The sequence below is a fragment of the Ambystoma mexicanum genome, chromosome 12 (genome assembly GCF_040938575.1).
Source record: "Ambystoma mexicanum isolate Mex_15411 chromosome 12, UKY_AmexF1_1, whole genome shotgun sequence".
NCBI lineage: Eukaryota > Metazoa > Chordata > Amphibia > Caudata > Ambystomatidae > Ambystoma > Ambystoma mexicanum.
Genome location: NC_090936.1, coordinates 569,119,946 through 569,405,374, shown reverse-complemented (window position 1 = coordinate 569,405,374; position 285,429 = coordinate 569,119,946). Strand labels below are relative to the sequence as shown.

Here is a 285,429-nt window from a genome sequence, read left to right as displayed (position 1 = left end):
AGAATGTCGCCATCTCCTCTTCCTCTGAGGGATGAGCAATGAGGCCCCCGGTCGTTATTCCATCTCAGATGGTGTGCGCTCAACAAAGCCTCCCTGAACACTTTTGGCTACTCCGAGCAGGCCACAGAGGAGGTACTTTTGGTACCGCTATCTTGTTGTGAACGACATATACCCTCCTCATAGAGCACTGAAGCAAGTATTAGGACATTTTAAAGCACATGTTTTTTTGTTGCATTTTTGCAGCACCTTTTAATTGAGTTGAGGGTGCGAGGGAGAGCTAGAATGCAAGAGAGAGAGCAAAGGCAGGGGAAGTCGGTCAGGAAGCAGATGGTGCAGGTTGAGGGGTTTCTGGCCTCCTGGTATCGCTCCTAGTGGGGTGGAGTGGAAGGGTTCCTGCTCCCCTGACACATTCCTATACATCATTGTCTGATAGATACTGATTTTATAATGTGCAATTTTCGATCATGACTTCTTGTTTGGCATCTTTACTTTGATTTGCTATTGAATGTCACAATTTCATGAAAAAAATGTGGCCTTATATTTTCCAAAGAAAGATGTGGGTGTCTCCTGACTTCTGCACTGCGCATCCATGAAATCCAGTGTCAGGCATGTTTGAACAGCTTATACTGTGAACTGAATCACTTGTAGGTACACATAATTTTGGCAGATAAAACAGGGTGAGATGAAATGATTTGCCCAGGAGCATACAAATTCGTTAAGTGATAAGGCCAGAATTTGAGCCTAGCCTGAAATGTAGGTACTTGAGCATGCAGCTTCACAGCTGGCACAAATAGGTTTTGATGTTTGGTTTTTAATACCTAAAATAATACTACATTTCATACAGATTGCTTAATAAATGCACATGTCACATGATAAACCAACATGGCAATGTATACATCATTGTAGAAATGTGTTGATGAAAATGAGTAAGGCTTGAATTTTTTGCTTTGATTCCTAAATTGCACAGAGAGGAAAACTCATGTTTAGAGGGCTCTGGTCTATATTTGTTAAACGATCAGGGATCTGCTATCGGTCTATCGCTCCCACATGGACCAATGGTCTCTCAAAGTCAGTACTGGATTATGTCTTCACTGATGATTTGCTGTCTTTTAGATGTATCCACTTTGAAACTTATTTTACCACCCATAGTGACCACGCTATAGTGGAAACGGTCTTTCAGATCGAACTTACTCAGGGGCAAGTGCGGCCCAGGTTAGCAGTCTCTAAAGAGCTTAAAGGATAGTTCCGGGACTTTTTTTTTATTGTCCCTACGGGTCGGCCATGTGTTTGTAAGCATAAATCGGTAGATCGTAGGAAACTTTCCTATGGACCTTACCCGACTTTTCGCCCATTATCGCACTCGAAATCAGCCTCCATTTTGTGATAATCCTATCATTCCGCCGCATCGACCTGGCTCACCTGCCTTTGCGGCACTAAATCAAATCCCCCGCCCCTGAGCCTGACATCAGCAGACGCGTACTGCCCATTTCAAGCACGTCTCGTGTCAACAATCGCTGCGCCTCAGCTATTGACGTGTTGCCATGGAAATGGCAGGACGCCTCTTTCCCCAATAAGTATAAACAGACCGTTTCACAACACACAGCAGCAGATTTTCGATTCCATTCCTCTCTCTGTGTTACTTTGAGTATTCTGTGACTCGTTTCAGTGCTCTGGTCAGCTACCTTCGCCGCTTGTAGCCCGTGTGAACACCTGTACCATCTCTGTAAATTATTTTACTATCTTTACCGCACAATGGCCACAATAATGCCGTATATGTACGAGCCCGAGTACACCGAGGAAGAACTACTGGAAAGTCAAGCACGCGAAAACGATGGGGATTCGGACGGCAGTTGGGAGGACCAGTCAACGGATGAAGAGCCTGGACCATGTCGCATGGACGGCGTCTCCACCTGGTGCACGTGCAATCGGTGCGAGCTAATGCCAACTGAGGAGGAGAACTGCTGCTGCCGTGAAAATTCCGGGTGCTTGGCCTACATTTCGGAAAGCGAGCAAAGTCTGCAGGAAGGCGAGCAAAGTCCGCAATGCATCACCGAGCTGCCAGAGTTCAGGGAAGCCTGCCTCTCACGGACCGTGTTGAGGATGATGATGGTGCTTATGCACGAACTTCGCGGCACTGTTCGTCCGCGTAATCCGAGTAACGAGTAAGTATACTCTGTTTGTGATGTCAGTGATGCCACCACTATTTCATGGTCGTCTCCCACATATAAAATTACATTTACATATCATTCGAACGCATGTAAATTTGTTCCATATAGTGCATTTTCTAGATATAATTTTTTTCTAAGAAAAATGACATGTGTTACCTGAATCGACATTGATAAGAAAGTTTGGTCAGTTTAATACAGTTTTCATCTTTTTTTTCACAGGTGGTACAGGCTGGTGGCCTATCGTTGCTTCACTTGGTGGCTTCACGGGAGGCTCGGACACCGCGTTCGGAGAGTAATACCTGCCTGTGCGGTACTTGCCATTAGACAACATTTCCCCAGTGACAGTGGACAATACCGCGGATTTTCCCTCGATGTGCTGCAACCTCAACTTTACAATGTGTAATGTTTATTATTTATGTTTAATTAAAATCTAAAATAAAGCCCAACATATATTTTAACAATGGTTGTTTTGATTTTTTAAATGAATCTAGTGTATATTCTCCTGGGAGGGTGAGGTATTTATAAACTCACCCCCCTGCATTCCATGTAGTAGATCCTGCAGCCATCCTCTTACATTCAGTTAGATGGCCTCTCCTTGGTGAGGCCCTGCGGCAAACGGGTCTTGTCTGCACGACCACCGCCCCGATCCACCCCCCCCCGCCCTATCAAAGGCAGTTCGCACCGGGGTACTTGTGCTAGCAAGTGGAGCTGTCAGGGAGCGATAAAGGCCAAGAGGTGCCAAAGACCATGTACACTTCAAAGTGGTCTATAGAGCATGGGTTGTTGTTCCCATGTCTACCTCCAGACCCCGTGTCTCCTGCCAAGCATCCCCCCTCACGCTGGACGGCCCCCTGCAATCCACATAAGTGTGTCTCCATTCACGAGTCTTCCTGTGTCTTGTCTGCACGACCACCGCCCCGATCCACCCCCCCGCCCTATCAAAGGCAGTTCGCACCGGGGTACTTGTGCTGGCAAGTGGAGCTGTCAGGGAGCGATAAAGGTCATGGAATGGGGGTTCTGTGATGAGGTTTAATCATTTACTATCTAGCTATCTGAACTTGAATTCAGAAGCATGGAGATAATCTTGTTCTTACACTGGCGAACTTTGGGAAATTTGTAACAACATTGCTAACAGAAAGTGGACATCAGGGAGACAGACATGCCCATCATATTCATGCATATAATGAAGATGTAGTGGCCCATACAAATGAGGAAAATGATCAGATATTACAAAAAAAGCACCTTTGCTCTCTAAGTTGGATAGGGTAGTAGGGATTCGAAGGGCATGGCAATTGTATAAAAATTGGCTCTACCACACTAGAAACAAGCGTATGCAGGACGATGCAGAGGTGATGCTCTGTTTTCTCAAGCGATAAAGATGCTCGAGCTTTCTGGCAGATTATAAATGCGGTTGATAACACCCAACCAGAGTTTCAGCTGAATGGAGTGGATGAGGCAATGTGGGTTTCCCATTTTTCTAGAGTCTTTGCAGTGGTACCTGGGGATCAACGTGGAGTACTTAAATTATATGATAATGATTTAAAGATTGACGATTTTAGTAAAGAAAATGTTTGGGAATGTTTGTGCAAAATAAGTTCCTCTTGTGCCCCAGGGCCGAATGGTCTTTCAAATGTTCTATTCAGGGTGATCCCCATTTATGGTCGGAGGTCCTCTCCTCTCTTTTTAAGAATATTGTAAAGATGAGGGTTTATCCTTCTTCTTGGTCAACTGCGTACCTGGTCCCCATTTTCAAAAGGGGAGATAGGTCAAATCCCCTGAATTAAGGCCCAATCGTGATCCTAGATGCGGATAGTAAGGTGTTTTCATCTTTCCTGTGATCGTACCTGGAGTCGTGGCTGGTGGTTTCGGGGAAACTTGAGAAGTGGTAGACTGGTTAATGCGCAATATGGGCACATCCCTTAATGGAACTGTTGGGAACTGTCTTCAATCAATGGCATGGAACGGTACATATGAGAGCGTGTATGTGGCGTCTCTTGACCTTATGGCCGCCTTTGATGCGGTCGATAGAGGCCTGCTTTGGTGCAAACTAGCATCATGGGGAATACCGAGGGATTTTCTGAGATTGATAATGGCTTTGTACTCAGATACTATATTAAGGATACATCTGAGTCACTCGGTGTCCCTTTCTGATAGTAGTCCAGTGGGCAGGGGTGTACGACAATGGTGCATGTTAGCATCCCTGCTCTTTAACATGTACCTAGCAGACACAGGAGAACATATATCATCGTCAGGCTTAGTCTCTCCCAAATTGTTAGGGCTTAGACTTAAATCACCAGCTTATGCGGACGATTTTGTTTTGAACAACGTGACCACAATTGGCTTACAGAGACTAATTGATGCGTTTGTTAAATATGTGAAAGATCTGTCACTGATAGTTAACCCTGAAAATACTAAAATCATTCAGTTAACAAAGTCAAGGAAGATATTCAAGCACAGTTGGATCATTGAAGAAACAGAAATCCAGAAGGTCAACTCCCTAACATATCTGGAATTCATGGTGCATTCTGTTCCAAATAACTCTAGTATATCCTTCAAGTTTAAGTCCAGAGGCTCTGCTTTGGCAAACCAATTGACTAGAGTGGTTGCTAAATTCGGAAAATGTTCTCTTAAACCAGCAATTCGGTATTATGAAACAAATGTTGTCCCGAAATTGTTACATGGCGTTGAGGTGTACCCAATGAGGATTTTGGAAGTCTCTTCCATTGCCACTAATAAGGTATGAGTTGGGGACCGTTTCCCTTAAGACTAGAGCATACTGGAAGATTCTTTCATTAGCAAGAAAGCTTCTCTTTCCACCTGGGAACTCCCTATTTGTGGATCTAAATAAGATCTGTATACATCAGGGAGTAGTACACTTGAAGGAAATCTATACTTTGTGTGCAGATATTTTGTAGGACATTGGAAGCACAACCGAGGTACCCTGTAACAATCCCTTGAAAACAAAATCTAGACTGTTTCGTTGGGACTGGATTAAAACACAGGAATCCCTACGTACGTATAGCTCCCTTCAATATCTGCATGGTGAACACAAAGATCTGGGTATGTTAGCGCCATTTCTTAGTATTTACCTGGATAGAGATGCTCGGTTGAGCTTCCTGCATTTTTTATGGAATAGAATATGGACTAAGAGTCTTCTTGTTCGATTTGGTTTAATTCCGCTGGATAAAGCAAGTTGTAGATTTTGTACAAATGGCATGGAGACACTCCGACACAGGGTCCTAGATTGTAGTGCTCTCTCTTATTTACATGTCAAATATTTTAGGAAATATTATGAATTCCATGAAATGAACTGGGCTGAGGGAAATTCTTTTATATGGTCCCTTTTACTTGTGGGCTGTACTACTTCCTCTGTGGTTATGATTACAAGTTTTATCAGAGCACTGGATTTAGATTATTTGTGCATTTGAGATGTTATAGTAGTCTCTGTTTTTTTTTCTTCTTTTTAAGAATATTGTTACGATTTTCTACTGTTTTTAAGATTTCAGATGTGTATGTATAAAGTGTATTTATGTATTTTTCTTGAACATTAATTAAAGGTTAATCTGTTTCAACCAATGATTTAATTAAATAAAAACAAGAAAAAAAACTCTTGCTTGCACTTTTTTTGCAAAAGGGCCCATCCAAGCAATTTTTATTGTTTCCAGTAACTACTGGAAAAGCAAATAGTACAGCACATGCAAAATCACATTTACTCTTCAATTTTCGACTATGTGTGTGGAAAAGTGTAAATCCCTCCCACAATTATTGATTGTGGGAGCCATCTACCATGGATTCCTTCAGAATCTGCCTGCTTTTACCAGGCATAAAAGTTAGGCAGATTCCCTAGGACTGGATGGGTTTTCCACTAGCATAGAAATAGATGCTGGTGGAAAACCAATCTGATTTGGTGTGCGGCTCTGTAAGAGCAGGCAAACATGTTAAATCCGCAGTACTCTCCAACTTGACCTGCTAAATCATACAAAATCCTGCAGCACATAAACAGTAAACGCAGTTAGCTCAATTTTTTCCTCTCTGCTTGACTTGGAAAATGATCATGTATAATTGTAGCTATACTTTCCCTGTCCTCAGTGGAATCCTTCAAGCTCCATTATTACAAAAAATCTCATACAGGCACAAAGAGAAATGAAATTCATGACAAGGCCTCATTACGACCCAGGCGGTAAGTTACCGCCTGGGTCGTACCTTTACCACCATGGCGTAAACTACGTTTACGCCATGGTGGTTGGCGGACTTACCGCCCCATTCCGAGGTGAGTGGGGCGGTAAGTCCCCATTTACCCTTCCCCATTCCCATTTTTGCCCCATAGGGCATAATGGGAGTGGGGAAGGCGTTAATTACGCGACCGTAAATTACGGTGGTGTAATTAACGACAAGGTCCCTTAGCGCCATGGATTTTAACACCTGCTAAAAGCAGGTGTTAAAACCTTCATGGCGCTAAGGGACCTCGGAATCAGGCGGTAAGGGTCGGCGCTGTTTACGCCGCCGTAAACCCCTTACCGCATGGGTCCTAATGAGGCCCAAGGTCAGTATTTCACACAGTTTGTGCTGTACCCCCCTAATTTCTAATCACCCTCCAATCACACTTAAATAGCTTATTAAAAGCGTATATATTTTTAAGAAAATATCGCAGCAATGGTCACTGCAAGTGACCTTTTCCCATCTCTGATCAGTACCTGTGGTAAACCTGCTGCTGAGACACATTCTAAAAGATCGCATATTTCAAAGATCAGGCGTCAAAACAACTGGCTGTCCACCCAAAACAAAATCCACTTAAAAGTAGCGTCCCTGGTTCACAAAGCCCTGAACAATGCTGCACCGAGCTATCTCTGTAACAAATTCACAAAAAGAAACCACACATGCCCTGCCAGAACCTCAAATGCCAACAGCCTCATCATTCCAAGATTCAGGCAATCCAAGGCGGGGGGCAGCAGCTTCCAGGTTCAAGCGGCCCAATTATGGAACTCACTTGCAAACTCTCTACGGGAGGAGCAGCCCTTTCTGAAATTCAGAACCAACTACATCAACCTGCTGAGGTCTGCCAATGATTATCCTATTGGTGCACGCCTATATTCACTCAACCCTAGCACATACACATCACTATCCTGTTCTCCTTTGATCCTATGGACCGCCTCACTCTGCCCACCTGGCCGATGAGCTAACGTCCATCTAGTGCCTGTATATATACTGTCTTTATTGTATTTTGTATTCATTTTGCATGTATGTTGTATGTAAATTGCAATTGCCACCTATCTGTGATATATTGTATTTTGTACATAGTATGCAACTATTGACCTTACCCTGTAACTTAAGCTTCGCATTTTCTGTACTGCTGCGCCCGGCTACCTTCAGGTCTGGTGCGCATTACAAGTGATTAAAACAAACAAAAAAACATTAACAAATTAAGGCGCCCCTGGGAGGCCCTGTGCAGCCTTCACTGTTTGTCCTTGAAGGGAGATCAGGGGTGCCCCATGCGCATTTGTCCCATGCCCAACTGTTAAATCCACCTGTGATTGCACTATGCAGGAAATATTTAAATACTGCTTTTTAGTTTTAAAAGATGTGCACCTTTTATGCTTTGCCAACAACACTATAGGAAACGCTCTTCCCTTGTGTTATTTTTCAGGTGTTGATCATTAATCTTCTGAGATGCAAATGTTTATTGGGGGATGGTAAAAATCCTCCTTTACCACTCCTCCCCATCACTGGTGTGAACCTACAGTAAATAATTTCTGTTTCCAACTCTGCCTAAACACCCAGCACCCAGACGTCACATCATACTTTGCAAACAAGACCCACAATACACATGATATATTCTGTTTGCATGCAAACTCTGTTAATAGAGTTACTCAATCAGTATGAGGTTATCAAGAAAGTACTTATCAGTTTGCATCATTAACTTTTCTGGCAGGTCAGGTTTGGTTTGCACAAAAGGATACATTTTATTCTAGTCTGAACTCCACTTGTACGTACACATGAGAAGAGCAGACAGTGGTCCATCCTTACCATCCTAGTCTTAACATTTTCAGGTAGGGCCATGCTGGACCAACTCCGAGAGGTGCTGCTTGATTCTCTATCTGTAGCAAGCAAGCTGCCCACATCTGGGCATATGCACTCTCATTTAGAGAGACCAACTGAAACCAATACCCATAAGCAAAGCCAACAGTTTGAGCTTGTCAGTGGGCCTCGGGAAGGCATTTGCCAGCCACTGCCATTAGGGTACCATCTGACCATGATATGAGAACAGCCAGAAAATGGTGCATGTTCCAGGCCTATGGTCATTGTCTGGCAAATGCCTTTCTAATACCAATACTCAAACCAAAACTGTTGGATTTGTGATTTCTTGTTTTAGACAGGACTCCAGTGTGAGGAAAACACATTGCTTATAAATCAACTGGTTGAAGACACACATTGCTAAGAAATGTTTATTAACAATCAAAATCACTTTATTTCAGCAATATAGCCATAAAAGCATAAAGACCTACATGCAACTATTAACAGCGAGACATATCTCAGAAACATGAATACAAATTCCATGGATACTAGATTACAAAATCTGTCCATAAATACCAATTCAGCAGGATATCAAATATGCAGAAATTATCAGTACAAAAACCACAAAAAAACAACAGCTTAAATATGCTAAAAATCTTTTCCATCCCATTCAGTTTCTTTGACTTTCACACAGTCATATGTGGCTGGCCCATTTGTTATTATGAGCCAAACAGGCGCAGGACATGCATCAGATAGAAATAATAGATAACACAGATGCCCTTCTAGCAAAAGCTTTTCTTAGAAATAACAAAAGCGACCAGCTCACATACGGGCTCTCTGCTCAGAGGAGATATAGCAAAGCAGGTCGACATTGTGCTAAGTGTCTATCTTTAAGAGCTTTTCTTGCTCAAATGTCATTAAAAACTGGACAGAAGAGCACAAAATACAGAGTTTTTTCCTCTGCCACGCAACCAAATGGGCACTCTTTGCCCTCCCTCCCCCCTAACCAGCGGAACAACGTAGATCTTTTAGGGAGGCAATTAAATTGTGCTTGAGGCAAGAGGTTTCTCTCTGCAGGATTATCTGCCCAAAATAGGTAATTTTGAACTGCATCAGATAATTGCCAGATTTCTGTTAGTGCCCTTCTGTATTTCCCTATGTTCTCTCTAGGCTCTAGAGATGGATAACACTTGATGCTTGAACTGTGTCGCAGTGGCTTTAGTGATGAGCATAGGGTAAGTCAGATGGTGTTCAGCATTCAATTTACCAACCACTTCCTCACTTGTAACAGATATGGAACTTTCTTACTTCCCCCTCTGGTTAACAAATATTTAAGAAAAACATGCCTAGCCTACTATGGACACCATCGTTTGGGGCTGATTGAGGAAGGGCGAGACTCAGTTTTAAAAAGAAATTCTCGAAAAACGTGGATGCTTTGTGTGTTACTGTAGCCCCATAACGATGCTCCATATTTTTCAGCTGCTTTCGCTTTGCTTGTATACATCGTCTTCATCAGGTCTGGAGACTTGGTACTGGGCATTGACATAAATCTCCTAACCCCCAAAGTGTTTGCTTAAACCTGACCCCTTGTTTCTCAATAAGAGCCACAGGTTTCAGATTGGGAGTAAGACGTATCCCCAGATAGTCAAAGGACAACACTCTCGGGATTATTTCACCATTCGTAAGTATTGGCGCCATCTTCGGGCTCTTCCTGCACAGATGACACGACACGACAGCCGATTTGGCTGCATTAACTTTCAAGTCTAATGTTGTCATAAAGTCTGAGCACTCCGTGACAAGGTCCTGCAAGGTTTGGCGTGCGAGCAATCAGGACCGTGTCATCGGCATATGCCAAGACCGGGTATGACTTCCCATTCACTTTCCCATTCATTTTCGGCACATCCGTGCTAGCCCTTCATCAATGCCCCCCTTAGCCCATTGGTGTACAAAGAGAACAAATCAGGTGCCTTTACACATCCTTGGCGTACTCCCGCCTTGACCTGGAAATAAGGAATGCAATGGCCAAAGGAGTCACTTCTCACACAGGCCTGGGTATTTTTGTGAAAATCAGTCAGAAAATCTATTATCCCCACCGGACAGCCCAGCGACCCGAGCACAGCACTCAACCTTTTCATATTTACCTTATCAAAGGCTGTTCTCTGGTCCATAAAGGCAACATATATATTTTTATTACAATAGGAGCTCATTAGACGAGGCAATTAAGTCATTAAACACTGAAATTAGTGCTTAGATAAAACACTGACAGGCTCTATAGAGCACAACGTATGATGTTACCTTTGATAGAGCTTGCTCAAGAGGTTCTCAAGAGGGTTCCTTTCTGCGGCGAGGGAAAGGGAGTTGGTGGGAATGCCATAGGGATTAAAATGGCAATGGGTGGGCATATCACCAAATAGGTGATGAGATGTGAGTTCCTCCTCAGATCCCATCGCCATCCTATCTGTGTTCCAGTCCCAGAGTTTTGGCTCACACTGAATAGACAACACTTAAAAAGGATGGATGTAAGTCTCGGAATCAGTCATAACCACTGGCATTGCCCTGTTCAGCCTTCCATACCATTGTTCACAAATCAGTCTTGGCGCTGCAACTAATGTGAGAAGCCCTGACCAAACTGCTAGACCACAAGGCCTAAACATGTCTGCACTGACTTGTATTCCAGTGCAGACGGGCAATGGTCTCTCACATGAGATTGAACTGCACCATTTGGTGGCAGAACCAAGACTCATTTGATATTGGCTTGACCCTTCTGTAATGACAGAGCCATACTAAAGAATGATGGCATGAAAGGCTGCTCAGAGCGATAATAGTGGTAATGTTTAATTCAAAGCCTTGCACTTATCACTTAGATTTTACAACACTCTCCCCTCCACAAATAAATCTGTATTACTACCAATCTTATTATTTCACTTATAATGAAGTAGTTAAGGCAGAAAAACATATACCTTGAATGTGATGTGTAAGGGTCTTCAGTTGATTGGTGCATCTGCTGCAGAAATATGTGTGCAAGCAACATCACCTGTCATTTTTTGTTTGATTCAGTTGACCATTTTATGAAGCATGATGTGAACCACAGTTATATTGCCACAAAAATAAGTATACATTCAATTACAGAAATCAACTTGTGATTTTAGGTTTCAGAAAATATCTACCTTGCAACTGAGCGGTTGGGAATGTAAGGAAGATTAACAGTGCAGTTAATAAAAGCAACATCTAGGATCTTGCTAGATAGTTGTAAGCAGCCTGCTTGAGCAGCAGTGTTCTACCTCACTTATAGGTATGAATGGCCCTCCACCTCCCTGGTCATTTGTGGGGCATAAATCATTGTGCAAAGTAAACAAATACACCCTTGCTGGGCCTCCTGCATTGCAACCACTCGGAATGCTAATGCCTCTGAAGTTACTGTCACACATGTAGAATGAAATCCCCTCTGCCTGCCCCGTCCCAACCCCTCCCACAACCTGTCTGTGGAGATTGAAATCACTGACATGGGCCTCATTCAGAGTAGGGTGGTAAGGGATACTGGGCACTGTTAAGGAGACCGGTGCCGGTAATCCCTTACCGCCCTACTACAAGGTCCCTTAACGGGTTCCTCCTTTAATGCCTTGTCTGACCAGGCATAATGGTCGGGACCCGTTAAGGGACTTCAGAGCTAATAACGGTACCACAAATTGCGGTACCGTTATTAGCTACTTCCACATTCCCATTGAGCCCTATGGGGGCTCAAATGGGAATGGGGAATGGCTTTTTCAATGGGATTTACCGGTCCCGCAAAGGTTGGACTACACCAGTAAGTCCCCATTGAACGAGACCGGTACGGTACCGTTATTGGAGGCAGTCATGGCGCAAATAGCACCATGACTACCTCCAATCTCGGAATCAGGCCCGTGGTCTCCCTTCTCGGGTGGACAAGGCGGAGTTCTTGAGTGGGCCAGTCTCTCTTTCTCTCTCTCTTTCTCGCCCTCTCTCTCTTACTCTCTTCCTATCTCTCTCTTTCTGCACCCCATCTCCCTCACCACATCTTTATTTTCCCATTATAATTGTCACTCACATCTGGATGGTTCCCCTTTTCTCCCTCGTCTTCTCTATCTTTCTTTGTTTCCGCTCTTTTATGTCCTACATCTCTCTTCCACACCTTATCCATGTGTGTATCTCTTCCCTTGGGTATCACCCTTAATCTTCCTGGCCTTCATGTTATGTTCCGTTCTCTCCATCTGTTACATCCCTGTCGATTTCTTTCCTTACTGCTTCCTACCACTTCTCCCTACCACTGTCCCATCGCCTTTGAACCTCCGCCACCCAGTCATGAGCATTCATTGACATGACGGGCCATGCCCCCTCTCCCCCCGTGCCACGTGCATACCAAGAAAGAGGGGAGACCTTTCCACTTTACATACTGCAAGCAAAGTTATTATCAAGCAATCAAATCCAGTTGATTGCACGCAATATGTATATACAATGTTTTTAAAATCTTATGAATAAACTCATTCAAATTACACTATGCAAAATAGCTCAAATCCACAATTTAGAGTACAAGAGAACATACATGTTTGGTAGTCTTGCATATCATGACGGTATCTCTTTGGGGACCGGGATAGACAGGTCTGCCTCTCTCTACTGACAAGCTTTTACCAAAAGCTGCAATGTTGCAAGCACCATTGTAGCATTTTCCATCAGCTTAATTAACTATAGGTCCTGAGTAACTTTGTGGGCACTACTAGAACTGAAAATCGGAAAAAGACCAGCTAGCTCTAGGACCAAAACACGAAAAAGTGGATGGTCGCTTCCACAACTTTTCTGCCACAAGTAAAAAACAGCACATATCAACTTTTATTTGTTCCCAGAGACCCACCAGAGGGTAAACAGTAGCGCATGAAAACAAAATCAAGTGAGGGGACTCTTGAGAGCCTCGCCACTTAGCTACAGATAGAGTTCCAGGGTCCATGGGGCTGATTTTTTAAAAAATAAAGCCCTTTATTCTATTTGCCAATAGTGGGACTGGAACTGCCCACTTTCGTCAAAAATATTTCCGTGAAATGCCGCCTCCACCGAACAGCGGCCTGTCTGGAAACAGCGCATGTGCTTTCTGCACATACGTTAGGAGGGGACCAGGAAGCGGCAGCAGACGCGAATACGAGGTACAGAGGGGGGGTCGGGGCTAGGTATGGGTGTCTGTGTGAGCTAGGGGGTCATGCAAGTTGAGGGAGGGAGGAACAGAACTGGACTGAGAGCGGACAAGGAGCGCTAAGGTTGCATGGATGTCCCGCAAAGAACACACGGTAAGGGGTGGAGAGGGGAGGGGAGATGATGGGCGTTAGGGGCTCGTCCCCAGCATAGAAGGAGGGTAGGAAGGTGGCACGCAGAGCCTGTAATGCTGACACAGGTCTTGGGGAAAAGCGCTTAGGTGAAAGCGGCCTGCGGTGGAACATCATAGATCCATGAGACTTATTCAAGGGATGATATGATAGGTTATTTATAACGTGCTTAATACCGAGAGGTTTCCAAGCGTGGAGCCGGGGAGCAAACCTGTGGTGCTCTGTGACGTCTTGCTTCCAAGGTGAGCAGGTTGGCCCTGAGCTATCCTCCCGAGATGGGAGGGTCTATCATGCCAAGTGTACCAAGATTCAGCAAGAATAAGTGATAAAACAATCAATGCTAGTGACTCCGCAGGGTAGGGTCCTGCTGTAAAATGAAACCTGAAACAAACCAAATTACCCAATTCGTCTCTTTACATATACAACTTGGTTTGTACTTTCGGTTCCCGATCAGCCACTCAGGAACTTATTTTCATCTCTCACATGTGGCCCGATACACATATATTACCTGGCTATCTGCACCGTAAGTGCCTGCTGTGGCACCCTCCGGCTGGTAGCCTTTCACTGCCGTTTTGGGCAGATCAGCTGTCAAATTTTCTGAAAGCCCATGGCGCACTGGGGAACTCAGTGGCAACCTTACTGCTCTGGGCAACACAGCACTCTGTGTGTGTAAATCACAACTGCATGTAGTGAAAGTCATGTATGGCCTCCCAGGGCTTATCATACAATGAAAACTCCTGGCCAATCTAGCCCCCAGCCCAAGATCATTGCTTTAGATTCCACTGAGTTCACTACAAGACTACTGTTATTCCAGAAGGCCTCCAGCCTCAACAGTCACCACTTCAGGGCCACCTCTGTCCCGACCTGCAGGACGGTGTTATCATAAACAGTAACGAAGGAAGGGCAGGTAAGCACTCCCATTATTTCCATGTCCACTTATGCTATACGCTGGCACATAATTGGATTGTTCATACATGTATTAGTCATAAAGGGGGATAACTCATATCTCAGTCTTTCCCCTTTCTTTGTGTGATACCAATAACTTAATTTCTGTTTCATGGCCAAGCATCGCTGCTGCATCCTTGTTTTCACAGGGAAGCTGACTTCCAACCTCGAGTGATGACTGGATCGGCTAACCTTTAAGAACCTTCCATAATGAGGGTTTGTCAGTAGTGCCAAAGCTTGGCGAAAGTGTTAGGGAAAATTCTCATAAATGTGCTAATTCCCTCTACCTTAGAGCCCTCCAGCTCTTTTGCTAAACTTTGGGGCTTTGAACTTTTTAATTCTGTTTGTTTTCTGTGTTTATTTCTTTGGTTATGGAGTTTTAAGATAACTCCATAGGCGTAATCTTTTCATGTGTGTCACACAGGACCTTCAGTGCAGTGACACAGGGATTTCATTTTGACTTCCCAAAAGGTTTAACTACCTTCTCTGGGGTAAACTACTGTTTCCCAGCCAGAGAATGTAAAGTGAAATAGACTTTACTAGTCTTTCCAAATTCATGGACCCAGCACAACCCATTTTACAATGGAGTGCTGGAGGGGTTACATAGTATCCCCTGTGTCTAAATACTCATGTAGCAGTCAAATGCTACCCTTTCCTATTTAAAAGGTTGGTGGCAGTGGTTTTACAATGACCTACCATGATTTTTCCCGGCCACGAGCAGCTGTAGTTAAAAATCCCAGGAGCCATGTTTTTCAAGATGGCGCCTTAAGCCCCCTTGTTTAAACAGGTCCCAGTCTTTTTTTTTCACCATTTCCTTTTGGAAAGGCCCTTCGAGTGTTTGTCTCTGCGCGCCAAACCAGGTTTGGTCCCTTTGTTTGTGTGCCTTTGGTGGGCTTCAGGAATGAAGACCGCCTCTGGCGTCTGAGTGTCTTGGGTGGGCACGAAGTGAGGGAGGTGCCCGAAACTCCTTGTGCTTAGTCTCCTAGGAGACCCAAATGCACTCTGGCGTGATTGGCTGGCTGCCTGTCCAGCAAGGACAGCCACCCTGCTGGGTGAGTGACAGCCAGGCTGGAATGAAAGGGAGAAAACTGTTTAAAAGGCAGAGTCGACCACTGGAACAAAAGAACCGAAGTCGAGCTGGAAGAGGACGTCTGCTGCAACTCCTGGACCGTTGGTTTGCCCGGTGAAGCCCTGCTGCAGGTCCGAATTGCCAAACTCTTTTCGACAGAGAAGCTCCTTCAAGGACGGCTACTTCCTTTGAGTTGGTGGGACCAATCAACTCATAAGCCACATGGATACCATTCTCAAGGCTGGTTCGGATTAACCAGGGAAAGCGACACCAGCTTGTGTGCTTGAATCTACAGCTACTGGAATACATCTTGTTTGCTTTATTGACGATCCCCTGCAGTGCAGGAGTCCTCCGATGTCCTCCCTCTTGTCCCCACGGCAGAGGCTCAGGAACAGTGAGATCTGCAGGACCTGCCAGGAACCAACGACTTCAGCAGCATTTGTTTCTTCATACTAAAGGTACTGTGCCAACCCGATTGAGAGAACGCCATTCTCATGGTGAAAGTTTGTGAAACTTTCCCAACTTGCAGGCCTAATCAGTTTGTGACCCAATATATGATTCTTTTTCACCTAAACTACTTCTAGAAAATGTTGCAAAGCCTTTACCGTTTGATACCAGAAGTGCTCTTTCCTTTCCAGAACACTAGCCCATTGACTTTGGCCTAGGCCTATTGACTTGAATTGAACTCTTCTGCTGAACTGAAACTAAAACACTGTCTAACAAGTATATGTGATCTATTCTACTTACCTACTTCTGAGTAACTGAACTGCTATTTTGCTCCTACTTCAGGGGAGCTCAAACTGTCTCAAAATCTTTTGTATTGAAGTGTATTGGTATATAATATTTAGTTGCCTCCTTCTAGAGAAATGTTTTCTAAATGATTGTGTAATAAATTAATAAGTGTTTTACCAAGAAACCTTGAGTATAAGTGTCTACTTGAACCTCTGTGATTGAAAGACCTCTGTGTAACCTCTTGTACTGCTCTCATTCACTCTTGAGATACACCAGGCTGCTCAGCTCGCTACCAAAAACTGTGTGGTACAGACTTATAGCAAAGGTTGCTTTGACTTGCACCTGTAGTCCTAATTGTATGTGGTGGTCCCAGAGAGTACTGCATGCAATTCTGCCGAACAGAAAGTCAATGACCATCCAACACGTCCAACCCCTGAAATAAACCCAGCTTGCATACCCCTTCCTAAACAAAGAGGCTGTCAGCGATTACCATCAAATTACCTTCAACTCTCCGGCACCACCCTCTGGCCAAAATTCAATTCTGAACCCGGGGTGTTGGTGGAGAAGACTGGGCAGGGGGCCATGTGTGATTTCTGGGCTACCAATATTTCCAGGTACATTGAGCCTTCCCGCTCTGTCCGCAATTCCCTGCAAAGTCATGTGACTGTATATGTGAGTAGGAATAGTCCTCCAGCCAGCTTTAGCGATGGAATGATCAGAGTAGCACATATATGTACCACCACCTGAAGACACAATACTCTGAAAAACACTAGAGTCTATCACAGGAGCTGCTTCATTGAGATACGCATAAGCCAATGTTCTAATCTCTTCCCCCTCGGATTGAATATTATTAAAATGAGACCTAATTACTGTGGTTCTCAAAACTGCACTTGGTCTGCATTGGCCAGTTTGTGGGTCACTGTCTCCTTCCCTCCCCTGCATGCCTAATTATAACAACCCTTGCACCTTGGCCCAACATAACTCCAACTAGAGCAATAGCATGCCCCAGGGTAACTTGGCCAAAGCCCTCAAAGTAGTGTGCACACTTAACAGAATCCTATACTCGCAGAATACCCTGCCACCCTCCTTCTGGGGTAAACGACGGCCATAGCACTGCCATGTTTACATCATAATGTTTGTATTACAGGTTGAACTACTTTTCCCTTAAACCCTCTCATTGAGGTGAAATGAAGCCAGGTGCGGCTTATGCTCTGACTGACCCCGCCTAATCATCCGCTTATCCACCGCTGTGGATCACCATGGAAACTAGCTGGGGGATACGGACTTTGGCCAATCCTGGGCCGCTGGGAATTATTTGTCCTTTACTGCATATACGGTTTTGCAGGGGGTTGGGGGGTGTAAAAACCCTACTATAAAAGATGTGCTATCGGAAAGGAAGATGGAGTTTACAAGGTGTCTGGAACATATTTTGTATAATGAAATGCCTTTGTCGTGCGCAGTCAGCCAGCAGGACCGTAAAGATTCTTTAATGATCTCGATGGACATTGGCAGCATGCAAGTAACGTTTCATACACGTGGTGGGGCGCCCTTGATAAGCATACATGAACACATGTGGATTTCACTGAACACAGCTGGAATGGCAAGGATGTGTATCTTCATCTTAAACGGTTCGTATGGATTTGACTGTAATAGAGGTAGTGCAAGATAGGACCAATTCTACGATTGTAAAGACTATTCAACGCTTTCTGGGATTCACACAGTTTATAAAAGATTCACCGATCTTGACTCTATACAGATGTCCACTTTGACACAATTACCAGTAAATTATTTGGTATTTAAATAGGGGCAAAAGAAGATTTGGTATTCCAGAAATTGTAACTGGCATTGTTCTTTACACTGAGACAACAGCAAACAGATTGCTAAAAGGTGAATTGGGATTCCGCTGTGACCTTTGCTGCAGTTAGAATTCATATACAGTCTGATGCAACAATGCATCCCGCTGCCCTAATGCCGGAGAACATTGAATCGTGGCAAATGCAGTGATACAGTGCTCTTTAAACAGCTACAGGAATGAAAACAGTTATGTAATCACTTTCACTCCGGAAGGAGGCTCAGCCAATCAAGTGGCTGGGAACGCAAGTGACCACCTGCATTTCCCCAGCCACAAGCACCTCTTCCCCGGGTTCCGCCATTGTTTTGTCACAACCCGCACCGCAGGAACCCTAATCCTCCGCAATCACCCTCCATACTCTAATGCCTTACCTGTTGGCTTGGGGCTTCCTCCTCTGGCTGCCACACCCCCTTGCCAGTTGCCACCCGCGGCGGTGCGCCCATAGAGATAGAAAAGGGAACCATCTTTGTTTTTAATTTGATGGGCGCTAGGGAATGCGCAATGCACGCGGATGCCATCCCCATCAACAAACAATACTTTCCCACTATTCGCACCCTGGGGGGAGCCCTGGGGTGCAAATAGCTGTCACCCCTATGGTCGCATACGTACATGGCCAGTAACGGCCCTGAGCCCTTGCAGAGGCCCTGCCCTCCCAAGGGCCTGCCGGAGACTTGGCCTGGAGGCCTGGAGGGCCGTTTCTGCCTCTGTACACCCCTGAACGTAGGCAAGATAGCTGTGTTAGGAAACTCATCTGGATGTTTCGGAAGTACCTTTTGATTTTGAGTGTTTCTGATCAACAGAATGCATTTTATTTTATGAATATGAAGCATGCAAGTGAAAGCCAAGCAAGGGTGTGCCTGTGATGAAGGCGGCGCCAGTGGAGGGGCAGGTTCTGGTGGCAGATGTGTACCAGCAGCAAAAGACAAACCACAAGCAAAATCATTTCTGAAGTCAATCAGGGAACTGCCAGACGGGCATCAGGCGGGAGCCAGTTTATTATAGAAGAAGGCGTGTTTCTTTAGACTGAGTAAGGTATCATGATATGTTGAGTGGCCACTTTCCTGCTGTACGGAATCACTTGAGTTGATGTCACAGTGGTTCCGAGGAGGGTCTGCATTAAGAAAAGAGGCCTAGTATTATGTAAGATTAAGTAGAATTGGAGTGCAAGCAAGGCTTGCTCCATAGAAGCATTTCAAGATGTTCCTGACACTATCACAACATTGGCATACATTGTTCTTCAACAGTGGCGGTTGGTGACTTTGATAGGTGGTGGGGCGTACATTTATCGGGCGAATTTGTGAGCAAGTGAGCTTGGCGAGCGAGCCCACACCACATCAAGGGGAGTGCGGGGGGAGGGGGGTTAGGGGTCCTCCCTGTGAACATTTTTTAAAAATGGTTTCCAAAATGTGCAATTTACTGTCCAAACCCACATAAATATGACATAAAAAGCATTAGGTTTTACATACTAATGGTGGTACGTTATTCTTATGTGCGCAAGTGTGATGGTGCATTTTACAGCAGCTTGTATTGAGAATAGCTGGTACGATGTTGTTTGCATAAAGTAATTCATTATATAGATAACTAGTAATGATGGAAAAATATCATTTTGTCATATTGTTACTGGCAGTCTTATGCGTTCATCCTCTTACTTAGGTGGGATTTTAGGCATTTTCTGAAAGGGGAGAAAGTAATCTAAAATATTACTTGTTTATCACTCAACTAATGCATCGTTTGTCCTACCTCTAATGGCTGTCTGCCTCGCCGATTCGACATTGCTTCAGTTGCCCAAAGTGGACAGTAGGCCAAGATGGAAAATTCCTGCGTGGCTGTTAAGAAAGGCTCTGATCTTCTTGACTCGCAGTGTGAGGCACCCCCAAGCAAAGGGGCCAAAAAAAACCTTGATGGCCGAATCAAAGGCTATGTAAATAGATCTGGATGCTGGGCAGTGCTGACAAGAAGCAAAGCTGCTGCACTCGGTGTGGGGCATAAGGGTCTCCGTCCTAAAATCTTGTACTTGTGAAGCATTTAGTAAGTGCTTTCGTGTTACAGCTCTGAGGGGTTTAAAAGCTGTGTTGCATGCGCAAGGGGTGTGGGGGCAACACGAGCAGCTTTCACTGAATGCCAGGAGATATCTTGCTAAATGTGCAGCTGTTGGCAGTGAGCCCTGCCGAAGAGTTATTGTTGAGGCTGTGCAGGGTCCATTCTGTGGTTGATGGTATTCCTTCCCATGACCTTGTGGGCTGCAAACATTGTGGAGGACCCCATGAACATAGCTCTGACCTGGATGTTCAGGGCTGGAACAGGTCATTAGGAAGACGTCACCACCCCCTACCACGCACGATTTTCTTTTATTTTTATTTCACAGGAGGGCGGGTCTTGACTCGCGTTTATTGAAGCAGATAGTTGAGACTATAGTAGCTCTAGTTAGCCACTTGACCTGAACTGGCCGGAACCCCGAACCGCACCAGGTTTACCAACCTCTACATTAAATAAATAATGACAGCCTTTCCCAGACCTGGTATTTATTTGATCTTTGCAATCAATTTTAATGTACCCACTACCATCGTTTTGGCAAGACCATTGAATCTTTTGGCTTTCTGGTGTTCATTTGTTTTTCCGATGGAGCTGGCACCGTTTTGGGGGTACTTCCGGGTTCATAGAGTGGCAAGGGGTTATCTGCATCTCATTCAACCACCAGCTCCATCTACGATAAAATGTACTGCCATAAGAATAGAATGGGGTCCGGGGAAGGTCACCTAAAGGGGGAGAGACAACAATAAAAGTAAAACAAAAGAAAACCAAGTGAGCAAATACACAAAAGAAGAGGGTAATAGGAAGAACGAATGGGGTTTGCCGGAACTCCGAATTTAAAAATAGATGGAGCAAGAGTAGCAGTTTCCTAAAAAAAAGGTTTGCCACGAGTGGCTCTTTTAGCCAGTATGTCAAAGGGAGATTTGTCAGGATAACATACAACCTTCCTTCATCCAACCAACCCAGTCTTAAATGTTTTCCTTTCTAGTTGTCACTAACAACAAATGCTATGTACATATATGTCATGCAAGGTGGTCACCAGGATTCCCTCCTCCTTAGACATGCCAACTTCACGATACAAACTTCATGAACTCAGGTAGAGCAAAAGCATGTTATCACCTGCTTCCAACTAACTCTGGGATTTCACCTCCCATGTAGAAACTGGAAATACATGGTGTGCATGTTTGCCCTGAAAGGTGGTTACTAGGAGTCTCTCCTTCCTATTTTCACAAATATGGCATGTATAATCTCCTACCTCCAAGCAACTCTTAGATGTTCTTCTCCCTCGTAGTCACTTAACACAAACATCACATGCCTGTATCTCATGCAAGGTGGCCACTGGGATTTGCTCCTCCCTCGTCACAACCAGTTAGACACACGGAATGGAATCTCCTGCCAACAGTAAACAATTATGAGAGAGGCACTGGCCTAACAAAATGGAGCCAACCCTGGGACATCTATAATTCAACATACACATATGGGGCTTATTCTGAAGTATCCCTTTATACTGTCATTTAAACTTAATTCCCTTCATTCAGAAAACTACATGCAGTCATCTATTTTTTTATTTATTTATTGTTGCATTTTTTAAGCGCACTAAACCCTCGAGCATCAAGGCGCTGGTTACAGGTTTCACGTATTTTTTTGCAAAATTGTTTTTCATTCTCTTATGTACACCAGTGCACAATTGTTATGATACTACAATATGCATCTAAGAATAGACACAAATTCCGTCATGCGCCACTTGCACACAATCATCATACACATGAATAGATACATAAATAGTGTGGCTGGTAATGTGTATAACCCTGTCAATGAGGGCTAATGACCCCTCTCAACATGGGGTAGGTGGTCTACCAAGGAGGAGTTGAGAAGAATCCGTGCCTCTGGTATGCCTGGAGTCATGTATGCACAATGGTGCCGCTTTCTTTCACCTGATGCATATAAGATTCTGTCCTGGCCTGCTCTATTTCGGTCCCCTTGCAGGTGGTTTTCAAGACACTATAGCTGCCAGAAGGCACCCCTGGGATGGATAAAGGTTCCAGGCAGGCAGCAATGTGCAGAGAAAAACTACCAGTACCACAATGCACCTGGGCCCATCAGACAAGACCCGGCCTGGAGCAGGAGTAAGTAACAATCTGCTCAAATAGAAATAGACTAGGCTTCCCTATTCAGGAGCCACATAGGAAACCCAACACCTTTTCCACAAACCATAGTGTGGCTACAGGGGAACAATGTAGCTGCAGCAGGGACTGCAAGAGACAACCCAAGAATTCGGGAGACATAAGAACACTCTACAAAAACCCCTTTGGACCACTTGAGTGAAAGGGAGACACAAACAACTACAGAGATGGCGTTGACCCAGGGTAGGTCTGGGGCATAGCATTGTCTCGGGTGCCAATGAAAAAGTGACCAACAGTTGCAAATAGCAATTCATTCCTTTCGGGACATACTATTTGAGTAGTACCCAAGGGGAAGGTTTTTTTAAATATAAAATGTGATGCAAATTGTGCATTTTAAAGAATATGTATTCAGTAACACTGGTCAAAACTACTAGCCGCATGGTGAATTCACTAATTAAACTGGCGCACGGGGGCCAAAAAAAGTGGCTCACTTTGACCAAATAAACTAGCGCACACTAGCATTTTGTGTTTTTGGTTCAGGAATTGCCCTGTTGCCCTATATGCAAGTCCAAGTCTGCGTAGACCACATGTCAAGGAGGGAGGCTGAAAAGGAAATGGGGATAAAGGTCGTTATCAAGAGAGAGGCACAGCTACACCCTACTGATGAGGTTCAACCAGACCGAAACGTGTCTGGGGTTGCTGTTGGTACTCTTGTTCAGAGGAGAATTGCCTAGCATTTTGGTGCTGGACTGCCCCAGGGCAGGACAATGACTGATATGTTTGGGATATTTCTTCTCTGTGAAGGATAGTGAGATAAAGACTCTGGGTAAGGCTCTTGTAACCAGGACTCATGTCTGGCATAGAGTCTCCCAGGAGCCCCCTTGTTATTTGCATATTTCAAGTAACTTTGGGTCTCACCCTAAATTACTATGGGAATCCAGATGTGGACCCCTTGCTCACTATTCTTAGAGAGGCACAGCTACACCTTACTGATGAGGTTCAACCAGACCTAAACATGTGTCTGGGGTTGCTGTTGTTACTCTTGTTCAGAGGAGAATTGCCTAGCATTTCGGTGCTGGACTGCCCCAGGGCAGGACAAAGACTGATATGTTTGGGATATTTCTTCTCTGTGAAAGATAGTGAGCTAAAGACTCTGGATAAGGCTCTTGCACCAGGCCTCATGTCTGGCAGAGAGTCTCCCAGGACCCCCCTTCGTATTTGCATATTTCAAGTAACTTGGGGTTTCACCCTAAGTTACTAGGGGAATCCAGACGTGGGCCCCTTGCTCACTATTCCTAGAGAGGCACAGCTGCACCTTACTGATGAGGTTCAACCAGACCGAAACACGTGTCTGGGGTTGCTGTTGGTACTCTTGTTCGAGGAGAATTGCTTAGCATTTCGGTGCTGGACTTCCCCAGTGCAGGACAAAGACTGATATATTTGGGATATTTCTTCTCTGTGAAAGATAGTCAGATAAAGACTCTGGGTAAGGCTCTTGTAACCAGGACTCATGTCTGGCAGAGAGTCTCCCAGGACCCCCCTTGTTATTTCCTTATTAAGACCTCCAGGGGATGGCCTGATCCACAATGGGATAGCTCAGACACAGATTGGGCCAGGGAAACAGCTGACCCGGTTTGCCAATGGGAGCAATTGTACGCTTCTAGGCAAGATGGGGAGGACTATAAAAAGCCAGCAGAATCAGTTGACATTGAAAGATGTTTGGATAAGTTTGACAGAGCTGGAAGAAGACCAAGAGAACAGAGAGGAGGGTGTAGCAGGAAGAGAAGGACTTTGAAGATTGGAGAGAGTGACGGTAGGACATTGGAACTGAGGGAATGGTGCCAATTTGGTAGTTTGTCTGTAAGACGTGAAAGAGTGATTGAAGGTAATTTTTTAAGAGAGAGCAGGAGGGGGTTGAGAGTAGGAGTGAAAGATATAGAGGGAAGCGAGGTGCAGAAGGGTAGTGGAGAGTAGACACAGAGGTACTGTTGGGAGTAGTGAGACTCTTAGGGAAGAGGGTACCATTAGGAGCGAGCTGGAGAGTAGAGCCAGGAAGAGGAAGATAGAGATAAGACCAGGAGTCAGAGAGTAGAAATAGTAGAGATCAGGAAGGAGTTGGAGGGTGGAGATAGGAGAAGGGAGACAGAGCAGTAAAATCAGGAGATGGAGTGTGATGAGAAAGAGAGAGAGAGAGAGAGAGAGAGAGAGAGAGAGAGGGGGGGGGGGAAACAGACATACAGACACAGACAAATGGAGAACAAGGCTATTAGGACAATCAGATTACCACGCTACGTCAATATGGCTGTCCCTGTTGGAGTCAAAAAGATAAGGCTGCCATGCACAGAGAAAGACCAGGCAGTTTGGGTAGCCTGGCTCTAGCGAATTGGAACTGCAATAAGACCTGTTGGAGAAGGTAGACTGGGATAGGGAGGTGGGAGACATGTGAAAGTGTGAGGGAAAGGTTCACGCAGACCCCACATTATAAGCCAAATTATCTGTATTAAAAAAAGAATTGGGAAAAAAGTCTAAACATATTGGATTTTGCCTTGTGACTATTTGAGAACCTTGTCACAACAGTCACATCAAAATGTACTTAAATATCAAACAGTTACATCAACACAATAAGAATCCACTGTCCTTAACAAATCAATATTTTCACATTGCAAATGAGTACTCGAACCAACCCTGGGATTGTATCCCCTCTAGTAGTTACTGAAAGCAAATGTCACATGCATGAATGTCATACAAGGTGGTAACTTGGATTCTCGTCTCCCTACTCACAACAGGATAGTATGCGCACTGCACACTCATTTACAGCCACAGAATGCATTCTCTTCCCTCCAGAGAACTTTGCGATACTCTGCCTAGCAGTCACTGACAATGAATATTACACAGGGTTATACCCAGTGCTGGTCATTGGGCGGCTCTCGCCGGATCCGAGATCTGGCACCAGAGGTGTAGCCGGATCTCGGGATCCGGCCAGAGTCAGCCCCCAAACCCATGCTCTGCGCTGAGTTACTTACTTAAAAAAAGAGAGCGCCTGTGACTGCGGGGGGCGGAGGAGCTCCTTGGCGAGCCGGCGATCTAATCTCCCCCATACTCTTTGTGCACTGTGCTCTGTTGCCACAGGGCAGATTAAATCTCTGAGCCCCCACTTTGGTGGGCTCGGAGTCTAATCTGCCCCACGGTGCAAGCGGACTGGTCACACTGAACAGAGCATTTTTGTTATTTTGGACTCCCACCTCGGGTGCTTTACTTTTCATTGTGCACCCGTTTCCTTTTTCTCTGGTGTTTATTCTTAGTTGGTTATACTTACCAACTAAGAACAAACACCAGAGAGATACACGGAGCCAGCGCACATTCAAATCTGACCTCTATAAAATGCAGTACATCAGATACGTTACATATTATGTGATGTGCTGCATTTTTTAGAGGCCAGATTTTAATGTGTGCTGAATCCGGTGACCCTGTGTAATTTGTCTTGTTTTGGTTAGTGCATGGAGTAAAAGTGGGGTTTGTGAGTGATGCTGTGGGCAAATGTTATGCGTCTGCATACTGGCGGCCAGGGTTGGACTGGGGCATAAAATTGTCTCAGCTCCAATGCAAAAGTGGCCCACAGTTGCACATGGACATTCATTCCTTTTGTGCCAGAATGTTTGATATTGCTGTTTTAAACTATTATTTTGGACATTTCCTTTGATCAGAGGTCAACTGCCAGCTCCGCCCCTCTAAAGCCCGCCCCCCCAACTCCACCCTCATCCTGGCCCTTGTGGGATCCCCCACCAACTTTTTTTGCAATTCCACCACTGGATACCATGAGGTTGGCCCCTGGGATTCTCTCATCTAAACTCTAGACTAGATGGTGCATATATTGGACACTCAGGTACAAACACTATAGGAAATGTTCTGCCTAGTTGCAATTGCATATGCAATATGTGGGTATGGCACTGCGTGCATTAAATAAAAACATGTGTATGCTAGGAAGCCATTGTAAAGCTTGAGACATACTAAGGCAACATTGGTGACTGTGCCAGTTCAATCTTTACAACATATTTTGTTGTGTCACATTGTATGCCGGCCCCAATGTATACTAGCCAGCAAACCTGAGAGGCTGCGCTGAAATCTCTAGATGGTCCTGACACTACATGGAGTCTGCAAAACACACTTTTACCCTGTGCCAGGAACATGCAAACACACCATGCTTTCCAATTGTGTGCCTTTGAATCTTTCACTTTCAGATATTTCTAAAAGAAAGAACCTTCATTTTGCCAAATCACTGCGGTCTGCTTTCAAACTGACTGTGCCTAACTTTGAGAACACATGACAGTCAGCAGTTAGATGTGTTTAATTTTGTAAACTGTAACTGCCAGCTAGAAATGTTGACTCTTTTCACTGAAAACTGCTGTGTTTTGCCTGCTCCCAGCACTTGTATGGTGCTTTAGATTAGGAAACCACCACAGACTTGCATTTCTTGCAAACTATCCATTCACCTGTGAGGTGCATTTAAAGGCTTCAAACAGAAGTCCCTTTCATGTGAATAGAAATAGTTTAAACACAGAAACAAAAACAGTTTGGCTTTTGTTTTTGTTTGAAGAGCCACCTGTCATTACCAATGGATAAGCAGTATTTTAATTTACAAAAGAAGGAAGAATCAAAGATCCCTGTCACATGGAAAACCAGATTTTTAAACATTGAAAATAAAAACGGCCTGCACATGTGTTTGCAAATAAAAACAGTTTTAAAATAAAAAGGAAAAGTGAAAAAATATCACTGCTCACTGAAAAATGTCAGGAAAACAAAATATGATGTGCGGGTTGACCAAAAGCAATCTATATTATGTTTCACTAAAAAACTCCAGTGACATTTAAAGCGCCTCTTTGTCTTCATGGAAAATGTCAGCCCAAGGCAGACCTTTTTGCTGGCAGTGGGCAAAACTTCACAAGGACATCTCCCACTTACAGCCTGGAAGTCACATCTCCCATCAATGACCAACTGCAATAACAAGGTCCTGCTAAAGGTGTCGAAATGTAGTGTTTTCCAGACCTGCTGGCTCTGAAAGCAAAGGTTACCCTTGGCTGGAGCATGACTAATATGTGTGAAAAGGGGGGCACTCACTTCAAAGAGCAAGCTTCAAACACAAAGGAAACTGTGGGCACAGACTGACCCAGTGAAAACAAATGACCAGAAGCAGGAGCAGGGCCATTTGTCCCACATGAAGATTCACAATTAATTGAAAAGGACTATTATCATTTAGGGCTTATTCCCAGCCATCATACGGCAGATGGATTTCATCTATGTACCATTTGTATTGTAATTTCCAGGCAATTTTGGGTACATGAAACTCATCCACGTGCGACTCATGGAACTGTAATGGCTATCTAAGTTGTGTTTCTGGTTAATCTGAACAGGTTCCAAATGTAAGATTTGGAGAGTGGGTGGAAAATGAAATTAGGGATATGCTTAATAACTTACATATGCATGACTCATTGTACGTTTTATGGAAATGGCAGAAATGTGTCACATGGCCGTGCTACATCGTACAGATTTGGTGGTCGGTTTATCTAATTCCCCATGATTAGCCGAAACAAAAAATATGTTTAGTCTGGCAGTCGCTAGTAAAATTATGACGTTGTGATACATAACTAGTGTTTGCCAAAAAGTTGAAAGGAGAACAAAGGATGATGACAAATGGGAAGTGCCATGTGTTGCTACAGACCCCGAAAACAATCCTGAATTGGAGGCTGGGTTTGGGAGGGTAACTGTCCAATCCTAGTGGCAGGGATTATTGCACGGTACTTCGCCAAGATTGTAAAATTGGTGGTGTCATCGCTGCTATATAAGGCGGAACTGCACTAGGACAGACAAAAAAAGACACACAGAAAAAGGAGAAAGACAGGAACAGACAGACAAGAGACAGACCATCAGGAAGGCTGCTGAAACTGACCATCTAACAGCTGTAAGGAGACACCAGAGGAGATTGCTAAGAGTGAATCTGAATGGAGCTGTCTATTCTTAGGAAGGCCTCAAAGCTGACTTGGTCCTATGGTGGAGTGCGGGAGGCCATCTTTGAGATTGGAGTGACCAGACCCATGCCATATCGTTCCAGAGTGTCCTGAGATGCAGCAGGCTTTCCTGAACCTTAAACAGAGGCTTGCTATGTAAGTAGAACTAAAACCTGGGAAACCAAAAGGTGGGGGAGTCTGCTTGCCTTGAACCCTTTCCCTTTATAATGAGTGGGGAGCAAAGCTGTGTAGATTGTTAGCCTATTTAACCAAAAATATTAATTTAATTTATTCCCCATTTGGCAGAACAATTCAAAATTAACAAAGCTCACTTCCCAGTGTGTGCTGAAAACTATAGCCTATAAATTAATTGGCTAATCCTTGTTGTCCAGCTGACCCCGACTTCTTTAAGGAAGAGGGGTGTCTTTGTTCTTAAATCAACCTTTTTATCCAGCTTCCCCAACACGGGCCTTTCAGTAAGGGGGGTCTGAAATCCCAAATTCCCCAAAGCATTCCAATTTTTCTGTATGACTTCCCAACCTAGACCAAAGCAAAGGGGGTCTGAAAAACAAAGCAACAAATCACCCTGGGTTTATTTTAAAGCAAAAGTGTGGGTGAAATGATAATTGCCATATGTATTTTTACCAATCTTGAAATCCTACTGCTACTCTTTTAAGCCTGCAGGAAAATCAAAATTGCAAAACATTACACAATAGCCTTTATTATTGATTAGTGTAATTATTTCATGAAGTGTAATTTGCAGAAAGTCAAGAATTGTGATTGTGTTCTTTTTAACTCACTTTTGTGATTTATTTATGCTGAAGAGAAATTGATTGTGTTATGCCATGGATAAAGTGGTTTTTGATATTTTCATACTAATTTCTTCTACTTTAAATAAATACAAATATATTTCCCATACACCGGCCTGGTTCTTGGCTCATTGTTAGTTCAGGGGGAGAGGGATCAATGGGGATTGATATGTGTCTGAGATAGGGCTAAAAAAGTATCTGGTAAACAGTTTGTTGCGTAACCACTTAAGTGGGGAGGGAAGGAACTCCCTGTGTTGAGGGTAGGTTCTCAATATGTACACACCCAATGAAGTTTGAACTGATAATGAATATTATTCATGTTCAGAATGAAATTTTCACTGGGTATTTCTTTTCCAATCATTTCACTCTGCACCATCTGATGACAAAGTTCAGGAGACTTTGAAAGCTAATGCATTGTTCATTCTTCCATTTCTGCATTAGTCCAACAAAAGGTTTTTACCCTGCATTTTGTGTGACACAAAGTGGAGGCATCTAGACTGGTGTAAAAGCACCAATCGCCATTGGGATGTGAAGACTCATTAAACTACAGTCTTCCGAATCTGGGTTAACCTCAGTGCCAACCTAGAGAAGCAGTCTATCCTCTGGCATAGCAAAGATATCAAAAGACTGGGGGACCTCTATGACACAGACAGTCAAGGCTTTTCAAGATATTGTCAATTTAGGGACTTTTTAGACAAGCAAAAAATACTAACATGAGGGCCAAAATGGGACTCTCTTCTTGCAAGATTTATGAGGATGTTGCATCGGATGATAGGGGCTGAAGGCTGCTATTTTGGGATGCATACAGGTGTCAAATATGACGGAAATCTGCACCTTAGATCCAAATGGGAAAGGTAAGCAGATGTCCGGTGTTAGTCTCCAAGCGGGAAGGTGTGTTGTAGGGGTGGTGGAAACATGAGAGGGATGTCAAGTCGAGGCAAATGCTCTACAATAGGGTAAACAGTGTAAATTGGAACACATAAAACTAAAAGCGAGAAACATCAGCCAAAGAAGATGGTTAAGCATTTCGGAGGAAAAGAGGTGCGTCTGCTTTCGACACCTTTGGCATCACTGACCGGGCACTGGATTGCCTGATCTCTTTCCTCACTAACCGCCCTTCCTAGCTGCAATTGGGCCCTTTCTGCTTCTCCACCACCCTTTCTACCTGTGGTGTCCCCCAAGGCTCTATCCCATTGCCTTGACTCTTCAATATCTATCACACCCCTCTTGCTCACCTGATCTCCTCTTTCTATCCTCATTTCCAGTGCTATGCGGATGACACACAGCTTTACTTCAAACTTCCCACTACTTCTGTCTTGTCCCTCAGCAAGGCGCAGGCACAACATGTAGGCAATGCCTGGACTGTAAGGGTTGCTGGCTGGCGTAGGTTGCAGTTTGCAAACATTAACAGCCAAACAACAGTAATGGCCTTCACCAAGATGGCCCCCAGAGTAGGATGCTCAGCTGAAACCAAGATGCCCCCTGGCAAATCCATGCTATGAAACTCCTTGGTAGTCTAGTGGTGCTGGGTGCAGCATAGGGCTATATAAACCCTGCCCTGGGCCACACCCAGTGCTTAGTGGTTTCTCTCGCTGTGATATGCAGGCAGCGTAACAGTTGCCTTCCTGCTACTGAAGTCCACGTGCACCGGCTCCAGCTTACCTTTTTGGAATCCAACGGTCCTCTTCATACTCACCGCCACTGCGCCTGTACTCTCCTGGACATTCCAAGGCCTCCATTTCCATTGCAGTGCCACCGCAGCTCCTGAAAGGAGAAAGAACATTGCAGGTTAGATCGGAGCGCAGCGCTCTGCCTCTGCTCCACCCCCACCAGGTCAGCTCACCTGTTAACTGCAATACAGCCTTCCGGACTTCCATTTAAGTGCTTCACATTGCGCAGGGGGGCACCTGCTGTGATATCGCGACCTGGTATACTACGTTGCAGCAACTCCTCAGGATCTGAAAGGCAGAGAAAGAGACACAGTTAAACGCATGTTTGCCAGAAGAACAACCCATCATTTACAACGCGTGCAGCACACAAACAACGTACTTGTCTACTAATAACGCTGAAGAAACAGTTAAGGTTGCCAAGATCTACTGTAAAGTGCAGAAAAGACATTAAGACAGCAAAGACACAGTGACATACTGCAAAGCGCAGAAGAGGCATTGAGACAGTAAAGGCACCTACCTACAGGCATCATGTGCAGCTGATCTTGGCCACCAATCCCAGTGAAGAAACTGGAGAAACAGAGCCTGATTTACATCCTCATCACAGAGTGTCAGTAAGGTGAGCAGGAGGTTGCACTGCCAGTTAGCACGTCCCGGGGAGGTAATACGGAGATGGTGGGAGAAGAGTAGCTACACAGTTGTTTACCCCATTATATTGTCCATGCTTAGTTTCATCCATAGGGTCCAGTATCCATGTCAGCAACCCAAGTACCCTACCAAATGACTCTCGACCATAGTGTCTGCTGGGCAACAAGTTTGTCAGTGCAACAGAGGGGGGAGAGTGGTTTGAAATCAGCAGCACAGACTCAAGTACCACACTTCGGCGATTTGGACCAGGCTCTCCTGTAGGGCAGTGGAGGTAAGCGTTACAGAACGCTAAACCCACGTGCACTGCCCTGCCCGAGTGTCATGCATCGGAAGTCGACCATTTAGCCACATTGTTAGGGGAGTTACGGGCAGAGGTAAATGCTGCCCGCTCAGAAACCAATGCCACGAGAAAGGAATTAGTAGTCAAGAGGGAGAAAATAGAAGAACCAGCAAAGTGCTTGACTAGGACACAAGCCGGACAGACCCCCTTACCTGGCCCACTCGATGGTGCTACAGCAGCATCACCAAATGTCGGGCGCGATGCAGTGCCAAAACGAGGCTCTGTTTACCTCGTTGCTTAGCGATCATCTCCATTAAGTTCCACTCTAATTCGCCGGCAGGCAGAAGAGCCGGCCGCAAAGAAGGCCTGAAAAAGACTCTGTTTGCCCACATTTCTTCAGAGCATCAGCACCACAATGTGGAGAGGGCAGGAGCCCCCACCACTGCAGCCGCTTCGCCGGAGCCACCTCTCTCATCAGGAATGAAGTGCCTGTGCTTCACCTTGACCTGGCTCCCAGCTGCAGCCCATGTATACCAGCCATTGTGCCCCAGCTACAAGATCAGAGATATGCTGAGATTCTGATCAAACCGTCCTCCAACCCACCCAGCGAAGACCTCCAGCTAACTATAGTGTCTGTGTGCATTTTTCGCAATGAGCGGCCCGAATCCAAAATGTCGGGCGCGACGCAGTGCCAAAATGAGGCTCTGTTTACCTCGTTGCTTAGCAACCATCTCCTTTAAGTTCCACTGTTATCCGCCGGCAGGCGGACCAGCCAGCCGCGAAGAAGGCCTGCAAAAGGCCCTGTTTGCCCCTGTTCGCCACTGGGCATCACAGGCCGTCACGGTCTACCTGCTACTTCGTGACTATCACAGCAAACCTATCCCATCACTGCCTATTACTGTTAAATCGATCCACTGGGCTCCAGTCCACAGCACATGAGTACCATTGCCACTGCACCAGTATTATCCCAAGAAATATCAGCCACTAATACTCTGTATGCATTTTGAAACCTATGCGTGTCCAGCGCGACCCATGAACCTCACTCCTGGACTATACTCTCTCGCCACTACTACTGTTTCATGCCCTGTGGCATCGTAAGTTATTTACTTCAACACGGTAATCTCCCATTGCTGGGCTTAATCGTACAATTTGTGATCCCTCATTGTGGCCCCTCTGTGTCCCTGGCACTGTCTCGCCCATTCTACTCCAGCAAACTCAGTCAGCCTATCGTGCCTGGAAAGCCATTGACCCGATCACAACTACTTATAGTAATCTAATATGCAAGCTCATTCCACCTAGCCATCAACGGCGTATTGCCCCGAGGTTTTGCATCTTAATTTACCGCAATCCCATGATAATGCTTATTCGCACCATTGTATGTAACCTATCATCTGGCTTGTCTTGGGTATATGATCCATTTACACCTGTGTGCCTAAGTTATCCTACACCATTTGCCGCCTTAGGCCGCAAAACACTTCCTAGCACCACTATAGGCCTTGCTTTTATGAACAAAATGCCATGTATCATTTTTTTTCACTGATCATTACTTGTTCCTAACTGATTCATACTGTGTGATCCTGCCTGCTGCCTTAATGTCTATGCACCCTGTTTAGCCTGCTGCCTCATTATCGGTATAGCCTATGTACCCTGTTAGGCCTGCTGCCCTAAATGTCTATGTACTCTGTTAGGCCTGCTGCCTCATTGTTGGTATAGTCTATGTACCGTGCTAGGCCTACTGCCTCATTGTTGGTGTTAAGACGGATTTCTGAACTCTGTCCTGGAGGGGCTGAGGTTCAGAAGGCCAGCCTACTTTCTTGGAACAGGGTAACCTCTGGACAAGTCAAACCAATCAGGGTAGCGATCGCGGCGGTCAAGACTAGGTCTCAAGAGGGGTGAGGGTGACTGAAAGCCCGCAATGAGCACACAAAGCAAGGACACTTACAAATTACTCCAAGCAGGTGTTATATTAAAAATATATACACATTTATTACAAGGCCTTTGTAACATTGACCGTAGCGAGAAATGACAATAAAACTCAAGTAAACCAACACATACCAAACCAATACAATATATATACAAATACAAACGAGTCTAACGAGTTAGACACACGAAATGTGTAGGCCACCTAGATGGGGAGGAAAACAGGCAGTGCGAATAATAATTAGACCCAGTCCGCCTTCAGAGGCACCTAACTAAAAGGAAGTCCAAGCCCTACGAAGAGTGGAGCCTTGTGCTCAAAAGTACCTGCACACGCTGGTGCCAATGGGCAAAAAGGGGAGTCTCTTCGAGGGAATCAGGCAGTTTAGTTCGGTGAACAAATGAAGATGAACAGAGCTCCGTGACTCAAGCGCAGCCTCCACTGTGGGCAGAGGCAGAGCGCGAGTACAGAAAGGCGTGCTGTTAGACACAGCGGGGAAAAGCTATGGGCTCCTGCAGGAGGGCGACCAGTTCCTAGCGATGCTACTCACCGGTCCCCGATGCAAGCAGACCCAGGCTTCTCCGCGTCAGTTTCAGTGCTGGCATGCTCAGATACGAGCAGGGGACGTCTTGGCGTCGTGTAGATCCTGCAGCAGCAGAAGTTGAATTGAGGATGTCCCAAACGCAGTGAACCCGCACAGTTTGTTACCACAGCAGGGCAACGGAGCGGCCGGGTGTATTTCAGCCAAATGTACACTACTCACTTCAGACCTGGGAATGCCAAGTGTACGAATCGTGTGAGAGTGACAAGGACTCGTAATACAACACAACCTGACGGCGGTTACAGAGCAAGACTCCTGGGTAGGCTGGTCAGTCTGCTGGATGGCCCAGAGACACTTCCGAAGGCTTACATGCAGGAGATGGTGAAGATGCCGAGAATATTTGTTCCCACTATTCCAAGGGTCGAAGTACCAGTACAGGCCTTCTCGTTCGATCCGAGGTAGAAAGGGTTTCACAAAGCGACAGCAGTGCAGAGGAGCAGTCATTCAGCGGGTCACCAGTGATTCCTTGGTTCAGCCTCGTGGTTGCAGGATACTTGGCTCCTGTATTCCTTTTTTCGTGAGAACTCAAGAGATCGACATGGTAGTGGCGTTTCCAGCCCCCTCTTATTCACGGTTCCCTTTGCGCCAAAACGGAGGGGACCCAATGGGAGATCCGCTCATAAAACACTCACACCATATGTGGACCTATTACGGACCACGGGGTCCCAGGCATTCACAGCACCCTAGACTCTCTGGCGCCCAGGATGTGTATTGGGACCAGACATCCCAGCCCCCATCCTGGAGGCACACTCAAGGCCTGTAGAAGTCCGCGAAAGCATCTGTGTTTCGTGGGAAAGTACATGCCCAAATAAGGAAGGCCCTGGGTCGGCTCGACCTGGGGGAGGTGAAGGGGGCAAGACGGTCAGCGGACAGGACAAAGAGCCTCGTGGTCTGGCCATTTTGGGAGCCAGGCCACCATTTTGGGCTAAGCGCGAGAAACGCGCTTAAAACGCCAAAAGGAGCTCAAAAACACAAGAAACGATCGCGTCCACCAATCCCGTCCGTGATTCACTTGCACCGTTCATTTACAATCCAAAGAGAGTATCTAGGGCCTGTAGAAGACCAGAAACCCAAGAGAGCAGTAACTTAGCTTACAGTGCGCTCTTGTGCCATGTTGCGCGAAAGCTGCAACATGATAAAGAAACTAGGGAAAACAACGTTTCCCAGTACTGACTGTCTTAAGGGCATGTCAGGGTCCCTTAAGGGATAATCAGGGTCCCTGAGGACAGGGGCCTGGCACAAGGATTCTTTTAAGCCGTTGAAGGCCTTCTCACACTCGTCGGTCCAAGTTACCTTCTTGGGTTTCTTCGGAGTAGTGAGGGCAGTCAGAGGGGCAGCAATGGTGCCATAGTCTGCCATGAAATTGTGGTAATACCCCATGAGTCCTAAGAAGGCTCTCACTTGGGTCTGTGTAGTGGGGGTAGGCCAGTCTTGTACTGCTTGTACTTTACTGGGAAGAGGCTGTATCCTCCCTCCACCTACTTCATGTCCAAGGTAAACCACTGAGCCTTGTCCAATCTGGCATTTACTAGCCTTTATGGTCAAGTGTGCTTTCTGAAGAGCCTGGAGCACAATCCTGAGGTGTTTCACATGGTCTTCCCAGGTGGCAATGAAAACTGCTATATCATCCAGATATGCAAGACAGAATTTGTCCAACCCATTCAACACATGATTCACAAGCCTATGGAAAGTGGCAGGTGCATTTTTCAACCCGAACGGCATTACCCTGATCCCCATAAGAATAGAGCGAAAGCCCAGAGGAGTGCGGCAGAAGGCTGCACTTCTCTGGCAAAGTCTAGATCATGGTGTAAACAACAGCAAAAAGTTTAGGGGTTGCCACATGAAAGGAAAATTACCCACAATTAAGAAATCTTTCCTAACACTCGCCCCTCCCAGACTATGGACAGGGGGAACTAATCCACCCCTGGATGAGTCTCGTGTTCAGATCGGTTAAACACTCTGGACAACCCATCAGCATTGCTATGTTGGACACCTGGCCTATGCTCAATAGTGAAGTCAAAGCCTTGTAGACTTATGGACCACCTAAGCAACTTTGGATTCTCTCCCTTCATGTTCATTAGCCACTTTAAGGGCTTATGGTCAGTTTGCACAGTGAAGTGGGTCCCATAGAGGTAGGGCCTCAGCTTCCGTAGGGCCCACACAACAGAGAAACATTTTTTCTCCACTGTGGACCATCTGAGCTCTCTGTCCTTAAACTGGCGACTAATAAAACCAATAGGGTGTTCCTTACCCTTCTCATCTACTTGCGATAGTACAGCTCCTATCCCAGTGTCAGAGGCGTCCATCTGCACAATAAAAGGTCTTTGATAATCAGGGTCCCTGAGGACAGGGGCCTGGCACAAGGATTCTTTTAAGCCGTTGAAGGCCTTCTCACACTCCTCGGTCCAAGTTAGCTTCTTGGGTTTCTTCGGAGTAGTGAGGGCAGTCAGAGGGGCAGCTATGGTGCCATAGTCTGCCATGAAATTGTGGTAATACCCCAGGAGTCCTAAGAAGGCTCTCACTTGGGTCTGTGTAGTGGGGGTAGGCCAGTCTTGTACTGCTTGTACTTTACTGGGAAGAGGCTGTATCCTCCCTCCACCTACTTCATGTCCAAGGTAAACCACTGAGCCTTGTCCAATCTGGCATTTACTAGCCTTTATGGTCAAGTGTGCTTTCTGAAGAGCCTGGAGCACAATCCCGAGGTGTTTCACATGGTCTTCCCAGGTGGCACTGAAAACTGCTATATCATCCAGATATGCAAGACAGAATTTGTCCAACCCATTCAACACATGATTCACAAGCCTATGGAAAGTGGCAGGTGCATTTTTCAACCCGAACGGCATTACCCTGATTTGGTAAAGGCCGTCTGGAGTAGAAAACGCTGTCTTCTCCTTGGCATGTTCTGCTAAAGCTATTTGCCAATAGCCAGCAGTGAGGTCAAATGTGCTGAGGTACTTGGAGGCACCGAAGGTATCCACCAGCTCATCTGTTCGAGGCAAGGGGTGTGCATCTGTCTTAGTGACAGCATTCATAGCCCTGTAATCCACGCAGAACCGCAAGTCAGAAGTGCCTGCCTTTGGAACCAAAACTACAGGGCTGGACCAAGGACTACTAGAGGGTTCAATCACCCCAAGGTCTAACATCTTGTTGACCTCGGTCTTAATGTAAGACCGTACTTTGTCTGACATCCTGTATCCCCTACTTTTGGTAGGTACACTGTCTCCTGTGTCTATGTTATGTTTGCACCAAGGTGTCAAACCAGGTGACTGTGAAAACAGGGGGGAAAACTGCCTAATCAAACTTTTCACCTCAGCCTGCTGATCAGAAGTCAGGTGAGGGGCCACTCGGACACCCTCAAAGGAGCTATCTGAAGGACGGCTTTGGAACAGGTCGGGGAGAGGTTCAGACTCCTCTTCCTCAACATCTGAAGCCAGTAGCAGTGCTGCGATTTCGACTCTTGGGACGAAAGCCTTCAGCCTATTTACGTGGAACAATTTTGGAGCCTGTCCAGGCCTTCCAAGGTCCACTAAATAGTTAACCTCACACAGGGGCTCCACCACTGTGTAAGGGCCTGACCATTTGTCCTGTAAAGCTCGAGGCCTTATGGGATTCATGATCATGACTTGCTGACCAGGTGTAAAGTTGATGAGGGAAGCTTTCTGGTCGTACCAATGTTTCACCAGCGATTGTCCTGCCTTCAATTTATCACTAGCCAAGCCCATCAGGAGTACCATCCGTTTTCTGAGCCCCAGCACATAATCTACTACGTTGGTAGTAACAGGGGGAGTGGGCATCTCCCATCCCTCTTTGACTATGGCTAAGGGTCCCCGTACAGGATGACCGAACAGAAGTTCGAAGGGGCTGAAGCCAACACCCTCCTGTGGTACCTCTTGGTAGGCAAACAGTAAGCATGGTAAAAGAAGATCCCATTTCCTTCTCTGAGGTTCTTCCAGAGCCCCAATGATGCTTTTTAACATTCTGTTGAAACGTTCCACCAGACCATTGGTCTGGGGGTGGTATGCAGAAGAGAACTTGTAGTTGACCCCACATTCTTTCCACATAGCCTGCATATACTTTGACATAAAGTTGCTGCCTCTGTCAGACACAACCTCTTTAGGGAAGCCGACCCTAGTAAAGATGCCAAGTAACGCTTTTGCAACTGTCTTGGCAGTTACAGTTTTCAATGGGATGGCCTCAGGATATCTGGTAGCATAGTCGACTAGCACCAAGATAAACCTATTGCCTGAGGATGTCTGCGGGTCAAGGGGACCAACGATGTCGATCCCTACCCTTTCGAATGGTATTCCTACAACTGGGAGTGGTACCAATGGAGCTTGGATTGTTGAGCCACTCTTACCAGATAACTGGCAGGAGGCACAACTCCTGCAGTGACTTTCTACTTGCACCCCTATCTTGGGCCAGTAGAAGTGCATGGATAACCTTTGCTTGGTTCTCTTAATACCAAGGTGAGGTGACCAGCAAGGGGTACTTCATGCACCAACTGCAGGAGGAAGGGTCTTACAGCAAGGGGAACCATCAACCTCCTATGGTCTCCTTCTGTAGACTCTGTGGGCTCACTATACAGGAGTCCACCTTCCCAATAAATCCGATGCGTCCCAGGAGGTTCACCCTCAAGCTGGGAGCAGGCCTGTCTCCTTAGGCCTTCCAGAGATGGGCACTCACGTTGGCCTTTACTGAATTCTTCCCTGTCAGGACCACCTTCTACTAACAATTCTTTTAGTTCCGGATGGTCGTTGGGGTCAAATACTTCAGGCATCGCCACCTCCTCGTCAGGCTCGGGCGATTGACCAACTTCCTCCACTGCAGTGGTAGGCGAGTTCGGGGCAATGCTCTCTTTCCCTCGTCTTGACTTGCTTACTCTTTCCGCCTTGGGTTTCCCCTTTGGCTGGGGCGGCGTGTTGTTCTTGGCCAATGCTGCCCGTGTTTGAGACTGGTGCAGGGTCTGTCGGCAATGTCTCCTACGAGCCCTAAAGCTCTGAGATCATTGCCTAACAAGACCTTTCCTGGGACGTTTCTCTGAATGGTCACTGGAATCCTGACTGCTGTACCATTTAAAGTAAGATTTACAGGTATTACTGGAAACATGCGAGGTGGGCCGTCAGCCCACTTAGTGGGCATCAGAGTAGCTCTGGCAACTTCCTCTGAGTCTACCAAGGTAGAATCCACTATAGTTCGACTGCACCCACTATCCCTAAGAGGTGGAGTATCCACTCCATTGATCAGCACACTGTCTTTAAAGTAGTGCTTGGTATCTGGAATCCTAGCTTAAGCCTCTGCAACTTTAGGCTCCCAGGAACCCAGGGAAACTAAAACTACCTCAGCTTCTATCCCGCTGGGGAAGGAGTCTGAGTTGAAGGATGCTCCTGTAATCTCTTCTTCCTTGTAGGAGGAGAAGGCCAGATTAGCGGAGTGAACCCCCAAAGGTTTAACCTTACACCGGGGATCCCCCTTCACGTGGTCAGTTGCTCCACAAGCAAAACAAGATCCATTGGGTCTGTTAACATAGGGAGGCTTATTGTAACCAGAGTTCTGTTTCGGAGGCTGACCTCCACTACCCTGTGAGTTCTCTTGTGTCTTACCCTTATTTGTCTTTTTGTGGCCTTTTTGAGAAGAAGATTTATCAGATTCTCCACCCTCCTTATCTTTGGACTTTTTCCCTTCCTCCTGCTTACCAGGATGAGTTTTGTCCTTATGGGACACTCAATGAGACACCCATAAATCGGCGGCAATGGCAAGCTTTTTAGGATCTATCTCCTTCGAATCGGCCAAATGCTGCTTAAGCTCCGGGGAAGAAGATGCAAAAATATGTTCCAGCATGACAAGACTTATCATGCCTTCAAAGGTAGAAACCTTATAACCTTCGACCCAGCCAGTCAAGTTTTTGAAGGATTTGGTTACATAAGATACCCAAGTACCACCTTCTTTTTTCTTATACTCTCTGAATCTTTTTAAATATTGGGCAGGAGTCTTTCCAAACTTTAAAATGAGAGTTTGCTTTAACATTGCGAAATCCACTCACTCAGCCTTCGACATTTCCATAATGGCACTGCAGCCAGAATGGGGCAGTCTGCTGAGTAACCAGGCAATCTTATCAGCATTGTCAACTTGTTGAACTTCCCATGCATACTCAAATGTATTCAGCCAGTCCATAATGTCATTCCTTTCCTCATACACACTGAGCAGATCTTTCGGAAACCGTGGATGAGAGGAGGCCCCAGACCCTTGTCCAGGACCCTTGGATCCATTTGCAACCTGAAGCTTGGCCAGTTCCAACTGGTGATCCCTGTCTTTCTGGTTTTCGGCCTGTTCGATTCTTACTTTGGTTATGTTGAACTCAAGCTCCTTCTGCCTAAACCGCAGCTCTTGCTTCTTGAATTCAAGCAATACCCATCGACACTGGCAGAGGAAACATTAGACATCTCATCCTCCCTTTCCTCGTGGTCGCAGTGGATCAGTGCAGCGGCAGAACAGTCGGTTCTACCACCTCGTTCCGCACTGTCCTCAGAAGTTATAGCGTCAAGCTGCGCTTCTTGCCACGCCACGATTCTTTGGATCATGTCCAATTTGGTGCCTTGAGAGGAGACACCTCTCTCCGCACACATCTTTTTCAATGTTTCGGATTTAGAAGCATTTAAAGGCAACAAGGTATGTGTTTCCATACTGTTAGATAGGACTATGACCTTTTAAAAGTTATACTACGACAATTCACTACGTGTCCTGGTAGGAATAACTTGAAATGCCTTCGCTCGTGCGCAACACTGGATACCTTCAGTCGTATCCCACCGCTGTACACCAATTTGTTAAGACGGATTTCTGAACTCTGTCCTGGAGGGGCAGAGGTTCAGAAGGCCAGCCTAGTTTCTTGGAACAGGGTAACCTCTGGACAAGCCAGACCAATCAGGGTAGCGATCGCGGCGGTCAAGACTAGGTCTCAAGAGGGGTGAGGGTGACTGAAAGCCCGCAATGAGCACACAAAGTAAGGACACTTACAAATTACTCCAAGCAGGTGTTATATTCAAAATATATACACATTTATTACAAGGCCTTTGTAACATTGACCGTAGCGAGAAATCACAATAAAACTCAAGTAAACCAACACATACCAAACCAATACAATATATATACAAATACAAACGAGTCTAACGAGTTAGACGCACGAAATGTGTAGACCACCTAGATGGGGAGGAAAACAGGCAGTGCGAATAATAATTAGACCCAGTCCGCCTTCAGAGGCACCTAACTAAAAGGAAGTCCAAGCCCTACGAAGAGTGGAGCCTTGTGCTCAAAAGTACCTGCACACGCTAGTGCCAACGGGCAAAAAGGGGAGTCTCTTCGAGGGAATCAGGCAGTTTAGTTCGGTGAACAATTGAAGATGAACAGAGCTCCGCGACTCAAGCGCAGCCTCCACTGTGGGCAGAAGCAGAGCGCGAGTACGGAAAGGTGTGCTGTTAGATGCAGCGGGGAAAAACTATGGGCTCCTGCAGGAGGGCGACCAGTTCCTAGCGCTGCTACTCACCGGTCCCCGATGCAAGCAGACCCAGGCTTCTCCGCGTCAGTTTCAGTGCTGGCAGGTTCAGATACGAGCAGGGGACGTCTCAGCGTCATGTAGATTCTGCAGCAGCAGAAGTTGAGTTGAGGATGTCCTAAACTCAGTGAACCCGCACAGTTTGTTACCACAGCAGGGCAACAGAGCGGCCGGGTGTATTTCAGCCAAATGTACACTACTCACTTCAGACCTGGGAATGGCAAGTGTACGAATCGTGTGAGAGTGACAAGGACTCGTAATACAACACAACCTGATGGCGGTTACAGAGCAAGACTCCTGGGTAGGCTGGTCAGTCTGCTGGATGGCCCAGAGACACTTCCGAAGGCTTACGTGCAGGAGATGGTGAAGATGCCGAGAATAGTTGTTCCCACTATTCCAAGGGTCGAAGTACCAGTACAGGCCTTCTCGTTCGATCCGAGGTAGAAAGGGTTTCACAAAGCGACAGCAGTGTAGAGGAGCAGTCCTTCAGCGGGTCACCAGCGATTCCTCGGTTCAGCCTCGTGGTTGCAGGATACTTGGCTCCTGTATTCCTTTGTTCGTGAGAACTCACGAGATCGACATGGTAGTGGCGTTTCCAGCCCCCTCTTATCCACGGTTCCCTTCACGCCAAAATGGAGGGGACCCAATGGGAGATGCGCTCATAAAACACTCACACCATATGTGGACCTACCACAGACCACGCGGGTCCCAGGTATTCACACCACCCCAGACTCTCTGGCGCCCAGAATGTGTATTGGGACCAGACATCCCAGCCCCCATCCTGGAGGCACACACAAGGCCTGTAGAAGCCCGCGAAAGCATCTGTGTTTCGCGGGAAAGTACATGCCCAAATAAGGAAGGCCCTGGGTCGGCTCGACCTGCGGGAGGTGAAGGGGGCAAGACGGTCAGCGGACAGGACAAAGAGCCTCGTGGTCTGGCCATTTTGGGAGCCAGGCCACCATTTTGGGCTAAGCGCGAGAAACGCGCTTAAAACGCCAAAAGGAGCTCAAAAACACAAGAAACGATTGCTGCCACCAATCCCATCCGTGATTCACTTGCACCGTTCATTTACAATCCAAAGAGAGTATCTAGGGCCTGTAGAAGACTAGAGACCCAAGAGAGCAGTAACTTAGCTTACAGTGCCCTCTTGTACCATGTTGCGCGAAAGCTGCAACATGATAAAGAAACTGCGGAAAACAACGTTTCCCGGTGCTGACTGTCTTAAGGGCATGTCAGTTTCCCCATAAGAATAGAGAGAAAGCCCAGAGGAGTGCGGCAGAAGGCTGCACTTCTCTGGCAAAGTCTAGATCATGGTGGAAACAACAGCAAAAAGTTTAGGGGTTGCCACATGGAAGGAAAATTACCCACAATTAAGAAAGCTTTCCTAACACTTGGTATAGTCTATGTACCCTGTTAGGCCTGCTGCCTCATTGATGGAATAGCCTATGCACATTGCTATTAGACTTACCGCTTTAATTTTGGAATAGCCCATGCACACTATTAGGCCTGCTGCTTTATTGTTGGAATAGCCTATGTACCTGTTATGCCTGCTGCCTTAATGGCTATATACCCTGCTAGGCCTGCTGCCTTATTGCTGAAATAGCATACGCACCCTGCTATCAGACCTGTTCCCCCAACCTTGAATAACCTATGCACTACGTTAGGCCTGCTGCATTAATCTTGGAACAACCTCTGCACCTTGTTGGTAGGCCTGCGCTCTGTGGTTGGAATAACCTATGCACCCTCTTGTTAGACCTGTTATCCCACCTTAGACATCCAATCTAATTTAGGCCTAACCACATCGTTCTTCACTGAACTCAGCCATCCTTAAATATCATGCACGCTGTGTTTCTATCATTGGTAAGCGTACTTATTATGCTAAACCAGCCCCTATCGATCACACACAGTGCTCGATCCCTGCACCACCAACGTCCAACAATGCACTTCATTCTGAAGGAAATTAAGGCAACGCCATTCTTACCTGGCCTAAAACTTAATGCTTTGGACTCAACCATCAGGCCCACACACTTCCTACCAAAACTAAACTTAAACTTCAACTATCAAAAATTTGATACTTTGAGTAGGGAGTTTCAACCCTCAACATTAACCTTCAGGCATATAAATAGATCCTAATTCAAGTCATGGCCACTAAGTCATCCTTGCCTGACGCCGACCAGAAACCTCAGACTTGGAGACAGACTCCAATCATTATTTCATGACAGGAGAACCTATACCAATACTGAAGCCTCAAGCCATCCCTGTGTGGCTCCAAACAGAAATGAGAGACTCGGAGCCAGACTCCTAAATTCATCAAACACACCCAACGTTAATCTGTCACCAGCTATCCCCATAAAGAATACCATTGTACCCAAGAAAGCCTCAACTAAAAATACAACCAACCATAATAAGTCACAGAAACAACACAAACTAAGCACCACCCCATCTCAAGTCAACACACAGACTATTAAGGGCGGGATAATCAATGCCAGATCGCTGGTAGCGCATGCAACAGACATTGCTGATCTAATCACTGCCGACAACCTAGACTTCCTGACCATCACAGAACCCTGGCTGCATGATCAAACAGGACTGTCAATCCTACTTGCTGTGCCAGACAATTACACAATTGTAAGAGAGGAGAGAGCAGATGCCAGAGGTGGCGGAATCGCAATTATAGCCAAATCAAACCTAGACCTTAGACTAGCCACCTCGCATAAATGCTCATCCTGAGAACAACTGACTCCAAAAATACCAACTGACAACTCCCACACCATAACAATCCAACTAGTATACAGACCCCCCGGACCTATAGACACCTTTGAGGGCGACCTGATGCTACTAATGACAGACAATGTCAAAACATCATCCCAAATCTTAATACTGGGTGATTTTAATCTGGGACTGAATGACCCTAATGATCCTCAAGCACTAATAATTGCGAAAGCAATGACAGAACAAGTCTTTAAACTAAAAGGCACTCAACCTACCCACAAAAAAGGCAGGACCCTTGATTGGGTAGCTGACCTTAACTGTAACACCTTAATCAATGCCACCACTCCCCAATCTTGGACAGAACACTATCTCCTGTCATTCACCCTCCCAATAAACCCTCAAAATACTAAACTAAACCTAACAGTACCTCCATGCCAGACAAGAAACAAATGTAATATCACGGTGGAGGACATCCTGCCACTTGTGATCCCTACGCTAAACACATCAGAGGATATCACTGACCCTAACAAACTAGTAGAGATATACAACTCCTCTATGACCAAAGCTCTGAATATCATTGCCCCCCTCAAATTGCACAAAGGTAAACCAAGAGCGCATTTGAACTCTTGGTTCAACCCTGAATTAAAAAATCTGCGGGCAGAGAAAACAAATCTAGAATCCATCTGGAAAATCAGCCCTACCGCAGAGAACAAAACGAATCTAAGGAATATATCTGCTAAATACAAGGAAGAAATACTGAGTACTAAACGGGAATCATACAATATTAGCATCAATCAGGCCAGCTCCAGCACCAAAGTGCTATTTGTGATCCTTAAAGAGATGGAGACACCTATTACCCCAGTGGATACACGCGTAAAGGACCAGCTCTGGTGCACGAACTTTCAGAATGCTCTCACCAACAAAATAGCCACTCTGCAATCTAAAATGTCTGAAAAACGTAAAAATGTACAAAACATCCACCACGACACAAAACCGAATACCAATCCACCTCAGGAATTTAAATGTTCTAAAATCTCTGCCTTGGAGGTTAGAAATATCATTGCCTCCCTCAAACCCACAAGTTGCCAAGGCGATCGCTGCCTGGCACAAATACTCAAGGATGCTGATAGAGATCTAGCACCCTTCATATCTAAACTAATCAATGCCTCATTTACATCGGGCATAGTACCTAGTAACCTAAAGGAATCATGGGTTTTACCACTACTTAAAAAACAATCTCTGGATCCAAGTATCCCGACAAATGATAGGCCAATTACGACTGTCCCTTTCTTATTAAAGATTCTGGACAGAGTAGCCTATCTACAGATCCTAGAATATCTAGAGATTAACCACCTCCTAGGGACTCCCCAATCGGGATGTAGACCACAACATGGGACCGAAACGGCACTCATTGACCTAAAGTCTCAGATTGATGAACTGAAAGACAATGGGACAATGGCCCTACTACTATTATTGGACCTATCGGCGGCATACGACCTGGTTAACCATAAGGTACTATGCTACCACCTTGCCTCTGCAGCCCACTTCTCCCAGAATGCCATTACTTGGATACAATATTTTCTAAATAATAGGGCTATGAGAGTGTTCTCCCCCTCAGCAGCAGCTTACCCTATTCCCATCACATGTGGAATCCCACAAGGCTCCTGTGTATCAACCATTATGTAAAATATCTTCACTAAGCCCCTATTCGAGATCCTCCTTCAGTTGTCGGGTACTAATGAGGATGATCTAGCATTAGTGAACAAAATATAACTCATCATTCAGGCATGGATGGCCACACACGGCCTCTGCCTGAATGATGACAAAACGGAATTGCTGATTGTAGGTTCCACAGCTAACCTAAAAAAAATGAACTCAAACTACACCTCCTTCAACATTGACAGAATCAAGATCCCAGTGGCCAAAGAGGTAATAACTCTAGGTTTTTATTGAGACATAACACTAAGGGCCTCATTACGAATCAGGCGTTAAGGGGTTAACGGCGCCGTAAACGGCGCCGACCCTTAACGCCTGATTACAAGGTCCGTTAGCGCCATGGTGATATTAACGCCTGGTTTTTGCAGGCATTAAAATCCATGGCGCTAAGGGACCATGGTGCTAATTACGCCACCGTAATTTACGGTGGCGTAATTAGCGCCTTCCCCACTCCCATTATGCCCTATGGGGCAAAAATGGGAATGGGGAAGGGTAAAATGGGAAATGGGGATTTACTGCCCCACTCACCTTGGAATGGGGCGGTAAATCCGCCATCCACCATGGTGTAAACATAGTTTACACCATGGTGGTAAGGGTACGACCCAGGCGGTAACTTACCGCATGGGTCGTAATGAGGCCCTAAATCTACATAAACAGGTGAATGTTACGGCCTCAGCCACGGCATACACTGGAAAACTAATCAGGGCATGCAAACCCCTAGTCTCTAAGGAAAGTTGCATTACACTTGCCAGAGCATTACAACTGTACAAGCTGAATTATTGCAATGGACTTCATTTGGGAGACTATAAGTACTTGCTCAACAAATTACAAACTTTGCAAAACAATGCTCTCAGATAAGCTCTGAGCATCCAAAAAGAGCTCACATATCTGAAACAAGTAGACAGTACAAATGGCTATCAATCAAAGACAAGATTCAACTTAAAACTATGTCCCTCACCTACAAAGCACTGAATCACGCGGCCCCCCCTGTACTTAACAGAACAGTTTAAGTTAAATCCATCTACACGAGCCACTAGGTCAACCAATACTCTCGGCTTAATAGTCCCTAGATACAAACTGCAAAAATCTGGTGGGATCAGCTTCCCAGTAATGGATGCCCAGCTATGGAACTCGCTCCCACTACCCTTATAAAAATCTAAATCATTTGCTAACTTCAGAAGTAACTCCATCAAATGGCTAACCGAGTAGTATTATCACTCCACCTCTGAACCTCCTATCCGAAACATTTCACTGCAAAACTTGAACAACGTAGTATCTTTAGTATTATTTTTACTGTAACAATGTAATTATGTAATTATGATTTTGTTCTCTTGTATATCCGCTTTATATATCTTCTGTATGTCTGTAGCCTATGCAACCTTTGAAAGCACCCAGATACCCCCGGGTTAAGGCACGGTATAGAAATAAAACAAACAAACAAACAAACCTCAAATACAAGTAACTAGCCCTGTCACTGTCCCTTTAGCCTCTCCAGAACTGTTCTTGGGAGACCCACAAAAATATGCCATCTCTATGAATCGGTGCCGGCTTCACTTCCTGTGTAGGCCGGGGGCATCCCGTACTGACCAAACCAAGGTCGCCTTAGTTCTTTCATATCTAGGGGGACACGCTGCTAGTTGGTCAGTACCACTGGTTAACAGGGATGACCCTATTTTGTATAACTTTGTGGGTTTCCAACAAGAACTGGATAAGCTGTTTGCCATAGAACACAGGGCCAAGCATTAGATAGGGAGGTACTTGCCCTTCGACATGGGTCCCAAGACCTGTTAGTATACATTACCCCTTTCAATCGCTTGGTAGTTGAAACTAATTGGCCCAAAGAAAAGAGAACCACCCTATTATTCCGGGGTCTCCATAGCGGATTGAAAGATGTCCTGGCACAGGTTGTAAACCCACCCGAACGCTGTGCCGAGTACATAGATGTGGTGGTGCAGCTTGATCATCGCTTACAGGAAAGACGGTCTAACCATTCTCGTCTTGAGGGATGTCCCCTGTATGTTCGTCATCGGGATGTGTCATCCCGGACCTCAGAGAGTCTGCCGCAGCCTATGCAATTGGTAGTGTACGAGGATATTTAACCAAAGAGGAGAGAGAGTGACACAGATGTCAACAACTTTGTTTGAACTGTGGCAAGGCAAAACACTTCCTAAAGGATTGCCTGAGTAAAGCACCCCGAAAGTCACTGGGGGCTCTTGATTTAGGAACATTGATCCAAGGGAGTAGTCAGAAACCTCTACAGCTCCACAAGAGTAGAGATCGGCTTGTCAGGAAAGGAGAAAAAATGGTCTGCCTTCTTACAACACTGGTAATCATACTTTGCCCCGAAAAGCCTCAACAGATGCATGCCTTGAAGCATAGATTGACTGTGGAGCTGTAGGGAACTACATGGATATTGCTGTGGCCTTACGGATAGGTGTTCCCATTCAGAAGAGGTAGAAGATTGACAACATAGTTTCCGTAGAGAGAACACAGCTCTCCTCTGGGCCTGTGAACCAATGTACCGGGAAGGTTGTACTGTTATGCCACAACGGCCATAGGGAACATACAGTTTTTGACCTAATAAATGCACCCCATTTCCAGCTCACATTGGTTATGCCCTGGTTGGAGTGTCATTACCCGGTCATAACCTGACGAACCCACACGTTGACCTTTCCCGCCGAATGTGTGCAGACTTGCTACCCATCCACTCCCATGAACGCGCAGGTATTGACACCCGGGGCACAAAAATGAAGATCACGAGGTGGTGGTTGGTATCATGGGACAATTGCCTCCGGAATGCAAGGCCTACCAAGATGTTTTTCAAAAGGAGCAAGTCCACACCCTGCCACCTCACAGGCCCTATGACTACCAAATCGACTTAATTTCAGCAGCCCAACCTCTGTGAAGCCGCATATACGCGAAAAGTACAATGAAAACTTGCGCAAAAATACTTGGATCAGTGTCAAAATCTTGTATGACCATACAGGGTGATCCAATACATGTTGGTGTTCCAAGTTATACATAAATGTATTGGCGTATACTGAGGCCATAGTGGACCCCATCGATGTGCCAGTAGTCTGTAGATAAAATTTGCCCTGGAATCTAAAGTAGCTATTGAAGAGTATATGGTCCAAGAATTTCAAAATTAAGTTGTTGTTCCCTTCATTAGTTTTGGAGTTAGACATTAGCCATTGTACTGCTCTTATACCTTCTTCATGTGGGATAGACATGTATAGACTACACACGTCCGTACTGAAAATTATACACTCGGAACTTAATGCCCTGATGTCTTGGATGCAATTCAAAAAATCTGTCGTGTCTCTCAGGTAAGTGGGGGTGTTGTGAACCAATTTTTTGGAGTGATTTGTCAACATAGACAGCTGAAGGATCAAAGATGCTATCTGTTCCGGCAACTATTGGTCTTAATGGAGGGTTCGATGGATTCTTGTGAATCTTCGGAAGACCGTAAAATTCTGGTGTGATGGGATGTTGGTTTATCAGGAATTCGCTTGTTTTGACATCAATCCAGTTATGCTCCAACGCTTCTTCAATCACACTCTTAATGAGCAGCTTGATTTCCTGTATGGGGTCTCCATCTAATTTGGTGTAGGTGTTGATGTCATTGAGGAGGGTGAGAAATTTAGATGTATAGTCCTTAGTGTCCATGATTATGATTGCTCCCCCTTTGTCAGCAGGTTTAAACAACACTTGTTTTAATATTCATACATTTGAGTGTATTATTAGAAAGGGCCAAACATGCTTTCAAATTGTAAATCCTTGCTTTGAACCATGTATAAGTTGTTCTGAACTAATGTTTAGGCGTCACATTGGCGCAATTTAAAGGTGTGCAGGGGCGGGAGGGTTCCAATTTGGATCCTCTTTTTCTCACTTTTTTACATTTTTGTGGCCCTTTTCCTCTCCCGCTCCCAGAAATCCTTAACCTTTGATCCTTAAATTCATAACTATTGAAACCACAGAACCTAGAGTGTGCACCTTTATTCACTTTTGTTCTAGCTGTGCCTCTTATATTGCCAGTGAGGCTGTACCACCCCAACTAATGAACCCTAAAGGATGTTCAGGAAAGTTTAGCCCATTCAAATTGGAGAAAATTCTTCTTTTTTGGAGTTTACTGACAAGTTTTCCTAGACTTTGCACAGAAGACACACACGTCCTCAAAAGTTTCCAAAGGACCGATACAGCCATCGAGGGGGGGGACTGGAATACACACAGGACAGCTCATTTTTCCCCCATATATCTGTAAAGCCATCAATATGAATATGATTTGTTAACTTCAGTCCCCCTTCTGATATTGCACAAATTACACATAGGTAGTATTGAAGCTTTCTTGTGTTCCAAAAAGGCTTTTATTTGTCGTATTGCATTGTGTCTCCAACTGGATGTTCACTATGTTTCCTATCTTTAAGGACTCAAGGCTGAGTCCCGACACGTGTTTTGAGCCACCTGGTAATTGCTCACTGCTGAGTAAGTTGCATGTTTACTCATATCAACCATTTTAGTAAAATGTTGTAAAAACGATGCAGGCAGAGGTTGCAGAATCCAGATATATCAATTTCCTGTGACAGTAGCCGTGTGCAGGGACATGAACATTTATATATGTTGGCAAAATGAAATCCATCAAGCATCTTTTCAGCATCCATCAAGGTTGATGGTGCTGAAAGAAGACCAAGAGAACAGAGAAGCGGGTGTAGCAGGCGGAGCAGGACTTGGAGTTGACTTTTGGAGTATTTGCAGAGAGTGAAAGTAAGACGTTGGAACTGAGGGAATGGTACCAATTTGGTAGTTTGTGTGTGAGTGAGATAGAGAGTGACTGAAGGTCATTTTCTAAGAGAAAGCAGAAGGGGGTTGTGAGTAGGAGTGAAAGAGACAGAGGCAAGTGAGGTGCAGAAGGGTAGTGGAGAGTAGAGACAGGGGAGGGGTAGTTTTGGAACGATTGAGACTCTAAGGGAAGCGGGTAAGATCGGAAGGGAGCTGGAGAGTAGAAACAGGACGAGGGATACAGAGATAAAACCAGCAGACAGAGTGTAGGGATAGGGGAGAGATCAGGAAGGAGTTGGAGGGTGGACATAGGAGAAAGGAGAGAGAGCAGTAAGATCAGAAGCTGGAGAGCGGCGAGATAGAAAGAGAGAGCGATGGAGACAGAGACAGATACCTGGAGGAAAAATCTGATTCTATATGGAATCTTAATTGATGCACTGAGCGGCAGCCACTCCATTAGGACGCCTCCATCTTGAATGTATGAAACAATGAGAACATCTATTTTTGGTGTGTGATACCATACAGTATCACAAATCAAAATCCTTTTAGAAAAACAGCAATGCAAGAATGTTACACCTGAATAGACACAAAAGATTGCATGCACATGGAAGGCATCATTCAGACATGTAAAGCTACCTGAAAGCTAGCATGCACGCTTCCTGAAGTCCAGTGCTTTACTCACTTATGGCCATGTGACGACCTTGCAGAATTTGTTAAGTGGAGCTTCTAGAACCCATGAATCAAACAAGCATTGGCAATGCCAACAGTTTGGGCTTGTGTTTAGGCATGGGAAAGGCACTTGCCAGGCTCTGCCATAGTGTTATTAATTGTTTGTAGCAGGTGCACAATGGTGACGTACCTGGGCATCTAATAGCAGCACCTGGCAAATGCCTAATACTTATGCACTAGCCAAAACTATCGGCCTTTCGAATGATGTATTACACCAGTACTGCATTTACAGCCTCACTTAAGTCATTAACTCTTAGAAGACTGCTTTGAAAAAACACTTGCAGGCACTTTCAGTACAATGTTTGATGGTAAGGCTTGAGTAAGGTGAGCTCAAAGAGTTCCGATGAGGAGCTGTTTTGGATGGGGAGGGGGCAGGAACTGGGTGGTATGGACATAGAGATTACCATGTCCATGGGTAGTCAATGGGTGGGCAAATAACCAAACACACCTACACGCTTTGTGTGCCTCCTCATATGCCATTTCCCCCTATCTATACTCAAATGCAATAGTTTCCAGCTTTTAGGGGCCACCTAATAGCCCAAACTAAAAAGAGTGCAAGTTGTAGGGGCTAACAGTCGAAGATCAGCACGTAGTGATCAATGATATGAGGAAGGCATGTGTCCAGATCCATGACCTTTGCAGGCTGATTCATTCGTGACTTTCTGAACTCTTATGTAAAGCCATAAGGCATCAGCCGTGCATATGGACTTGTCACATTACAATTTATCCAGAACAGCACTTCAAGTCTTATCCTAGGCCTCAAGCCCAGGGATCGTATCTCACCAGCTCTGAAATCTCTTCACTGGCTCCCTGTGGCTGCAAGGATCAACTTCACGACCCTCTGCATCACCCACAAGGCTTTCTGGGGCCTGGGACCGCTCTACCTTCACCTTTCTCTTCCACAACATCTTCCTTCTCGAGCTCTCCGCTCATCCACCTCGAACTGTCTGAGGGTCAGACACTTCTCCAAGTAAAGAAATTGGGGCAGATCTATTTCCTCGGCTGGGGCCTCCCTCTGGAACAGCCTCCCTGCCTCTCTCACACTTGAGCAGAACCACCTCCGGTTCGGGAAGCAACTCGAGACCTTCCTTTTCGCTTCTGCTTTCTTTCTTCCTCTCCCCTGCTGATGCACCTGACTGCTCTGCGCACTGGTCACCCTCTGAACTCGGGCCCAGGCTCCTGCATGTACAGTTGCCCTTGCACTGCCTCTGGGCTCCCCAGCACTTTAGGGTCTGTATCTGCAACACTACAGTCCATTCTCTCTGCACTTATGAGCCACCTGCTGGCTGCACTTGTGAGTTAACTGCACTTACCCCTTCCCCTCACCACTGGCACTTTTCCCCTTCCCTCTTCCCCGCACTTGCACGATCTGAATGACACAAGACCTAGTAAGATTGTTATTTTGTCCTCCCTATGTTTCACCCTCGTTGTCTTGACACGCCTAGAAACACTTGTGTACAGGTGCGTTATAAATGCCACATCATATCATATCACTGTACTGGAAGAAATCTAAAAAATATGGTGCCATGTTGACTGGCTATAGACAGGTGACTGTTGATGTGCAAACACTAACCTTGTAGTTGGCATATTGCTGTGTTTAAACTTGGACAAGTAATAAAAGCTCTCTCACGCGCACACACACACACACACCTACACACACCTTAAAAAAAGAATGTGAAAAGTTCATGAATTAGCACTATAAAAATGGTCCCACCCTTGCCTGCTCTTGGCTCTTGCCCATGCCTCCTTGTGTATAGCAAGAGGCAGCGGTCATTGCTTTGAAGCAAAAGGTGTGTTTTTTTTTTTATGGAGAGCAAGTGACGAAAGTAAACCTTAATGGTGGACTCGCCTTCAAACTTTTTCTTGACTGCTTCATAATGTAAACATTCTTTGCCGGACAGCCTTGCGAGATTGGTGTTTCAAAGAGGAATCAGGAAAGAACACACCATTCTGAGAGAAGGGACCAAGGAACGGAAGGTGAGTTGGAAAGAGAATGCATATGGCAGGGAGCATATCAAGTGTAAACGAGAGGTTAAAAATATAAGTAAAGAAATACACGTTTGGTAATATGTTTCATAACTGTGTAGCACTCACACTGAGCGGCATCTACAGCCCCTACTAGCACTTGACACCTGATTCCTGCACTTACCCTTGCACTTGCCACCAGCTGGCTGCACTTTCATTTATTGTCTTTATTTATTTTACTGCTATCCTATGTACTGCACTGCCCCCACCCCTTTCACCCTGCAATTTTCCCCTTCCCCCCCTCCCCTGAACTTGCGCGATCTCAATGACACCTGGCTAGTAGGATCGCTGTCTGTCTTCCCTCTGTTCCGCCTCCCTTGCCTCGTTGCGCTTTGAAACACTTGTGTATAGGCTCGTTATAAATGCCTTATGATATCATATTGTATCATATCTAGTACTCATTGTCCAAGATTAAATGGATGATGCTCTTTGTGTGCTAGGATGATGGTGAATTGTTGCATAAAAGGTATAGCCATATTTCGAGCTCGTTCTTTTCGGGTGAGCAGGTTTTTATTCCAGCCTTGCGGACTGTGTACTGTAAATGTTTCCACACAGTGGATGGTTTTGCATGTTGGATTACCTGGGATTACCATTAAATGACCAAGTATTCGTCCTATAGCCGTTGATTACTATCAGATACCCAGGTACTTACTCCATTAGTAGAGTATGCTAAGAAATGGTCTGGTTCTTGTGTCATAAGCAGAGATCTCCATGAAACATATCTCATTGCCAGGGATAGCCACACAATGCCCAAGTACTTAGTTAATTGCCAGAGATTGCCATCAAATGTCCAATTTCCAGGTATTACGCTGAAATGCCCAGGTAATCACGAGACCCACCCTGCATCCGTATCCTCGTTAATGCTGGTGCCCAGGCCAGAAGCAGCAGAATGACCAAAAGAGACCACTCCTTCCATCCACTAGCCCTAAAGAGCAGATGGCGTTGAAAAAAGGACAGGTAAGGAAGGTGGGGTCTGAGAGTTTAGTGCTGTTGCATCATCAGACAGTGGCAATATCTGAAAGTGAAATGTGAACTGTCTGCAAGAATCCAGTGGTAAGAGCCGGGGAGGAGCCTAGTTTCTTTTGCTTTGTATGGTCTTTTCATGTGTTACCCTGTCTGCTAATGCTTTGGATGGTTTCCATGCTTTTCTCATGCCTTGCTATGTTATGTTTTGGTGTGCTATATGTGGTTTCAGGTTTATTTCTTCCCCTCACAACCTGCCCACTAAGTTCTCTGACTGCTTCTCGCACTAACACAGAAAGATGTAAGTTCCATCACATAATATTGATACCATCTAATCCACCCATGCCTGGCATTTGAACACCAAACAGACATCACACATCAGAACACCACACCTCTGCAACCAACTTATATACTGCAACCCGGGCCATTGCACCAGAGCACCATGAGCACACAGTGCTCCTTTCAGACACATATTGTCTCTATACTCGCAAACAAAACTTCTTGAAAAAAGCTCACCAGAGGAGCTCAGGGTAATTACATCCTGCATGCATCGACCCAACATCAAAGCTATCTTGCATTTATTTTCTCCTGGCTTCCCACTTACCTCATCCATCCTCCTCACTTTCAGATCTGCCAGAACACCTGGAGACCATGGAAATGGCAGGGGGGCATAATAAAAACCTCAATATCTTTTCTTTTCGAATTGTTCATCGTTTAAAAATGTATTCAATTTTAACAATATGTGCCATATGAAAAAAGAAACATATAAAGGAAAAAGAAACATACACATTTACAAGTCATTTAGCAGCATCAAATGAATAAAACCTGATTACATTCAAATGCTATTCTTATCCTCGGCAAATTACACAATAATTCATACAAATCATTTTCACATCTTAAAAACCCCACTCTAAAATTGTGCACTAATTAAAAAAACTGAAAATGTCCTTATTCATTTAATTTCAGGGCATTTAAAAAAATGCACCCCTGCAATGACAGTTGATGCTCAAAGACCAAGCATCCATGATTCCCAAAATGATTCACAATCCACGCTGACACAGACATCAAAGAATGTTTTAAAATGTAGATATCTCAATGTATATAGGTTGGGACACTCAACCAAAAGGTGCTTAAGGGATTCTACCAAATTACTTTGCTTAAAGAACCTACAATCGCCCCTTCCTTCTCCACCTGTTTATATCTTAAAGGAATCTCACCCTTACAATACAGGTTCCATCAAAACCGAAAGAAATCCTGCCTAATCCTTGGACAAGGAAAGATTTCTAAGTAATGGGCCGTTGTACCCCTACGTTTATGTTCACCCTGTAAATGACACAGACGTGTATACCCATGCAGTCTCTCCAGATTCAAACACCAATCCAGGTTAAACATTGTTTTTTTCACCTTATCTGGTTCATTGACAAGATCAACATCAGAGAACCCATTAACCTGCAGTATCGCTGCACATTGTTCCACAAGTTCCATCAAAGTTTGGACGATGCCCTTCTCCACCATATCAGCAAAATCACTATATAAGGTGTCGTTGGGGGATGCCAGAAATGTTCTATAGAGTGACAGGATATGCCACTGCCCTTTAACTTTCATAGAGTTTAGCCGAAGTATTTAATAGCGGTAACCGGCAGTAGATTCGGGCCTTCAATATTCCAGCCCTCCTGAATTCAAGACTCAGGCTTCCTCAGAAAGAGGGGCTCTTCTCTACAATGTACCTCTCTGTTGTTTCGATCTGAACAGGCAGAGGTGTCAATTGAATAAAAGAGCGGGGAAAACACGCACCGCCAAACCGATGCTGCAAAGGAATACAAAGAGGATTAGAAGTGCTATGAGGAGGAAGTAATGCAATCAAGCAACAGTAGTTGACGGAAATACCTAGGCAAGGATTGGAGTGGAGTTCACAACTAACTTAGAGAGACCAGAGGTAATTTTTAACGACCACTTGTGACCAGCCCTCTACCAAAACTTTTGTTTAACAATACACTATGTTCACCGGGTCACTTGCTTCCCCAAATCCATTCGTGGTTATTCCTTTTTATATATATGATTGATAGTTATTAAATTCTCATATACTACACAAATTTATATCAAAAATAGTTATTTTTTTAATAGCATTTCATCAATTACATTTTTTTGCTTTATCACATCTACTAATATAAAAAAAAATTTGCAAACTTTATCAAGCAATTTTTAGACAACAAACAATTTTTCAATAAATCTCAATTTAGCTATGCACATTCAATATCCTGTAGTACTCAATTATTAAACAATTTAAAGAGATGGTAATTTCATTAGGATCTGTTGTTTGCTCACCTCTTTCATAGAGGAGTAAATCCCAGTCCATAAAACTTTCACTTTGTATTCATTCACCCATGCTTACTTTCATACTGCATTCATACCATACCCGACATGTTTCATTCCTTTCACACTTTCACACTATTCACAAGGAAATTCTTCAGGGGTAAAAATTCTACCACATTCCATTGACATGTACAATTATGTTTGTCTTCTTGTTGGTAATTTCTCTGGGATCGACTGTCAATGAGGTCCCTTTAATCTTTTCTTAAAGTCCAACCATCAGACGGATAGCTGTGGGAAGCAAGTGTGGGATAGTCGAAATATTAATGCTCGAACATATCAAGGTTGACATTTTTAATACGTACAACATTCTGCATCTAGTGGCGGCAAAAAGGAGTAATTGTTTCTACTAACTCTTTCTTCACATCTGTTCTGACCTCATCTATCTATCTTGCTGAGTGCAGGGTTCACATGAGTAATCAATCATTGATGAATCTTATATCCACCTTCATAAAGTCAATCAATTGGCACTGTCTATACTTATGGCTTGCTCCATACAAATAATTAATTGTGGGTCGATCTTGTATTGTCATTCATAAACACAGGTAAACTATTACTATACATTTATCATGCATTGTTAGATGTCTAAAACCTGTCTTAATGCATTACCTTTACTTCACTCGTTTTTTATTACTTTTTATCTTAGTGTGGATCCTCTACTTCTGTGTCCACTTTGCCAGGAATTTCTGATGTCTCGAAGGGAATGTTCACCAGCTTCTGCCTCTAAGGGACCAATTAAATCTGCCCCTACTCAGGAAAAAATAGTTATTAGCCATCTGATATTTACCCATTTATATCTGTGGTTACTATCACATGGATCGAGTTGTTACAATGCTTATCATACTGACCTAGTGATTGTATAAATCCGGTCACTGGTCTTAGTAATGATTATCTGTTCCCGCAGTGTGTATTATTGCTTGCTGGACCGGATCAAGTATTTCAACACTACTCGTGATGGAGGTCATCCACATATATTTTTCTAAAACAGAAAAACACAGCGGGCACGGCACTTTAATTTTTTATTTTTTAAGCATTCGAGTCATTTAGTAAAATTCTACTTGCTCTATTCATTGACCCACTCTTACCGTTGCATTCTCTTTTTCATCCTGCTCTTTCCAGAGCTCGAAATTTGGATCCTCTTTAGCACATCCACTGTTTGCCCCGCCGATGGCGTCTCCTTCTCTCTTCGTTTTTCAACTGCTTTCCTTTATGTTGTCCATCGTCACTTTTTATTATGTACGACCTGCCATGTGACCTCATTGTCACGTGATTCTAAGGCGCAACGCCGTTAACTCACTTTTGTATTTATTCCCGAATTGTCATATCCTGCCTTCGACCCCCAGTTAGCCTACTCGATGACTCCGCCACTCGACCAGACCCGCGCGATGCGACCCCGCGGACCAACCTCGCGAACAAACACCAAAGTCTGCCGGGATCTCCTCACAGGTTTCTCATACTTATATATTAATCCATATTTTGTTTGTCCACATAGTTATAGATTTTACTGGATTCTTAGTCTAAAACTTAACCATCCATTTCCACGTGGTTTTTGGATATTGACAAATTAGCATATCCATAATGGAATTATTATACATAACTAGTTTCAGCCATTTTTGCGAAGTCATCAACATCATGTTGTTTACTCAGTTATACCTCGAGCTACTTGCCTGATCCTATGTCTTAGTCTGGAAACGAGTGGGTTGTCATTCTGTTTTCTCATTCAGGCCTAATTCTATACTTTTAGTTAGAAAAATCAGTTCTTTTTCTTTTTGGGCTAGCTTCCTTCTGTCAAGATTTGTGTCATTCGTTGGCCTCACTAGATAAACAATTGACCATCTCAAATCTTCCGGTTTGTGTATCATCTCTATAAAGTGTCCAACTAAAGGGGCAGAATGTACTTCATTTTTTATGCAGCTTTTGTGTTCTGTGATACGGATTTAGATTTTTCTTTCCGTCTTCCCTATGTATATCTTTTTACAGGGGCACCAGATCACATAGACAACGAAACAAGAGTTGCAGTTTGTCAGGACTTTTTGTTTCCATGGACTTTTAAGACCTAAGTCTATTTCCATTGTTTTTTTGGTTTGTTGACAACAAGCACAGGATCCACACGGATAGTGTCCCTCTGGTGCTCGCATCCCCCATGTTTCTGTTAGAGTTGGTTGTGGTTTACTCTGTTTAGTGATGTCGTTTCGCATGATCTGATCTTTTATTGTCCTGCTCCTTCGAAATGCCATCAGTGGTCTTTGTAATGGTACTTTCCCTTTTTCAAGGATACCCCAATTACGATGGATAATTTTTTGAATTCTATTCGAGAGATTGCTGTAAGTGTTAACAAACACTAGGTTTTCTTTATTTTTCTCTCTGGGATTTTGTTCGAGAATTGCCTCCCTGTTATTGTTATCGGCTCGCTTCATGGCCTTTCTTGTCAGCTTTTTCGGGTAACCTCTTTTATGTAAATTAGTTCTCAGTTCCTGAGCTCCCTCTCTATAGTCTGCATTGTTAGTGCTGTTCTTTTTTAGCCGTAGAAACTGACCGAAAGGTAGGTTATCGCGTGTGTGGATTGGGTGAAAGCTTGTATAATGTAACAGGGCATTGCGGTCAGTAGATTTTTTATAAGGTTTTACATAAAGTTCTCCCTTCTGTGGGTCCACTTGGAGTGGAGTTCACCATGGGATGGACCTACAAAGAAAATAAACCCAGTACAGTAAGTATAAGTGTTATCTAATAGGTTCTTCCTATAGGGTAATAAACAAAACAACAGACCTGAAATGAGGGACTCTCAAGGGTTAACGATGTCCAGTTTGGAGTAACAACAACAGGATAAAATAACAAACAGGCAAGTTAGTACAGGAAAGTAAACCCGGGTGGCACGAGGGTCACACTAGTGTCAGTTGGTGCATGCACAGGAAAGCATCACAATATGCACCTGAAGACCTGCTCATAAAGAATAATGCAATCCAATCAATATCCCAGTAGTGTCCAACAGGAAGAAGAAATGTCTTAGAATCCCAACAGGGACAAGAGGCATGACTGAAGCAGTATTAGCAGAGGAAGCGCTGACAGGTTTTCCCAATAATCATGCAAAGCTTGAATTACCTTGAAACACAAAGTGTTGGTACAACCTCAGACAAGGAGTAGAGCAGCTGAGGTGTCCCGGGATAATGAAGGTGAGAAAGCTGCAAGAAGGCAGTGGGAGCGGGTAGAAGCAATCCAATAATCGTTCCGCGTTGAGACCAGGGAGTGACTGAAGTGAACAAGGGAGAGAGCAGGCAGTCCAGGGGCGGTCTGGGTCAGTACCGTAACAGACTTTAGACAAGGCAAAAGGGGAGTAGACAAAACAATCCAGAAGACAAGCATGGGTCGGAAACCAGGAGGTCAATCAGGACTTCGTAACAGGAGTTCACGAAGAGAACGGACGTAACTGGAATAGAGGGCAACACTACAATTAGCAGCAACGAGCCACCAGGAAGACAGCAATTTTAAACCTTAGGGGGGCGTGGCTTCCTTACACGTCATCCACGTATGAGATGTGTCAGCTGACACGGGTTTCTCCAGGGCGTGTACAGGCGCCATGGCAACCTGTATCTGCTCCACAAGGGAGCCTGCGCGTCAGACGTACTCCGCAGGGAAGCCATTCTATGCCGGTATGTAACATCCTAGAACCCTTCGACAAATAATACCTTCTAACACTATCAGATAGTTCAGGACCCAGTCCTTCCAAAGGTCGATGCCATACAATAACTTCGGAGTTACTTTCCCTTCAAATATTTAATTAAAGGAGAGAGAGAGAATTTGTAATATCGATTTTGTATCCATTTCAACTGTGGGATAAGGGCCTCTGCTTTCTATTTTAAATAACTCAAGATGTCAGTTTTACCTGGGCAACCCATAATGGGAAACCCCAAATACAACATATAGTCAACCCTAGTCAGGGTTGTGCCATTCATTGTCTATTGCAGTGCTGCTTTTCTTTTACTTTTCGTAAATGACAGAATCTTAGTTTTTCGTGGGTTGCCCGTACAATCTATCAATAAAAAGTCCTCAGCGTATGCCAACCAACTCAACATCAGATCCCTATGTTTGGGTGTAACAAAGACTGCCGCTTCCAGAGAACTACTGACATCCTCTACATATAAATTAAATAGGCATGGGGCCAAAATGCACCCCTGCCTAAGATAGTTATATATCAACATTTTTTGGGATAAAGCACCCTCTTGATTCAATCTGACCCTCACATTGGAGCCTTCACGTAGAGTGACTATAAGTCTAAGCAATCCTGCCGGAATTCCTCAATTCAGCAATTTTCCCCCACAATTTTGCTTTGTATACTGTTTCAATAGTGTATTAAATCATATTTCCCTTTTGCTACAAGGTCCTGATAACACCGCAGAACAAACCCGTTAAGGTTGGTTCTGTGGTGCTTATGGATACCTTTTTGATTTTTATCGATTAGAACCTTGCCATACGCCCACAATACCAGAAAATTCAAAAACAAGCTGGCAAAAAAGTTGCTGTCAGAGGCTAATATGGAAATCGGTCTGTAGTTTCTTGATTCAGCTCTACTGCATGATTTATAAATTGGGATAATGAAAGCAGTTTGGCAAGAAACTGGGAAAGTGGCAGACTTTAAAATGTCATAAAAAAGCATTTCCAGGATTCCTGCCCAATCCAACGGTGCCCCCTTAAACAGATGGTTTGAAGTCTGGTTTGGACCTGGAGCCCTCAAATTACTGGCTCTCATTATCAGCTTGTATACTTCATTTGAGTCATATACTAAAGATCCCACCAAGGTTATTTCAACCCGTTTACCACCGACTCTCTCCCAAGGTTGGGAATTAGAGTCTGCATATAAATCCTGAAAATGCTTCACCCAATCCAATTCTGCAACGTCGTTGATCATTTGCTCCTCATTGCCCCTGCGCTGATTATTCATTAGGGCCCAGAAGGCTTGTGAGTCCTTCCATAGCAGGCGACCCAGCATTTCCTCTGCATCTAATTGCACCATGTGAGCCCAGTGGGTTCACACCCAATTCTTGTATTTTTGCCTTATCTTTTCAATTCTTCCAAAAATTGCCAGGTCCCGAGGCTTCATCCTTTGGATAGATCTAATAGTGGCCCTCATTTCCTGTTTCTGCCTAGCCAGGACCTCATCATACCTATGGTATTTTTTATGGATTGGGACATGTGGCCCTTTCATCATCTACAAGCTCACCTGCAGGCTCATTATGGAATCCCTCATTGCAGCATCCCATGATCACTCCAGCAGTTCCTGGCGATCTCCATTGCCTTATACTTCCCCATCAGAAAATCATCAACAAAAATATAATTCAGTGTTGAACTCTGAATAACTCGATACCAAGTGGGACGGCCCCTCAAACCCCCTCCACAACCCCATTCAGGTGGTTAAGTGCCAAATTATCTAGGCAATTATGCAATTTCCTACCATTATCCTGCATATCAAGGAGCTGGGTGGCAGAATCTTTAAGTCCCTCAAATATACTGCTATCTGCATCTCTATCTTTAAGAGACTGAACGCAGGTGGACTTGAGATCACCAAGAACGATCACATAGCCATTAGCATGTTTCTCTGACCTCTCCATAATAAAGTTTGCCAGTGAGTCTAACATGATAACATGATATTGCAAGGCGGGGAAGGGCAGGGAACCAATGGAGACCCCGTACATAAATGATGATTTGTGGCTACAGCATGGATCTGGATAAGTGGGATGGATGGGGAGGAATGCAAAGAATACTCTGCTTTCACCCATCCCTGATTTCTCTGCGCTAGTAATATTCTTGCCTTGGCATGGGGATATTCAAAGTGTTAAAGCATGCCTCTTCTAGCTTTGAAAATATTTGCAACCTCTTCCTTTAGTCTGTGACATTCTCGACCACATGCTTGATAACCCATTTTTAAGGTCAGTGTTTGATAAAGGGATATTGAGTTCTCCTAGCCTAGTCTTTCAGTTTCCTCATTACATTCAGTAATTATATTATTCTCCTTCTCTGAAACCAATCCACAGCAGCAGTCTGGAGGTTGTAACACTACAATGCAACCTGTGTAAACTATTAAAGTAAATAATCCCGTGAATAGATGTGCTGTGGTTCAGAATTATATTTGTATTCTCAAATCAAAAGAAAGTGTGCTCCAAATTCTAAGCACATATACCTGAGTAACCAAATGCTCATGATTCCATATACATTTGCATTGTTATTTTAACCAAAATTATTCAATCATACATCTGAGTAATAGCACAGATGACCAAATGACCTACATTAACTAATTAGAGCATGTGCTAATGTTTCACCCATCAGGGCCTTATCCAGGTAATATTGGTATCAATCCATCTGTAAGACCTAATGAAATTTGAATACAGTCCAAGATCACAATGTTACTACAGTTCCATCACCACAAATTTAATTTTACAGTTCTCCTTATCCTACAATTTAATTGTACAGTTCTCTTGATCCTACATTCATCCTATTTGCATATAGATATAATTATAAACAGTTGTGCATTATGCTCTTCCTCAATCTGCAGTCCTTTTAATGCACGGCATGCTTCATTATACATTCTGTTTAAGCTAAGTCCCATTATATTCAAAAGAAAAGGAAACTCAATGGATACTGTGCCTCTCTACACGTTAATATACTCCAATGTAGTGTTCAAATAGCCCTTATAAAAGCATTTTACCCAGATACCAATTGGTCTTTGATTATCTTGATTAGGATGATATCATAGATCCATTCCACTCATTCTGTCTGCAAGGCTGTGGGTGGTCAATATTTATTCCACAGCATACAACATAATGCACATTTCTATTAGTAAGATTCCACTTAAACTTCTTACTCAAAACAATTTGTGGTTTCCCCACAAATTGTGTTTGTATACCCAGATGGTAAATATAAGTAACTGTATAACTCTGATTATAGGCCAATCCTTACTGGCACCCTTGTTATGTATCATTCAATTTCCAATTTGTTTTACATCACAGGTTTCTCGGAAATCCTGTCCACAAAAAATAGCATCTCCATATGCTTAGCGATTGATAATTCATGCATTATACTTGTTTTATCACTCAGAAATTGCCATAAATTACCTCATATATACTTATTCATCTTAGTCCTTATGAGTAGCAATTCATCTTGACCTTGTTTCCACTTCACAGCCGGATTTGGAATCTGAAAACAAGGTGGACCAATCTCAGTACATTCCAAAACATAATTCAATATATACTTCAAAACTTGGATGTTTAAAAAGTCTGTTACTCTAATTTCTGCACTCACTAAATGATCAGAACATTGTTTCACAAGAAGCGGCAGTGTCCCACGTGTTGGATCGCCGCTGCCATCGTGTGCACAATGTTTATTGTTTCAAGTTGTGACATATAGTGACACGTTTATGTCATCTGCCTCATGATGTTACTGCACCACTATGTTTTGGACATCTTGACCCGTTCACACGATCTAACTAGAAAAACCTTACCATCGTAAACAGAAAAACCTTGTTTATTCTCTAAAACATTTTTTGAAGCAAACACTTTTAAAAAATTCTATTATTTAGATACACCCAACTTATTTATGACAAACAACTAAAGAAAGGTATGTCAAGGTGTATTAGCATCACCTTTACTCTTCATGTATATAGATTAAATTAGCCGTACAGTATATAGTTATTAAATTGACAAGTACTGTGCAAGAGTAGTCTTGGTTGTTAACTATATAATCTGGTGTATTACAAAATTGCCGAAGGTAACAACTTGTAAAAAGGTTATAAAAAACAAAAAGCGGGTGGTTCTCTTAACATATAACTAATCAGTATCATCTAATGTGTCTGACAACATTGTATACATTGACAGTGTCACTGACATAATACATTTGTGTCAAAATACCAGATTGATTACAGTTATATGAATTGACTTCACTGAATTCAAATCCAATAGTCAAGTGACTAATTTGAGATGATCATATATTGGCAACATAATATGTCAATTTCACTTGGTCCGACCGGCCACATGAAAGGTCTTGAGTCCCATATTACTAATAGAACACCAGTATGTCCAGTCTCTACCATATTGCTATAGGTTACTGCCTTATATTACCATGAATATATTATGTCCATTGGGGGGTACTCTCAAGTCCGTGTCAGAATGGGTCACTCAAGTGACTATATGGGGTGCCATTGCACATTCTAAATATATCCGACTGTTAATTCCTGATAAGGTATAACCCCGCTCCTCCTTTTGCATTGTTACTGATTCTGGTATAGACATTCAACCATGGCATTTAAGAAGTTACCCATTAACCATGTCGTTCATTTATCAGTACACAAAAGCTTGTACACAACAACTTGTCCAGAGAGTCCATCCTTATTTATAAGAAAACCTATAACTTGTTATGGCCTAGTGTGTTGTACTTCATAGTCTACAGTGAAGTTTGTTCACAATCTCACTATACATGTCAATATTCCACACTTGTGGTACTAAGACCACCTTGAACCAATATATTAACATACATTTCAATACCTCTTGGTGATTACAGTAAGTGTTAATACAAAAACAAATAGCATATTGCTTATTTGCTGTAACTCAACATATGTTTCGGTTGTCACAATAGGCCCCTAATTCAAGCCGGTAAATATAAGCGACCTTCTTCAGGAGACGGATGGTTCTGTTGCAACCACTCCGAAATGTCAAAAGGTGGAGTATGTCATCAAACCTCAATCTCCACGTGAAATAATGGAGACGCGTGTCAACGATGGACTAAATCCTGCAGTGGTGCTAGATAACTCTGCGCCTATACTGATAAAAAATTCAGGTATGGGGGTGTCTTGCGTCTTTAGTCAGTAGATCCAAAGAGGAAAAATCCCTGTTCTCGCCTCATGCGGCCGAGTCCAGATATGTTCTTATTTCATCAAATTTGGAGTGTGTGCACGACAAGAGAGAAGGAACCCAGGGAACATTGAACTGGAACCACCGCGCAGTGAGAAAAAACTGGGGTACCAGAATAAGAACATATCTGGACTCGGCCGCATGAGCATGAGCCTCCATTTTAACAACAAGCACAGCACGTATAACTGCTCTCACTGTTCACAGAGTGTCCTTTTCTTAAAAGGCGGCATTGTCACCGGTAACTATTTAAATGCCTGCAACCTCTGCTGTCATCCTGGTATGTGCTGCTGCTGTGTTGAAGGAACCTCACCCATAACAATGGAAGTGAGCATTGCTGTGTCTGGCTAGCCCCCGCACTGGACCGCACTGCTGCTACTCCCTCCATAACTTTCATCTATCCCCTCCTCCCTGCTCCTACTTACCCATTGAATGAACAGAGGCTAACAAAGGAAGCACTGTTAACGGGGGAGTGGGAGGACAGTTTAAAATCAAAGAATGAGTGAATAGGTTCATTCACACAGACAATGTTTGTTATATATTATCAGAGTACGAGCACTGTGTGAAGTGATCTACTGTAACAATAACAAGCAATGTTTTAATAGTTTCTTTTGTAAAACAGTGTCCTTACTCTGTTAAGTGGATGCACCATTATTTGTGCTAACTGCGCTAAGTTGGTGTATTGGAATTGCCCTTACTATGCTAACTGGACATACTTCACACTGCCCAAACTGTAATAAATGAATACACATGAACCTGCCCTTACTGTGATAACTGGTTATACTGCTCTCTACACTTACTATGCTAACTGAGCATAACGGAATCTGCCCCTAATGCTCTAACTGGACATGCAGGAAGTTTTTTGTGATATGTTAACCGGGGATAGTGAAATCGTCCCTTAACTAGAAGTATAGATTCAGCACTTTCTATGCTAATTGGACGTACTAGGATATGCCCCGAACAGAGACGTCATTTCACCAAAATGTCAGGGGTAGCGGAAGTGACATTGCATGACCCTTGACCTATGATGACATCACAGGAAGTGATGTAATTTGACCCCACCCCAAAGTGACATCACGGGAAGCGATGGAGCACGACATTTCCCCCGTCGACAAAACAGGAAGTGGCATCACATAGCATTGTTTTTAAATGCACGACAAAAAATATGGTTACGATATCACTGTAAAGTTATATACATTTCATACACGAATGGATCACCGTATGTATCATTAATATCAGTGCGTATAGGCCTATAGTACCAAATCACTGTGAATGCAAGCAGACGTCCAAGATCAAACCATAATGATGTGTTATTATATAGCACTTAGGCTTAAGCGCTTCCTATAAAACAAATATACATACAATATCACCCCTCCTGTGTTGGTACTCATTTATCAACCTTAGCAAGATGAAAGACTGAGTTGACCTTGCTGGGAGCGGCACTTGCAACCTGCAGATCACACACACATTGCAGGAGCCAGCACTCAACCCAATGAGCTATGCTACCGGCTATAGCTATCAGAAAACCAACCACTCCAGAAACAAAGAGACACATGCTGCTGGCCACAGCCCATTAGCCTCAATTGAAAACGTTTCTGACAAAAAATATTTTTTAGGGGTAGCAATGGACACCACAGGGGTAGCTGAGGATAGCTCTATGGCTAAGACGGTGTTTGAGGTGAGGCAAATGGGGTAATAGACCTCCCTTCTTGGTTCAGTTTTTTTTCTCACGGGCACTGAGCACAAGAGTTTGGGCAGTAGGCATGGACCCAATCCCCCCGGATAGCACTTCGCAGCACTTGTGGGCAATCACCACTTTTGCACACAGAGAATTGTTTGGTTTAACTGGAATAAAGCCATGGGGCTAGAGACAGGTTGACATGTTGCTTGTCTATGGCAGCGAGTCAGACACCGTCCCTTAAGGCCTCCTGTCTGGCTCTTCTCCCTCATTTTACAGGGCAGAGCCTGAGGCAGCACTTGGTGAAATATGTGTGGGCCTGATTTACAAAGCATTGTTCCATAGAATGGCACCATTTGCAATCAGGCCCTTTGTGCTTGGCTGCATCCCTAAGAGCTGTCGATCTTGGGAGGATAAAGGTATTTATAATGTAGATTTGAAAGTACCCTGCCCCCGAGAGCAGAGCTATCCCTCGGAAGGGGGTGGTTCGCTCAGGATTTCTCACGTGATTGTCGGTTTGAGCCGATGCCGATGCAGGCCCAGAGGAGGCACTCCTAGGAAGTGCTGCTCGCATTCCTCCCTGGACACATATCTAGGTCTGGCACCGGTCCGGAGCTGCTCCTGTGTTTGCTGCCTTCAGTGTGTTTGCATTGTGCAGCCTGTTGCGGTGGGAAGGGCAGATATAACTCTTTCAGGCCTCCAACCCGACCTTTTCCTTTCTTGTGTGACAGAGCTGGTTTCGAAGCCTGACACAAGTCTTGCTCAAGTGCTATTCAAAATTGGCTAATTGTTGCAGCAATGGACCTTAAGTGCTAATGATTAAGTCTGCCGGAGAAGAGGACATTAAAAATAAATACTGCGAAGGGTCGCAGCTACATGGGAGGCGCTTTCATTAGAACACAATTACTATGATATTGCTAACTACAGCAAGGACATCTCTCTGCCCATAATGGAGAGGAAATAAATATGGCCCCTTCTCTTCACCAAGATCTACGCCATGCATGCCACCGATATCACTAATGATAAAAGGACTGCAAAGGACATTCAAACCTTACCTGCACCAGTCCTGCCGCACTATGCTTCGAAGCTCACTCCGTCACCCGCGCACCGTCCTCAGTGTAGCTGGCTGCTGCTGCTGCACTCATCACTCTGCTCTTCCGCTCTGCTCTTCCCTTCCTCAGCCCCAGGGTCGGATGAGTTATGGTTCCTAAGCAACCAAGGCTCGAGTAATAGACCTGAAGGCACCGGCACCCCTCGCTGCTTAGTGCTTCCACTGGCCAGGCCTGGGGTGGCGCCAGGAGCTTGCTCATTTTTTATAATAGGTTTATTACAAACTATTTATATAAAAAAAAGTTCCAGGCTCCAGGCCAGGCCAGAGGTCACACAATTATGCCAGAGGTCGCTGGGGAAACGGCAGAGGTTGCTCTTGCGACCTCTTGCAACCCCCAATTGACGTCCCTGGCCCCAACTGTGGTGGAATCTGGAATCTGCTCTCTCTGTTCTAGCGAGGGATCCTGGATTCTGTCCTTGCTTGGCATATAAGAGATTTTACTGTGCTAAGGGCCCATAATGGTATCAGCCGAGTCCATGATAACTGTGCATTTTAGAGTGTGCATTTCTTGAGCTTACTGGGTAGAACTGAATCTGGCCTTGCTCGCTGGGCCTATGGAATCTAGACACAGTGTGATAAGTGGGCATTCTAGACATTGCTGTCACTGTGACAACTGAACACATTGGAATATGCATTTACTCTCCTAATGGAGAGTAATATAATCTGACCCTTCTCTTCTAACTGAGCATAATGGAATCTGTCCTTTGCTGTAACCATCCATACTGATGTTGGATCTAACTGTGCCATCTATGCCTATAGAATTTCTCCTTATTCTGGTGCCCATGCATAATGTAGACTGGCCTAACAGTGCTCAGCATAATGGAATCTGTCCTTTGCTGTAACCATCCATACTGAAGTTGGATCTAACTGTGCCATCTATGCCTATAGAATGTCTCCTTATTCTGGTGCCCATGCATAATGTAGACTGGCCTAACAGTGCTCAGCATAATGGAATCTATGCTGTGCTAACTGGACAATGTAATCTGACCTTAATGTGCTACCTGGGAAAAATGGGGATTTGCACTGCTCTTTAAGTAAAATAGAACATGGCCTTGCTATGCTAAGTGAACATACTGTAATGGATCCTGCTTCTGCTCTTCTAGTTGGACAGGGCATAATGGAGACTGGCCCTGACATGTCAAATGACCATATTGTTGATAATGGAGTGGATACCTGGGAATTGGTTGGTGACTGTGCACATGCCTGGGGCTTTGATGGGCGTGCCTGTCAATCATGTGAGCATCAGTGCTTTTTAAGACAAAACCTAGAAAGGGTGTATGAGCCTGTATTTTCAATTAAGAAGTTATTTTATTACAGTTTTATAATGTACAGATAGACCAATTGACTTTGGAACTGTACGGATTCTCGTCCCTAGCATAGCAAGTTTCAACAAGTTTTGTTAAACAAAAAGTAGTACATCTAAGAATCTCTTGAGGGTAGGAAAGAAATAAGCGGAGGGGTCTGGGATGGGTCTTTGATAGGAACACATAGCAGCAAATATCTGCAATGTGATGTGAATCTCTAGGTCACTTTCACCACTTCCAAAAACATGCATCTAAAGCATGGGGAATGAGCTTGCTGTTATGTCCTTTTATTTGGGTCCTCTTGACTACAATTCCAGACCTAGTGCAGTGCTAGAAACACAAGCCTTTTTATTGTGAAAGAATAACCCACACAATGAAAGGCCACAACCATTACTTTACAATATCACTCTTTGGCTTTTATCTGGATTTGTCAAAATAAGGACACAGTCCAAAGGCGGCTTATCAAAATTCCGTTGGAAATTCTTAGTATAGCATAACATGTCTGCATGCAATAGAATAAAGCTATTGCAATCACAGGAAACACAGGAAAGAAATAACAAGATAAATACAGATAAAGTTACATTTTACAGTGGAGAGAAAACATTGTATTCAGCCTTATTTGGCATTTACCATTTCTGGACAAATGAGAACATTTGAAATATATTCACAATCAGCTCAGCGAGGGACACACTTTGATGCCCCTCTCTATGCGGTCCCTCCCACAACAATCATTTCTCTTTTCTTTTGGTGAGGTTATTTATACATCAGCATTTGACAGGGGATATGTAGTTGGCCTTGGCAGCCACACTAAAAGCCCTTTAACACCCTTGTGAAATCTCCACTTTGCATTTGGAACAGAACTACATTGGAAACGGAATATCACCTCCCATTTTTTATATCTCTGACCAAAGCCTGGCCTAATCACCAATATCTTTATTGTTTTGACCAATACTCACCAAGCCCAAATAGAGGGTTTAGCTTGCATCGGAACTGCCTTCAGTTAGAACAGCTGTCTTGTTCTCACACAGCTAATGACTCAGGCTTGTCAGGGCTGCTCCTCCTTCCCCCAGACTCCGGCTGCAGTCTCTCAGCAACTCGGCTCAGCACACAGACAACCAGCACACCAAGCTCGTTAATGTTTTCCTTTCTCACCTTCTTCCATCCAATCTCACTCTGGTCCCCCTTTTCTCTCCTCCTTCTGTGTCTTATATCCCCACTTTTCTTCCATCCTCTTTGCATATCTTCATAAAGAAAGTATATGATTTAACACCCATTCTCGCACCTCCTGCTGTGATGTCACCCATCCATCAAATACCACCCCTTTAACCAATGCCTAGTACATTTCCAGAAGCCTTTTGCTTCTTGACCATCACCTGTGTACAGCATTAATTCTCCAGCCCCGTATGAACACGCAACAGTTTCATCCTCTGTTTCCTGTAGCTTCCTTTTCAAACAAGTTTTTGCAAAATGCATTCCACTGTCCGCCACGTACACTGCAGTTCCGCTTCAACTTTCAGACTTTCTGCATTTATTTCTAATCTCACATCACTGTGTGAATGGTGCCTTTTTACAAAAAGCATGCAGTGTTGATGTATGAGCAACCCCATTCTAATTACTAATAGATCTTTTTGTTAAAATTAATGGTTGATGATTAATGGTTAGTAATTGGTAATTAGTCAGGTTAATTGCTAGCCCCTACACAACACTACACTACCATGCTATGCTATGTTATGCTAAATCCCAACTCCTTTCTTTGGTCTCTATGGTTCTCATCAGTGTCTCACATAATCCCCAAATCACACCAAAGCCACACACCTAGGCTGTAACACCAGCATAATTTGTATACTGGCATACACCTTCGATAGGAGTCTGAGCCGGTAAAATTCTTGCATGGTTGAAATTCAAACTACGTATTCCTACAGCACCCAGCGTCATTCATGATGAAGAAATTAACTAAACACACCATATTAGATGGACACATACACAGTCACTATTTACGCATGCCAAGAGATATTGATGCAATGTTAACATACTAAATCTTTTATGCTCCTGTAAGACACATGGGGCCTCATTACAAGTGTGGCAGTCCGGAATTAAGGGTGCCAGTAGCCCTGTATCAACACCCTTTCCAGAGCGCCACACTACAACTCTGTGGGCTGGGGCCGTTGTGCCCAACAGGTCTGTCCTGCCGGGCGTAACGGGACCCGCCTGCAGGGCTTTCACGGATGCACTGGTACCATTAGCAATGGTACCAGTGCTTCTGAGTCCCCATTCCCATGAAGGCCAATGGGACTCTATAAGAATGGGGACTTACACTTTCCGCCGCCTGATATCGCGGGCCACCAGGACTTGTAATGTCCTGTTGGCACTGGGATCTCAGGCAGCCGAGACAGTGTTAGAGTCCAGCGGCAACACCAGATTGTAATGAGGCCCATGGCCTTTGGGTAGAGGGCATCAACTGTGTGCCAACTGTGGGACAACCACTTTCTGAAGGTTAAGCTGCAGTGACATATTGCTTTCAATCATGCTCACAAGTAGCTCTAGCTTTGGAATTCATTTCCAGGTCACTGATGTTCCAGTAGCAGGTAATCATGTTTTTCTTTAACCAAAACTGCAATAGGAACCTATAAGCAAGTTAAATACCAGTTTTCTAACTAGCGTGTTCAATTTGTAATAATCAGCAAACATAGAAAAACCTTCCTTTGCAGCCATGGCATTACTGAAACCTAATCCCTCATCCACGCCTAATTTTCATTTAGTTTGCTCACTGTTTCACTGGTGTTACTTCCTGCAATTGTTTTCGTATTGTCATGATGGTGTTACATGTTGGTGGTGAGAAAATATATCCTCATAACTGCAAGGCCATTAGTTTTCTTGTTCTTGTGATCCATAATTAAGGTGAGCATTTTAAATCATATTATTTTGTCCTAAAATATGTTAACTTTACTAAATGATTGAAAAAATCCTCTGACCGTTCAACTGGTCAATTAAATAAATAATGTGTAGCTCACATTCATTGGTCCTACTAATGACATCCTGATTAGGGGTCAAGCCCTAAAAAAAGAAGTTGGGGGACTCATTAACATACCAATTGGATGTGGTGTCACCAGAAATTAGCATATCAAGATGCCCTGTGAAAAAAGTGGGGGGGCATCTGGAAAAAAGTGGGGGGACTCTGTCCACCCGTGTGTACCCTCGACTTGAGCCCTGTACCCCATTCAGAAATAAATGAGTCTTTCGCTATGCACAACATTAGAACCCCTCTACATCTAGTTGTACTTTGGCAACATTGAACTGCCTTACAGTATGATTCTTTGAAAGCCCTATCTTGAAGCTGACATGGGTCTTCTGTGTCCTGAAGACCAACCGTTTATTTTGCCTTTGGCAAATGCTCACCCCAGTTAGTGTTCTGCTTTTCACTTCTCAAGGCCGTGCTCGTTCTGAGTAAAGAGTGTCTTGTGACATGTGAGGCTTCCTGGTCCTAAAATACAGCGGGGCACTATTTATTTTACACATCAGAACCTTACATAAGCGTTCAATCTCACACAAAATCAATCAGTCTTTACCACTGTGGTCCACAGGAAGAGAAGATTAATGGACTTTGAATGGTTTTTAAACAGGCATAGGGGGTCTGGGCTAGCATTATGCTAATTTTTTTGTTATGCAAAAATATGCAGGACACTATAACCACCCCAGCCTCTTAGAAGACACCCTATATCATACCTATATATAAAAAGGGCGATAAAATGTCCCCCAATAATTATAGACCCATTGCCCTCGCAGATACAGACTCAAAAATATTTGCCGCTCTGATACTGGAGAAGATGGAGGATTGGATTTCGTAGAAAAGCATTTTACATAAATACCAAATTGATTTTTTAAGACAGATGGGAACAGACTGTGGGGGATACTTAATGTCGTGTATTCAAAAGTTAGCGTAGGGTGACAAGCCAAGCCCGATTTCTGCAGTGTCAATGGACCTTTCTATGGCCTTTGACCTGGTGGACCATCGGATTTTGTGGGCAAAACTAAATAAATGGGAACTGCCGACTGGATTATTGCAAATTTTAATAAATTTCCATGAGTCAGGCTGAAAAATACGGGATCCATGTCTAAACCTATTGAGACGAAAAATGGTCTCCATCGGAGTTGTATCCTGGCCCCATGTCTTTTTAATCTTGATATGGCAGACATTGGAGATTCTCCGTCAAGCACTTCTTTTATAACCCCTAAATTGGCTGAGTTGCGTACGCCGTGGCTGGCATACACAGATATTTTGTATTGTTTGACCCCGCGCCAATTGGTTTGCATAGAAAAATCAATGCCTTTGTCATATTTATTGAAGAAAATACTCTAAGGATTAATCCTAATAAAACAGTGGTTATGACATTCTGTAAAAAGGATAAGAAAAACAATTTTAATTGATACCTAATTAAAAGCAGGTTGTCTTTTAAGGAAAACATGATGTATCTGGGCTATGCAATTTTGGGGCTGATTCATGGAATTATTCGCGCCGAAAACAGAGATTTGTGCGTCATTCTGCCCGCAAATCCCCATTTGTTAAACAGGGATTTGCGGGCAGAAAGGTGCACAAATCCCCATTTTTCAGCGTAAATAATTCCATGAATCAGCCTGTTAATCCCATCCAACTAAAAATGTGTATTGAACATTTTCAAAGAAAAAAGCAGTGATGTTGGCGACAGAGAAGTCTAATGTGGATACAAAGTTTGGAAAATGTTCTATGCTTCCGGTTTTAACATTTTATATTGGGAAGATGGTCTCGAAATGTATATATGGCCTGGAGATTTGACCATTATGGCTATTGGATGAACTTGATAGCTTTGAAGCTACACTGTGGCGCAGAGTCTTGTTTTATATCCGACAGTGTTTCTATAGCGGCTGTTCATCTTGAACTGGGTTTGCAGTCTATGAGGAGCAGAGTCTGGTGGAAACAGTTGCCCTTGTACTTTAAGGGCCGGATTCATGGAATTTCTTGCACAGTGTTAAGTTCCGCCCTGCGTCCCGCTACGCGGTGACGCAGGGCGTCCTAAATAAAAGCCCCGCCCCCGCGTTCGGGAGGCAGTTCCGGGGCCGACCAGCAACCTGTGTGGGTGTATGATTATTCGGCTCCCACTGGAGCTGCGCAACAGGCCGTGCGGCCTACCAGCATTCTGCCAGCCCCCGCGCGCGCAGGCCGAGGGCTGCCAACATAACAATGGCGACGAGGCGAGATGAACTCCACTACACGCTCGGTGTTTTGAAGGCACCCTAAAGCCCTACGGCCATCGCGGCGAAATTTTTGGACACCCGGTGGGGGTGGAATCACACACGTGACCCCCCACCCCAAAAAAAAAAAAAAATTTCTCTCTTCCTTCTCTCTGCCACTCCGTTTTTCGCCCCATCCACCATGACCAAAGCTCTTCCTCTGGGCACTGGAGAACCTGGTGGCATCTGGCATCCAACACCAGAGGGCAGCAATACGGAGTGACGGGAGCGCCAGGCCCTGAACTGTCCCACACAGCGCCTGGGAACGGCAGCACCTCCAAGGTAGGCCCGACGTCGTGGCGCTGGTGGTCGTCGGAAGAAATCACGACAACACCGATCAGGTCCACGCCAACATGGCGGCCGGCACGTCCACGCCTGGGCCCACCACGCCGTCCAGAATTGCGGCGAACCTGTCCATGACGTCACCTCCACCTCGCACACACGGGAGTTCGTCGACACTGGTCCAGCCGTTTGACCCATTCACGGATCCATCATCGAGCGGACCCAGATGGCAGCTGTGGATTCAGAAATTTGAGATGGCGATGGAGTGCAAAGAGATTACGGCGCCCAGGAAAATGAAGGCACACCTACTACTCAGCATGGGTGACGAGGTACTGCGCATTTTCAACTCCCTGAACGTTGATGATGGCCACGATGCATACCAAAGCGCGAAAGATGCCCTCACGGCTCATTTTCTCCCTCAACTAAATCCAGACTATGAGACGTTTCTCTTCTGCACCACCTTACAGGCAGCGGAGGAAACCCTTGATGCATATCACACCCATCTGAGAAAGCTAGCCATGTCCTGCGAGTTCACAAACGTGGAGAGGGAGATCAGGAGGCAAATCATCAACGGGATACACTCGGAAAAGCTAAGGCGCCTGATACTTAGCAAAAAGGGTATTCCCCTACAGCGGATCCTTGAACTAGGACGTCAAAGGGAACTGGCCCACACCAGAGCGGCCAACATGGAGGCCACGCTACACAGGCTGCAACCTGCTCTCAACACAGCTATGGTGGCCCGGATCACCAACAGACAATCCTCGAGGGACGACAACAGTGGAGGTTACGGCCAAAACAGGTGGCAACCGCGCATTCCGGGGCCCACAGAGTGCGGCTGGTGCGGTGGCTCACGACATGGCCGTCGCAACTGTCCTGCTCAAGGCACCACATGTGGAGCATGCGGCCGGAAGGATCATTACGCAAAGGTATGCCGATCAGCGGACACCCCCATACAGCCCCCACAAAACCCGCCGGAGAGGAACGCGACCAAGAAAAAGAAGCAAGCCAGCGCCAGAAGGGTCGCAGTGGCCAACTCTTCCATGGAGGATGAAGGGGATGATGTCTCGGCGATGCAGCAGGACCCCACCAAGGACATCGAGAGAAAAGGGAGGAAGGTATACCTGGTGTCTGCACTGTGCCAAGGTCGGGGACCGCGAAGAAAAGCCGTCCGAAGGCGCAAGTGCATGGTCACCATCCAAAACCAGTGCATTCTCATGACCATCGACACAGGCGCCTCGGTGAACGTCATGCCCGAAAGCATTTTCCAGACTCTAAACCCTACACCAGAGCTGAAAAGCACAGGCACTCTGTTGTATGCATATGGCAGTCGAAAGCCCCTGCCGGTGATTGGCAGGTTCCGCACTACGCTGGAACACGGAAAAAAATAGACTATGGTCCAAGGTCTATGTCGTGAAGGCAGGAATTGAGAGCCTCCTGAGTGGGGACGCAGCGGAGGACCTGGGAGTGGTCCAATTCATCTGCCATGTCAACGAAGACAAGGAGGTGGAGCAGATGCTGAACCAATATCCTGACTTGCAAGAGGGAATAGGCTGTTTAAAAGGGAAAACCATCAAACTTCATATTGATGAAACAGTGCAGCCGAAAGCCGTTAGGCACCGGAGAACGCCATTCCACATGAGAGAACAAGTGGAGCAGGAACTCAAGGCATTGGAAGAAGCGGGCATCATTGAGGAGGTCACAGGGCCCACACCGTGGGTCTCTCCAATGGTGGTGACACGGAAGCCTAAGCAGCCTGGAAAGATACGGATCTGCATAGACATGCGTCTCCCCAACACTGCCATTAAAAGAGAACGCCACATCACCCCAACGATCGACGAAATCGTGGCTGACCTCACAGGGTCGTGTGTATTCTCAAAGATTGATCTCAAGGCGGGATATCATCAACTCAAACTCCACAGAGACTCTCGCTACATTACAATGTTCTCGACGCATTTGGGGCTGCGGAGATACAAACGCCTAAGTTTCGGAATATCGTCTGCTGCTGAGGTATTCCAGCAAACCATCCAGGAGGTCATCAGTGGCATCCCTGGTGTCCTCAACGTGAGCGATGATATTTTGATTCACGCCCCCGACAAAGAAATACATATCAAGAGGCTTCACGCTTTACTGGGCAGACTACAAGATGCTGGGCTCACAAGATGCCGGGAGAAGTGTGAGTTCCTCAAATCGGAGATCACTTTTTTTCAGGTACAAGTTTGGCAGCACAGGCATCTCCCCTGACCCGCAGAAGGTCGCAGACATTCAGGCTGCAAGCCCACCGATGACCCCCACAGAAGTGCGCAGCTTCCTAGGCATGGCCACCTACTGCGGGAGGTTCATCCGAAACCTGGCCACACTATCTGAGCCGTTGCGGGAACTCACCAAGGCCAACGTCAAGTGGGATTGGGGGCAGACATGCCAGGACGCCTTCGAGAGCATCAAGGACTCCCTGTCCGCCGACACCAAGATGGCCTACTATAGCACCGAGCTGCCCACAGAACTGTTCGTGGATGCAAGCCCCGTGGGGCTCGGAGCCATCCTAATGCAAGTCACGAAGGAAGGGGAGAAGAGACCGATAGCATATGCATCGAGAGTCCTCACAGAGACCGAACAAAGGAAAGGAGGCCATCGCTGTGCTGTGGGGGTGCCGGCATTTTCACCTCTACTTATATGGGCGTCGGTTCACGACGATCACGGACCACAAGCCCCTACTACCCATTTTCATGGGGACGTCAGCACACCCTCCGGCACGAATCACCAAGTGGTTACTACACCTCCAGCAATATGACTTTGATCTCATCTACCAACCGGGCAGCGGAAACCCGGCGGATTTTCTCTCCAGGCATCCGCGAGAGGCCACCCAACAAGAGATCCAAGTAGCTGCAGAGACAGAGGAACACATATGTCAAGTGGTGCACGCGATGAGACCCAAGGCGGTGAGCATCGAGGAAATCGAGGCGGAAACGCTCAAGGACCCGTGTTGTGACTTAGTGAAGGATGCCATCCTCTCAGGTGACTGGAAGACCTTCATGAGACACACGCACAACAGAACAGCGGAAGCAAAAGGGTTTTTGTCCGGCATATTCACAGTCCGGCAAGACTTGTCAATCACAGAAGGTGGACTGATACTAAGAGGAAACCGCATCGTAATCCCTCTCAAAATACAAGACAGGATAGTGGCCCTAGCGCATGAAGGACACCAAGGACTGGTAAGGACGAAAGCCCGTATTCGGCACCGAGTATGGTTTCCCAGATCGAGGAGCGGGTCGAGACACTCGTTAGCACGTGCCTATCCTGTCAGATAATGGGGGCCCCGCCAGAACCGGAACCAATCATATCAGCAGAACGTGGCCGCTCTCGCTGGGAGGCCATCAGCATTGACTTTTGCAAGCTACGAGAGGGCCTGTTGGTGGCCGTGGATGATCACTCCCGATACCCGGAAGTTGAGATAGTTGAATCCACAGCAGCTGAAGTGGTCATTCCGGCCCTAGAGAAAATGTTCGCAACTCACGGGCTACCGACCTCAATCAAAAGCGACAACGGGCCACCGTTTACGGGAGAGGACTTCAAAAATTATCTACAGGACCTCAATGTAAAATATCATCGTATCACACCAAGACACCCCCAGGCAAATGGGGACGTAGAAAGGTTTATGAGAACCATCAACAAGGTGCTCAGGGTGTCCAAGGGTGTCCAAGGCGAACGCCAGTCCCTGGAAGGTTGACCTCTTCCGATTCCTCCGGAACTACCGGGTCACAACCGGCATACCACCAGCGGACCTCATGTTTGGCACTGTCATTAGATCTTCGATCCCGAATCACCCAAGCAGGACCCCGGACGCGGTCAACGAGGAACGCCCAGAAAGAAGGAGAAGGGATGCTAACGCACACATGAGTGGCAAGCGGAGAGCGAGGCCGTCCCATCATCAAGTGGGTGACCAAGTCCTCATGATACGAAACCCCTCCAAGTCAAAACTTGATACCAGGTACGAGGAACTTCCATGGACCGTCAGTGACCGGCATGGAACCATGGTGACTGTGACACGAAGACGCCGTCAAGTGACGAGGAATTCGTCATGGTTCAAGGCCGTACCCCGTACCCTGTGGACCGATAAGGAGGGCCATCGGGAAGGCGAGGATACTCAGCCCAGCGAAGAAGAGCCGGAGGCCATCCCTGAGGAGACAGGAGCGGGGGATGGAACCTGGGAGCCGTTGGATGCACCCGGCCTCGAGGGCCCGAACAGCTAAGGTGAACCAGAGCATGAAGCAAGGGGGTGTGCTCCCCGAGAAGGGCGATACCGGCTGAGAACAACGATGAGACCGCCAGCCAAGCTAAGTGACTATGTGTGGTAATTAGTGCCCCGGTGCCATGAACCCCAATGGCAGGGTAGCTGGGTGTCGAAGACTGTAAGTTCATGTTGGACTTCGCCGTTGTTGGTAGTTAGCGTTATGTTTGTTTGTTTTATAATAAAGGAGGAATGTTAAGTTCCGCCCTGCGTCCCGCTACGCGGTGACGCAGGGCGTCCTAAATAAAAGCCCCGCCCCCGCGTTCGGGAGGCAGTTCCGGGGCCGACCAGCAACCTGTGTGGGTGTATGATTATTCGGCTCCCGCTGGAGCTGCGCAACAGGCCGTGCGGCCTACCAGCATTCTGCCAGCCCCCGCGCGCGCAGGCCGAGGGCTGCCAACATAACACACGGGTCAAAGTGACTTTGCACTGCTGAAAAGTAGCTTTGCACTGCCGACACAAACTCTGATTCATGGAGCAAAAAGGTGGGGGGTTTGGAAGAATACTTGAGAACATTTCCAGGCCATTTAAAAAAAGAAATAATGATGCCATACGTTTTAGGCTACATGTGCTTTTAACACATGATATTTTATGTATTAGGCAACACATACCACCGGAATTAGTTTGTTGCTGATTTTGTAAAAACTAATGTACGAAAGAAAATTTACACCAGCTGCTATAAACATGTCCAATGTTATTATCGCTGCGTATTACACACTTTGGAAACTACATTTATAACAGTAGATCGAGTACACCACCAGGGTCAAGAGCTGTGGCCAGCTTGGCATTTGTCACTGGTGGGGCTAAACGGCAACATAAGGCATTGCTAACAAGAAGTAGATTTATCAGCTGAATGCGGGCACCCTGAGCAGTGGTACCAGGCAGTCACTTTCCTACTCTTCTTCCACGCTGTACTTGAACCCATTTCACGAACAAAAGATGAATGGTTTGTTAGTTTCTGCTACTGAAGCAAGGGCTAGAAATCACCCAATCTGATTTGTGGATTTAACGCAGACATCATTTGTTTCCAGGTCACATCAGAACATGTCCTCACCTGCAGTCAACAGTGGCTATGTGGTTACTCAGTACTCCCCTTCCAGCCACCCTGGTGTCTTAAAGGTGGACCATTCTTCAGATGAGCGCAAATGGCCACTACACGGGCACCCAAAAGCCCTGGGGGTAAGTCATACTTTGCAGATATGCGGGCCGTTCATTCTCACACAGAGAGGCATTATGGATGTGTTATATTGCAAAAAGTAACTGATCATTTATTGGAATTGTACAGCAATTGAAGAATGTGTTAACTCGATACATAAATGTGATGTCAATCGTATGAGCTGATGTATTTAATAGAAGAACAAAACGTTTTTTATGAGGAAAAATGTGGTCAAAACATTTTGAAAACGTTTTTTGAAAGATTCAAAGCAAAGATTTATATTACAACAAGAGAACAATTTAAACGTGGAAAGTGATGTAAAACGGACCATATTTATATATTTTAAAAACATATTAAATAAGAACAAATACCTAAACCCACCATTCTTTAAAAAATAAAAAAAGGTATTGGGCATGTGTTTGTAAAGCAAGTGTTTGAAAGATCAGTTTGTCTCTGTGGTCAGTGGTCGAAGTGTTACAAAAAGAAGTAGTGGAACTATGTTCCCTACGGTCTTGTCCCCGCTCATCACAAACCCCATTGCCACGCACAATCCAAACGCCCAAACAAAAACACCTGCTGTTTATGGGAATGTTCAGTGCACTGCACTGAAGTGCAAGTTTCAACTACTTCCTACACTTTTATTTTAAAACAAAACCATTCTGGAACAGGTTCTTTCTAAAATAAAGATATAGGAACAGTAAAACCTTTCTTTGAAAAGTAGTGGAACACCGCTCCCACCCACTTCGACCACTGATTCTAGCACATGCTCAAACCATGCTTCTTTGAGCAAAGAAAAACATGGAGAAAAACAACCTTTTAGCAACTTGTGCTTACTATTCTCAGCAACAAGGAAGACCAATGGTCTAACTGCCAAACTCTTGCTTAGGTCACATGACCCAGTGAGATCTAAGATGGCCCCCGTCACCTTTTAAAGCCTCTGTTGCCCTGAAACTGGGAAAACAGCAGATGTCTGAACTCGTTAGGATCATCCAATCCCCTGGCAAAGCTCAGAGAACCTCAAAGCTGCAAACCCTCAGCCCAGACACACTCCCAGGAACAGAGCTTGATCACTATGAAGGACTGAACTTGTAAGTCAGAATGTGGGTTTCAGGAGCGGCAGAACAAAGGAGCTTGGAGCGAGTTGATGAGCAGACGAAGGGGAATGGAAGAGCAAAGTGTGTCAGAGGAGGGTGAGGAGCAGGGGGAAAGGAGGTGGAGGAGGTGGCAATATCTATTAAGGTGGTTGGTAGACACCCTTTGCAGGAAGATAGGAGGTGGTAGAATTTAAGGAGGAGTTTGGTAGTCATATGAGGTAGAAGTCAGAGTTAAGAAGGAGGTTGGATATTTTAAGGTTGTCTACTATTTGTAAGTGATACATCTGTTTTCTCTTTTTTGACAAACCTGCAACCAGATGTAGTTAACTCTGCAGGGTGTGCAAACACAAATCCCACAAATGAAAGCTAACTCAAATCAAAAATGAAAATATGAAGTACAAACACAAGCACATATACAATGGGCGTTAATGGCAAAATACATCCATGAACAGTGGTAATGCTTTCCTTCGAGGGTGTGTCTTGAACCATGTGTGCATCCTCTTAATAATTGCTTGATCTTCAGTGTTTCCCATATTTGCTGAAAGGGATTTTGTAGCAATATTGTTGCTTTTCCAACCAAAGTTTAAAATCTGTTGATATGAGGAAGATTGGTCAGTCTACCGAGAGGTTAGCAATTGGGTCTGCTGGGTTGTCTGATTTTGTGGGATTATATGAAGCTGGTCTGTAGATAGGTAAGGAAGCTCAATGATAATATCCGTGAGATGGACATAGCATGAGGATTGATTTTGAAATCTGGAATGTCATTAGAGAGTGATTTTTTATTGGCAATCGAGTTTATGTATCTCAGTGTATTTCTCCTCCTCTCTTTTCAGTTCTATCGGCAAGCTTCATCTTGTATTTTGAGGGGTTTACCTTGTGTATTACTGCAGAGAAATCATCTGTAAGACAAATTTAATACATCCAGTTTGCCCTTGCTGAGCAATTGCAAATGTTTAAGGAAAGTTTCACTGTGGAGCACGCATTGATGAGGCGTCATCTGGTACTGATAGTACTGGTGGTTGGGTCTCTTCTTTTTTTGTTTTGTGCAGGTGTTCTATTATAAACTTGAGGTGGTGTTGTTCATTTGTGTGTGGCTTCTCCTGTTCTTTTCTCTATGGGAATTCTGATGGTTTGAAGGTGTTCATATAATGTTAATACATTTATAGGGATGTTATACTTGGGGAAATTGTATGTGTCATTGCATGTACTAATTGCACGTTTTGTTTATATTACTATGAAAAGTTGGTATGCTACTAACTTCACTTCCTGTTGTTCCTTGGGATTGTGTTTGTTTATTTGATTTTACCTATACTGTTTAGTTGTGTTTAGGTTTGGTTTAACTAAATTGTAGAGAAGGAGCCAAGTACCCCCACCTCAATCGACCCATCTCTTTTACCTGTATGTTGGAAACCAAAGTGTGAGACGGATACAGAGGAGCTGAATCGACAAAGAGCAGAATATGGACTCAGTCCAGTCCCAGTGAAAGTACCAATACCTAAGAGAATATGGGAGCCAAGGTGCCCATTGAGAAAACCATATCTGCATACCAAGAAGTATGATGGCCATTTGAGCGAGATCCCTGAACAAGCACAACCAATAAATGGCAAGGATGAATGGTAGTGTTACCAGCCACTGTCATAGTATATGTTATATGAAGCTGAAGAGGAAGCACGTAAAAAGATGCAGTGATCAGAGAATGCGGATATTCTATAAGGCATCAAGAAAGCAAGGTGTAGAAACGTATGCCATAGAAATAGATGAAGATATCAAATCATTTTACATGTGTACAGATACAGAAGAAATGCAAGAAGCAAAGTAATTGTGAAGTTAGCTCTGTCATGTCCCTCAAGAGGCGATGGTCTCTGTGGCACTGTTGGTCCCATAGCAGCCATATTTCCTCCAAGATGGTGGGGGTTAGCTGCTTCAGCACTCCAGCCCTGCAGAGCATGGCTTTCACAGAGGCTCTGCCTCCTCTGCAGGGATCAGTTTATCAGCCTTCCTGAACAATGCTCGAACGCGTTGCTACTTTTTTGAATCAGCGCTCCGTAAGTTTGAACCTAGGGTTACTTCTTCCTCTGTTCTCAGAATCTCGCTTTCACTACCCTCTGATTGTGACTCTCTCTTGCAGGTCTCTCATCCTACGTTTGTCAACACCTGTGATTCCTCCCGAGCCGCGCTGGGTCTCTCTCCCGTTTTCACCTCGACTCGCGTTAATCCTCGAGCCATACTCTCACACTCTCACAACTCCGAGATAACTAATAGTTTGGTACGTGATTGAAGGCTTTACATTACAACTTCCTGGGATTTATCCCGCTTACCTAAATATCATCTTGACATCCATATTCTCCGTTAACAGCATTCGGCTTGTAGCAGCGCTCGGCTATCACCAATCTCTTACACGGTTCCGACACCCATTTCATTGCAGCCTCGCCCGAGCAACACACGCCACCAGGTGTTCTTCTTGTGGGCTCTTGGGAGCGTTCCGTATCTATGCTTACCTTTTTACTCTGATAACAATCCCTCTTTTGGTCACTTCACCCGTGTATGTTTGGAACACCACCTACAAGAGAAAAGAAGTGATAACAGGTGCTGTACTTATAAAGGGTATAACTACAATTCCCCCTTCCACCTTACCTCTCCTGTTCTGAATCCTCTTCCAGTTGCTAATTCATTTCCCCTTTCTTCTTGCTTATGCATTAGAGACTACATCTCTGGAACCTCTTCAGAATCACTGCCAGCTCTTCATGATATCAAGGACCGACATTGTGCAGGAGCTGACAGGGTTTTCTTCCCCAGAGGGTTTCCTGGTACGCTCCTTTCCTCTTGGCCATTTCAAGCCATGGGAGAGAAAGGGGTGCAGTAGGGGGGCTACATATAAGCAACATTGCTCAAGCGTCGGAACAGGTCTGTGGATTCAAAATTCTGTTGATGTATTTTGATGCTTTAACTATAAATTGGTAGAATTACCTTGGCCTTATCACAGTTAGCAACGCCCAGTATCACAATGCAACATATACTGATCAATAGAAGGGTCTCCCTGACATGAATCCGGCACAACAACAACAACTAATTGCTGCCGTTCGGTCTTTAATGGCCGAAGTACAGTCCCTTAAACAAGAGAACGATGTTCTATGGCAACATGTGGGAAAGGTGCCTAGCTATTCTGAACTCCCACCTGGTCCATTACCAGAAGGACTGTTTGATGGGAATCCCAACAAGTCAAAAGAATTCCGAGAATATTGTTCAATGCAGTTTGCCTTTAAGGCAGCAATTTTCCATAATGATCGTGACAAGGTAGGCCATATGATAGCCCATCTTACTGGTCCAGCCCTGGCTTGGGCTACTCCCCTGGTAACGACCAATAACCCTCTTATGGATTCCTATCCCGCCTTCGTAAACAGTCTCCAAACCATGTTCGGTAGGCAGGGGATTACTGTTTCTGCCCAGGAACAGCTGCTAGATTTCCAACAGGTATCCCAAGACCTGTTATCATACATCACTTGATTTAAACAGCTGTGGGCACTGCTTGGACTGATGATGCTCTTATCACACTATTTAGACATGGTTTAAATGAGGAATTAAAAGATGAGGTCTCACTGGTACCTCGTTCCCCCAACTTGGAAGAACTTATTACACTAGTCCTGCAGATGGATTATAGGTTGCAAGAAAGGCACTGAGAATCATGGAAGCACAGAGGTTCACACATTCTTCCTGATTATTCATCCGTGGTTCCCAGGACCCAGATCACCGATGAGCCCATGCAAATAGGGCAGTCCGTGGGCCTTTGTCTCCAGAGGAACTCAGCCGATGCTGCACTCTGGGGCTTTGCATGTACTGTGGCACCAAGGACCATGTGGTTCAAAACTGCCCTGTTGCACCCACTAGGAGGCAGGGAAATGCTCCTACCCTACCGTCAGGGGAACCCCGGTTAGGGAATCAATAAGCAGTTCCCCAGCGTCACATCAATCGTCCCATTTTACAGAGGTCCCTGAGTTCCCCATGATAGCTCTTAAGGTCTCCCTTTCTATAGAATCCCTTGGGCCTATTGAAGTTCCTGCCCTGGTGGACAGCGGGGAGCTGGAAACTTCATTGACAATCTCTGGGCCACTAATCATGGAATGCCTTGCTCCACTAACCTAGTTTCCATCCTGGTAGAGTCCGTGGACAGGAGTCCACTGGTATCTGGACCCATCAAAGAACAAACAAGACCCTTATTCATGAACCTTGCTTCACATGCAGAAACAATAGTATTGGACATTCTCAGCTCAGCTCATTATTCTGTTATTTTAGGGTTACCATGTCTTCGGATCCATAATCCATACATTAACTGGACTGCAGGAGCCTTTTTCTTGGGTTCTGAACATTGTCTTTCCCATTGTCTCTCTGATGGCGCAGTGGTTTTCATCCTGCCTCCGCTCATCCTGTACAAGAAGCAAGGACTACTGTCCTCAATCAGATACAGGGGATTCCCGAAACCTACCGCCCTTTCCAGAGAATGTTCTCTAATGCTCAATATGCTGAACTTCCACCACACTGTTGGGATGACTGCGCACTAGACCTGGTACCAGATACACCCATACCCTTTGGGCGCATGTACATCCTTTCCGCCAGGGAAAAAGGAAATACTTAAGGAATATCTCCAAAAGAACTTCCACAATGGCTTAATAGCAGAATCGACTTCCCTTGCAGGAGCTTCATTGTTTTTTATTCCTAAAAAAGACACCGCAGAACTTAGGCCGTGCATAGATTATCGGGGACTGAATAAGGTCACAATTCCCAACCGTTATCCTATGCCCCTAATCCCAGATATTCTTGAGGCAGTGAAGGGGGCGAAGATATTCACCAAACTGGATCTCTGTAGAGCCTATCATCTCATCCGAATTAAACCAGGGGATGAGTGGAAGACGGCTTTTCGTACACCTTTTGGTCACCACAAATATCGCGTAATGCCATTTGGGTTATCGAACGCTACCGCCGTCTTCCAACGCTTCCATGACCACGTTTTCTCTGATTTACTGCTCCATTTAGTCATTGTATATCCAGATGACATACTGGTCTTCTCCTCATCTCTGGATGAACATATTTTGCATGTCCAGGAGGTCTTGCAATGGTTGTTGGACAATCATTTATTCTGCAAGTTGGACAAGTGCAAATTTCACCAGGAACGGGTTGCATACTTGGGTTACGTTCTCTCTGCACAGGGCATATCCATGGATCCCCGTAAGGTCTCCGCAATCGTTGAATGGTCTTCTCCAGGTTGTGTCAAGGATCTCCAGCATTTTTTGGGGTTCGCCAATTTTTATCGGCGGTTTATCCCCAACTTCTCGGAGTTGATACTGCCATTGGCTGCACTCATCAAAAAAGGGGCTTTGTTTGTCTGGTCCAGTGAGACTCAGAGGGCCTTTGATACCATTAAGGACCGCTTTACTACTGGATCTATTCTCATTTCTCCCGACCAGAGGAAGAAATTCATCGTGGAGTCGGATGCTTCCCATCACGCTCTGGGCGCAGTTCTCCTCCAAGAGAATGACCAGGGAGTGGAGTGTCCGGTGGCCTACCTTTCTAAGACTCTTTCCTCCTCCGAACTAAACTACACAGTCCTCGAGAAAGAGTTGTTTGCTATTAAGCACACCTTTGAGGTGTGGAGATACTTGCTGTTAGGGGCTCGTCAGGCTGTTGAAGTCCGGACAGATCATCACAATCTCCGTGCTTTACAGTATGCCCAGACCAGGAACAGCCGACAAGCCCATTGGGCTCACTTTTTTTCACCTTACGAGATCGTGTTCACCTTTATTCCAGGTAGGGTGAACCTTAAGGCAGACGCCTTGTCCAGAAAAGAGTTGGCTTATTCATCTCCCTTCCGGGCCGAACCTCTTTTCCCCACAGCTCAATTTGTTCATGTGATTACAAGCTTTCTCCAGTGGATTTCTGAGGCCACCTTGTATCTACTAAGGGAGGAGCCCTGTGCCTTGAATAACCTGGGGCTCAAGGTTACTCAAGGCTGCACGTACCTGGGCAAGAAACTGTTAATTCCTACCACTGAACTTCGGAAGTCTGTTCTTCAGTTGTGTCATGACTCGCGGATGGTGGTTCACAGGGGTGTCGCTAGCACCACAGAACTACTCCAACACCATTTCCGGTGGCCAGGTCTGTTGAAGGATGTACAGGATTATGTCTCTGCCTGTTCTGTTTGTTTACAAACCAAAACTCCTCGCTGTCCTCCTCTCGGTCATCTCACGAGGATGCTGGTCCGTCCATGGCAGATAATCTCGACTGATTTTATCGTGGATCTTCCGGCTTCTGAGGGATATACTACTGTGATGGTGACTGTGGACTACTTCACTAAAATGTCCCACTTTGTTCCTCTCCCAAGATTCCTACCGCCGCACAAATGGCAAGAATCTTTATCGCATGTCTATTCTCCTTGCATGGTCTTCTGGAAACCATCATCTTGGATCGAGGACTGCAATATACTTCCCGGTATTGGCAGCAGATCTGCAAGAGTCTCAACGTTACACACGCCTTGAGTTCTGGATTTCATACTCAAACTAACGGCCAAACCGAACGCCTTAACAAGAATCTGGAAGGAAATTTTTGCTGTTACATCTCTGTGTCTCAGGAAAATTGGACTGAATTACTGCCTTTAGCGGAGTTTGCCTAAAATAATGCCTGCCATGCATCCCTAGGTACCAGCCCTTTCCATTGCTCCTATGGGTTTCATCCTACCTGTTTTCCTGTTGGACTTTCCTTTGTCTCAGCATTCCCTGATATCGATCGCCTTCTTCTGGATATTTAGAACAGGCATCGGTCTGCCCATTCGTCTCTTCTGGAGGCTCAGAAACGTGTCAAGCATTTTGCGGACCGACATCGAACACCAGCTCTAGATTTGGTGCGGGACGATAAGGTGTGGTTGGCTTCCCATTTTCTCCCTCAACATCTGGTGCCTTCTAAGATCTCTACTAGGTATTTTGGTCCTTTTCCTGTCCTTCAACGGCTGGGTGTTGCTGCCTATCATCTCCAACTCCCTCCTTCCTGGTCAAGGATTCACCCAGTCTTTCATGTCTCCCAGCTCAAGAAGGATGTGGTGGATCGCTTTCCCACTCCTGCGTGTCCTGAGTTCGAGGTGGCTGGCATATGTGACTCCCGTTATTATCGGGGTCGTCTCCAGTACCTGGTGGATTGGCGTGGGTATTCACCAGCCGAACGCTCATGGGAGCCTGCTTCGGTGGTACATGCCCCTCGGTTTGTTCGCCGTTTTCATAGGTGCCATCTGGATAAGCCAAGTACTCCTGCCCTTTGGAGGGGGCATACTGTCATGTCCCTCAGGAGGTGATGGTCTCTGTGGCAAGATGGCGGGGGTTAGCTGCTGCAGCACTCCAGCCCTGCAGAGCATGGCTTTCACAGAGGCTCCACCTCCTCTGCAGGGATCAGCTTATCAGCCTTCCTGGAAAACACTCGACAAGGTAGGCCATATGATAGCCCATCTTACTGGTCCAGCCCTGGCTTGGGCTACTCCCCTGGTAACGACCAATAACCCTCTTATGGATTCCTATCCCGCCTTCGTAAACAGTCTCCAAACCATGTTCGGTAGGCAGGGGATTACTGTTTCTGCCCAGGAACAGCTGCTAGATTTCCAACAGGTATCCCAAGACCTGTTATCATACATCACTTGATTTAAACAGCTGTGGGCACTGCTTGGACTGATGATGCTCTTATCACACTATTTAGACATGGTTTAAATGAGGAATTAAAAGATGAGGTCTCACTGGTACCTCGTTCCCCCAACTTGGAAGAACTTATTACACTAGTCCTGCAGATGGATTATAGGTTGCAAGAAAGGCACTGAGAATCATGGAAGCACAGAGGTTCACACATTCTTCCTGATTATTCATCCGTGGTTCCCAGGACCCAGATCACCGATGAGCCCATGCAAATAGGGCAGTCCGTGGGCCTTTGTCTCCAGAGGAACTCAGCCGATGCTGCACTCTGGGGCTTTGCATGTACTGTGGCACCAAGGACCATGTGGTTCAAAACTGCCCTGTTGCACCCACTAGGAGGCAGGGAAATGCTCCTACCCTACCGTCAGGGGAACCCCGGTTAGGGAATCAATAAGCAGTTCCCCAGCGTCACATCAATCGTCCCATTTTACAGAGGTCCCTGAGTTCCCCATGATAGCTCTTAAGGTCTCCCTTTCTATAGAATCCCTTGGGCCTATTGAAGTTCCTGCCCTGGTGGACAGCGGGGAGCTGGAAACTTCATTGACAATCTCTGGGCCACTAATCATGGAATGCCTTGCTCCACTAACCTAGTTTCCATCCTGGTAGAGTCCGTGGACAGGAGTCCACTGGTATCTGGACCCATCAAAGAACAAACAAGACCCTTATTCATGAACCTTGCTTCACATGCAGAAACAATAGTATTGGACATTCTCAGCTCAGCTCATTATTCTGTTATTTTAGGGTTACCATGTCTTCGGATCCATAATCCATACATTAACTGGACTGCAGGAGCCTTTTTCTTGGGTTCTGAACATTGTCTTTCCCATTGTCTCTCTGATGGCGCAGTGGTTTTCATCCTGCCTCCGCTCATCCTGTACAAGAAGCAAGGACTACTGTCCTCAATCAGATACAGGGGATTCCCGAAACCTACCGCCCTTTCCAGAGAATGTTCTCTAATGCTCAATATGCTGAACTTCCACCACACTGTTGGGATGACTGCGCACTAGACCTGGTACCAGATACACCCATACCCTTTGGGCGCATGTACATCCTTTCCGCCAGGGAAAAAGGAAATACTTAAGGAATATCTCCAAAAGAACTTCCACAATGGCTTAATAGCAGAATCGACTTCCCTTGCAGGAGCTTCATTGTTTTTTATTCCTAAAAAAGACACCGCAGAACTTAGGCCGTGCATAGATTATCGGGGACTGAATAAGGTCACAATTCCCAACCGTTATCCTATGCCCCTAATCCCAGATATTCTTGAGGCAGTGAAGGGGGCGAAGATATTCACCAAACTGGATCTCTGTAGAGCCTATCATCTCATCCGAATTAAACCAGGGGATGAGTGGAAGACGGCTTTTCGTACACCTTTTGGTCACCACAAATATCGCGTAATGCCATTTGGGTTATCGAACGCTACCGCCGTCTTCCAACGCTTCCATGACCACGTTTTCTCTGATTTACTGCTCCATTTAGTCATTGTATATCCAGATGACATACTGGTCTTCTCCTCATCTCTGGATGAACATATTTTGCATGTCCAGGAGGTCTTGCAATGGTTGTTGGACAATCATTTATTCTGCAAGTTGGACAAGTGCAAATTTCACCAGGAACGGGTTGCATACTTGGGTTACGTTCTCTCTGCACAGGGCATATCCATGGATCCCCGTAAGGTCTCCGCAATCGTTGAATGGTCTTCTCCAGGTTGTGTCAAGGATCTCCAGCATTTTTTGGGGTTCGCCAATTTTTATCGGCGGTTTATCCCCAACTTCTCGGAGTTGATACTGCCATTGGCTGCACTCATCAAAAAAGGGGCTTTGTTTGTCTGGTCCAGTGAGACTCAGAGGGCCTTTGATACCATTAAGGACCGCTTTACTACTGGATCTATTCTCATTTCTCCCGACCAGAGGAAGAAATTCATCGTGGAGTCGGATGCTTCCCATCACGCTCTGGGCGCAGTTCTCCTCCAAGAGAATGACCAGGGAGTGGAGTGTCCGGTGGCCTACCTTTCTAAGACTCTTTCCTCCTCCGAACTAAACTACACAGTCCTCGAGAAAGAGTTGTTTGCTATTAAGCACACCTTTGAGGTGTGGAGATACTTGCTGTTAGGGGCTCGTCAGGCTGTTGAAGTCCGGACAGATCATCACAATCTCCGTGCTTTACAGTATGCCCAGACCAGGAACAGCCGACAAGCCCATTGGGCTCACTTTTTTTCACCTTACGAGATCGTGTTCACCTTTATTCCAGGTAGGGTGAACCTTAAGGCAGACGCCTTGTCCAGAAAAGAGTTGGCTTATTCATCTCCCTTCCGGGCCGAACCTCTTTTCCCCACAGCTCAATTTGTTCATGTGATTACAAGCTTTCTCCAGTGGATTTCTGAGGCCACCTTGTATCTACTAAGGGAGGAGCCCTGTGCCTTGAATAACCTGGGGCTCAAGGTTACTCAAGGCTGCACGTACCTGGGCAAGAAACTGTTAATTCCTACCACTGAACTTCGGAAGTCTGTTCTTCAGTTGTGTCATGACTCGCGGATGGTGGTTCACAGGGGTGTCGCTAGCACCACAGAACTACTCCAACACCATTTCCGGTGGCCAGGTCTGTTGAAGGATGTACAGGATTATGTCTCTGCCTGTTCTGTTTGTTTACAAACCAAAACTCCTCGCTGTCCTCCTCTCGGTCATCTCACGAGGATGCTGGTCCGTCCATGGCAGATAATCTCGACTGATTTTATCGTGGATCTTCCGGCTTCTGAGGGATATACTACTGTGATGGTGACTGTGGACTACTTCACTAAAATGTCCCACTTTGTTCCTCTCCCAAGATTCCTACCGCCGCACAAATGGCAAGAATCTTTATCGCATGTCTATTCTCCTTGCATGGTCTTCTGGAAACCATCATCTTGGATCGAGGACTGCAATATACTTCCCGGTATTGGCAGCAGATCTGCAAGAGTCTCAACGTTACACACGCCTTGAGTTCTGGATTTCATACTCAAACTAACGGCCAAACCGAACGCCTTAACAAGAATCTGGAAGGAAATTTTTGCTGTTACATCTCTGTGTCTCAGGAAAATTGGACTGAATTACTGCCTTTAGCGGAGTTTGCCTAAAATAATGCCTGCCATGCATCCCTAGGTACCAGCCCTTTCCATTGCTCCTATGGGTTTCATCCTACCTGTTTTCCTGTTGGACTTTCCTTTGTCTCAGCATTCCCTGATATCGATCGCCTTCTTCTGGATATTTAGAACAGGCATCGGTCTGCCCATTCGTCTCTTCTGGAGGCTCAGAAACGTGTCAAGCATTTTGCGGACCGACATCGAACACCAGCTCTAGATTTGGTGCGGGACGATAAGGTGTGGTTGGCTTCCCATTTTCTCCCTCAACATCTGGTGCCTTCTAAGATCTCTACTAGGTATTTTGGTCCTTTTCCTGTCCTTCAACGGCTGGGTGTTGCTGCCTATCATCTCCAACTCCCTCCTTCCTGGTCAAGGATTCACCCAGTCTTTCATGTCTCCCAGCTCAAGAAGGATGTGGTGGATCGCTTTCCCACTCCTGCGTGTCCTGAGTTCGAGGTGGCTGGCATATGTGACTCCCGTTATTATCGGGGTCGTCTCCAGTACCTGGTGGATTGGCGTGGGTATTCACCAGCCGAACGCTCATGGGAGCCTGCTTCGGTGGTACATGCCCCTCGGTTTGTTCGCCGTTTTCATAGGTGCCATCTGGATAAGCCAAGTACTCCTGCCCTTTGGAGGGGGCATACTGTCATGTCCCTCAGGAGGTGATGGTCTCTGTGGCAAGATGGCGGGGGTTAGCTGCTGCAGCACTCCAGCCCTGCAGAGCATGGCTTTCACAGAGGCTCCACCTCCTCTGCAGGGATCAGCTTATCAGCCTTCCTGGAAAACACTCGAATGCGTTGCTACTCTTTTGAACCAGCACTTCGTCAGTTCGAACCTAGACTTACTTGTTCCTCTGTCCTCAGAATCTCGCTTTCACTACCTTTGATTGTGACTCTCTCTTGCAGGTCTCTCATCCTATATTTGTCAACACCTGCGATTCCTCCTTAGCCGTGGTGGTTCTCTCTCCTGTTTTCGCCTCGACTCGCATTCATCCTCGAGTCATACTCTCACACTCTCACAACTCCAAGATAACTAATAGTTCGGTACGTAATTGAAGGCTTTACATTACAACTTCCTGGGATTGATTCCGCTTACCTAACTATCATCTTGACATCCATATTCTACGTTAACAGCGTTCGGCTTGTAGTAGCGCCCGGCTGTCACCAATCTCTTACACGGTTCCGACGCCCATTTCACTGCAGCCTCGCCCGAGCAACACACGCCACCAGATATTCTTCTTGTGGGCTCTTGGGACCGTTCCGTATCTATGCTTATGTCATTTCAGATGTTGTTCTTATAAAGGGTATAACTATAATTCCCCCTTCCTCCTTACCTCTCTTGTTCTGAATCCTCTTCCAGTTGCTAATTCATTTCCCCTTTCCTCTTGCTCATGCATTAGACACCCCATTTCTGGAACCCCTTCAGAATCACGCCCAGCTCTTCACAACATCAAGGACCAACATCGCACAGGAGCTGACAGGGTTTTCCTCCCCAGAGGGTTTCCCTGATACACTCCTTTCCTCCTGGCCATTTCAAGCTGTGGGAGAGAAAGGGGTGCAGTAGGGGGCTACTTATAAGCATCATTGCTCAAGCGTCGGAACAGGTCAGTGGATTCAAAATTCTGTTGATGTTTGTTGATGCTTTAACTATAAATTTGTAGAATTACCTTGGCCTTATCACGAGCTCTGAGCTTATAGTAAAGTAGATTGCGGCAAGAGCCAACGTATACACGCATAGGAATAAGAAGATCATGGATCTTTCCACCAAACATATTAAAGCAGGTTGGACATTAGTAAAAAGGCCTCAGTTCAGCGTGTCACAGTTTTAAAAGCAAGTAGCAGTACTAGTTTTTGTGTATTACTGTACTTCGTACCCGAGTCTGCTACTCCTCACCACAGGTACACCGAACCTTTTGGTATATATATATACAGTTTTAAAAGCAGACATTGAATTACAGAAGCAGAACTCAAAAAGGCGAGGTTGGATGAGCCCCAGGAAGCCAAGGTCTTATCAAACTAGAGTAAACTGACTTTGGATACAAATCGGGTGAAAGAACAAACCTCCTGTTCTGAAAGAGTGAACATATCAAGGAAGACGTCAGAGGACTATTGGATTCAAATATTAAATACACGAAAAGGCTTGATTTTATGGTCTCTAGTCACATGCAAGCATGAAGTAGATGAACAAGATGATCACACCTACGCACAGAGGTAGACTGTGCTGCTCACTCCCTAATTTTCTCAGAGCTAAGCACACTCTCAAGGACGAAGTTCAAAAGCCTAATTGACAGTAGACCACTGAGGTAATGATGGATTAATATGTTAATTGGTGGGAAGCTAAGGTTAAGGCAACCTCACCAGCATCTGGATGACCAGCCTGCAAGCTGCTAACGTAGGTGGAAAAATACTGAAGACGGACAGAGTGCCAACCAATTGTAGAGCACCTGCGTATTCAGGGCTCCTTTAGTGTGAAAACCAATGGAACGTCATGTATTTAGTGACGTTCATAGTGGTCAATGTTAGAGGAGGGCTTAGTTGTCCACATGATGTTAAATAACCAATCACATAGTTACAATTTTTTAGACTAGTATGCATCATATATTTAGATGTTCACGCAGACCCAATCACTCCCTCCGTTAGGTTTCTGTAGCTTGCCACGGAGGATGACGTTGGTTCATACGTAGGTTAGACGTCAGCAATGACACATTTTGCTATACAGTGTTTTCTTAAATGTGTTGAGAGTTGAAGATCGAGCATCCGCATTGATGTTCGTTATGCTCCCTGTTTTAGATACTTGATATTAAAACAGTCTACCTTTTGTCAACTTCCTGAGTCGGCTCTATTATTTGGTGTGTGAATAAGATCTTCATCCTCATCCATCTCAAAGGTAATTGCTGCTCATCAAAGGAGCTGGACAGTCCAGTTCACTATCATTAAAAATGGTGATCATGTAAATTCATGTGTCATTAAGAAATATGAGTATTCTAACTTGTTTTTTGCTTTTTTTCCTTTGCTTGTGGTTATGTCTGGGAATGTTTTCCATAGTTTGGTAACGGTTAGATGCTATGAAATAGGTATGCCTGGTCTAGGACCATATGCAAATCAGGCTTGGTCCCACCCCAAAATGTCTCTGCACTTTTGTAATGGCTTGGCAGATGAAGGACAATGGTCTGGAGGGTTGTGTAGTATCTTACTCCCTAGCAAGATATGCCTGGATCAGAGATGACATGGAGCAGGAACCAGGCTGACCCAGGTAAGAACTAACAGAAGATGCTTAATTGTTCTTTGTTACATAGATGCAGATCATGAAAAGGTAAGAGAGAAGGTCACAAGCATCTGTCCTAGTTCCCTGCCATACTCCAAGTCCTACCCGTCACCCAAGCCTCCAACAATCCAGGCTCCACCTCACCATTCTATGAGGCCCTGCATTCACTCACACAGTCACACTAATCATCAAAGGTACAACACATCTCCCTCCTTAAAAACAAACACGAGAAACAGATCACACCCACTATCATGCTAGGACTAACAATCAGAACAAACAAAACTCCCTCTACCCCGGCCTGCCACACCAGTGTCTCAGTGCTGCCACCACCAAGCACGAACCTTGCCACGTGGACAATAAAAACCAAACTACAATCAAAAACCCTCTTTCTGCCTACCTCCTTCTGCCAGGACTGCCACCCCTGGCCTTAGGCCTGCCACACCTGAGCACTACCAATGCCTCCAAATGAGCAAAACATACCTTCCAAAATATTGTAGCCCTGATATTTTAAACATACACAATGGCCTAAACAATAGTCCTAACATGCCAACAACAAACACAACCAATGTATCCAGAAACAAAACATGCCTCATCACCTATATCCCTTCTCCCCAAAGAGAAACATGAAAAATGAAGAAAATATAGCAAAAATGACTCACTACACAAAGACCACACAAATCACGAAAACGCAACTACAGAAAGAAAGGATGTGGTGCATAAAACAATGCACGGTAACAGCCATGTAACAAAACTGTCATGACCGCCACAAAGATGGAGTGAAGCCGTATGCATAGATATAATAATGCAAAAAAAAAATTCTTATAGCACAACCAAGAATGAAAATTGTCATGCTGATCCCAAATAACTCAGTGTAAAAATGTATATTGTATAGATGTTAAAAATCATTCACAATTTAAACTTGCCAGTGTGTGGTTCACCTGGTCCTCTAATGACCACAACTTCAACCATTAAACCACACTCAACAAAAACACTGGCCTAAAATTCTGGCTGCCACTCCAAAACAAAATGAAAAAAAAAAAATCAACTTGCATGCTCAACTACTATGCTTCCCCCTAACCGCACCACCTGGCACCACAGACAAACTACTAGGAGTTTAAACATAACTCCTAAAAGACACCAAACTCAAAACTACATCACAGGAGATAATGTGCGGTCACCCACAACGCACACACCTATTATATGGGCCCATTGCCCAAAACTCACATGCACAACTGCATTGAAATGATCTCCAAACTACATAACAGGCCCCTTGCCATGGTGTCTACACAACTACCCTTCTCCAAGGGTTAACCTCAACAGAACACTCCTACTACAAGTGTCGAACCTCTACAAAAATATGAGGTTCCTACGAAGGTTTTCTATTATTTAGGCAAACACACCCGGCCGGCATGTGGAAGCCACCCCACCAAACATGCATGCAACTCCAAACATATGTGCAACTCCATTACTACGCGCTAGCACTCACACATACACAACTGCTACAACAAACATACTACCTCATGTGCGCAAACATATGTCACATACTCTCACAACTGCTACACAAATGGGCCTCATCACGACTTTGGCGGTAACCCTTAAATCCGGCGGTAGCGCTATTACCGCCGGATTTAAGGGTCCGCCAAATCAGGATTTCGGCGGATTTCGCCCCATCTCTGAGCTGGGGGGAAATCGCCGAAAATTCATGCTCATACCGCCGGCGGGAAATCCGCCAGCGTTATTAGTGCGAAATTTCCCCATTGAGCCCAATGGGGAATGGGGCATTCCCGAATGGGCTCAATGGGGAATGAGGATTAACATTACCGCCAAACTCGTGATCTGGCGTTATTAGCGCTGGGGAGTTCAGTGGTAGGGCAGATAGCACCGGTGGTATTAGCACCGGCGTTACCGCCCAAGTCGTGATGAGGCCCATTGTGCTGACAAACGCACACCCTAACCACTACTCATTGCACTCACAAGCGCAAACTCCAAACTCACTGTCCACACAATACACACTCATGTCATTCAAATGTGCATTTTAAAAATCTACATTCCCTAAAATAGAGATATGCTGCACTACAGGTGATCATAAAAGAAAATTCTATTGCATTTCATTTCAAACCCTGCGCATCTTCATCTACATTATGTTCACATCTTTAAATATGCCGTACAGGATTACAAAAAATTATGTGTGCATGTTTCATTTCTCCTAAACAGCACAACAACGTCCATTTAATATTAAATACTCGTGAACTTCACTTTGAAACATCAACTTAGAGTGTCTCATAACCCAGCTCAAATGTGGTCCTTATTAAAATGTGAAATTATATACATTTCATAAAATGCAATATTCCTAAAATGCATTTTCTACTTACACTCCCTTACAACACACACTGCAAAAAATGTCAATAATGTCTCCATAAATTTATTTCACATCCAGAATCCTGTAATTCTGCATAACTCCAAAGATTCTACCTCCAAAATACATTATAAACCCTATAGTACAATGCGGACCACTCTCCTATGATTAAAATGGGCCTTCACAACTCTAAACAACTCAAGCGCTGCTTCCTGCAATGCTGTGGCATGAAACTCAATACATTTTAAGCATACATCATAGATAAAAAAAAAATCAAGTCTTAAATTTCACGGCTTCCAGCGACAAACGCTTACTGTTGTACGATAAAGGGTCTCCGTGAGGAGCAACAATTCCATAAATCACTGCTGACAAACACTTACTGCTCCACGATAAAAGGTCTCCGGGCAGTAATGGCAACTTCCTTCTGCCACTCAACCCCCATATCTCCATCAGAGCCCGATACTCCTCCGGCCCCATGGATGGGCTACAGGCCTCATCCACAGCCTGTCTGATGCCACAGTCACTTCTACATTGGCACCAACTTCGCTCCACAGCGCCATCTCACCAAGGCAGCACTTCTCCCAGCTGGTGCATGGACATCAGGCTTTCTCTCCTTCACTTCTGCTCCGCTTCGCTCTCCCACCTTGCTCCGGGTTAAAGGATACCTTGTTGCCAAAATGTAATATCTTACTCCCTAGCAAGATATGCCTGGATCAGAGTTGACATGGAGCAGGAACCAGGCTGACCCAGGTAAGTACTAACAGAAGATGCTTTATTGTTCTTGGTTGCATAGATGCAGATCATGAAAAGGTAGGAGAGAAGGTCACAAGCATCTGTCCTAGTTCCCTGCCATACTCCAAGTCCTAACCGTCACTCTCTGGAACCCCCAAGCCTCCAACACTCCAGGCTCCACCTCACCATTCTATGAGGCCCTGCATTCACTCACACAGTCACACTAATCATCAAAGATACAACAGTTTGCCCAGAGCAATGCTAGAGGATAAGGCCTGATGAGGCCCAACATGGCCGAAACATGATTGGGGAGGCGTGTGGTCTCGTGCAGAAGGGATGTGACCGAGCAGTTCAGGCTAGACTGCCCCTTTTGGGGTGGCATCAACCCTGATATGCATATGGTCCTTCCCCTTTTGTAATAACTTGGCAGGTGAAGAACAATGGTCTGGAGGGTTGCCCAGAGCAATGCCAGAGGTTAAGATGAATTCTAAACCTTCCAGCCATCACCTCTTTTGTTTTGCTATAGTCACCACGTGTGGGACGGGCATGCCCATACGTGGGTCTTGTGCCTGCTGGGCCTAGAGACCCAAGCTACTCCACATTGGTGAGGCCCAACAAGGCCGAAACATGTTTGGGGATGCTTGTGGTCTCATGCAAAAGGGATGTGACCAAGCAGTTTGGGCTGGACTGCCTCTTTTGTGGTGGGACCAAGTCTGATTTGCATATAGTCTTTCCCCTTTTGTAATGGCTTGGCAATCAAAGAACGATGGCCGGAGGGTTGCCCAGAGCAATGCCAAAGGTTAGGATGAAATTCAAACTTTACAGGCATCACTTCTTTTGTTTTGCTTTAGTGCTATTGTACTGTGACAGATATATAGGTGTTTGATCTACTCTGTTATGTATTTTGATGTCTTGCAAATTAAATATTGTATACTTATTGGGTGGCATGTGTGTTATTTATTATCAGTGACTTTACAAAGGAATACTTTTAGGACATGTTGTTTTTTTAAGTTGCCTAACTGAGGATTTCCTGTCATTACCTTTTTGTTCTGATGGAATTTTGATGCACTTTACAATGTATCCTTTATCATGCAGTGTGTTTGTGAAGTAGGGCATGTGTGATGTACTGGGCTTATATATTGGTGACAGTGTGCATGATTAAGTGTGGTAGGCATTGGGTTTTGCGTGAGTGCATTTTTTAAATAAAGGTCTGTGTATGATGTGGTGACTGCATGATGTTTTGGCAATGGACTTGTAAGATGTAGGTTTGACTTACCAGCCTTATTGTCGGTATCTGGATAAGGGGTCATTTCCATGTGCAACACAACCTGACAAATTTACTAAGAAAAGAATATGATGTTTGATATGTGAGTGTTGCATGTACGAGTATGTGCATATGTTTGTGTGTGTGCGTGCATAAAGCTTACACTGGTATGAATGGTAAACTTATGTTTGCCACAGACTCATTATCCAATGGCTGTAGTAGCTCTGTGGTTGCATCAAGGTGACTGATTTCAGATTGCAAGGAATCAATTACCTTAATGTGGCCTGTGTTTGAGTGTGGATGTGGCTATATGTGCAGCATTGTTATGCAGGGAAATGACCATGAGCTTAATTTACAAAAAAAGAGCTAAGTCCGCGCAAAGTAGTTGGAACATTGCACGGACAAAAAGAACAGTGCTGGCAGCCCATTCATGGAATCAATTATGTGAAGAATCCTGCAGCGCAAAGAAAAAGGAGTAGCGCCTGAAACAGCCCTAACATGCCCCTTTTACGAGCCAAACATTGCAGTGTCGAACAACCTTTGCAACAGACCCATGGAAAAAAGCAATCCCCATCACTCCCCTTTACTCCCACTTCCCTCCTGCGACTATAAGTTTTCGATTCAGCACCAGGGCTGGACTGGGAACTAAAAGAGGCCCTGGAAATAATTACTGGGGACCAAAAGAGGCCCTGGAAATAATGTTCAAAGTGGCCCCATATGGCACCTTTTCAGCAAGCCCAATCCTTTTCCTATGAGAAAATTTGGAAATACCACTCAAAAGAGGCCCAGTGTGCAGAGGCCCACCGGGAAATCTCCAGAGTTCCATATAGGCCAGTCCACCCCTGTTCAGCACCTCCACTAAACTGCACCACGCCCCACATACTTCCACTGAACTGTGCCCCAGCCCCCTAACTTAAGGCACCACCCATATACCCTGACTAAACTGTGCCCAGCCCCTTTACATAAGTCACCACCAATGTACCACCACAAAACTGCACCCCAGACCTCAAACTTAAGGCAGCACCCACATACCCCAAATAAACTGCACCTAGGCCTCCTAACTTAAGGCACCACGCTTGTACTCCCACTAAAGTGCGCCCTGGCCTCCTAACTCAAGGCAGCACCTGCAGGTCCATCCTCATCCCAGTACCCCCATTGATCTGGGCACCAACCCCCTAATGCAGGGCAACACCCACTAGTCTGTCCGCGTACCAGTACCCCCACTAATCTGGACACCAACTCCCTAACTCAAGGCATACCCACAAGTCCAACCTCGTCCCAGTACCCTGACTGATCTGGGCACCAACCCCCTAACTCAAGGCAGCACCCATAAGTCTGCCCTTGCCTCAGTACCCCCCACTGATCTGGGCACAAATCACCTAACTTAAGGCAGCACCTGCAATCCGCCCTCATCCCAGTACCCCTGCTGATCTGGGCACCAACCCCCTAACTGAAGGCAGCACTCACAAGTCTACCCTCGTCCTAGTACCTCCAATGTTCTTGGCACTAACCCCATAACTCAAGTCAGCACCCACAAATGTACCCTTGCCCCAGTACCCCCACCTATCTGGGCACAAACCCCCTAACTTAAGGCAGCACTTGCAATTCATCCTCATCCCAGTACCCCCACTAATCTGAGCACCAACTCTCTAACTCAAGGCATACCCACAAGTTCAACCTCATCCCAGTACCCTGACTGATCTGGGTACCAGCCCCCTAACTCAAGGCAGCACCCACACATCTGCCCTTGCCTCAGTATCCCCCACTGATCTGGGCACAAATCACCTAACTTAAGGCAGCACCCACAAGTCTACCCTCTTCCAAATACCCCCACTGATCTGGGCACCAACCCCCTCACTCAAGAAAGCACCCACAAGTCTGCCCTCATACCAGTACCCCCACTGATCTGGGCACCAACCCTCTAACTCAAGGCAGCACCCACAAGTCTGCCCTCGTCCTAGTCCAATGTGGAGCACTTAACTACCTCAACTTCTCTGGGCTGTGTCCACCATAAAGTACACCTGCCAGACATCCTCCTCCAACATGAACATCTGGGAGCAGTGCTGTTGAATCCAGGACCGTCATCTTTTTCATGGCTCCCTGTTGGATCACACTCAGCTGCACATTAACAGCCAACCATACTGTTACTGCAGCTACACTTTGGTCCCTCGATGTACATGTGAAGGTGTGTAGCCCAATGATCCTGAGTGATGTCACATCCCTTCTCAACATCCCTAATGTCAATGAGTCATACCAGTAAATGAAGTGTGAGCACATCCACATTGAAAAGCAAGTGCCAAATGGTCACCAAAACATCAGTGGACCAGAAAGGAACATACTGTACAAGAAACTGAACCCTGAGTAGTGAATGCGCAAAGGTGAATGAGCCATCACCAGATACCACAAACATCTGTACCTTGTTGAACAACTGTCAAGACACATGAAGAAATGAGTACCCATCCTCAATGAGAGACCCCAAACACCATAATGAAACATCTCACCCATCACCAAATGCATCCCCACACTGACACCATTAGACACACAATCAAAAACTCACCTAGCCAACACTGAGAAACCGACACCAAACATGCAATGCCCCTGCACAAGGAATGGCATCAGACAAACAACCCTTGCCATCTCCAGCCATCTGATGGTCCCTCCCCTACATGTAAAGCACATGCTGACATGGCCAAGTCAATCAAAGTAACCCCACCATGCCAACCACAAACAACCCACAACATTACCCAACACCCATGAACATATTCACAAAAAAGTGCTATGTCAACCAGAGCATACATGTTTCACATAAGCATGCTAACCATGCACACAATTGGCCAACATGCCTGTACTGCATATCATGGAAATATACAAGCAACAGATGCGGATGATAAAGATGTGAAACACGTGATTCCCAAAACATGTCAGCGCTCCACATCTACAATAGATCCTGTGCGTTCATCAATCATGAATGCAATATGCCAAACATCACACACACAAGGCATGCACACATGTACCCCAGCAAACAGCACAGTAACAACATGACCCGCAGAGTGTGCCCTAAACCCACATAACAACATAGGACATACTCACTCAGAGAACATGGTCAAACAAAAGGGCATTCAGCCACCAGCGCGTTGGGACCATAAATATGGTGACAGGTACTATATAAATGACAAAATGATTGAATTCATGAATGAATGAATGAATGAATGAATGAATGAATGAATGAATGAAACGGTGCAGATGGACACAGAGAGGCCAAACAGGGTGGTTGAAATAATGAACTACAAATGTATTGAAGACAAACTATGTACAAACATGGAAAGGGAATAGTAGTACAGGGAAAAATAAATAATAAAAAAGGAACCCTGCAACTACTGAACTATGTACATGAGTCAGTCAGAGAGTCCATTGAGATCTCTGACAATGCCTCATCCAAGGTCGATTCCCCCTCCAACTCAGATGCTTGCAGGTGGTTCTCTGTTGTTTTCTGGAGGGCATGCAGGACTTCCCTCATCTGAGATCCTATCTTCTCTGCTGCCCTGCAAGACTCCCCCTGGATGGCAGCCCGGGCCAACTTTTCTTCCACTTCGACCCTGGCTATTGCCACCTTGTGTTCCCACCGCCTCACTTCCTCCTCCTGCCTCACTTAGTCCACCTGAGCTGACACCAGAGCCTGCAGGCACCATTGTGCTCCCTACCTCACTTGTGCCATGTGTGTGCCCCCTTGCCTCCTCCTACAGGCAATGTCCTCCAGGATTTGCCGTTTCAGTGTCACCATCTCCTGCTGTCTGGCAATTTGTGTGCAGCGCCCGTACTCCCTCCAACTGCATGACAATCTGCATCGGGGGAGTACAGCACCTGCACTGCCCTCAAGAGCCTTGTGCTCCACCACAGCCTGTTCCCCTGTAGGCCCCTGGGAAGACTCTGTGGGCACCTCATCTACCATTGAATAGACTTCCACTTCCACCAGGCACACAGGCATATCTAGACTGGTCAATGGTGGGACAAGTGCACAGGAGGCCTCAGTGATAGATTACTGGGGAACAGATGAAGAGGAGGAGGAAGGGGCCATTGCAGTGGCCTGTCCAGAGACACCTCTCAAAATAAGTACTGTTGCCAGTTGTGCCAGGAAGCAGTCCTTCTGCTCACGAGATGCTTGCGCAGCGTCACATGTAGAAGCCTGCCACCTCAAGCCACCCATCAGCAGGGGCAGCTCCTCATCCCGGATGGCCAGATCGGCTGGAAGTGTGACCTCTGTCTGGGGTGAGGTATCAGTGAAGGTGGGTAGTGCTGTAGGAGATGGCCCTGGGACACAAGGTTTTGTTGACCCCTCCACGGTGGACTGCACATCACCCTGTCCCAGGGCCAGGTGTGCAGCCTGCACACACCCCCTCAGTGCCCCCACCTGACACAGTGTGCAGGCCTGCAAGTGCCTCTTCCTCCCTCTCCTCCTCCATCATCCCAGATACATCCATTGATGTCTCCATGGTTTGGGGCCCCTGTGTGGCAATGTCACCACCACCTTGTCCACTGCTGCCATAGTGTCTACTGCAATGATGGAATCCTGGGACTCCCCCTCAGCAGCATTGCCTAATGTATGGGATGCTCCCCAGCCACATTTCCCTCAGAAAAAGTCAGAAAGAACTGGGCAGGCATGGTGGAGGTCTGTGCCTGGGTCTGGAGATCTTGTCCCAGGGTTTCAGCTCCACAGCACAGCGTGTGCCCTCTTCTCCTGCCGCGCCAACTGTAGAAAAGGAAACAGAGAACATAGACATGATTCAACAGTGCCAATGCATGTGTAGTCACCACAATAGTAACAGTATCATGTAGTCAGCATAAGTCAACCAGCAGCTGCCTCACACACACAGGCCCATGACCTGAATTCAGAATGAATGCAATCACACAAGTGTAGGCGAAATGACGAGTCACAATGATGAGACATGCACATGTGGACCCAGCACATTGGTGTGTGGCCACATACACATGGCAACAACTAATTTCACATCACAATCACAATGAAGTAGTGACCCAAGTGTATCCTGCAGGCAGGGCTATTGAAAGGGCACCTGGCCACATGTGTCTGTGGCACCATAGGTGCATCTCTATCTAACCACATGTAGTGACATGCAACCCTGACAGTCCAACATGAAAGCATGCAACACATACATGTACCCACTGCTGAGGGTCAAGCAGCAATGCAGTTGCTCCCAACCCCAATAAATGCCAAGATGACATACAACATATGGCCCTTTATTCAGTGGCCTGACAGACCACAATACCTTCCCATATAGTCAAATACACTAAATTGCAAGTTATCAAAAACATTCATACACATATGTCAGTCTCAACTGCTGAGTGGGGATGATCCAATCATCATAAGCAATTAAACAACACATAGAGGAGGTGTGCAGGAATGTACCATGCATGCCTGCAACTCTCAATCTGGCAACTATTCCTGTAACGATTTGCTGTCAGCCTCTCACATTGCATGCACACAAGTAAACTTATTCACCAAGAACTGACAGAGCACTTCCCAACACCTGTCCATTTCACAGTTGTGTGCCATCACATATGCCCAGCGTTGGCATTAGGCTGCATGCCAGTTAAGAGTTGTACAACACACATGCTATGAAAAGAACTGACTTGCTCGACACACATGGGTATGTGGAAAAGTTCACCCAGTAGCTTGGATCTGTGTCTGCAGGTCAAAGACCTGGGCATGGATGGCTGGGTTAACCCTATTCAGGACCCAGAGGTGAATGGGTGACACCCGATGGCAGACTGCATGGTGCACCTCCACGGAAGAACCTGCCTCGACGGCCACAATCGCCTTCGTCTGGATCCGGATCCTGAGGTTGTCCTAGCACTTCTTGGCATGGTCCACAGTACCGAATGCCACCCCTCTGAACAGTTGGCAGCCATAATGTCTACCCAGATCTTCTGATGCCCACATGTTCCACGCTGCTGCTGCGGGATGAAGTGGGCATCATAGTGGGCCAGGACCTGCTCACCCAGGATGCCAACTTCTGCACCAGTGAGGTTGACAGCCCTCAGCCACACCTTGGGGATGCTGGTCAATGTTCTGGACATGGCTCGCCTTGAGGCTGGGCAGGGGAGCTGGGCCTTGATAACACATTCTGTGGAGCTGTGGTGGTGGTACAGAGGTGTGCAAGTCCCAAAATGACAGATGAGGTGGCCAGAGAATCTGACAGGTGAGTCACGGTAGAACAGGGTATGAGGGAATACCAGGCCCTCAGGACGGTGCTGATGGTCAGCAGCCAGTCACACACTACCAGACAGCAGGAGATGGTGATGTTTGGAGTCAGAATAGGGCAGGAGGAAGCAAGATATGGCATGAGGCAGGATGAACAGGTGTCTCCCATACGTGCACATGGCAGCAGTGTGAAAATTAGAGGAAGGGGCCTGTGTGCATAATTTACGCGCCACACGCAGTGCGCCCATGCGCTTAATGCTGTAAACAATGGGCACTCCCTTGCGTGCACAGAGACAGTGACATTTAGGGAGTGCAACGTGCATTTCCTGGCATGTGCAGAGCTGGAGATTGTAAGGAGGTGCAATGCGGAATTGGTGCTGAGATATGAAGGTACCTTGATGGGAACCCTGTCAGCACCATGAGAGGGAGAGCTCCATCGAGGGAGAGGATGGGGAAGAGGGCAGAAGAAGGGTCCACCTGCTATACATGGTGGTGAGCCTACATGTGGCCCTGTACCAAAAAGGGTCACAACGGGCAGAACTACCCAGCCTGCAGGGCAGGAACAGTTGAAGGAGAAGGGGCAACCAAGGAAGAGGCACTTTACAGATGAGGAGCTTACAATCCTCTCTGATTACCTTGGTGAACACCATGATGACCTCTACACTTGGGTTGGCAGTACGCTTCCTGTGACCCAGAAGTGGAGAATGTGGCAGGAAGTCACAGATCAGATAAATGCCTGTGGTGTAGGGAGGTGCACTGTGAAAAAGGTCAGCAAGAGGACCTTATGTAACAGAATAAGTAGAAGCTTGGGAGCAATGGCCTCATTTGAAGACGTGGCAAGTGGACTCATCAGAAGTGAGCAGGTGGTAGGGGTGGGAGGCATGGACACCTATGAAGCAAAGGTAGGTGTCATGTGTAACTGTCATATATGCCTCCATCTTCACATGAGATTCTGTCAAAAGTTGTGGTACAGTTGTCTGGGGTATTTCTCACCCATCCATGGGTACTACAGTGATGCTTCCATGGCCACTTCAGCACAAGTTGTGCATCCTACATCACTGTATTCAGATTTTTTAACAGTGACAATACACCTATATGTGGCAATGGCCTGCAAGACACATGTCACTGACAGGCTCACAGTCTCATGCCAATGGATAGTGCTTTGTGACCACACATTCTGACAGACATGGAATGGCACCAAGCAGTGGATGATGTCAGAGTTATCCATTCACTGTTTCTGGCAACCAGTAGACCTGGATGAGCGAGAATGTAGTGCAAAGTTGCATGAGCATTTGTTCCAGCCAGGAGTTGCAATGGCTGGCCAATTGATGCTTGTTCAGTGAACATGCACCTGCGCACAGTTCATGTCCATGTTGTACTCTCCTCACATATAAATGCAATGCATGTGGGGGAGGGGATGGGGATTTTGGCAATACTAATGCCTTCATGCAGGTGTGGTCAGCAGGGGATAACGTGATACCTCCACATGCAGCAAGTAGGCATGGTTGACATAGAGAGGGGCTCAGCAATGAGGCACGTACCTCCATCGGTCTACTGTTCGACCTTCAACTCTCATACATTTATGTATAGAGGGTGCCTACTTCCCCAATCTGTGGCGTGTTGCAGGGCCTGATATTCACCAGCATGATTTCACAGAGCACTGAATGTCAGTCAGCTGAGCCTTTCACATTTCAGAGAGCCCAGTGTCACTGTGTGATGTATGCGTGGCTGGCCCTATCGTGTCTGTATGCATTTTGATTCACATATGCATGTCCAGCTAAATGGGTAGGCCTCTGAGTATTGTCGTCTGACTTTGTGCAGGTGAAGACGCAGTGGGATAAGGAGGTGGAGGAGGAGGATGAAGCACAACCATCCACCAGTGCAGCGAGGGTGCTGTGTCTGGTGAGAATCCCCTTGTGTGCAGTCCGTCATCAGCAAGCCTGCCGACACTTCAGATGATGCTGCCAAATCTGATGTGGAGGGCATACTGAGGGACATGGTGCAGGGTACATCACTGAGTAGTCACAGAGCTCCTTGAGTACCTTCAGGCTACAGAGTTGGAGTAGAAGAGCCAGGAGACCCTGGGTCTGGCAATAGGAAGCCCAGCCGCCTTTGCCCATCAGGGAGCCAGCAGCAGAGGTTGGTGTCAGTTGGAGGGTTGTAGGAGATGGCCAGGGACCTGGCAGAAAATGCATTCTCCTCAAATGCTGCACACAATGCCAAACACCGCTTATCACGCCAGTGGAGGAGAGAGGACATGCAATAACTGAGGCAGGCGATTCACAATGATGGATTGGCTTTGAAACAATCCCTGCATGATGAGTTGTTGGCCTCAAGGAACCAACAGTGGTGGGAGATTAGACACCTTGAGGGAAACACTCCATGTGGAGATGTTGGCCTCAAGAGAATCCCAACATCAAGATGCAGAATCCCAGAGTAATGCTTACAGGCAGAGATGTTAACTTTAGTGGAATTCCTATGTCAAGACACGGAATCCCAGAGTAAATGCCTGCAAGTAAATGCCCGCAACTGGAGATGTTGGCCTAAAGGGAGTCCCACCATCAGGACAGATTCCTTGAGGCAATCTCTGCATGATGAAATGTTTGACACAATGGACATCCACCGACAGGAGATGGATTCCTTGAGACTATCTCTCAACATGCAGGTGGAAACGTCAAGGGTCACCATGCATAATGACTCTTTGGCCACTCGTGATGTGCATCAGCAGGACCTTGTAGCTATTGTGGCCTCATGCATTTATCCCTCTAATGAGCAGCTGTAGCCAATGGGGACCAGGCTTTGGCATTGCATGCCAGAGTGCACCATCTCAGGATCCACCACCGAATGGGGCTTCTAGTTGAGCCACGGAAGTGGTGCCATTGCCTATGTCCCCACACAAACCACTCCTCTTGTCACCACCACACGTTCTTCATTCACCCCAGTGTCCATGAGCCCGTGGAGGGAGCATGTATTTTTTCTATCTTTTTTTTGTTTACCACCCAACTCCCTTCTCCCTCCAGAGTGAACATGAGTTACATTTGTGGGTACTTTTATTTAACCCATCCAAGGTGTACTGCATTTGTTTTTACTCCCATCCAGGCTGGATTGTATTTGTTTTTTGTCCTTGTCCAGGGTGGACTGTATTATTTTTTGTATCCTCGTGTCAGGGCCATTATGCTCACATGGGCAGTGAGTCTACTAAAGGTATTGGGTACAATTTCAGACTGGGGACAAGACATGCAACCATGCTCATTGGAATCAACCCACATGGTGCTTTGGACTGCTACCGCCTCTCACATACAGGCATATACAGCAATATATAGACATGACTCTGAATTAATTTGGAAAGTTTGTTCTGGTTTCATGAGGGGAGGAGGCAAAGTTATAAGGGGTCCCAAAATGTTTGAAATCCTGATTGAAATGAATGTGAAAAAAGATTCAGTCACAGCTACAGCAGGACCGTTGGATCGATTTTTACCAGACGTGCAGAAGGCGCAGTGGTTTCGGCCCAAAAGTGTGCTTTTTCCAATTTGGCAATACGTCTATCAGCAGTTTTTTTTATTTTAATGTCCAAAATGTATGTAAAAACAGCTATATCGTGCACCTGCGTTTGCAGACATTTCATGAAGATACTGATTAGTCGATTGAGAAATGCGAGGAACATCAAATTTGAAATGGGCACCATATTGGATTAGCGAACAGTAGCCATACTCCACAAACAGTGCAGTAAGAACATATCCAAAAATACAAGAGTGCACTTGTTTAAAACAACCTCTGGGTAAGTGAGGGGTAGTGAGTGAATGAGGGGTGGTATGTCTAGAAAAGAGAAGAACAATGGTGTTGCTTGTATACAATGTTGGGGAACATCTCAGATGTTTGGGGACATTGCTGTGAGGTTCACAAATGTATCTTATGTTCAAGGACATTCATGAGTATGTAGATATATGGAAACCAAACCAACAAGATGTCGAGCACTGGTATGCACTCACAGCAGCATCAACGTTTGAGGGTGAAATCATTGCATATTGAGACAAAAAATCATGAAGGTAAACCTGCTGAAACCTTATAATCCATTTAATTTAATTTTAATAAAAACAAAACGAACAAGCAACTGGTGTTACGCTGGCTCCTCCAGCTTCGTCCTGATTTAAACAAACATGAAAAAGTGACTCAAATTTAAGAGCAAATGCAAACAGTGCTGCAAAAAATGCCCAAGATTCCAGCGGCTACTCTGTAGTTCTTTCGTCGGGAAAATTGCAAACAGACTAATGCATTGTTAAAGTGCACACAGTTCAATACATTTTCTTACTTGATTGTAAAGTGCAGTCTACAGCTACTGGGTGCATGGCTGATTTATACAATGCATAATTACATGTTTATAAAAGTCTAAAACATTTAAATACTCAATGACTGGCATATATAGTAACTTTTAAAAACAGTGATTTTGTTGTTAAACACATAGTAATATAAGCATAGCTTAATGACACAATTGATTATCAACGTTGTGTGCTACTATACAATTAGTGGCATTAACATTGTTTAACGGGTGATAATGTATACAAAAGTTACGCACTTTTTCAATTGTAATAAAGACCAAGAAGTGGCCAATGCAGAATATTAGACGACTGCCTAAGTATATTCATTTGAGACTCCAGTAAAACAAGATGCAAATGTGTATGCGTGTATGCATCTTACATAATGTGCACTTCACTCCCTGAGATGAGCTGTAAATGCATAGCAAAGCACAAGCTAATATGTAAGATACTGTTGTTTGATCACAATAAGGCGCACAAGTGCAATGTAACCATAGAAACACACTTGGGAAGCATAATATATAACCTAAGTATACAGACAAATAAGAGTGGAGCCTGACCTCTAATGTATACAAATTGTATCTAAAATGCATAAGGTGCATTTAATTATGCTATTCTACAGAGAAAATATCCTATTACGTTTGTATATGTAGGACATAGCATGAGTGCATGTATTATAATGTACAAACGCTCACGGTGTGAAAAATGTTTCATAAAGGAAGTAATGACAGCATAGGGGGAAGGAATGGGTGACACCATTGGGAAATGAAGGAGGAGGAGGTGAAAAAGAAGAAAGGGTTGATAGCATGATAAGATATGACAGTTTAGGGGAAGAGTTGCCAGTATTGGATAAGTAATGGGATGGCAGTGTGAGGGGAGAAATGACAGCATGTGAAGGAAGGATAGAACATTGAATGAACACTGTCAGCTACATTTGAACAATCTTGCAGAATATTAGGCAATAGCCAAACTGGCACTTGGCGAGAACTGGTTGGATTGCATTTAATGTCCTTCAACACATGACAGTGAGCAAAAACTGCCATGCATTGGAACTGTAATTTCTCAAATCTTCCCCATGAGCATTTTCTTACATTTTGTAGTTGCTAATGTTCCGGCCACCCATTGTGTATCCATCCAGTTGATTATGGTGCCGGTGGACTGATCTCTGCTTAGTAGAGGTAGCCGGCACCTGGAAATGAGTGGCCAGGCATTGGTCTTTACCTCAGGGAATATGATAACTCTGCTACAGACAAGCGGTCTCCGTTACTTATGCAGCAACAGTCACCTACCTCAGATACCACACACAGATCTTCTGAATTTTTCTGTTACATGTGTGAATCTGCATTGCACGATCCTGATCACAGGATACCCCATTGACTGAGGTGCCTTTACAATCACACGTGCTTATGAAGGCCGATGTACCTAGAGCACCCTCCATCCGCTATACATGCCAAAACACAGTTGTGTCGACAACCCCACAATAGCGCAGTGTTTAACCAAAACATTGTATAACCGGCTTATTGATGCAGCATTCGGATTTATATATGGCCCCAAGATAATGAAAAGGGGTCATTCTACATTTATATGACTCTTTGTAGATTTCTCTGATATTGTTTAGTGTTTATATATATGTAATGTATGTTTTTTGTTCTTCTGTGCCATACTTTGGGTCTACTGTAATGTATCAATTTTCTGTAACATTACATTTACATATACTGTTACTATTATAGTAAATGGAATAAAAGAGTGGGTCACACTTTATCCAGGCTCGCCCTGAACCTATTTTCACACATATATATATTCACTGAAAACACTTTGTTAAAGGGACGTTACGGTTAAGTTGCACTAATAAAAACCTATAAAATACACTGAAAAAACGTTGCTAAGGGAGGTTATGGTTAAGTTGCAATAATGAAAACCTTGAAATTCATTGAAAAAGCGTTGTTAAAGGGACGTTATGGTTAAGTTGCACTAAAAAAACCTATGAAATTCAATGAAAAACGTTGTTAAAGGGACGTTATGGTTACAAGTAAAACCGAAAAACCTCAGAAATTCGCCAGTTATGGTAATTTAAGCCACCATAACTCGCGCCACCACGCACTACTAAGAATAACACCCAGGACATCAAAGATGACAAACAATAACTACCCAGACAGTACTCCTACAGGACCACCGTCATGTGCTGCCACACCAAATCCAACGACTGCAATGCCCTCAGAAAGGTTGTTCCTTTCTTAGCAAGTAGGAGGCTGTCTTCCTCCACCTCATCTTCCTCAACCAATACTGCAACCACACAGCCTACTTCTGTGGGACACACAAATCCACAAGCTACTTTACAAGCAATAAAAGAGGCTGTTGACCCATATTTTTCGAAGACAAAGGTCCTCTGTGTATACTACAACACAACATTCTGCAGAGGGAAGCAATTTCGAAGCGCTTTTGAAGCTGTAATCAAGGAGCATGAGAAACACTGCCCCCTACCTTAGAAGTAACACAAGCACAATATCTTCCCCTGCCCATCTACCCCTCCATATTAGTGCTTGGTGCCTCTTCCCTCATTTCCCTCCCCACCTTTCGTTCTAAGCTCTCCTGCCAAAAACAAAAAAATAAAAAAATAACAAAAGAAATGTTCCTTTAGTAACCACCTTTCACAGTTAAAAAATAGAACAAAAAATAATGTATAGACTCCATCTACTTTACATTTCTCAGTAAAGTACATAGACTCAATAATATTTTACAACATTTCCTTTAGCTTTAGCATTTTGTGTTATGCTAATGGGAATATTGTGACGTTCATCCCCCATTCCAGGGATTGGAACTATGGATAATGGCGCAGTTATCAGCACAAGCAAAGGATAACGAGGTCTCTGGACCATTACCCCCATTCCACCCCCTGCAATGGGTGATGTTGGCCTTTAGCACCACAGTTTCCCAAAGCGGGAACCTGGGGTGCTAAAAAAAAAGGATTTTTCTTCCTAGATGGCCACCATGGAAAGGGAAGGCGGGGCTCGTCCAGGGCCCCTATTCTCTTTCCATGGCAGCCTGGAGAAGGCGAAGATTACCACAAGCACATTTTTCTTCCCTTTCAAACCTATCCCACTTTCGAATAACTTTACCACAAAACCGGTCCCAGGTGGACATGGCCACTTTAACCCGATTTTTTGTCCCTCATGGTCATTGTCCAGGTCATGACCTTATTCCATGACACGGACAATCTGCCCACTGCCCATGGCCACAGACTATACCTCAGTCACCAAAGATATCTCACTATTTTCTGTACCTACATTATGACACACAATAAATAAACACAGGCACATTTGCAAAACCATGCTTTAAGGTCCTTGCCAATGCTCCTTACATGAGTTTACTGGAAATCCACCCATGTTTAATTTTTTGAAAACTGTCAAATGTATGCACATACAATAGTCATATAACTTAGCCCCACTTGACAAAATCCATTCAGATTTTACACAAACATTCAAGGTTGGAGGTATAATATTTCTGAAAACATGTATCCAAATTCGTCAAACAGCAACTAAGTTATAAACCATCTAAAAATGTTGAGGCCCCCTCTAATTTAGCCCCCTCTTGACAAAATCCCACCAAACTTTACAAAAACATGTATATCTAGATCTAAAATCATTTTGCCAATTTTGGTGTAGATTCGTCAAATGGAACCTCATTTATAAGCCTTTACAATATTTTGGGACCCCCTCTCTAATTTTGCCCCCTCTTGACAGAATCCTACCAGAACCATTCAGAATCAAGTCTAGAATAACATGTCAAATTTTCATGCAGTTTCATTGAGTGGCGCCAAAGTTATAAGCCATCCAAAAACTGCTCTTCACCAATCCTGTAATGCAGAAATAGGCATGATGCCCCCGAACATCTGAAGTGTCTGCATACTTCACAGTACTGTACCTGAACATCTGGACTGTTCACAGACTTTTGGGGTGAAAAGCACCCTTTTTTTTCCCTTCTTACGGCCATCCCATCCTCATCACCCCTCACCTCCAAGAGATTGTTTGATAAGTTTGACAAGTGCAATGTTGTGTTTTTTTCATTTGTTTTCACTGCAATGTCCGCGGACACTGGCAGCAGTCTGCGAATCGAACATGGCAGGCGTTTCCAAAAATCTGACGCACTTCACACTTTTCACCATCCAATCAGTGGGGCGTCAGATGTTAGCGGACATCACATTGCCTTCTAAGTAAAACGGATGCCTGTCCGCGGACCGAACAGTGAAATGAGTCCGCGGACCGAACCCAAATGTCACACTTATTTTGTACCTACATTTTGATCATTTTAAAAAAAAACTACTGGATGGATTTACACCAAATTTACAAAAGCACATTTTCGGGACTAAGCTGCCTCTCCTGCCACACATTTGGTGAAAATCCATCCAGAGGTTTGGGTTGTAGGCGTGAGCTATTTTGTTTTCCATTGTGCCTATGAAAAAAAAAAAAAAAAAAAAAAGCAACGACAGCCATGCATTGGAACTGTACGTATTCTAATTTTTCCCCATGTGCATTTTCTTACATTTTGTAGTTTCTAATGTTCAGCAAACACTTCCCAACATTGGCATCTCTTCCCAGTCCCTTTGCCACATAAGTACTGGAATGGGATTAGACATTTGACTTGCATAGGCCAAGACACTTAATAGAGTAAGATAACCCAAAGGGCGCAGCACTGCACATGGTAGGCCAATGCATGCCAACGCATGTGATGTGCCACTGTGAGAGAATGCCTTCTGACAAGGGTGCAAAAGCTCTAGCTCATTTGATTTTTATTAATATAAAATGATGCAGGTAATGTTTTTTCAGAAAGGGAGGCCATCTAATCAGACCTCTTTCAAAATGCCCCATTCCAAAAAGTATAAAACACGCAGGTGCCTTGCTGCAACTAGTCAACTGACATGGCAGGACAGCTCTGCTGTGGCACAGGGAAGGTTCAAAGGTGGCCTCTGCATCACTAGCAGCTGCAGTGACACAAAGTCACTCCGGGCAGAGGTATACATTTAACTTCTGCAGTTCTGATTTTAAGTATATTAATTGTCTGCCTTAAACAGTCTGGTACCACATACATCTTTAAAAATAAGCCATGTCCGGTTGTGGCATCGTGACTGCTAGGACACACAGTCATTAAGCCACATCAACTTGACATCACACCTGTTTCAATTTTATGAGCAGGGTTACCTATAATAGGACTTATGTTTATTGGTGTCTGAGCTTATCATCTCCGCAGATGCCCTTAGGAAAACTAGTCCGGGTGCTGCCTCTTTGATTCTCCAAGCAAAAGGGGTTTCACCTTCTCCTATGGCATTTAAGCTTTCCCCAGGCGGTGTCCTGGGAACAGTGCTTCAAAGGCAGCACTAACATGATAAAACCAGCCTCGCACCAGGGTGCTGATCATTGGAGTTCCTTGGATGCTAGTAAGAATGTGAAGGGGGATGAGTTTAGAGTTGTCAGGGTGGGTAGGCAGGCATGGAGAGGGACCCCACCTCTTGTTTGCTGTTAGGGTTCTCGTCCTTTCCTGTCCTCAGCATTTCCTGAAAGCAAGGTGCTATGGGTGTGATGTCATAAAGCAACGGGCACTGGTTAAAACAACAGCGATTGGACCCTTTAAAGCAGGGTAGCTTTGGGCCAAACCACCTTAGCCTTTTACCTTTTAAAGGAGAGAAGCAACCCCTCATGCGTTGATTCATGCCTGGGACTCTAGCAAGAACAAGAAGAACACACTTTTGGACCTCTGTTGGGAGTGCAGCCCATTCCAAAGGCCTATTCATGAGGCACATAGACAGAAGGCATCCAAGGCAGAGAAACTCTCTGCTCCCTAATTATCCTCAGGGCAAATTGGGATTGAAGTGGATCTACATTTAAATAAAATCATAACATTAACTGTAGTTTACTAGCCAAGTTCTATTCTTGCTTGTCAGTTGTTGTAAATATATAACGTACCATCGCCACATAATTGCTTCTAACCAAAATATGCTTCAAAATCTATTTGCATCATTACGTTAAAGAGTGTAAGGTTCTTTGCTCTATATTCTGTGTACAGCTGTTTCCAGTTGTTTAACTTGGCTCAGAGCATCCTGCTATATAAAGCAAAGTAATCTGAGCAAGTGATTTAACACAAAGCGTACACGTTTTTGCCAGAATACCTTCTGTATGTCTGAAAGCTAACATCTCAATTATCATGGACTCATATATCCCAATTTAATTACTTCTTATTCAGAAACTGAATTGAACCTGTTTTACTTTAATAATAATAATAATAATTTAGCATTTATATAGCGCTACAAACCCTCAGGTATCTGAGCGCTGCTTATTATTACCCATGGTTTGTGGCGCTCATTTATCGACCTCGGAACGATGAAAGGCTGAGTTTGGCCCTGCAGGGATTTGGACCTGCTTTAGCAGGCTCTGCACGCATGTCAAAGCGAGCGCTCTACTCGCTGTGCCACTTGACATTGAACCCAGGAAAACCAGAATATCATGCCACTTGTCTTTATAATAAAAACATATTTAAAAGTATCATGCAGAACTTCCATGCTGCATCAGTTTAAAGTGAAATGTCAAAAGTGGTGTAGAATTTACATCTAGGCCTTCATCTTTTTGGCTCCAATCAGCATTCAGACCCACTTTGCAGCAGAAAAATAAACAAGTAATTAAAAGTGTATTTTATTAAGGACTGAAAGAAAAAGCTGTGTACTTTCAGCTGTCATCTTTAAAAAGAAAAACAATGCTTTGTGAAAAGAAAGAAGAAACCCTTCGATGCAAAAGCAAAGTGAACCCTGATCAGTAAAACACACAGTGGGCCTCATTACGACCCAGGCGGTAAGGGGTTTACGGCAGCGTTAATAGCGCCGACCCTTACCGCCTGATTACGAGGTCCCCTAGCGCCATGGTGCTTTTAACACCTGCTTTTAGCAGGTGTTAAAATCCATGGCGCTAAGGGACCATGGAGTTAATTACGCCACCGTAATTTACGGTGGCGTAATTAACGCCTTCCCCACTCCCATTATGCCCTATGGGGCAAAAATGGGAATGGGGAAGGGTAAATGGGGATTGGGGACTTACCGTCCCGCCAAGGTCGGAATGGGGCGGTAAGTCCGCCAACCAGCATGGCGTAAACGTAGTTTACGCCATGGTGGTAAAGTCACGGCCCAGGCGGTAACTTACCGCCTGGGTCGTAATGAGGCCCAGTATGTCAAAGAATAAAGGCTGATGTTAGAAAATGCAATCTGTGAGTTCCCTTCAGCCATGGATAAATGGTGGGGCCCTGGCCAAAATTTGCAAATGGCTTCCACCACTGCCAGCCTGGTTTGTGAATACCAACTGTTTACAGCTGCAATGTGGCTTGCCTGAAGGGTGTTGAAAACCATGTTTCCCCAGATTTGCTGTCTCTGAAAGCACATTTCTGTGCAGGGCAGATGGCCTAGCTGGTGCATGACAGGAATGTAGTGGTGAGGTGTGAAAATAGGGGCTGCAATCAAGGCTGGACTCTGAAGAAAATACAGGAAAATATAAGCTTTATAGATGAAAAGGTGGTCCCCTTCAGATAAAAGGACAGGATGCCAGGTGTCTGCAGTGGGAGAACTCTGTGTTGGCTGGTGCATCCCAGGTATTTACGATCTGCAGGCTACACTTCAAACAGCAAGGAGACTAATAAAAACACTGGCAACGGGAGGCAAATGGCCTGGAGAACAAGAGGGCTCCAATTTGCTTAACCTAAGATTTGGTATTAATTTAAAAGGACCATTATCATTTAGTCATTTTTCTCAGCAACCGTAAGTCGTGCTTTCTTGATTGATGTGTCATTTTTTTGATAATTTCCAGGCAATTTTGTTGAAATAAAACTCATCCACCTGCGATTTAGGGAATTGTAATGATGAGCTAAAAGCAGTTCCTGGCTGATCTGAACCTGTCCCGGATTTAAGAGTTGGCGAACTGGTGGAGGGTAAAATTAGGAATGTGTAGAGTAAACTACATGTTCATAATTATTATGCTTCTGATGTAAATGGTGAAAACTGCCACACAGCTGCGCAACATAGTGCGGAGCTGGCAGTCATTTTATTAAATTCCCCATGAGTAGCTGAAGCAGAAAATATGTATATTATGACAGCTACTAGTAAATTATGAAGTTTTGATGCAAAACTAAGTTTTATCAAAATAGTTTTATCATGTAAGGAAGGATTGGGAAGAGAAGGAACTCCTTGTGTTGAGGTTGGCCTCTCAATAAACCGTTACAAATCAAAAAGCCGCACAAGGAGGATGCTGAACATGAAATAAGCACAGAGAAGAAATTCGTAAAAGATGGGTAGGTTGATATAGAGTGATGAGTTCAGTAAGATAAATAGGGGCAAGTCTGTGAACACATTTAAATACAGTAAGTAAGAAATGATATTGAAATCTAAAAGAAATAGGCAATCAATGTAAGTGAGCTAACTAAAATGAAATGTGAGAGATATAGCTTAAATTAAACAGGATCCTAACTGCAGAATGTAAAATATATTGACATGTAAAAGGTTCATATTTGGGTAACCCAACACTTGAAGAGCAACAATAGTTTAAGCTTCAAAGTACTAAAGTCAAGAGTAAAGATTTAGTTGAAGAGAATGTTAGATAGGGAATGTTCACAAACTTGTCAAGCTGAAATCGACAAGCATGGATAACTGACTTAATTTGGTTTTGTCAATTAAATACAGAATCAAATATAATGCCGAGATTACAGGCTATGACATGAAGTTACTCGCTCTGTCTCACTCAGCCTAGCTGTAATCTTGCATAATAGTTTGATGCTGTCTCGCTGTTGGATCCTTCCTATACCGTCACAGACAGACAACTACCAGCAGTTGTAGGTCCTATCATGGCCGAACTAGTACAGGGCAGATCTCTTCACAGAAATATCTGTGCTCCTTCTGCACCTTCAGCACAATTGCTCAAAAGAGCCTGATCCATTAATTTACACCTTAAACACCCATATATGTCTATGCCCCTTCAGAGTACAGGCTGGGTTTGTAAAAATTGCACATTGCATAATCTCGCCTTATTTATATGCAGGCAGGTATAAGGATATGTCCATAGCAATTATATAGGACCCCACTCAAGCAGTCCTGCTTGATCTACAGCCAACAAATCAGTCCTCCCATTAGTAAGAACTACTCTGCCATTCGGCCCATTTCCCAGTGACACTACAACCCCATAGGACCAAATCACCATACATAATAAAACCTGCAGATTGAAACAAACACATGCACCACACAAACAGATCTCTGGCGTACGGACAAGTAGCCGGTTATCAATTCATATTCATTCCAATGGAAAATAACTCAGGAATCTCAATGTGCTTATATGCTGCATTCCTTTTAAAAAAGAAAAGTTAATTAAAGGAAGATCCCAGATGTAAAATATATGGAAAGAGGTACAAAAGAATGTACATTGAATAGGAAGATCATGAAAGTGACATAAACATGGGTAAACAATATACAGAATTTCAGTGTCTACAACCACCACACCAAAATTGGCGTTACATTGGAAGAACTCCTCATTCTTACCTTATTTTTCATACTACAGATTTGCTTGAAACAATCAGTTAGAGGCTTCCATTACCTCCTATTGGAGCGGTAAAATATTACCTTTACTCTTTATATACATTCTCACCCACTCATTCAGCTTTTAAATACACTATTACTTGCTTTTTCATTGTAGACATATCTGAATTTAGGTTTCTACATTATCTGAAGACTACTAATATCTTGTTCTGGAATACAATTGGTGCAGACTTTCATAAGAATATTTCACTTTCATTTAAGCTGGTAAATAACCTCTTGTAATCATATGAGGTTAATTTCGAATCACATGATTTACGGATTGCTTAGTATCCTTACACTGATATATGTTTACATAGTTTACTTTATAGTTTTGAATATTATGTTTCTGATAAAAGGATTATATATATCCCGAAACATGTAGAGCTAGGTTCTGTATCACATTTTGCTGAATAAATATCTTCTGAGGGAGAACATTTAAGACAACTGGTTTACTAAATTCATTCTCATTTAACTTTGTTTGAACAGTTTTGCTGTAATTTAATGATTAGATGTATAAACTAGTGTTCATTGGTAAAATATCTCTTTAAAAGATTTGTATTGCTTTCATATTTACAAAAATCGTGAATGATATATAATTACCTAAACTTATTGGCAATACCAGCCTTTAAGAGCGTGCAGGGAAAGGTAGTATCCTCTACCATAGGATACTTGACTTCTTTCATGTGTGATTTTCAAACTTCTGTGCCAGGATTATATTTTTAACCCCTGCACCTTAACTTCTAAAAAAGCTTTCTTACATTGCTTTAACATTGTGTCAAATTATGCAAACAGGTGTGCAGTGAATATCAATTTTTCTTGGTTTCACAAGATGATTACCTACAATATAGAGCCAAACGGGCCCCAAAATGGCACAAATTGTGCCATGCAAGACCACTTTACATGATGCTGCATTACATCACACAGTTTACTGCATCAAGCAGTTGACTATTCTTTTAACTTGTAGTAGGTAAATATCACCTCTGATTACAGTGCTATGAAACTGTATGATTAACTTTCTGATTATATAATGAACTATTGAAATGTACTGAAATGTAAACCATGATTAAACTGTGGTATACAGGGAAAGGGCAGTGCTGGTTTTGCCTAATTTCAAGGTTTTTGTAGGAAATAAATAGTACCTTTGTGTAACTGCCATTTGCCCCTGTTTTTCTGTTGCATACACTCTGCAACATGTGCCTTGCTATTCCCACCTGGGCAAGCGTTTCATAGCGCTTTTTGTTATTTGACTACTGAAATGTATTCAAGCATGCCTACTTCAGTTCAGGTGTATTTGATCTGAAAAATGAGTGCACTTGACCACTGGAGTAATGACTTTCCTTGTGCCCCCATGAAATCGCAATTTACTATGTAAGGAATGGTGTAACAGTGGCACTCAATGTTCATTCTTTCATTGCAGGTGAGCTGTTCATTGACTATCAATGTTCAGCTTCATAAAACAATGATTTATCTTGCCCACGCGTTCATCCATCAGGCATTCTGTATGTTTACTTCTCTGCCCATTTACCAATACATCCAACCATAGTCCAAACAACAGCCCATGCACTCACCTGTCAATCCACTCTTATGCACTTCCATTTTGCATCCATTTTCATATCTGTCCTTCCTTCCATCCATCCATTCATTCACTCATCCACGCACTCCAATCCAGCCATCCATATCTACCCTACATAATGAATCCATCCATTCATACCTTCATGCACCATCAATGAGTTCCTCCTGTCATCAATCTCTCCATCTATCCATCCACCACAAAACCATCCACCCCTTCATCCTTTCCATCTGTCTGTATATCCATTCGTCCACCACAACCCATCCAGAAATACATCCATCCATTCATCCTTGCAGAAGTTTGTCCATCATCCACCCAACCATTCATACAGTAGATACCTACCTATCCTGCCCACTCAACTATCAATTTGCCTATCTGTCGATATGAGTGTTAAGACTGATTTTCCATCAGGCTCCGATCCATATAGTCATTTTACAACAGTCTAAAACTTACCCTTACACCCATTAATCCAACCAGCCACCCTTGTGTGAAATCCAATTATCCATCCATATCCATCATCAATCTATTCACCCATCAATTCATCCATTCGCTCTTCCCAACCAAATGAATCCATGCATCCAGACCTTCATAGACCCTCAATATACACCTACTGCCATCAATCCAGCCATCTTTGCACCCACCACAACCCATCCACACCTCCCTCCCTCTTTCTATCTGCCTGTAGATCAATCCATCCATCCACCAAAAGCATTGTCCATATGTCTGTACATCATCTATAAAACCATTTGTTCAGCATATCGTGATGAATCTAGTGATGTCATCACTGCTTACACGGGGAAAGTCTCTCCTCATGTGGCCAGGGAAAGGCAGAAGCTACCTGATCCTGACCCTGGGGGCGGCTATCTGAGGTAGGACCCTATGGGGGGAGACGACCCTCATAGGAGTGAAGTGGACTCACTGGGTGGAACATGGTATCCCCCTTTCCCCTTAGAGCCTGACAACACCACTGTAATTACCCAATCCTCCATGGCATATTGTAATATCAGACAAGAACATCCAGTCATGACTACTAGCAAAGCTTTTTCGTATCCTTATTTGAATTTTTCTGACAATACTGCGATGAGGAGGAGGACTAGAGTTGTTGGGAGAATTTGATAGGTGCTGGGACATTAAAAAGCACCAGGCGTCGGGAAAGATGGAGTCTAGTCAGGAAATCCAATGGAAGCAAGCTGCAGCATGGAATGAGGAATCTTCTGGAGGTGTGGTTATAAGAAGCTCTAAAGGGGGAGGTTCACCGTGAGTGGACAAAGCAGCTGAGAGAAGTCCGAGGCATCGCGGGAACCGGAGAGCCGGTGAGACACCTATCAGTAAAGGGAGCAAGCGGCTGGGAAAACCTAAAACCGTGAAGAATTACGAAGATGCAGAGTGAATCCGGTGAGGCCTTAGAGGGCAGTTGGGGTGCCAAGGCACCTCATGGCGTGCATGCCGTACCATTAGAACAGAATTGTATGAACTTGATGAGCTCAAAAAGAGAAACTGTGACGCTGAGACATGTGTTGAATGAAAATAAGACAGATGAGAAAGGGTGGAGAACCCACTGTATGAAAGAAGCAAATACCATATGTTGCAACAGTTTAAAATTGAAAAAGAAGGAACATTTGTCCATTGAAAGAATGCCCTGGCAGGAGAGTATACCAGGTATAAGAGAAAGCCCTGGCAGGAGAGTATGTCAGACATAAGGATTGCGAGTCTGGGACGAACACCCAACACATATGAGTAAGTCTAGGATGCCCTGGCAGGCGAGTATACCATATTGAGAAAAATGGATGAGTACCCTCTTTTTTGTTTTTGGGGGGTCCAACTCTTGAGGGTTGTATCAGTTCAAAGGAGGAAAGAAATGAGTCAAGGCTACCGCTCCCTTCAACGCAGAGGTAGTGCAGAACAACCTACAGAGGGCTAAGGTGTATTTCCATTAGCATTCATTATCAAGTTAACAAGTCATAACGCTGTTAAAACAAAATTTATTCTGAATAAAGTATCATGATAAAAATAAAAACAAACATATGACTTGAGTTGTCATTGACAATACGAGAACATTTGATTCTAAAAGAGTGAGGTTAGTAACAAAGAAGTGAATTTATGTACTGCAAACAGTGACAGCACATTTCTACTGTCAACACTATTGCGCGTTTCCAGTTCGGAGATCATGCAGAAAAATATTTTCTGGTTAGCACAGTTTGGAATGTCCGCCGAACTTTCCTCAGGACACTGGTGCTACAGGCAGTGGGAAGTTGTTATCAAACATGTTTGGTGATAGATATTCGTTTTCATCTAGATAAAAACCGATACAAATGTATCGGTATTGTGTATCTAGTATACGTGAGATCAATGAATTACCCTTTGAATAGGGTACTGGTATCTGGAGATTGTAACCTACCTAATATGTCTTCTCTGCGTCTTGGGCTGATAATGGGACGGACTATCGTGTGTACAGTCAGGTATTTCAAAATGTTCTGGTGGCTGCTGAAGAGAAGTGAAACAAGGCTTATTGTACCTTATTAATCACAAGAGTCAACTCTTAATATTGAGGAAAACTAGGTGTTCAATTACCTGGTTAGGGGCTTATGTCAGGCGATGTGCTGCAAAAGCAATACACAGTTGTGGTCAGCAGAGCTGGATCGGCTAGGCACTGCAAGAAGTTCTGAAAAACATAAAATGTAGGCCGGGTATGTAAGTAGAGGGCTCTCTGCTAGTACTGGCATATCTTTGCATTTTATGCATGATGCCATTTTTAAAGAGTCGTTTTGCAGGTCGTATTGATCAACTGCAAGCGCCAGGGAGTGGCGCTTTGCTAAATCGTGTCGTTTATAGGTTGCTTACAGACCTCATAAGGATGTTGGAATATTTGGCCGCAGTCGCACTTGGCAGGTGAGTTGCACTAGACAAAGAATAACTTGGCAAAAGCGGAGTGCTCGACACTTGCTGCAGCCACCAGAACATTTTGAATACGTGACGGTACCCATGATAGTCCGTCCCACTCTCAGCTCAAGACGTAAAGAAGACATATTAGGTAGGTTACAACCATCAGATACCAGTACCCTATTCTAAGGGTAATTCATTGATCTCAGTATACTAGATACACCAGAACATCGATCACCAAACGTGTTTGATAAAAACTTCCCACTGCCTGCAGCACCAGTGTCCATAGGAAAGTTCGGAGGACATTCCAAACTGTGCTAACCAGAAAATATGTTTCTGCATGATCTCCGAACTGGAAACACGCAATAGTGTTGACAGTAGAAATGTGCTGTCACTGTTTGCAGTACATGAACTCACTTCTTTGTTACTAACCTCACTCTTTTGGAACCAAATGTTCTCTTATTGTGAATGACAACTCAAATCATATGTTTGTTTTTGTTTGTATTGTAATACTTTATTCAGAATACATTTTGTTTTAACAGCATTATAACTTGTTAGCGTGATCATGAATGGCTAATGGAAATACACCTTAGCCCTCCGTAGGTTGTTTTGCACTACCTGTGCGTTGTAGGGAGGGGTAGCCTTGACTCATTTCTTTCCTCCTTTGAGGAGAGTATACCAGGCAAAAGAATTGCAAATGTGGGACCGGCACCCAATTGTGTTAAGTCAAATTATTGAAAGGAAAAGAGGAGAGCATACCAGACTGATAGAGGAGGGTATGAGACTCACTCTCATGTTTGTTGAATTTTCGGGCGTGTGTGGAATCCAGGGGAAAGGAGTCAATGCCCCTGAAACTGGAATTGAGACATATTGTAACCAGGGATTCATCCCCCCCCCCCCCCGCCGGTGCTGTCAAGAGGCTAAGAGAACTGCAGCTGCTTCTTGACCGTGTGGAAACCTGGGAAAGCTGAAGGGACAAGACATACCCCTTGAGATTGTGAACTGTGAGTATCTGGGAAAGCTCAAGGAAAGAGTAAAACCCTGGAGATTGTGAATTGCAGGTATCTGGGAACGGTCAAGGGAAGGCCCATACACCTTGAGTGTGTGAACTTTACGAAACCTGAAGAAACACAGGGGATGGGAATGGGAAGCCCCCCCCCCCACCGAGACTTGTGGAACTTTGTTTATTTTCAGCACCTTTCTTTGAAACTTTATGTTTCTGGTTGCTGCTCTTTTTCCCCACTTAGCAATTCCCGCCCACCTGGTGCCTTCCTGGTTGATGCTGTTTTTCCCTACTTAAGGAGCCCTCGAGTCTCTTTTCCTTTGCAGATGGGGAGCAGGTGCAAGTGGGTCTAGGTCACCTGGCCTAAGCACCACCCACCTTCTTAGCCCTGCTAATTCCTTTCTGCTCTTGACTCTTAGATCAAGGGCATCTCTCGCCCGGGTGTCTGAAGCCAAGGGCAGATGAAGAAAAGGGCAATTCTTGTTTGGACCTGTTCGGACCAGGAGGACCCTGGGCCCAAACCCCTACTCAGACAGCAGGTAAGCATGCACCAAAATGTGTTTACTCCCTCTGTCCCCACAGGCCACCCCCACCCCTTCTGGTCCCCCCGTAATGTTCCCTTGTGCCCCCCTTCTCATAAACAGGAGTTGGCGGTTTTGTTTGATTCTTCTACCCTGCTCACCCTCCCCCACCTCCAGCCTACTTGTGCAGGAGTCTTTACTGATACATTCTGGTTTCACCATCACCGTCTTGTGGCCAATGCTGGATTTGACTTTTGTAGACTTCATTGATTCACTGTGCGTTACCCTTTATCAACTCTCATGATGTACTTCCTTTGCATCTTGTACTCATGGTGTCCCTGAATCATGCTGTTTCCATCTTCATTTTGTATGCTGGCTTGCAACATTATGTGTTACTACTGACTTCTGCAATTGTATTCGCTCTCCCCTCTTGCTTCTCCACTCTTTTTGACTGCATACTCTCTGTTCTCTCCTCCTCTCCCTTTCACCTTTTCCTATTTTCTCCCGTCCTCCCCTTACTTTCTTCTATGTAGTTACTTAATCATAATTGTCCCTGGACCTAGTATGATAGCAACCTCATCTGTCTCCTCCCCCCTACCCTTACTTGTTTTTTTTTCTCCCCTCCTCCCCCAGCACTATCTGAAATGTCATCAGGCCTAGTACGATAGTCACTTGTTTTGTTCCTCCCCTCCCTTTCTGCACCCCGCTCCCTCACCTTTTGTTTTTCTCCGGCTCTACCAGAAATGTCGTCAGGCCTAGTACGGTAGTCGCCTGTCTGTTTCCATTTCCTTCCCACTCTCCTCCTCCCTTCCTTATCTATGTCTTAGCTCTTGCACTATCTGAAATGTCGTCAGGCCTAGTACGATAGTTAATTTCACACCCTTACTGTTCGTGGCCTGTAAGAATGTAATTGTATTTTCCTTTGTTTCCTCCCTTGCCTTGAAGCGCTTTGAAACACATTGTGTATAGGCACTATTTAAATAAATGATCATATCAAACTATCATATGATGTAACTTTGGAAAAGAGCCATGAGTGGCCAGCTGAGAGACATATCCCTTTTTCACTTTATATTGAGTTTAGTATGTAAGGGTCAGGTTAGGATTGGGACATAGGATGGAGAACTTTACTTTGGACATTCTTACATGGACACCATTTAGTTTTGTTGAGGCAGCAAAACTCCTCCTTTTAGAGTTAGGGTGAGATAGGACCCCCTCTTTCACTGGTTCATAAAGGTCTTTGCCAACTACCATGACACCCCTGTGTCCACGTCTTACTCCCGATTCCTTAGAATATACATACTTAACCTACTCACTTCCCTATCAATTTGTTTGTCTATCTGTCGATATGAGTGATAAGCCAGATTGCTGACTGGCTGTCCACCCATCTAATCATTGAAGCAAGAGTCTAAAACTTACACAAACATGAAGCCATCCATCCACCCACCCGTCCGTCTGTCCACCTTTCCACTCTTCCATACATCCATACATTCATACACTCATCAATCCTACTGGCACTTTCTTACCTGTATCGCAGCAGCCCATACACTCAGCAATTGGCTCACGTCACCATCCACTTTTTCAAGCCTTCCTCATTTTATTGCTCAATGGATTAGTAGCTTGATGCATGGACAGATAATAGATGGGTTGGTGTTTGGCTTAATGGCTTCAATATGTGATAAGGGAACATTTGGTAAGAACAATTCAAGAAGAACTATCTTCCCAGGCAATTATTGATACTAACTGGCAAAGAAATCATTCCATGCAGCATTACTACACTTCCAAGTTACCCTTTACTTGCCACTCATTTGTATGTTGGAATTTGGTGAATGAGGGCCAAGGAGGCCTAAAGTGACAGATCACTGCAGATGTGTTTTGGAGTAGGGTAATCTCCCGGTTAAGGTATGCTAATGCAACTTTCTGCCTGCAGTTCACACAGATTTTCATCGCAGTAACCCAGATTTCCCTGGGGATTATTCTCTGTGCTGCTTTTCAACAAAGAGAAGGCAGTTCCATCGAGAGTGGTGTAATATTCTGGGCACCAATGTTGGTAAGTAATGCATATAAAGCAAATTCTATGTCTTTGTAAATTACTGTATAATAGTATTCTATGCCTCTAAATCAGCTTTTTGTGTTAAGAAATCCTCATGACTGCAGAACAGTGAAATATGATGACTGAATTGCCACTATATTTTTCCAAGCTTGAGTAAGCCTAAAATTCTCAATAATAAGTCAAGGGCAATCCACGTTGAAGAGCCATATACTGTGACCTGGAAACAGTAGAAACTCAGTCATATCAAGTTTCCACAGTGGAATCTGCACAGGTTTTATGCCGATGTATTGCCCAGGAGAGTATCAGACAAGGTGAAACTGGTAAAACCTACGTTTCACAAGGATAGTGTAGGGATGTGGTCATTTGTATTGAACGAAAAACCAAATAGGGTGTGCACACCAACTATAACTAAACATTTAATGAAGTAAGTGAGTTTGAACTATCTTTAATTAAACCTCAGGTGCTATATGGATACATCAATTAGGCCAATTGATACCAGCAGCGAATCACAGCACAGTTCCTCTTCTATTCCAAAGAGAATCCCAATCGCACTTCTCACGGGTAATGTACCCTTCGGAATCTTTCAGATTTATTCCACAGATTTTGTATTACCCCTAAATTCCATGTACTTAAATTAAAAGCTTTTGTTTGCCAATTCTGTATGTTGTTTTATTATTTCTCATTTATTTACAAACTTAAATCGTCAAACAATTCTTACTGCCATTAAACTAAAAATATCTTTCTACACTTTCAAAATAACAATTTCAACGAAACAAAACACAATGTTGTTTCATCAATAATAAAAACAATGGATCCATTAAGTTAATTAACGAATTCAATTTCTTAGATCTTCCATAGGAATTCTTCCCATTCAACAGGAATGCAGGTTTTGTCCATCAAGTGTTCCTTAAGTCACTGGTCTTCTCTAAGTGTTTCGGGATATGATTCTCTTCTTCGGGAGTATATGTCATGTCCTCCTAACAAATAATTCAAATGAAGATGAAATGAATCCCGAAATTATCAATAATCAATTCTTTTTTTTAAAAAAAATCTTAAATTCCTTCTTCGCTGTCAATAATGTTCTCCTACAAAATATATATAATATCTACAAAGCATATTCATTTTCAATACTTCTAAAGTCATATTCTATTCAAAACAACTTTCAGATAGGTAGTCTTACCAATCTATGGGGCCTCATCCATCTGCACTGGCTCACTTCACTAATTGGTTAACCAAACACTCCCCCATTCAGATAATTCAACCTGCAGAGTCAACACAAACTACTATAAATCAAAAGGTCCCATTCCTCCACCTCTCACTGTATTTTCCACATTAATCTACATAACATCAACATTCATCCCCTTACCTTTCTGTGATGTACTCCTCCATCTCAAGCCCTTCCGCAAAACATTAAAACAACCCTTGTGTATCTGTGTAGTTCAATTTATGGTCTAAAAGGGCTGGATCAGGTCCTGCGTGACATGATGACATCATGTTACCGGCATCTTCAACGTGTGTAAATAAAACAAAAACACTGTGTATCATTCTCAAAATATGAACCTCTTAGGATTATTAATTCGCAAAGTTATTAGAATCCATTCATGGGCGTAACCCTTCATGTGTACTCTGTCTGTTATTTGAAGCTACCGTTCCCCAAATGACTATATTGTTCATCGACCGTCACAGTCATTGGTTACCAGCATACTAATTAATGTGATTTTAAAGGATTTCAACTGGGATTCTCTTTTGTATTTTAAATCTTTAAATACGTCCAAAACCGGGACTTGTGCACTGTTGATGCACAGAAGATCCTTTGAATTGTATGAAAAAAGCAAGCCAGATAAGGAGGCATCAAAATATGCTTGCCAGAAGCCTGTGATATCTGGTCTGCTCAGTTCTGTCTAGAAACCCTTACACTCAAATGGCCTACATAAAAAGTAAAAACAGCTAATGGGCTAAACAATGCACCAGCATGTGAGAAAGCAAAACCTTTCACAGAACAGAGAACAGTACTGTCCGTGGTATGAGATGATTTGTCCAGGATCACTGTATCATTTGCTGAAAGCCATGATAAGATTATGAACACTTTGGTTCCACAGTCTTGAATTTGGGTACCTAACCATCTTCCCGGACAAACACTTTATGCTTATCATTGGGGGTGGATGCATGGTTTTACAACCCCCCGCTCGAAGGAACCGATTTCTAGACCTTCACCATATTGACTCTATAAAACATTTTATAGCACCGCTATATGGTGTTGGGACATTAATGATAATAGCACCTATTATGCTCTAAAAACAAAGTACATATAGATGAAGGTTATTAACTTCAGAAAAAGGAAAGGCTGTGTCAAGCTTGCTGGAATTTGGCATTGTAATGGTGAATATGAACACAACTCTCTGCAATAAGTACTTAGCAAACTGAGCTACTCTGAGTTACCTCCTGAACCATCACAAAAGTCACATTTATCAATATGCATTTCACCTTCGACTATTGCACATGATCAATATAGATCCCACAGAAAGGTGACAATGCTAAAGGAGTTCTGCCGTAGAGAACGCACAATATACAGAACAGTGGACACAGAAAGAATTACAGGATTAATTGATCAGAGCAGAATCTACTTGTTAACAAGAGACAGACAATAGGTTTAGAGACACAGCAGCACGCCATGAAATATCCTGACATATGCTTTTTAATTTGTGTGAACAATGAGAAGTGACTTCTTTAAATCATGCAGTCTTGTTGGCCCCACCAAAGCATGTACCCCCTTTGCTCTTCCATAAAGACATCTCTGTGCAGAAACCATTGTGGTTTCTGTATTTTATTATTTTTCAGGAAGCATCTTAAAATTCAGACTAATATTGTGGAAATGGTACTCAGAAAACATTAGTACATGTAGGAATACCACTAATTTTCTGGCATGCATGCTGGTCAATGCTAGATCAGCAAGCGCTCATAGATATCATCTATATACTATATTGAAAGGTACCGCTCCTGTTTCGTGTGTATCACAGAGACTTGGTACTCTGAGAGTTCTGAACCAGATGTGTGCCAACAAATGGCCACCTCCTATGCTGCACTGCGCGCTGATAGGCCCCCCTAGTAGAGGTGGGGGACTAGCAATAATTTATTGTTTTATACCAGTGTCTTTGTATCCCAGTAGCCCACTCCCTACCCTGTGAACTGTTGCTGATCAGAGCAAAGGTTAATGTAAACATGACTATCCACTTTCTATCGGTATACAGACCGCCGTCCTCAGGCCATGTTGAGTTTGCAATCAACTTTGCTCAGTTGGTGGCCAATTTGAGTCTGGTACACCCTAATTTAGTGATGTTGGGTGACTTTAATCTACATCCTAACGATCCTTCTGGGCACTATGCAAATAACCTAGTGACCTGCTTATCGGATCTTTCTTTGGGTTTGTGCAATCATCTACCCACCCATGAGAGTGGTAACATGCTTGACCTTATTTTTGCTGAGGCTGTAATGGTTTCTAGCTGTACCACGGTTCCGGTTGCCTGGGCGGACAATCTTTTGATCCCTTTCTTGGTCCAGATTCTGTTCTGTCCTGCAAAGTCATCTCATGGTCTTCAATCTCGTAGATGGTGGCATAAAGTGGACCTCACTAACATGACAGATCTACTAGCTGGGGAATTTAGGATTTCTAGAGAGAAGGGTGATGATCCTTTTTCCTCTCTCCTAAACTCCTTTGAGACGGTAGCTGATAAAGTAGCTCCTAGTCTCCCCCACCTTATCAGAACAAAACCTTATGAGCCGTGGTATACTTTTGAACTTAGATCTCAGAAAAAGTTGTGTCGGCGTCTTGAGAGAAACTGGTGGCAGAAATATGACACAGACATCCGTAACCTCTATAAGCAAGCTGTGCTTTGTTATTACCAGATGATTCGATTTGCAAAAGCCAAATACTATTCCACTTCAATAACTGAAGCAGCCTGTGCTTCTAGAGAACTATTCTCAGTAGCCAAGAAGCTATTAGTGTGCCCCTCAGGTAATTCCGCTAAACCTCCTGATGCCCAGTTAAGATGCGACAAAATCAGCACTTTTTTCCATGAAAAAATTCTTGATATTTGCAAGGGCATTAAAGATTGTCAAACTGTCGAGGTTATCCTGCAGACTCGACCCAGTAATGGCTTGTCATCTTCACCTTTGGTAAACAATTTTAAACTCGACCCAATAAATGATGAAACTATCTGGAAAGCTCTTTTGGGCATAAATCGGCCTCCCCCTTAGATGCGTTTCCTCTTCATATTCTGAAAGCTCTTCCTCAAAGGGCTATGGGCATGTTGACTGATGCATTGCAGTACTCTTTTTCAATGGGCATTGTTCCGATCGCCCTCAGACATGCAGTAGTCCTGCCCCTCTTGAAAAAAAACTAATTTGGACCCTTGAGTGCCTGCAAATTACAGGCCTATTTCTTTGCTTCCAGCAATGGTGAAGCTGTTGGAAGCAATGATTACCCCTCAGATCTCTACATTTCTGGAGGAGAATGACTGTCTGTGCCCCTTTCAATCAGGTTTTCGTCCCAAGATGGGGACTGAGTCCGTAATTATATCTTTGTTAGATGATCTTGCGCTGCTTCAGGACCGCAGAGAGACCAAAGTGCATATTCTCCTGGTTCTCTCTGTGGCTTTTGATACGGTAGACCACACAATATTACTGATGAGGCTGGAGCAAGTGGGTGTTACTGGTCCCCTTCTTGCATGGTTCAGATCTTTTCTGGAAGGCCGCACTCAAACAGTCTCCTTCCAAGCGTGTCTTTCTCCTCTTGTGGAGTTATTTTGTGGAGTCCTGCAGGGGTCAGCCCTGTCCCCTCTTCGTTTTAACTCGTATGTCCGAATGCTGGCTGACCTCATTACAGAATGTGCAGTACTCTTCTATTCTTATGCTGGTGACACACAGCTAATATTCCAACTGGACTCCTCTCAAGCTGCGTCTCCCAAGAAACTGCAAGACTGTTTGGAAAAAGTAGGTAGTTGGATGTCGGCCAATGGGCTGCAACTAAATGGAAATAAAACAGACGAACTGGTGGTCGGGCCCCATGGCAGGGATCACCTCTGGAACTCACAGTTCTGGCCTGAGTCACTTGGCCCACGTCCCACCCCCTGTGCCTCAGTTAAAAGTCTTGGAGTGAAACTTCGTCCAAATGGATTGTGTGAAGCCGAGATTTCTGCTATTTGTAATGCGGGTTTTGGAAGACTGAAAGCCTTGGGCAAAATCCCCCCCCTGCTTCCCTCTGAAAACCGCATAACACTGGTAACATCTACCATAATGGGCTCCCTGGATTACTGCAATTGTAGCTACATGGGAAAGCCGAAGTACCAGATTCAGCGGTTGCAAGTCCTTCAGAATTCAGCAGCACGATTGGCACTTAAGGTACCTTGCCTGACTCCTTCTCTCGCCCTTTTACACTGTCTGCAGTGGCTGCCGGTGGCCGCGCGGATTGAGTTTCAGATTCTTTGTATTGTCCACCAAACCATGCACAATGCCGGCCCTCACTATCTTAAAAAGAAACTGGAAAGGTATTGCCAGCAAGAAATTTGAATTCCGAATCCCACTTACTTCTCAAGATTTCTGAGTATCATTGGAAGCGTCTGGGTGGTCGTACATTTTCAGTCCTGGCCCCTACCTTGTGGAATGCTCTTTCACTATACCTGAGAGCACTGGTTGACTATTTCCCCTTCAGGAGAGCACTCAAGACTCACTTGTTCTAGTCTTTTTTCCTTCCTCTTTAGTAAAAACTTGCAGCAACTGATTGTTTTGGGCTTGCTGCCCTCAGTGCCTAGATGTCCTCAGGCCTTGTTCGCGCTTTATACATTTTATAATAATAATAATACAATAATAGTAATAATACACAGGTACAATGGAAGCTTAAAACTGCACAAAAGCTCACTCTTCCTCACACTAAAAATGTTTACATGCTAAGGACTAGCATTTTGCAGTTTCTCATGAAGGAGAGCCCTGAAATGTAGGAGAATCAACATTTGTGAATAGTATACCTCTTAAGATATCAGATGAAATGCAATTTTCAATGAATATGTACTTTTGGTGCTACCCATAATTATCCAGAACATGTTTATGTTTATGTTTGTGGATTTATAACACAAAGGCTTATGGGCGCAGACTAACAGACAGAAAAACGGCACAACATGTACAGAGCCTATAGGAATGAATTAATGCTGGGGAGTCGAGAGGCTAACTTAGATTGGTCTAGGAGAAAAGAAAGGTCTTCAGTTTCCTCTTAAAATCCTCAGTCGAGGCTATATTTCTCAGTGCCGGCGTCAAGGCATTCCATGCTAGTGAAGCTACTATGCTGAATGCTCCGTTGCGTGCTTTATTGGTGTCACATCGTTTTATTTTTTTGAAGATTTTTGTTATCCGATCTCAAAATCCAGGTCCTGGATTTTTTCTTGATGGCTTACATTAAATAAGATGGCATTTGTCCCACGAGACATTTATGGGTTATAAGTAATAAACTGAAATGCACCCTGGCCTGAATAGGGAGCCAATGAAGACTCCTTCTTGCTTCCGATATGTGGTCCCTCCAGTGAAGACTCTTAGTGACCCATTCTGGATGACCTTCAGGCGTTGATGTTCTGTTTGGGTGATACCTACCAAAAGACTGCAACAATAATCCACTTTTGAACCTATAATAGCCCTAGCTAGAGTCTCTGAGTTTTTTCAGAGACAAGAGGGCAAAGATGGCAAAACAGTTTGATGAAATAGAAGGAAGAAGAAATCAAACTATTCACCTGAGCCTTCATATTTAGGTTCTTGTTGAGGATAATCCCTAAGTTCTTCACCTTATTTTTCACCTCAATAATGCAACTGTCTATGTTGAAGTTATTATACATCGGACCTAATTTCTCCAGTTTAGTATTAGAGCCAAAAATCACAAGTTCTGTTTTGGAACTATTGAGGGCCAGGCCATTCGGCATCATCCAGTTTTGTATCTTTTGATATACTTGATTAATGTAGATCTCGTCATCACAATGTGAACCAGAAATGGGAATGACACATTGCGTGTCGTCAGCATGAATGTCAAAAACTATCCCTTCTTGATCTAGCATATAAAAGAATGGTATCATAAATATGTTATAAACACACAGGGAAACACAGGCTCCTTGCAGGACCCCCTATGGCAAAGGAATTGGTTTAGCCTCTGCAGATTCACTCGCCACTCTCAGCTGTCTGCCACTCAGGAAAGAGGTAATCCATTGGATCGCCTGAGTGGAGAAATTGACAATATCCCTTAGCCTTGTGGACAGAATGGAATGGTCCACCAGGTCAAAGGCTGCAGAGAGGTCTAGTATCGTGAGTAAAGAGGTTTGACCTCTGTCCATGCCTTGATGCAGATGGGACTTCAGAGCCAGAAGGGCAGTCTCTGTCCCATGGCTTTGTCGAAATCCAGATTGATATTTATGAAGAATCTGATTATTAAGAAAAAGCAAGATCTGATTATACGCTACTCTATCCAGGATTTTCAACAGCAAAGTGGTGTTAGTAATGGGTCTATAATTAGATGGTGTCAAGGAACAGAGATTTATTTTCTTAAATAGGGGAGTGATCCAGGCATTTTTTAAGTCCTCTGGAGTCCTATTCTGTTCTAAAGAGGCATCAACAAATTTAGTGAGTGCGGCAATCAGTATAGGTGAACACTCCTTGATCATGATAGCAGAGCAGGGGTCCCCCTTGCAGCTAGTGATTTTTAGTTGAGCAATCATTTTAGCAAGTTCTTCTTCAGAGACCGGCGAGAAATTAAATGTCTGAAGCTCCTTATGCTTATTAGGCGGAGTGTACACATTAGCTTTAATATCTTTTTTACTCATAGAAAGATGTTTCACTTCAGTGGCATCTTTGATCCTCTCTAGTATATTGAACATAGCTTCCTGAATGGTCATACACCAGGTATAATTTTTTAGAATAGGATCTTAGATCGGACCCTGAATATGTTCTTGCTCTTTTAGAATTTTAAAGAGTTCCTTGCTATCTGACTTAGCATTCACTATTCTGACATTCAGTGAGTCCTTTTTGGCTGAGTTCATAGCCACTTTGTAGTTAGCAGCAGCTGTTTTATAGGCGGCTAGACTGGATGAGCTGTCGCCAGGCATAAAACAGCTTGGTTTTTATAGCCTTAAATTCCTAGAGATTGTTATTGAACCAAGCATTACTTGAACGTTTAATTTGATGTTTTATCTTGACAGGGGCAAAACCTCTCTGTGGCTGCACTTATGGAATTCACAAGTATATTGGTGATTTCTTCTAAGCTTGCTAAAATGCTAATTTCTGCGATCAGGGTCTTCGCCCATGAACTGAGGTTCTCTATGGTCAGATTCTTACGACTTCTGACAGATGAAGAAACCTTATACTCGGTCAGTCTTTCAGTAAAATAATTGATCTGGGTCTGAAAATATATGCAGAAATGGTCTGACCAGGGACATGGTTTTACCTCAATGTCTAATAAATTGAGGTGAAGGGTAGAAACCCAATCCAAGGTATGTCCCTTGATCTGTGTAGGTTTTTTAATAAAATGAGAGAAGCCCAGGGAATCAAGAGCGATCTCCATAGCCCATGCAGTAGCATCCATGTCGCTGCCCAGCCATAGATTAAAATCACCTAAAAGGAGTAATTTGGTGTTGGGTTTAAGAAAGGATAACAAAAAGTTGCTCAATTGATTTGGAAAAGAGGAGACTTGGAGCCCTATGAAGTAGCAAGATGTTAAGTGTGGTTTCGGCACTAATGCCCACTTTTACCAGTAGGAGTTCTACTCCTGGTTTAGCATCCATCTTGCTTTCCCAGGTTTTTAACTCAGATCTGATAATAAGAGCTATACCCCCCATCTACTGTCTACTCTATCCTGCCTTATCATATGATATCCCTCTGGTAAAGCCAGTGCAGGATCCGCAGCTTCATGACTCCATGTCTCCGTGAGGGTGCAGATATCTAGATTACATTCTTCAATGTGAGCAGACACTTCAGTCGCATGCTTAAGAAGCAATCTGGTGTTGAGCAGCATATATTTCAAAGTACAATGCGGCGGTATTATACTCTTGTTAGCCTCCTGTAAGCCTGCATTTTGCTTGGGAGTAGACTTCTTTGAACTATTAGATCTAACGTGATGTTTATGTGTATGCATGTGGTGTACTGCAAGAAAACATAAGATGTATTCACCTTTGCACCCATAAACCCTATCATGTCATATAAATCGATGGCCCCAAACTCAAACTGATAATTGTGATATATGTCTGAGTTAAGATGTCATAGGATATGCGAGTGTGCCAAGTGCATTAATGTTAAGGGTGATTCACAAAATGTTGTTGCCAAATTTCAAAAATTTAACAGGAACAACTCGAAACACGTTGGACATCATTTTTAAATGAAGTGAATATAGCACAGAGGGGACCTGCTACATTTACACTTTCGTGCAATACTCTCCCCTCGATGCAATTTTACCATTTTCACTGATAATTGCAAACAAAGTATTGAATCAAGAAAAAGAAATCCAGACACTACCATGCACTTAGGTTCAAATACATTTTTATATAATTATTTCATAAATGCAGATATTTCCTAAAATCATATGGTTTCCATCAAAATAAGTTATAGTAGCTGGTAACAAAGAAACCCATATTATTTGATGAAATTAGAAAACATTGGTTATCAAAAGAGTGTTCCTCAAAAGACCCCCCAAACACACCCAATTACAAAAACCTTACACAAACACCACTTACAAAAACCTTACAAAAACACCAACATTAACTGATTAGCGAGCACATGCTAATGTTTTGCTTGTTTTTTTGGCTTTGTCCAGGCAAAGTTCTTTAACAATATTTGTTTGACATCAATTCATACACAGTTCCAGTACCGTTCTTAACACTATTGTTTATACAACCTAATCATACATCACTCAATTGTCTATCCTATTCGTTAATGAGCTTTCAAAATATATTCTGTAAAAGTAAAAGGAAAAAGAGAGACATGGGACTGAGTGGTTACGAGAGATATCTAAGTTTCCAAAAACACAATCTCATTACATTTATCCATAACACATTGCATTGACATGGAAACATTATTCTTGGCCTGAAGCCCTGTTATCAACTTATGGTTTCGGGGTCCCATACCACTGGTCCGCACCTCCACCAGACACTCTCAAAAGATATTTGATTGTAAAATTAAAAGCAGTGCTTGACACTTATCCCTTATTCACTAAGCTTATAGATCAAATTGAGAGTTAATGTTAAAACTCCTTCTTACCTCACTACTTGTACTCATGTATAGTATGCAAAATGGTTAGTCCACTGAAATCCAGACAATTATTTTAAGTCCTTTGACCTATGATATAATGAAGATTGTGGTGAACGGGTATGCATAACGTCTATTCAATTGAGTAAATACTGTTCATTTATGTAGAAGTGCTGTACCTGTTTATTTTAATTTTTTTAAGTAGTAGGCAGCCGTGCGTCTATGCATGTGATATTGAGTCTTACCATTAGTTCTACCTTCCAATTTGCATGTTAATCTATGAAAATATATTAAACGTACAATAAAGAATTCTAATCATGGTCAAGTCGGTAACACAGTTCATGTTCAATCTTATCATTAAGAGTCAAATTGGCCACATTGTGTGTGCCTTTTCATAATTATCCACATTCTATATTTTACAGAAGACCAATTTACAGACCAGCACATCAGCATAATAGATCACTCCAAATTAAATAAGTCAGTTTGAGTCAATAGGGAGAACAGTCACACCAAAAACCCCATGGACTCAACTTACCTTTATCTGGATGCAGAGCTGACTAAAGGTGTCAGATGTTGTCAAAGTAGCTGCCATACCAATGACCCTTTTACCAAGCCCAGGAAGATGCAGTTTCTGAGTTAAGATATTCTGAAGAAAGGGAAGGCTAGGAGTATCTGAGTAGCTGTAGACCATAGAAAAGCAAACTCAAACTACCAGCTAAGGACAGAATTTCAGAAATGCAATGCAGAGACGGTACGACATTGTTACATATCCATGCTTTTGTCATTTATTTTTTTGTCGAATATTTTTGCCTGAGGAAAACTCATAAAAAAATATGGGGGTGGGAGGATAAGGGGATTTAAGGGTGTGAGGAATAAGGACTAGATAATAGGGAAAGGAGGGTTTAGGGGGGAGCAAATACAAAAATAAAACAATTTGATGATTTTTTCAGCCACAAATATTCAGCCAAAAGCTCAGCGAAAGAAACCTGACGATCTAAGATCATAGAACCACAGAGTAAACTTGATTGTGAATTTTTGTGCCGTGCATTTACAAGTAAGGTGAGTAAACAAAGAAATAAATCGATTGTGACCTCTCAATTGGGGGCAACTCTGCACTCCCTAAACTTAAAAAAAAAACAAATAAAACCACCTGTTGAGTTAGGTAGTCACTGTAAACGACTCTACGAAGAAAAAGGTGGGGCCAGTGAAATAATTACCATATCTATAACCAGGATGGATGGTTTGTGATATAAGCATGTGCCCAACACATGAATTCTGGGATCCCACGGGCATCTGAAACCAGTCACAAGTTTGGTTGGGAGAACCTTGGACTAAGGTTAAAATGGTGAAGTCAAGACAGTATGAAAATCAGGAGCTAGACACAAGGTGGGACAATGGAACATATTCCTGTCAGCTGAATCTTAAGATATTTAGCCACCTCAGTGCTAAGGCTTTGTTCTGTGCAACCCTACCGCCTTGAGAAGACCTTGATTGTGGCCTACTGATCCAAATGGTTCAACTCAGGTGATCCCAAAAGGTCACTTACAATCTGAATTCAGAAAACATCCATTCCAAATGTTAAGGAACTACCGTAACGCACATATGAGAGAGTCTGCCATTGTCACAGGATTATTTCAGCATTGCTTTTATCCTGGGCACTGAAAGCCTTGGACTCCACTCCAGGAATAGCTCTGACCCCACTGAGTACTATCCCCTTAACGTTGTAGCCCTCAAGTGCAGTCAGAAGTCAGAAGAGCGCTGGGAGTGACAGAAAGGGAGTCTCCACGGAAGAGGTGACAGGAGCAAATGATAGGGATTCGCTTGATCCAGCCAACCTAGACAAGCATCATATCCCATTACGAATCATGAGAAGACATACATGATCTCAGGAGGCCGTACAAAGTGTAGAGTCAGCCCTTGGGGGGAGGGGAGATGTGTTTTGGCTCAGTCTGTGAGCACCTTGCTTCTCTGCTTGAGGTTGGGAGTCCAATGCTCTACTGACTGATATAATAGGCCTTCCTAGGTAAAGCAAAACACTTTCTAGATTAGAAAATTGACAGAGTTTATGAAAAAGATCAGGGAGCTACGCATAACGACCAGGGACACATAGACTGACTTGTTCACTTGCACATTCTCTCAACCTGATATATACAGGTATAGGAGACGATGGCTGATTCTGTGAAGCTGACACCTGGACTTGCACACAGTACCAGAATGAGCAAAAGTGGAAGCTCAAATGGACAGGAGGTCTATGGGCTTTGGGCACGTGCCCCACTCCACCATCTGCATTGGCTTCTTGCAAACATCAGGCACATTACAATGAGGTTCAATTGGTGGACACATTCTCGCCCACCTGAACACTTTCAGCGCTCGCTCTGATCACAGCTCCTAACAGTCTCAGATCTGGAGGATCTTATCTACCTCGAAACTACAAATTTAACAGCGTGGTTTGGGAGATGGAACATTTTCATGTAAGAATGCAGCACTCTCTCCACCTTACATATAATCCTACAGCATGCCACTGTGCCAAGGGAGATCAAACGTCAGCTGTGCCCCTACCACAGATAAATTCACTGACTAGTTGACCAAATTTTGTAATATTGATATAACTGTGCTAGTCAAATAAATCGTGTGTATATTAATATTTGTTATTGTTGTTGCAAACGTCGAAATGGTATGTCATGTTATGTTAATGGTTAGGAGCGCAAACTAGCAGACCACAACAGCAAACTGGTGGAAGTTTTGTGTAGATTATTCCGACACAGTGCGGTGTAGAGTGATAAATGAATGACACATGCAGCATAGCGCTGCAGTGTAGAGAATCAGCGACAGTGTACTGGGTGAGAGGGGGGCATACTGAACCCCTGTACAGTGAAAAGCACACTGGCAGTGCACTGCAACAAATGGATGACAATCCTAATGCTTTCCCCTTTTCTTTGTCCAGTTTATCATCTCCGGGATGCTGTCCGTTACTGTGGAGAATAAAACCAATGACAGTCTGGTGAGTGTAGCTTTTGTCTTTCCTCACCCTTATCTCACATTGTGATCTGTCCCTGATCATTCTGGATTCTAAAAACTGCTCTGCAGAGGCCTCTTCCCAATGCCAGGCTGCCTTGCAAAGGGCAGCCACCACATCACTACCCTTCACACGTCTAAAGCCATTGCCTGTTGCTTTTCCACCTTTACATTTTCCATCTGCTGGTGCCTCCCTTTGGGAATGCACTGAATGATCCCTATGCCAAGATACTGCTTCTAGGAGAACAAGTGTTTTAAAAATCTTAATATCATACCATATCAAACCTTACCATACCATACCATACCAGGCCATGACATAGAAGACCATACCATACCACAACCTAAAAGCACCACACCACTTATTTCCTCCATCTATCTGTCAGCAAGGCAATCTGCATCGCTTCCCTCCCAATAACACTCACGTCCTCCTCACTTCCCTTTCCACATCTACCTGTACGCAGTCAGAAGATGCACTGCTTCCATCCCACCAGTACATACAACAGAAACAGTCTGACCAGGCGTTCCAGAGCAGCACCCACAAACATACTCGGAATGTTGCGGAGAGGGAACAACGGCGCCGGTAGCACGGCCGGCGCCATTGTTGCCTTACTGCAACACTCCTAATGAGGCCCTGTTATTAGCAAGAAAGTCCGGCACCCGCGAATGGGCAATTACCGCGGTATTCCGGCCTTGCCGGACCCCTTAATTGCCCTTTCGCAGATGCCGGAGCTGGTAGATCCCCATTCCCCTTCGAGCCTGATAGGGCTCAATGGGAATGGGGATGCCTGTAGCACCGGCACGGTTCATTACCGTACCGGTGCTGCAGGCTTGCTGTGCTCGCCGGTGCCTTTCGTTCCGCCAGGTCAAACCTGGCGGAATGAAAGGCACCCGGGAGCACAACTCGGAGTTTGCCGGTCTGGATACAACGGTACCAGTAAGCTTACCGGTACTGTTGTATCCGGACCGACAACCTTGTAATGAGGCAAATTGATTTACAATGATAGTCATACAATCTTGCCATTCCAAATCCTGGATATCTTCGTGGGAGGTGCACTGCATTAGATCACATTCAATCCCCCCCGCCCGCGCTGAGAGATAGTCATTGCCTTTTACTCAGAAGCATCACCTCCTTTCCACTGTTCTCTGTTTCTTCTGCAGATCAAAGCCACCCTGGCCATGAATATTGTCAGCTGCATTGCGGCTGGTGTTGGGATTATCATCTACTGCATCGACCTGAACTTTTATTTTTGGATTGCGATCTGCCAAGATGCTCCTATTGAGTGCAGCCACTATGAGAAGTCAGACTTGGTGAGTGAAATGCATTCTGGGTAGGGTCATTGAGTACTCAAAGGGCGCCGCTGAATGAGGCTGTCTGAGATTGCAGAATTGTGCATATCCTTAAGGAATCCTTAGGAGTATCATTTCAGTCAATAGTCACCTTGTGAAAGTGACACATCATGGGGCCTATTACAGAAACATTGTATTGGTAAAAGTGCAACTGTGTATCGTATTAGCAGCGGGGCAGGATTTGGATTCGCTTAGGTTACAGTCTGACTGCTGAACATTTCTCTTCAAATTCCCTCCTTTCTTACCAATAGCCTAATGTGTTTCCTTTTTCTCTGTTCCCTTTGCTGTTTTCCTCTGACTGTCCTTGGCTTTTCAGTAACGCACTTCCTCGCTGCCACTGCTTCAATATTTCCATATTCCTTATGTGCATTTTGGTATAGCAGGGCGGATCGCCTGTCGGGGTTCTTTTGGTTCTCATGCATATTTCTTTGCTCAGATTTTTTCTTTCTCTTCGCATATTTTAATGAATAGATCCCTGTCTTCACCGTGCTAACCATGATAACTTTCCTTGCTTCCAGTTTGTCAGTTATTATGTGAATCAGGTTTTGTGTTATTGGGTATGAATCAGCTGGACTTGGGTTAATGGGGGTGGATAAGAGTCAGGAGGTTTAAGGGATATGCCACAGCTAGTGTGATTGTATTACTTTAAAAGAAAGCCTCAGCAAAGGAGCATTGATATAGCACAGGGATCCCCAACTTGTAGCTCAGGAGCAACATGTTGCTCACGGCACCCTACACTGTTGCTCACCAGTTGCTCTGGGCCATGGTGTCGAGGCCTAGAAGGAGGTGCTGAAGGGATGAGACCTCCGTAGCATTATAACCAGGACAGAGTCCTGGACTGTGCAAGAATGTTGGCCAATGAGCCTGCTGTGGTTCCAGTTGGCTTATTTTTGAAGATGCAAGATTTGAGTGTTTCCACCATGCAAATTATTTTTCAGTAAATATCCTTACTTATTAAAGCATTGTCCTTGTTAAAACCCTGTCATCTTCAGATACTTTGCACAGCTGACAAATGTATTAATAAGCAAAATAATTGAACCCTGTTTGTGTCCTGGAGGAAATGCTCCTCTTCTGTTCCTTTGCATAGCTAACAGGAGCATAATGGACAAATAAGTGGCACACATACCCAACTGTCCTTTATTAACAATTTGCAGGCATTGCTTTTTGTACAAGTCAGATTTGTGTTTGATGCCACCATGCATTACATTTATCAGAAATATTACTTTTAGTGTCACATATATTTATTACATAGTGTCCTGGTTGAAAAATTGTCATAGTTTGAAAATCTCTCAATCTGGCACTTGGAGAATGGGCAATAAGGGAAATGCATTTTCCATTATTAATTTGCCCTATGTGCAAATCCAATTAAGTTACTGTTAATATGTTTAAATTAACAAGCCAATTTATTTATCCAAATGCCTAGTTAACACCACTACACCCCTCTATGAAGTGGTCGTCAAATGCTCTTTTTACCAATTTTTGCCACTACTTTTTATGTAAAATCCCTTTTGGGCAGAGACAAAAGGCTCCTTCAAAAAACTATCATGTTTATTTCCAACCTTTTTTTCACCAAAGTAACAGGCCCAAGGGGCTTTAAAATGCACAATTTGCGGTTACATGCAAAAAAAGAATTCTTAGGTGTAACCCATACACCACAAGTGAAGTGATCTTTAAAGGATACAAGTAATGACCAGTATTACTCAATCAGTATTTATTTAATTTGATTTCTTCATTAAGTTAGCAACATTTAAACACATGCATCATATTTAATGAAATTCCTATAGAACAATCCCAAAATAAAAAAAACAGCTTTAACGTATTCAACCAAGCTACATATAAAAACTTGATCAGTGACAAATTAGCAGAAAATGAACCAAATCTTCATTGATTGCCATTTTGCAGGCACACTGCGTTTCCTCCTGCACTCCTTCATTTATTGAGTGGTGGGTACATTTAAACGTACCAATAGCATCAGCCTCCTGCATTCTGGGGATCCAATTTCACAGATTTCTCCTTGCTGTCTTATATGTTTATGTAAGTCTGCATACAAAGCTAAAGAGGGAAGCTTTTGCATATTTTGGACATCTGCCTCTCTCCCCATCGGACAAGTTCTTGCTTTCAGAAATATTTTGGGTCAACTTAATGTGCCAAATGTAGTTATATCCCACCGCCCTATCCGAATGAACAGTGTCTTACAACCCCCTCTATCCCCCAGCACCAGAGTATTTTTCTTTTTTTCTTTACCAGGGGAGGGCCTCCAATTTATGTGATTTTAATAAATAAGTAAACTATTTTAACTGGCCTGACACCTTTAAACTAACACCTTAGAATCAGCTCATAAGGTGCTACCAGGTGTACCTTGAGGTCGACCTGGTATTTGGCACAGGAATTTATTTTGCAACTCCTCCTGGACATTACAATTTGAACCACCCCCGATTTGCTGCCATAAAATATTATGGAGCAGACGTGTGCCTTATATACCTCCAGGCATGTGCCCAATTTTTTTTTATTTTTTATTTTTTATTTTGATGTAGCTGAATAAATCAACTTTTCAAAAAGTCAGAACAGGTATTTCACTTTTCATTTACATATTAATACAACAGGATTAAAACAAACATTAATTAAAACATTGATAGACACTATAAAAATCTCCATTCCTGGGTACGCGTTTAACTTTTAACATTTGCAAAAATGGGCTCAAACATTTCATTACAGCTTAATTTCACAAGGAAGGATGGCTTCTAGAAAATGCACTAGCGCTTTTATCACAGAGAATTTCATGTTGGAAAATAATAAACTCCAGATCTTATTTTCATCTAATTCGTCATTCAAATTTAACAAGTTAGTGAAAAATGTAGCTTGTTGTTCAGTTAGCTTATCTCAAGATATTACCAGATGCTGGAGTGTCTCCTTTTCAGTAGAAAGTTCGCAATAACGACAGTAGTTCATATCAGCTGGAATGATATTGCGCCTAGCAAGCACTTCCCTAGTTAGCCATAAATTCAATCTGAAATGTAAAAAGGTGTTCCGTATAATTGCAGAAGGACATTTCAATAAGTATCCTGCCAATTAGCCCAGTTTTTTGTTGCCAAAGTTACTACTATTCAAATGTTTGTATTTTAGACAGGATTCTCTGTTTTTTATCCAGTCCCAGTGATAAAACTTTGTTTTAGCACGCAAAGGTTTTTCAAGTAGGAGCGTTACCGTTTTATCGGCTTCAGCCAAGGTATTCATTACACAGTTACGCCATGTAAGCGGAAAAACGCGATTTGATGAGGACAAATAATGTGCGACCGTACTCAAGATGTTGTTATTTTCCAGACCCAGCAAACACTTGCGAAAGAAAGTACACATCCGCCACTTTACTCTACAAGCCAATGAATTCAAGTCTAATTCAAATCGTAAGATTGGCATGGGTGTACAAGTCAGCAGGTGTAATACCCTTTTTCAGAAGCAGGCCTCCAGTTTTTTCTACATTTTGTCATTCATATAAAGTTGTGATTCAACACCATAGATCATTATGGGAATAACCTTTTGTTCATAAAAAAGGAGAAGATGTTTCAAAGTAAATTTCCCATATTTATAGATTAGGATTCTAGCCTGCGAAATCATGTTTAAAAGTTTAGACTGTATGTTGATCAAATAAAGGTTGTCAATAACTTTATTCTGTATTATGAGCCCCAAATATTTATATTCTGATACTGATTTCAGAGATTCGTTTCTAATGGACCAAATACAATTGTTGGTTCTGTTTTTACCTTGATTTTTGCATACTAAAATTTGCGATTTGTCCAAGTACACAATAAGATGGTTCACTTCGACATAGGTGGATAGGACAGATAACAGATTTTGGAGTCCCTTTGGGGTTTGTGATATTAGAACCAAATCATTAGCGTCTAGTGACCAAGCTATACGCTGACCCCGCAGTTCAGTGCCCAATCTGAATGCCCCAAACTTGAAATAAAAATGTAAATAGCGCTTTAATACTTAATGATGCCTTTTCAGCTGCCTCCTTAAAATTATTGACCCAAGCACTGCTCTTTGAGAAGAGGAGGCTCAAATAAAAATGAGAATGCCTCTTCACCTCTACATTAATTTAAAAACCAGCTACAAGGCTTCACCCTTTTCCAGAACAACATAATATTTGTTTTTATTATATTTATTTTCAAACTATAGTTCCCAAAATAGTCATTTGTGCATAACAGGCCCTGTTGGAGACCTGCTAAATCCAAAATAGCAGTGTCATCAGCATAACGAAGCATGCTATAAAATGTCCCCTTCAGAGAGGGTGGGTTAACTTTCCTAAGAGAAGTACTTGCTAGAAATACAAATATTCTTGGAACAGAACCAACTACTGGGCACCCGGCAATCAGGATTCAGGCCACAACACGGTATTGAGACTGCACTCATCAACCTCAAAGCCCAGGTAGACGAGCTGAGAGACAAAGATAAATCGCTCTACTAATACTCCTAGAAGCCTTCGACCTGGTCGACCATAAGGTTCTTTGTAATCACCTCGGGTCAGCAGCGCACTTCTCGCAACATTCCATAATCTGGATCCAATCCTTTTTAAGTAGTAGGACAATGAGAGTCTTCTCTGCCTCAGCAGCAGTAGACACCATCCTCATCACCTGTGGTGTCCCTCAGGGATCCTGCGTGTCCCCTACCATGTATAATATATTCACCAAGCCCCTTTTTGATGATCTGGACTGTCTTGGTTTCACCTACACGATCTATGCAGATGACACCCAGATTCTCATTCCACTTACAGGGGACTACAACAATGATTTGGCCTTGGTGAATAGAATATACCTCATCATCCAGGCATGGATGGCACTCCATGGTCAATGCCTGAATGATGACAAAACAGAACTCATTATCCTGGGGACTACAGCAAACATTAACAAACTGGGCCAAAAATACACTACCTTTGATATAGACAGCAACACAATAAAGGTGGCTAAGGAGATAAAAACGCTAGGTTTTTACCTGGATTCCAGTCTCACGCTGGTTAAGCAAGTGAATGCTATAGCATCATCCACAGCCTAAACACGTATTCTGATCAGGTCAGCCAAACCCCTCCTTTCAACAAGCAGCTGTACCACACTGGCAAGAGCACTTGTGCTGTCCTAATTGGACTACTGCAATGCCTTATACCTTGGATCCAACAAATATATCACCAGGAAAATCCAAACACTGCAAAATAACACCCTAACAGCAGCATTAGGAATGACCAAAAGAGAACATATATCGGTGGCAAGGAGACAGTCCAATTGGCTATCCACTATTGATAAAATACAACTAAAAACGGCCTCTCTAACATTCAAATGCCTCAACAACGCGGCACTGCGCTACCTGACAGACAGAATTGTTAGAAAGCCCACCCTACGTCCCACTAGAGCTGCCTGCACTAACTGCCTGACAGTCCCTACCTTAAAAATGACAAAAATTGGCGGTAACAGCTTCTCTGTCAAAGCTGACCAAACTTATTCTAATTTTATATTAAACATTATCAAATGGTTCAAAGAAAAGGGTCTTTAACTTCAGCACGACCACTTAAATACTTATCACCTTTATCATATTTACACCTTCTTATCCAGACATTGCGTATAGCTACAACTGTATTGTACTTGACTTGTTCTAGCTACAGTCATATCCCATTAGTTTGTCACCATGACCTGTATTAGGCAATCTACACCCATGTACCTCACCACTTGACTACCTCTCCTGTCTTCTCTACTTAATTGTAACCTATGCTGTATTCTGTATTTACTTTGTAACTATTGTAAGCTTGAAGTATCCTTGTACCCGCGCCCTGATACCCCTGGGTCTGGTGCGTGTTATAAATAATAAAACACATAAACAAACAAGTGCTAGAGTCAAAGGGCCTCATTATAAGTTTGGCGGTCGCCTTGCCGGTAAACCCGGCAGGCTGCCGCCAAACTTCTGAAAAATTCCGGCACCTGCGAATGGGCAATTACCAGCTCATTACGGCCCTGCCAGACCCAGTAATTGCCCATTCGCGGGTGCCGTAAAGGAATGCTCCCCCTTCCCATTTGAACCTCATTTGAGCCCCAAAGAAATAAATTGATTGTGACCTCTCAATTGGGGGCAACTCTGCACTCCCTAAAATTAAAAAAAAAACAAATAAAGGGCTCATAGGGAATGGGGAGGTCGGATGCACCGACACCATTCAGAATGGTGCCGGTGCATCCGACATGCGCTGCTCGCGGGTGCCGGTACGGCCGCCAGGTCAGACCTGGCGGCTGTAATGGCACCCACGAGCAGAACTCGTAGTTTGCCGGTCCGGTAACTACAGTACCGGCAAGCTTACTGGTACCGTAGTTACCGGACCGGCAAACTTATAATGAGGCCCTTTAAATTGGGACCAACTGACACCTCTGCTGTTCACCTTTATTGGTAGGTGAAAAACAATGTAAAATCCCCCTATATTGCATATTGGACAGACGCATGTCACATTTGGATAAGATTTAATAAAACACTAAGCACCCCAATAACATGTAAATTCCGCCACAATATGATTCTATCAATCAAATCAAAAGCTTTATCCAAATCTGAAAAAACCCACAAATAATCTTCCTCCCTTAACCTCACCATATTTCTTCATGATGGTGCTCAGAGTGAAGCAGCGGTCCACATAATTAAGCCCTCCCCTGAAGCCCACTAAAGAGGGCTTCAAGATATTGTTACTTTGAGCCAACATCTCCAGTCTGAGCAACACACATTTGGAGAATATCTTGCTGGCAATTTTCAGTAAGGAAATTGGCCTATCCCATGGGGGCGGGGGGCGGCTGGTGGTCCAAGGACAACTTGTCCAAGGAGATGGCATAATGCCTGCCTCGACAATTGCATTAATATAAATCAATTTGATATCCTTGGAAAAAAGCTTCCATTATTTCTCAATACATTCATTTTTGTGTTTCTTTTGAAACTATAAATCTGACCAGCCGTGCACACACCACTCATTAAATCATGTTTCAATTTTCTTTTCGAAATTATACATTCTGCATCGAACCATGGGGCATTCCTTTCTATATCTTGGACCTCCTGAACTGGGAGGCAATGTTTGCCAATATTTTTGTCCCGGATAGTTTTAACCAAAGACTGAAACTGACACTTCTGTTTGTGGCCTCTACAGTTTTGAGAGAATATCTTCATTTTTTGTGAATTAGTAACACTTTCCAGTGCCTTCTTGTTGAGCGTAGGTATCACCAATGCTAGGGAGAATTCTCATTCTATGGTTAATTTCCCTTACCTATAGAGTCCCCAACTTTGCTGAATTTGAAGGGTTTGTTTCTTTTTACCTGCTAAGATTGAGACTCGTTTTCCCACTCTTAGGCATTTTTGCTATGTCTGTTTTAGGCTGTTTTTGTGTTTAATGCCTATGGGATTTTCTCTCCCCCATAGGAACCATCTTTATTCACATGTGTTACACAGCACCCTCAGTGCAGTGACACAGGGGTGTTGTAGCGACCCCCAAACATAGACTCCATACCCTGGGACTGACTACTGTCTCCCAGGGCATGTAAAGTCCCCATTGACTTTACTAGTCAATTCTTATGAACTTAACCAGTACAACCCATCTTACTATGGAGGTACTGGAAAGGTTTAATAGTCTTTCCCTTAGGTTCATTTTCGAGGGGGTACCGTAAAGTCCCTCTCTCTAAAGTTTCTGGCTGGTGGCAGTGGTTACTACCATAAATATTCAACCGCGAATATTTTCCTATGGGATTTTCCCATTGTTTGAGGCTACCACTTTTTCTGACAGCCTCAAACATACCACTGGTTTATTTTATTATTAACTTTACTCCGGTAGGTTTTATTTGCCAGAACTTTAATATAAATTCTTTCTCGTGTCTTACTCTAAGCTCCTGACCCAGGTCGGGGATCCTTTGTTCGTCCTTTTGGCGGGCTTCCGCAAGGAGCCCTCCTTTAGGCGCCACTGAGTCTGGGGTGTGTCCATTGTGTGGGAGGGGGAGTAGGCCCCCTGGACAGGGATGCCTCAACAACCCATGTCGCACTCTATCCTGATAGGCTGGAGGGTCTCCCGCCAAGATGACCCTTCCACTGTGTGAGTGACAGCTAGGCTGTATGAATGGGGTTCTTTTTGCATAAAAGCAGGGTCCTGAGGACTGGAAGAAAAAGACGTTGCCACTGGAACTACAGAACCGAAGGGGAGAGAAGCGACGGACATCTTCAGCACCTGCACCACCGGTGAATCCCTGCTGCAGCGTCTCACCACTTTTCTTCCACACGACGAGAGGAGATCTTCTTCGCAAGAGCCTTCTTCCCTTGAGCTGGTGGGACCAACCAGTTCACCAATCGCTTCCTGGGACCTGCCTAGGTCGAATCGCAAGTGCACAGCACTTGGAGGCCGGATAGCCAGGCAGCCATCCACCCAGATTGCGATTGAAAGGAACGTACCTTTTTTCATTGGGCAGCACCGCGGCTGGTTTTATCCGTGGGTAGTGCAGTAACTCGAACCTTCCTCCACAACGAGAACTTCTCTTCCTCTGCTGGATCCCCCGAACTGCAGGAACTACCAGGAAGAACCACCACCGCAGGAGCCACTTCTTAATTTAAAGGTACTTTTTTCCGCCAGGCCTCCCTTTCTGCGTGGTAGACCTAAAGGTGTTTTAAATCCTTTATCTACTTGTTGGGTTGGCCGCCCTTTCATCTAACATTGTCTTTCGCCTTGCATCAACCTTTTCAATATTCGTTAACCAAAGACTTGACTGCAGCTACAAGAACATTTTTGCTCCTAAGCTCTTGGTCCTGTACCACTGACTCTGGCTCAGGCCTATTGACTCTGGCTGATTTGCTAGATCTGCTCTCACTCGATTAATTCTCAATGAGAAATGTGTTGATACACCTGAATCTTCTAAACACCTCTTCCTTCCTACTGTTTTAACTTGTGAAGTGCCATTTTGCTCAGTTTTCAATTACTTATCTTATTGCTAAAGTATTACTGTGTATTACTTGTTCACAAAACTTTAGGGAAGTGTTGCTAGGGGTTGTTTGAAAATATTTCGGTTTAACTTGTGCTTTCCCTCCCTTTCACTAAATTGCTGGAGTGCAATTTGTTGTTGGTTTTCACTGTGCCGTTTTGCTCAGTTTTCACTCTACCGCAGCAAACTTGTCTACAATTGACGAGGGAGTTGTACATACTTTCCTTGACTAAACTTAACTTGCTTTATCAACTGTGATTTATGTGTTGAACTAGATGTATAAAATAAATCCATATATTCTCTTTTTAATACAAAGCTTTGGTCAGTGTTTCCTTGTGCCATAGTACTGTGATACCTATTGTCTAAACCCTGAACACTGCTCATCTCCCTCTTGAGATAAGTCTGACTGCTTAGCCACAGCTACCAACTAAATTTTTGCGGTACAGACTGATACCAAAGGGGATTTTTCTTGCTCATACCTGTAGTCTTAATCTTGTGCAGTGCTCCCTAAGGGAACTGCATAGGATTCTGCCTAACAACAGTGTACAGGGGTGAGGATAAAAGTATTGGATTTACATTTTAGTGTGCTACTAGTACCTTGGTTCAATTAACCACAAGGTTAACAATCACAAAAAGTTTATTTTAACAAAGTCAAGAATGGAAAGTTATAGTCAGGAGACCCTCCTTACCAAAACTGCTGATTATCTTAAAGATGTGTGCAGACAGAAAGGTCTTCCTGTCAAAGGCAAGAAAACAGAAATGATTGATAGACTGTTAGAGAAACAAAGTCTGGATAGTGGTCCAGCAAATGTAGCACACAGTAATGAGGATAATGTTGAAGATGTTATTGTTGAGACAGATGAGGAAGAGGGGGATAACAATGTCACCCCCTCTGACCCTCTGCCTGCTCAAAGGCCTCAGCCTGTGGCTACTGGACCCTTAACAGGTCCCGCATTAAGTCCTGAATTTATCTCACTAGAAAAAATGAGACTTGAACTAGAATTCAAAAGAATTAGTGCCCAAACGGAACAGAGACATCAAGAACTAAGGCTCAAAGAAATGGAGCTCACCCATGAGCTTGAGATGAAGAAATTGTCTTTGGAAAATGCTTCTCTCCCCGAATCATCTAGATCTTCCAGTCCAAAAAGACCCCGGATGCCTAAAGAGATTGTGGGTATGTATGAACCAAAGTTGGATGTATTAGATTGGCTTGCTATGTTTGAATATAATCATGGGCTCCAGGATATCACAGGGAATTAGTTGATCCCCTGGTTATTCTCTAGGCTCCACCCTGTTGCATCTGATGTGGTAGTGGAGTTGGGGGAGGTGGATAGGATGGATTATGAATGTATAAAGCTAGCTTTGATAGCTAGATTTGGGAAGACTCCTTCCCAGTACCTTAAGAGGTTTAGGACCCTCAAAAAGCATGATAGTACCCCTTGGCTACTTGGGTGAATGAATGTTTGAAGAACTTAGAGGGATGGATTAAGGGTTACAGAGTTAACACTTATGAAGGCATGAGAAAGATTGTTATGATGGAGTCTATCTATAATGCCTGCTCTCCTAAACTCAGACAGCACTTGGCTGATTCAAAATAATGGGATTCTAAGAAGCTAGCTAAGGCTGCTAACTTGTGGGTTGCCAACAGGGCTACTCACAAGGATTCAGGGGTAACTCAGAACAAGGATGAGGGAAAGCAGCCTAAGAAAGACAACAAAGAGAATTCAACTAATTCCATTTCCAAAGAGGGCCCCAAACAAAATTCTAAGGGTAAGCCACAAGGGAAACCTTATCAGGCTAGTGTACCTTCTGGTCCCAGACCAGAAGGAGGTCAGAACAAGCCACCATTCATAAAGACATTTGGGAAATGTTATGTTTGTGGCTCTACTGATCATATGAAAGGGGATCCCAGATGTAAGTGTAAACCTTCAGGGGTCAACACTGTCTCCTTAGCCTTCGCTCCAGAGGAGGAAGTACATATGGTCAGTGGCAACTTTCAACTACTAGCTGAAGACCCCATTGGAGTCTCAGCTGGTGTGTCTTTCGTATCCCTAGGGTTGTGGGAGCAACCGAATTTAGATGTGTATAATTCTATCCCTCCTAATACTAAAGAGTATTAGAAAGACAGCGTCCTAGTCAATAGCCAGGAGACCCCCGCCATTAGAGACACTGGGGCCAGCATAACTGTGGTGGATGAATCTTTTTTCAAGGTGGAGGATGTTGCTAAGGCACCCAAACGCCTCACCAAGTTAGCTTGAGGGCCTGTGCAGATGCTTCCCCAATTACCAGCTCTCATCCAGTGCAATAAAATGACTGTCGGGATACCTGTGAGTGTACAATCTGAAGTACCAGGAAGGGTGCTGTTGGGCAATGATCTGAAAGACCTGGGAGTATTGTCAAGTACTCCCAGAACTCCTAGTAAGAGATCACAGGAGCTTACCAGACCTGCAAGGGGAGAGGACATTGGGAGGCTCTCCTGAGGAGATGATAGGAAAAGAGATCACTCCTACTCCACTGGAGTTACTAACTGCTATTTCCAGGCAACCAGAAGCAAAGGGGAAACCCAAGACTTCAAAGAAGAAACCAGCAGAGAGCACTCCAGTACTGCCAACCAGGAAATCTCCTAGGTTGTCAAAAGTCACACCTGTGATTCCTCCTCCCTCCAGTTGAGGCTGAGAGTGAGGTACAACCCTGTGTGGTTGAACTAGAGCCTGAGGACTCAGATCTAGTAGGAGGCCAGGAACTCATTGGAGATCTTAACCCTGTGGACCATCCTGAGCTGCATTCTTTACTGGCAGAAGGTGGACCCCAAAGGGAAGGCTTCAGTAAGGGACAAAGAGAATGGCCAACTCTGGAAGGTCTTCGCCACCAGCCAGCTTCTCAACTTGAAGGGCAAGAGCCTGGGAAGCAAAGGTTACACTGGGAAGATGGCCTCTTCTATAGTGAACCAACAGAGTCAACCCCTGGAGACTACAAGACACTTGTAGTGCCCCAAGCGAACAGGCTCCAATTCTTGCAACTAGCCCATGAGATACCTTTGGCTGGTCACTTGACTTTCAAGAAGACCAGGGAAAGGCTCTCTCTGTACTTTTATTGGCCTAAAATGGGGGCTGAGGTAGATAAGTACTGCAAGAGTTGCCATACTTGGCAAATGTCTGGTAAAAGTGGCTCCAAGAACCTTTAGTGCCTCTCCCTGTGGTGGGAGTACCATGTGAGACGGTAGGAATCGGCATTGTTGGTCCCCTTGATCCTCCAACTTTTCAGGCAACATGTTTATACTTGTTGTAGTAGACCATGTTACTAGGTTCCCTGGAGCAATTCCTATGAGGACTGTTACAGCTACGGCTGTGGCTAAGGCCCTCCTTGGTATTTTTACCAGGGTTGGGTTTCCTAAGGAGGTAATATCCGACAGGGGGTCAAATTTGATGTCCCACTACATGAAGGCCATGTGGAAAAACTGTGGAGTTACCTACAAGTTCTCAACAGCATACCACCTTCAGACAAATGGGTTGGTAGAAAGGTTTAACAGAACCATGAAGAGCATGATAGGAGCTTTAGAGGACCCCCTTTAGAAAAAGTGGGATCTTCTACTGCCATGCCTTCTCTTTGCATATAGAGAAGTCCCTCAGGAGGGAGTGGGTTACAGTCCCTTCGAAACTTCTCTATGGCCATCCGGTCAGAGGTCCATTGGCCCTGATCAAGGAGGGGTTGGAGAGTGCTCCTTCCCCCACACCAGTCAGAGTCACTGACTATGTGATAGGACTCCGGAGGAGAATGTCACACATGATGGCTGAGGCAAGTGATAACTTGAAAGCAGGTCAGGCTCTAGTCAAGCATTGGCATGACCAGAAGGCCAACATGGTTGAGTTTGCTCAAGACCAGCTAGTTCTTGTTATGGTTCCAACAAGGCAGAGGGCCTTGCAGGACAAATGGATGGGACCCTTCAAGGTTGTGGAAAAACTTGGAGAGGTGAACTATCTGGTAGATTTAGGCAATCCTAAGGCGGCTCCTAGAGTCTTTCACATCAGCCGTCTAAAAGCATATGTCTCGGGAACAGAACTGGGAGCTCTGCTTCTAGCTTCAGCTCAAGAGGAGGAGGAGAGTGAACCTCTACCTGACCTCCTAAGAGGCAAACCTTTGGATGAGAAAATAGAAGGAGTTAATCTCTCTTCTCAGATGACACCTGAGCAACAGGAAGAGTGCAAAGTTTTGTTAAATCAATTTGCCCCTCTGTTTTCTCTAGCACCAGGCTTGACCCCTTGGGGCCAACATGATATCCAAACTGGTGACTGTTTACCTTTCAAAAGCAGGGGCTACAGGATGTCAGAAAATGTAAGAACCCACATCAAAGGAGAGGTCAACAAGATGCTTGATCTCGGGGTAATAGAGCCCTCTACTAGTCCATGGTCTAGCCCAGTTGTGTTAGTACCAAAGGCAGGATCCAAGGAGTTGAGATTCTGTGTGGAGTATAGAGCTCTAAATGCAGTCAATAAGACTGATGCCCATCCTTTGCCAAGGACAGATGAGATGGTGGATAGACTTGGTCTATAGCCCTGACTGACCATGCCAAGGAGAAAACTGCATTCTCTACCCCAGTAGGCTTATACCAGTTTAAGGTTATGCCTTTTGGACTAAAGAATGCACCTGCTACATTCCAAAGGATGGTTAATCAGGTTCTGAATGGGATGGAGGACTTCTGCATCGCATACTTGGATGACATTGCTGTGTTCAGCCCTACTTGGAAATAACATGTTGACCACCTAGGATATGTTTTGCATGCTATTGAACAGGCCCATCTGACCATAAAGGCAAGTAAATGCTAGATTGGTCAGAGTAAAGTGGTCTACCTTGGGCATGAGGTAGGAGGTGGTGAAATAAGGCCTTTGCTCAGCAAGATTGAAGCTGTGCAAAATTGGACAACCCCTTCTACTTAAACCCAGGTGAGAGACTTCCTAGGGCTCACTGGGTATTACAAAGATTTCATTGAGAACTATGGGTCCATAGCTTCTCCACTGAATGTAATCTCTTCTCCTAAGTTCCCTAAAAAGATCAAATGGAATGAGGAGTGCAATTAGGCCTTTGAAAGCCTGAAGAAAGCCCTTTGTCAAGCTCCAGATCTCAGAGCTCCTGACTACCACCAACCCTTCATTGTACAAACAGAAGCTTCCAATATAGGTATAGGTGCAGTACTCAGTCAACTTAATGAGAAAGGTAGGGAGCACCCCATTTGCTTCATCAGTAGGAAATTGAAGGAACCTGAAACAAGGTGGGCAGCTATTGAGAGACAATGTTTTGCCATTGTGTGGGCTTTGAAGAAGTTTAGACCATACTTGTATGGATCTACTTTCATTTTGTTGGATCTGTCTGCCGCATTTGACACGGTGGACCATCCTATCCTTCTCTCACGTCTGGCACAGATCGGGATCTCTGGCCCGGTTCTTGCTTGGTTCACTTCCTTTCTTTCTGACCGCACTCAGACCCTCGCTATGCCCCCTTTTCTTTCTTTCCCCTGTGCTCTCACCTGCGGTGTGCCTCAGGGATCTTCTCTCTCCCCGATTCTGTTTGATATTTATATCTGGGCGCTGGTCTGCCTCATTCGCTCGCATGGACTTAACTGTTATTCCTACGCTGATGATACTCAAATCCTGATCCGCTTGGATCAGGATCAAACTGAGGTCTCAGCGTGTCTTCATGACTGCCTAAAGGCAGTCGGGGCCTGGATGGACCAAAATTGGCTCAAGCTCAATGGCGACAAAACGGAAGTGATGTTGGTGGGTTGCCCTTCCAACCCCTCACTATGGACTCCCGCGTTTTGGCCTGTGACACTGTGTCCTTTGCCTGGTCCAGTTGACAAAGTGAAGAATCTAGGGTTTATTCTCTCTGCCTCTCTATCTATGTCAAATCAGGTCACAGCTGTTTGTCAGTCCGCCCACTAACAGATCAGAGTTCTAAAAAGAGTCCTTCCTGTGATCCCAGAAGTCATGCGTCCCCCCGTGGTGGCTGCACTAGTCCTCCCACGGCTGGACTATTTTAACTCCCTATACCTTTCTCAACCGTTAGGCCTTCTCCAGCGACTTCAACGTATGCAAAACCTGGCAGCCAGATTAGCCACTGGCTCACCCTATGGTGCCCACATCTCACCAGTGCTCCGCCGACTCCACTGGCTCCCAGTGGCTCAGCGAGTTAAGTTCAAGTCACTGTGCATTGTCCATCGGGCAATTCACGGCTTTAGAGCTGAATATCTCCAATCTAAATTCCTCCGATATATCCCGGAACGTGATCTCCATTCCTCGGCAACCAACCTACTTGTCGTGCCTAGGTATAACCGGGAAAGACTCAGCAGCAGAGCCTTCTCCATTGCCGCGGCCAAGCTTTGGAACATCCTCCCACTACCACTCAAATCTATCTCCAACCATCTGGCTTTTAGGAAAGCTCTGAAGACCATTTTATTCTAGTTCCCTGGCTTCCTACTGTCTTTCTCAGCCAAGCAGCCCCCTCACTAGCGCCATGATGCCTTTGGGCAACCGTGCGCTCTACAAATTCAAGTAACATAACATAACATCATTCAAACAGACCACCAACCCTTGAGATGGTTGATGCAAATGAAAGGGGAAAACCCAAAACTGCTAAAATGGTCAATCTGCCTCCAAGGGTTTGATTTTGTCACACCGATGCGGCCATGGAAGCTATGGGCAAGATAGAGGCGCTATTAGGACTCTACGGCTTGTCTGTTAGCGGTCTAGCCTTTTTTTGCTACGGGCATATATGGAAGCCACGCCCCCTGCGAGTCGCGTTGCAACTCGCTTTCGCTGACTTTCGTTTTGTTCCTTACCAGTGCCTTCCTAGATGTCCTCCCGTCTCAGCATTTCCCCTTTTGCTGTGATATATTTCCTCTGCTGCCCTATCCTGCTCGCCGGATCTTGGTTCTCTTCCTTTGCCTTCCTTGCATATCACTCTATTTACGTTTTCCGGCTTTGTCTAGTTCTGTTTCTGCTATCTGCTCCGCACTGCCGCAGACCTGCCTTCCCCGGCGGCCGGGTTCCGACATGTCGGCTCCCACCCGCTCGGGGTTACCTTCACTACATCTCCGTTCTCTCGCTCTCTCACTCTCTCGCACTCAAGCTCACTCGTTCTCTCTCACTCTCTCTCACTCAGACTCACTCGCGCTCTCTCACTCTCTCTCTCACTCATTCTCTCTTGTGCTCTTTCTCGTTCTGACTTCTGGCTCTCTCTGATCTTACCTGTTTCTCCGGTAGTACTATTCCTGTGCTTACCCTTCGTTGTCCGCTTCCGTGTGTATTGCGGAAGTCCTCTTCAGCGACTCTTCCTTACCCCTCCTTCCCGGGCTCCTTCATCCAGAAAGGCCCCGCATCAGTGCCGCCATCCTTTGGAGTTACAACCAAGATCATTGTAGAAAGTCCTCACCTGCCTCTGGACCTTCTATCTACCCGGCCATCGTCATCTGCAGCTACACAGGGTTTTTTCTGCCTTTCAGGCTCCCCAGGGTTCATTTGACTGTTTGTTTTATTAACGGTCAAAGTGGCCTCGGGAGGAGACCGCCCCTATCTCTTTGAACGTAAGAAGGGAAAAGGACCTTTAAAGAAGGAAGGGGAAGAAGAGAAACCTCCAAAGGACCGGAGAAGGAGGCAGAAGGTACTCAGCCACAGTGAAGATCCAGGTGAGGCGATCCCTGGGAAAGGAGCCTTGGGCAGTGACAGATTTTACCATTGAGCACAGGTCAGGATGTCACCACCAAAATGCTAATGGTCTCTCTAGGATGTTTATAACCGACTAGAGGTAAGAGACTCATCCAGGAGTGGATTAGATCCTCCTGTCCCTTAGTCTGGGGCGGCGAGTGTTAGGGAGAATTCTCATTCTATGGCTAATTTCCCTTACCTAAGAGTCCCCCCGCGTGTTGCTGGATTTGAAGGGTTTGTTTCGTTTTTACCTGCTAAGAGTAAGACTCTTTTTCCCACTCTTAGGCATTTTTGCTATGTGTGTTGTAGGCTATTTTTGTGTTTAATGCCTATGGGATTTTCTCTCCCCCATAGGAACCATCTTTATTCACATGTGTTACACAGCACCCTCAGTGCAGTGACACAGGGGTGTCGTAGCGACCCCCAAATAGAGACTCCATACCCTGTGACTGAATAATGTCTCCCATACCATGTAAAGTCCCCATTGACTTTACTAGTCAATTCTTATGAACTTAACCAGTACAACCCATCTTACTATGGAGGTACTGGAAAGGGTTAATAGTTTTTCCCTTAGGTTCATTTTCGAGGGGATACCGTAAAGTCCCTCTCTCTAAAGTTTCTGGCTGTGGCAGTGGTTACTTCCATAAATATTCAACCGCAAATATTTTCCTATGGGATTTTCCCATTGTTCGAGGCGACAATTTTTTCTGACAGCCTCTAACATACCGCTGGTTTCTTTTATTATTAACTTTACTCCGGTAGGTTTTACTTGCCAGAACTTTAATTATAAATTCTTTCTTGTGTCTTACTCTAAACTCCTAACCCATGTTGGGGGTCCTTTGTTCGTCCTTTGGCGGGCTTCTGCCAAGAAGCCCTCCTTTAGGCGCCACTGAGTATGGGGTGGGTCCATTGTGTGGGAGGGGGAGTAGGCCCCCTGGACAGGGTTGCCTCTGCAACCCATGTCACACTCTATCCTGATAGGCTGGAGGGTCTCCCGCCAAGATGACCACTCCACTGTGTGAGTGACAGCTCGGCTGTATGAATGGGGTTCTTTTTGCATAAAAACAGGGTCCTGTGGACTGGAAGAAAAAGACGCTGCCACTGGAACTACGGAACCGAAGGGGAGAGAAGCCACTGACATCTTCAGCACCTGCACCACCGGTGAAGCCCTGCTGCAGCGTCTCACCACTTTTCTTCCACACGAAGAGAGGAGATCTTCTTCGCAAGAGCCTTCTTCCCTTGAGCTGGTGGGACCAACCAGTTCACCAATCGCTTCCTCGGACCTGCCTTGGTCGAATCGCCAGTGCCCAGCACTTGGAGGCCGGATAGCCAGGCAGCCATCCACCCGGACCACGATTTAAAGGAGCATACCTTTTTTTCGTTGGGCAGCACCGCGGCTGGTTTCATCCCTGGGTAGTGCAGTAACTCGAACCTTCCTCCACGACGAGAGCTTCTCTTCCTCTGTGGAACCCCTGAACTGCAGGAACTACCAGGAACAACCGCCACCGCAGGAGCCACTTCTTCATTTAAAGGTACTTTGTTCCGCCAGGCCTCCCTTTCTGCGTGGTAGCCCCAAAGGTGTTTTGAATCCTTTATCTACTTGTTGGGTTGGCCGCCCTTTCGTCTAACATTGTCTTTCGCCTTGCATCAACCTTTTCAATATTCGTTAACCAAAGACTGCAGCTACAAGAACATTTTTGCTCCTCAGCTCTTGGTCCTGTACCACTGACTCTGGCTCAGGCCTATTGACTCTGGCTGATTTTCTAGATCAGCTCTCACTCGATTAATTCTCAATGAGAAATGTGTTGATACACATGAATCTTCTAAACACCTCTTCCTTCCTACTGTTTTAACTTGTGAAGTGCCATTTTGCTCAGTTTTCAATTACTTATCTTATTGCTAAAGTATTACTGTGTATTACTTGTTCACAAAACTTCAGGGAAGTGTTGCTAGGGGTTGTTTGAAAATATTTCAGTTTAACTTGTGCTTTCCCTCCCTTTCGCTAAATTGCTAGAGTGCAATTTGTAGTTGGTTTTCACTGTGCCGTTTTGCTCAGTTTTCACTCGACCGCAGCAAACTTGTCTACAATTGACGAGGGAGTTGTACATACTTTCCTTGACTAAACTTAACTTGCTTTATCAACTGTGATTTATGTGTTGAACTAGATGTATAAAATAAATCTATATATTCTCTTTTTAATACAAAGCTTTGGTCAGTGTTTCCTTGTGCCATAGTACTGTGATACCTATTGTCTAAACCCTGAACTCTGCTCATCTCCCTCTTGAGATAAGTCTGACTGCTTAGCCACAGCTACCAACTAAATTTTTGCGGTACAGACTGATACCAAAGGGGATTTTTCTTGCTCATACCTGTAGTCTTAATCTTGTGAAGTGTTCCCTAAGGGAACTGCATAGGATTCTGCCTAACACCAGTGTACAGGGGTGAGGATAGAAGTATTGGATTTACATTTTAGTGTGCTACTAGTACCTTGGTTCAATTAACCACAAGGTTAACAATCACAAAAAGTTTATTTTAACAAAGTCAAGAATGGAAATTTATAGTCAGGAGACCCTCCTTACCAAAACTGCTGATTATCTTAAAGATGTGTGCAGACAGAAAGGTCTTCCTGTCAAAGGCAAGAAAACAGAAATGATTGATAGACTGTTAAAGAAACAAAGTCTGGATAGTGGTCCAGCAAATGTAGCACACAGTAATGAGGATAATGTTGAAGATGTTATTGTTGAGACAGATGAGGAAGAGGGGGATAGCAATGTAACCCCCTCTGACCCTCTGCCTGCTCAAAGGCCTCAGCCTGTGGCTACTGGACCCTTAAAAGGTCGCACATTAAGTCCTGAATTTATCTCACTAGAAAAAATGAGACTTGAACTAGAATTCAAAAGAATTAGTGCCCAAACGGAACAGAGACATCAAGAACTAAGGCTCAAAGAAATGGAGCTCAACCATGAGCTTGAGATGAAGAAATTGTCTTTGGAAAATGCTTCTCTCCCCGAATCATCTAGATCTTCCAGTCCAAAAAGACCCCGGATGCCTAAAGAGATCGTGGGTATGTATGAACCAAAGTTGGATGTATTAGATTGGCTTGCTATGTTTGAATATAATCATGGGCTCCAGGATATCACAGGGAATCAGTTGATCCCCTGGTTATTCTCTAGGCTCCCCCCTGTTGCATCTGATGTGGTAATGGAGTTGGGGGAGGTGGATAGGATGGATTATGAATGTGTAAAGCTAGCTTTGATAGCTAGATTTGGGAAGACTCCTTCCCAGTACCTTAAGAGGTTTAGGACCCTCAAAAAGCATGATAGTACTTATCTTTCTGCAAAAGTATTAGTGTGCATTACTTGTTCACAAAACTTCAGGGAAGTGTTGCTAGGGGGTGTCTGAAGATATTTCGGTTTAACTTGTGCTTTCCCTCCCTTTCGCTAAATTGCTAGAGTGCCATTTGTAGTTGGTTTTCACTGTGCCGTTTTGCTCAGTTTTCACTCTACCGCAAACTTGTCAACAATTGACTAGGGAGTTGTACATAATTTCCTTGACTAAACTTAACTTGCTTTGCACAAGTGATTTTTATGTGTTGACCTAGATGTGTATAGATGTGTATAAAATAAATCTATATATTCTCTTTTTAATACGAAGCTTTGGTCAGTGTTTCCTTGTGCCATAGTAGTGTTATGCCTTTTGTATAAACCCTGAATATTGCTTGTCTCCCTCTTGAGATAAGTCTGACTGCTTAGCCACAGCTACCAACTAAATCTTTGTTGTACAGACTGATACCAAAGGGGATTTTTCTTGCTCATACCTGTAGTCTTAATCTTCTGTAGTGCTCCCTAAGGGAACTGCATAGGATTCTGCCTAACAACCAACCAGTTCCTCCGGCTGTCAGACATCATCTTTGTGGTGCCCACACCCCTCACCATTGGGAAATTAACTCAAGAGGATAGTGATCACTCTTTCAATCAGAAATGCAAAATTCCTGAAGAAAAACAGTCCATAATACAGCAACAATGAATGAGGAATAGTAATACTGGTCTTGTAGGAATGCACCATTTGCCACTAAATATACCAGAACATTCTTGGGCAGAATCCCAAAGTGCCCCTGAAAATCAGTGCTCCATTTCTGACCAACTGTATTGTCCAATGCAAGGAAACATTTGCACAACATTTCTTCAGAATATTTTGCTTGAGAACCTGAAGCCCCTGGTAATGTTTATTCAGTCCTACTATATTTTAGAATAATTTTACTGGTTGCATCTGTCTAAAGATTTCCTACTGTCCACTCAAGGTTCTCAACATTTCTGGTAAACAACCACTTAATGTCAAAATAAGTTAAAGGCCTTGTACATTTATTTTACTAAAATTGAACGTGCTCTAGATAACTGTTAAATACTACAAATTAACATGTTCTATTAGCAGTCTTTAGTTTATTACATTTCTAATTTGTGTTGCAATAATGTTTCCGCCAACTGAGCACCGATATGATGTTCTGTTGAAAAATTGATGTTGGTCACCATTTCATTTGATATACAACACACACATTTTTCTAGCCGCGACAAGACAAGGGAGGGAAGACAGAGGGAAGACAAGACAAACAATCTTACTAGGCCTGGTGTCATTCAGATTGTGCAAGTACAACAAAGCAAATCACAGGGGGAAGCTAGAGGGGGGGAAGTGCAATCAGGGCAGCAATGCTCTGTGTACGTGCATCCAGGGGGATGCAGCTCTCTGTAAGTGCAAAGGAGGCAGGGGACTGTAGAGGTTACAGTTACAGCCCCTAAGTGCACGGCAGGCCCGCAGGCAGTGCAAATGAGAATGATCATGGAGGAGCCGGGTACCTCGTGAGACTCGGAGAGTAGCCAGCAATCAGTCGGTGCAGGAGACAGGAAGATCAGCAGGGGAGAGAGAGAAAGCAGAGGAGAAAAGGATGGTATTGAGCTGTTTCTGGAGCTTCAGGTGGTCCGGCTCAAGTTTTGGAGGGGCAGCGGGGCCATTCCAGAGGGAGGCACCTTCAGAGGAGAGAGATCTACCCCCAACCCAACTCTCTGCCTGGAGAAGCCCCTGACCCTTTGTGAGTTGGAGAAAGCTGAGTAAAGGGCTTGAGAAGGAAGGTATTTGGAAGGGAGAGTTGGATGAAGTGCGGCCCCAGCCCCAGAGAGCCTTGTGGACGATGTAGAGGGTCTTGAACTTGATCCTTGCAGCCAGTGGAGAGATGTCAGGGCTGAAGAGATACAGTCCCTGGGCTTGAGGCCAAGGATAAGTCTCACAGTCCTGTTCTGGATTTTTGCAGAAGGCTGAGGGTCGAGGAAGGCAGTTTGAGAAAGAGGCTATTGCAGTAGTCCAGCCTAGAGAGAACCAGGGCTCTGGAGACAGTGAACTTCTGGGGGAAAGTGAGAAAAGGAAGAATACCTCTGAGGAGGTGCGGCTGAAAGTGTGCCTTCCTGGCAAGGTCTGTGATGTGAGGAGAGAAGGAGAGGAAGGCGAAGGAAGAGGGCCCAAGGAGGGCGGCCAGAGTGAGAAATGGAATGCGAGAGCAGGGGTCCCAATGAGAAGGATCTCTCTCTTACTGGAATTAAGGCAGAGATCATTGGAGGCACACCAATCCTGAATCGTGGATAGACAGTCAGGAATGAGCGAGAGGAGGCTGGCGTGAGCCAGAAAGATAGCTGAGTGTCATCCGCATAACACTGAAATTTAGAGGCGAAGGTAAAGGGACCAAGTAGACATCAAAGAGCCAGGGTGAGAGGATAGAGCACTGGGGAACACCACGTCTGGAGAGAGAGTTGGTGCAGAGAAACTACCCAAGTGGGAGCTGGGAGGGTCGGTCCAGGAGGAAGGAGGTCAACCACCCCAGGGCGTGATCCGTGATATCCAGGTTCTCACAGAGTCGATGGATCAAGATGGCGTGACTGACCATGTCAAAAGCAGACGAAAGATCAATGAGGATGGGTACAGAAGGAAGGCTGGAGTCAAGATAGGAGAGCAGATCTTCACAGGTGTTCAGGAGAGTAGTTTCTAGGTCTCTGGCTGCTCTGAGGGCAGACTGATGGTCATGGAGACAACCAACAGATTCAGTGTGCAGAGTAAGCTGGGAGATGGCCAGCTTTTCCAGGAGTTTGCCCAGGAAATGAGTGATAGAGATTGGGCGATAGTTTGCCAGACAGGTAGGACCGGCAGAAGGCTTTTTAAGGAGGGGGTGCACAAGGGAGTGCTTGAGGAGAGAAGGGAAAGATCCAGGGGCAAAAGAGTCATTGTGGAAACCAGCCAACGATGGAGCGAGTGTGTCAATGCGGTCCTTGATGGTTCTGGAGGAGTCGGGGAGCAGCTTTTTGGATGACACTTTCATAGATCGGACTTCTCTAGAAACATTGTCAGGTGTTGTCAGAGTGAAAGAGGAGAAAGGAGGGGGACAGGGAGAGGCAGTGTAATTGCGTGGAGAGAAAGGACCCAAGTTGGAGCTGGGACAAAATCAATTGTCACAAAATGATTACTGCTCTACAGGAGCACAGCAATGAGCGCTGGCTAAACTGCCTAATCCGCCCCCAAACTACTACAAACCAACAGTGATCCCAATGATAAAGGTGAAACAAGCAAAGTAAAGAGATGTAACTCATTTGCCTTTTGTGGTAACGTGGGCTGAGGGCAGGCTATACTCTTAAGAGGCATGTTAATGTAATAACAATGGCAATCCAAACAGGAATGGTACAATGGCTCAAAATAAAAGATTTCCTAATTCAGGTTCATTAAATATAAAATCAATATGCCATTAACTCTCCAGAAATAACACTAACAAAAATATATCCCTGTGGAGAGAATAAGGAAAATGCAAAACATATATGTGATAGCAATATGGGTACTGAAGTAGAGGTGAATAAGCAAGAAATTGCAAACACTTTCACTTGAAAAAAGGATTTGTTTTAGGAAACAATGCAAAAGTATGGCTTAGCAGCCACTACAGTGGACCAGGGGGTCTGGCCATCTCAATAGTACCCTATTCTGTTCATGGGTAATTCTACAGTGTCAGACTGGACTTCTTGATGCAATTGCTGTTGGTCAAATTGGGTTTGAATGTGGTCAGTCGCATTGATCCATGCAGTGAATCAGCAGTGAGTCAGGTTCGAAGCAGAACTCTGTGTGGTATGATGAGGTGTGCAAGTGGTGCACTTTAGAGGGTCCACCAGGGTCGATTCTACTGCGGGCTGGTCCTTGGCAATGGTTACCACTGGGACACGTCAGCGAATGACACAATACTTCCAACAGCTCGAGTCAAGATTTACAGTTCATGTCAAAGCAAAGTTCCTAGTGGTGTGATGCTTTGCTCAAAGATGTAGTGGTTTGAAGGCTTCTGCAGTGGAGAGCTGCCATTCCAGCTGAGGTAATGATGCGTCCTGTTTCAATAATGCAAACAGGAGTTTGAAGTTTATGCAGCGTGGGTCCTGTGTTATTTGAAGATTCTTATAATGGTCGAATTATTTCAAGGACAGTCTTAAGAGGCAAAAAAAGAGAATTTAAGCTGCTTTGGGCTTTTCTGGGTGATGTGAGTCCTACTCCATGGGCTCTAGAACAAGGTGAGCCCTAGGTACTCTTCAATCTCGGTCCAGGGAGCTCAGCTGCGCCACAGGAGTCTGGTTCCAATGCAGCTGGCAGATTGGCAGGCCTTGTTCCAAACATCAGTCATCCCCAATGTTACCAGGGTATGGTAAAGGGACAGACCTTTCCTCTGCCTTGTAAACACCTGTCTTTACATCTGGCAGAGGACTTAGGAATATACTGCACTCCCAACAGGGTCCCACAAATCATTTGTGTCTTGTAGTAAGTCCAAAGTGGACCCAGGAAGGAGTGTGGGACTCCCTGCTTATAGCTTATAAAGTTAAAAGGCCACAGGGAATTGGACAACAGCAATTCTACTGTAAGGGGCCCAGTCCATGTCACGGTGACCAGAGACCTTGCCTTCTTGCATCATGCCCAGAGTGCCTTATTCCACAGGAAGTGGAGGGAACAGGAAGAGGAGTGCCCCACAGAAATACCAAAAGGCAAAACCCTTCTCTGTCCACTCTGGCTACACTAACCCTGCTCCTTCCCAAGCCTGCAGCCTCAAAGGCCCTATGCTTTGGTGACTGGCAATTACGTTCTCAAAGCTGCATCATATTGGTATCATACACATGTCAGCCCTGTAACCTTAGGTCAGCCAGGGAAAGACTATGTTTATTCGTGGCTATTGTGCAAGTCTCTACTTCAGTAAGCAAGACAAACAGCAGCACACAGTATCCTTTGATTCTGTCAGAGGATGGGTAACACCTCCCCTAAAGCACAGGACCGCTTATCATGAGATCTCCTGGGAATCATACTTCAAAGAGGCACTCAAATAAACAAAGGCTTGCTTCACAACAGTGTGTGATGTGTTTGGCCCATCTCTTACTGTTAGAGTTTATCCTGCCACCAGACTGATTGAGCCACAATGATGTGGTTATTGGACCAGAGGTGCAGAAGTTAAATGCAGCCTCTGCCTGCAGTGAAATAGCATCCCTTCAGTTGTCAGAAAGCACATGCGATCTTTGAACCCAGCCTGTGCCACTGAAGGGCAGGTGCTGCAGATGTCAGGACACTGATGCAGCAGGGCACATGGGGGCACTATGATTTTGATTTGAAGCTTTCATGAAAGGGGGCGTGATTAACAGACCGCCCTTTCTGTGATGGATGGACTTCATCCTTTTCTACAGCTGTTCCTTTTGGCCCTCGTTTCTCCCAGTTCCATTTGCTCCCGCTCATCCTCACAAAGCCTAACTTCCTTTCAATGGGCTCTCTTCCATGGTTTTTAAGACTCGCCCCATAGCAGATGACTAAATTATTTGACGTAATGTGTCTTTCTCTCTCTACATTTCATCCAAACCCTTTTATAACCCACAATGTTGGCTGTCTTTAATATACTCCATATGTCCTCCTTTATTTATCAACATTTACACTTCTAAAATTGTGTTGCCAAATACACAAACCACCAACGCACACTTTGGACTCATTCATACAGATTTAAATTTGGCACTCAGGTGTTCCATAAACATATTTACCACTTTGGTTTCACGTAAGGCGTGCCACCCATTTGGCTTTCCTTTATGCCCTTTCTCCTGGGGCATTTCCTAATTCATATATGCTTTGGGGCCGCTTGTATTTGGGGAAACGAGAGAAGCCCATTGCCCTTCAACAGTGTCATTCAATGAGATGTACATTTTTTGCAAAGCATTATCATGACATTACTTTCTATAGCGTGCTGCTGAGACTCTGAGCCTGCAGCCTGGCTGGTGTTGACAACTAAGGTCTGATCTGATCAACTAATCCTGTGGTGTGTTCTGTCTTCCATGTAGTACATAGGGTGTGTGCATTCTTTATAGTATAACTTATATAGTTTGTTCGCATGCCGACCACATGTGGTAATGGCTCCATGTTTTGACCCTCATTGCAGAGATGTGTGTTCACATGCCACATGATATTACTGAGTTACTCTGTGGCTCATTCCGTATTTTTCGCTGGGATTCATAAGCCTGAATGTGTTGACTTTGGTGATAAAAACACCTACTTTGCTACAAAGCAGAATTCCTACTCAATAAGGAGCTTGTTAACACAGTTTTTTTGCAAAACATTGGTTTGCTTTTAGAATTTCAAACATTCTTTACACTTCATGGGTTGCAAGCTCCAGGTCGGTGCAGGGCAGTTGCTGTGGGTGGGTGTAATTTTATTATCATTAGTAATATTCGGGTATTTATTGAGCGCAGGCCTAGCTTTGTAAGCAACTGAGCTCTTTAGTACTGATAAGGGGAAGCAGAGATACAAGGGACCAGGGAGTTAACAATGGGGCGTGGGAAGGTGTTAGACATTCATATAATCGGCATTGTACTTTTTGACCGACTATAAATGGTTGCAAGGACCAAAAGTTCTAAAAATGCTACCACCAAAGGTTCGAACACCAAAAGTTCACAGTATCGTGAGCTGGGGTTGCGGGGGAAACCCCTGCAGCCCCCGTAGTATGTACGTGTGTTCGCATGAGAAAGGTGCAAACTTTTGGTGGTTCGCACCTTTCTCATGCGAACATTCTGGCCGTGGAAAAATCAGCCGCGGTCGGATCACTTGGAACCATATAATGTACCTAATAGAATGCTAGCAAGTACAAGTGTCATTTCAAAGGGTGTTGTTATACCTACTTTGATGTTCTTCTGAGAAAATAGTATTTCTCATTTGTAAATATTGCACAACATGAATTGTTTTGCACATGTCACTTTTAGGGAAATGTTTTGAACGTGTTTGATATAAATGAATTGTATGTCTTTGTTTTTCTCCTTTTCATAATAAATTAAGAATATTAATATTGTGTGATTATTAGTTGAAGGATCCTGATATAATGTATTGATCCTGTTTCCATAACATTTAGTCTGTAATGGATGAGTAATTCTACGCATGTTGTAGGACATGTGTGTGTCTAGTGTTGATAGAGTTACAGCTGGTGGTTCTAAATCTTGGGAATAACATTGGAATCAGTCAAGAGGTGTTGGTATCTTTTTTGAATATTTGAGGTTATTACAAGGGCACGATCCCAACCTCTTTCTTTTAATAAAAGAAACCCTTGATCCTATTTCTGTTGTTTTGGCGTGGAAAGGTGGGCAGTGTAACGAATCAAGGGAACTCCTCACTTCTCCCCAAGGAGGAGCCCTCGTGTGAGGCTTGGGAGGTGACACTGCTCCGCCACACCTTCTTTAGGGGTTAAAGCAAGCAAACCCTCACCAAGAGAGACTCCCCATTTGGGGACAAGGTATCCCCTTCCAGTGAGGAACTCCCTGAGGCACTCCACATGATGCCTTATATGGACTTATATAATACACCAGAGTGTTATCAGTTTCATAAAGATTAAGTGAACCAAAATCATCAGCAACGAGAAACTGAGGCAATCTCTTTAAATGAGTTTCTCGAACGGACTATGGAGGCTGTAAGGGATGATATTCCTGAGAACCTGAGAGAGAGGGCATAGAGCCGAGAGAGAGTGGAACACTGAGAGAACCAAGGGAAGCACCCTGTACATAACAGAATGGAAGAAGGAGGGGTTGTTGTGGAACGCGTAGCCCACATAATCCAGAGCAGCTTCGATAGGAGCAAGACGTGCTAGGAGACCAGCATGTGAGAGCAGAGGAAATCCGAGCATGGTGGAAGAGAGAGTTTGGTAGTGGCGTGGCACACGAAGCAGGCATGGTGGGCAGTCCGCCCATACAACGCCGACACCACCAGAGGGAGGAAATCACTCCCGATCTGAGTCATGAGACCACTGACATTCAGATAACCAGAGCGAGAAGCAGAAGAAAGAGATTCCGTGGAACCTAAGCCACGCAGCTACAAAGAAGGTGAAATTAAATCTGATGCTCACCACGTACCGGCACTTTTGACTTTGAGAACAGAAAGTAATACAGGGAATGGGAATACTGGAAGGGCAAGAGGGATTCCATATAAATTTAACAATACTCTTCCCTGTATTGGTGTGAAGAGAATTGGAAATGACATGAGAAACCAAAACTGTGTTAATGAAATAGAAAGAAACACGAATACTACGGGGTGGGAGGGAAGAAAGTTAGAAACTTCTCAGGTTGGAAAAAGGAAAATCACAACCCATACCCAGAAGGTAAAAAGGAGAATATTCGAGGAAAAGACACTTGGTGAATACAGTCTTATGAAGGCAGGAAAATAAGACCTACACATCAAACAGCATTCTGGGAGAGGTATGGTATGGTATGGGAATCTTTATTTGTAAAACGCCTATACACAAGGCAAGTGTTTCAAAGTGCTTAAGGAGGGAGAGAACAAGGGGAAAAACAACAGTCATTCAGAACCTTTGAATTTCTGAATCACACTAGTTTGCACAGGCAGAGTAAGTGCAATAATACAGTTAACAGTGTAGAGAACAGCAAACAGGTCTGACGACGATTGTGCAATTTTTCCAATTGCACTGAGGTGCCACCAGGCAAGGAGGCGAGACAGGGAAGATAGACGATCTTGAGGCATGGTACATTCAGATCTTACAAGTGCACAGACGGTATAGGAGAGGGGGAAGGGGAGGACAAATGCAGGGGGGAAATCCAGGTGCACCTAGTTAGTCAGAAACTGGGTAAGTGCTGAGAGATGCCATTCTCATGGGTCATTGACCAAGTGCAACAGCAATGAGTCAAGTGCAGGCCCGGAGACAAGTGCAAGAGGACTGGCGAGGGTGACAGGGACCTGTGAGACACTGAAGTACACCCAGCAGCCAGTAAAAAAGCTGTGTGGAAAAGTAGGGAGAGAGGGATAGAGCAGAGAGAAAGGTTAGCAGGGTAGAGGGGGAGGGAAGGAAGAGGAGACGAGTAATGTCTTAAGGAGTTTTCAAAAGTTAAGGAGATCAGGCTCAAGACTGAGGGCAGCAGGGAGGCTGTTCCAAAAGGGGAATTATATTTGAAATTTGAATATTCAAATTATCAGAGAGGAGAAAAATATACAAGGTGACCCAAAACCCCACAAAAGAGATAACGAACTTGAATATAACTAAGACAATCATCGAGAAAGCGAAAAAGGAAACTACTAGATCCCTAAGAGCTACAGAACTGAACTCAAATGATAACAAAAGGCTATTGACATTTGGTCTACCGAGTGGGACAAAAGAATCAAAATAGAAACTCTGTGAATAATACAGTAACCAGGAGAAGGGAGTCCTTCTCCTGGTCTTAGTTAATTATGTTATTGGTATGGTCAGATAGGTTAGTTTCAGACAGTGGACAAACTTGGTTTGAACATTTAAACTGACTGACGAGCACCACGGTTAGTAAAATAAGTAGGGAACACCCCATATTTGTAGGGAAAGATAGGCCTTATTCTACAATGAATACCCAACATAGTAAAAATGTCTTTACTGCGTCCGTGTCCTTATTCTGTTCTACCACATATGGTATGAGAACTAGGATGTATTCCAGATGATAAAAGGTGGGGACCCATATTTACTTGATTTAGCCCCAATACCAAAACCCCTATGGTAGCCACAACTGAATCTATAGGATTTAATGTATATAGTACTGAGGAGAGATTACAATACTCCCAGGCGAGGGACAACTAATCCCTATGTGACTGACTTTAACCCCTGCTCAAGGAACCTATATTAGACTAGCATCCAAGTCCGTCTTAGCATGGAAATATGGGTTAGATGTTATGGTTGGAGTCATTGATCTGGACTTCCACAGAGATATAAAAGTCCTCCTACTTAACCACAGGAATAGCCCATGTAGCATAAAAGAGGGAGAGAACACGGCCAAGGAGTTCTTGAGAAGACCTTATTCCCAAAAATCACAGCAAATAAGAGAACACACAGAGATAGAGTGGGGAACACAAGGATTTGGGGAGGCAGATATTCCCAGAGTGGGGAAAATCCCTGGTGAGGTAGAAGAGGGTGTTCCCTTAACTGATCTGTCCATTGCTCAAAGAAATGACACCATTTTCACAGAGGCCTTCAGTAAGGTCATTACTGAAGACAAAGGACAAAGTCAAGCTAGTCCCTTCTCCTTTCTAAAAAAGGGTTTGCTCTATTGAGGTGAAGAAAACCCTGAGAGTGTATGGCGTAAACAGCTTTCTGCCACACAGAGTCATAGACGAGTCGTTCGCAAACTTGCACACTCTCATTTTGCCACCGGACACCAGGGAATAGGGAAATCTCAAAGCCAGATAATTCCCTGATTTTATTGCCTAGAAGTCTTTGCTGATATCATGAACTTTGTTATGACTTGTGATATCTGTCAAAAAACAGCAACTACTACTATTCCACCGGTCCGATTACAGGCACTACCAATCATTGAAGTCACATTTACGAGGATATCGATGGACATAGTGGGACCCTTAGACACGTCGAAGCTCGGGAATCGCAACATCTTAATAATTATGGATTACGCCACTCGCTACCCAGAGGCGCTTACACTCCGTAATAATACAGCACAATAAATACTAAAACAACTGTTACAATTTTTTCCAAGGATAGAATTTCGCAAAGAGATCCTTACTGATCAGAGTATCACCTTTATGTCACATGTAATGCAAGCAATGGAAGAAATGCTCAATATTAAGACCTTAAATATGTTGGTATATCACCCACAAACCAATGGTTTGGTGGATCGGTTCAATCAAGCCCTAACAAAAATAATGGTTGTAGCAGATGGATGGAATTGTTAAGTACTGAACCTCTCTGCCTTATTCATAGTCAGTAAAAAAACAGGCTTCCCTGGGGTATTCTCCATTTGAACCATTCTATGGGAGGGAGCCTGTGGATGTCCTTAACATATAACAGAGACTTGGGAAGAATGAGAGGAGGTTGTTTTACCCATTTCTCAGACTGCACAGAAGTATGGTGGCAGCATGGAAAATCGTGATCAAACACTTGGGACTGGCACAATAACAGCAGCAGGTTGCATAAAATAAGTGCCCATACCACATATGTTCTCATTATGACAATTACTCTTGGTTCTTCTCCCTAGCTGAGAAAACAAGATGATTTCCAAATGGTGCGGTCCATATAACATCTTGGAAAAGAAAGGCCCTTTGACTTATCTTGCCTCTCAGCTTGATAGACAACATAAAACTCAAATGTATCTTGTTAACCTGTTAAAAGAGAGCATACCACCATCACTTTGACCGCTCACCTGACTGATTCTGATAAAGAACCCACCTTAGTTCCCGCTGATCTGTCACCTTCCCAAAAGACTGACATTACTGATTTATTGGACAAGTTACCTAAGGTATTCTCGGATTAACTAGGCAGTGTGGTCAACTTCTTCCATTTGATCAGAATAGAAGCCAATTAATCTAAAACCTTTCACGATCCCTGAGATTTGGAAGAAAATGATCGAACAAGAGGTAGAGGAAATGCTCAAGGCGGATATAATCAAGCCCTTTGAGAGTCCTTGGCCCTCCCCTATTGTCTCAGGTGCAAAACCATACCAATCATGGTGGTTTTGCATTGACTTTAGAAAGTTGAACTCAATATCAGTGTTCGATAATTACCCCATTGCAAGAATAGATGATCTCATTGAAAAGTTGGGCTCGGCCAAATACATCTCCACTTAAGATCTCAAAAAGGGGTGCTGGCTGGTACCCTTAAACCATCAAACCGAGAAATCAACACTTTCTCCACCCCACAAGGTTTATTCGGCTTTAAGGTTCTGCCCTTTGGGTTGTATGGGGCTCCAGCCACTTTTTAGAGGCTAATGGATAAACTGTTAAAACCTTATTTAAGCTTCTGTGGGGCGTATTTGGATGATATTGTAATCCATAGTGATAACTGCCCAGAACACATCCATCATTCATATGAGAGAACTAGGGTCTTGAGAAAAGCTGGTCTCACAGCCAAACCGTGAAAGTGTCATCGCTTACAATCCACTGTGAAGTATCTAGGATTTTTAATGGGGAATGGAATGATATAACCCAAAGAGGAGAAATGTAGGGGCAGTTCAACTAAAACCTGTTACCAACACCAAAAGAGACCTTTGTGCCTTCCTGGGACTGACTGGGTATTATAGGAAATTCATTCCTAAATATTGCACAATTGCAGCAAACTCAAGAATTACCAACCACAGAAACTACATTGGGACAAATGGGACCAAGCCAGCTTTGATGGTCTAAAGAAAATCTTGAGTAGTGAACCGTCCTTAAAATGCCCAACTTTAATCAAGACTTTTTATTATAAACTGACACTTCCAAAATGGGCCTACGGATCAAGCACCCCATAATATATACCAGCTGGAAGCTCTTCCCTGGAGAGCAATCCTATGCTACCATAGAACTGGAGGCCCTGGCCTTAAAATGGGCAGTAACACACTTAGGATACTACCTGACAGGCTGAAAATATAGGTTAATCACAGACCACTCCCCATTAACAGGGATGAGTTTGCGAAAGGACACCAATCCCAAAGTAATGAGGTGGAAGCTCTTTTACCTCGGGTCCCGTTTCAGTGTCTCTCCTGCCTGCGAGAATACGTCTCCGGTCCAGAAACTGCCTTCCTCTTTCTTCATGCTGCTTTTTTGCCTCGCTCACCACCTCCTGGATTACCAGGCCAAACTTGGAAGTCTTCTCCATGGTTCTCCTGTGTCTCCGTGCTCGACTGTCCACCTGACAGCTTGGCTTCCCCAGCAGTATCTAGCTGGTGGGATCTCCCTGCATTTCTCCATAACTCCATCTTTGAACTACCGCCTTACTAAAGGGAGCCGTTTGGAGTCAATCAGATTTCCCCAGCAGCTAGACCACTCACTTCGGTGTAGCTGAGCAATCTTCATTCCGGTTGCTCTCTTTCTTGTGTCAGTCTTTGTTACTGATGTAACTATGTGATGTCTAAATGTTCTATGACTAAGTGTTGGAGAATATTGAGGGTTACTGCCAATATATGCCATGAGGGCTTGAGGTACTGAAGGGGTGTCCCTAAAAGGGAATGTTAATGTTAATGTTAAAGGACATTTGTACCGCGCACTATCACCACCGGAGTGGTCCCGTGGTGCACTGGCGGCTCTGAAGAGGAAGGGAGGGTCGGTTAGTGGGAGAAAGCAGAAAAAGTGCAAGAGAGCAGTGATGTGCTGATGGCGGCCTCAGCCCGGTGTGTCCGGTGGCTGTGCCTGGGGTGTTTGGAGCCGGTAGTCGTCGTGTACTGTTGTAGAGGTCTATGTGTGTTTTTGTTTTGTTGTTGCAGTGTAGTGAAGTTTGTGCAGTTTGTTGTGCTGTAGGTTTGTGGTTGTGTTTGGTTTGGAGTTTGAGAGGTGTGTGCAGAGGTGGAAATTGTTAATAGAATTAGTTAGTTGGCATCTCTATCCTGAATTGAGGTGCTGGGCTTGCAAAGTCTCTCCTGATGCTCCTCTGTCCTGATCTGGGCCCATCTTGCACTAAGGTCTCTATCGCATCTGGCCCCCACCTCAACCAGCCTCCATCACAACCCCTCCTGTCCTCCTTACCTGCTCTTGTGGCCAGTGCACCTGCCAATGTCCACCACTCAGCTAGTGCGGTGATTGCCAGTGTCTCTGCAATCCAATTGATATTTTGGTACATGGTAGCAACTGAGGTGGAGTGACAAGGGGATTGGCTGGTATAGTTGACTCTGTCTCAATGGGTGTCACCTGTGTTTTAGTCTATCCTGTGTCACCTGTCTGGCGTTGTGGGAGCTTCCCTGTCATTTCTAGGGATGTTAGTGTCCTTTCCTGTTCCGTCATCCTTTTTTCCTGTTGTTTCTATTTTCAGGTTGAGTCTGTGGTCTTGAAGAGCCAGGTTTTTAGTATGTTCCTGAATTGGTGGTGATCTTCGTGTTTCTGTTCTCTTTTGGGATGTTGTTCCAGGTTTTTGCGGCTAAGTAGTAGAAGGAGGTGCCTCCGAGTTTTTTCTTAAGGTATGGTTTTAGTTCCAGGCGGATTTCGTTGCTGGATCGGAGGGGCATCTTTGGTTTGTAAATTGTTATTTTCTTTTGTAGGAATTCTGCTCCTTGTCCACTGATTGCCCTGTGCGTTATGCACATGGTTTTGAAGGTGATGCAATGTTTTACTGGGTGCCAGTGTAGTGTTTTTAGGGCAGGAGTGATGTGGTCTTTTCTGGATAGTTTGAGGAGTAGTCTGGCTGCAGCATTTTGGATCGTTGTTGTTTCTTCAGGAGGTATTCTGGTCTTCCGAGGTAGAGGCTGTTTGCATAGTCGATAATTGACATGATGAGGGCGACGATAGTGAGTGTTTTGTGCGTGAAGGAGAGGAAAGGTAGGATTCTTCTTGCCATGTGGAGGAGGAAAAAGCATTTCTTCACTGCTGCATTTATTTGTGGTTCTAAGGTTAGGGTATTGTCCATCAGGACTCCCAGATTTTTTACTACCTTACATGGTGTTGGTGCGGTTCCCAATTCTGTTGGCCGCGGTATGGCGGTTTCGTTCTCTTGGTCTTTGGATATGATCATGATTTCTGTCTCTCCTGGGTTGATTTTCAGGTTGTTGGCATTCATCCTGTTGAAGATTTCTTTCAGACAGTCGATTAGAGCTGAATGATCCGCTTCGTCATCTTTGATTTGGTAGATGATTTGAGTGTCATCTGCGTAGTTGTAGCAAGTAATGTTGTATTTTTTGAAGATTTTGATGACCGGAGTCTGGTAGATGTTGAAATATAGTGGTGACAGTGATGATCCTTGTGGCACTCCACAGTCGTTAACTCGTGGAGTGGATTTGAAGGGTTTAATCCATATGGTTTCTGTTCTGTCTGCTAGGAATGATTTAGTCCAGTGTAGTGACATGTCTGTTATGCCTATGTCTTCTAGTCTTTTGGTCAGGGTGTCCTGGCTAACCGTGTGAAAGGCTGCAGAGAGGTCGAGCAGAATAAGGGCCGAGGTTGAGTTTGAGTCTGCGTTGGTTTTTAGGTCATCCCAGATGGATAGTAGTGCTGTTTCTGTTCCTCTTGCTGGTCTGAAACTGACTTGAGCTTGGTCTAGCAGGTGGTGTTTTTCTACGTATTCTTGGGTAAGTTTATATACCTAGGTTTCCAGGAGTTTTGCTGGGTAGGGTATGTTTGACATCGGTCTGTAGTTGGAGAGGTCTTCAACATCGCCACTTGTGTTTTTTAGAAGTGGCTTGATGTATGGCGATTTGAAGATCCTCGGTACGATCCCTGTTGCTAGTGATACATTTAGAGGGTTTCTATAGTATTCTGCTGGCGTTCCTTGTGCGAGGATTGATTTGTAGATGTCCGGGGGACAGGGATCCATGGGTGATCCAGCTTTCTTGCTGTGTTTTACCAGCATTGCAAATGCCTCTGCTGAAATTTCCGGAATGTTTTTGAGTTTGTGCTGTGGTTCTGTGTTAGGTTCTTTTGGTTGTATCTCATAGTTGGTTGGTTGTTCTTGTATGGTTTGTCGCATATCATTGATTTTTTTCTTGAATTGGTCTGCCAGGTCGTTGCAGAGTTTCCCTGAGGGGGTTGGGGTGTTATCGCAGCCTGGTGGGTTTCTCATCTCTTTGGGGATACCATGTCTCAACCAATGATGCCGCTTCACCCCTCTGAGGGTGGTCTTCCCTGTGTGGTCCTCCCTCTCACAGCCACCCCCAGGATCAGGATTGGGTAGCAGCTGCTGTCCCCTGACCACATGAGGAATGAGAAGAGGCGACCTTTGGGAAAGGAGTGGGGACATCATCAGAGTCATCACATTGTGTAATGCATGTAGCAGCCATTCTATTATTGCATGCTTGATTGTTTTGGCACTGTGGGAATTACTATTATATATATTTTGGAGTTCAATTTGTGGCTGATGTCACCCCTCTGTTTAATGAAGGAGAGGAGCTTTTCTCTTTTACCACTGAACAGCCAAATAGGGAGCTCAAGGCTTGATTTCATGCTATAAATTAGTACACATTACTAGCATTTCCGCTATAGGGGTTATTTTGCTGCTGTGAAATCTGGGAGCAGACTTTTTGCTTTGCAGGCCGCAGGATGCTGCTCTCTGAGGGTCACACAGATGGTTGTGCTCTTCCAGGTGCTTCCCTGCAGAATGTTACCATTGATGCAGTTAGCCTGTCATGTACTGATTTGTAACCTCTCCTTTCTCATGTCTAACTGAGAGTGAGGCGGTGTTTTCCCTATTCGTTCGTGTGGGTCACAGCTTCCTCAATAAGCATCTCATTCTATGGGTATTGATCTAGGGGTTGGTGTGGAATTTCATGGAAGGGTGAGATGTTTGGCTGCTTAATCTAAACCTCTATTTTATAGTAAATGTAGCCATTTCAACACATGGGATTGTTGGATATGGAGCTGCAGTGCCTGTTGCCTCTTTCAGGTATTTCCATTTGCATGTAGTGGTGGATGTGTAGTGTTGTTTGCTGTCCTTCTCCCATAGGGCAGTGTGTCATTAGTCAAGAACATTTGTACTGTGCTCTGCCGAACCCCTGAGCAACCTGGTGAACTTTGCGCCAAAGGTGGTGGAGGTTGGTGATGAAGATTGGGTGCTGTTCAGATGTTGCTTGGCATAACATTCATTCTAAACCTTCCAGCCATCACCTCTTTGTTTTTCCTTTGTCACCCCGAGTGGGACGGGTATGCCCAGACGTTGGTCCTGTGCCTGCTGGGCCTAGAGACCCAAGCTACTCCTCACTGATGAGGCCCAAAAAGGCCGAAACATGTTTGGGGATGCTTCTGGTCTCGTGCAGAAGGGATGTGACCTAGCAGTTCGGGTTGGACTGCCCCTTTTGGGGTGGGACCAAGCCTGATTTGCATACGGTCTTTCCCCTTCTGTAATGGCTTGGCAGGCAAAGAACGATGGTCTGGAGGGTGCCCAGAGCAATGCCAGTGGTTAAGATTCATGCTAAACCTTCCAGCCATCACCTCTTTGTTTTTGCTTTGTCACCCCGAGTGGGACGGGTATGCCCAGACGTGGGTCCCGTGCCTGCTGGGCCTAGAGACCCAAGCTACTCCTCACTGATGAGGCCCAACAAGGCCGAAACATGTTTGGGGATGCTTGTGGTCTCGTGCAGAAGGGACGTGACCTAGCAGTTCAGGCTGGACTGCCCCTTTTGGGGTGGGACCAAGCCTGATTTGCATATGGTCTTTCCCCTTCTGTAATGGCTTGGCAGGTGAAGAACGATGGTCTGGAGGGTGCCCAGAGCAATGCCAGTGGTTAAGATTCATTCTAAACCTTCCAGCCATCACCTCTTTTTTTTGCTTTGTCACCCCGAGTGGGACGGGTATGCCCAGACGTGGGTCCTGTGCCTGCTGGGCCTAGAGACCCAAGCTACTCCTCACTGATGAGGCCCAACAAGGTCGAAACATGTTTGGGGATGCTTGTGGTCTCGTGCTGAAGGGATGTGACCTAGCAGTTCGGGCTGGACTGCCCCTTTTGGGGTGGGACCAAGCCTGATTTGCATATGGTCTTTCCCCTTCTGTAATGGCTTGGCAGGCAAAGAACGATGGTCTGGAGGGTGCCCAGAGCAATGCCAGTGGTTAAGATTCATGCTAAACCTCCCAGCCATCACCTCTTTGTTTTTGCTTTGTCACCCCGAGTGGGACGGGTATGCCCAGACGTGGGTCCCGTGCCTGCTGGGCCTAGAGACCCAAGCTACTCCTCACTGATGAGGCCCAACAAGGCCGAAACATGTTTGGGGATGCTTGTGGTCTCGTGCAGAAGGGATGTGACCTAGCAGTTCAGGCTGGACTGCCCCTTTTGGGGTGGGACCAAGCCTGATTTGCATATGGTCTTTCCCCTTCTGTAATGGCTTGGCAGGTGAAGAACGATGGTCTGGAGGGTGCCCAGAGCAATGCCAGTGGTTAAGATTCATTCTAAACCTTCCAGCCATCACCTCTTTTTTTTGCTTTGTCACCCCGAGTGGGACGGGTATGCCCAGACGTGGGTCCTGTGCCTGCTGGGCCTAGAGACCCAAGCTACTCCTCACTGATGAGGCCCAACAAGGCCGAAACATGTTTGGGGATGCTTGTGGTCTCGTGCTGAAGGGATGCGACCTAGCAGTTCGGGCTGGACTGCCCCTTTTGGGGTGGGACCAAGCCTGATTTGCATATGGTCTTTCCCCTCCTGTAATGGCTTGGCAGGCGAAGAACAATGGTCTGGAGGGTGCCCAGAGCAATGCCAGTGGTTAAGATTCATTCTAAACCTTCCAGCCATCACCTCTTTGTTTGTGCTTTGTCACCCCGAGTGGGACGGGTATGTCCAGACGTGGGTCCCGTGCCTGCTGGGACTAGAGACCCAAGCTACTCCTCACTGATGAGGCCTAACAAGGCTGAAACATGTTTGGGGATGCTTGTGGTCTCGTGCTGAAGGGATGTGACCTAGCAGTTCGGGCAGGACTGCCCCTTTTGGGGTGGGACCAAGCCTGATTTGCATATGGTCTTTCCCCTTCTGTAATGGCTTGGCAGGCGAAGAACGATGGTCTGGAGGTTGCCCAGAGCAATGCCAGTGGTTAAGATTCATTCTAAACCTTCCAGCCATCACCTCTTTGTTTTTGCTTGGCATAACATGACATTGTTTGACTTATGTTTTTGAAGAGTTTACCATGTGGGTGCGGAAAGCCATCCAGTGGCAAATTTCAGTGAGATATCTGGTAATCCGTTCTGAGATGGTTAGGGTGAAGAAGGCCAATGAAAATGATTTCAATATGATCAGCAAAGAGGCATTAGTGAAAGGACAAGATATGTTTTCTTAGGGCAGAGGTATAGAGAGTGACAAGCAGAGGTTCAAGGACTGGTCCTTGGGGGATGGCAACAGGGAGAGGGGTACGGTCAGAGGTATGTGGATTCCAGGAGACTTTAAATAATTGACATTACTGATAGGTGATGCAGGTGAGAGCAAATGTGCGGTACCTAAGGGCCTTCCAAGTGAGAAGGAGAGCGGAGTGGTTGACAGTGTTGAAAGTGACAGAAAAGTCCAAAAGGGTGAGTATAGAAGAGCGTTTGGAGTGGTGACAATCATAGAGAAGGTTGGAGACTTGCATGAATGAAGTCTTAGTAGAGTGTTTACTAGGGAAGCCAGATTAAAGTGGATCCCCAAATCTATTACCCTCAGGTACTCTGTGATCATGTCGAAGACCACTCGCTCAAGGACCTTTAATTAATGGGAAACATGGAAAACAGGGTTATTATTCACAGGGGCATTTGGTTCAGCAGGCAACATAATGTCCTCCAGCATACATACAAACATATCATTTATCAGATGTATAAAAGAATAGGGAGCCAAGGGTTGAATTGCACACATTAATCCACTTCCATACTCTGCTCTAATTCCCCCAAGTTTCCTTTCTCATTCATCTATCCCAATTTAGACCTAGGCACTCCTTGCCTCTTGTTTTGCAAGTTCCGATATTCATAGCTCTCACCTCTCCCACAGTATTCAGTTCCAACTCATGGTAGGCCCTATCCACATCCATAGATGTAAGTGCACCCCCAACCACTCAAAATAACAATCTCTGATTTCACCCACCCTGGCATCTTAAAAGTTGGAGTGGTGTACAGTATTATTTGGCTTATGTTTGTTTAGACAAAAAGTGAAAGCATTCCTTGACAACAAAAGGCCTCCATGCCTCAAGGGGTAATTTAAGCATATCTCAAATCCATAAAGCGGCCATACACTTCAATTTATAAAATCTATGTATTTGCCGAAATCTGCCCTCAAGTAAATTGATCCATATCTACAGAAGCCTTTAGAATTTAATGAACTAACTTTCTTCAAACTTGATTCATGTTCCATGGAGCATCATGCAAGTAAAGCTATCACAAACTTCTCACCTGCAGCATTTACCTCATTCGCCTATGGGCCTCGTTATTAGTTCGGTCGTATACAGTAAAAGCGGCGGTAACAGAATTACCACCACTTTCACCATACTGCTGAATAAGAAGTTGACCCAATTAGCCCTGGTGGAATCACCGCTGGGAGAATTATCAGCCAACATATGGCAGAATTAGTGGCAGGGCCAATTCCACCGGCGGAATTATAGTTGAGATCCAAAATGGGAATTCTATCACAGTAAAGTGGGAATACCACCAAAAATGGGCAGTAACTCCACCAAAATCCATGCAGTTGATGGAAAACAAGTGACAAGTGCACTCAATCCACCGTAAAAGACTACAAAACACCATGCTGCCACTAAACGCTACAAACTGTGACATGCACTCTTCCTGCTCAACATTTAGCTGCAGAGGCAGGAACAGCAGCGCAGGGCACGGATGGGGAGGAGATGAAATACAAGACAAGGGCACATTCCCTGGGTCAGGTCCTCACCCTTGACATCAATAGATACCCAGCTGATAGCTCTGTAGCTGCTGAACGGGGAGGCCATCGTAGAGATACTCGCCCTGATAGATGATGACATCCAGAACAGGATCAATATCAGAACTGTATTCCCCTGTCACTGAAACTTGTGTTGGCCCTGCACTTCCTTGCTACTGGCACCTTCTAGCACACTGTGGACATGTTGCAAGGCAAAGCCCACATATACATATGTGCTTGCGAAGGTGCTTGAAACACTCCTGCACCATGCCTCCCGGCACACCTCCCTGCTCACCACCCCTGTACAGATAAATGTCATGAAGGTACGTTGTTAAGCAGAAGCCCACCTCCTCCATGTAAAATCCGCTCTGGACCACACCCAGGTGGTTCTGGTGGCCCCCAGGCATCCAAAGAGGTTTTCTGCAACAGGAAGCAGTATCACTCCATTAATGTCCAGGTCACATGCATTGCTGACCTCATGATCACTCAGTACTTACCTGGTTCCAACCATGATGGTCCTGTGAAACAGCACACTGCCGCAGATGCCAATGGACATGGATACTGTGTCAGTAAAAGTGCCATCACACATACCTTGAACTAATCACGCAGCACTTGTAAAATGATATGTGAAAGGGAGGGGGAGGGCATTACAACAACTGATCAATGCATGCCCTGGCAAGGCCCTGTACATGCAGGACCTGCCCTCACAGCCACCAACCCATGGGACTACGCCATGCAGGGCAATATAGTAATATCTAAGTGATGCATTGTGCCCCAACAAGTAAGTGACACACACACAGAGGACTGCATGAGCCACAATGCATAAGGAACACACACCTATGCATGCAAGATCACAGTTCAACACTGCACAAACACAATTCAACACTGGCAGTGATTGCGTGTAATCTGGTAATGATGTATGTGAAGTCATAATGGAAGGAAAGCAGAAACCACAAACATGCACAAGAACACCTAATCACCCATCAGAGCACATGCATGATAGTAATGCACAGGCCGAACACAGCCATCATGCACCCTGCATTGCCAATCACGGGTCATGAAAGTGATGACTGCTGGTTGAGAACTGTGTGAACAGTGTAACATGACAATGCATTTGTACCCCCATAGTATATGACACTATATTCAATTACTGGTATGGAAAACCATGTTGTGCAACAATGCGGTAAAAATGCATCACCAGAGTGTTCTCAACATGCCTTTTGGAAGGGAAACTCATCCACAATGCACTGTGACTGACACCAGTTACCTTTCCCCTTGCAGACGACTCTAGATATCCCCAGCTACCATGGCCAAATGACACCTGTGCGCAATACACATACGCCACAGGAGGTGGTCTACAATGCTACAATGAGGTGCACACCAGGACCAGGCTGTACATAGAGCAGACCGTTTTACCTGCTGAAGTGCCATTTTCAGTGTTTAAAAAAGACTGGGGAGGGAGGGGCCTGGATGTACAGTCTAGGGAAGGTTAAACAAACATATCTTGCCTGTGCCGTACTGCACAACATCTGCCTCAGGTGAAATGTCCCCCTGCCCCTGATGAGGACGTGCCACCCCAGAAAACCATGACTCACCACCTGCAGTGCTGCCACACAGTGTGCGGGAAGAGGGAAGGGATGGTTGCCTTGTGCTGTAAGAAGTAATAGAAAATTATTACTGATCACATTGAAAATCACCTTTGTACATAGCCATACATCGAATAAATCACAATCACACAAAATGGAATGTCCCAGTATTGCTTCAAATGAAATAGATTTGTATATGTAGGTGTGAAAAAACCATCCCTAAAAAAAAAACACCTGCCTCTCCCTCCCCAATCCCCTCTCCCCAACTCAGCCATGCCCACCCACCTCCCCCCTCCCCAACACACCATCCACAACACCCCTCATCTGCCTCCCGCTCCCAAACACACAATACCCAACACCTGCATCTTCCACCCCCTCCTCAGCACACCATCCCTCAGTTGTGTGTCCACCAGTGTTTCCATGAACACCTGTCACTGCTATATAGTGTCCAGCCTCCTCCACACTGCATCCTGTGAATGCTGCACCATGGGTTGTGGGCTATGGTGAGCGCTGGGGCTGAAGCAGGGTGAGCCGAAAGCACTGCCACCTACACTTCCATCCATGTCACACTGACCATGTGGCTGGTCATCCTGCTCATGTGATGAGGGGGTGTCATTGCTAGTTGGGTAGGTGTGGGTGCAGCTTTTGTTTGCTGGTGCCAACATCTGGCTCCCCTGTGTGATGAATCTGATGATATAAATATTCCTTTCCCTGAGGTAGTCTCTCCTCATGTGACAGGGGACGACAGCCGCTACCTGATCCTGACCCTGGGGGTGGCTATTTGAGGGAGGACCACATGGGGGGAGGCGACCCTTGAGGGGATGACTTGACATCACCAGGTGAGACATGGTATCCCCCTTTCCCTTTTAGGGATATTCCCTCCAGTCCTCAGGCCTTGATGGCATACTGCCATAATCCCCTTTGACAACTTGCCAAGTCTACTGACAGTTCTCTTCAACATGACAAAATCTGAGATGAGATAGAGGCAAGGAGCAATGTTCATTACTCCAAATGAGAACCAACACCAGCAGTCTAGTAGCTGGAAGAATCCGATTAGCCCGACATGGTTTAAAATTATGCCGAGAAGAGAAGTATGGAGTTCTTCCTCTTCTTCATCCTCATGCAGATCGAGGATGCCACGAGAACCAGAGGTTTGACTGGCTAGGCACTGCTGGGAGACCCAAGCTGTCACATTTACAGTTAAGCAGAGAAACCGGGAGTGCAGCGACCAGTGGCAGTGCAGAAGACGGAGCGGCAAGACGGAGTGAGAAGGCAGCCCAGTGAGCGACACACTCAGGGAAGCACCGTGGATGCTGTTACAAAGCAGCAGGAAGCAATCCGTGCTTCCTGACAGAGGAAGGGAGCTAGGATGGCGACCAAGGACCGAACGTCTGCTGGAGGTGCCTGCAGCAACAGCGAGAGCCCCAAGAGCCAGAGAAACACCCAATTCGGAGTCAGGAACACAGAGAGACTGCAGAAAAAGAACCAGTGAGCCCAGGCAAAGGGCCGGGACAGCGAGGCACTGTCATGAAAAAGCATCTGAAGCCCTAGACAGTGGGATTGGGGTCTGGGACCCACAGTACGAAATTGGGTAAGACCAAGAAGAGAAAACCAGTGGGACATTGTGTATTAAGACCAGGCTGGAGAGTATACCAGGTATTATTGTCTATCAAAGTGAATGAAAAAATAAAAGAAATGGCAACATTCTATGTAAAGAAACTGCATGTGAGAAGTCCTGGCAGGAGAGCATACCAGGCAAAGCCAGGTTTGTGAAGTGAACTGCATAAAACAGTCCTGGCAGGAGAGTATACCAGGCAGACACAAGTGTGGGAAATTAACTGCATATGAAAATCTGCGAATCCCAAGGAAGACACATGCCTTTAGGATTGTGAATTACTTTGAAGGTGGAAAGAAACCTGGGGAAGGAAGTAATCTCCATGGGAGCGGATTGTGACACCAAAAGAAAGGCGCTATCCTCTTGGCCTACAAAGAACGTGATCATTTGTATTGGACTTTTGTTTTGGTGGAGAGAAACCTGGGGAAGGGAGTCATTCCCTAGAACTGTGAATATTAACCATTTGAGACTTTTGTTGGATTTATACCTTTTTATTGGATTTAAATATTTTGTGCACTTTCAAGGCCAAAGACATGACTCATCACGAGTTGGATAGTGTGGTAGAAATGCAGCAGTAATAGCGCTACCACCACAATACCACCCTGCCCAACTATGAGTTGGATGGATATTTGGAGGATTCACCTCCAGCTTTGAGCTCGAGGTAAATCCAATGAATTTCTACCCACTTGTGGTGCAATTACTGTGGCGCAATTACCACCACAGTAATTGCACCATAAATACCCCATTGAGTCCTATGCATATCGCCGGACCAAGTGGTGGTAACAATAATTGCGTTTGGTGGTATTCCTGCAGATTTACCACTGGGATAGCGGCCAACATCTTAGAGTTACTGTTAGAACGTTAGGGCTAGGATAGGATTTCGGACATAGGACATTTTTGCTTTGGACATCTTGACATAGGACAGACGCTTAGTTTTGGTTGAGGTAGGGAAATACCTCCTATATTAGGGATAGTGAGGCATTTTATGACCCTTATATTTTGTATTAAAGGTCTATAACCAAAAACATGAGACATATGTGTCTGCGTCTCATTCCTGGCTCCTCACACCTGTCACAACCACAGTGTCTGACTGTTGGGTGGCAGTTGTAGCTGCCAGGAGTGCACCAACTCCAGCTGTGTTGGCATCACTGCCATCATGTGCCATGTCGGCGCTTGGACGTGTAGCGCTGATGGGCCCTTTCTCTTGCCCTTCCCATTGTTGGGCGGTGTAGGGGTGGAGGTTGTTGCCACTGCACTTTAGGCCCGGCCATGGGAGGTAGCTGGACCGTCATCCTCCTCCTCCTGAGTTACCTGTGAACCTGTTGGGTGAGCAATGACATGTTGTTAGTCATCATAAAAAATGGTATGTGGGTTTGCTAGTCACTTTTGCTACATGGTGAAATGACATCATACACATGTGGTCAGATGGGTATTGTCTATCGCAGGCCAATGCATATTGCCAATGCAAGTTGTGGGTAGTGTCAGCTGAGAGTGTACACCCTATTGACATGTGCTTTTTACCTGTTGGACTTGCAATGTAGCCTGTACATGTGGTTGAGCTGGGTGTTTACTTTGGCACTCACATGCACATTCATATGCATATGCATACCCATTGGGTGGCATTGCCTTTGGGTGCATTAGCATGTGGTGGCACTTTCACCTGTCCATTCGGCCGTTCTATGCTTAGGAACACATGCTTGGGATGGTCATTTGGCCAGTGTATTTTCAGGAGAGTGGGGACATTCATACTCACCAGCTTCAACTTGACGGCTGGCTCCGTGCTCTGCACTCCCAAATCCCTCACTCCCATCCATGTGGAGGATGGAGCATGCCTTCTTCTCCCAAGGGGTCAGGACAAGGTGGTCCACAGTGGCACCTCCTGTGGCCAATGTCTCCCGCCGGTGTTTGGACAGGAGGCTGCGTACCCTGGCCTTGTGGTTGTTCTAGCGTTTCCTGCATTCCTCACTGTCCCGTGGTTCTGTGCCCACAGCTGTGACCTTGTTTCATATGCCTGTTCAGATTGATGCCTTCCTCTGCCCATATCTTTTGGCATGCTGAGAGCCATAGAGCTCTTTGGCATGGGCCATTACCTCATCAGTGACCATGTGCAGTTCGACCTCACTGGATTTGTGCTTCCTCCGGTGTAAACCGGGCACCTTTGACATGATTGCACTCCCTTCTGGGTCCGGATGGCTGCAGGAAAGGGGCTTTATGAGTGGATTAAATTTTTAAAAATGGCTGCTTTCGGGCTTCCCATTCTGATGCGATTTCTGCTGGTGGTTATTCCCCAGCAAAATGTAATACCTAACATATACGGCGGTAACCATTCCTCTCTGCTGAACTATCGTTACCGCCAATGGTGTGTGCATGCTCCCGCCAAGTTGTAATATGGCGGTAACCCCACCAGACACCACAGTGGTAACGGTAATGGCTGTATTACTGCAACATTTATAATGAGGCTCTATTTCTTCTATGCCTCTTTTTCTTTTTAGCCTATTTAATTTATCTTGACACCCTTCCTTTTACTCCTCCACTGCAGGCTCTTTTCTAGAGACCCCTTTTGGGGAGACAATACACCATTTTCTGGGCAAGCCTAGGCACTCTAAAATCACTACAGTGGTTATTTGGAGCAGTACAAAAACCTTTAAACATAAAATAACATAGTGCAGAAGTGTTATTGTTTCAATGTATTTTTGCCGCATGGCAATTTTTACCCTGGTTATAATATGCAATGGTAACATGACTAGTGAACATTTTGAATTGGTGAAAAAATGCGTTGAAAGCAGGGGAGGACTGGTAACATTTGGCCTTGTGTGCAAGTATAATTTTTTGGCCCATAGTGCAGTGCCCAAGCCCAAAATGCAGCAGCCCCAACTTTCAGAATAAGTAAACTCAAAGCCAACCTCTCCCACCGCACATTTCTAAGTATATAGTGTAGACATTATTGACATTACTTTCCTTTTATGAAACATATCTTTCAGTTATGTTTGTGGGTTCTAAGCAATGTGGACCGCTAGAAACTATCCCACATACCAAACATAATAAACAATTTCACCAGGATCACATCATTTGGTGAAATGGGAAAGCTGGGATTTGAGCCCAGGTTTCCTTGTGTAACAGCTTGCAATTTAGCAGGCTACTGAAAAGGTTTTTATCCAAGGGCTGAATGAGTACACTGTCCAATAAATCTAGCTTTCAAAGCAACATTGATCTACAAGAGGGAAGACTATTAATTGTTTGTACAATGAGCAAAATATATCTGAGAGTACACCCAAATGTACAGACAAGATAATTATAATCAGTAGTGGGCTGGTCAACAGTGAACCCTGGAGAGGTCCCAGTGGGCCTCTGCATTATGGGCCTCTTTTGAGTGGGATGAAGTTTTGTTTCCCAGTCCAGCCATGATTATAATAAAACACAATATAATTCTAATTTTAACCTGTACAATTGTGTGTGCTTCGAAAGACCTAAGTCACACGATAAAGCAACCTGACTAAATATAAGATACGTCTTAATTGAAACATATTTTCAAAAAGCAGGTATGCATCACTTGGTCAGACAAAAACGAGGTTGAGACAGTCCCATAATTGGGTGCAGTGGCATGCAGTACATGCACAGATCTTGGCAACAGCCAATCAACCTGCTGTGTACCTCTATCTCATTTACCCGATTCTCCTTACCCATTACCCTCTGGTGTCCTTCCTTTGCAGTATGTTTACAGAACCCTCTGTTGCTTACAATTAACTTTCAGAATCTGTTCCCCTTTGCTCCGTTTAACCCATAACTCAATCCCCTTCCCGTACCTTGCACACACTCCCTTCCATTGCCAACATTGCACAGTCACCAATTCCTTGGCATTCACCCCTTTCATTGTCCATTACATCAAGCCAAATCCTTGCCCCTCACCACCTTCCATTGCCCTGGCTTACAGAAAAACACAACAAGAAGCTGTGGCAAGGGGCATTCTTGCTGGTAACTGTGGCTATGAGGTCAGCACTTCGACAATGCAAAGCACATGTTACAGAGGGGACTGGGCTTTTATTGTGCTACCAAGTTGCACTTTCTTGGAAAGACCGCTGCATATTTCAATTCATGGGGCCTCATTATAAGTTTTGTGGAACAGGTTAACGGGCTCCGCTAATGGAGCCGGACCCGTTAAACCCATCCCGCAAAATTATGAGGTCCCCTCGCAGGACCCGGTAAGGACACCTGGTAAAACCAGGCGTCGTTACCGGGTCCCGCGAGGGGAAGAGGGAGCTAACAACGGGCCGGTCGTAATCAGCCCGTTGTTAGCTCCCTCTCCCATTCCCACTGAGCCCTATGGGGGCTCAATGGGAATGGGGAAGGTCCAGGCCCAGGTTCCCAGAGGGAGGAATTACTGGCCCCTCCGTACTCGGAATGGCCCGGTAATTCCCCATTCTGGGAACCCGGTAAAGGAGCCCGGTTTGGCGGCAGCCATGGTGCTAATAGCACCATGCCTACCGTCAAACTCGTTATGAGGCCCATGGAATGAAAGGGAACTGCAAGGGGAATTCACCTGGGACCTGCAATGTAGAGGGAGCAGGTGCAACCTATTAATTATATTTTTCTTTTCATGGAAGGTGGAGTGTGTGTGTTTGTATGTGTATTTGTGTTGAGTTTATTTGTGACTTTTAATGTATAGGTGCAAGTATGCATCTGGGTTCATGTGACTTTGTAACTGTATATATCTGAATATTCTTGTCTTTTTTAGGTCACATAAGATGAAATTGTTCTGGACAAGACAATGAAAAGCAATCACAGTCTTAGGTTGTCATTCAGAGTTGGGTGAGAATGGTAAAATCTGTAGTGTTGGGCGAATACTGATGATTTTACCATCCACTGAATGTAGGGTTTGATCAAAGAACATCAAAGGGTCATGTTAAAAGGGTGACAATGTGGGCATCTCTGATTGCCAGCCTCTCCCCATCTTATCATGTAATGCATCAAAGAGTCGGAAGTGGCCCTTTCCCTTTGGTTCATAAAATGGTGAAAATGGGTGAAAAAATGTTTTCAAAAACAGCTTTTTATGTTACCACCGGTGGAGGTGGTATTTCTGAAATAGCATAGCTCTGGGGGAATACTAGAAATATTTCCTCTGCTGGTGGTAAACTTTGAATTGGGCAGATTTTTAGATATACTTCTGACAGAAATATGTGACGAGTCAGGAATGAAATTCAGACACAAGAGGTTCATAGTTTTGGTCAAAGACTTTTATTAAAATAAAAAGGATTGGAAAAATGCCTCTATGTCCTGCACTAGAGGAGTTTCCCTAACTAAAACCAAAAGTAAGGATCTGTCAGTGGTCAGAATGTCCAAAACAAAGCATCCTCTGCCCAAACCTCTATTCTGACCGTAACATTCTAACAAAATATTCTAAAGTGGACAGGGAAAATGCTGTTGGCCTTGAGTGCTGTATACATTTTCAAAAGGAACATGCAGAACTCTAACACAAAACTTTACAAGGAATAGAGTTCTTTGCTCCAGAGGATGATTCATGTCCCTCGGTGTCTCTTCCCTCTGGCTTCCATTCAAGATCGTCAGTGTCTTGAACTTCAACACGACTTGCGCACAAAATAACTTAACATTTGGACTTTGTTATGTTGGGATACCCGGTGTACTCTCCTGCAGGTTCCCTTTCTCCTTAAACATATTCCCTCTGCTTTCTCCTGATCAGGATATCTTGAATCAATTTTGTTTTCTGCATCCCGCTCACCGCTTCTGTTTCCCGGCCTCTCTGCTCTTTACAGCTCCTTCTGGGCTCTTTGGAATCTTCCCGAGCTCCGGTAAGGTGGGGTGACCTTCTAACACCTGCAAACGCCCAGAAGCCCCTGCAGCATGTTCTTCTTCACGTCCCGCTTCCCTTTTCGCTCTGGGTAAGCCAGTTAACTCCACGGAACGCCTTCTCATCCCTGAGTCTCTCGCCCGCTTTCAAGAGATGAAGTCTTCTCCTGCCAGCAGCTCTGTTTGGTCAGCTGCTTCAACTGTTTAAATTTCCCTGATGTAGTTAATGTAACGCTCACCTGATTCCCGCAGAGGCGCCGGTCTTGACTGGGTGAATGCCGTATCTTCAAAGGTGATGTGTAACACACGGTTGGCTCTTTGGGCTGGACCTCTGTGCACTGTATGTCTGACTCGAAGAGTAAGATGTCTGCAGGTAGAAAATATGGGATTAATGAACTGGGGTTATTGGGTGCCTCTCTCCTCTTCCCTTTCTCTTCTCCTGTAGAACCCCAAAGGTTAACGCCCTCACCTTAGGTAAGTGAACGCCGAGCTCTCCATCTGCCTCGGGTCAGGGTGCCGTAACCAGTTTCTTCACTGGATAAGGGTGCAGGCCTCTTGACCTCAGAGGACTGCTGTCCGTCGTTAACTGCACGAACGGTAAGTTCTGGGCACTTCAAATGTCTTAAAAGTCTTTTGTAATGATATCTCTTGTTTTGCAGGGTTCCGGCGATGGCGGATGGTGGGCTGATGAGAGTTGAGGATCGAACCCGCGTGAGGAATAGAAGCGCCTGGAAGCACGTAAGTAAGCGCTTGTAGCCTGCTTCACGATGCGCACTAACTGTCCCTTTTATCTTGCAGGTACAAGTTCTGAGCTTTAGAGAAGCTGAAGGGTGCTGGAATACCCACTGGATTCGGCGTGGGAAGGAGTAATGGCACGTGAGTAATAAAGTTGCCCAATGTCTTTAAACGCACCTTCTTTTGTCTTTCAGGTGCGGGATGCAGCGCCGAAGGCCTCCGGAGCGTGCGAAGAGCTGGTAAGCTTTTGTCTTTCAGATGCCGGAATGCAGTGCGAAGACCTCCGGAGCATGCGAAGAGTAGGTAAGCCTTTGTCTTTCAGATGCCGGAATGCAGCGTGAGGCGTTGGTGACAGCCGATGGACCAGGTAAGAGATGCGCTGCCACTGAAGACCGTAGTGCTAACCTGTTCTTTCTTTGTCTTTACAGGTGCTGCTGAAGACTGGATTCCAGGATGGTAAGCCTTTGTTCCCTTAGGCCCAGGATCAGAAGCAGAAGACACGATGAGCGTTCTGCTGCAGAGAATGCAGAATAAGGCAAAGCAAGATTCATCCATCGGGTGTGGTTTAAATAGCCTCCTGTAGTGCTTAGGTGTCTCCTTCCACAGCCTCGCCTAGGTGAGAAAAGAGTTCCTGCTTTCCAGAAGAGTTCCAGTGTTCTGAACCTAGGGAGTGGCTCCTGCCCCACCCAACAGGAAAAGTAGTCCCAAACAGAAGAGGATCAGGGGCTCAACTGGCAGGTAAGTAAGCAGCATGGTCTGCTGCAGGTAAGTCCACCCAAGCATTATGAGCCCGGCGCTTCCAGCGCCAGGACAGGGTCCAAAAGGTCCCAATTGGGACTGGCTGGCACTCGGAACCAGGGTTATGGGTCTGCTTCCAAGGGAGTCGGGCAAGTCCTGATCTTTTGGAAGCAGAGATCATGACAGTTAAGCGCTCAGAACAACTAGAGCATGGCTTGTGCTTTGAGCTTGGGTGATCTGTACTACTCGATCCCTCTTCCTCATCCCAGTGTTCTCGTGTTAATGGGAATGGAAGTCCATTCTTGAAGACTTGCACATGAATTTTGGGCAAATATTCATAGTGGTTTTCAAAGGCAAGTCAGTTTTTGATGGTTTGTATACAGATCTGGTGAATGATTTTTCAACACTCCTCCTAGGTGGATGAGGGGAGGTATCACAATATACCATGAAGGCATTAGGTATTTGTGGGACATCCTCAGAAGGAAAAGGAGGATACATTGTCTTATCCGAGGATGCATGACACTGCCCCGGAGGCTGTCTCCCCTGATGTGATCCTCTCTCATATAGATGCCCCCAGGGTCAGGATTAGGCAGCAGCTGCCGTCACCTGGACACATGAGGGAAGGTCACCAACAGGAAAGAAGTGATGACACCATCGGATTCATCACAAGTGATAATTTTCTCCAGCGGAATTTCATTAAAAATATACAAATCTGTATACCCCTTAGTTTGTAGTCTACTAATAATTAATACCTGAATGTTTACATCTCTCTATGAGTGTTCTTGAACTCTGTCCAAAAGTGAGTACCACAAACAACCAACAGCCATTTCTATAACCTCTAAATAGTAACATTCATATTCAGGGGGCTATTAAACTATTTTTCTAATGAACTCACTACTGATCACGAAATTCACCAGAACAGAGGAAAATTATTCTTACAGAATGAAACTGAAGACAAACTATAATTATATATGTACTGCTGCTTTCTTGGTAATTAGGTGTCGTGATCAGTTGCTGTGGATTGTAGCAATGTTTTATGGGGTGCAGTGGTGCCGACATCATCATCAACGGTCACAGAAACTATCATTTAAATGTGTAAATTGACTCTACGTGAAATGAACATGTCCCTGCACCCTAGACTCCTCTCTCGCTCCCTCACACTCTTTGGAGGCAATGTGTAGGGGCCATACAGGCCCATTTACAACATTGCTGAAATCAAGTTGCGTGTGCCTCGCCCCCACCCACACTGAAGCCGAGCAGGCCTTTTAGCACTCGGTTCATTTGTGGTCGGTTGGAATCAATTATTTTTGTTACATTTTTCAGATCTGAAATAGGGAGCAAAAGCCAGCCAGTCAAGGGGCAATTGCCATCTTGCCTCCTACACAGTCAACTCCTGATTGAAAGAATATGGTTTATGCACTCGGTCAATTTTTGCTCTATGGCCTTGCATATGTTAGTGGTCAGAGGGTTGGCTTACATATCATTTTTGGAATTCTTTTAGACATATAGGGCCTATTTCTCTGAAGCATTTTATAATGGCAAAAACCCATTTTGTATCACCATATTGTGTGATTTTGGAATTGGAACAGTGTGAAAAGGTTGCAATGCAATCAAATGCACTTTAAATAATTGTAAAAATAAAATGGCAAAACCCCATTGGCAAACACTCTGTGAATCAGTGTCTTATAGTTCTTGGATTCAGTATGTGTGGTGTTGAGAGTAAATGGCTTTGTAGCAGAATGTTATGAACTTTCTGGGTTGTGAAAATGGAGGCGAAGAGGAGACTTAATACAAACTAGCCAAATTCTCCCAACTACTGTGATCAGCACTTTACAACTACCGAGGTAAACTATGACTCTGCGAGCTAGCCATGCCTATGCTAGCTTCCGTGCACTCAATGTTAAATTCCTTCGCAGTAGCTCTGCTATGTCAATAACAGCAATGACAATGCAAAACAGAGCAGAGACCAATAACACAAGTCAATACACAGAGTGCCTGAAAAAATAAAAATGTATCAATTAAATGTTAGTAAAGGGTTGAAGGTGGAAATAAGTAAGAACAATCTAAGTTACACTATCCCTTTTTTAAGGTTCGTTAGAGTGACTGTATCAAAAGTGTGTGTTATGGTTAACCATTAAAGTCTATGGATTGATTTGTTATTTTAAGTGTCTATGTGGGTCAATGTATTGTGACTGGGTTCAACAGTTAGAGAGGGCTTTGACTCAAACTGTTTGACCTTAAATTGTAGTTGGGATGCGACAAAACCCTATCTTTGGACTTTCCGGCTGATTTGTTAAGTTAATCGGGGGAAAAAAAAACAAGGCAATGTCAGACGTGGGTTCAAGAGCAATGCATTGGATCAACAGTGAAACTGTCTTGAAGTGTAGAACACATTCCTGGCAGGAAGATGTATACAAAGGCTGTGGCTCAGCACAGTTACATTTCCTGGTGTATTATCTTGGGCCCTATGTCTGGAAAAAGGTTCTCTGACATATGAAGAGGTCACAGGCTGTTACTAAATGGGTTTCAATGACGCATGCTCCTCCTTGTGAAGGAGGTATTATGAAAGTGAAAACAAGTTCTTCTCACAGCAGAAGTAAAAAGCAAAGTTCATAATCACACAGTGGTCTGTCATGCTACGGTCGGTCTTTGGGATGTGGGTCTTTTGAATCAAGGTTATACCACGCGGTGTCTAGTCCCAGATAGGAATGAAGTGAGCTTAATGCTGCCTTGGTAGCAGCCTTAGGTGAGCAACACTGAACCGCGTTTCTTTTTTCTGATCCTATCAATGTCAGGATCATAATGCGGCACAGTGTTTTCAATGGCTTACTGCCATCCTCTGCCAATGATGCCAACTCAAAATTACATACCCTAGAACCCACTTTCAGCTGTCTACTGTGCACTTCAGTGCCACCAGACACAGCACCTCAGTCCTGTAAGAAACTCTCCTGCTTGTCATTCCCAATCTCCCCTCAAGCTTAGGGCCTCATTACACGGAAGGCGGTAAGGGTTAACTGTCACCGGTAATGGTACCGGTGACAGTTAACCCTTACCGCCTTTCTACGAGGTCCCTTAGCGGATGGGTACTTTAATGCCTGCTTTTAGAAGGCGTTAAAAACCAACCCGCTAAGGGACCTTGGTGCTAATTACGGCACCGCAAATTTGCGGTACCGTAATTAGCACCTTCCCCATTCCCATTATGCCCTATGGGGCAAAAATGGGAATGGGGAAGGGCAATGGTGGAAGGGGGAATTATCGCCCCGCCAACCTTGGAATAGGGCGGTAATTCCCCTTTCCACCAAGGCGGTGTCGGTATTTTACCGGCATGGACCAAGGTGCTTTTAGCACCTTGGTCAACCGCCTACCGTGTAATGAGGCCCTTAGTCTGGCAAATTCCTCAACTCACTTGCGTAGAAGGTCTGGGATACTAAATAGGCCAAGCACTGTCCTTTAAAATTCCCAAATAATTGATCACTAACAGACGGTCAGGTCTCAGAACTTCAGCAACAAAACAGCATGTGTCCACTGTTTCTGGGGATAGGTTAGGACTAAAGCAGCCTTAACATAGAGGAACCCTTTGTTCTGCGGGGGTTCAGGCAAGTAGGTGGCTCATACGTTACCACAGGACAGTGTCCCTCTAAGTGTCCCTTTTCTTTTTGTGGTGTGAGTAATGGTTGTGAACATGTACTTACTCTTGCTTAATGTGTTGGTTTCTACAGCGATGCGAAGTGAAATTCTTAAGCTTAATTAAATGGTATCCAGCCATTTTATCTGAAACAACACAAACTGGTACATAACAGAGTGGACAATAACACCGAAAAACACTGATCAGTTTAAATAAATATGTAAAGGGTAGTGGGGTAAGGGTTTAAAATGCTTTGGGATGGGGTTGGGTGGCTTTAAAAGAGTGGGGAAATGGGATTTCGGGGTGGGGGGCGTACTGTGTTGGGTGAGGGGGGCGTACAGTGTTTTCCAGTGTTTTGTCCGCGATGAAATGTACCACTCTGTAACTGTGGTCGGTAAGATCACATATAACCAAATAAATGTCTTCTGGTAATTTTATATGTGGGGTTGCCATAGACATGCAGGGAGATTGTTTATTTAGAAGCGCTGATTGGTGTTTGCAGCAATGGCATTTTAAACATATCTATAAAAGTCTTTAGACTATGGGCCTCATTACACGGTAGGCGGTAAGGGTTTACTGGTACCGGTATTTTACCAGTACCAGTAAACCCTTACGGCCTTACTACGAGGTCCCTTTGCGGGTTGGAGAATTTAACGCCTGCTTTTTGCAGGCATTAAAAACCAACCCGCAAAGGGACCAGGGAGCTAATTACGATACCGCAATTTGCGGTGCCGTAATTAGCACCTTCCCCTTTCCCATTATGCCCTATGGGGCAAAAATGGGAATGGGGAAGGGCAATGGGGGGAGGGGGAATTACCGCCCCACCAACCTTGGAATAGGGCGGTAATTCCCCTTTCCACCAAGGCGGTGCCGGTATTTTACCGGCATGGACCAAGGTGCTAAGAGCACCTTGGTCCACCGCCATCCGTGTAATGAGGCCCTATGTGTGAAATACTGTGGGTACAAAACAAACACATCCTGTTGTCTAGTTGTGTGTTCTTAAATTGTACATTTCTAGTTTGCTTTATGACATCATGAATGTATTTTTAAACTTACTGGGTCCCACTTTATTGAGCCTAAGTTTGTTTAATCAATATGTGCAACAGTGTTGCCTGATTAACATCTGCCTTCTTAGCATGATTACTGAAACTGATAAAAGTGTCAATTGATTCCTATGAGGACAGTTTGGTGTCTTCCCGGGTCTCATATTTATTGCTGCAAAGTCATGGCAATATTACCGGTGGGTCAGGCCTGCCGGTAGATCAATGCCCGTACCGGCAGACTTGGAGTTGGCTGGTCCAGAAAGGTGCCGGTATACATTGTTACCAGCACTTTATTCCCAGACCGGCTGACTCCTAATGAGGCCGATTGTCTTCACGCCCTGTTCCATCAATTCAGCACTCTGTTTCGGGAGGATAGCTGAGGGGCAAGGTGCTCGCCTTAGATACAAGACGACACGGAGCAACACAGGTTCGATCCCCGGGTCCGTGTTATAAATAACCTATGTATCATATCAGAGATTCAGAGATAAACATATGTATCATTTAGAAGACACATATCTCTTGGGGATATACTCCAACTCAAGTGTTGAGCGGAGCTTGTCTGTCACTGAGCTTTCTTTAAAGTTAAGTGTACCATACTTATTCCTGCAGTAGCTTCATTAGTTGGGCTGCACTTAGCTATGTTTTATGTTTTTTATATGGTGTTGTGGTGGGAATCCCACATTTCACAGCACCTATCCACATTTTATCTGGTCAAATAGCGCCTCGAGTTGAACATTCACCTCTAAATTCGGTGTGCAGCCTGTTGCGGCAGGTCCGAATCCCGGCAAGGTCAACTCAGCCTTTCCTCCGTCCATGGTCAATACATTGAGTACCACTCTCTGGGATAATAATGTCATCTGTAATGTCGGTGCTCTGAGACCCGGCCATAGGTGTGTAGCACTATATACGAAATAGATATTATTACTATTGTATTATATCCACTAGCCCCACTAAGGTGCCAGGAGTTTATATGTTCGTGTATTGTAATCTGATCTCATACAGCAGCACTTTCTATATCGGTATTGCCACGCACTTCAAGCACGCCCTCCGAGGCAGCCATGTTATATGCACCCTCCAGGCAGTTTTGCAAAATCTATCTGCTGTGTGGGTATGATGTCTTTCTTCATAGCTTCTTCTCTCAAGGTCAGAGCTTTGAGAGATCGCGTGGTTGCATTTTGCGAATGCTAGCGGGATTGTTTGATTTCCAATCAACCAGAATGGTCTTGAGGGCGCTAAATAGCATGACATGTATAAGTAGGACCGCTGGAGTTCCATCATGCCGCGAGTCTACGTCATTCCCAAACAAGAAGGATGGGGGTGAGTACTCAGGAGCGCTGCCTCCAATCCGCTATTTTCTAACACGGGTCTCCAGATTATCTGCATTTTGCGGCAGGTCCACATCATGCGACCCATCGACTCATGTGACCACCGTTTCTCCAGCAATCAGGGTTTTCCCTCAATCGCATCGAATATAGGTTCTCCGGCGTATAGTATATGCTTTCCAATATTTGGATGTGGATTTCCCTGTTTTCCATATAGTATGTGCGAAGTATGACTATGGGCCTCATTACAAGGAAGCCGGTAAGGGTTAACGGTAATGGTACCGGTGACCGTTAACCCTTACCGCCTTACTACGAGGTACCTTAGCGGTTTGGTACTTTAACGCCTGCTTTTAGCAGGCGTTAAAAACCAACCCGCTAAGGGACCTTGGTGCTAATTACGGCACTGCAAATTTGCGGTACCGTAATTAGCACCTTCCCCATTCCCATTATGCCCTATGGGGAATGGGGAAGGGCAATGGTAGAAGGGGGAATTACCGCCCGCCAACCTTGGAATAGGGCGGTAATTCCCCTTTCCAACAAGGCGGTGCCGGCACCTTGGTCCACCGCCTACCGTGCAATGAGGCCCTATATATCTTCACATCATCCCAGCGTGGTGTTTAAGTCCTCCACCCAGAGTATGCATTCTATGGTATAGATGAGGCTTACAAATGTCTTAGTTCAGGGAAGTGTTGTGTGTCTTGTGCCATTTCAAATTCGCAGGCGGATTGTTCTCTAACGTGTATTATCTGTAATTGTTACATCTGTAGTTGCCATAACCGCTCTGTGGGACTGGGACCCCCAAAGGCCATGATGTTCCGTTTCTCAGAGAAAGGGGCAACGTCCTCGTAAAGGTCAGCTATACTATCGTTTTGCCAGCCATCCTTCATTTTACCCTTAGTGGTCCTTTTGGTTACACCATGAGAGTTGCTCTGACATTAAGCCAGGGTAGAATACATGTTCTGTCAGTTGAGGTGAGTTTCAGGACCTGATGTCAACGTGGTAGTGTGCTCCCTATGAAAGGATGTGTCCTTTGGGAGGAAAGAGGGTGGCAGAGCGATCACTTCCTGTGGTGAATAGGTGCGCACCAGAGTCACCTCAAACGTTCTCCAGCTTGGGATATCCTCCGTGTTGAGCCGCCATTGAGCCCAGCAAAGATGTGCGGCTAGAAACCTTGGATTCTAAGGGGTCTAAATAAAAACGTCAGGTTATGTGCATTCGTGTGAGATAGCTCGTACATACAGACTCTGACAGATCAGCAAACGCTGTGACCTGTACGAGGTAACACTACCTTCTTGCCCTCCACTCGACCTTGAATAAAAGAAGCCCGTACACTATTTTCCGTGCATGTATTTGAATGCACTTTACTTAATTCTTGGTTGTGCAAAATGAAAGTAATTAGTGACTGTGTTTCATGAGCTTCTGATTGGCAAGTGTTGTCTGCAGATTGCCTTTGGTAGTGAACGTTTGCGTATTCTGCAAGTTACTTATAGACAAGCACAACTTCTCTGTGCATCTGCTGGATTTTTAAAAACAATCTACTGAAAGGCATACCATTTTCAAGAATATGCGGATTCAATTCACCCTTAGTTGCATGAAGATTCTCCTCTGTTTTTTCGATGGAAATAGTACCAGATACCTTTGTGGTTCTAGAGAGCTAACCTATAGTCTAGAGAAGTAACAGTGTCCTGATGGTTTATAGTGAAAATGTAGAAAGACAAAATGTAGAAAGTCAAAATGTCGAAAAAAAATGTCAAAAAAAAAATGTCGAATTTTATTTTTTGACGTTTTTTATTAGAAAAGGGGGGTTCCCCCCCAACCCCCCTTTTTTTTCCACCTTGTCTCTGGAGCAGGGTCGGACTGGGACAAGAAATAGGCCCGGTCACCCAAAAAAAGTGGCCCACCCCTCGCCTCAAAAAGTGGCCCACCCCTCGCCTCACATCCCTTGACCTCTCATGACATCACCAGAAGTGATGTCATTTGATCCCCACCCCAAAGTGACCTCCCGGGAAGCGATGAAACACAACCTTTCACCCCTTGACAAAACAGGAAGTGGCATCAAATAGCATTGTACCTAAGTACACTAAATTACTGTGAATCCAAGCAGACGTCCATGGCCAAATGATAATATGTTATTGTATAGCACTTACGCTTAAGCTCTCTTTTAGAGAACAAATATGCATACAATATCACCCAACCTGTGTTGGTACTCATTTATCGACCTAAGAAGGATGAACGGCTTTTTGAAAAAAAAAAGTGAAATGTTTTTTTTTTTTTTCAATTTTATTTTTTCAAACCGCCCAGGCATGGCCAGAAACCAGGCGGATTAAAAGGTAATGGGACCATCTGTACTTCATGGGATGCAGGGGGTGTGGGGGTTGGGGAGGGGCAGGATGCTGGCCACCACTCTACAGAGATTCACAAACAGCTCTGGAAATCCAACCCAAGCCTGGCTTCAGCCCGTTGAGTTGTCCCATCTCTACACATATACAGAGCACTCCCTGAGCCGCAGCCTCCCCAGCCTTTCCAGCTCTGAGGACTCATCGCTCTAGCACTAGGCCTCACTGCCGATGAGCCCACAGGCTTCCGCCAATGCACTCAAGGCCTGACCAGCACACCCGGCTCCCAGACACCTTTGTTCTGGGCAGCCTGTTGGTCACACTGATGGGAGACTTGAAAGGACATTAATAAAGGTCTTTGCCTCCGCGCTTCAGTCGTTGAACACTTTCGGGGCCATTTTGAGTGAGTTGGTGATCCACAGAAAGGGCCTGTAGCATTTTGATGGTTTACTGGTCTGGGTGAACATAAAGGCACAGGAATCATGGTGGCTCCTAGTTGCCCATCCCATTTTCCACCCAGTGCCGTAAACAGGTGGTAATGCCCGTCGCAACGTGTGCATGGCGACTGCCATTATGATGCGTCCCTATGGATTCTGGATGCTTTTTACAAAAGTAGGCGTGACTGCATGGGAATTGAAGCCAAACTGCCTACATAAGAATTGGATACGGGTAACGAGGCTGCCGCGTTCCCTCGCAGAGCATTATCTCACTCCACAGTGAAAATAAGAATCTTACCCTCTGCTAACTAGTGCTTCTGAGTCCAGCTCAAGATCTCCCCTGAGACCCATTGGCTGAAAATCTCTGCACACTATGCCATCCTGCATTTACAGCTGCAGGCCCCCCTTTCACTCCGGGCGCAGAGTTTAATATGCTTTGTGCTCTGTCTGGGTCCCAAATGCTTTTTCTAGAGCCAACTGTTTGGGGTGCATTTCTAGGCTACCAGATGAATTAATCATGAGGCCAAGAAGTCGTATTTTCTGTTTTATGCCGGTGAAGGTGTGCGCCACATGTTCCAGATGCTGACAGTAGTGCACTAGTCCCACTCAACTGCAGCTGACGCTTGTAAAACATATGTAAGACCCAAAGTCAATGCTATAAACGTTTGTATTTGAACAAGTAAAGCTGAGGAATCGGTTGTTGTTTGCCATGCCCGCCACCGGCACCTGGCACACACATGGACCCTCATCCTTGGAGCTGAAGAAGTTGGCACTTACTGCATATAAGGTGGCTATTCAGTAACGTTGCAGAAGCTGATGTGAGGGGGGGGCATGCCTCTGGGTGATGTGCCTTCTAGCGCGGGGCAGGGCACGTGAGTTGGTTGACACGAGAGCTGGCCACATGGAAGCTGTTCTGGACTACCACTTTCTGGCTAGACTGACTATCCGGACTACCTTTATGACAAAAAAGGACGCAGAGGGCATGTAGGTATTGTGGCAAAATGGTTGCTCAAGGAGCGTCCTATGAGGACATGGTGTGTGCGCATTTTAGTAAACTCAACCGTTTCACCAGGGTCTGTACAGTGTCTGTGCGTCTGAAGGCTTCAAGGGGCATAATGGCCACAGACCTGGCCTCGGACTCTGACAAAGACCAGGTGGTGGCTTTTTTATTTTGCCTTTCTGCCATGTGCCCTCTGGGAAATGCCATCAACCAAGCTGCAAAGTTGGCATCCACGGCCTGGGTTTACTGGTTCTCTTTGACGCTGGGTTAACTGTGAATGTGATGAGCTTGGAACAGTACCACTATTAGCCTCCTTTCTCCACCCACATGCCCCCCCAAAAAAGTATTTTTGTATTTAGATGCAAGACACAGTCATAACTCTTCTAAAAATGTAATTTCTGACCACAGCAACCCTTATTTTACAGGCCTGTGTCGCTTGCCCACCACTTCGGTAAAGATGTCTTCAAGCACATCGTCAGCTATCTACTGGTACACTCAATTTCTGACCTTTTGAATCTGAATTCCAGTGCAAACCCCCCAACAACAACTCTCACTCACATTGTCAATTCTCCTCCCACTCCCCACTTCTCCTCCAACCTCATTCTTCTAGACCTTTCTTCTGCATTTGACACTGGAATATCACTCCCTTCTTCAAACTCTTTCCCTCCTTGGATTCAAGGGCACCATACTGGACCGGGCATCCTCCTATAACACTGGACGTGGAACTCCAATAACTCCTCCCGAGCACTCCTCCCCGTTGGCAGTCCTCAAGAGTTGATCCTAAGCCCACTCCTCTTTGACCCATTGTCCTACCTTGACAAAAGCATTTCCTCCTTTGGCTTTAACTATCACTTCTTCACTGATGATACTCAGATCTTATTCTCCCTTCCCCATTCTTCAATCCTGCAAGCCCTGCATGCATAACCCAGTGCCACACGGTCATCAGTCACTGGATGGCTCTATGTTGCCTTAAGCTTCTAACTTCAAAGATGGATGCCTTCTTCCTCCCTGCTCCTAATGCTGACCCCACCGGCACTTCTCCCATCTTATTCCCCCAATGGCCTCCTCACACCCTTATCCACGGCTTGTAACTTTGGTGTTCTCGTTGACAGCAACTTGAAACTCTTCCATTTCATCACAGCCACTGCAGCCAAACTCAACCATCTGAACATTACAAGAATCTGCCCAGTCCTCACGCACCACTAAGCTTAAACAGTCATCTCTAAACTTGTGCCCAGCAAACTGGACTACTGTGCAAGCCTGGTTCCTGGTTTACTCCTCTACTCTTTTGTCCCCCTCAACAAAGTTCTCAACTTTGCAACAAGCTCCCTCTTCAACCTACTTAGATCCTAACCCATATTTATCCACCGTCAATGCGTTGGAAGGTTTTCCATGCATAATCACTCTTTAAATTTTGGCGTCTTGTCTATAAATTAATTCATGATCTTGCTCCACACTCTCGCTAAATGCACCTCACTGTACTCTCTCTCAAACTCTACCCGTGTCACTCACCAACCTATATCAGTCCCCCACCCCCTCGGTGTCTTCACTGACTTTCGCTTCTTTTCTCTAATTGCCCCACTTTACTGGACTGGTCTCTGAAAAGCCATCTCTGCAGTGGAACTCTTCAAAACTAGCCTCAAACTCATGCTGCTAACGTAGGACAGAGCCTCACTAAGTCCTCCACCTTCCTATCCAAGCAGACCGTGCAACCCACCTCGCCTGAATTCAGCCCTCAGGAATAATCTAAATTGTAAATATAGAAATAGTGGCCTCTGGGTCTCAATGTTAATGATTGGATTCTGATATGCTCCTGTTCCTGGTAGATGCTTCCACTCTTACCTCTTCATCACCCGATAAACCTCATTCAATCCAGCAATGGTTTTACTTTTGTAAATGCACCTTACGCCAGGGCTGACTCTGCTCTCCGTTACTGCCTACTTTCTAAGTCATTTCTGTTCTAAGTGATACATTGCTTTCCTGTAAAAAAAAATAAAAACACATTTTAATATATGCTAGCAAGGAGACCGATCTCTGCTGTCCACTGAGGGTTGTCCTCCAGAAGTTGAAGGGTCACAATATCAACCTAAACCTCAAAAAGGGTGTGTCTCATGCAGCGCAACAGAATGTCAAATTCTTTGGTTATGGCCCTTAAAACATGCTTGTTTGCTTAACCGCGGAAACCTGGCCTTGCGCTTCCCAAATGTACTGTCTTGTTGGCTTTGCCTATGAGTAACTGGTTTTGTAACATCGCCTTGATGCCCTTGGGTTTAGTGCGCTTTATAAATGAAAACATAAATAAATAAATATGGCTTGCAGGTGCTTTTAGCTGACACAATAATTTACATTTAATCTCAAGACATGTATCTGACATGCGTAGTTTCATGGCAATAGTCAGCTACTGTACGTCTTTTATTCTCAACCTGGCCAACATGGCAGACCACCTGCATGACCTCATGAAGGCGGTTGTGCCTGGACATGCCTCAAACTCCTCTAGGTGAGTCCCAGGCTTATAGGTATGCCCCTGCATCAGACATGACCATGGCCTACTTTGATTTGGATAGACATGCCAATCTAGTGGTATATGTCAGCCAATGTGCCCTTAGGGACGTTGTCATTCAGAAGAGAGGGGATGTGTCAGTTGCCTTGTTGCAGATGTCAGCGACACCCTGATGGCCATGGAACAAAAGTTACAAATCGAGAAGGATCCCATTGGCATTCTGGTTCTATCCCTTGTATAATGGGTGTGAATTTCATGACTTGCTAACTCTGCAAGGCATAGCACATTTTAGCATCACCCCCTTCTGGCTGCAGGTGAATGGAGATGTGGAACGGTTCATGTGCACTCTCCACAAGACGCTACGTATTACACATCAGCCAGAGGAGACATGGCATGAGGCGGGAACTGCTTCCTCCGAGTACCACACCACACTCGTCTACGAGGTTTCCCCGGCATACGCTCTGACGGGGTGAGTGTTGCACTCCACGGTACTGATTCGTCTTTCAAGACATTCATCGCTTATAGCTGATGATCGCATCCAGTCTCTATGAGAGATGGTTAACTGACAAAAGGAAATAAATTGACAGCCTGCAATGGAACCCACAAGCGTGGTGGGCGATCTAGTTCTGGTGTGCAACAGACGGCTGAACAGCATGTTAAGCTTGCTCTTTGAATCAACGCCTCGAAGATTGTCCTTGGTGAAAGGAATAATGATCACTGCAGAGCCGGGACAAACGCAATAGGCTGAGATAATGGGGAACTTTATGAAGTTATAATAATAATAATAATTTGGCATTTTATATAGTGCTACGAACCCTCAGGTATCTGAGCGCTGTTTATTATTACCCACGGTGTGTGGTGCTCATTTATCGACCTCGGAAGGCTGAAAGGCTGAGTTTGGTCCTGCCAGGATTCGAACCTATGCCAAAGCGAGCGCTCTACTGGCTGTGCGACTTGACCGGCATGGGATGAAGTAAGTGCTCTAGAAACTATTCTAGGGACAGAAGACACAGAGGAAGAATCTAATAGGGAAGAAGCAGTACAGGCAACTCGCTAACCTGCGAGAAGGACCCTCGTGAACACTTCGCTGCTGACCTGAAAGTGACAAGTGACCAAGGAACTATGTAGGAGCACAGGACAGATGTATGATAACATTTAATCACTCAGCGATCACCCCATTTATGGAATAGGGGCTATGAACTTTGCAGTCTGAGAACATGTAAAAATAAACTGGAGTAAAATATCAATTGAGCTGGGGAAGGATGTTATGGCGCTGTGTGCGACAGTGCCAGTCTAGTTCCTACATGAATGCACACTGGCCTGCGTTGGCCAAGCTGAAGTGGGTAGCATTAGAAGATCGACACCCATGCTCTAGCTGTGATGGATTGCCAACTGAGAGGGTGTGAAAGCCATGGCTTTTTAGATTTATTATTAAATAAAATGATGCAAGTTTGATGATGCTATTTCTCAAAGGGGGGCCTGCTAATCAGCCCCCTTTCATAAATGCTTATGCCAAAATGATAGTGCACACACGTGCCTCTCTGTAAAAGGTCTACAGACATCTACAGCTCTGTAGTTTCATAGAGCATGTTCAAAGGTTACCTGTGCAGCCCTGATAGTTGCTGGAACAGAAATGGCCTTGCAGACAGAGGTGGCATTTTAAGTGTCTGATCCTCTGGTTTAAATTCAAATGATTGCGGAATCTAAGACAGTCTGATGGCACAACAATATGTAAATGTAAGCCATTCCTGATTTGGTGGTATGAATGCTAGAATCACACAATTATAAAGCCACCCGAATTTACTATCACACCAGTGTCTGCTCTCTGAGCAGGGTCTAAATATGGCAGCACTGATGTAGATTGGTGTCCAGGTGGACTGTCCCTGAGGCTGCCACGTGGAACAATATCCAGGATGCTGCCACTTTGATTCTCCAGCAGCAAGGGTAACTCCTTCCACTAGGGGCATAGAAACTTTCCCCTGGAGCGCCCCTATGAACCGTGCTTCAAAAGCAGGCACTGGCATAACAAAAAGCCTACCTCACACCAGGGTGCTGATGACTGGAGTCCCTTTGAAGTAAGCAGGCATGGAAATGGGGCAGAATTAGAGTAGCCAGAGGGGGAAGGTAGGTCTGTAGAATGGTCCCACCATCTTGGATCTGTTTGGGCTCTCTTCATTTGTCCTCTCCTCTCCATTTCCTGCAGAGCAAGGTATTCTGGGTGTGATGTCATAATGCAAAGGGCACTTGTTACAACAACAGGGGTTGATCCCCTTATAGCCGACTGGAGGCCAGTTTATTTAACCATGGTTTACCACGTCAGCAAATGTCAATCAAAACCTCCAGTTAATCACCCAGTGCACTAGTTATGCATTCGTCCAACCACTCATCCTATATTCACATGTATAGTCACTCTCTGCCTGGAGACCAACTCTGTTGGCGACGGTGCACTATATAAATACCTTTAACATTAACATTAACTCTCCGAGCATCCGCCTACCATCCACCTTGATACACACCTTCTACCACTCATCTAAGAGTTCCTACATCTAGTTTGCAATGGACTTGGTCATACAGTTGGGTGTTGGACCATGCCTGCTCCAGTTCATTTGCCAGTCCCTAATGCACCCTACACTACCCTTCATGGTGACCTGCACGCTCTGTGAGAGGAGCTCATAGCTTGTGGAAGACATCTGCGAGAAGCCAATATGGGTTCTGGCATCTGGCTGGATTGTCTGGCAAACGCGGATCACTGCCCTGATGGTCAAACGTCAGAGCTGGCCATGAAGCACTGCACCTGAGCAAGTTAGAGTGAGGTTTGAGGACATTCTTAGCCTGGCGACCAATATACATAGGAATTGAAATGAGCACCTGGAGTTCACATATCTAGGCACCTCTTTCTCAGAACCTAAAGTTCATACCTGCACTAGCTCTTCGCACCGAGCTTATGGTAATGCTTGCTCCCCTGCCCTCATGTGCCACATCCTAGATCTTTGCTGCTTACTGCACGGGACACGTGCGCTTTGTCTTGTTGGTCCCAGGCACACATGCCTTGCTGTGCTATGTTATGATCGGGTTAATCGTGGCTTCTTTAATGTTTGCACCCCTCACTAACCCCACCATCAAGACCTCTGACTCATCCCTGCAGTTAAATGACCACATTCTACATTCCAAAACATTATGTGCATACCAACTAAGACACACGCGCATGGCAATTGAATACTCCTCCCTACAAACATCACAAGACTACAACTCTTTGACCAACCTCCATGCCACAGCCTTAGCCAATCCATCCTAGATCCAGGGACAAACTGATATCCCCATCAGACACAAATGCCTATTTGCTCCTGACACAGAACACCTTAAAATTGAACAGCACGCAGAGTTCAGGGTTCTTCGGGTCTGCACACATCAATGTAACAGCAAAGCCACCTTGCATTTTCCCCCACTTCCCAGACACCCAAAGGCACTGGATTCCATGCAATTGGCAGCAGAGGACTGTGCAAATCCCATCAGCACAATTAAACATAACCCCCACAGACCACCATGCACAACTTCCCCTCATTGTCACATCGTGCACACATATTCTGAAACCCCCTACTTGGCCTGCAGCAACTGGTAACTTAAAACAAATGACAAAAATAAGACTACATCACTGAATGGCCCATACAGCCATCTTGCCAAACCACGTATCAATGTATGCATCTCTGATTCACTTCTCATCATGCTAGTCATTTATTTATGTTTTTGACTCATCCCTCGATGTTTAATTCTTAAGTCCCGTAGATAGCCACCCTTTCACTCATCCACCCAAGAAGCTGCCCATCAGATCCCACATCCATCCATTCTCTGAGTTGCGCATCCATGTGTGCATCTATCCACTCATCCATTATACATGCATCATTGATCCATCCATCAGTCGATTGTATTTGGACACACACACCCGCACGCACGCACACTCTCTCTCTCTCTCTCTCTCTCTCTCTCTCTCTCTCTCTCTCTCTCTCTTTCTCTTTCTCTCTCTCTCTCTCTCTCTCTCCTCTAATAATATGTCCCCTTATCAATCGATCCAGTTATACTTTCACAGAGTACCTGCCCCCTCACACCTCTGGTCACCCATCGTCGTATTTTGACTTCCTTGACATGCAATTCAGCTGTTCATCTGAAAACGTGCTGATTTATGTGTTCACTTAATTAGCCCAGGTCCACTCTCCCATGCCTCAGCCATACACACAAACTGCGTTTAAATCCGTCTTTCCACAAACCCACACATATTACTATCAGTTAGTATACCCACTCACCCTTCTGATTATTTAGTAAGTTGCACAGCACTGAAGAATGATAGCCGGAAGGGCATTTTTCCAGACCAGCGTAAAGCCATTACAGAAGATGGAATATGTGAACCTCACCCGGGTTAGCCCCTCCTTTTCGTGATCTTTTACAAAAAATGATCTGCTTCGTTAACGATCATGAAAAGGGGCCTAGGAGGCATCACCTTGGCATGCGGAATATGCCAGCACGTAATAGCATTACTTGGGCATCTGAGGCTGCACTCGCCACATGATGGCAGCACCTGTGAGGATACGGTACCGGTGTGAGTCACATGATGACATTTTTGGGGCATTTAAGACTGCAAATTGCATATGATGGACATATTCACGTCTGTATCTTAACATATGGTTACTTACCCACGTTTATCATGCTTTTTGGGACATTTGAGGATTAACTTCACGTACAATGACAGCACCAGTACACCAGTCACTGCAACATGTGTGTGCTGCATCTACCATTCATATGATGAAGTTGTTTGGCATTTGTGGCTGCAATTGTTTTATTATGGCAACGCATGGTTCTGTGTGCTTTAATCAAAGTGAATTACTTCGTGGTAATTTACTTCGACACAATAACGTACTGGATTTCTTCATTTGTATTTTTATTTTTTTTAATGGTGGGGCTGCCCCTACACTCCCTTTTTACCCTCTCATCCATGCCCCCACCGTTCCCACCTTGGATACTGCTTACTCCTCAATACATATATGTATATTTACTTCCCCACAAAGGTAGTTTGCCAAATGGTATTACCACGAAGTAATTCACTTTAATAAAACAAGGATATATGTTGCACACGTTCCATATACTGATGATTTACTGAAGTACTCCCACATTTGCTAAGCAGTGCCATCCTTTGTCCAGTTCCTCACGCCATTTTGAGTCAGGCGGCTCTGTATGCTGCCTACTCGCCCACACAGCGATGTCCTATGGCAATGCCTTGAAAGTGATGCTACTATCTGGAAATAAGATTGTAACAACTGGCAACTGAGTATCAGGCCACGTGAGTTCAGTGCCTCCCAGATACCTATAGAGAGACAAAAGAGTTGGCAATGATCATTAGATGCAGTTTCCCTTTTCAGGCGTGTGGAGCCTCGCTTCACCTACACCGTCCTGATCACGGTTAGCACTGGCTGGCTCATGGTGTGCTAGCTTTGTGCACAGTAACTGATGGCCGGCCATATCTAGAGCTTACATTAAACCTAAATGCGCCACATACTGCGGCATGCCATTGGACATTGTCATTTTGTGACTTAGATGAGAGTGTACCAAGCTTTCCTCCAGGGTGGAAAGTCTTGCACAGAAGCCTCCTTACACTCAAGCTAGAATGCAAGTATTCCTCTATGCCGCTGTTCATGGCCGATACGAGTACATGGGCCCATATTTGGATCCAGGACCTCTACTCAAGCGGCTGATGGAGCTTCATTCTGTGGAACCTTTTCCATAGTGAAAGCACTCTACCGTTCATCTACAAATTGATGAGCCTGTTAGTGGCAGTACTTTATTTAAAAATCCATCATTTATAGAAATAAATCAGAAGGAATTCTGTTCAGACCTGGCGTTATCCTTCTTGCTGCCAGTTTCATTGCCTCTTCCATGTTTGAGATGACCCAACATAGATTGTCTATCTATCTATCTATCTATCTATCTATCTATCTATCTATCTATCTATCTATCTATCTGTCTGTCTGTCTGTCTGTCTGTCTGTCTGTCTGTCTGTCTGTCTGTCTGTCTGTCTGTCTGTCTATCTATCTATCTATCCATCTATCTAGCTAAGCAACCTATCTATCTCACCTCCTTAATTTGGAGAAGGAGGTGGACCTCAGGCTGCCTGCCCACCTAAGGGCCGTGGCCAGAAGAGGTGGGGAATGTAGCAGATATGTGAGTCCCCGTTTACCACTTGCTTCAGGAATGACATGCAGAAGGCTGGAGCTCAGCCAGTAACACTCATGTTATATTGATGAAGGTTAATGTACCATGCAGGTAGGGGTGTTGCTAGGTCTGGAAAAGACCCGGGGCTACGCTGATGTCGGAACTGTTGGGACTGGGGGCTAGCTAGCCATTTGGCTGTAGCCCCTGAGATTCTATCCGGGGCTACAACCAAAAGACCAGGGGCTATAGCCCCTTTAGCCCCCCCCCCCCTAGCAACGCCTGTGCATGCAGGGCAGTGTTATAAATCTCACCAGGGCATGCATCTCTTTGCCATTTGCGACAACATACAACCTATATCTGCAACAATACACAGTGTGATATTTATTTCACTGCTCAGTACGGGAAAGTGGCCAACCTGTATATGATGTGTCAAAGTGTTGTTCTGAAATTGCAGTGAAATAAATGCCCTACCTCTATCCAAGAATGAATATGCACAAGTGATCAGTGTATTATTACATGTTTCAGAATATGAAACCCTTGTTGCACAATTTGTCATTAAAGAACCCTCACGCACATGAGAAATAAGGCAACAATTCATAACTCGTCAGTGTCTGTGTGGCCTATCTTTATTCAAAACGCTTTCCACAGAAGTGCACCCACTTGAATATTTGGTGATATACATCTGTGGATTAAGTGCCTGTTGCAGAAGTCTCAGTAAAACATGATGGTCCAAGATTCAGAGCCCATCATATATTTACAGAATAAAATATTAACAGCAGGAACATGTTAACATCTGTTCTTTTATTTTAAAAGGAAATTCAATGTGTGGCTTTCCCTGCATTTGTGCAGGAAAATGTAGGTATATGCAAATGAATATCTAAAGAATGTCAGTAGGATACGCAATTGTAATTGCATATATATGTGAATGAAAAGATCATGTTGATTCAAGATAAAAACAGGCTATATATTCAATAGAAGGCCCATTTTAGCTTAGTGAAAGACTCCATTTTGTATGATATTCTTGCAGTCAGACAGTTGAGCTGATACTTGGAAAATAATGCTGTATTTATGAGTCACATTTTGTATTCTGCTAGCTTAGCAAGGTTATTTAGAAATATGCTTACACTGCCAAAAGTATTTTCACAAATAAAAGTTACTTCAAACAAATGATGATAAAAGAGTGTTTTAATTGTATTAAGGGGACACATCTGTGCTGGTTATCTCTTGGGCACTGGGGGAGTCATTTTGGGTGTCTAGGTTTTGCTGGCTCCACATAGGAGACCACTGTGTTAATTGGGAGGACTAAAATCCTCCTGAGTGGAGTACTAGAATCTTTCTTCTGTTGTATTGAAGTTAAGGTAATGAGAATGTGTAAAGGTTTTGGATAAAAGGGTAGGGTAACACAGACTTGGATAGATTGGGGGTGGTGTGCTGTTCATTTCTGTGTTCACTGTGCAGTGCTGCTATTAAAGGTTTACCAAACTAACCGCATCTCAGATTTGAGTTCCACATCTGTTTCCCACAACACAGTGCACTACACAAATGCACATACCCATTTGTGTGATGAGTATGCAGTCTGTGTTGTCTTGACCTGGGCACTGGGCACATACAGGACTTTTCTGTTTCCATTTGTGTGTGTATCTGCCTGTAAATAAGGTGATAAACCCTCCTGCAACTTTATGATGACTCACCCACTTCCTTGTTTTCATGACTTAGACAATATCAAACAAACACACATGCACACTGCATTGCAGAACATAAATAAACCTGAATATACATGGCATTTTGGGGTGAATTCTAAAAAATTAAACATAGTATTTTTATGGACCGGTTTGGTCAACCTGAAATGGAAAAGTATGCACTAGTAGACCATATAGTGTCACTGATAACGAGGTAATGGTTGTAGCATTGCTTATTCTTTTGCCTTAACAAGTGGTAAAACCATTAGCATAGTACGCCATCTACTGTGCAACGAAGTACCCTCAATGACCACGTTGGTTGATGGTGCGTTCACAAAGGAGTCAGGTGCCACAAATGATACGAGGCTGAGCTCAGCATGGTGAGGATCCCAGGACTGACTGGACCATGCTGCGTGTGAAAGGCAGGTGCACTTTGTCACAGCGTAAGTGTATCTACTCTGGCCCCTTTAAGAAAATCCAAGAGCAGGTTTCTTGTCAAAATGGAAGTGCCTATAGGCGCATCACCCCTCACACAGGTACTGAAACTGATCCTGAATCTATCAAAAGAAAGAGGGGGACCTGAGCTACACCAACAGATTCAGGAGACAATGTCCTATTCCCTTTGTTAGAGACTTAAAGAGAAGGAAGGAGCTGGGTATTTCAATATGGCAGATATTGTCCTCAAAATAGCGGTCCAAAATAATCCAGGCTCAGAGAAATATGAATCCGAAGTTCCCCATACAAAACCACCACACATGATTGCCATTCCTCCAGATGGGGGCTCGAAAGAAAAGCAACCTCAAGGGCTCAGTCAGCAGGTGGTAGAGGTAGCAGGAGCACCTAATTCGGTGCTCACTGGAGAAGAGGAAGAGAAGAAGCTGGAGAAGGAGTTGACAACTGGAGACTGGAGCAGAGCCCTTGGAGCAAGGGAAGAGCAGGTGGTAGAAGACTGGAGCAGAGCGCCTGGAATCCAATGAGAGCAGGAAGCTGTAGGGTGGATGAAAGACCCATAAGGCTGTGGCAAGAAGGAGATGTGAGGCTAAAGGGAGGACCAATGAGGTTGGGTTAAAGCAGGCCCAAAAGCTGGGGGGGCAAGAGACACAGATTGGGAGAAGGAGAATCCAAGAGGTTGGGGAAAGGAAGGTCCAGAAAGTGGCAGAGAAAACAGTGAAGTGAAAAACCTTGGTAGTTGTGAGGAAAGCACTCAAAGGGGTGCAAAAGGTGATGAAAGGGGTGAATAAGGTGGGAGAGTAAGCAGTGAATTATAATAATAGAAGTTCCCAACGAGGTGAAGAAGGTGCCCAAAGGCGTTAAGAAGTTCGGAGAGTTGGACGAGAACTGGAATGTCTTAGGAATTTTAACAGAAGGGCCTAAAGGGATGAAGAGGATGCTCAAAGTGGTGAAGGTGTGGAGGAGAAGAGACAGTTGGTGCAATAATATAGTAATGTGAGATGCCTATGGAAACAGCAGAAAGTGAAGGTACAAGTGTTGACTGAGATGGAGGAGTGGAGAAACAGAGAAGTGTAGAGGGGAATGTTAGTGAAAGAAAGGTAGTAGACCCGAAGGCAAAAAGGGCTGCCACTAGAAAGGTAGACAACAGAGGGATAGGTTTGTTGGAGTGAAACATGAGGTGAGAAAAAGCAATTGGAGTGGGTTGCTTGAGGAGCCGAAGCATGGTAGAGAGGAAGGAAGTAGGGAACCTACAGAGAAATATGCCCCAACTTTAGGGCAGCCTCCTCTTATCCCCTGTCTCTGATCCATGTTTGAAGGTCCATCACACATGGCTGACTTGCATAATCCGCTCACAGCCTCCAAGTATGGAGCTATCACCTGAGACTGAGAACCAAGAAAAAAAGCCCCTGAGAACCATGGGAACGAGGGTGCCGAAACCCTTAAATCTGAGTCTGAAACCACAGGATAGGAGACCAAGAGAACTGTGAGAAATAGAGTGGGAGAATCCCTTAAAACCCAATATTGTGAGCTCATGATTTATGTGGATCTGCCTGATGACCCTGCTCCAGACTAGCTAAGCACTGGCAATATATGTATTGGAACACTTTACTTTCACAAGAAACCCCTTTATTGGATATGTTTTCTCAGAGCTGTACCCCACCAAGGAGAAGAGCCATCCTGACATCTTTTTGTTTAATGAATTCACTATTTGTTTATTTTAGCCAATCCTGCACACATTTATTCATTAACATCTTTGTTAACCTAATACCCTAGTCTGGCCTTCTGTTTTTATCAGTGCAGCAGACTCTAAGACAACTGATGCAAATTAAACGGAATTGTACGATCGGACCAAAAAAAAGGTCTGACTGTACAAAAAGTCTGAAAATGCATACCACCAAAGGTCCGAACACCAAAAGTTCAAACCTTTGGTGGCATGCATTGTAGGTAAGTAAAAAAAAAAACGGGGGCTGCGGTGGTGTCCCCCGCAACACCCCGCTCACTATACTGTGTGGTATAGTGAGAAGAGTGTTGCGGGGACAGCACCACAGCACACCCGAGAAAAAAAAAGAAAAACGAAAAAAATCAAGGGCATCCCCCGCAACACCCCGCTCACTATACTTTATAGTATACTTTATAGTATAGTGAGCGGGGTGTTGCGGGGGAAACCAGTGCAGCTGCCCGTAAAAAAAAAAAGAAAAACAAAAAGAAAAGGACCCTGCGGCGCAGGTTCCCAATCACGGAAGTGAAAGGGAACTGTCGCAGCAGGGACACAGCATGAAGAAAAGGTAAGTAGGGTTTGTTTATGTTGGGGGTGTGGGTGGGGGTATGTTGAGGGTGTGGGTGGGGGAGTGTGTCATGAGTGTGTTGTGGGTGCGGGTGGGGGTGTGGGTAGGTAGTGATTTGCAGTGTTTGTTCGCATGGGAAATGTACAAACCTTTGGTGGTACATACATTTCCCATGCAAACTTTTCCGTTACAGACTTTTCCGTGACGGAAAAAAACACGCAGATCCTATAAAACATGTGTGAGTTACAGGACATTGACTTTTATACATAGACTGACCCTTTTTATTGTTAGGCACAGATTTAGTATTTAGCAACCTCTATCTCTTCTGCTTTTTTTCTCATGCCTTTTTGCGTTGTTCATATTTGTAAAAGAACACAGCCTGTGTAGTCCTAGTATACTTAACGTCAAAGGCAATCATTCTCCTGTGTCAATCTGGGCAAACACCATGCGTGTGAAGTCTTATTTTGGGGACATTGTTCACATACATGTGTTTAGGAATATTTGTCCACAGACCTCTATTGAGGGTTCTGAAAGCATTTATGCTAAGTAAACACAGTGTTCCAACCAAAGGATTTGTTGTACATATGGCAGAGCAGTCAGGCTGCACTTGAGGGAGGAAGGAAGTCTGGTGCATAGGCACAATAAGTCACAAATAAAAAACCCAAGTAGATACCCGAGAAAATACAGCACACAGATTCACTGGACAAAATATAATCTTTATTATAGGGTTACACATTAGTATACATAAAGTAAATACTTGAGTTATAATACATTAAACTTGCATATGTATAAAAAAACATAAAGGGTCTGAACAGGCCCTTCCCACTCCAATAGCTAAATGTATGACCTGTACATGGTTGTAAACTCAGTACATTTTAATGCTAAGGGGTGGGGAAAAAGGGATTAATAGACACAATATGAGTCATATTCAGAATCCACAATGCCAATATGTGAACAGTCCAAGTATCCTCTTCCTCTTCCTTTGAGACTCAACTTCTCCACTCTTCCTTACCCCATGAGCTGGACATTGCACTCTGTAATGCTCAGTCTGTATGAAACAAACATCCTTTTTCACTGACTACTTTCATGCCAGCTATCCTCTCCTAGGCCTTCTTACTATCACTGATAACTTGATTTCTCCATCTGACACTGCCACTCTGGTGGCCCTACAAAACTAAAAACTATCCTTCATTCACTCTCCTTGTCTGATGGGCAGAGGTGGAGTTGTCAGACGCCTACTCTCTTCCGACTCAAATGCATCACAAATCTCCAAAACCATGTCCTCCTCTACCTCTATTCAATTAACCATCTCTGCTATTTCTTCACCTCACTCAGATCACATTATCCCCATCTGTTGTCATCCTGGTCCCAGAGGAGAATTCTTTGATGAACTTCTGCAAATACTTGATTTGCTTTCCACTAAGCATAATCTCATTCTTTTAAGTGACTTTAACTTTCCCTCTCCAACCACCTCTCAGACATCTGAACTTCAGACTTTTCTTAGTGATCTGTGTTGTATCTTGCTCCTTCCCCTGTATGGATGTCTGCATGAATGTCATGATGTCAGTACAGAATGTTGTTTGAGTGGGTAGAATGTTTATGTTTGTCTGAGAGTTCTCACCTAGGGAGTTGATGGAAATGTAGCCTTGGAGGTGGGAGCCGGTGGGCTCTCCACATAAATCTTTTGTTCCTATGAATATATTACCTGATCTTGACGACATCTGATTTACTATGGAACTCAATAAACTACCTGAAGACATACTGGTGCCTCGAGAATCTACTTTACAATAACCACACTCTATCCATAACCTAGCTGCCCTCACCACGGGTAACTCTTTGGATCTCTTATTCATCACAACCTCTCTCTCAGCCACTAATAATACTGTAAAACCATCCCTATTTGATCACTCCATTATTTCCACCGCCATCTCCTTTCCACCCTGTGACCTCCTCTTACCACTTGCCTCACCTATTGCTAAAAGGAAATGTAGACCTTCGGCCAATCCTCCCTTTCTCTTGGCCTACAGTTCTCACACTGCTACTTCACACCCGATGCCTCTTCCACTAACACTTCCTTCTCCAGATTCCAATGCCTACTATATGACTCATTCTCCTTTCACTTTCCACTACTACCTTTCACAGCTAGGTCGCAGAATCCTCAACCAAGTGTAACCCCATTCTTAAACTGTCACCCCACAGGCATGTGTAGGCTGCTGCGCAAATTGAGGTGTAGCCAGTTGAATGAGGACCTGCAACCCTACCTCTCTTCCCTGAACTCTCTCAAGTCCTCTCTGATAAAGCAAACATGGATTTCTACTTCACCCTCAGTGACTCTCAATCCAACCATCTTCGCAACTACCGGGCACTCTAAACTCACTCCTCCTAAACCTATAACTATCAACTCCTCTCTCACAACTAATAACATAGCTGAATACTTCGCTGCACACATTTCCAAAGTTAGAGACTCTTTCCTGACCTTTCTCCGCCCCCTCCTCCTATATTCTACACTTCCTCTACTCTGCCATATCCTTTGCTTCTATCTCCAACTTTAGTCACACTGATACTGAAGAAATACTATCTCTACTGATGAAGGCTAAGCCCGCTTGTGCCCCATCATACCCTCTTGCTCATCAGCTAGTCAAGCCTATTGCCTTGGTGCTCTCTCACCTCACTGAACTCTTCAACCTGTCCTTTGACTCCACTTGTTTTCCCTCTATTTTCAAAAGGACCACTGTCATCCATCTCCTAAAAAAGCAAGGCACTGACCAGAACCTACCAGCTAACTTTTGCCCCTCAGTCTCTCCTTCTGCACTAATCTAAAGTACTCAAAATGGTTATATTCAACTGTATTACACATTTCCTAGACATCCACAGAAGCAGATCTCTGCTCCTGTCGTACCACAGGAAAAGCTCTTATAAATGCCTCCAACTTCATAGCCTCTGTTAAGCACTCAAACCTATCCTGTATCCTAATTCCCCTTGACCTGCCCACTGTCTTTGACACTGTCAATCACGCTGATCTATTTAATGCTCTCTGTCTTTTTTTAGGGATTCTCGATTGAGCCCTTGCCTGGATTGAATCCTACCTGATACCACACCAATTCTCTGCCTCGTAGAACAACAACACTTCCCAAATGAGTCCTCTAACTGTTGGTGTTCCACAAGGCTCTGTATTGGGTCCCCTCCTCTTTACACTCTACACCTCTGCTCTTGGGGCACTAATCTCCTCCTTTGGGTTCTTGTACCAACTCTTTGTGGATGACATCCAAATATTCTCTTTTCCTGAACACTCCTCTTATCACTGTATCAAAATGTCCAACTGTCTCTCTGCCATTAAATATTGTATGGCTTCACGTGCTACGATGTTAAACTCTACCAAAATCGAGGTGCTCTCATTCCTTGCCAAATACTCACTCTCCTCTCTTCCCCTGTATGACTAATGCCCACCTGACAGTCTCCCCTTCATTTCTTCGGGTAAAAACCTTTAAGTAATCTATGGAACTTCTCGGACCTTCTCTACTTTCATATCCAAAACTGCAACAGTGGTTCACCTGAACCTCCTAAACATCAGGCACCTACTTCCTTTCAACACCAACAAGCATGAATTAACCACTCAGTTCTTCTCTAAACGAGACTACTGTGCCAGAATACTCTCTGGTCTCCCCTACTTTTATTTTGTCCTCTCGACAAGATCGTAAACCTTTCTACCAGGACTCTCTTTGGACTCCCTCACTTTGCACCTACTTCCTCTTACCGTCACCAGGCTAAATGGCTGATGATGTATAGAGGAGCAGCCGAATGCCTCTACAGGAAGTCCCGCTCCTATTTTGCCTATATGTTGGAAACCGGAAATTGCAACATGTGCAACCCCAGTAATGGTACCTATACCACAAAGAGTCTTTGAGGCAAGGTATCCGTAAAGAAGTGCCTGCATGAAGTATCCCTGAAAGACTGATGGTCTCCTGAGGGAAGCGCCTGAAGAAGTATGAATACGTGAAAAGGAGAAGCTGGTGACGTCACATAATAAGTCTGATGCACTGAGAAGGATGACCAGAGAAGAGAATGCATAGGCGATATAGAATCTGATGATGAAGTAAAGAATCGAGAAGACTTTCATGTGCGGAATATAGATTACACGTGTGAAGATCACTGCAGAAAACACAAGCTGTTTTATAACTGTACAGATGCTGCCATGCAAGTAAACTAAGCATTCATTAGGCTGGATATACTTAGTATATAGACTTCAGGAAGTGCTGCCAACATGTATGTATGTAGAATTCTGGACATTCGAGATCACAATTTTAGTAAGCGAGTCTCCGCGAAGGAAGACGGTTTGAGAGCTCTGCTTGTGTCGCAGCAAAGAATAGGCTCGAATTTGAAGCAAGACCAAAGAGGCTGTCTGACTTGATGTCAAAGACTGGAAGCAGCCAAGAACTGGTTATCAGCCTGCGAAGAACAGTATTTGTGAGAAGCTGAGGCATCCCTTGTTAAGTTGCAAAGAAAGAACACCATGAGTGCCAAGTTTCTTCATGAAAGACTATTAAATGCTATAATACGAGCCGATTTACAGTCTCTGATGACGTGAGCTGAGGATGAAAATATATAAAGAGCATGGTGCACCAGATTGAAGATAGCGAATGCTCACACTCTCTTATATTCCCAGAGACGAGAAGCTACTACAAGGCCAAGTTCAAAGACAACGTGAATGACAGATGGCATGAGTGATGAGAGATGTTGGGCTAATTGGGTGGGGAGACATGGTCAGGTTCGCCCACCAGCACCTCGGGTACCAGTTTACGTGCTGCAAGCGAGTCGTATGTTCCAGAAGGGTACAAGCGTGCCAACCAATTGTAGAAGGCCGTATACCAAAGAGCAATATAGTTTGAGAGCTAATGAAGTTTTGTATTTCTAACCACTGTCAAAGATTACTTGCACTATGACTTGCACTATGGGATGGCATGAGTGCCCACCTGACTATAGAGACCCAATCACGATCCTATGCCATATGGAAAGTTTATTTAGATAGTACCCTTAGTCCAGCCACAATCCCCCATAGGTTTTCTTAGTTTGCCACGTATGACACATTTTTAGTATATAAATGTGATTTTTTATGAAATGCCTCGAGATTATGCTGTGCGACGTCCGTTGATGTCCGTTGTACTCCCCGTTTTATACAATTGCAAATAAAACAGAGTTATTTGCCTACTTCCTGAGTCGGTCTTATTGTTTAAGTTTGAGAGTTATTCTCTGCCCCATCCATAGTTGATGTGTTACCTTTATTAAAAGGGTCTGTAGGGTTCAGATGCAAAACAGGGTCAGATTTAAATGTCTTCTCCTGGTTCACAAATCTATCCACAGGAAGGCAGAACCATATCTATCCTCCTCCATCCAACTCTACAATCCTACTCATAAATCTCTGCTCTGCCTTCTTGATTACCCTTGTGGCACCTCACCCTCTCGATGCTTCCTCTTGCTTCCTCTGTTTCTCTCTTTTAGATCCACCTGCATGGAATTCTCTTCCCCCGATATCAAACCAAACTAAAAGCCTACCTCCTTGCCTCTGAGTTACCCTCTTAACCTACCACTCATACGCCTTGTAGCTAACATTTTCCCCTCGCCTCTAGCCTGCCTCTATCCCTCACTTTCTCTGCTCCTCATTACCACTCAATCCATCATGGTCACATCCCTAACATAGCTGGCTGTACCGCCTACCTGCACTTAAAAATGCCTAATGTTGATTGTCCTTAATCTATATAAGTCCACCTATCTATTGTCCCCAGGACTGTTCCATTTCCTCCACTTCACAACCTGGTCAGAATGTCCCGTCCCTCAAACTCACCCAATTGTAAGAGACTCATTGCTTCCTGTCAAATTTGAGTTCTTATCTATTGTACATTCTTTAGAATTCAATAGAGAATTGTTGCTGTCTATAAATAAATATTCCTTACAACCTCTAACACATGCTAAAACAGTCTACACACAGGTAGACCATATGCTTAATGTAGTACCTATAGGAAGAGAAGTGGTTAACACTTTTAAAACTGTGCACCAAAGGACCACAAGAATTTAGAATACAGGTAGTCTAATAACCAGAACTTTATGGTCACAATACACTCATAGAAACGGATAGATGCAATTTAAGCACAGGTAGACACAGTATAGTAATACACTTCAATGGCAGGGATGCAATGCTTAAAATAATACATGTACTTCTGCAATAAATTAATTCAAGGTAAAGGCTAAAATTGTAGTTTGTTCTAAAAAAAAATCCAGGGACCCAAAGGAGGCCCAGGAAAAATGGCAAAGTTCATGTCCTGAAGGAGTTTTAAAGTTTTTACTGATGGAGTAAGGCTAGGTAAATTCTTGCTCTTCACCACATGTGCAGACAAAGAAACAGTCTACCGTATCGGATTTCTAGAGAATACCCCCTTGAAGCACTTCAGTCCCAGGTTCAAGACTCAGCCAACCAGAGAAGGAAGGAGCAGTGCATGATTTGGGGCAATCTAAGTCAACTACAAACTATGGCAGAAGGGGCTTGCAAAGCCCCACTACTCCAGGATCCAAGAGACACCTGAAGAGAATTTTTTATAATATCTCAGCACCCCAGGGACAGGTACCCACGGCACCAGTTGCTTAGGATTCTTTTTGAGAGATGGGAGAACCCGTTGAATGTAGGGCTCTCTCCACATTGCTGGAGACAGGATTTGGTACTCCTGGCCTTAAACCCTGGACAGGAAATGATGAAGACAAAGAAAAGGAAAAAGAGTTGATGCACCCAGGATGAACCAGAAGTCAAAGCATCAAGAAGGAAGGCACAAGGAGGACACAGTAAACCAGAAAGGCAGGTCAGGGCATCTTGGGTGGCAAAATAGGGCAGCCAGCCAACAAAGAATGATCCCAGCATGTGAGCTATGGTTGGGGTGAACCAGGATGAGCCAACACAGAGCTGGAGCAGAGCAATGGTGACCCACCACTCTTCTTGGTGACAGAGGGACCCCACCTGAAGGCACTTGGTTCAAGAGGATTTGCAGGGAAGCAAGACTACAGTAACCCAGGAATGGCCCAAGTATGGGAAGGCAACTACAGACAGCAAGGAGGACTCGGAAGAAAATAAGAAGCAGCCCAGGAAGGATGTCCAGAATCCAAAACAAGAAACCAAAGCTAAGACATATGGCTCACGGTCCAGCCAAGATGGCCAAACCTGGTCCTAGAGAATCAGCAGCCCATCGTCGAAGAAAATACTTACTGAGATGGGGAATGCAATGGCTTTGACTAGTTATGCACCTTCACTCATGGGCAGGCTTAAGCCAGGCTTCCAACCTCACACCGGAAAGTCACACAAAGGGTTTGGGAGCCATCCCATCAGGCTGGCTTAGTAAACTCCCTAAAATATAAACCCATCCCCACTGGATTTATACTGGGTTATATGGGGCAGAAAACCAACCTGTGCCAGTCTAAACCACAATAGTCGGTGTATAGCTAAGCTCAAAGCGAGCACATGTTTGCACAACCACCCATTTAGGCCTGCCTCATGTTCCCCACAGGTAAAGGGATGACCCAAAGTAAATTGGCTGACAGTTACACTTATACGTTGGGCTACTAATGTGGTAAAACCGCCATCAGCCCTGGTAAAGCCAAAACAAAATTACAGTTGCCACCAACTTACTGCTCAAAAAGGGTTAGGGTGATAGACTCCTAAGGCCAGAATAGGGTGCTTAAAAACACACCTGCCTTAGAAGCCGCAGGGAAAGGAAAACACATCAAAAAGTGTTGCTTTGGGAAACCCCTCTGGTCACAAACGTCAAAGAGCAAAGAAAACCAACAGGGAAATGCAAGATGTTTACATGGTCTCACAAAATGGTTCATGAGAATCCCAAAAATGTATTTCTTTTCAAACACATGTCCTAGGTGCAATGATTGTTGGGTCATCAGGGCAATGGCAGGAATTCCTGCTGTGGTGAAAGGGCTGTTACAGTGCTTACGTCCTTCTATGCACGAAAGCGCACACCTGAGTATGCTTGTGTCTACGCACAGTAATACTCGTTTCCTCTCTTTTTTGTCTGGTGACCCTCTGTCTAAAATCACAAACAGAACCAGTCACAGATGATGTTGCAGAGGGACAACGGAAGTGCATGGATTTGATTCTTTTCACAACTTTACCATTCTTCCTCAACACGTCCAGTTGTTATGAGTCATCCAGTTGTTATGAGTCATACATTTGATTGCCTCTTATCGAGAATGAGATGTATTTATGTATTTATTTATTTATTTATTTTGGCATTTGTAAAACGTACCAAGCCCTTAGGCATCAGGGCGATGTTGCATACATGTTACTCTTGGTGCTTAGGTTACATAAGTGGCAGAGCTACACCTCATGGTATAAGGGTTACAACCAAGTTAGTTAAATGCAAATGCAGCACAGGCTTCTATAGTCAAATCTGGTGATAACAATTAAGTTCGTGTAGGTGCAGCGCAAGCTGGCAAAGTCAAATCCGGAAGTTACAGCTAGGTTAGGTGCAAATTGTGGCGCAATATGCCTCATATGCGATCGTTGTAAAAGTCGAAAGCAACTGCAGTGCATGCTGTTAAGCCTAATACAATGGTTTCAAGTGAATTAAATGCATGTGCAGTGCAAGCTGCCATAGTCAAAACTGATAATAACAGCAAGTTATCGGCCCATTATTTCTTTTTTTGGAATTCATTTGTTTGCCCTTTTTTTTAGCAACAAGCAATTTAACCCCATTCTCTCTTCCCATCTACTTCCACACATTTGCTCTTCTCACCTTTTACTCCCTTCTTTTTCTATTTTTTTTCCACTTTTGAATGCCTCGTCCTAACTTTCATCTCTTTCCCAACATTATTTTTCTAAATACCGTGGTCTAAATGGTGGGTTCTGAATGAATTTTTTTTCTGTAATTGCTGGCTTTACACATTCCCCTAACAACTAGATGAGGACTGGGGTTTTTGTAGATTGAGGTCAGGACCGTGCCCCTAACACACTAGAAAAAATGTTTTACTAAAGGGATCCTGCACCTCACTTATACTCCTTTTCTAGTGAGATAAATGCTCACAATAGCCCCTAGAGGGTGTGCAACTCCACAGTTCAAACCAAAAGACAATTCGGGACCATTGTAAATTAAGAAAAATATATATATTTATTTTATTTATACCATATTTCAGTTTATTTTAAAAAAAAACATATACAACCCGAATGGGGTTGCAATGTACACCTTTTTTTAAAAATGTTGTAGAAAAATATTGTCTAACATACATTACCTACGTGAAACAACACATCAAGTTAGACACAAATCAGAAAAAGGAAAAAGAGAAAAAACAAGTGACAAATTAAATAATTAACTAGTAACACTGGGTTCAACACAAACGACCTCCACCTAAATATTGTCACTAACACAGTTCATTAACACATACACAATGGGAAAAAAAAGTACATTTACATAAAATCACATTAAGAACCTACAAACAATTCTGAACAAAAGCAAACAACGCTACTAGTAAAGCTATATACGTGTAGCATTTAGCTGCCTAGTACTTTATCCTTAGGTAAGTTCGGATTGCTCAGTAAATTTTTTATAAATACAAGCTGTTAATGCTCTATTACAGCCGTGTCTTAATCACACGGTATCTTCATCCCGACATGTTTCTTTCCCTAAATATGTGGATCTTGTACAGGGAAATTCTTCAGGGGTATTGCTTCAGAAAGACGAACAATATAACATTAAATACAGTTGTATAATGTTGGTTCCTTATAGAGAAACTTGATTTGGCCAGGAGTTGCAGCCCTCGAGGGTTTTCTTCTTGTTATACTTAGTTATAACCTTATGGAAAAAGGGAGGAGGGAAAAAAGAAGGGAAAAAAGAAATGAACACACCATCAAAGTGGGTTGTGTTGGGCTCAGAACAGAGTCAAGCATGCTTCTCAACCTTTGTTTGTAATTAACTCGGTGAGGCTTACCACACTACAAACTTATGCTAAAGTAAGAGGTGTAAGGTGCGCTGCTTTTAAGTAGGGCGCTGATTCCCTAAAGGGAAAGGAAGAGAAAATAACAATATAACAACAGGTCAGTGTTGTATCTAGAGACAAACCGATTTTCCACTGTAAAACAAAGTAGAGGTAGCACCGGAAGTCTGGACCGCAGTAATCCATAGATTTACTAAGGTGCACCGACAAACCTTGTCTAATTTAAACTTAGCATCCAGTCAACAATGAGATTTGGGAATACTAAGGTGTTCATACTAAAGGACTTGTAAAGCCATATAAATGTGGCAGGACCAAGTCTCAATAATTAATACTAAGTGTCCGAAAATGGAAGCAAGAACCTTAGATCACAATAGGCAGAAAACAGGGGGTGGACGTTTGTATAAGGCAGTTGAAATATCAAGTCAGAATACAGCCAGCCAAACAGTGTACTTACTCCCGTGCTGAGCTGATGTCAGAAAAAACGTCCTGTCATACCAAAGACCCCAGTGAACATACTTATTTAATTGCATCTAGTGCAATTCGTTAAATGCTTATTAGAAGGGAAAGTAGAACGCATACCTGACAGGGGGTGAGGGAGAAGTCCCTTCTTGATCAGGTTTTCCTGCAAGTCTCTATAGCCGTTTTCCATGGAGTGTCAGCTGCTGGTTAGATTCAGCTGTGTGGGTTCTAGTGTCAAGCTTTTTTAGTGAAGCTGTCAAAACAAATGCGATAGTGCAACAAATGAACACTCTTTCTCACTCCGGCTCGCATGTCTTCATCTGCATTTTTTTAAAAGTAAATGGTTATTGTTTAATATATTAAACACTGCTGCTGTTATAATAGCGTAATGCACGAAGTCCCATGGTTTTGAGTCAGTGCGAGGGGCCTCCTACAGTAGATACCGCCAGTCATTGTAAAACCATGCTAGCACTGGCTGCATAAATGAATTTTACAAGAAAAGCGGCCACCGCGAGTGTTTTCGGCTGTGCGTAATGAATACAATACTCCCCCGTATGCTAATAGAAACTAAATCTCAACCCGCCTGCATACGCCCAAAACGAGTGATTGCAAATCTGTTCCTGTACGGGTTTTAACTCAGATTATGCTAAAGCTGGCTGTGCACAGAAATAATATAACAGGTAATTTCTTACCTTGCAGCTAGTCTTCCATGCTGCTGGTTCTTGGCGTGCGTGATTGCTCGGTGTTGCCGTCGGATCTGGTCGACTGATCCCTTCGGCAGTAACACTGCTTAAAGCCTCACTCTACCGGAAGTGGGAAATTAGGCTCCCGTGACAAACAGACGGCATGAACACTAGTGCGTTGAAAAGCTCACGCATTTTTGTTCTTACTGAACCTCCATGGAAATGCAGTGGTAACACATACCTGCTGTGCAGTGAAAGAAGCAAAAGCAGGTGGGCACCCGATTCTAACACATGACTGAATGCCAAAAAGTTAACATAGTGGATGTCTATAATGTATTGTAAATCTTAAAACTTGCTATATGCTATCAGATACATATAATATAAAATGAAACTCCTTTGTTGTATAACAAGTGGCGAAATTGCCTAGCTACTCGTATTTCTGTACTTGATCTAAATTTATTAAATATGGCGTTTCGCCACTTCGTGTAGCATACTTAATCTGATAATCAGGGATGGATTCAGAAATTAATATATAGTGGAACTGTCTGAAAACAGATGTCTAAACTGAAAAAACCTTATATGCATAAATAGGCCTTATTTCTCGCAGTATATGGGGCCTGTATTTGCCCTTCTTTACAAAGACTTCCAGTCGATCAATTCATTTAGACCGGTGTCAACTGAATTGCACAGGTAAATAAGTCTTTGTTCCTGATTGATGAGTTTTTTCTTATTGACTAATGTTGGTTCTGTTGGGTCCAACTGTAGGAGTACGCTCCACGTGATTGACTCAGGTGTGTGGTCCATGGCCAAAAAATGGCCTACCATTGGGGCTGTTGTGTTGCGATTGCGTATGTTCTGTGATCCTCTGTTTCACTTTCCTTTCGGTCATCCCGATATAGATTTTCTGGCACGGGCACCAAATGACATAAATAACCATTTTTGAGTTGCAATTCGTAAATTGTCGTTGTAGCCATGGTCTCTTCAGACCTAAATCTACCTCTTTGGTGCGTTTGGTACTGGCACAACAACTACAATTGCCACACGGAGTGTGACCTATAGGTTTGCTCATTCCCCAGGATTCGGTGAGCGTTATTTGGGGTTGTTTAGCAGAGATGTCATTTCTGGTCACAAGATCTTTGATGTTTGGACCTCTTTTAAACGCACATAATGGGTGTTGAAGAGGGCATTCACCTCCACTCAATATATGCCAGTTACGTTTAATAATGGCATTAACCTGATTGAAGAGTGGATTAAAGGTACTCAAAAAAACTATTTGATCTTCCGTTTTGGCCTTTGTCCTGTATTCCAAGAGAGCTTCTCTGTTATTATTCCTAGCCCCTTTCCAGGCACATTCCCCAACACCCAAAGTGTTGATTAAAATAAACCCCTCCAGACTAGTCCATTTGCACTGCTTACTGGATCCTGGCATCATCAGGGGTCCCCTCTCAATCTCATCTCATCACACAGATAATGCCATTTCTCTGGCCATGCATGTGCACCAACTATTTGTGAGAGCACATGGATAAGTGCACATGGGTATTTGCGTGAGTCGGAGACTGTTTTTTGGCATGTGTATGAATGCATATGTAGCAATACATGTGTGCACATGCAAGTGCCTATGTGCATGTGAAGTTGCTTACATGTATGGTTTTGACAGTTTGTTTGTAGTCATGTGCAAGTATCTGCTTCTATATGCATGGGAGGTCATGTGTAGGGGTTGGTATCAGTGGGTACCATAGCATTACATGGCAAATGAGGGACCTATCTGAGCATTTGTTCTGAATGTTTGGCCATATACTGGCATTAACTGATGCATGAGGAGAGTAGGGGTCAGCAAAACATCCGCCCGCAAAGCGAAAATTGCCCAGTCCGCACTGCAATTCACTTCCACCCGTTCTGCGAAATCAGCTTTACGGTTCCGTCGCCACTGCAATTTTGCCAGTTTATGTGTGGTTTCATGTGAAGCGTGGTGTTAGTTCTGTAAAGCACAATGAGAGTCTTTGCACAGGTGTTTTTTTTTCGATTCGTGCTAGTTTCGTGCAGCGACACAAGAAACTTTGTATGGGTTTTTCCGAATTGTGCAGTGCAAGTTTCACACAGTGTCATTAGAAACTTTGCACATTTTTTTGATCCGTGATAGGCTCGCGCAGTGACAAGAGAACGTTTGTGCAGGTCTTTTTTTAATCTGTGATAGTTTTGTGACATGAGAAACCTCATGCAGGTCTTTTTTCGATTTCATACTAGTTTCGTGCAGCGTCACGAGAAACTTTGTGCAGATCTTTTTCTATCTGTGCTGGTTTCGTGCAACAACACGAGAAACTTTGTACGGTTTTCCATGATCTGTGCTGGTTTTGCACAGCGACACAACAAACTTCTTGCAGGCTTATTTTACATTCATACTAGTTTTGTGTTGCGGCACGAGAAACTTTGCACAGCTTTTTGATTGATTTGTGGTCGGTTTGCGCAGCCGCACCGGAAACTTCATGCCACTGCTCTTCTCGATTTGTGCTAGGTTTGTGCAGCGGCATGAGAAACTTTGTGCTGATCTTTTCTAGATGCAGCAGTGACAGAACAGCAGAAAGCAGCAAAACAGATCGAAATTTTACATATTTCATTTCCGCGGTTGGCAGAAAGGGAATTACACAATTTAGGCCTGCCCTAGTAGAGAGTATTAGTGCATATGGATGCACAAAGACATATGGGGAGAGTATCTAGGTATATCATGGTTGTATATAAAGTACAATGGGCCTCATTACGACCCTGGCGTTAACCATGGCGCTATTAGCACCATGGTTGACGCCGGTATTTTACCAACTCCGCCATGGTGAATGGCGGAATTACCGCCCCATTCCAAGGTTGGCGGAACAGTAATTCCCCATTTACCATTGGCCCTTCCCCATTTTTGCCCCCATAGGGCTCAATGGGAATGGGGAAGGTGGTAATTACGGTACCGCAAATTGCGGTACCATAATGACCTCGAAAGTCCCTTTGCGGGTTCCTTCCTTAACGGCTTATAAAACCAGCCATTAAGGTCGGGACCCGCAAAGGGACCTCGTAATTAGGCGTTAAGGGTTTAACAGCGCCAACACCTTTTACGGTGCCGTTAACCCCTTACCGCCTGGGTCATAATGAGGCCCAATGAATTGACATGGCAATATGGTGGCAGGAGTACTAGAACATATTACCACACAGCCTTCGCACTAGAGATGATGACAACTGATATGTAATGTTGAACAGTAGGCATTTACACTCCACCCATTCCTACATTAGTGGTCTCCTGGCACTCAGGCCTGTCTGGTTGTATATTATGTATTGTGTATTGTGCCACAGCCTGGCTTTCCAGATGTTTATCTGAGAGTGGGTTGAGATGGAGCTGGAGAAAGCAACAGCCGAAGCACAGGTGTGGTGGTCGTACCTTGGCATATCAGATCAATACTATGTATGTGATAGAATTTTTTCATATGATGGCAACGTATGCCACAAGCTCCTGCAGGACACTTGAACATTGCACCTGGCCACATGACAGTACTATTTGGCATATGGTGTAATTTCTGAACTGCAGCTCAGATACAGCCTGTTTGCACTTTATCCAGACATACATCCAGTCATACAACCACATATGTACAAACAATGCATTCAAACCCAAAACACTGACACACACCCACACATCCCCAACATCCCCAGCAAACTGACCCACCTCCCTTTACACTGCACATTCCTTATGCATAAAACAATCTAGTCCTTTTAACTGTGTTATTGCTTGTTTTAATATTTAGTCAATGAATATTGCATGTCGACAAATCAAAAACGCAATTGCAATTGGAACATGTTATGTAATGTTGATTAATACTGCACACCACTACTATCCAAAAGCCGTCTCCAGGTGCTCACGTGGCTCTGCTTGATAGAGGATGGGGTTGGTTAGTGAGGGAAGAATGATAGGATAGGTATAGAACCAGGAGAAACTGCTGTCTGTGTCTGTTGGCTTGTAGATGGTGGGTTGCATGCACTGACTTGTTGTATCCCTATGGGTAAGGTCCAATGCCTGGGATGTGTACTATGTGACTGTTTGTTATGTCGGGTGTGTCTGTGTGTTTTATGTATAGATTGCTGGTATTTAGGGTTGTGCACACTGGCTTGTTGTATCAGTACGGGTAAGGTCCAGTGTCTGGGTTTGTTTGTTGCGTGTGTGTGTTAAGGTATAGTTTGGCTAGCCCAGGGGGCATGTATAGTGTTTGGGTGGTGTGTTTGAGGAAGTAGGAGTGGGGTGGTAAGTACATTGGCTACTCGCTAACTTTTTGTATGTGGCTAATCTATACAATCCTATCTGTTGTGACACATGACTAATCTCCACAATTCTATATGATAGGCATGGTTAATCTTCACAATTCTATCTAAATGTGACACATGACTAAACTTCACAATTCACTTTAAGTGTGATGCATGGCTAAACTTCACAATTCTATCTAAATGAGACGCGAGAAGTGGGAATAAGCCTAAATTGGAGATAGCGTTAAATGGGAACACCTAAGAATTGGTACACAGCATTGACTGGAAAATTACTTGCTAGCTGGCTAGCATTAGTGTGAATAGAGTGGTAGGGCTTTTCTGGAATACAGTAATTGCTCTACTCCCCACCCAGACCACACTAACTTCATCAGTAGCTGCTGGTTGTAGGCCACAGGCTTCCCAGGCGAACATGGCAAACACGGACTGGAGCTGCTTCTTCAGGAGCTGCCCTTTGCCTTAGGGCCCTTATCCAAAGTCTGCCTGGGCAGAGGCTGCCCTAGAGAGTGTTGTTAAGAGCCTACCTCTTGCAGACAAACAGCCAATCACTGCCACAGGGCGGGGGTGAGGGGCAGGGGAGAGGTCGCACAGGTGCGGCAGAGACTACAATAGAGGTTAAAAAAGGCAGAAAACAGAGAGAAATGGAAAAAAAATTGCAATAAAGCAGAGGGATGGGGAAGAGAAATGCCAGGAAAGCAAGCCACAGTTTACAAGATGGTGGGGGAGAGGTAGCACCGGTGCGGCCGATACCGCAAAATGGAGAAAAAGTGCAGGAAAGCAGAGTGATGGGGAAGTGCCTGGAAAGCAGGCCGAAGATTACACAATGGAGGAGGAGTGCAGGGAGCAAAACCACAGAATCTAAATCATCAAGGCCAGGAAGCTAGATGGAAAGGAGCATCCTAGTCTCCAGAGGATACTTTGGCTTCCATTGGGGGAACAGCCAATCATGGCCACAGGGGCAGCAGAAACCACAGGAGAAGTGAACACAATTCAGAAAACAGAGAGAAATGGAAAGAAAGTGCTGGAAAGCAGAGGAGTGGGAAAGGGAAAGGCCAGGAAAGCCGACCAAAGATTACAAGATCGAGGGGAGGAGAGGTTGCACAGCAGAAACAGCAAGAGAGGTGAAAAAAGCCACAAAACAGAGAGAGATGAAGACAAGGTGTAGGAAAGCAGAGGGATGGGGAAGAGGTCGCACAGGTGGGTCAAAGACCACAAGAGCGGTCAAAAGATTCAGAAACCAGAGACAATGGAAAAAAGTGCAGGAAAACAGAGCCAAGAGAAAGGCCAGGCAAGCAGGCCAAACATTACAAGATGGAGGGGTGGGGGGTCGAGGTCACACAGGTACACCATAGACAGCAAGAGAGGTGAAAAAAAGGCAGAAAACGCTGAGAAATTGAAAGAAAATGTAGGAAAGCAGAGGGATGGGGATGAGGTTGCACAGGTGCAGCAAAGTCCGCAGGAGAGGCAGATAACGGAGAGAAAGGAAAAAACGTGCAGGAAAGCAGAGGCATAGGGAAGAGAAATGCCAGGAAATCAGGCCAAACATTACACGATGGAGGGGGGAGAGGTCACAGCAAGAGAGGTGAAAAAAGGCATACATTTTATAACCATCATATTCCTGCTCAATGAATAATAAATGTGGCATTGGCTAATCTTCCACTGACAGAACTTGTTAGACATTGGCCTGCATAGGTGGACACCCATACACAACCTCTTGTTGACCTCATATCTTTAACTAATAGATGGTTTTGCATCTGTTTTCACAGAAAACTCAATGGATTGTTTCTCTCCTGCTCCTGGCTCTCTCCTTGGTGGAGCTGGGCATCGCCATAGCCACTTCAGCCTTCGGATGTATGACCACCTGTCACTGCAGTCGCTGCTGCAATGGCCCACAGGTAACTGAAGAATTAGGGTCTATAGATCGTTTGCCTATGAGCTACAGTTCTGTTCCCTTCGGATCCTTCTCTTACATTTTTCAGTGATGTATATATTCACCAATACACATGACAGATAAGGACACAGCTCCACCTAGTATGCCTATAGTACTGCTGTCTTCATCATGACCCCAGATTTAGTCTTCAGCACTGTATTTACAGTTACAGCACAATACCTCTAGTGTGCCTGTGCAAGCTTTTTTATGTTGCTTCTAGACTCTTGTTGCAAATCAGTTCCATACATGTACTACTTGCTCTCTATAGAATTTCCTTTGTTGCTCTTCCTGACCTCGACTGGACGTCTTATTGGATGGCATCTTGCTTTATGTTTTTATTTGTATTTTCTCCTTCACTGTTCTTCCTGCTCCTGCTTCTCCACTTATCATGTGTTTCTCTCTCTTCAATTTAAATTGACAATACGTAATGCACACTGCTATAGCTTTCCTGCACAAAATGTCAATGCATACATACATAGATAAAAAAGCATACCATTCAGTAATCACCTCCTACTGAAATGTCCCCATGAAATATGTAAAGGTCGCTAGTTTGTCTCCTTTAGCTTCCAGATTTCCAGATTGTAGTCCTTCATACATCTCCATGAGATTTCTGAGGCAGATTTGCAGTTCCACTGATTAGGCGTCAGAGCCATTAGAAATCCCTGTAACACAGGAGAGTGCACATGGAAAAATAGAGACCCTTGTACAGAGGCAGGATCCCTCAGTGGGAGAACCTGAGTAGTTGTATTTATTGGGTTTTTATAATGCGCACCTATACACACTGGGCCTCATTCCGAGTACGGCGCTAACCAATGGCGCTATTAACGCCTTGGTTGACGCCGTACCCGGACCGGCAGCGCCTTGGTGGTTGGCGGAATTACCGCCCCATTCCAAGGTTGGCGGGGCGGTAATTCCCCAATCCCCATTTACCCTTCCCCATTCCCATTCTTGCCCCATAGGGCATAATGGGAGTGGGGAAGGCGTCAATTACGCCACCGTAAATTACGGTGGCGTAATTAACATCAAGGTCCCTTAGCGCCATGGTATTTAACGCCTGCTAAAAGCAGGTGTTAAAAGCACCATGGCGCTAAGGGAACTCGGAGTATGGCGGTAAGGGATTACCGCCACCGCTCTCGTTAGCGGTGGCCGCTATCCCTTACCGCCATACTCGGAATGAGGCCCACTGTGTTTCCAGGTGCAACAAGCAGGGGTGGGGGGGCTGCAGGGATGACTAACAGAAACAGTCCTACTAGGCCTTGTGGCATTCAGATCGTGCAAGTGCAGTAATAGAAGTGATGGGGAGGCAGGGGGAGTTCCGGGGGGTTAAGCGAGTGCCTGGGGGGGCCAGGTTGACAGAGCCCAGGAAGAACAGAGTGCAGGGGCAAAAGGTCCACAAGCTAAGTGGGAGGAACAGGCTGGAAGGGCTAAGTGAGTGCAGGTCCAGCCAGGCTAGAGCAGGGGGAGGGAGCCCAGAAGGGCAAGTGCAGGGAGGGGGCGGTGGTCCGAGGAGACCAAGTGCAGGGGTAGACTGGTAGGGGACGGCCTGGTGCCCTGTGAGAATCTGAAGGAACCAGTTGTCAGTCAGTCAAGAGGCAAAGGGATGAGAAATTATCTGCGGTGGCAGAGAGGGAAGGGGGTAGAGAAAAGAAAGGTCTTGAAAAGCTTTCAGGATTTAAGGAGATCCAGCTCAGGTCTGAGAGGGGCAGCGCGGCCATTCCAGAGGGAGCGACCTGCAGAAGAGATAGATTGTGGAGAGCCTTATGGATGATGCAGAGGGTTTTGAACTTGATCCTCACAGCAACCAGGAGCCAGTGGAGAGAGTGTAGGGCTGGAGAAATGCGGTCCCTGGGCTTGAGGCCAAGGATAAGTCTTGCAGTCGTATCCTGGATTAGTTGAAGGGGGCGAAGAGGGAGTTAGGAAGGTTCAGGAAGAGGCTGTTACAGTAGTCCAGCCTGGAGAGGACCAGAGCTCTGGAGACATTGAGTTTCTGGGGGAGGAAAGGAAGAATGCCTCTGAGGAGGTGAAGCTGAAAGTGAGCCTTCTTGGCAAGGTCCGTGATGTGAGGAGAGAAGGAGAGAAAGGAGTCAAAGATGACACCTAGGTTTTTTGCCTCACATGAGGGTGAGGTGAGGGGACCCATGAAGGGTGGCCAGAGTACAGAGGAAAAGGAGGGAGCAGGAGACCCAATAAGAAGGATCTCTGTCTTACTGGCATCAAGGCATAGATCGTTATCAGTGCACCACGCCTGAATAGCAGACAGACTGTCAGGTATGAGAGACGAAGAGGAGGATAGCTTGAAGGCTAGTTGCTTGTCGTCTGCATAACACTGGAAGTTAGGAAGGAAGGCAGAGATCAGGTGGGCTAGGGAGGAAAGGTAGATGTTGAAAAGCCAAGGTGAGAGAATAGCCAAGCCAAGTTGAGAGAATAGAGCCCTGGGGGACACCACAGACGAAGAGTTAGATGGAGGAGAGAAAAGGGCCCAGTTGAACCTGGGAGGGTCGTTTAGAGGGATAGGAGTTCTCACCTAGGGCTCTTTGGAGGAGGGAAAGGGGATTGTGAAATGTCTAACTTCATGATAAAATGACAGTCCATATTGGGGACTCACCACCACGTAAGAAAGACAAAAGCCATGTGCAGTCCATATGTGCTTTCCTTCTGTATGTTTGATTTAAGATAGGCGTTTTGAAATATATTTCAGCAGACTTGTGTTTCCTTTTTCATTCATGTGTATGCAGGTGTTTGCCCTTCGATTTGTTTCTGAAAACATAAAAAGATGGCCCCCCAAATGTTCAAGCTGTATCTGGGTCCAGTGGGTCTGCAATCATTGCATTCGGAAGAAAAAGAACCCCCCAAAAATGATTATCGTCAAAATGTCTTGACTGTATAAAAATATAAGTAGGCAACATTGGGAGCATCTAAGTGCACACCAAAAAATTAATTCAGTATTATTTATTCCACATAACAAAAAAAGTTAATCTAAAAAAGCATTTCATGCGCAATTCGTGACAATCAAAAAAGTTTCACCCCGATAAACAATGACATACATAAAATCACGACACCTCACTGAAACCATCACCCTTTATACAATCTCATTAAAAATTGCTTTAATCCTCCATCAAGAGGATGAACTAATAGACCACACACATCTTGAAGTATCAGATAAAACGAAAAACAACAGGAGTCAGTAATTCCAAATCTACTTGTATGCTATAAATCTGTTAATCGACATTGCATTCATTCTAGTCACATATAACATCATATGTTTTAGTCCAGATATTGCCTACTTAAGTTTTGGCTGTGGTTGCCTATTTGTCCAGCACTCAGCCTTCTTCAGGCCTGGAACTTTTTCATTGCAGGCATCATGTTGGATGTCTGGGGGTTGAAGATGTCCTTGCTTGCTGGCCTATGAGGACTGTGTTAACATCACCAACGTTAGTTGACACTATTATTTAACACATGAACATGCCAACCAGTAGATTCCACATGTCTCATCCTAGCATCTCGTAGGGCACTGGTGTGTTGTACCCACTGCAAGTGATGCCTGATCAGAGTAAATATGGTTCGTGACATCGAATTCATAAAAAGCCAAATGGGGCGGTGGGCTTTTATGACCCTCCGCCAAGTGAATCCTCAAAAGTATATCCCCATGCCCATGTGCGAGCTCGACGTGCAAGGGGACCTGTTCTCCATGCCATTTGTTTCTGGGCATTCTTTGCGTACCCTATCTGGCTGGTAGTGTGACTAGCTCCATTGAATTCCCAACTTTGACTTAGCAATCATCAATGTGACTTTCCTGAGTATGGGGATGGGTACAAGCAGAAATATTGAGGAGTCAAAGCATCACGTAAAGGTGAAGGGTAGGCACAGCACTGCTACTCCACAGAGGTCCACTGTTGCCCTTTCCCACCAGCGATGGTAATGCCAGCAGAAGTCTTAGATTTGGCAGAAGGACCATTACCACTATCATCATTATGGCTAGCATACAGCATGAACTCTTGCTGCTCGCACTCCCAGGCATGGACACAACCAGCAGCATTTCCCACACTGTAACAGCTACAAGTCTTATTGGCACGGCAGGCATTGACTTCTCTGGCTGCAGTGGGCACCTTTGGAAGCAGGACACGCCCCACCTGCTCGTTTCATTTAGTAGCACTGTCAATAGCATGACCTACAAACTCTTCCACCCTAAACTCTGAAAAGTATGTCTTGTTGTGTCTTGAAATATGTTCACAATTGTTTACTATTTCTAAATATTTGGAATCCTAAGAAAAAGCACAGACTCCCATAGTTACTCAAAAGCCAAAGTCAAGAGAACTCTACCTCCATAATCAGGGCAGCACACCATTATAAATCCAAGATGTATTAAATATTGTTATCTAAGCTCGTGAAAGAGGGCATACATCTCCTGACAACCTGTGAGAAAGAGGTTTGTGTGACAAAGGGACAGGAGTCACTGACAGATAATGTCATGGATAAAACTCCCATATAAATAAAAATAAATAAACACAATAAATAATTGGCTGACCGACTTGAACTTTATTCCCAGAACTAGTCCAAGACAAGTGCATATAAATACACATATTATCCTATACAATACATACAATAAAACATAATTCATGTTGCTGTACATTTTTCTGATAATAAAACAATTCTGTTTACAATAAGATGTATACAAAATGTACAAAAGTGTTAAAGATAATAAAACATACACATCATAGTTGGCAATTATTCAACTATACCTATGTTTTTCTGCAATGAGGCCTTAAATAAAAAAATGAAAAATTGGTTTTATTCCCTAAGGTTAAATACTCCCTTGTTGTCCTGAATCTAAAGTTTATGAAGATTGAAACTAACCATCTCTAGCTAAGGTCAACATGTACTGGGCACATAAGTAGAGCAGACATAAATGACACAACTTAGGTAGGACAAGAAGGGTGGGTATTGCCATAGGCTACAACCCTTACTGAAGTGTATTTAGCTACTAGGGAAACATTTTGCCAAAATGTAAATACATTTGCTCTTATTGCTGGAGATAAAATGTATCTCAAATAGGATTTGGCAGCATGTGAGTCATATCAAATATTGTACAAATCTTTTCTGATCCACCAGAAATATCAACGTGTACTTCATAGTCTGATCCATAAAACTGCTGATCATCTTCTTGCTGATCCTGATATTCCAGGTTACTAGATCAGCAATTTCAATGTTCTCAAGGAGGGACCCAACATGTCCAACCTTTGCTTGACTAACCTCCAGTAGAGCGACTCACTGCCCAAATAGTCTCCTTATAAGATCTCAACCCTTTAAACTAGTGCAATCACAGCCAATACATTAACAACCTACAAAATGTTTCCATATTAATAACTTTGAGGTCTAAATCAATAAAAAGAGGAATGGCTGGGGTAATCAATGGGAGCTTAAGCATTTGCTTTACATATTTACTCTCCACCGTTACAATGCAATTCACCTGTGCCTGCCCCATACTTGGCTATCATAAAGAGTGGCAGTAACAGCACTTTTTTCTAACTGTGGTCCCCAAGAACTGTTCTTCTGAAATCAAACCCCCAGGTACTAAAAATGATAAAACTGTTTCAACAACCTTATGCCGTTAAAAGAAATATTGATCTTCAAACGATGAGTTGGGTGACAAGCGTTTACTACAGTTTCATTTAGGTTGACTGTTAACTTTCTCCTGCCACAGAAGGCTACAGCTGCCTCTACCTGCTTTTTTCAGCCCATCGGGGACATTGTGAGCACCACCCGCTTACAAGAACATACCAATTTTCTTGCAGTTATTTATTCGGGGCATCTGCTAATAGATTTATAATCCTGAAAGCATGTTTGTCAATGTACAGAAGTAATAAAAGGGTGCCAAAACACATCCATGGCGTACACCAGTATTAATAGGGAATCACTTTTATATTTTTGCCTCCTGGCCTCATCTTAGAACAGACATATTATCACTATAAACCCTCCTAAAGACTATTGTCCATGGGGCCCACCTGAAGTAAAGATCTCTATCAGGCCACATGACCAACACTGTAAAAGGCTTTTCTAAAGTCTATAAAAATGCTGCTTTCTTCAGTGTCTCATTTTTGCTTCAAATTAAATGTAGACAAAAAGCCTGGTCAATAATGTTGATGCCTTTCCGGAACCTGGCTTGTATATATGAAATTATATTTTCCTTATTAACCCAGTCTTCAAGGTTTCTCAAAAGGATACTACCGTTAAGTTTTGATAAGCAATCACTCAATGTTATCGGTCTATAATTTCATGGCGTTGATTGATCCCCTGTCTTAAATATTTGGACTGTTTATACCTGCCTCCAGCTTTTTGGAACATATCCCACACTCTTTATCAAGAAAAAAAAACAGTCACAAATGTGATTTGATTTGAGTCCTTTACATAGCACACCTGACGTATCAAATCGTATCTGGGTGCAAAATTAATTAAAACACGCAGGGAGCAAAGCAAAAACATTTATATCCAATTAACATTTTTTCATTTAAGACCATGTGAAAAGGACAAAGAGATTTAGTGGCCCGAATCTCTAATGGGAGGTTATACCATAAAATGGAACTTAGCTCAAATTCTTATTCACAAAAGAACCAGTAGGAGTTTGTCCATTCCTGGAGCCTTACAGTTTTTTTCAGACTTGTCAAAACCTATTTAACCTCAGCCTCTGTCATCAATAAAGGAAAAGAACAATCAGGACATTTGTTTTTGAAACCTGTGCCATCTGAAGTGCAGCATCATACAACTTGCTAAAATCCTCAAACCAAGCATTGTTGGTAATAGACATTTCCAAATTGTGAATCAAAGAAGAGTCATAGTATATCTTGAGATTAGAAACCAGAAACTACTTTGGTCCTTAATATAAGAGGATGCTTCACAAGGTGCCTGCTGCTTATTCACATCTTAACTCATCTACTTTCTTTTTTTTTATAGATAGCAGATCTTTATACCATGTTCTCAATTTTGAAATCTAGATCCCACCTACATCATGGTGAGACATAAATGCTAACACGAAATCACTCTGGCTTGATGTCATTCTTTGTCATGCCAGGTCTTACATACACAGTTTAGTATTTTTAACACATTAGGTTTGGTCACTTACAAAGTAATTGCTGAGGTGAGCCCTTGATGAATACATTCAATACTTGCACTTTAGCATTCGCCCACTGGAGAACATTTCTATAAAATTGGTAGCAGAACTGAGTATATCAATAGAACATATGTATTAAGATCTATGTTTACCCATTTGATATTCTTTCTATTATTAGATAACCTAATAACTTTATTCTTAGATGTCAGATAAGCCTAGCTGAGGGAATCCTTATCTAGTAACAGAGTTTAAATTTGTGCCATCAACTGTCAAATGAACAGTGTTTCAGAGGAGAATCGGAGGCGGCTGTTTTCTTTCAGTGCAGCTCGATTCTATTGTGCGGTGAACGTGTGGTGGACGTGTACGTGCCTTCCTCTATGTGCTTTCCTCTAGCTTCCTCGAGGTGAACGAAGTGAAGCGAAGCAAGACGTGAGTTGCTGAGCTGCTGTGGGTGCCCGGCTCGGTGTTTCTCTCGGCCAGCCAGCCTTTTTCAACACCCTAATGGAGAGCGAGGAGCATACAGTGTGTTGCTACTAAAGGCTCCTGGGCAACACACGAGATTTGGCACGGTGCTGACTACTATGTTACGTGTGTTACGAGTGGGAACCAATCTAAACTAAGATAAACCACTGCAATTTAGTCACAATTTAGAGGCATGCAGGCATAGGTTCACTCGCGGCTCCGGGGACTGCTGGTGCTACTATTGTGTTAATCACAAGCCAGCTACGACTGCTTTAAAAAGGTGTGTCTTAAATACTAGGTGCCCAGTGTAAGAGGCTGCACTTGGAGTGTGATCCTAGAGTGTGACACTATTACAGTCTGCTCAGTTTATCCCTTTTGTCCTTTTTGACCCAGAGGCTGGGTACTTTATTGGTACTTTATTGGTACTTTAATGCCCTCCTAACTGGCCAGTTTGTCTGTTGACCTTGAAGGTCCAATTGTTGTTACTATACTCTTACCCCGGTTGAGACTCGAGGGCTGTAGGCTGAGGGCTGGTGATTGGACTCTGTGGTGGTCACCAAAATTGTCACCAATTGTCACCAATTTGGTAGCTGAGCTAAATTCTCTGAAAGAACAAGGTCACTCCTACCAACACATAGACTTGGGGACTGTGGGCCAGCGGCCTTTGACCTAAGTCAAGGTATCTTTCTCTTGTACCTTCTTCCAATGTATGCCCTCCGTAGCTCCGTACAAGGAGGCCAAATCAGCCGGTATATTCAGACTAACATGACTGTAGGGGATAGGAAGATGAAAGGCCCGGAGAGGGTGGGGCAAAGTTCAAGTCTCTTTAAGCCCTATAAGTCGGGTGGAGGAATCTTTCTGCCTCTGCCGAGTGTCTACCTAACTGATGATCAATCTCCTACAGGGGCAGGCATTCATAAAAACCCAGAAGATCCAGAGTATCAAGGAGGGGAGTCGACCCGCTAAATCACCCTATCTGATCGCTTTTTCAAGGAAACTTGGATTACACTCTAAGGGCGACCACCATGAAAAAGGTAATTGCTAACCACTTAGCCGCACCGATAGAGCTACCTGGGAAGCATGTTACTAATGAATCGTCAAATCAAGGGGAGAATCCAGTCCAAGCGGCGGACCTCAAAACTGATTCCACTATTAGTCTTAGTGAGCCGAGAGACGAGGATTTGCTGGAATTGGAAATGGTAGGTTCAGGTAATCTGCCGAGTGAAGTACTGACTACTGGTGAAGGAATACAGCTGACTTGTGGAAAAGATCTCTCCCCAAAAGAAACTACAAATTTGTCAGCTAAGATGCTGCCAAATACTTTCGTTCAACCAGCAAACCTCTGCAGAATCCCTAATACAGGATTCTCCCCTGTCTGCATCAGTAATGGGGGAGTTTTTGAGATTGGCCCTCATGGTGGACAATGAAGGCTCACTTGAAGATGTGGAACAGGAGCAGATAATAATATATCATCAGCCAACTCCAAAGTGATTGTCCCCCGTAGAAGGATATTGAATGGCAGCATCTGAGGTTAGTAGCCAGCCGAATAGGCAAGGCAAGCAAAACAAGAAGCATCAGTCATCAGAAGCTAACCAATTCTTGAAAACATTAAAAGAGGGACTGAAGAAGGATGAAAAACTCCAGATAGAGGGTGTACCCAAAAGTGGTCAAGGGAAAAAGACACCCAAATCAAAAAGTCAAAAAAATCAAAAAAATCAGGACCCAACGGAAAAGGAAGAATTAATGGGAAAATTAACTGTCGGAAGTCAAACGGAGATGATTGAGCCACCAAAGAAAATTGCTCCCATATTTCTATTAGCCAAACTTAAAGGCAACCTTGTGAACCCCTCAGTAAAAATCGGCATGATCTTTTTGAAAAAATCCAAAAGTGGTTCCCCCGGAGGCCTGATGGAGGCCCTGTGTTCTAACAATGAAATGGCCCAAGGGAACACAGGAGTGCCAAACAAATTGGGGGGCGAAGGATCCCCCGATACAATCTCCAAAAGAAAGGAAGATCCACAGATATGTGCACAATTGGCAAATGGAAATGACGAAAGCACTCTCACAGGAAGCACTTCCGAAAATAATAATAGGACAAGGGAATCTCACAGTGAACTCAATCATTATAATCAAACAAAGCTCTGCAGAGTTTTTTTCTCAAGAAAACAATCAATAAAGCAACATAAAATACCCTTGAATCGGTCTACAATCCTACATGAAATGAAGGAAATTCCTGCCTTAAAGTACTTTACATCAGCTGGCATTGAGGTAGTGAGCTTCCCTTTTGGGACTGATACAAGCATTGCCGAAGTAACCCTGAAGTCAAGACTGTGTATGGACTTGATTCTGGGGGAGGCAACGGCATGGGATCAAAGAGGTCTGAGGATTTCCATGGTATGCCCTGTACCATTGACTACTCTCCCAGACTATTCACAGAGGCTGGATAAATCAGTTAGACCTAATAGTAAAGAAGGCAACCCTGGAAACCCAGTGAATATGTGGGAAATGGTCCCGGAGATAATCTCACAGGTATTCCTCAGAATGGGCGTTTCCCAGCAGAAGCTCTAGTGAAGAGGCAGGTAAAGGTACTTTCGTGGAACACTAGAGGTTATACCTCCTTCTCCCAAAAACCAAGGAAATCACACATTTTTAATGCAACAGATCTGATATTATTTCAAGAGACTTGGTTAACATGTGGGGTGGGGATAGAGGGTTTCACTACTTTTCAGCAGTTGGCCTTGGGATTAGAAGGGGGCAGACCTAAGGGGGGTCTCCTCGTGGCCTGTAGCAATGAGCTCTTTATCTCTTCTAAAATACTATCAAATGTAAGACAAGGCATCTAATTGGTGAGAGCAACGAAAAGAGGAGACAAAGTGGGAAAGAGTTGGATTATTGTGAACCTGTATTGGAATCCTAATGATACTTCTTTATTTGATTTCCTGCATGACCTCTCAGATGCCTTGGTGGAATGCTCTTCGCAGTTTCCGGCTGATGATTTGATTATTGCTGGTGATCTAAACTCACAATGTATCTCCACAGTGGATGTAATCTCGGGCAAGACCCGACACAAAACCAGTAATGGAAAAATATGGGTGGAGTTTATGCGTGAGTGGGGTCTCCAAATGTTTAATGGCAATATCAAGGAGGACATCCCTAATGCTCCGTCCTGGTGTAGAGGCAGCGCTTTCTCTACGATCGACTATCTGTTTGCCTCAAGTTCTATTTTTGATAGTTGCACTGGTCTCTGTTTGGGGGTGGGAAATATTGATGACCATGTAATGTTAAAGGCAACTGTGGGTTATGAGGGGGATCCAGGGGTGGTGATTTATGGTCAAGAATTGTCAACTAATGGCGCAGGTAATGCCATAAGGAGATTCGAGAAGGGGGGCAAAATTCTAAACTATGAATTGGGGGAACGGGTCTCCCAACTCTCTGACAAACAACTAGTGAAATTTTGCAACCCTGGTGGTTCGTTTCTCTCTGTTTCTTTCCAACCTGGCCACCTCTGAATCCAATCCCCAGAAACAGCATAAGATTCATAAACATACTTTTAATCTTGAGATAATAGCGAAAAAAAAGAACTCAGATTGCAAACAGCTAAACTAAAGAGATCCTGTTCAGTTGTGGGTTTATATAAGGAAGGTATTACACTCCTTCACAATAACTACAGGAACTAAGGAGCTCATAGGCACCTTATGCTTCAACAAAACAGTGAGAGAAAGCTCTCTGCGCTACTCTCTAGAAAGTAGAGAAATTTCTGTGCAATGGTCGGGATGAAGGAACTAGCCCAGGACCAGAAACAGGACTCCGTCATTCAAGAACAGGCCAGAGTGAGCATTATGCCAGGGTTTATGATTCACCGAACTCAAAAGATGGGGCAACAGATATTATGATCAAGTGGTCCCTTGATTTTACCGCTAGTGATCTTGAGCGACTGATAAGGAAATCCTCAACCTCAAGAGCGGCGGGACCAAATGGTCTAAGCAATTCTATCCTCAAAATGAACCCACTTTTGTGAGCTAGGGTTTTGAAAAAATTATTTGACAACATATTTACTTCAAAGAGTGTCCCAGATTCATGGAAAAACTAACATAGTAATACCGATTTACAAAAAGGGGGATAGACTTTTGGCAGCAAATTATCGTCCGATATCCCTCTTGGATGCGGACAGCAAAATCTTTACAGGTCTCATTTTAGGGGAACAAGAAGCCTGGACAAAAGTTAAAGGTATCATTCCTAGGCACCAATCGGGCTTTAGGAAGGGTCTACCGACATCTCTTAATGGGCTAGTATTGAGTTGCCTGGGCTTGCCCTCGTTTCGGGGGGGGGTCTCCCCCTCTTTGGGGCATGGTTAGATCTTTCCCAGGCTTTCGACACAATTGATAGGAATCTCCTATGGAAAAAGTTAGCTGCATGGGGGATTTCCCCCGGTTTATTATCTACCCTGAGAGAATTACATCATAACAGCTTAATAAGAGTGAGGCTTAGTAGACCAGGCCTATTGTCAAATGCGATCAGGATAGAAAGAGGAGCCTGTCAGGGTTGTTTACTAGCTCCCTTCCTGTTCATTCTCTTTATGGTGGACCTAGCTGGATGGTTGGAGGAAATAGGTTTAATCTCATCCTTATTGGGAAGAATAAAAATCAACTGGTTGGCTTACGCAGGCGACGTTGTAGTCCTAGATTATTCTCAAGTAGGGCTGCAGTGTCTTGTGAGTGCTTTAGAAAATTATGCACGCAAGAATAATTTAACTAGTAATCCGACAAAGTCCAAGATATTAATATTTCCCAACAAAAGGTAGTCTGTTGCAATCAATTGACCGAAAATTGGTAAAGTTGGGAGCTCAAATGAAGAAAATTAAATCCCAATTTTGTAAATTCTCTATATTTCCACTCGTGAGATTCTATATCGGCAAGGTAGTCCTGATAGTTCTGTTTGGCTTTGACTACAATTCTTTAGCCATGGATATCGAGTGGGACAGAATTGAAGCCAAGTTGTGGAAACAAACCCTAGGTCTACCATATTGTGTCCCAATAACCGCCCTACGATATGAGGTGGGCCTGTCATCGCTTAGGTTATGGTTGGAATGGAAGTGGATGACACTTTATAGATTACTACTAGTGCCACCTGTCATGAAGATTAGGCCTGCCACTGTCTCTGTCTCTGTCTCACTCAGGGCGCTCAGGTGAACTCAGCATAGATGCTTGGGGACTCCAAGGGTTACAATCCACCACAAAAGGGCTAGGAAAGTTCCATGAAATATAGTACACTTTCCTTCATTACATTGTGGCTCTTAGAATTCCTCCAACATGGCGCCCCTTTCACACAAGGCACTGTATGCTGTGCATTCTAGTCTTTGGGCGTGGTTGGCTATTTAAGCCACGCCCAAGGACAGGTCCGTGCTTCACGTGAGAAACTGTACACGCACTCAACGATTCCTTGAGGCTCCAGCTCTTCTGCAGTGTCACAGCGTTCCGCCTCAGCTCCCAGCGACTCCTGTTTTCACAGCGGTCAGCGAATCCCAGTGCGGAGAAAAGAACGTAGCGTTCACTCACCTGCTCGCGCGCACTCCCGGCTTGTGCTGCCGATTCCAGGGACCTTGGGATTTCGACACCGGCAGCTTCTCTGGATCCGCTCGCATCTAGCTTCTGATTCCACGCCGGTTGTAGCCCGCATCATTTTCGGCAGTCGTACCTGCAAGAAAAGAGACAAGGACAGTGAGTAAGAGCATAGCAATTGCATGATAGCCAGTGAAGAAACTGGGACGCCGGTTGCAGCTCGCATCGTTTTTGGCAGCCGTACCTGCAAGAAAAAAAAAGACAAAGACAGCGAGTAAGACCGTTACAATAGCATGATAGCCAGTGAAGAAACTGGCACTCTAACCTGCATACTGCATACAGTGAAGGAACTGGGGGACATTTACCTGCAGTCTGTGTCAGTGGGGATATTGGCACTCTTACCAGCATACCAAGATCCAGTGAGGCAACTGGGAAAGACTGGCATTCGAGTGCCTTTTTTTAACTAACTTCTGAACAAACTCCAAGACCCAAAGGCTGGGTTGTCCCGAGCAACTCCCACAACCAACCAAGAATCTGCGCCCCTGCGTCTCAGCAGGATGGAGAGCATGCCACTTCAACACTAAAGGTGAGCCGAGAACCACAACCAGAAAAAAACATTGCACAGGCTCATGGGAAAGGGGTTTGGGGGTCCCGCAACACTAGGAAAAGGCTTTAACCTTTATTTGTCTGTGTGTGTTGACAGATCTGCTAGTCCCAGTTCTGAGTGGGGAAGGTGCCACACCCGGAGGGATTCATCACTCCCGCAGAGCACCAGGTGAGTGTGGCAGGATGCAAAGCTACCTTAAAACACTCTGCCCGAGCAATGGAGACCACAGACGTGGACCAGCTTGCGCAACTCCTAGCAGAATTGCATGCAGAGGTGCATGCTGCTAGATACAAGACCAATGCCCAAAGACGAGAACTAGTGGTTAACAGGGATAGAACCAAGGAGTTATCTCATCAAGTGCTTTAAGCACAAGCCGGACAGGTCCCTCTTCCCGGAGGGGAGGTTCCCATTCCAGCTGCTGCACCTGTAGTGGGACCCGTGCAGGCAGTGGTCCCGGGTAACATCCCTTTAGCACCTCCCGAAAGGTTTACAGGGGACCCTAGAAAGTTTAGTGTATTTCTGAACCAGTGTCGCCTACATTTCCTTTGTCGACCCGGGGTTTTCCCGAATGACCAGTCAAAGGAAGCATTTGTACTATCATACCTGGGAGGCCATGCGGCGGACTGGTCGGTACCGTTGGTAAATAGGGACGACCCCAAATTACGTGACTTCCCTGGTTTTCAGCGCGAATTAGAGAAGCTTTTCGCTCACCACACTCAAGGACAGGCGTTGGACAACAAACTACTATCCTTACGTCAGGGCAACCAAGATCTTTTCGCTTATGTATCAACCTTCAACCATCTGGTAGTGGAGACCAATTGGCCAGAGGAAAAACGTGTTACCTTGTTCTATAGAGGCCTAAGGGGGGAATTTAAGGAGGTCCTGGCCCAGGTGGTGAATCCTTCCGTAGGGTGCGCAGAGTATATTGACTTGGCCATCCAGTTAGACCACAGGCTGCAAGACCGGAAAACCGACCGATCCCGTTCTGAGAGTCAGGCCTTGTTTGTCCGACCTAAGGATTCCTTGGCCCATGCAGTTTCCACTGATCGTTCTGAACCTATGCAATTAGGGGGTCTTCGGGCTCCTCTCACAAAAGCAGAAAGAGATCTAAGACGCCAGGAACAACTTTGCTTGTATTGTGGCCAGTCAGGTCATTTTCTTAGGAATTGCCCTGCTACGCCTCCCCAAAAAGCCGTAGGAGCCGTTGACTGTGAAAAGGAGGACACAGAAAACTTCAACGCCCGGCAAACCTAGAGGCCAGTTTGTCGAGCGCAAAAGAAGGTCGTCGGGCCTCTCATTTCATGCTTCCAGTAACATTGATCAACCAACAACAACCCGCCAAGATGCATGCATTGGAAGCTTTTGTGGATAGCGGCGCTATAGGGAACTATATGGATCTAAGCCTAGCTAAGAAGATCGGGTTGCCTCTCTGTACCAATGAGGTGGTGGACGATGTCATGGGTGTGGATGGTACACAATCGGTTTCTGGTCCGGTTACACAGCGGACGGCAGAGATTACTCTGCTCTATCAGGACGGTCATAAGGAGCAAATCGCCTTTGACCTTATTACCGCACCACAATTCCAAGTAATCGTAGGCATACCCTGGTTGGAAACCCACAATCACCGAATCGATTGGCGTGCCAGGACTCTGCAATTCCCTAAGGAGTGCCTGAGTTGTTACCAGAAAGGGCATCCTAGGGTCGATCCCACACCTGAGGAGTCTACAGGAACCTCCGTGCTTGGTATGGTGGGCAGCTTACCACCTGAGTACATTGACTTCCAAGATGTATTTGCCAAAGAACAGGCTAACGTTTTGCCCCTGCATCGTTCCTACGATTGTCAGATAGACTTGATTCCTGGAGCACAGATACCATGCAGCAGAATTTATGCCTTGACGGAGAAAGAGAACACTCACCTGAGGACCTACCTGGACCAGTACCTGGCCAATGGTTTTATACGACCCTCAAAATCACCTGCAGCCTCCCCCCTCTTCTTCGTGCCTAAAAAAGAGGGGGACTTGAGGACATGTATAGATTACCGCGCTCTAAACCAGGTTACGGTAAAAAATCGATACCCACTGCCCCTAATTCCAGTGCTACTGGATCAGGTAAAGCAGGCACGGATATTCACTAAACTAGACCTTCGAGGGGCCTATCACTTGGTACACGTTAAAGAAGGCGATGAATGTAAAACCGCCTTTCGGTCCAGGTATGGGCTTTACAAGTACCAAGTGATGCCTTTTGGGTTGTGCAACGTGCCAGCGGCGTTGCAACATTTTATGAATGACGTCTTGCGGGAACTGTTCGACGTATGTGCAGTGGTATACATCAACGACATTCTCATATATTCAACCACCTTGCAGGAACACGTGACCCAAGTATGCGTGGTGCTCGGCAAGTTACAACAAAACCATCTATACGCCAAGCTGGAAAAGTGCTCATTTCATGTCACCGAAGTGGAATTCCTTGGCTTTATAATATCTCCTCAAGGCATAAGAATGGACAACAGGAAGGTGGAGGCAGTCCTCACGTGGCCATCTTCCTCATTGCTCAAAGGTGTGCAAAGCTTCCTAGGTTTTGTAAACTTTTATAGACGATTTATGCCCTGTTTTTCACATGTGGTTCATCCTATCACCTCCTTACTCTGAAAGCATCGGAAATTCGAGTGGACTCCACAGGCAGAGGAAGCCTTTGCGGCTTTAAAGGACAAGTTCACATCAGCACCCATCCTACAACATCCACAGTCTGAACTCCCATACATTGTAGAAACCGATTCCTCTAGCATCGCTATGGGAGCAGTCCTTTCACAACGAAACGCAGAAACTGGTTGTCTACATCCCGTCGCTTTCTGCTCAAAAAAATGTTCTCCTGCAGAACTGAACTATGCAGTGACAGACAAGGAGCTCTTAGCCATCAGAGATGCACTTAATGAATGGAGACATTACTTGTTATGTGCCCGAAATCCAATCACAATAGTAACTGACCACCGGAATTTACAATACCTACGCTCTGCTAAGGCTCAGTCATTCCGGCAACTCCATTGGGCGTTGTTCTTAGCCGAATATGATTTCGTAATCACTTACCGACCAGGAGTGAAGAACGGTAAGGCAGACTCCCTGTCGTGAATTGGTAAGGGATAAGGGGCCTACTCAACTCCAGATCCTGTGGAAATCATTCCCGGTCATAAAATCCTGGGCCTATGTGAGGTAGCTGACTCGCCTTTGGAGAACCTAAAGAAAACGATCAAAGATAGCATGTCCATAAAAGAGCTACTGAAGTGGGAAAGAAAGGGAGCACAGTTTTCCATCCAGGATGGCCTGCCGTACTACAATCATCACCTTTTCCTACCAACACAAGACCTGCAACAACAAGTAATTAGTAGTTACCACAACTCCCTAATTGAAGCACATCCGGGTGCAACCAAGACCAAAGAAAAAGTCAGGAGATCGTATTGGTGGCCAGGCTGGCAAGATGACATAAATGTTTTCATCAACTCCTGTGGGGTCTGCGCTCAGAACAAGGCAACAAGATCAAAACCTGCAGGATTGCTCCAACATCTTGCAATTCCTTGGCATCCTGGCACACCATTTCCATGGACTTTGTTACAGATTTACCACTTAGCTCGGGTCATAACACCATATTACTTGTGGTAGACCTTTTTTCCAAAATGGCTCATTTTGTAGCCTTAAAAGGAATCCCTTCAGCCCCAAAATTAGCCCAAGTATTCCTGGAACAAATAGTCAAACTGCACGGATTCCCCTCCATAATAATCTCAGACAGGGGCAGTCAGTTTGTAGCACAATTTTGGAAGAAATGCTGTGCCCTAGCCGGGGTGGAAGTTCGTTTGTCTACTAGTCACCACCCCCAGACCGATGGCCAGAAGGAACGTACCAATCAAACCCTTGAGCAGTACCTCCGTTGCCTACCTCACCAGACAGATCAAGCATGGACAGACCTTCTATGGATAGCAAAGTATGCATATAACAATTCAGTACACTCTTCCACCCATCTAAGTCCCTTTTACATACTACACGGGTGAAACCCACGGACTTCCGTTTATCATCCACCGGATGCCATCGAAATGCCGGCAGTTAAGAACCTGCATGAGCATATCACTCAAGCAATCAAGGAGGCTAACAATCACCTAAGAGCGGCCAAAGAAACTCAAAAGAGGTATGCCGACCACCGTCGCAAAGAGGTTCCCTATTACCAAGTAGGAGACTCTGTTTGGCTTGACACTAGACACATCTCGCTAAGAGGGCTGAGAAAATTTCAGCCCAAATTCTTAGGACCCTTTACAGTCAAGGCTGTAGTAAATCCAGTAGCCATGAAATTAGATCTACCCCCCAGCATGCAAATTCATCCGGTCTTTCATGTCTCCCTACTCAAGCCAGTGCATCCTGGAACTCAGCTGCAGACTCCTCCCACACCGGTTACAGTTGCGGATGAGCCTGAGTATGAAGTCAAAAGAATCCTAGATTCCAAAATAGTTAAGAAAAAACTATTTTACCTGGTAGATTGGAAAGGATATGGAGTACAGGATAGGTCATGGGAGCCCTGTGAAAACATTCATGCCCCTCGGTTACTAAACAGGTTTCATTGGGATAACCCCTCCAAACCCAGGGTCGGGATAATATCATTGAGGGGGGCCTTGAGGGGGGGAACTGTCATGAAGATTAGGCGTGCCACTGTCTCTGTCTCACTCAGGGCGCTCAGGGGAACTCAGCATAGATGCTTGGGGACTCCAAGGGTTAAAATCCAGAACAAAAGGGCTAGGAAAGTTCCATGAAAGATAGAAACACTTTCCTTCATTACATCGGAGCTCTTAGAATTCCTCCAACATCCGCCCCTTTCACACAAGGCACTGTATGCTGTGCTTTCTAGTCTTTGGCGTGGTTGGTTATTTAAGCCACGCCCAAGGACAGGTCCGTGCTTCGCGTGAGAAACTGTACACGCGCTCACCTATTCCTTGAAGCTCCGGCTCTCCTGCAGTGTCACTGCGTTCCGCCTCAGCTCCCAGCGACTCCTGTTTTCACAGCGGTCAGCGAATCCCCGCGCGGAGAAAAGAACGTAGCGTTCACTCACTTGCTCGCGCGCACTCCCGGCTTGTGCTGCCGATTCCAGGGACCTTGGGACTTCGACACCGGCAGCTTCTCTGGATCCACTCGCGTCTAGCTTCTGATTCCATGCCAGTTGCAGCCCACAACATTTTCGGCAGTCGTAACTGCAAGAAAAGAGACAAGGACAGTGAGTAAGAGCATAGCAATTGCATGATAGCCAGTGAAGAAACTGGGACGCCGGTTGCAGCTCGCATCGTTTTTGGCAGCCGTACATGCAAGAAAAAAAAGACAAAGACAGCGAGTAAGAGCGTATCAATAGCACGATAGCCAGTGAAGAAACTGGCACTCTAATCCGCATTCCGCAGCCAGTGAAGAAACTGGGACACTAACCTGCATACTGCATCCAGTGAAGGAACTTGGGGACATTTACCAGCAGTCTGTGCCAGTGGGGATATTGGCACTCTTACCAGCATATCAAGATCCAGTGAGGCAACTGGGAAAGACTGGCATTCGAGTGCCTTTTTTTAACTAACTTCTGAACGAACTCCAAGACCCAAAGGCTGGGATGCCCCGAGCAACTCCCACAACCAACCAAAAATCTGCACCCCAGCCTCTCAGCAGGATGGAGGGCGCGCCACTTCAACACTAAAGGAGAGCCGAGAACCACAACCAGAAAAAACCATTACACAGGCTCACGGGAAGGGGGGTTGAGGGTCCCACAACACTAGGAAAAGGCTTTAACGTTTATTTGTCTGTGTGTGTTGACAAATCTGCTAGTCCCAGTTCTAAGTGGGGAAGGTGCCACACCCAGAGGGATTCATCGCTCCCGCAGAGCACCAGGTGAGTGTGACACCACCTAAGAATTTGCTCTTTGAGGTAGTTGCACAAGAGATGCTTCTTGGCAAAAATGGGTTCTTAATTAAATTTAAGCAAAGATGTTCCGAAATCCTGGCCAGATCAGAGTGTGATGTTGACCTTCTCCTCCAGAATCCAATAAGGGTGAAGGAAAAGATAAAGCTGTCCGACTGGATAGACACTATAGGAATTATGAGGAAGGCGAAGAAATCTGCCTCTTTAACATCGATTGATAAGCGTCTGTGTGTAGTGCCTGCCTATCTATCAAAGTCACCGGATCCATCCTTTAGAACATCTTTTTTGAGATTTTGACTAAATCTTCTTCCCACACGGGAGATATTGGCAACCAGAGATGGGGAGGGCTATACTGTATGGGCCTGTGATAAGTGTGATGGTAATGAGGTCCAGACAACCAAACATTTACTAACTAAATGTACTTGGAGTCTGAGGGTGAGAAGATTTGGCAGGTTTGTTTATCATGAATCCTGGTTGAACACCGAGGAATTCTGGGGGAGACTATCAGCAGGTCATGAGTCTGGTCTCTCGCTAGAGGTTATTAGAACCTTAAGGGAACTTAGATTGATCAGTAATGGACATCGATAGGGGAGAGAGGGAAATTCTCATATCCCTGGTATGGTCTATGTTCAGTTTGATTTCTGCTATTTTTTCTTTTAACATGTATTTGCTGTATTTTCCGTGGGCTTTCTTGTTTTTATCTTTGATTGGTGTGCTTTTTCTTTTAAGGGTCTTTCTGCGGCAACAATCTCCTCTCTCTCTCTCTTTTAATTTTCTTCCCTTTTTCATTTTTTCTCAATGGTTATGTCTTAACCTTGCTTGAATAAGGGAAAATGTTTGTGTTGTAATTGGTTTAACTGAAGCAATTTTATCGTTCTGTTTTTATTACTTGGTATGTGTTTAAAGTCAAATTTTGGCTATTGCACAATAAATTGGAAAAAATTAAAAAAAAGCTTAACAGACCGGATCATGGTCGCTCTCAATACGGGCATTACAGTCAGTGCTTTTGCATTCTTCCATTCCATTAATTCAAAAACATATAATCTATATGCCTTGAATATGGGCTCCTTGCAAGTGTTAGAAAAGTAGGGAGTCCACATGTAAGTGACCATTACAGCTGCTGCAACCTAGGCCATAAAACAATGAAGCTTATCTAAAATCAGTGCAATGTTGACGTTCAGGCATAGGGGAACTAATATTAGGGGTAACCCTGACTGCGTTTTCATCTTCAGAGGGGTTTAATCTTCAGACACATCAAATCAGTGAGTCCAGTATCTAGCCCTCTCACCTCTTCATATTAGCATTGAGGCCAATATCGATCAATATCAACAGGCCCCTAATCGGTCACCCGCTTGCTGTCCTTAAGCCAACAGAAGAGTAGCTGAAATACCAGGTTTTGAAAATGTGATCAAAAAACCTTTTCTCTTGAAAGAACATCTGAAAGCCCTCAATAAAATAATGCCAATCATGAGTGTCTAACATTTTTTGAAGGCCAGCAATGTTCCCGCATCCTTCTCTGTATTTTGAGGTGATGCAATATCTGTCAGAGGTACTGTATTACCAAGTGAAGGCAAGCTAATTGGCAAACAACAGTCTACCACAATTAGCACAAAACACAGAAAAATACTATAGTGCATTATAAATATAAATATGCTGCGTATTCCTGTGAAAAAATGAAAAATGTTACTTGTACATGTTGGCAAGGCCCTACTATTACATATTGGTCCAAATAAAGTACATAGCATTATTTACATATTTCATCATGTGCTATCTATAGTATTTGGAGCAACAGTTGCTGACTGCATTTGCACACTTTAAACTGCTTTGCACACTTAAAACTGCTTTAGACTCTCTGTCCTGTCCCAGAAGAGAGCTCACATCCAAGCCTGCGTCTCTGCGGTCTCTAACAAAACGGCCAAACTCTTTAAAATCTGCAAGGAACTGGCCAATCCTGCTGCAGTCTCTACTTCTCCTGTTGCCTCCCAGACCTTCTGCTCAGCTCCTGCCTCTCACTTCATCACTAAAACTCAGGACATCCTGTCCTCTATCACCTCTTCCTATCCCTCTTCCTCTCTCGGCCCACCTTTGGCCTACTCTCCCTCTCCTCTTTTCTCCTCTTTCTCTCTGACATCACCTTATGAGGTTTATAGGCAAGTCCGATCTATGAAAGTCTTGTCCAAGCATGTGCTCCCTGCTCCTCCAGAACCTCAAGGAGCATATTGACACACCCACTTCAGCCTTGCCCGATTTCTGTAACCACTCTTTCGCCACTGGAACTTCCCCTCTCTCCTCAAGCACTCCCTTATGCACCAACACCTCAAGAAGCTGTCTGACGATCCTACCTGTCTGGCAAACTATCACCCGATCTCTATCACTCCTTTCCTGAACACCCGTGAAGATCTGCTCTCTAATCTTGATTCCAGCATTCATTCTGTCCTCATCCTCCTTGATCTTTCCTCTGATTTTGACATGGTCAACCACGCCATCTTGATGAATGGATTCTGTGTGAACCTGGGCATCACAGATCAGGCCCTGGTCCTCTTAGACCACCCCTCCCAGGTCCAACTTGGCTACTTTCTCTCTGCCACCTCTCTCTCCACTTGTGGAGTACCTCAGGGCTCTAACCACTCACCTTGGTTTTTCAACCTCTACTTGGCCACTTTGGCCCACCTGATCTCCACCATCTCTTCTAAATTTCAGTATTAAGTTGATGACACTCAGCTCTCCTTCAGGCTTCCCTCAGCCTCCTTTCCTCTCTCGCTCATTCCTGACTGTCTATCCGCAATTCAGGATTGGCGTGCCTCCAATGATCTCTGCCTTAATGCCAGTACAACAAAGATCCTTCTCATTTGGACCCCGGCTCCTGCTTTCCCTCTCTCACTCTGGCCACCCTCCTTGGGCCCCATTCCTTCACCTTCCTGTGAGGCAAAAAACCTTGGTGTCATCTTTGACTCCACTCTCTCTTTCTCTCCTCACATCTCGGATGCCGCCAAGAAGTCCCACTACCAGCTGCACCTCATCAAAGGTACTCTTCCCTTTCTCAATTTACCCCAGAAGCTTACTGTCTCCAGAGCCCTGGTTCCCTCTAGGCTTTACTACTGCAACAGCCTCTTTCTCAATCTGATTTCCTCTACTCTCCTCTCTCTCCAACTAATCCAGAACAGGACTGCAAGACTTATCCTTGGCCTCAAGCCCAGGGACCATATCTCCCCAGCCCTGAAATCTCTCCACTGGCTCCCGGTGGCTGCAAGGATCAAGTTCAAGACCCTTTGCATTGACCACAAGGCTTTCTGGGGCCAGGGCCCGCACTACATCCAACGCTCCCTTTCTTCTCAAACCCTTCGCTTAGCTACCTCCAACTCTCTAATGGTCAGACGCTTCTCCAGGCAGAGAGTGGGGGTATATCTCTCTCCTCTGCAGGTGCCTCCCTCTGGAAAGGCCGCCCTGCCCCTCTCAAACATGAGCCAGACCACCTAAAGTTCTGGAATCAGCTCAAAATCTTCTGCTTCTCCTCTGCTTTCTCTCTCTCCATCCCCTGCTGATCTTCCTGATCTACCTGTCTGCAGCACCGACCGGTTGCTTGGGTAACCTCGGAGTCTCACTGCGTACCAGGCTCTTCTTGATCAGTGACCCCTGCACTGCCTACGGGCATACCACACACTTAAGGGCTGTAACTGTAACCTCTACAGTCACTTGCCACCTTGCACTTACCCAGAGCCACGCTGCCCTGGCTGCATTTACTCAGAGCAATGCTGCTCTGTCTCCCCTTCCCTCTCCCTGGCACTTCCCCCCTCCCCTTTACCCTTGCACTTATCATTTCTAACACTTGCACGATCTGAATGACACAATTCCTAGTACGATCGTTTGTCTTGTCCTCCCTCTGTCTTCCCTCCCTTGTCTTGTCACGCCTAGAACGACTTGTGTACAGGTGCGTTATAAATGACTTATCATATCAAACCATATCATATCAATGCGCACGTTTATCACGCAGTCCATTAAAAATATATTTTTTGAACAAATTGACAAAATTGAAAAAATATATGATACATATATAATGCTATAATAGAAGTAAAGCTAACAATGTTTAACATATATGCATGTGTACCAAGCCTCAATGAAGAAAAGCACTCCACATGCTGTATGGCACACACATAAAACTTGCTTTCAATCTGTCTAACACTCACCTCTGTTAGAGTCATGCACACTTACAGTCTTGTCCTGAGGGGCCCCATCGGTGGTACCAGCAGTGGTCCATGGATGGTCTCCCTAGGACAACATGATGAATTGCACACTGAGAACTGTTCAGCGAGGCCTGGCAATGACGCAGACAGCTTTGGTCCAACAGAGATACGGTTCCAGTGCGTGGGTAGTTCATATGGTGCTAGCAAGTCAGAAAGATGGAGAACAAGTGAGGGGACACTCCCAGTAGTGGTGGGCAACAATAAAAGTAGATTTGTTCGGCCCTGAAGCAGCAGATCGCTGGCTTTCTCAGATGCCAATTGTCTATGCTCTTTACTCCTTTCTGCTAACATAGGGTCATGTTCTTTATCTGGGCTGGCTGGTCCCAGAACACAGAACAGTTTCAGTTTTCTTACTAGCTGGTTGGTCCTGCTGAGAAAAAGGAAGTGAGCACTGATTCTGACCTCACCCTGGTAGAAGGAAGTTCAATTAAGTCCTCGTCTCTGGAGGATAGCTCAGGGGAACGGTGCTCCCCTTGGAACCAAGACAGCATGGAGCAACACAGGTTCGATCCCTGTGTCCGCACTTAGAAACCTCTGGGTATTAAGCCTGTTATAAATAACCAATCATATCATATCATACACTGGCAGAACAGTAGCATCAAAGGGGTCATGGAGAGCATTTGTAGAGTACCTCACTCTGTTTTTAGCTTAAGCTTTTTCTTCCATATTCTGCACAAGTAGAACACATCCTCCATATACAGTGGAAAAAGGGGTGAAGATAAACATCCCAAACTGCATTCCTAGGGTAGAATCCACTCCAACATTCTGGAAGCCACCCAATCAGTGGCGGCTGCTCCACTCAGCTTTCACAGGCTTCTTCATTGAAAACTCTTAGATTGGAGATGTATTCTAGCTTCTAGACATCCGAGTTACATTGCCTAGATCTGGATTTATGGAAAAATGGGGTACATGGTGTAACCACTGGCCATAGAGGACCTGGCTGCACATACATTATTTTATAATTGATACTCAAAGTCCGATCCTGCTTTCCTGGTGTAGGCCCCTGTATTTTTCCCTGTTTCCTAACTGGTTTACCTAACATTTTCCATGATTCATCCTCATGAAAGGCCTCATAAGAGATGCAAATACTGTATGAATCTATTTAGAGACTCTAATGCTCTCAGGGTCAGGATACATTATGAGCCATTGCTCTCTAAGCAAGTCTCCTCCTGAAACTGGCTTTGTAAGATTCACTGATGTATGGACACTTTTTTTTGTGATTGAAGTATAGCCCAGGCTGCTTCTCTGTGTGGGTGCCTGGTAAGGCAGGCAGTCATAGTTCCAGTGAGTGAATGGATGAGATCTTGATGCAGCCATACATCATCACTGATTCTACTTTCCTCGAAGATCACGGAGGCCAGGACCATTTTGCAAATGGTGTTTGTAATCAATCCTGAATCCACAACTAAGAGGAAGCACTGGAGGGAGAGAATGAGAAAGTTGAATGTGCCCCTCGTCCACAATGATCTGGAAGCTTTCAAGATGTTTGATTGTTCAAAACCCTTTGATTGTGGCCTAGGCTATGTAAGGAACTCATGGTGGCAACAGTAAAGACAGACACAAGCGAACACAGTTCAAGGGTGTTTATTAAGCTGTATAAATGGGTTGGAAAAATGATGTCTAATCTAAACCTAAATCTAAGATGGGAGCAAGCTACGACCATCAAATAATAATGAAGCAGTCCTAGTGGTGTCTTGTCAAACTAAAAAGGGCCTATACTAAAAAAGAAATATTACCAATCCTTACAACTAAGTTACAAAATAGTGTGGGATAATGTTCTCAAGAACCCAATGATAAGCCAGGATGGTATGGCTGGGTCTCCCTTCCCCACATTTTAGAGGACCTGATGTGCCATAAACAACAAACAAAAGGTTCCTTCAATAACACTTCATGGGGTGATTACTCTTTGCCTTAGGATCTCCCTCTGCCGGGCTCCAATCTTTCTTGACACGTGGGTCTCTGTCAGTCAGGTTCACTACCGCCTTTATTTCACAATATCACCATTTTGAAGATTCAAGAGTCTTATTGTATTTTTAAACAATCATTAACTGTGGACATCCCTCAATCGGGTTAACACTTGTCGACACAATGTTCATGTGTGTATTCCTATTCACCTAGATTCGCAGGCATCCCTCAGCCGGGTTCACGTTTGCCAAATACACAGTTCACCTTGCTTTATCAATATGCAGGATTCACTCTCCTTAGCTTTCCTCTTGGCATCCCTCCATCTGGTTCACAAAGCCATTCTAACACAGTTCTGTTAACACACTTTACTTTGCTTTCCTTCTTTTCAATGTGTCAGAGACTTTTGATTGTACAAGGGGTTTGACTCAACCCTTGTATGACCCCTCTCATGCCGGCCTCTCTTAGGGCCTCGTGATACTTGTAGTTTCAACAAAGGGGACCAGCCAGAGTCCTTCGAATGAGTGCTCACATAACACCTGACCACTCTGCAGCTGGTCCTTCAGTGGACTTTCTTTCAAGCTTAAACACACACAAGTTATTTGTTCAAAAATACATACAATGTTGCCATTCACAACCTTGGGCTCAACACAGTTTGCTATCAGCACTCTCCGACTCACCGGCTGTGCTGAACCTGTTGGCTTGTCTTTCCTCTGGAGTCAAGGACGCTACCACGGTAGCAAGAGTGCCTCACCGCCTGGGTTATCACCATAACCTCGGTTGAACAATTACCTTGGACTGACCACTTCTTTCTCACTTTCAACTTGCAGGACTGCTTACCCTCCACCAAGATTAATGTCTCGGCCCCTGTCATTCCGTCAATAAAAAATAAACATTACTGTGGAGAACCTTATACCTTTTCTCGACCCTCTGCTCAACTATCAACCTCTTGATAAACCAGCAGAGTTAGCGGACCTATATAATAAGACAATCATTAATGCACTACACTCCATTGCACCTCTAAAGATATGCAAAAATAAACCTACCGCCCAACTGAATACTTGGTTTACCCCTAAACTTAAAGACCTAAGAAAAGAAAAAAGAAAATGCAAAACCACCTATAGAAACAACCCATCCATGCTAAACAAAGACCTTGGGCCTCATTACGAGTTTGGAGGCAGCCATGGAGCTAATAGCTCCATGGCTGCCTTCAAACCGGGCTCCTTTACTGGGTTCCTGCAATGAGGAATAACCGGGTCATTCCGACATAGGAGGACCCAGTAATTCCTCCTTGCAGGAACCCATCCCCATTCCCATTTGAGCCCCCATAGGACTCAATGGGAATAGGGAGGGAGGTAATAATGGGCAGATTATATCTGGCCCGTTATTACCTTCTTCTTCCCCTCACGGGACCCAGCTAGGACGCCTAGTTTTACCAGGTGTCTGATCCGGGTCCCGCAAAGGGAAGCTCGTAATCGGCACTCCCGTAATGAAGGGGGCCGGTCCCGTACCGGCCCCCTTCATTATGGGAGCGCCACCCTTATAATGAGGCCCCTTGTCTTAAAAATCTCAGCCACTTATAAAAAAGAAATCCTATCAGCTAAATGAGATATGTACAATACACGAATCGACAAAGCTGCATCCAGTACAAGAGAACTATTTACCATTCTCAGAGAACTGGAGGCACCGGCCCCCCAGCTGATATCTGCATTAAGGATAAAACGTGGTGCACCAAAATTGAAGAGGCACTAACTAATACAATCACTATGCTTCAAAATAAAATTGTGAATAAAAAAGCTACCTTTGCAAGATAACACCTAGAAACAAAGCCCCAACACTAATAATTTAACACAACAATTCAGATTCATGTCAGTATCCATCTATGAAGTAAAAAAAAATCATAGCCTCAATTAAACCTTCTAATTGCCAGGGTGATGCCTGCCCTGCCACTGTGATTAAGGAAGCAGCTAACATACTTGCCCCCTTTATTACTTCGTTCCTCAATGCCTCCTTCCATACCTGAACTGTGCCCTCCAACCTAAAGAACTTGTGGGAGCTTCCGCTTTTAAAAAAGCCCTCGCTTGACCCACTATACCAACGAACTTCAGGCCGATTACAACTTCAGGCCGATTACAACGGTACCATTCTTGCAAAAAATCATAGACAAAGCCACCTATAATCAAATTGAAAACTACCTAGAGACTAATAATTGACTAGGCCTCTGTCAATTAGGGTTCAGACCTCAACACGGTACTGAAACGGCCCTGAAACGGCCCTGATTGACTTAAAAACACAAATTGATGACCTCAAGGACAAAGGAACCTCTGCCCTTCTACTCTTACTAGATCTGTCGGCTGCCTTTGATTTAGTCGACCATAAGGTATTGTGTAAGCACCTCACCACGACCTCTCAATTTTCATCTGAATCAACAGCATGGATTAACTCATTCCTTAACAATAGAACCATGCAAGTCTTCTCTGCCTCAGCGGCCGCCGACCCAATCACCATAACCTGTGGAGTACCTCAAGGCTTGTGTGTTTCGCCCACCATGTACAATGCTTTTACCAAGCCATTGTTTGATGAATTGGATGATCTGGATGTCACATATACCAACTATGCGGATGACACCCAGATCTTCATACCACTGTCAGGGGCCTATGATAGAGACTTGGCCCTGGTGAACAGCATCTATCACATCATCCAGGCATGGATGGCCACACACGGCCTGTGCCTGAATGATGAGAAAACCGAGTTGCTTATTCTAGTCACTCCCAGCATCTTAGCCAAATTAGGTGACAAATACCGCTCCTTCCGTATCGATAGAAACAGTATCAAGCCTCTTAATGAAGTAAAAACCTTAGGCTTTTACCTCGATTCCTCACTGAATCTGGGAAACAAGTGAGTGGTACGGCTTCTTCCACAGTTTACACCTGTAGACTTAAACACACCTGTAAACCCCTCCTATCCTCAAAAACCTGCTTAACTCTGGTCAGAGCCTTAATACTATCTAAAATCGACTACTGTAATGCCCTATTCTTAGGTGCCAACAAACATGTCATCAAAAAACTTCAGATCCTGCAGAATAATGCACTAAGATCATCATTGAGTATTCCTCGCAGACAACATATCTCTTCAATAAGAATCCAACTCAGCTTCGCTCATGCACAAATGCCTTAACAATACAGCCCCCCAATACCTTATTGACAAATTCTCCAAAGCCCACACAGTGCGTCTCATCAGATCCTCCACCTCAGGTCGCCTCCAAATACCACGGTATAGACTTAAGAAAGCAGGAGGCAGCAGTTTCCCGGTTTTGGCCGCCCAACTCTGCAACTCACTTCCCATGACCGTAGGATCTGACCAACCCTTCTACAAAAAAGACATGAAGTGCTGGATCATCTCAAATGATGTTCCTTATTAGGCTGTGTACCGCGTGCTACCTGATCTTGCCTAGTCATTCAGCTGTATGAAAAAATTGTAAATATGTGAATAGAAGAATGTGCTGTATCTAACTTCCTGTAATGACCCTAACTCCATTCCACTGTAACTAACAATTTGGCCCTAATTCCATTGTCGTACTTCTATGTAATGATAAACTGTGTAACTATGATAATGAATATTCATGTAATGCGCCCAGATACCTCAGGGCGTTGTGCGCACTATAAATAAATAAATAAACAATCAAATAATGCGAGAGGCCCGCGTACACCATTGACGTCTGGTATACCACAAGCCAGCTGTAAAGTAACAGCAACAAGACAGAAATCTTAATTGTCGGCACACCCAATGCCTGTAAGTCGCTTAACAATCAATACACATCCTTCCAGATCGACAAGTGTATAATTCTGGTCTCATCCACAGTAAAGACACTAGTGGTCTACCTTGATGCCTCACTCACCATGTCGAGACAAGTAAGCACCAATGCCTCTTTTGCAGCATACGTCACTAAGGTCCTCAATGCAGCCAGACCCTTCCTCACAAAAAATAACTGCCCTACCATTGCCCAGGATATCATTGGCTCCAAGATCAACTATTTCAGCATCCTATTTACAGGCACCTCAGCTGGAAATATTCATAAACTTCAAGTCATACAAATGAATGCCTTGAGGGCAGCCCTCAATACCCGAATCGAGAACACATCTCCAAAACCAGAAGGGAAGCTCACTGGCTCCCCATCCAGGAGCGTATCATCTTTAAAACATTATCCATTGCCCACAAGTGCCTCTCCAATACAGCACCCCCTGTCAGGTAAACAGCTTGGGTGTTAGTCCATTGTTTGTCACGACATAGGAAATTGGTTGCGTTGGAAAAGGGGGAGGGTAGAACTTCTGAGTATCCTACGAAGTATGATGGGAAAAAGGTGTTATGAGAAAGGGGGTACCGCATCTCATCCGTCGGTGTCCCACTTCCACTCCCCGGGGACCCCCCATCCAGGTAATCTTCCCGCACAGGTCCACCCCCAGGAATGGGATCCAATAGCGATGGCCCTGTCCTGGCCCCCTGAATGACAGATCCCCAAGGACTCGTCAGGGAGACACCTTCAGGTTTCTCACAGCTCCTTCCCTGGGATAATTTCACATTACCTGCAGCCTTTTATTTGTAGAAGCTTGCGGCAAGTCCTGAAGAATGGAAAAGGTATCATCCGGAAGACCAGGTTGATGGTGAAGCTCTTTCTGGCTAACACCTGGACTAGACATCCCTCTTACAGATTGAGACCAAGATTAGTTCTCCCTTGCCTTGACCCAAGAGGACCAACCAAGTCACAAGCCCTCGAGATCCCTGCCCTTGTGAAAGTGTTTTGCTTGTTCCCTGTGCAGAGATAACATAAAGAGTTGAGCACACTGGGCACAGAAGGAACCTCAAATGAATTGCATCCAAGAACTGCAGCTGTTAAATACAAGCACTAGAATTAATTTCAAAGAACCACAAGTTAATGAAGGCACTGACGAGTGATTTTCCTGTCTAAATGCCCCATCGCTCCATCTGAAATGTGTCTCCTCTAGTCCAGACAGTCTTCACCACACCCTAGTTTCAGCAGTCCTTCTCCAGCAACTCTTAGTGCCAAGTAGCTCCATGGCTAGTTTTCATCAAATTATTAATTTCCGTCACATGTGCATGGATTTCACAGTATTTAAATAATGAATAGTGATACTATGATGGTAGGGCTTCAATGTTTGTGATGCAAACGTTGATGGACGATGGGAAAGGTTGTCACAATATAACAATACTCTCTTACTTACAGCCTATGATAATAGTGCAGAGCGGTCCTGCACATGATGCTGTAATCCACATGGCACCGACAGCAGCGACGTCCACGCCACAAGTACCAATGCCACAACAGTTTCCTGCAGTGGAGCCTTCAAGCTATCCAATGCAGGCTGATGTCTTGCCATTTAATATGGAGCCTGGCCACTACCCTGAGGTGAAACCTTGAGCGGCGTCTCCGGACTCACCAGAGGAATATCGCTAATACGCTCATGTACCACTCAATAGAAGGTGGATACACAAGTGGACATGTGTCTTGTACGCGTGAGAGCAGCTTTGAATGTTTAGGCAATGACTGTTGATTCGGAAGAGCCAGGTTCAATTCTTATCATGAAATAAATTGACCTCCCTGGCAGTTCCTTCTGCACCACAGACAAACAAATGCCCATTTGTTTAGACTTTTAAATATATTGACCTTCGTGAATAATGTACTCTGAAAAACAGATTTTATAAAGTCACAGTGGTATATGGACGACTTAATAGGCATATTTTGTTCCAGAATACAGGTATGCAATAAAAAAATGCAATGCTTTAATTTGTCTGGAATGTATTTTAAGAATTCATCAACTATATTTAGATTGTGACTTTGAATGATTGTCAAGGGTTTTGAACATACATTGGTGTGAAGAAGTTACTGAAACATAGACAGAGGAAATAAGATACTGGTTTGTGCATGAAAGTCAAAGGCGGGAATAGATGATCGGGGCAAGGAATGAATGAATACTTGAGATGAGAGAGGAGAAGAAGAGGAAATGTGAGAAGTGAGAGGTGAACAAAGGAAATGGGTGAAAAAGGATATGTTAAAAGAGGGACTCAGACTTTGGGGAAGGGAAGGAAGGAAGGAAGGAAGGAAGGAAGGAAGGAAGGAAGGAAGGAAGGAAGGAAGGAAGGAAGGAAGGAAGGAAGGAAGGAAGGAAGGAAGGAAGGAAGGAAGGAAGGAAGGAAGGAAGGAGGGAGGGAGGGAGGGAGGGAGGGAGGGAGAGAGGGAAGGAAGGACCACTAAAAATATCATAATACTTGTTTTAAGAATTGGTATAAGCTTCAATACTATTTAAACAAGCATTAGCAATAGCAACAGTTTGGGCTATAGTTTGGGCATAGTTCTTTTAAAAACGGCCAAAAAGTAGTTTGTACAAATTTGTGATATCTTGGTTCGGTCAACAGACTCACTTCACTATTTGATTCGCAGACACCTCCTGGACCAATCAGTGACAGTCATAATGTCTGTGAACATCGTACATGCCCACTGATTGGTGGCTCATATTTTTTTAAACGGTCACCGCGGTAAAAACATATTGAAAAACACAACATTGCACTTGTCAAACTAATGAAACAATCTCTGGGGAGGTGAGGCGTGATGGGGATGGGATATGGCCATAGAAAAAGTAAAAAAAAAACTGGTGGTTTTTCAATTTGAAGTCTGCAAAAAGTTTGGGGGGGCAGCCCTGTGATGTTCACGAACATCTCAGATGTTCGGTGGCATCCATACATATTTTTGCATTACAGGTTTGGTGAAAAGTAGTTTTTGCATGGCTTATAACTTTGGCGCCACTCAATGATACATTTTGTGATACCATTCTAGTTTGGTGCTGTTTTGCCAAAACGGTACAAAATTGAAGGGGTGGTCCCAAAATATTTGAAAGGCTTATAAATGTGGTGTTTGTTTATGAATCTGCACATAAGTTTGCAAAAGATTTAAGACCCAGATTTAGAGGGGTGGGTTGAACATTTTTAGATGGCTTATAACTTTGCTGCCGTTTGACGAATGTGCACTAAAGATTTTAGAAAAATTATAGACCCAACCTTGAATGTTTGTGGAAAGTCTGAATGGATTTTGTCAAGTTGGAGCTAAGTTATATGACTATTTTATGTACTTACATTTTGACACTTTTCAAAAAATAAGACATGGGGGGATTTGCAGCAGAGTCATGGAAGGTGCATACCGCTGCATACACTCTGGCAATGTTAATCAGCAGATAATTACTGAGCACGCCGAACAAGGCGCCCACGTGTTCACCAGGCCACCCATTAAAATCATTAACTACCCTTATTTGCAATGATAGCGGGACAAGATATTGGGATATCATGACAGACTCATTTCCACAACCTCACAGCAATGACTGGCCCACAATCCATACACTTTGAGAAATACCCAAGAGAGTCGAAACACGTGTTGGCTGACTTCTAACAATAAATATAGCACCAACAATGGTTTTGAAGACTGCTTTATCACAACAGTTACTTACTGAATAACCCAGCGCTCCGGTGAACAGGGCTGACTCTCCTATTCGAAACCCAACATTTAAAGAAGCAAGGGAACCTTCACAAAAGAACCCCATCACTAGCAGCAGGGTAATTTGTTTAAAGTACTAGATGAAGCGCAGTGATCTACCAATTCTACTACCCTGCAATTACTTTATAATCATGTACTCTGATTTTATTATTGGGGCATGCAGCATGGCAGAAGCCATAGGTTTGAATGGGAAAAAGTATTTTGCTTGTGGCTACAGCATGAAGTGCTGTGCTGAATTACAACAAACCTGCGCGAGAAGCATCAGCAAGGACTTGAAAGCATGCTGTTAAAATCTGTCTTGTGTTTTATTTTATTTTTCCAAATTGTCCAAATATAAGCACAACAAATAGTGATGTAAGTTTGGTGCATGGACAATGGGCGTGGCCCTCAGCAAGGACGAATGCCTACTCTGATTTACTTATTGGGGCATGCGGCATGGCCGAAGCTGTAGGTTTAAATGGAAAAAACAATTCTGCTTGTGGCTGCAGCGCGGAGTGCTGGACGGGATTGCAGCAAACTTGCAGGAGGAGTATCAGCAAGGACCTGAAAGGATGCTTTTGAAAATCTGTGCTGTGTTTTACTTTTTTGAAAGTGTCGAAACACAAGTACCAAAAATTATGATATAACCTTTCTGCCGTGGGCATTGGGCCCGGCCCTCGGCAAGGACAAATGTCTACTCTGATTTGCCTATTGGGGTATGTGGCACGGGATGAAGCCCATGCCCCATGGATTGTTGAGACTGGCCATGGAAGCCATGAGCACTGGCCATTGGTTACATTATGAGTGTATAGTACAGTGAACTAGGATGCTGAGTAGGTGCAGTGGATAACAGGGGTGGTTTTGTGGGGCTGCGGCTATGGTCGAGCGTCATGCCCTAGGCAATTGAATAATTACTTGTATCCCCAGCATGCGCTGCTGATAACGACACACATAAGTATGCATTGCAAAAAATATGTTTGTTAAAGGAGGTTTATAGTTCTTTCATATATGTTAAAAGAGGAATTATTAATAACATAGTGATGTAACATTATGAAACATTTTCACTTATAAAAAGCGATTGAATTGACAGAAATAATTTTGTTAAAGGGACATTACAGTTAAGATGTACCCCACCCTTGGGACTCCTCTGCCCCAGCAATTAGATAGTGGCCTCTCACCTTGGCATCCTTTGGCACTTCCCTCCTGGGCTCCAATGAGCACTTGTCCATCCATACTGTCCCTTTTATTTATGCACTTCTCTCACTACACAATGCATATGTGCATATATGAGAGCACTATGTACAATTTTGTGGTATAAGTATGAGAAATGTAGAAGCAAAAGATTTGTAGAAAATTGTTAAGTGGCAGTTGGTGGGTGGAGGTTTAATATTTTTATAGGCTATATGTAGAGTTTTACTAAGTGATTGGTGGATATAGGTGTGAATGGTTTAAATCAGGCAATGAGGGAGTGTTACACACATAACAGTAAAAAGAGTAGAAGGGATGTCTTGTGTGATGGTGTGTGTGTGTGTGTGTGTGTGTGCAATGCGGGTTTTCTAATAAAACATGGGATAGACAGGGAGATACAGAGACTGTGGATAGTCATAAAGGGCAATGGATTATGGTGTTTATTGAATTCTAGAGGGAAGAATGTCAGACAGAAAATAGTTTTGTGCTTTTTTCCTTTTCTCTAGTATACAATTGTCCATTATTTTCATTAGCATAGTAGAAAATGGTAAAAGTAATGTTGGAGAATCCTATTGAATCTAACTACTTTACTGAAAAATGTAAAGTGAATGGACTCTATAAGCTTATTGTTTTGTTCTATTATTTTAACTGTGAAAGGTTGTTCCTAAAAGAACCCTTTTTTTTCCTTGAGAGGCTCGAAAGTAAGGTGGGGAGAGAAACAAGGGAAGGGGCACCAACCACAGATTTTGAGGGGCAGGTGGACTGGGGAAGATGTTGCGCGTGTGTGAAATCTAAGGTAAGGCGGCAGTGTTTCTCATGCTCCTTGATTACAGTTTCAAAAGGACTTCGAAATTGCTCACCCATTCAGAGTGCTGTGTTGCGGTATATACAGAGTACTGTTGTCTTAGAAGAATATGGATCAACAGCCTCTTTTATCATATGCAAGGTACTTGTGGGATTTTGTGTCCCAAAGAAGTAGGCTGTATGGGTACAGTATTGGTTGAGGAAGATGAGGTAGAGGAAGACAGTTTACTACTTCCTAAGAAAGGACCAGCCTTTCTGAGACCATTGCAGTGGTTGGATTTGGTGTGGTGGCACATGGAAGTGGTCCTGTAGTAGTACTACCTAGGTTGCCCGCGCCTGAGCGTGCATTTCACTTTGGTACCTTTAGCCTTTGGTACATTCTCAACAGTGGTAAAGAACTGCCACACCCATGATTCGCTCTGAGTGCTAGAGGTAGGCACCTCCTCTACCTCATCTTCCTGGTCCTATTCATTGTCTTTTGAAGTATTGTGCTTCTTTTGTTGTGTAGGTCCTCCAGCTGATGGTGGTGGTGGTGGCTCTTGGGGAGGCGGGATGGCGATAGCTGATGCCATTTTAAGCTAAATAGCAGTTTCGCTAATATTCTTCCAAGTATGTGCTCTGTGCTAAATTGTTGATGGATAATGGGTAAGAATAGGTGTAGGAGCTGTGCAAGGGTACATTTCCAGTTTAAAACTTCCTAGATCAGATTGAAATGCTGTTTTGAGATGTTAGCGACGCACTGACCTGTACGTGAAGTGCGGACGCATTCATAAACACATCATCATGCTATCCGCGCATGGTTACGTGTCACTGTTCGGAAAGTCCACAATGACGTCAGACGTTTACGAACATTGACAAACACAAAAACAGTGGAAAAAGTTTCAAAGTGTATAGAAGTGTTACAAATGATGCCAAAAGGTGGGGAATAGCAGGGTTTTGAGGTGAAACTTTATAAATTGGACAAACATTTTGCTATATTGGGGTATGATATTAGTAACTTGTAGAAAATTAGGGTGCACTGGTCAAATCCCATGAAATTCAGTGACAAAACATTGTTAAAGGGACGTTATAGTTAAGTTGCACTAATAAAAACCTATGAAATTCAATGAAAAAACGTTGTTAAAGGGACATTATGGTTACAAGTAAAACCGTGAAAAAAAAGAGCAATTCACCAGTTATGATAAGCTAAGCAACTATAACTCGCACTACCAAACACCCATTACATGAAAGATTACATTTTCATTGACATTTGAAATACGATAGCTTGGTTATTTTCTGACAATCCCATATTTTCGCACAATCAGGCGATTACAATACTAGTCAGTGACTGTAATTGTGCCAGCTTTGTGTGAATAGTAGGGGGGATAGAATCCAGAGAGCATTTTGCATAACATGAATGCACATGACAGTCATTGTCATTGACTACTTAAGCAATATAACATAAGCAGGGGGACATTACAGGTCAGGTAATGCGTCTGGGCATCAGTTACAAGTAAAGGCTTTAACGTAAGCCCTGGGTGATTACCGGACCGATAATGCCCCCTGCAAGGGTTATATTGCTATTAGTACCCTGGTACATTGTACTGCGGTACTAATAGAGTTTTTATCTCAAGTTCAGAAATGACGTGTTTGCCGTTTCTCAGCTTGAGATAAAAACTACAAATCAAGATTGCCACCATGGATAGGGGAGAAGGAAACTACATATAGTGCCTTCTCCCTTTCCATGGTGGCCATTGCTGGATCAGGGATGTGCTGGAAACACCAGTGTTTCCGGCACCCACAAGGGATGCTGCCTTTTCCCATATCCCTCCCATTTTTCCTGTAACTAAACTGCTGCATCTGCTCAATAATTCCTTATGCAGGCAAAGATGGCTGGCTGATAGTATGGCTTTATTACCTGTGCGCTGTCTAGCACCTGTGGAAATGTCATCAGGGGATGTGCCATTTTTGCCTTCCATTTTTCTTGCGACAGAACACTTTTCAGCTGCAAGTAAGCAAAGAATGGATATTTTCCCATCTCCATTTCTCTCTATTGCATTTAATCGAGGAGCTTCTCAAGGAGATGACCATCTGGATAGTTTACCTGTGGTCTTACCCTCTCACCAAATTTCACCCAACGGCCCAAGTGTGGGGTGTTGCATGGCTATGTTCGGCAGGTGTTTTCTCAAGACCCATAGCCACTCTCCTACTGTAACTGAATGCATGATCATGCTCTCGAACTAAACCAATTGCCTTCCAGCAGGTGATCTTGGCTGAAAATACACAAACCTGAGCTTATCAGCCAGGTAGTAGGCCTCTATATCCAGCCCCAAGTGCTCTGCTTATGTTACAAAACAAAAAAAGCAGAGTGTTGTTTGCCTGATTCAACAATGAAGACTGTGCTCTGCTAGAGTGAATTATCAGGGAATTTGAATGCCTGGCGCTCAGCCACAATCTCGGCCACTCACAGAAGATGAAAGCGCTTGGATACCCAGTTTGTAAGCCCTGCACAAACTGCAAAGTGCAAACAGAGATATAATTGTGAACCGATTCTCAATAAGATGCGGCTGAGACTCAGACTCCCGCAGTATTACGGCTAGCATGCACGCAACCTGCAGTGTTTGGATTCAGCAGCCCACAAAGGTTTCCTGATATTCCAAACCCTACAAAATAGTTGTGGCTGTTTATAAAATATATTTAATACTGTTCTCTTTGGGTAAAAGGGTCATCATTCCCTGCACACTTGTGACATACTGAAACATTCCATTCAGCCTCTTTAAGTCCTAGTAATCTAGGGATTGTTTCTTAGCATACTGCATGTAGTGGCATTCTCAGTTTTCAGAACATAAATGGATCATAGAGAACTACAGAAGCTGTCACTGATGTCCAGATAAAAATACCATGCCTCTCCCTGCCCCTCCCCGCATTGTCCATTGCAAACTGTTTGGCTTTTTATCCTATTTTATTTTTAAAGTGTGCTCTGAAATGCAGCATTTTAACCCATTGTTTTAAAAAATCTCCTGGGGAGAGAACCCCCCACTCCTGAACACTCCTTGATTGCTTCAGGCTCCCTCGCTGTGCTAGGTTGCTTTGGCATATCTGGGGGAAATATCAATGTGCCTCCACTTACAAAATTCACCAGCCGCCACTGGCCCAGGGACTGTGGTGGGAGCAGGGTGGGTAGAGCCCAGGGACTGTGGTGGGGTGGGGAAAGCCCAGGGACTGGGCTTGGAGTGGGAAGAGGGAGTCTAGAGACTGTGATGGGAGCAGGTGGGGGTGCCCAGTCACTATACTGGCAGCAGATTGCAGCAACGGCGCACAATATTTCATAGTCCATTTGGCATTTTTGGGGGCCCGGCCTGTCCACATTTTGCTCACGGGGGGGGGCCAGTCCGAAAAAGTTTGAAGACTACTGCCCTACAGGAATGTGGTACCACATTTTCTTTTTTATGTTTTATTTGATCATGGAGTTTCAATGTGCATGTAGACTGTTTGTTATGCTATTGTCCTCATTATTTTGTATGCCATTTGGACACAGCCCATTTTGGATTAGAAGCAGGCAGGTAGGACACATTGAATTATTATCATTTTGGACATGGTCAAGCCTTTGTAGATAATTCATTCCTATGCATACTTGTGTATGTGTTTCTTTTCGATTTAGTATTTCAGAATGTTTTCACGAGGAAGGACATATGTCTGAAATGCACTGGATCAGTATCAATGTCTTTTGCCTGTGTTTTAAGAATGAAAACATTCATGTAAATTGTTTGGATTATGTTTCAAAACAGGGATTGATCGACACACTTTTTGTTGTGAAGTTTCTTTTTGAATATCTAGCTTATTAATATAACATGTGAATGAATTTACCAGAATCATTACATGGTTTTTCCATGAGAGGTTCCAAGTTCCTGACAGGATTTGCCAGGAATATAATTTAATACCAGTTTTCCCCAGGTGCAGAGGGGGCTATCTTGGCCATAGGATCACATAGTTCATATAACAGTTTATGAATTGAGATACGTTATACATGATGCCCACTCTATCCTTAGTCGGTTTACCCACCCTTGCAGTAGTCATCCCTAAGATGTGGCCTAGTGACCTCGGTCCAATTCCCACTTCGATAAAGAAAATCAAACATCTTGACGTGATCTTTGACTAACATGTCGCCTTCCTCCAACAAACGAATTCAGACAGTGATCATATCTAGGCTGGGTCATTGTAGTAGCCTGCTGTTGGGTCTCCCAAAATAGAGACTGATGGCCCCAAAATAGGGTACAGTGACTCCTTTTCAGTCTATTGTAGTGTTTTCCCTCACTAGTATGGAATTCTGGTGTCAGGTACACATCCATCTGCTTCACCAAATATTTTCCAACCCGAACCCTACAGTACAATGCTGAAAACAAGTTGATCCTTTGCTCCCACAGACAGACACGAGTTGGCAAGGGAAGCCTAACGTTTCGGGCGCACACCTTTGTGACGCTTCCCTGCTGAAGGAAAACCAGGCCAAATCCCTGGAAAGTCAGGACAACTCTTCTACTTAGGAAAGCATGTCTGGATTTGGTCTGATTAGACTATATGCTTCTGTACATCACGCCCTAATAATGTGCTTGTATTGATATTGTAACTTTTTAAGTTATACATTATCAAGATAGTAATGTGCTGTTTGCACAACACTGTGGCTGCTTTGACAATCTGCTCTTTTTCGCTATCCTGTTTTTTCCCTTATCACACTCCCACTCTACACTCCCACATTACCTTATTTCCCCAAACCTGTATATGCTCTGAAGATATACACTTTGGCGCATTAAAAAACACCAAATAAATGATTAAAAAAACTCTTTCCGCAAGTTTCTTGTGCAGGGATGTCATTTCACCAAAATGCCAGGGGTAGCAGAAGGGACATCACATGACCTTTGACCTCTGATGACATCACAGAAAGTGATGTCATTTGACTCCCCCCCCCCCCACCTCGAAGTCACATCATGAGAAGCGCTGGAACACGACCTTTCACCCCTTGACAAAACAGGAAAGGACATCACATATTGTTCCTAAGTGCACTACGAGAAAAATGGTTGCGATATCACTATATTGTTATATACATTTCATAGAAGAATAGATCAGCATATGTATGGTTAATATCAGTGTGTATAGGACCATATCACCAAATGACTGTGAATGCAAGCAGACGTCCAAGGCCAAATGAGAATGATATGTTATTATATAGCACTTACGCTTAAGCGCTTATATCTACAATATCACCCAACCTGTGTTGGTTCTCATTTATCGACATCAGAAGGGTGAACAGGCTAAATCAGTCACTGACCACCTGAAGTGTGCCTGGAAATAAACCTTTATGAGTCTGGCAATTACTGTACAGAATTCCAGAAAGACACATTCTGCGTTATTCCTATCCTTTCTTATTTAGCGTCACTGCTCAAAGTGATACACTTGTGGAACCCCATTTTTTTTTGTTGATAGGCCTGAACAAGAAACACATCCACTCCAAAAATAAAGAGCCACATGACACTGGCCACAGCCCAGAGGCTTACATTTAAAAAATAAAAATAAAAAAGTTAAACAAAAAAAAAGTTTACAAATAAAATCTTTTTTTCCCCTAGGGCTAGCAAGGGAGACCACAGGGTTAGAAAGGGAGACCTCAGGGGTCGCAACTGCGACCCCTGGAGACCCCCAGATGACGTCCCTGTTCCCCCTCGTTCCATAGGCCCGTTTGGTGTCTCCTCAGTGTCCTATTTTCATTGTTACAGGCAGTCGACCTCATCTCACTTTAAACATTGATTGGGCAGAACAATGGAGCATCAATTGAACATCACACTGGCTCCCCTCTTCGGGTGTCTCTTGCAGTCCCCTGATGGTTGCCAGGACAGGAATTGATGCTTGATCCATCTAGTACACATGTGTGCACACCTTGACATGCGTACTAAATGCAGTACAATCCTTTATACATAAATAAAATGCCTGGCACGAAAGCTGTAATATTCTACCTATAGTTGATGTAAGGACTGTTATGGCATCATGTATCGTCTGCTTTTAATGAATGATACTCTACTGCAGGCTGGTATTACGGGCTTCGTAGTTTGCCACACTGTTACCGCAGGTTGGGCTCTCTCATTTCCCCATTTCCATGGTCGATGGTGGTCATTCTTCATTTGTGTGCCCATTGCCGTGGTCTTCCCTGGCACACACTTCTCGCAATGGATCAAGTAGCACTCTGCTAATAATCCAAACATGGCTGCTTCCATTCCCCACAAACTGCCTACTGCAACATGGCGGATACAGCCTCAGGTCATCTTATTCCAGAACACACTTACAAGTGGTTAAAGAGGGCAGACACCATGTATTGCTGGCGAGTTCTAGTGGAAATTGCCATACATGTAATCTGGTGTGCCGAATTGTGTTTTCTTGTGCTAATTTTCTTGTTTTGGTCCATGTTTTTTATTAGCAGCAGTAGGTCTTGTTCCAAAGTGCCAAGCACTGGGGAACAACTCGATGGCTCGTTAGAACACTTCCAGTACTGAAACAACGCCATATCAGCTGGTCCTACTGGCATCCCTCGGTCTTGATATAACAAGGGGCCTGATTCAAGGAACTTTTAGCGTGGTGTAAAGTGACTTTTCACTGTTGCAAAGTGACTTTTTACAGCGCAAGGTGCCATGCCAAGTCACATTGCTCAAGTGCAAAGTCATTTTGCACTGTGCTAAAAGTTCCATGAATGGGTCCCAAGACCACTTGGACTGAACTGGGCAAAGAATAACGCAGGGCATTGTAAGAATGCGTCACATGCTTGCTAACACAACAAACTGATCAAGTCCAGGGGAACCTGCACAAAAAGTAAAGTAAAGCAATGGAAAAGTAAGTAGAACATATGGTCATTTGTACCTCTCTGAGCAGGCACAGGAGCAGGCAAGGTTGGGAAGCAAACATAAGCAAACTTTGAGAGGAAACTGAAAGGGGGCAGTCATTATACGTCCCATGCCACAAGAAATACACGGAAAACCAGGAGTCGGAATTAATACCAATGAAGTTTGTGGCGAAACAGAGTGTGCAAATCATGATTTTAAATATTCTGATTAAAACATATAGGGCCTCATAACGAGTTTGGAGGTAGCCATGCCCTTAATAAGGGCATGGCTACCCCCAAACCTGGGTCCGGGTTCCCTGAATGGGGAAATACCGGGCCATTCCGACCTTGGTGGGCTGGTATTTCCCCATTCAGGGAACAAGGACTCGGTTCATCCCCATTGCCATTTGAGCCCCCATAGGGCTCAATGGGAATGGGGAGCATACTAACAACGGGCCGTTAATGACGGGCCCGTTGTTAGCATGCTGGGCTACTTGGGGGAGCCGCTCAGGACGTCTGGTAAAACCAGGCGTCCTGAGCGGGTCCCGCAAGCGGACCTGGTAAAGGGGCGGTAAGGGGTTAACGGCTCCGGCACCTTTACCGGCGCCGTTAACCCCTTACCGCACTTCTCGTAATGAGGCCCATAGAAATACCAGCTACGTAAGCACCAAGATGAAGTGAGCACACCTGACATTTTAAGGCATACATACATATAAAATTCAGTATATAGATGTTTTTCAATAATAGGTGAAATGGGTGAAAGAAGGAAACACTCCCGCCATGGAGTCCAGACAAAGGACTATGCTCTGCATTCGTTTTAAAACCAGGCGCTTGTACAGATATCTGTCCAATTGAAGAAGACACCATAATCCATGAGACTGACAGACAAGCTTTGAGGGCTTTCAAAGGATTTCCTGCTGCAGGTTCTAGGACTTCTAGAAAATGTGTGAGGAAGGCGGCCATTTCAATTATTCTATAATTGTCATTTTATATGCACAACATCCCAGCGTTCTTTCAAATTATATTCAAGTATAAATGCAACTAGTGGTGCAGTGGCGTCTGTGTTTTCCAAAGATAATGTTGAAAGAGAGGAAGTAGAGTTCCAAGATCTTATTGTGGTTCCATTATTTTGTAAAATCTGGCCTCCTACTATGTACAGGCTGTACAGGCTGTGGCAGATCGAAATGGCGATAATGAACATGACTCCAAAGTGGCCCATGAGCAGGGGTGTTTATGTGAACCACACATATATTGAGCTTAAAAGTTTAAAAAAATGGAAGGGGACAACAATGCATATTAATAGATGAAAGAAATTGTTTTACTGCTTAAAAAAAGCTCAAGTAAAATGGTTAGCTTCGAAGAGCATTTGAAGTTTAATGGAAGGCTATGTTTCTGCTGCCACCTAGAAGTGTCGCAACTGTGAGCATGGCTCTATAAAGTAGCAGAACTATTTACAGGAACAAATAAAACACTGGATCTCTGTTAACATTAGTCCCTGCTCCCTTCGACCTCTGCAAGATTCAAGACCTCCTTTGAACCCCCAAATGGCGTAGAGTACATTGAAATGGTGTGGGTCCGCAGAGCACACAGAATCCGGGTATGAGTGTGGTAAGCCTTATTGTCCAACTGGTGCTTCCAGAACAAATGAGGTAAGTACAAAAGGTAAGTTGTATCCACACCCTACCAGCCAGTTCTCTTTTACCAACGGACACTCATGGAACGCTCAACAATCCCCCACACCTAACATTCCACTCTGACCTCACAGGCACACTGACATCATAAGCCTCGGGTGCTCAGGTTAACAGCAACACCATGCTAACTGTTCCCCGTTACTCCATCAACACAGAACTAGAAGGGAGAACACAACTAGAGAACACAGCTACCAACCAACCTAGCAAAAACCACTGCTCATTCATTATCCTAAGGGAAGCCAGAACCAGCATAAGCTTTCAACACTCAGCCGCCATCCGACCCAACCAACAGACAAGAACACACGCCCCCCACGACAACTTACCAGTGGCCACCCACCAAGTAAGTTGATGGTAAAGGACCCATATGCAAGGAAAAGGCAACAGGAATAACCCCATTGCACGCATGCAATAAACCCTTATGATGCACAGGCAGACAATGACAACTTGCCCGCACATGAAAATATGCAACCAGTAATAACGCACTACACAACATATGGTGTCACATAACATACATGATTCATAAACAGTACACATCCCTCCAGAAATTAAAATCACACACCTTCTAACCTGGCCTCGAGGAATCATCTAACGAGACTGTGTTCTAAATTGACCTCGTGGAAAAATCCACAGCCAAAACTCTGAAATATTCTCCAATGATGTTCCTTGCAATAAAAATAATCATCAACCAAAATAACAATGGCACAAACGCTGATTATGATCCATTCAACATAAAGTTGCAACCAAAAATTCAACCATGCAGCAAACACTGAAGATGATCCTTGCAATGCAACACGCAGTTGAAAGCAAGTATAACCATGCAGCAAACGCTGATGATGATCTTTGCAACATGCTGTTCAAACCAAAATCTAACCATGCAGCAAACGCTGAGGATGATCCTTGCAATGCAACACGCAGTTGCAACCAAAGTATAACCATGCAGCAAACGCTGATTATGATCCTTGCAATGCAACACGCAGTTGCAACCAAAGTATAACTATGCAGCAAACGCTGATTATGATCCTTGCAATGCAACACACAGTTGCAAGCAAGTATAACCATGCAGCAAACGCTGATGATGATCCTTGCAACATGCTGTTCAAACCAAAATCTAACCATGCAGCAAACGCTGATGATGATCCTTGCAACATGCGGTTCAAACCAAAATCTAACCATGCAGCAAACGCTGATGATGATCATGAAAACATACAAAAACCCTTACATGGGGTGCGCCTTAAACAACGCCAAACCATTAAATGGCACATACACAACCTGTGATATGCCACCTCAAACCATAGCATGTATCACACCAAACCTCTGATATGCCTATATCCCTAAAGGAACCCGCCCCGCATTCCCCAAGACAAACAAAAGGATATGACAATGAATACAAATTGACCATTCCCAAGATGTCCACTTCATACCAATACCTTCTAGAAATACAAATCCTCTTTGAACGTGTTGTGTGGGCACTCCTGCGCCCAATGTCCAAGCTCCAATACCTTCATTCCACCCTACACCCACATGATCAAATAATCCAAATACTGACGACTGCTCAGTACTCCACATCCAAATACATTAATACAATAAATTCCAATATCCCTGTGCAAACCTCCCCACATACGCAAGTCCAGCAATGTTCTCTCTCCTTTATCTGGACCATTGTCGCTACGCATCTTAAACATGAGGCCTCAACACAAAGACAATGGCCCTCATTACGACCCTGGCGGAAAGTGACTGACCGGACCGCCACAGCGTAAATAGCGTTTCCGCCATTGCACGATGGAGCAAAGTGCGGCCCATTCCGACCCATCGGGCACGAGCACCACGGCATGGCGGAAGTGCAAAGTCCGCGATGGCGGAAATGACCCCAAAACGGCCCACACCGCCGCCGTCCTAGGTGCAATACCGCCACCCATCATAGCGGACACCGCAGTGAGCGCCAACCGGAAAGTACGGTGACCGTAAATATACGGAAACGGAAGTAAAAACATGGGCCCGGAACGGGAAACAACACGCCGTACACCTATAAAACCACAAAATCCACACAACCACTAAAAACACTACCCTGAGACACATCCCAACCCGTCATCCACCCTAGTGAAACCAAGAAAAATGGGAAAAGTAGCGAAGAAAGCGTGCGACCGCAAGCGGCAGGTCCACTTCTCCCGTGAGGAACTCACCGTGCTTACAGAGACCCTCCAGGAGAATGCCGCCGCCGTCTTCTCCACGCAAATGACCAGGACGGCACTTGCGAACAAGAAGGCCATATGGGCCCTGGTGGCACAGCGGGTAAGTGCGGTGGGGACCGCACCCCGCAACCCACAGCAATGCAGAAAGCGATGGGACGACCTGCGGATACGCGTCCGTAGCATACTTTCTCCCAACCGCAACATTGCCACAGCCACCGGGGGAGGATCGGAATCACCCATCAAGTTGACCCCCTGGGAAGAAATCTGTGCCTCCACCATTGGAATGGAGAGCATAGAGGGAGTCGGAGGGATGGAGAAAGGAGTGCAGACATCCGGAGAATCAGGTAGGTGGCCCAAATAAAACCATGCCAAATCCACAATGTCCAATCATGTGAATCACATGTGTCCACATAGCGCAACAGCAACACATGGCCAGGAGAACGTCCACACACATTGGCCTGATAGCGCACTTTAAAACTCACAATAAATACATAAATAATTAAAAAACCCAAAAACACCCACTACACGTGCAGCAGGCACACCCTAACTGCAGGGTGCCAAACAACTGCACCCTCACTCCACACACAAATGAAAGCACCTCCAAGGCCCCGACCCAAATCACCCTCAGGTACCACCCCAATGCATGTGATACATTGCCATTCCAATTCCCACAGACCCATTAATAACGCTCGCCCTCCTTTACTCCACCACAGGGTCCGATCCAAACGACGAGCTTCAGGACACCCCTACCAGCACACCTGCAAAGAGGGCCAAGACCGACGGCCAAAGACCCTCCACCTCAGCTGCACGCATCAAGACACGGCAGCAGCACAAATCAAGTGGCAGCACAGAGGAGGGAACATCAACAGGCACCCCAGCAGCCAGCATGCCCACAACAGCAGCACCACAGGTCCCCCCAATGGATGCCACAGAAGGCACTGCCTCTGGTGGCAGCAGCACCATAGGTGACACCCCATTAATGGCAGCATGCTCCGACACAGAAGACAGGGATGTCGAAGTCAGATCCATCCATGACCTGTCCCAATCCCCCTGTCTGTTCCATCCCGTACACCATGAGGATACCACGTAGGGGCACCCACAAGACGACGACTGGCCATCCCCCACAAGCCCTGTGGCAGGGCAACATGAGGCGAACAGCCACTCTGTGACACCACCGCAAATGGCCATGGCCCAGCAGAGGCAACAGTCCCTCGACCAGTTAATCGTGCAACAGCAGCAACTGGCCACGCTCCTCAAGGACCATGCCGATGAATGTGGGGGCACTAAGGCAGACATAGAAACATCAACTGAGACACTTAGGGCAGAAATGGAGAGAAGTACAGAGACACTAAGGGCACAAATGGAGAGTAGCACCGAGTGCCTGAGAGTACAAATGGAGAGTAGCACCGAGAGCCTGAGAGTCCAAATGGAGAGAAGCACCGAGAGCCTGAGGGGGGAACTGCATGCGACGTCCAAAGACGTATGTGCCGAACTTGCCGCAGTGCGCCGTGTGCTCACTGAGCTCTCACAAACCCTTAGGGACATGTATGGACGTGAGCAGGCAGAGACATCATCCGTTGCAAGTTCCGTCCAGGGCAGCCCCCAACGTAGATCTGGGAGGAACCTGCGCTCCACAGGCAGGGGTGCCCCTGATACCCGCAGAGGGGGCTTGCAATAGCGACTGCCCACTGACAATGAGCATCTTTGGACACTGGTGTTCGGGGGGGAGGTAGGAGGGTGGAGGGTGGGTGTTGGGCTCACTTGGGTGGCGGGTCGATAGGGTGTTCAACATGATATCACATATGCCATAAACAATGCACGATCAACCAATGAGATGTGTGGACAATGATCTTTGTGTACTAGGCCATCATAGGCGTACAGTCCATATTGTGCATGTACCAGACACACACAGTGCCACGAGTCCCGTGTCCATGTATCAGCCACCAGGCGTGAGTGCTAGAAGCATGCATCAATGAGATGCTGACGAATGTCACGGCCCTCCTGTGCCTCGCGGACTCCTTGAGGTGCTGCCACATCCCCACCCTCATCATGACCATCTTCAGGTGCTTGCAGTTCTGCGTCAGGGGGCATGGGCACATTTCTATGTACGCACATGTTGTGTAGCATGACACATGCCATCACAATCTTTGCAACCTTCTCATGGCGGTACAGGAGTGCCCCGCCAGACCTGCTGAGGCACCGGAAACGTGTCTTCAGTAGGCCGAATGCCTGTTCAATGACTACACGGGTACGTGAGTGGGCATGGTTGTAGTCCTCCTCATGCTGGTCCCGTGGGTTCCGGACTGGTGTGAGGAGCCATCTCTTCAGTGGATATCCGGCATCACCTGTATGTGGACGATAAACGAATTATGTGGAATGCCATTGCTACGTACGCACCCCCCCCCTTCCTGCCAGGTCATTGCCGCATCACATACCCCACATCATCATGCATGAAATGAGACTCACCGAGTAGCCAGGATCTGTACCCTGCGTGTCGCTCCATGTAGCGTGGTATTGTTGAGTTCCTCAAGACCATAGAATCATGGGTTGATCCAGGGAATCGGGCACAACAATGTGTAATGATCCTGTTGGAGTCACACACCATTTGTACATTCAGAGAATGAAATTGTTTTCGGTTGCGGTACTGGGCCTCCATGGCATGTGGGACGACCAATTCCACATGGGTGCAGTCGATGGCACCAAGGCAACCCGGTATGCCGGCAAGTGCATGGAATCCCACTTTTGTGTTGGTAATTTCCTGCTCCGAGCGTGGTAGAGAGATGTAGTCGTCTGCGTGCTACAGGAGGGCATCGAGCACTTGCAATAGTGTCCGTGAGAACAGTGGCTGAGAAATGCCATGCAACTGTACGACTGTGTGCTGGTAGGTGCCTGTGGCCAGGAAGTGGAGTACAGACACCACCTTCAGTAGGGGTGGGATGGCGGTTGGGCTATCTATCATGCTGACAAGGTCAGCCTGTGTCATGTCCACAATGGCGGCTATGGTGTCCCGGTCCAAACGGTAGAGGGTGTGGATCTGCTCATCAGTGAGGTTGAACGGATGTGCTCGGAGGCGTGGGATTGCGGGCTGCCTGCGTGGTGGTAGTGGCTGTGCTGGCGGCCCTTGCTGGCCCTGCCTTGCCCTCCTCCTCCTCCTGCGTCTCCTCCGTGCGGCCGGTTGTAGTTGGTGTTCGTCTTCTTCTTGGAGTTGGAGTACTTGCAGTGCTATCAGGTCCCCCAGGGCCAACATCGCGAGTCCTGCCGGTAGCATTTCGGAGTGGGTGTGGTTGTGGGAGGAGACTGGGTGTGCAATTTATGTGTTTTCAGGCTGTATGGCCTCCACCTGTGGTGATTCATTCCACCTGTGCAAGCTGCTCTCCCCTTTGGCCGAGCACGTCCCGCACACAACGCTGCAATTCGAGGAATGTCATCTTGCTATTACAATCATGTATTTGTACCCGATGGCCGTGTAACATTGGTTGATATGTTCATTCGGCTATGGTCCCATTGTTTCACATACAATCTTTGCAGTCGCGAACAGACTTGTGAAGGGTCAGTGGAACGTAGTACTCGAGTAACGGTGGACCCTCATGCATCACTGTACCGAGTTTCAACGACGGGCGGGGCGTCCCATTTGTGAGTGAAGGCAGTTGCCATTTTCACACACAGCCGCACTAGATGGATTAATTTGTGATTTCAAGCAGCCACAGATGCCTTTTCGACGTGATGTTGCAAATGAGGAATTCGAAGGGCGGCGCTTTCGGTCTTCAGCTAGCGGCGAGGAGATGCCCACAGGTCTGACTGCAAATATAACGTTCTATTGTTCAATGTCCTTGGGACAGGGGCCATGGCGAGGATGCAATGATTGATATGAATAGTTTGGGATGCGCAATAGCGAAGTGGACGATGAGGCCGGACGTTCCCAAATACATGTTACTTCACAACACTGGAATTACGGGCTGGGGCACAGTGGATTTTGCAGGCTGCATAACGCACAGACTCAATGGAAATCTCACATGTTATGTGAGTATGGAAACAGGCGTTATCATTACGGGATGAGGGAATGATGAATGGATGCATGGACAGATGATTTGATACAGTGTTTGCCATGTACAGGGCTTCTTGGAATCTGTCCGCCTCCCCTGCGCTATGTGATGCAGGGCTGCCATAGTGGGACCATCGTCTATCTGGCCTTGTTGAGCCCTCCCTGTCTCGACGCGCCTTCAGACACTTGTGTCCATGCACGTTACCAATCCCATCTGATGGATTCTGTTTTCACAGACGCATGCACAGGTACACTCGTTTGTGATGGTGTTTTCACCTCGATATAGATAGTTATGAGTCGCAAGTGGTTTTGGGGTGGTGATGATCCTTTGGAGTGGGCTAGCATGCATATGGCTGTGGATTTAGTGTGATCATTGAAGTGAGTTGTTCGAATGTAGTTCTGATGGCCATTCTATTCTTTTTCTTTTCTTTTGGTTGACAGGTATCTCCTCCCCTTTTGCCACTGCCATCTGTATGCCACTCCTGCAGATGGCTTTTACTCCCGACACCTGCTGCTTCGTGTTAATCAGTGGAGCAGCATTACGATCTTATGGGACGATCGCCAATGGGCCACATGCCCTTACGCAGTACTAGTGGCTCGGAGCAACATTTCGGCCTTTCAGCTGGACTAGTGCCTCCCTATTGGGACGGCCCTGCGGTTCTAGGCGCTTCCATGTTGCCTTTTCGTACGAGAATGTAGCCCCTGTGTACCATGAAGGAACAGGGCGTCACACAAGAAGTAGCTGGTCATTTCTTGCGGATGCAGCCCACAATGGTGAAATGTGTTTTGGAGTTCATGGCCTAATGGCTGTATGGGCTTGGTGAATTTGTTGTGCATTAAATTTCTATTCTGATATGGGCCGTGTAGCGTTCTTCTTTGCAAGTGATGTGGCATATTC

At 44.7% G+C, this 285,429-nt stretch overlaps 1 protein-coding gene across 1 annotated transcript; it reads left to right on the top strand.

Moving 5' to 3' along the window:
• Positions 1-53,507: 53,507 nt before the first annotated feature.
• Positions 53,508-266,036, top strand: MS4A10 (membrane spanning 4-domains A10). Its single transcript, XM_069627731.1, has 7 exons — positions 53,508-53,643; positions 80,872-81,019; positions 128,566-128,685; positions 141,896-141,952; positions 143,125-143,274; positions 234,274-234,402; positions 265,485-266,036. Exons 2-7 carry the CDS (start codon positions 80,885-80,887, stop codon positions 265,674-265,676), a joined length of 783 nt encoding a protein of 260 aa, XP_069483832.1. The 5' UTR covers positions 53,508-53,643; positions 80,872-80,884; the 3' UTR covers positions 265,677-266,036.
• Positions 266,037-285,429: the final 19,393 nt, after the last annotated feature.

Bases quoted from the DNA above. Each gene is read 5' to 3' on its own strand.
- MS4A10 (XM_069627731.1), top strand. From the start codon at position 80,885: ATGTCCTCACCTGCAGTCAACAGTGGCTATGTGGTTACTCAGTACTCC. The intron at 81,020-128,565 runs GTAAGTCATACT...TTCTGCCTGCAG, and splicing joins GGCACCCAAAAGCCCTGGGG to TTCACACAGATTTTCATCGC. The intron at 141,953-143,124 runs GTGAGTGTAGCT...TTTCTTCTGCAG, and splicing joins ATAAAACCAATGACAGTCTG to ATCAAAGCCACCCTGGCCAT.